Raw genomic sequence first — 282,791 nt, forward strand, 5'->3', positions numbered from 1 at the left:
TTGGACGAGATTGAATAATGCTGTGTTGATATTTGATAGAAAGCATCCATTGTTGTACAAGTTTATGGAGGAATTTGCTCTAACTTTTGATGGAAATAAGTGGGGACAAAATGGTCCATATTTGGTTTCAAGAGTTGTGGAGAGATTGACGGAAAAAAATAAATACAATTTCACCGTATTGCCACCCATATCATTCTATCCAGTTGATTGGGTTCGAATACCCGGGTTCTTCATGAAATTAAATACAAGGACTCATTCAAGATGGATAGATGCAAAATTGTTACAACTTAGTGGAAAGACTTATGGAGTTCATCTTTGGAATAAGCAAAGTAGTAATATGAAAATTGAAAAAGGAAGTATAATAGGGAGATTAATTTCTGATCATTGTTTGTTTTGTAAAGATATTTACAATTCTTAACTTGTAAATAAGCAATTTCAGATTCTTGTAAAAAAAAATTAGAAAGACTTATTTATACATTCAATTCAAAACAAGTTGTTGATCAAGTAAGAACAAGTCTATCTTTTTTTTCTCATTTGTGTTTTGTTGTTTGATGTTACTATTCTTGATTTTAACTTTCATGTGTACAAGTAATTTTATTTGCGATAGATATTAATTTTATGTACACTATATTTAATTTTATAATCATTTCATAAAATTACATTATATTTGTTTGACAAAATATCGTCTTAAGTAGCTTTTATTTGAAGCTACCCATCTTTGACTTGAGACTTGTGGAAGGAATCATCTAATATATTGGTGGCTTTATGCATTGTTAATTTTCTAATGGACATTCAAGAATCATCATGAGTTACATCATCATATAAAAACATAGCCCACGTCTTTTTTAAAAAGGGAATTGATAATGATGGGTGATCATATTAACAAAATAATCTTGAAGATTAATTGGTCACAAATTTAACCACTTCGAATAATATAGACTATACCCGTTAAAATTACTTCGGACAAGAAAATACTTTCAGTCTTAATTAGTTAGAGGTCTCCAGTTCGATCTTAAAACAATCTTGGTAGAAAGTGTTTTATCCTTTAACTAATCTTTTATATATATATATATATATATATATATATATATATATATATATAGTTGAGATGTAAGCTACAAAGTACAAGGTTGATTGACTCATTCAATAGTTGTCCGCTATTCGTCTGTCACACCTTTTAAAAAGCAGTAAGTAATAGGATAATAATATTATATTATTATTTGATTTTATTAAATTTAATATTTTGAAAAATGTATTTGATGACAAACGAGAAATATTTAATAATAAAAGTAAAATATATATAAAAGATAAATTATCTCTTCACTTTCTAAAATGGATAAGTATTATTGAATAACTGAACTATTTTTTTAAAAGTATTCTTTAGTACTAAGCAAAGGGTGAAATGATAAACGTATATAATTACGCTATCAAAAAGTTCAATTTATATATCCATAGACAAGGTTTGTATATGTTATAATAATAACATAAAGTAATCACTTGTAAAGTTCCAATTGTCACATATATAGTTAGTGTAGTTAGAAAGCATGAACAAATTATGAAGTTGTATAATTTATGGTTTCAATATAACTTCAAAGCATAATTTGTTATTTCACTTGTGAGTCATCATGCAAGTCTTGAAACTCTAAACTGTAAAATTATGTTGGGCCTGTTATCATTATTGTACAAGTCAAAATAAAGAAATAATTTAAGCATTTAGTCGAAAACTTAAAAGTTAATTTGACTATAAACTTCTAAAACTCTTTACACGTTTGGATCATTGTTATTTATTATATTATATTGTATTATATCGTTATTATATCTACAATGTTTGATTTGATTGTTATTTAAATTGTATTGTACTGTATTGTTAAATTTCATTGTTACATAACAATAAAAAATTTTATTTTATGAAACAATCAATTTTAATTAAAATATTAAATTTTTTGAGATGATTTTCAAATGTTTATAAAATATACTAATCATATATGAAAGTATGTTAAGCTACCAAAAATATTGCAACAAGTTTAACAAAGTGGCACATGTATTTTATTTAATTTATGAATATTTAACATTAAAATATCTAAATATATTAGCAAGAACTAGCGGTCGCTATTAATACATTTAGGCAATTTTTCATTATTTTGATAAATGAGGTTTATTGGCGTCACTTTTAAATTTAAAGATAAAATATAAAAAATAAAAAATAATGAAAACAATTTCTTTTTATATAACTATTCTTTTATATAAATAACAATTCAACAAGTTATTAAGGCAAACCAAAAAAGATAGTGAGGTATAACACATAAAAATTGGCGAAATGGGGGTATGAGCGTTTCAGGCTCATTTGATTGTAAAAATGTGTCGGTTTAGCCGTGAGGGTCAACCGGATCCATAGCTAAGGTTTTAACGAACGTCCATGAAAAATTTTGGCATTTTAAACGTCGAAGATCCAGATCACCAAAAAAGATGTTGACCTATAGCACACGAAATCGACGAAATATGGGGTATGAGCTCTTCGGGGCATGTTCGACCTTGAAAATGGGTCTATTTGTCCGTGAGGGACAACCGTCTCCATAGATAAGGTCTTAACGGGCGTCTATGAAGATTTTCAGCATTTTAGATGTCGAAAATCCGGATCACCAAAAGATGATGAGTTATAACATACAAAAGTAGCGAAATAGGGCGTGGAGGGGGTATGAGCGCTTCAGCCTCGTTTGACCTTGAAAATGGATGGTTTTGGTCATGAGGGTCAATGGCTCCATAGCTAAGGCCTTAACGAATGTCAATGAAAAATTTCAACATTTTGGATGTCTGAAATCTGGATCATCTAAGAAGATGGTGCACTATAGCACACGAAAATCAGCGAAATAGGAGGTATGAGCGCTTCAGAGCTCGTTTGACCTTGAAAATTTACCGTTTTTGCCGTGAGGGCCAATCGGATCCATAGATAATGTCATAATACACGTCCATGATAAATTGAGATTTTGGATATTCAAAATCTGGATCACCAAAAAAGATGGTGAAGCACACGAAAATCGATGAAATGGAGGGTATGTCCGCTTCAGGGCTCGTTTAACTATGAAAATGGATCGATTTGGTCGTGAGGGCCAACCGACTCCATAGCTAAGATCTTAACGGATGTCCACGAAAAATTTCAGCATTTTGAACGTCGAAAATCTTGATCATCAAAAAAAGATGGTGAGTTATAGCACACGAAAATCGACGAAATGAGGGGTATGAGCTCTACTGGACTCGTTTAACCTTGAAAAAAGATTGATTTTGCCGTGAGAACCAACCGGCTCCAACGATAAAATATTGACAAACGTTCATGATAAATCGTCATAAAGTCGTATCTTTAAAATACTCATTAGCTAACACACGAAAAAACTGAGAAAATCATTTTAAGTCGTGTTAATTGGCCCAAGTGCCCAAGAATCACTCTAAAAATGATGTGACAGTACATATATATTGTCCCCCAACATCCTATAGAGGATTCAATAAATATTCTCACAAAATTTATCCAAAAGTCATACCGTCAAAATATTCATTACCAACCCCACTTCCATTACCACAGTAGACTATACATAATCGATTAGAGCATAGGTGATCGAAAAGAAATAGTTATAAATTTACATATTTTCCTACTTAAACATTTTCCTTGGGTCCAAACACACTCATCGTATATCTTGTTAGTAATTTGTTTAACTTATGAAATAGTAACAAACAAAGAATAACCATTAGAAAACAAAAGGAAGTAGATGTAACAAATATAGTATATACTAACCTCCACAAAATTGGACAAAATAACTAATTAGCATTAGCATATGTTGATTCAATTAATTAGCTAATCCTTTTGATAGCCAATTAGTCAGCAATTCGACACGTTAATTATCACATCTAATATCTGAACAAAAAATCGAAACACAAACAAAAGAAAATGAAGATTAACACACAACACATTTTGAGTTACATGCAAAAATATTTGAAGAACATGGTTCTTCGTTCGTTGACTTGTCCAACATATTGACGCGGCGGATCCCAGTCGGTGTTCCTAGTTGTGCACGGTGGCCTGAGGTGCCAGATGTGGTGGCTGGCCTGCCGGAGGTTTACATTGGTAACATTTTGCAAACAGTCCAAATGTATCAACTTGTTTGATGAAATTGCTCATACTGGCCCATCCACCAAACCCAAACCCAACAACCAAAACCCAGCCCACAATAAAAATGTTAATAACATACATGATAGTCCAGCTTGGCATGAAGGATGGTGGCTTTTCTGCTGCATTCTGCAAAATTATTTATTTATATATGTCAAGACAAATTATAAAATATAGTATCTCCTTGTTACAAAAGGAATTGTAAACATGGTTAATTAGTTTGGTTGATAATATAACATAAAAGATCAATTATTGTTATACACAATAATCCCACCTTAAAGTTTTACAAATTCTCAAAATTCCTCATTTTCACGCGCTAGATTAATGTATCAGCGCATCAAATTAATATATCTCGCGCATCATATTAATATATCATGTATAAAATGTACATCATAGTAGTGTATCACGTATAAAATGTAATGTAACTTACTTAACGATTAATGTATCAATTTGAAGAATTTCTGTAATTATAAACTTATGAGGGACAAATGATAATGGAAATACCTGTCGAGCAGAGGGTGTTCTATAAGTGAGCATATGAGCAAGAGCTGGGATGATGTAGACAGTGAAACTAACCAAAAGAGCTCCAACGGTAGAGTTAATAGGCCCAAAGAATGGGAATATAATAGCCAAAAACCATATGGGTATCACCACAGGCAACCTAACAAGTGCCCTCAAGCATATGCTTTTAGTGTCATGCATCCCTATAACCTTCTCCCAGACAAAGTACAAGGGCGTACACGCGAATCCAAACGTGATAAACTGGTGAATTAGCATCAATATAACTGCAGCATCGCGCCATCCGTCTTTTGGAAGAAGTGAAAATGCGTTACTATGGTTAAGAAGTTGATCTCCGAATGCCCAGTAGACGGCTGAAGCTGATGGAATCGTTAGGGTGAAAACGTAGAGTGTCGCTATTAGGTATATGTACTTGAACTTCTGGGGTTTCCACATTGCATGCATTATTTCCCTGTAATCATATTTATTGGGCCACACACAATTTTTTATCTAAAATTTACTATTTTTCAATTTAAAGCTTAAATTGAAAATTGTATTCATTGGCTTGGGGATAAAGTAGCCACTGAAGATGGAATATAATGATAGGTTCTCTTAAATAATTATTTTAAAGTAATTGCAAGTACGTTGGAGAATATTAGCATTGGATTCTTCTGCACTATAAGTTGTCTCGTAGTATGAATATAACATATATTGATATGACAACAACAAAAAAACAATTTTGCAGCAATTAGCTAACGATAAGTCGACAATATGAGTTTTAAACCAACACTATATAAATGTCGTTATCGAGTTCAGCGATTCAGGAAATGGGTATTACTTCAATTGTACTTTTTACGACAATAAATATTGCCCCTAAAGAGAAAATCTATTGCTACTAAATGTCTCTATTGTTGTGACGAAGAACTTTATAGGTAAACTCATGAATCTATACCATTCCGCCAACTAGTTTAACAATATGGTCAAAAAGGTATACCATGTATACACTATAAGCATATATACATTATGTATATGTTTTGTATAAAGTATACACTACTACGTATTTTATAAATTAGTCGACTAAAGTGTTTTAAGGCCATAATTATCCCACATATGCTTATTCTATCAAAAAAAAAAAAACATTCGTTTACAAATGAGTAAAAAATAAATGAAGAGCTTACACAGTAACAGCATGTCCACCAAAGGTGTAAAGAATATTGGTGGCACCAGTGAAATACAGCACAAGCTTTGCTGGAGCAGTGTGTTGTACATTTTCAACCTATAATTGACACATAATAAATGACCCCCTCTATCATCATTTATAAAAATTGCAAACATAAATTACTAATAGAATAATAAATTATGGATGATATTATTTACTATTTATTTACCTGGCCATGAATGACAGCAGCAATTGTTAAGTACCATGCTGTATAAGTGGTCATCCCAAGGCCAAGAAAAGACCAAATCCTATAGTTATGGAAAGAAGGAATAAAAACTGTGGTAGCACAGCAAGCTCCAAATATGTATGTCCATGTCCTCTTGTCTAAGTGGTCATTGATGTAATATATGTTACTGTTCCAATTAAAAAGAAAAATCAATCAACTTAATAATCAAATATCAAGATTTACATTTTTAACTCTCAATATTTAGCACAAGAGCTTCCCAATTGCACTAATCTCTTGCTAGTCGCTAAGAGCTAGGGATTTCATTCAAATCCTTCGAAGAAAAACTAAATTATTTTATACGAAATTATTTCCTATGTACACAAATAAATGTTAAATCTCTTTTGGTTAATTTGTATGGTTGGTTGTTCATATTGTGAAAGCTTAAAGTGAAAATCCCGACATTGTCACTAATGCGCGACATTCATGGAATGGCTAGAAAAGGATTTATTCTACATATATTAATTCTGCATTTTTGCTACAGGCTATTTTTAAAATTATTCATAAAATGGCTAAACCACAAGAATCTATCGTAAACAGAATATACAATTCTTAATTAACACAAAAGACAATTTTCACACGTCAAATTTATATCTTCTTATCACATAGCAATAACTTTACCAGTTACGCATCATATAGCCTGTACCTTAGCTCAAGTCAATTTGCACAATACATTATATCAACTGAAGTAATTAGCCAAATGTAAAGAGTGTTTTTAACAATACGAGCTAACTCTAACTAGTATATGTGTCTCTTGAAAAAAAATAACAACTTATAGTTACACAAATTTCTATCATTAATTTTAAATCACAAGTTTTAAGAAGTCTATTTTTCCTTCTCAGAGTTGATATCGAGTCAAACTATAATATTTAAAAGACGGTTTTAATGAAGAAGGGAGTAGTGATCCGTACCTTGCGCAAGCAATTAGTTGTATGACGGATCCAAACAGAAGGAACGTACAGTTGAAGGCAAGGCCTGCTGCTTTCCAGTAAGGACCCAATAGTCCATCAAGCACTTCAAACCACTACCAGTTGAAAGACACATCAATAAATCTATTTGCAAGTCTTTCAGATTCTGAAAAAGTACTATTTTTTTTTTTTAAAAAAAATGAAAATATTACAAGTTGAACTGTGTGGAGACTGGATAATCTAAATAAGCCATAAAAATATAAAATAAGTCACTATTTTAGTTATTAACTAAAATAAGTACAGTGGAAGAAAAAGTTTCATTTTATTTAATTTTTTAAATGTTTTTCATTAGTGTCATAACCGGTATTTTTAACGTGTAACAGGATTTTTTCTTACACTTTATAAAGTGTAACTTTTTCTTCCATTTTATAAAGTAAAACTTTTTCTTTCACTCCATAAAGTGCAAGATTACTTTATTGAAAATTACTTTACCTTTTAATTCTCTCTTTCACTTTCATGGCCTCTAAACATTTTTAGACTTTGAAGATTAATATTGATGGTTTAGTTATCGAATTGGGACCATCTATGTTAATCTTCAAAGTGTACAAAAGCTTAAAAGCCATGAAAGTGAAACAGAGAAGAAAAAGGTGAAAAGGTAAAGTAATTTAAGGTGAAAAAAGTAAAGTAATTTTCTATAAAGTAAAAAATTTATAAAATGAAAGAAAAAGTTTTATTTTATATACGAAAGAAAAAGTCTCACTAAAGTGTAAAAAAAATTTCGTTATATATTAAAAATACACGTGATGACACTAACAAAAAACATTTGAAAAATTGGATAAAGTAGAAATTTTTAAACTACTATGCTTATTTTAATCCGTAACTAAAATAGTGACTTATTTTGATCATTTTTATATTTTTGTGACTTATTTAATTTTCGACTCAACTATATGACGGTAAAAAACTATGCGTGGCAAAATCAAAAATTTATAAAAATTTTCAAAGAGTAAATATATACTTCTGAAAAATAATAATCATATACTTAGTATAATTTTTCAATAAAACATATGCTTTAACTTGAACTTTTTTTGCTCCGATTCGTATACCTGAATCACATGATTTTTGAAGTTAACACCTTCTTTTTCTTTTCTGCTTCTGTACTCTATGTAGAGAACACTAATGAGGTATGCAGTCCAGCTCCCAACAAGACCATAAAACACTTGAAACACTACGCCAGATACCATACCAAGTTGAGAAAATGAATATGGCAGTGTCAATAGCACTTGAGCAACCTGTTAAAAATAAATAAATGAATTTAGAAAATGGAGTACTAAATATGACGGATCAATCACGATAACATATTCAGTGTAATCCCACTATTACGGTGAATAAAATATGAGCTATTAAAAGAAAAAGAAATGTACTTGATTAGAAGCACAGCTGAACCAAGCATCCCAAACAGAGCCACCATGCCAGAGCAGGCTTTTGACACTAAAAACAGAATGATCTTCTTCACCTAATTTCTCAACTTCCTCCCCATCACGATCAGTTCCATTGAAGTTTGAAACAATAGCTTCCTCTGCTTGCTTCTCAGCATACATTTTAATTTTTTAAAAAAAGAGGTCTAAATTGCAGCAGATCTGCAAACACACTCAACAAAATGAGACCAAAAAAACTTATTTCCAGATTCCAAAATATTTTACTTGAAATACCTCTTTTCTTGAAACTCAGATAAATACCCAAAATTATTCTGAATGTTTTTTGTCCTCAAAAAACAGAGCACTACTGAAAAAACAGAGCAAGAGAGAGAAAGAAAAACCCCACTAGTGAAGCAGAGATAACAAAACAAGTTTCGAAGATTATGACAGATACTATACATATGTAGCTGAATAGTAATTGCAGCAACAAAATAAGTATTATTTCTGAAACTACAAAACTAATTCTGAAGGCGAATTAAATGCAGTTGATTTTATTTATATTTATAAATAAACAGAGAAGATACGGATATTATCGTCAGGGGCGCGGCCGAATCAAAAAGACGGCGAAAGAGACCTTAAAAACAGGACTCGGAGATTATCTATTAGTAGTGCACAGACTAGAAAGTAGAAACAGAGCAAGAAAAAAAAAATCACTTTTCAGCACTAGTATTTTCAAAGTACACATAACGTATTTATAAACAACAACAGCTAGATTTCGCCCTATAAAAAATTGGGTGAGCATTTTGTGTGTATATGATAATGGTGAAAATTTTAATTTTTGTTACTTATCTTTATTCCTTGTACGAATTTGTTTTTAAAAGCTATTAAAATGGATAAATTTCGGATTATTTATGTGAAATTATTTAGTTGAGTCATTTTGAATACATATTTAAATATAATTATAAAAATTTGAAATTTAAATTTTAACTTTAAAATATATGATCGAATAAAAGCTACTATGTGTCTATAATAATCCGTCTTATGTTTTAATTTATGTGTCTTTTTTTATTTATCTATTTTGAAATATTCTTTTTAATTGAAAAAATGCACAAGTACCCCTCAACCTAGCTCGAAATTTCAGAGACACACTTATATTATACTAAGGTCCTGTTACCCCTGAACTTATTTTATAAGTAACTTTCTACCTCTTTTCGATCTACGTGACATTAACTTGGAAAAGAAAAGTCAACCAGCGTTGGATCCACAAGATAGTGTCACGTAGATCGAAATGAGATAGAAAATTATTAATAAAATAAGTTCAGAGGTAATAAAACCTTAATAGTATAAGTGTGTCTCTGAGATTTCGGATATAGGTTGAAGATACTTATGCATTATGTCTTTTTAATTTGATAATTCTTAAATTTTATATTTCACGTGACATTTAAAATTATAAGATTTAAAAAAAATATTATATTCTTCAATCTCAAAATATTTGTTATATTCTTTATTTACACAACTCTAAAAAAAATGAAAAGATGATTGACTATTTAATATTTACCTTAATTATCTTAATATATAATCTCTTTTAGGGGTGTATGCCTAACTTTGTATGATGAAAATTTGCAAGTAACCGAATTGCGTAAAGCTTTACACAACTTGAGTTATACTATTTAAAGCTCCATTTTTTTGTAAATAGGCTGTTAACATAATTTAATGAAAACTTAATAAGCATATTATTGAAAAATAATATAGTTTTATATACTATATCACTCTGTGTTTGACTATAATTTTATTTTGCATGTGCAATGCTCTCCTAAAAAATTACAAAATAAATTATTTCAATTTAAAAATAATTGTTCTCTTAATTTCAGCTAAAGATATCATGTGCTAGATCTGTAAATTTTTATTCAATATAGCGTGAAAAACTTCCAAATTAGCCACTTGACGGTGGATTTTACTTATAATAACAATCTAATTTCTCTCAACTTGTCCAATAATTTTTGCGTCTTATTTGTAGTTTATTTAAAATATTATTACGTTTTTTATTTTATAATAACTATTAAATTTTGTCATTTTACATTACATAATCAAAATCTCATAATTTAAAAAATATTTTTAACATATTAACACATCTTTAATTTTACTTTCATAATTTCAAAAGATTTTCTTGATTAATTTAGTTCTCCGTCATTAAGACACGTAAAATTAAATTGAGTGGTTAGACTTTTATAAGTTTGTTGACTGTGTTTCATTTTTAAAATGATTATATTAAAGTTTTACTGAAATTAAGATTGAGACAAAAAGAATATCATTTACTTATATTGATTTTTCTGTAAGAATTTAATACATTTACCTAATTCCTGGCATATAAGAATTTAAGATTTGGAGAATTTTTGTTTTATGTTCTTTTTATTTAAAAAAATTATTTTTATATAAAAAAAATTAAAACGTCTAATGTTTTTAATTCATTTTGTAAGGTCCTAATAAATCTTAAATGTAACTATGGAATGATCACTATGATGGAACCAATTCGGTTTACTAATACATATTAGCTTTCTGATTTCATCCAACTTTGGTTACTAATATATAAAGTCATTCAAATATAGGAAAGTTTTTTTAACTTCATAAGGAGCTCACGATTTATTTCATTCACCAATATGAGATATTTCATTCATTATTATCATTACGTTCGTTTCATCTTCTTATCGGTATGTATATTCTTTATATGAAAATTTACTGTTTCAATCTCGTGCATGCACATTCATATATCAGAGATACTTCCATCTCGATAATTATTTTTCAGTTTTCTATCTGATCTGATACAATATTAAATTAGATTTTATCTTAAAGATAAAAATATTATCCAAAACATATAAGGAACTTAGTTTCATTCATTCCGAGCTTTAACGCCAATCAAAGTATTAAAAAAGTTCAAATTTATTATCCTTCCACATTAGACCAAGGCTTAAAATTTCCTACGTCATACTTTTAATAAAATTCACTCTTTTTCATCTTTTAAAACTTATCCTTTTGTTAAACTTGAAATAATGTGACACGCAGTTGCCAATCAAAGAATAATATTCGAAATTTTGCAATCCTTTTCTAGCGTTCATATTGTTTTCAAAACTTTTTCTCCTACTGTTTATCATAATTATTATAATAATTACTATTTTCCCATGCATTAATAATGTAATGTGCATTCCACTTACATGTTGATTGTTGACTAATAAAGTAAAATCAATGACTGATGAGGTGTAACCAACAAATTAGAAAGCCTTTTAGTCAATCCTGATTATTAATTTCTATTCACTTTTATCATGTTGATATTTTTTCCGTATTATTTTTAAAATTATTATCATTGCTAATATAATGTTAGTGGAAAAATTAATGATTAAGGAATGGATTATTTAGGGCACGAGGGATCAAAATTAAGCAACATGTTGGGTTGTTGACATTCACATGGTCCAACTATTACTTCTTAATTGCTATTCCGCCCATTTGGAAAATTATTTGAAAGATACTTATAATTAACGTAGATTATATATTTTATTTTAAAATTATTAATAATTTTAAAATATCTTTTTATTTGACTAACTAAACCTAAAATGTCTTGTTATTTTTGTATCATGAGCTAAATATATTAAAAAAAATTATCAAAATTAGTATGTTTTCAATACTTCTCTTGATTTTTGTGGAAAGTTTTGTGCTTTTACAGAAGTTTGAAACCACTTGCTATGTCACGTAATAGATCAGAAGTGTATCGAATTTTGTTGTCAAGTATAGGACTATTTTTAAGGCTTTTAATAGTTCAAAAACAAAATTAATAATTTACATCAAATTTAAAGATGTTTCAGTATTTCTCATATTCTATTAGGGAGTATTATTTACCAAAGGATTTCGAAATTAATTCTCGTGAGTTATTTTTTACTTAAATAAGAATTTAATATTTCTTTAAAAAAAATAAGTCCACATTCAAAGAAATCAAGCTATCAAACTGACTTTTTCAATAAACAAATGTGAACCGATTCAACTTAAGATAGCTAATTAAGATTAAAGTTATACAAATAAAAAGAAACTGATTTAAAAAAAAAAACTCATATTTGCACACCACAAAACCTGCCATAAGAAGAAGAGCAAAAAAATAAACACAAGAATACGAGTAATTCATTTTACTGAAATTTTGTACTTTTCTATTTTAATTTCTCCGTTTTTCTTTTAATTTTTTAGTCTGATTTATTTTCAAATAATTTTTAAATTTTTATCTTTCTTATAACATGTTTAATATTATTAAATAAAAGATATTTTATGTATTATACATATTTTTATTTTAAGATCACAAATTTCTAAAAAAGTTACTTTTTAAAATTTCATATCAAATAAAATTCAGATAAATAAATTGAACGGAGGTAATGTTATTTTACCAAAAAGTATTTACTAAGAACACAAGTCTTGTGAGAGCGATAATTGAAAGAATAGCAAAATTACTATTACCTCGAACAAAATTGATATTACTAACTTTTCTTTTTAATCAATAAAGAATGGTACCCCTTATACTTAATAATAATTTAATTTTACAATACATATTTAATCCTTAATGAAATATTATAGTCACATAAATATTAAATTTATTTCAGATAACAAATTTCAAAAGTTTTTCTTTTTTCTTAAATTTTGTATCAAGTCAAACTGTATCACATAACTTAAACGAAGAAAATACAAATTAGATTTAACGAAATATATATTTTTCACAAAGAAAATTGAAATTAAACAAATCTTCACCAGAAAAGAAAATCTGCATGATTTGACGAGAGACGTAATGAGCAAAAAAATTATGAAAGCTTATTCAAGAAGGAAATAGGAGCTTTTTTTTATTGAATAAATAGTACTACTATCTACATAGGTCCGTTTGGATGAGCTTAAAAAAATAGTTTTTAAAAATTACTTTTGAATATGCTGGAACTTATTTTAAAAATAAGTTGTTATGTGTTTGAATAAAAGTGCTGAAGTTAAAAAAGAGTTGTTGATGTGCTTGAAAAATAAGTGCTGGTAAACACCTTTTTTAATCAAAATGTCTGAAACACCTTAAAAGTTGTTACATGATAAAAAATGATTAATTTAATAATAATAATAATAATATATAATATAAAATAATAATAAATAATAATAATAATAATGATAACAATAAAATAATCTGAAAAGAATAATAAAATAATATATAATATATAATAATAATAATATAATAATAATATATAATAATAATAAAGAATAATAAAATAAATAATAATATATAATATATAATAATAATATATAATAATAATAATAAAAGAATAATAAAATAAATAATAATAATAATAAAATCTAAATAATAATAAATAATTAAATATAAAAATAATATTAATAATTAAATATAAAATCTGAAATGTCATAGTCATGTAAAATGTATTCATAAATTATTGAATATCTTCAAATGTGAAAAAAATATAAAAGAATGAAAAAAATAATACATTATCAAAATTAACAAAAACTGACCCCAAAATACAATAATAAAATAACCACTGAATACAAAATACAAACTAATAAATATTGCACAATTTACATAACAAGAAATTTACAAAATATATTCAGTACACATTGTTGAACAAATTGTTATTTAACTCCAACTCAACATGCAAAAACCTAAACATGTAAGAAATATTTAAATACCTCTTCATCAACAATTTGGTCTTCGCCGTCATTTTCTTGTAACATACGAGTTACGTTTTCAATCTGAATTTGATGAAGACTTTATTCTTGTCGTCTCTCTTCCCTAATTTTAGAAGCAGATCTTACAATATCCGTTGTTTCTTGAGTAATACATAGATTAAATGATGGAAAATCACTAGAAACCGTTTTACTAGATGAATAGTGTTTCTTAGAATCATTCTTTGAAGAGTGTTTTATAGTTCTAAACGAGAAGAATCCTATTATCACCAATGATTTAAGCAACAATAAAATAAAAAATAAATCTAAAAAAAAAAGATAACGATAAAAATATCTTAATTATAGAAATTTGTGTGAATCCAGATTTTTAAAATAAAAAAAAATATTTCGATTGAAGATAATAAAAAAATTGGAGTTGAAGAGAAGAAGCATTTGAAGGTTGAATAGTAATATGAATATGAAAATATGGAGAGAGAGAATTTTATTTTTTTACTTATGGGATAAATATGGAAGAGAGAGATATCGGAAAAATTTGCATATTTTTTTTTTAAAATTAAAATAATTTGAAAAAAATGAACTATTGATATACATAGAAACGTAAATAAATTATTTTTTTAGAAGATAAAATAGGGATTTAATTAGGATACATATTATTTTTCAAAATAATGACATTTTAAACAATATTTTTAAAGTAGTGAGTTTTTTACTAATTAAATTATTGATTTTGACTTGTTTGCTAATTTTTCCTAATAATAATAATAAAAATAATAAAATATTAATAATACTAATAATATATAATATATAATAATAATTATAAAGAGTAATAATAATAAAATAATAAAATATGTATAATACTAATAATTATAATAATAAATAATAATAATAATAATGATAATAATAATAATAATAATAAAAAATAAGGGCAAACGGTAAAATATTTGGTCAAGCTTTTAAACTAAAAGAGAAAAACACCCGTTTTCCAGTTTTTAACTTTTGACTTGATATAAAAAAAATTTAAACTTAAAATAAGTCATTTTGAGAATTGTCAAACACTTGAATAAATCAAAAAATCAATTTTTAAGTTAGTTTGACCAGCTTTTAAGCTAATACAAATAGGCTTTTACTCAATAATATATTAATTATCATATCTTATTTTTCAAAAGTAAAATTATTCCAATAATATTAATAATAATTTTAATATAAATGTCTGATATTATCATATGACTCAAATAAATCAATATATATATATAAATGAGGACCATAGAGGAGGTGATGTGGCACCTCTATATGGCCTCCATTTGCATTTAGTTTTTTTCATCTTTTTTTTTTAAAAATAATTATTATATATCATATAAAATTACTTAAATTTATTATAAATAAATATTTTATTAATGGTGGGTCATTTATAACAAAAACTTTTCATATTTTTTCAATATATAAATATATAAATGAGGACCATAGAGGAGGTGATGTGGCAGCTCTATATGGCTCCATTTGCATTTAGTTTTTTTCATCTTTTTTTTTTAAAAAATAATTATTATATATCATAAAAAATTATTTAAATTTATTATAAATAAATATTTTACTAATGGTGGGTCATTTATAACAAAAACTCTTCATATTTTTTATTTATTTATCTCACTTATAATTAAAAGAGAAACATAATTTATTTATTTTGACTTTTTTAATTTAAATTAATTATTTTATTGTAAAAATATATTACTTCATTTATACAAATATACAAATAAATACTTTATTAATGTATGAACATTTATAATAATAAAAAAATTCTATATTTTTTTTCTATTTGTTTATCTCACTTCTAATCATGAAATCATATTATTATTTTTTTACATTTTAAGTATTTTTATTTTTATTTTTGAATTTATTCACTAGGAGTTACTACCCATGACTTGCCCTTCTTTAATTTTTACTTTTAATAATATTCATGACTCTCATAATTTTTATATTCAGAACCTCCAATTTAAATTTATAAGTTTATGTGTCTTATAAAATTCCTTTATTTTGCCTATAAATTTATATTAGTTTAATGAGGATTCACTTTTACAATTATTCTTTCTTTTTTCATCATATAAGTTTGATCTGTAACCAAAAAAATACACATGAAGGTAAGAAATACTTCATTGAAATTTTTATTTTTTATTTCCTCTATTTTTGTCTATAAATTCGTATTTGATTTGTGAAGGAAACTAACATGTAACCAAAAAAAAAGTACATGAAGTTAATCAAGATATCATTCTCAAGTCCTTATTTTTTTCATTTCCTTTATTTTGTCTACATAGATTCATATTTATTTTCATGAAGATTCACATATAAAGTTATAATTTCTCTTCTCCATAATACATGTTTGTGAATTAGCTAACATGTAACAAAAAGTATATGAAGGTAAGATATATTTCATTCTTAAGTCTTTCTTTTTATTTTTATGGACTTAGACATGCTTTCTTAATATATATTTTTATGTTTGTATTATAATTTATCAAGTAAGTATGATTAACAAAATCTCTTTAATTCTTAACAATGTTTTGTCCGTATGCAATTACTTTTTTAATAGTTAGTTTTCCATATATAATATAGTTTAATTATAATATTTGTTAGATTTCAAGAAATAATTATTATTTAGTATTGTTATTACTATTGAAAAGATAATATATAAATATATTAAATATGATTTATATTTCGTTCTTTTTTTTAATATAATTATTTTTAATTCGTATATGCTTTTTTTTTATTCAGTTGGTTGCATATATGAAGAGTTTGACATATGATCAAAACATGATGACGGATCTCTTTGCAAAGGAAGATGGTACAAGGAAAAAAAAATAAGCATAATTAGAGATTATTTTTTCACTTTAAAATTTATTAGCAACTTAATTACTTTTGCTAGAGTTTTTAAAGTTTTAATTTATGTAAATAATTTAGCTAAATGTATTATATTGTCAATACTAATCATTTGATCCTTTAGTATTCTATTTTCTCTTTGTTATGAAAAAAAATAAATATAATTATTTCATTTTAACAACAACAAAATTTATGATGATTAGTTTCACTTTTATTATAAATTATAAAAAGTAATTGAAAAATATATTATTATTTTCATGATGTCATTTTTTGCGTATGTAACAATCTGTCGTCGTTCTTTTTGCTTTGAAATGTATTTATAATTTTTATGTAGCCACCAATTATTATATTTTCTCTGTTCATTTTTTGTATTTTCACAACTTTTTTTTATTTTTTTATTTTACAAATAAAATCAATACATAATTAGTAATACATTTAGTGGCTAATAAAATTATACATTTGAATTATTTATAACTCATGTCTCTTCATCTTACTTGTAAAGTTTAATATTAAATATGAATCATGACTTTATATGCTTCATTTTTCGAAAATCTTACAAGTATTTAAATAATGTTTAAAAAATTATAATGAGCAAATGTAATAATAAAATAAAAGAAAATAATTTTATTTGACGAAATCAGAGTTTAGATAGAACATCACTACTCCTAGAAAAGATAGAGAAAATTAAAACATCTAAAATATTTTCAACCTAATTCCAATATATTGTTATTTCAACATATTATCCCTTATTCCGTTTACTTCACCACGGTGAATATTTTGTTCTAATATATACATATACTAAACAAATAAATATATTTTATATGTTTTTAAAAAGTCTATAATATCGCAGACGAGGAGAAATATAAATATTATCTATATATTCGATACTAACCTAAATATTATATATTTCATATTATTATCTTATAAATATTTCATATAATCGCGCGAAGCGCGAATAGTTTCACTAGTTCTATACTAATTATTAAGTCTAAAGCTCAACATTTAAGAACTAAGATAAAGAATCATATCGATCGTATCACTATAGATTTTCTTGTCTTTTTTATAAAGCAGTGTTGGTCATCGCTATTCTCTTTGAGATATCTATTTGTATAGAATTATTTCAAAAAGAATAGATAAAGCTAAAACCTTTTATAGTATAATTCCATTATATAATTGTGAGAAAGAATCATATCAAAACTTGAGATTAAAATTGATTATGACAAATGACAAAACATGTAAAGTTGTTCGAATAAGTGCCTAGCTAAGGAGGAACCCGTGCTAGTTTTCGATTTTGGACCCCATTAAATTGGATGCATTTCACATCATCTTAATTTATGGTAGCAACAATTTTTAAAAATAAAATACAATTTTAAAAAAAAATATATGAATATTTTTCTATAATTAATAGTACTAATTGTATTTTAAATTTCTCATTTTACTTTTAATAAGATAATTTTTATATGTATGGAATATTTATTGATTATTTTAAATAACAAATTTCCTAAATATATAGGTTGGGTGGTTTAATTCTTATTGAATTATTATATGGATCAACTATATATTGCCATATGGCTAGTTAGGAAGCTAAACTTAATCAACATTTGATTTTAGGGATATTTTTAAGTCAAAAGATAATCTTGAGAGTCTGTTTTGTTCAATGGGGAGAAAAAAGATATTCGTCAACTAAATTCAATAGATTAGGAGCATTGTCGATCTTATCACAAATAATAAGTTAACAATTATTCCTTTTATTCCCTTTTACTTGTTACAGTTAACTTTGACATATTCATTTAGAAAATGATTAATGATTTAGATATTTTATCAAATTATCCCTGTTAAATGCTGTTTAGTATTAAGTCTTAAAAAATAATTTTTAAAAAAGTATTTAATGTTGAAGGTTAACATAAAAAAATATTATTGAATTTTCTTGATAAGAACAGGAACAAGTAAAAATGAAAATTTATTTTAGAAAAATAAGATAAGAAAACTAAACGGAGAGAGTAAAAATACAAGGTTAACTTCTATAATAAATTCTTCAAAGAATAATAAGCGTTAAGAGTTACAAGAAATATTTAAAATACACTTCTATAATAAATTCTTCAAAGATAATAAGTACTAAGAGTTACAAGAAACATTTAAAACACATTAATATCCTTCGAGATGACTCAGTTGATTTGAACAGAATTATCGATGACCCAGAATCAATTCTCGGCCTTGAGAGTTGAACTAATAGGCGCAAGTGAGAAAAAGGTTCTTTATTCTCCAAAAAAGGGTCAAATGTACTACTATAGTAAAGATGATTTAAATATATTTTTGTAATATTTTTATTTCAAATATTTACTTGCATTATACTTTTGAACTAAATATGTGTTTTCTCATTATATTTAACATAAATTTGCCCTTAAATTTTGACGAAAGACATGTGGTGTCAAGCTAACATCAAACAACTCAACCCCACTAACCAACTACGAGCCAAGAAGATGTAGGAAGAATAAACTTTACAGCAGTAAACTATATCAAAAAACTTTCTTGATAACAGTAAGTGCAATTGAGATATTTTAGAATATAAGGCAAACGAAACAAGAAAAAAAAGAAGATAAGATTAGGTCTAATTATGGTGAACAAAATTGATCTCTTGAATTTATGAAAATAAAAGATTTTTGTAATCATTTACTATCATTGTAAAAGATTGGTCGTACAGCAGCCTTAAAATCTTCATAAAACCTTTGCTCTGAGAACATGGAGGCTCGTTTCCTTGCTGCAGCAGCCATCTCCAACCTCTCATTCTCTGGCATCTTAATGACTTCAATGATAGCTTCAGCAAATTCCTCTACACTCTCGGCAAGAAATCCAGTCTGCTTTCCATCTTCTGGTAACACAATATCCATCCTTGGACCAGCTGAATTATGCGCTGAATGAAGCCAAGAAGCTCGTATTAGTTAGCATATATTTCCACCAAGTCCCTAACTGATCCTTGTATCAGTTACATTCGTAACAAGCTCGTTACATATGATTTATAACAACACAACATGACTAACCAATTGGTATAGCACCAGCAGCCATGTATTCCACTACACTTATGCCGAAGTGCTCATCTGTCATGGAATGGATTCCGGCTACAGCACCACCCAGAAGCCTGACCAAATCACTGCATCGACAATAGATTAAAAATGAGAACAGCACTTTTATTCAACATGTTTTGAAGTGATCGAAATGGATAATCTACCTAAACATTTCACATTCACTTTCTAAACACACAGAGAGGTAACGGTACTAAAGATATCCAATCAAGTCTCGTTAGCTTTTTACAACTATGCATAATATTACTTCTCTCTGTGTAATACAATGACCTGAATATCCAGCCAATTTTTAAATTAGTTTTTCTTTTGGGATGAGGTAACCAACACAAAAAGTCCGTCTCACATGGAACTCTTGCATTGACAAATAGCTTCAAGCAATGAAAGAAACGTCTGGTCCAGACAGTTCAGCAAAATCATGCCTTGGATTTCAAGAATTTCAGACTACCAAAATGGAGTTGTACTACTAACCTGTACAATACATTCTTGTGGAACTCAACATGATCATCCACATTCAATTTAATAGCTAGATCCTTCAAATTTTGCAACCTTTTCTCATCCGCTTCATTCCTACAACTACCCACTAGTTGGATTTTCGGCCTTGGCAAATCTTGGTCTAACTTTTTTATGGCAACTGCAAACGCCTCAAGTTGAAGCGGGTGTGCCTAAATCATGGAAAAGAAAAACAAATTTTATAGGACATCAAGGTTGCAATATACCTTGAAACATCTGCACAAGTATGGGTACCTTGATTTCCACAAGGACTACATAAAAATGCCCACCTTCTCTGGACGGAACTGAGCGACAGATACTATCTTCGGAGGCTTCATTGACTTTTCCAGCGGAAGCACCTGTCAAGAGCAACGCGATGTTTAGCTTATATTATGCAACAATGCAGCTTCTTAAAATCCAACCCAGACCCAAAACACTATAACAAAAATTGTTAAGACCTTCAAAGGAGGATTTCTAATGTCATTTCCTTAAATTTTCACCAAAGGAAGAGACATGAAAGTCCAATAAGATTGAAGCAAGAAATCCGTCTGGATATTACACTCATCCCACTCCCATCATATACTTAATAAATTCCAAAACAAGACAATACTTGTTAAAAAAAGAATTGAAAAGGCTAATAGTAAGAATATTAGCCTCGATATTATATAAACAAATCTACAGAAAAGGGGAAAATATTAACAAGTTTAGGCATAAGGAGGAGGAAGAAAGGCTGTATTAACACCAAACAAGTAAAGTACAGACCTGAAGCCCAGAAGTATCACAAGGAGGATACACACGCCTAATTCGAGCTGGTATTCCCCACAGCTTCTCAATATGAGATTGAGTCCATGAAGAATTAACCATTGCAAGGTGTGCACAAGAACCAACGATGCTGTACAGCCATCCAAATAATGCATAATAAATTACCTTAAACCGTGATAGTATTGCACTGCCAGAAAAGCAATTTCATGAGCTTCATGCACAGATACAATACAAGCAGATGAAAAACAGAAAATTTACAAGCTTGTCAAATTCAGTCCCTTCTATAATTTCACAAGACTCACTAAAATATCTAGATGTACAGTTCAATGAGAAGCAGAGTAACATCTAGCCGTAATATGCCAATATATCTTCTTAAGGCTGCCAGTTAGTGTATGAACACATTAATTTGATAGAGAGATACGTATACACGTGACAAAGTCTAACTGAAAAAAATTTGAAAATAATGATTTGGGAAGATAAAAGGTACAAGCAGATCAACAAATTCTTGTAGGGATTCTTGGCACCACTTAGTTGACAGGCAACAAAAATGGGTCGTCAAGCTAATTAGAGTTTTTTCCTTTTTGTTTCAACATGGTAGACAAACCTTAAGGTGCTTAGTTCCATGCAATACCACCAAAAACTTCCACCCAAGTGACGTCTTATCATGAAATCCTATAGATGGCATATGCTGATATAAAGTAGTTGAACTCACCTCTTGGCAATAAAGGAATCATTGTTGTACATTGAACTGCGACCACGAACACGGGACAGCATGTCTAAACTGATAGTTGGATAATGAGTATAGGAAATAACTTTGCATCCAAATATACGAGCAACTGGATAAGTAAAAGCATATCCACTGGTATCAAAGTAATATAAAGGTGTATATTTGCACAAAGCTTCCCAGGCAACGTAAATTGATCCAAGGCTTTGACCAATCATTGTGAAACGAGGGTAAGTGGTTTCTTCGACCCACTTTCTCTTATGCAAATGGACCACCTGACATGCAGGATATCAGTAATCTTGAGCAAAAAAAGACATTGAATGTGAATTTCGAATGACGACATTATGCAATATTTATTTTTACAGGGTTTTATATGTGGTAGTGATTACAACCATCAAACATATGCCAGTGATGAAGCATCAACAAAGAAACACAATATGCAGCAACACGGGTAAAAGGAGGAGTGTACAATTTAGATATCTCAAAGTACAAATAAACATGCATAAATAATATGTGCAAATCAAAATAGATTAGAAGCTTATTGTTAAGGAATGCACAGGAGGATTTCAATGTGTTATTAGGGGTAAAAAGTCTAGAAAATCCAATATAGAGGAAGCAGAAAGACTACATGGTAATGTTGAAATACCTGCTAACAAAATGCCTATAAAGAAGCTAGGAATCTCCCTGATAACTATGAACACTTGATACTCTACTGTATCAAAGAAGCGGTGGGATTTGAGACATGGGTGGGGGTGAGGGGAAGAAGATAACGAAAACATGGGCATAAGTGAAATAGGAAGTTGTTTGTATAGCTAAACAGAAGGGAATATCCACCCATCCTAATGCTGGATATTTAGAACAAAGCCTCCATCCTCACACCTAAACACTACATGCTATTACAAAGTATGGCATGTCAATGAAATAGACACTTTCTTAAAACCTCGAGGAAATACTCCCTCCTCTCTTTTACAATTTATAGGACAATCTTCTACTTGTGACTTTCCAAAATGTTTGAGACTATTCCAATTTCATTCTACATTCACAACTTTTAAGAATTCAAATTCATTAAACTTTTTTAATTACCATACAATCAAAAAAAAAACATTATAAAGTTTTAAACTTAAACATGACATTTCCTATCAAATCTAACGTATTCAAAGCGCATTTGGTGCATTGCACTTGCACATATCTTTAGCTTGAGACCAAAAGATTCAAAATTTTCCCTTATTTCCTTACATTCCATGCATAGTTAAGCTAATAAACTTGAATCGAAATGGAGCGAGCAATAAATTTATTTATCAAGTTATTACTGATAAACTCTGTTTTTTTCTATATACGACGAGTTCAATTTTTTAAATTTTTCAGCACGATTTTTCTTAATCTAACTTATTTAAACACATGAGAAGTAAAGGGATTACCTTAGGAGGGTGGATTAATTTGACTCCAAATCGATCAAGGGCACGAGCAGTAAGACTGTGAGGAGAAGCATCGAAATCACCTGTATATATTACACAGTCTAGATTTGGGTTTTCATCTTGGATAGCTTTGACGGCACACCACAAGACTCGTTCTCCACCACCTCCGTCGTTGGTGTATGGGTGGAAGATCCCGACAGCCTTCTTTCTGTTTCTCCGGCCATCGATTACCAGTAACAGTAACCTTATTGCTTGAGCAATTAACAACGTTACGGCAATGGCAGCACCGATCAGAAGCCAATTAGAAACCCCCATTTTTCGTTTGGCTAAATTTCAGATTTTGGGTACTGATATTATTTTAGGGCTTATAGGATGAGATTTTGTGTATTTCTAGTTTAAATAAATTAAAATTGACCTAAATATTAGTCATTTAATTTTAAGGAGTTATGATAATAATTTACTTTTTTTAAAATAGTTTTTAATTTTATTGTTAATTCGTATTTGATTATAATTTTTTAATTTTTTTAATAAAATTAAACGTGGAGTTAGATTCTAAATTTGAAAAAGTGTTTTAAATATGTTTTTCTATTCTCTCTTTCGTAAATTTTAAAGGGCATATAATTGAATTTATTTTTGAACTGCGCAAAATGAAATTGATTTATCCTTCCTTAATATATAGTTGAGGTCAAATTTATTCATAAATTATGCTACAAATTTCTCATGAATTTTAAAGGAGAGAAGCTTAGCACTTGATAATGTAATGTATCACACGATTTAAGGATTAATTTTTTAAGCAAATGATAAATTTAAATCTTTCACATAATTTTTGGGGGCAAAATCAACTCTTTCACATGGTTCAAATGTAAATTTAATATATTTTTTTTCTAAATTTGAGTTTTTAAATTTTTTGGTCTATTTCATTTTTTCTTTTTGTTGGATTTAGCTCTCCTCCATTTTATTTTTCTTCCCATTTTTCTCAAATTAGTACTTGGATTGGTGACGCATAACATAAGTTTAATATAATGATGAGGATTTAATTTATTAATCATAGTTAGAATAATTAATACTTTCATACGTTTTCTCTCAATTTTTAAATCTACAGTATATTTTTCCTAATAAAGATATATTAAAAAGATATTTCTTGCCTAGAATAAATTTTCTAACTTATATAAATGCAAGTAATTACACATCTTACCATTTCACTTTCATTCATTCATTATAAATTTGAATTGATTTAATTAAAGACTACCAATTATAAAACAATTGAAAAATTATTATACTTCAGAATATGTTGCTGATATTTTAAGATAAATGGTTCTTCTTACGAGTTGAATAGTTAATTTTTCAGAGAATCTATGATATAAAAAATATAAATAAACTTATATTCATAGCAAAATTAAAGTTACATAAAATAATACATCGGTAAGAAGTTTGCCAAATACATATCGTAAAAGGAGAAATTTGACAAATTATAAAAGAGTGAATAAGGCAAAGTGATTAGATATGTAGTTATAACTTACTCAAGCCTTCAAGGCAAAAAAGAAAAATTAAAGTATAAATTTAGAAAAATACTCATCTACCATGTAAATTTAGAAGGAATAATTAATCCACAATATTACGTCATATAGGATCCGGCTGCTCTCCATTTCTCTTCTCTCTATTTTCTCCAAGTTCCTATTTGGATTAATGACGCATGTCATAGGTTAAAATAAATAATTAAAATTTAATTTTTCAAAGTAAACCTCTAACCATGATTTAGTTAATAAATATATCATATATCAAGTACTATCAAAATGATTATAATCTCACAATCTTAGCAACATATTATTTTGTCCATATTATTTATTATTTTTACGTAGGATCTTTTTTTTTTTATATATAATGTTTTTATTGTAATCTTTTGTTAAAGGTATATTGATCCGTGATTAATAAATTACCTAGAGATAATCAAACCATCTTGACAAACATATTTTAATTTCATAATAAGATTAAGAATACAGTGGTACCAGTACATACGGTAGGTTAATTATAGCTTCCATACTTCTATTCAGTTAATTATTCTTCTAATTAGATAAAATATATTATATAAAAGGAACAAAATGATCCTACATAAAAAAAAATATAATACGAAGAAAACTTTTTTTACGTGTATTTATGGACAAAATAATATGTTGCTAAGATTGTGAGATTATAATAATTTTGATATTTGATATATAATATATTTATTAACTAAATTATGGTTAGAGATTTACTTTAAAAATTAAATCTTAACCATTTATTTTAACCTATCACATGTGTCATTAATCCAAATAAAAACTTGAAAAAAAAATACAGGAATCGAATCCCATCATATACATCTACTGATTAAAATAATTTGTAATCGTAGGCTTGTAGAATCTTTTGTGAGGAAATATATAGCAGTAATTAATTTTTTAATAATAGTTAGAATTTCATTTAATCTTAAAATAAAAGACAAACACAATTACTATTAAAATCTCCAAAAGATTTGATTTTGTAGCTTTTTATAAATACAAAAAATTCACTAGCCATCTTCATTTTTTACATGAAGATATTTAATAAGATAATTTTTTTTCTTCAGTCCAAATTGTTAATATCAATCTAAAAAATAAAAACATTTATATGTTTACACGGTGTTGCATGCCTAAATGTAAATATGAAACGATATTTAAAGGACTCTACATCTGAAGATGTAAAGGACTCTACATCTGAAGATATAAAGAAATAGATTACATATAAAGCCCTCGGAAATTGAAAAATCTGCATTTGAAGATGTAAAGGACTCTCACATTTCTCAACAAGAAAATGTAACGTTTGGTATGTCCAAGTCAGAGAAAATGTAAAAGTATTTTCTAAACCGGTGATCGAAATTCCTAACACGCACTTATTTTATACTAAGGTCCTATTTACCTATGAACTTATTTTATAAGTAATTTTCTATCCCTTTTCAGCCTACGTGACACTAACTTGAAAAAAAAGTCAACCAACATTGGTCCCACAAGATAGTGCCACATAGGCTCAAAAAGAATAGAAAATTATTAATATAATAAATTCAGAGGTAATAGGACCTTAGTGTAGTATAAGTATGTCTTTGAAATTTCGATATTAGTCCATTATCTCATATATATATATATATATATATGACAAACAATAATACTAATAGTGAAAATGTCATAGAAATTGCCTCTTCCTTGGTTGATCCAAGCAATATGAAAATAGGTGATGAAACTGTCATCACAACTGTCACTTCGTGAACAGTAACATTTCGGAACTAAAGAGTGTATTTGTTGGAATTGATGTTCTAAATAATGGAGATCTGTTGCTCTTTCATGTGAAAGAACGGTGCCTAATTATTCAATTTAAGCGCATGTTGGTATTGGATAATCTAACTGTTATTAGTACATTAGAAGAGTTGTTGGTTTAGATATTAAGAAGCCTGTCATTAGTGAAGGTTCGATGCGTCCTAATTGGAAATCGTCTTCGATTCTATCGGAGGAAGAGGTGAAATTAGCTATGTATGAAGTTCATTCGTGCTTTCAAATTGCAACCGAGCTAATTGCAGATGCAACCAGTGCAATTATTGTTGCTTAATTTGGTTCTGTAAAGCTATTATTTATGATTTTGATAGGTTTACCTAATATTACTAGTTGGTTAATTACTAGTTCTGAGTCAGCTTTTTGTTAAGGTTCTTTTGTGCTATGAAATATCAACATTTCTCTTTGGTTATTTTTTCTCTTTATAATTCAAGATAAATTAAAGAATGTTTGCGTGACTTGTCATGGTTGACAAGGGCTGCATAGATTGTGCATATTGTTCTATATCTTTTTATGTGTCAATTATCAAAAATAACAAATTGAATAATAAACCTGCGAGAAAAGTATGATACAGATTAATTATAGAACTACTATAAAAGTGAGCAAGCATGGGGTGGAAGAAGGGGAGGGTGATACAGCCGAGGAGAGATTTTCTGTGATTTTGATTTTGTAATAAGAGTAAAGGGAAACATAATCATGGCGATCAACTAAAATCTTGGGAAAGATTTAATTTTCTAACTCTTAATAAATGTATTTTTTATTTTATGTCTTCAGTTTTTACACAAGATTTAAAAATATTTTATTTCTTCCATTCAATTTGTAAATAGCCGTGAGAGATCATTTTCTAACAAAAAGCCCGACATTGATACTTTTTCATAATGTTACATACCTAATTAGAGTTGGACGATCCTAGCAAAACCATAAATGTGAACGACATAAAGAAGAACAAATGTAAGGTTTTGAGAAAATCACTTAGGTGAAGAGAATTAGGAATGTAGCTATATATGCCAAGAGGTTGAAGATGTAACGTTTGGTTTTGTACAATTAGCTATAATTACTGATGCGACTGTTATTCTTACAATAACTTGTATTTATAAAGTTAATAAATAGAAATAAGATGAAGCAGAAAATAATATAGAATAAAAGAATTAATCCGAGTCCACAGAAATTACTGTGTGTCCTTAAGAAATTTAATCCCCTCACTGTACCCAAGGTTATGGATTAATTTTTCCCAAGATAAAACGGATTAAACCTGTTAAAGAAATAGCGGTACCTCAAACTTCTTTAACTTCAACGAACTTAAGAACAACAACAAGTCACACAGACTCAGTCGATCGACACTTTGATTTTATTTGAGAGAAAAATAAATGCAGAGAAAGAAAAATTTGCAGTGATTAAAAAATCAAAAATTGACTTCCTTTTATAGCCATTTTCAGCAGGAACATGTCTGTTCAGTGAAATCTGTTCAGACCCATTTTATCCAGAAAGTTGTGTCTTTTGGAAAAAATAACAATTTTTTTGAAAAATTGTGTCTGTTAGGAAAATAACTACTTTTTGGAAAGTAACGACTTTTCGGAAAAGTAACGACTTTTCGGAATGTTACTGTTACCCGCAAATTTATAAGAGATAATATTAACAGAATTTATTTGATTTAACAAAAATTGATTAAATAAATTTTGTCCAAAAAATTTATCAATCAATCACATCATTTGCCAAATCCAAAGAAATGACTTTTCATTTGTACTTTGCAAATGACTTTTCATTTTCTCTCCAAAGTAGTTCCCTCACTTTTGATATTCTCTCTTTTCTTTTTCCATTCACACTTGCTAAAACCCAACAGCGACATGTTCAACTACAATCAGATTCTCTGTAGTATTGTTATTTATGAATTCGACTCCTCTCCATTTCGTTATTTATTCAATTTCTTATTGGGATGTGCTATAATTACAATGATAGGTAGCCGATTCCTCTCTTTGTTAAGTATCTTTTGTATATTGGAAATCTATGGACATCTTTTCCTAAATAATGTGGTCATTCTTGTGTAACCATGAATGTGAATGATATTGTTAAAGAAGAAATTGTTTGGTACAAAGAAAAATATTTTTCAAAACATGTTTTCTTTTTCTTATTTTTGGTTAGATTTTCTTTAAAATTAAAAAAAATGACTTTTCTAATAAAAATTGAAAATAGGGAAATTTCAAATTTATTTTCAAAATGACTCTTCTAAAAAATAAAAAAATAAAATTAAGGAATTTTTAAAATATAGCTTACATAAATTTCATAGTGTAAACCTAAAATACCTCACATCCCTACTCTTTTCTAATTTACTAAAATCCCTTAAAAAGTCATCCATCCAGATACATAAGATTTATTCGGATACATCACTCATGCAACTTAATATGAAACCTAAACGTAAAATTAATTTTAAACTGTAACAACTTTAAAGAATTGAAAGTTTAAATTTTCATCTCCTACATCTATCAGAAATCGTAAGAAATCTAAAGTGTTCGATCAAATTTGTTGTTGATACAAGATTTTTATCTCCTCCATCTATCAGAAATCATAACAGATTCAAAGTATTCGATTAAAATGTCCGGTACAAATTTTCATCTCCACCATCTATCAGAAATCGTTGCAGATCCAAAATATTCAATCAAAATGATTGATACAAGATGAATATATTGATTTCGTGAAGACATTTATGGATTTGGATTGAGAAGTGAGTTATGAAGGATACAAAAGTGATGAAATATTTTGAGATTCAAATTCTTTTTTCAGTTTGTTGAATATCCTTTCAATTTTGATTCAAAATTGTTGAAAATTTTTATCATAATTCTTCTCATAGTTCATTGAAGCATACTTAAATTTTTATTCAAATTTTTTGAGAAGATACAATATCTTTGTTAGTCTTGTTACTATCATCTTAAGGGTTTGAAGAAGTTCTAAGTATTGTAATCCATTTGATACATTAAAGTAAATTTGTCCATAAGGTTTACTTTTAGATCAAAAAACTACTATGTGATAGTGATTAAGTATCAATACATGTAGTTAATTTCATTTTTACTTGTGTTCTCGAAATGACTATATTAATCGTAATATATTAGTACTTATGTATCTTATATAAACTGATAAGTATTGTATTCCTATACATTAGATACATTAAATAAGCAAATTTTACACATAAAGTGTTTGCTTAGAGTTCGAAACATTATTGTGTGATAATTATTCTATATCAAATATATGTAGTATTAATTCAAATTATTGTATGATGACCTAATGTTTAGCATGATACATTAATAGTTCTATATCTTGTTATGTTTGTGAAATACGTATAAAATTATATTTTTTTTGGTATCTGCATTTACTATAAGTTAGTTGTCTGATTGCTTGCGATTGATACATAGAGATAATTGTTTTATGGAATGTAACACTAATATCTTTAACATTAATAGGTTGTTGCATCATCTGAATATCTTTATTCGGTCTATAATTCTAAAAGAAGATAGATTGTTTGCCTTGAAAGATAAATATGCAAGTGTGGAAGATTTCAAGTTCATAATATAAACTTTATTTTTATATAATGTATCATTTTGTAGTTGATAATAATGTATCTAATACAATTAGGTTGTGAAAGAAGGATATATGTCAGCTTAAATAAAGTATATTTATAAATGTATCACAACAAATAAGAATTGGATTATCAATTAGATACAGGAACAAACACAATTCATTAAGGAAATATGATTATGAAACCCCCCAGAAATTAGAGGAAAATATTAGACGGTATGAAACTTTGATAAAAATTAAAACTCATACTATGAGACGATGAGAAGATTAAATAATACAAGAATCCTAACCAGTTTCAATGAAAGATTAGTTGTTAGAGTCTAACCAACTCAAATTATAAAAATTTTGCAAATATTATACTAATTGTTACCAATAATAACTATTACTATGTCAACGTCATGAGCTTATGCCCTGGACGTGGTCGGCACCCAATGACCATTGATGATTTTGAGCGAACCCTTGACCTGACTTATATAACTTAGTGAAGGACTTAAACATAAGATACAACTCAAGGAAATAGCTTAAAATAAGTAATTAGCCAAAATGATAACCCAATGTCTCTGTCAATTACAAGTGAAAGGAAAAGACTAAAGAAAACTACTACCATCTGTCCATGAAGCCTCCAAAATAAGATGGATGCTGGGACAGGACCCCAATCATCCTAACAACAGAACACTAAAGCAATTAACTAAAAGCTAAAGATGTCATCCGAAATGAAGGGAGGCTTACAAACTGAATCTGAGTTGCTCACTGGATCAACGGTGCACCGAATGCTATCTTAGTTACATGTGTCTGCATCATAACACGATGCAGGCCAACTGGTATCAGTATATTGAATGTACGAGTATGCAAGTTGGAATGCTAACTACACTTATGCTTGAAAATGAGTAAGAAGGAATGTTACCTTGACTCTGCTCAACTCATGAATATCTTAACTCATTTCAATATAATGCAATTTAAAAGTAAATGCAATATAAAAAAATTATCTGAAACATGTTATAAACGTTGAATGTATGCAAAATAAAATTAACTCTGGAATGTATGTAAAAATATAAGTAAATTGATGTATATAAGAATACAATAACTTTGTGGGAGTTTCTCTAACATACAACCATCACTTAAGAGCTACAGTGATGATACAACGATCTACCTTGCTCTGCCAGCGCATCCTATAACCGGCCAAAGATATAAGACTTAAACTGCCTAATGGATCCACCAGTCTACATGGTTTATGCGGGCTATGAGTTGTCTGAACTCTCCTCCATATTGATGCTCAATACATTCCCAAAAATATGTTGGCTCTTATGTTTTAAAAACATACTGATTAAGTTATTTTTAAATTAGTGCTTAAAATACATAGCTCAAAGCTATCTTGGAAATCATAGTTTCCCTGCTTACTTTTTTTTAGAAAACTATAGTTCTTTCTGAAATCTTGCCCTAAGGCTCCTTGGAAATCAAAGTTTCCTTACTAGTTAAATGTTAAAACATTTTAAGTCTCTTTGGGAATACTTGGTCCCCTCATACCTTTAAAGAAAAGAATTTCAACTTACTCTTTACCTAGCTTGAAACTTGAGTCTTAAAACAAAGTTAAAATGTTTAAATAAGACTCTTGAAAACCTTTAAGAACTTTACTTTAACTTACTTCTTAACTTTAGACTTGACTTTTTAACTTCCTAGACTTTAAACTTAATTTTTCTTGAATTGAACTATGGATTAAAGGTTCATGATCTCGTGTTTATGGATGATTTCATGATGTATAGACGTATCTTATAGTGTTGGAATCAACTAAGAAATGTGTGTACATCACTTGAGAACTAGTAGGAAAAGATGGGGAAAGAACGGGGTCTTCAGGCGTCTTTAGCGATCTGAGAGGCGTGGAGCACCAGAGTCTGTCCTGAGGAGCTCTGACTGGCACGGCGCGCCAAATCCTGACAGACACAGACTGTCCTAAGGGGCTCTGGTTGGCGCGGCGCCCCAGGCGTGTCAGACGGGTGTTTTGACTTTTCTTCTCCATTTTTCATCACCAAACACTCTAAACTTCCATGGATCTCACCTCATCACTTAGGATCACTATTAACCTCAATACCCAATATATTAGACTCAAAAAATAATCCGAAAATACGAATCCAATCAACTAAAAGTATACTACAAGACAACCAACAAAATTCAACCATTATTTTTCAAGAACTTTAATGTTCATCATACAATATAATCAAAATAGCTGAATTAAATAAATTGGTGTGTGGGTGAACTAACCCAACACAAAAAGATCTCACATACTTTAATAACGATCACCTCCGACGAATTTCGCTCAACGATCTTGAAGTACTTGATGAATCTTGATCTTTCTCCCTTCTCCTTCTTCTCTTCTCTTTTCTCTCAAGCGCTAAGTGTGAATAACTTTTCAAAAACTGACTTAAGGCTTAGTTTTACCCCTAACAAACCTTCAAAATAAATTAGGAAATAGTTGGGTGAAAAGACCACATTACCCTTCTAGAATCTGGATTGGGACCTTCCTCAGTCCAACAATCCAACTTTCGATAGGCATATCTCCTTGATATAATATCGAAAATGCACAAACTCGACGACCATGGAAAGATCTCTCCAAAGGCTTTCCAACCATTTAAAGAATTGACTGTAACTCATCCTGAGATAGAAGTTATGGCCATTTGAAAATTATCAAAAACTTACTTTTTAATACTTAAGAAATTTTTTCAAATTTTTTCTATTCTTTCCAAAAATGATAAATTTTAGTTTTTTAGCTTATTTTTTGTTATTACGAGTTACAAGATGTTACACACTATTACTTTATTCCTAATTTACGTTGTAGTGTTCAGAATTGAAAGGTCACTTATTTTATTTAATTATAAATGTTGGACTATTTTTAAAAATAGGTAAAAGACTCATAAATATTTTATTTTTATTTTTTTTGTCTAAAAATATCTTTAGCCTACATGAAATAAATTGATTTTAAATTTCAAATATGAATAAGAAAATAATTGTTAAGATTATATGACTAAAAATAGGGAGAGATTTGTGAAGTGAAAATGTCAGAGCTCTTGCCCCTTTCTTGGCTGGTCCAAGCCAGCGCTTACAAAGTTAAAATCGGTGAGGAGACCGTCATCACAACCGTCACTGATCGCGAAGCTATCGCGATCAGTAGCATCTCGGCACTTAGGAGTGAATTGGAAACTCCAGATCCATTTGTTGGAATCGATGTTGTAAATAACGGAGATCTGTTGCTCTTTCATGTGAAAAATCGGTGCCTAATTATTCAATTTAATCGCATGATGCTCTTGGATGATCTAACTGATATCCCTGTTCCTCTTAAGGAATTTCTGCGGGACAAAAGTATCACTTTTATAGGCCCTAGAAACATAAGCCAGAATTGTACTGAGTCATATATATCTGGAACTGGAAGTAGCAGCGATAAAATAGTATTGAATAGAGTTGTTGATGTTGGTTATTTGACTGGTAAGCTTTGTAAGAAGCCAGATCTGCTGAGTAGTACACTGGAAGAGTTGTTGGGTAGAGTTGGCATTGATATCAAGAAGCCTCTGATTAGTGAAGGTTCAATGCGTCCTGATTGGCAATCGTCTTCGGTTCTATCGGAGGATGAGGTGAAATATGCGATGTATCAAGTTCACGCATGCTATCAAATTGCAAGCAAGCTAATTACTGATGCAACTGCAAGTGAGTAATAACATGATTTGGATATGTAGTGTTAGTTGTTTATGTTTATTTCTTGTTACCAATATTAAGCATCTTTTGTATCTATATCTATGAAAAATCAAAAACCAAGTGGTACTATAGCTTATATTGCGTTTATCGAAAGTTAATTTGACTAATTTTAAAAGTTAAATTAGATAACATTAATTCGACATTTTAAATAAAAAAAATTAGATATTCTAAAATTATATGAAAAATACTATAAATTACAATTTTTTTGCATATTAATATGATGAAAAAATGCATCTTAAAAATGTTAGTCAAAGTTTTTATAGTTTGACTCCAAAATAGAAATCATGACAAACAATACCGGACAAAGTGAGTAATTCTTCTAATATTAAAAATGAAATTTATAAAAATTCTTTTTAGTAATTCTTTTTTGGTGAGGATTACATATGTCTCATTTACGTCAGTGTCTAATATTTATTTATACACAACAAACTTAAAATTTTTTGTAAGAGAAATAGCATTGGCAGGCAAAAACTATCCAACATAAGCTTTCAATGCCCATTAAAACTATAGAATCAATTCTATTTCAAATGTTATTGAAGATGGAATAATTTGTTTGAGATATATATGTCACAGACTTTTTGATTCGGACTATGTTCCGTGCGGCACTAGGCGGTTTACTCACGACTCTTGCACGTTCTTGCAAACTCTAGTAAGCCTAAAACTCAGATCGCTAAGAAAATAAGAAGTAAGACAGAACTTTGGAAGAAGGAACTTCTATTACTTGAAAATAATTGGATGCTTTACAAGTAAAATAATCTACTATTTATACTACTCTAATGCTGCCTAAGAGTTAGTAAATAAACTATACAAGTTCCTAAGACTATGCCTACAAGACAAACTTCTAAGTCTTCCAAAAAGGACTCCTAGATGCTCCTAGTCTGCCCCATGATCTCCACAAGCCTCTCAAAGACTTTTAAACTTCTGTAACAGCCGCCCCACTAACAAGTGTTACAGCTGAAACGGCTGTAACTGCCGTAACAGCTGAAACTGCTGTAACTGCTGCCTCTTCAGCTGCTGCAGGCCCCCTTGGCTGCTGACCTGCGTGGTCAGCCTGCTCCCCTGCGCCTGCTGGCTGCCTCGTTGGGTGGCGTTCGGCCTGAATGGATGGCGGGACGTCACAATCTCCCCCACCCCATGATGCGACGACCGCGACGCATTGCTGCAAGAACTCCTGAATTTTGTCTTTGAACTACCACAAGTCTTCGTACTTCTCCCATGTGGCTTCCTCCGGAGTTTGTCCCTTCCAATGTACGAGAAACATGGCACTGGCCTGCTGTCCTTGTTTCCGCTTGGCTTGGTAATCTATGATAGCTTCAATCTCACGATCATGCGAGGCAGTAACGGTGATAGGGGCCCGTTGTGATTTGTTCCGGCTGGGATCGTCCTTGTCCTCAGGATAAGGCTTAAGGACGCTGGCATGAAAGACCGGGTGGATCTTGAAGTGTGGAGGTAACTCCAATCTGTATGAAATCTTACCCACCTTGGCAACAATTTTGAACGGACCCTCGTATTTCCGCACCAGGTTGTGATGCATGCCTCTAAGCGCCTTAAACTTCTTCATCCTCCTTGCCGCCTTGCTCAAATAAGATTTGGCAAGGTCGAGTTGTTCTTCCCAACCTTTGGCAAGGTTGTAAGCGCCCAAACTCTTCCCCTCGAACAATGTTGGCAATGAGTGCGGAGTTTGGGGTTGCTGGCCCGTTGCTAACTCGAACGGTGTGCGCCCTGTAGATTCACTCCTCTACAAATTGTAAGAAAACTGCGCCATGTCTAGGAGCTTAGCCCAATCTTTCTGATGTGCACTAACATAGTGCCTGAGATAGCATTCCAACAAGGCGTTGACACGTTCAATTTGGCCATCAGTTTGGGGGTGGAAACTGGTGGAAAAGTGAAGTTTTGAACCAAGAATCTCAAAGAGTTCACTCCAAAAGTTTCCTGTGAAACGAGGATCCCGATCACTAATGATGAACCTCGGCAGCCCCCAATACTTCACAACATTTTTAAAGAACAATTGTGCAGCTTCCTTAGCAGTACAACCGGCTGTGGCAGGCATGAATGTAGCATATTTGGAAAATCTATCCACTACGACCATAATAGTGCCAAACCCATTTGACTTCGGCAAGGAAGTGATGAAATCCATAGATATGCTCTCCCATGGACGATCAGCTATGGGTAGTGGCTCCAACAACCCTCCTGGTTGCCTTTGCTCTATCTTGTCTTGCTGGCACACTAGACAAGTCTGCACGTACTGCTCAATCTCTTCCCGCATACGTGGCCAGAAATAGAAGGCCTCCACTAACGCACTCGTTCTCTTCTGTCCCGGATGCCCAGCCCACGGAGTGTCGTGGCTTTCCTTGATAATACGCCGCCTGATGAACCCGAACTTTGGTACATAAATCCTCCGGCCAGTGGTAAGCAAGAATCCGTCTTCTACCCAAAACCGTTTGGTTTGGCCTTGAGCAGCCAGCTCCATAATCTTCTTGGCTTCCGGATCGCATTGCATACCGTCTTTGATTGCGCCTTGGAATTCACTACGGACTGAGGAGATGGCCGCTAACTCAGTCTTTCTGCTCAATGCATCGGCTACCACATTGCCCCTTCCTGGTTTGTACTCCAAGTTGTAGTCAAATTCAGCTAAGAAATCCTGCCAACGAGCCTGCTTTGGTGTGATCTTCTTCTGCGACTGAAAATAGCTAGTGGCACATTGTCAGTTTTTACTACAAATTTGGAGCCTAGTAGATAATGCCTCCATGTGCGTAGACAATGCACAATGGCTGTCATCTCCTTCTTCTGCACAGTGTACCGTCATTCCGCTTCATTTAGCTTCCGGCTTTCGAATGCTATGGGGTGCTTCTCCTGCATCAAGACTCCCCCAATGGCAAAATCAGAAGCATCCGTATGGATTTCGAAGGTCTTGGTGAAATCAGGCAGCATCAAGACTGGCTCTTTAGTAACCGCAGCCTTAAGACCCTCGAACGCTTCCTCGCACTCCTCGCTCCACAACCAAGGCCTGTTCTTCTTCAGCAGCTCGGTCAGTGGTGCAGCAATAGCGGAGTACCCGCTGATGAACCTGCGATAATAATTAGCAAGTCCAAGAAAAGAACGTAGCTCACCTTGGCTGATCACATGGCCCAAGAAATGTATCTTTGGTTGGGCGAACTCGCACTTCTCCCGCTTGACATAGAGCTGATTTTCTCGCAAAACTTTGAAGACCTTCTTCAAGTGCTCTACATGCTCCTGCAAAGTGCTACTATAGACGACTATGTCATCTAAGTACACCACTACGAACTGGTCCAAGTAGGGATGCAAAATCTCGTTCATCAGCGTGCAAAATGTGGAAGGTGCGTTGGTTAAGACGAAGGGCATCACCAACCATTCGAATGCTCCATACCTGGTCACGCATGCTGTCTTTGGCTCATCCCCCTCTGCAATGCGCACTTGATAGTAGCCTTTCCGGAGATCCATCTTGGTGAAGTATTTGGCCTCTCCAAGACGATCGAACAAATCTGCGATCAGCGGGATTGGATACTTGTTCCGGATTGTGATCTTGTTGAGCGCCCTGTAGTCAATGCATAGACGCATCGACCCGTCTTTCTTCTTCTGAAACAGCACCGGCGCTCCATAGGGTGCCTTGGATGGACGAATATGACCTGCTTCGAGGAGCTCTTTCAATTGCTTCCTCAGTTCTTCTAATTCAGGCGGAGCCATGCGATAAGGTGCAAGCGCAGGTGGCTTGGCTCCCGCCTCCAACTCAATCATATGATCTACCTCGCGCCTCGGAGGTAGTGTCTTCGGCAGCTCCTCCGGCATCACATCGCTGTTTTCCTGCAAAACAGATTCTATGATAGGTGGCAGTGGCTGCATAGCACCATGGTCTTCACTCGAACTTGCGATGGTGGCTAAAAAGGTTGGCGCTCCTTTCTTCAGGCCCTTCACAATCTGCATGGCCGACAGTTGGGCATATCCGTCTTTCTTCGGCACCCTAATAAGAGGCACCATACAAGACCCTTCCCCCTCCATCACCATGAGTTGTTGAAGGTAGGGATCGATCATCGTGTGGCAACGTTGAAAGAATTCCTGCCCAAGAATGACATCGGATATATCCAAAGGAGCTACGGTAAAGTTTGTCTTACCTTTCCACCGTCCTAAAGTGATGCTGACCCCATGAGCAATTCCACACACGGGAGTTGGTGGGGCGTTGACCGTCTTGAGGCGATTGTTGCTTGGAACAATTTTCAGTCCAAATTTCTCTGCCGCCGCCTTGGTCATGATATTAGCCTCAGCCCCAGAATCTACCATGGCCCGAACTGCTTGCCCATTGATGGAGATATCCACATATTGTGTGCTGAAATCCCCCGGGTTGTCAGCCTGCTTTGCTATGGCACCACAGATTCCAACCATGCCCAATTGAGTGGTGTCTGTCGGTTTCGCCTTGTCTTGTGCCTCCTTTTCCTTCCGCTCACGGACGATGGCACTAAGACTCTTCATCTCTGGGCACTTGGCGTAACCGTGTGGTCCGCCACATATATAGCACCCGTCTCCTCTACTGGACTGCGTCCACTTCTCCGAGAACTTCCGGCGTTCGAACCGTCTGCCATCGGACTTGGGTGTGTCTTGCTGCTTGGGTTGTGCCGACGGTTCTCTGCCTCGGCCACGGTCTCCCCCGCCTTTAGCTTGACTGCCCTTTGCCTCCTTGCCCTTCGCCTTGTCCAAACGATCATGTTTGAAATCTGTCAAGGTCTCAGCTTGAGTGATGGCCTCATCGATGGTTTTCACTTGACGCCGCTCTAACTCGGTCCTCGCCCAATTCTGCAGCCCGTCCATGAAGGTGAACAGCATGTCATCTTCCGTGAGTTGGGGAATCTGGAGGGTCAAGATTGTGAACTCTTTCACATAGGCCCTAATACTTCCCGTCTGCTTCAACTCCCGAAGTTTGCGCTTCATCTCATAAACAGCATTGTTGGGGAAGAAAGCTTTCTTGAATTCCTCAAGGAATTGTTCCCATGTGTCGATGGTGCGTGTGCCCCTCTTGATCTCGGCATCTTTGCGTTTCCACCACAACATGGCTACGTCAAAAAGATACAACACGGCAGTGTTGATCTTGCTTGCATCGCTCCTGACCTGATTACACCTGAAATAATTTTCCAAGTGCCATAAGAAATTGCCTACCTCTAGGGCGTCTCGGACACCCTTGAATGTTGGTGGCTTGGGAACCTCGACCCTGGTCTCCCTTTCCTGGCCAAGTGATGCTGTTGCTGCAACCTCCCTCTCTTCTTCGAGGGCTACTACCTTGTTCTTCAGGGTCTGGATCGTTGTGGTGGCATCCAACAACCTGAACTCCAAAGAAGTAATGGACTCCTTCAACTCCAATTCAGTCCGCTTGCGTAGATCCAACTCCTTCCGGATGATGTTAACTTCCTCAAGGGAATTTTCTTCAAGGTTTTTAACATCGCTGTCCAAACCATTCAAGCGCTGCCCCAAAATCTCAACAGCAAGTCTTGCCCTCTCAACGCTGGCAATCCATTCATGTCCAGCAGTGACGTCTATAACGTCTTCGCTGACGTCGTCTTCACTTTCCTCATCTGTATTCTGATGTTTGTCCGTCGCCTGGTAGAGGATCATTTGGTGGCAGATCGCTTGATGGTAAACCGCCTGATGGAACACTGCCTGACGGCAGGTCGCCCGAGGGGACACTGCCTGATGGCAGGTCGCCTGGTGGAAGACTGCCTGTTGGCAGGTCGCCTGGTGGAGGGTTGGGCATACTGGGTTCGTTGCCCTTCTTGTTCTTTCCCTTTTTGTTCTTCTTTCCTCCCTGAACGTTGGGGGTGCCGCCACCGTTTCCTCCATTCGTCATTTTCTTACGATAAACCTTCGCTCTGATACCAACTGTCACGGACTTTTTGATTCGGACTATGTTCTGTGCGGCACTAGACGGTTTACTCACGACTCTTGCACGTTCTTGCAAACTCTAGTAAGCCTAAAATTCAGATCGCTAAGAAAATAAGAAGTAAGACAGAACTTTGGAAGAAGAAACTTCTATTACTTGAAAATAATTGGATGCTTTACAAGTAAAATAATCTACTATTTATACTACTCTAATGCTGCCTAAGAGTTAGTAAATAAACTATACAGGTTCCTAAGACTATGCCTACAAGACAAGCTTCTAAGTCTTCCAAAAAGGACTCCTAGATGCTCTTAGTCTGCCCCATGATCTCCACAAGCCTCTCAAAGACTTGTAACTTCTGTAACAGCCGCCCCACTAACAAGTGTTACAACTGAAACGGCTGTAACTGCCGTAACAGCTGAAACTGCTGTAACTGCTGCCTCTTCAGCTGCTGCAGGCCCCCTTGGCTGCTGACCTGCGTGGTCAGCCTGCTCCCCTGCGCCTGCTGCGCCTGCTGGCTGCCTCGTTGGGTGGCGTTCGGCCTGAATGGATGGCGGGACGTCACATATAGCACAATAAATTTCCAACATTAACTAAAGAAAAATTGTGGGACTTGTCAAGTTGATTAGCGGTACATGAAAGTTAGTAGCTTAGAATGAGAAAAAGGTAAACTAGAGGGAATGTGTTACATTCCCAATTAATGTTGGACAATCCTTGTGGAACTGTGAATGTGAATTATACTTGTTTCATCTTCTCTGTCCATCTTTACTTATCCACTATATTATTTATGATATGTCCAACATTACTTATCCAGTTTATAAAACCATTGAGTAATTTATCATTTATTGTCAATCGGAATTGATATTGTAAATAATGGAGAGATCTGTTGCTATCTATCCGTCTTTGAGTAGTCATATGCATACACCATTGTTTTATGGGAAAATATCTCATTACACAAATATTCCTTTCATATTTATCAATTCACTTTATAATTTGAAACAATTAAATATTATTCCACTAATTAATAATTTCATACCACGAGGGCACAAGGGCATACCCACGTTAAGCGAAGGGGTATCGGATGTCAAGGGACTATTTGATTATCACCTGTTGGTTCATTGTCCATTTTTAGTGTTTGAGGTGGCGAACTTGCTTTTTATAAATAGTTTCTGCATACGCCTCTGCATATCAGATTTCAAGTTTGATATATTAAGATATATGTATTTTTGCTATTGAATTCACTGAAATATGGAGAAAGGCGAGCAAAATAGTCTATGTATCTAGATATATGTGAATCACACTAAATACATTTATTTGGAATACCAAGTAAAGAAAGTAATATTGTAAACTCACATAAAGTGAAATAATTTACCCTCAATTCTCATCACTATAAGTGTTTAGACAAATCAATTCTCTACAATTGTAAATTATCTTTGAATAAATCTTCAATTCACCTACCTTCCTCAAAATATTGATAAAAATAATAATAATAGGAAAAAAAAAATAAGTCCAAGCCATCAAGAACTTGTAGACTATATATACTACACACTCTCTATTCAAACTTATATTGACTTATTTAATTTCCTTTGCATTAGTTCAAAAAAAAAATGATACATTTTTATATTTATTAACAGTTTAATTTTACAATCTCTATTTATCCCTGATAAATTGATTTATGTCACACAAATATCTATGACTTATTTTAGACCATAAATTTCAAAAATATTTCTTTCTTTCCTGAAATAAATATCAAGTCAAACAAACTCATACAAATTGAGACGGTGAGAGAATTATACTTATATATATATATATAGAGAGAGAGAGATTTGTTTGGGGACATTACAATATATATTAATCCCTCCGCCCGATATTGTTTGTCATAATTTCTATTTTTAGAGTCAAGCTATAAAAATTTTGACTAACATTTTTAGATGCATTTTTTCATCGGTGAATATAAACTGATTTATACATCATGGTTCATGACAATTAGGTATTAGCAACATTCAAAAAGGAACGTTGTGAATTTGCCATCGTCTGGTCAGATGATAAGTAATCCTTTATTATTAATAGAAAAAAGTAAAAAGGAGCATATTAAAGTAGATAAGGCAAGCCTTGACCTGCTACAATGACTTGTCATGCATAATTTAAGATCATTATATGAATTTTATAAAGAGATGGTATCAGAAACACGTTTAAATTATATCTTTTTCATTTAAACTATTGAAAGCTTGAGTTTCATACATAAATTATCACTTTTTAGTTTGAGAAACACACATCTCTCTTTTATATCACTCTCATCATGGTATGTGTAATACACTCTCTCGCTTTTATTTTAAAGAATTTCCATATCACACTCCACATGAACAAAATATTCAACCTGACAAAAACTAAATAAATTAATAGTATTAGTTAAAATTAAAAATTAAAATCTATTATAAAAAATAATATTTTCTTTATAAAATAAAATGTAAAATGTTTTTATTACCCCACACCATTTTTTACAGTTTTTTACTTTGTTTAAATTTCTTTTATAAAAGTATTTCATTTTTTGCTTCATCTCCTCCCCCTCATCAAATATTAATTTAGATATTATTTTTTAAAAAAAATATATAATTCTAGCCACCCTACTTAAACCTTCACGTTCAATCCCCCCCCCCCCCCCCCCCCGTGTTTAGATATACATATCGAAAATATTTTTTACTTGCCGCCACAAGATTTTTTATATTTTTTAATTGTTTATGTTATATTCGGTACACTAGTAGAATTTTTTTTTCTAAAAATATATGTACGTGCATATCTAACACAAAATAAGAAAAACGTAAAAAAAAATAAAACTTACGAGTGGAAAGTTAAATAGGATGGGATAAATTTTTTAAATAAAATAATATCAATTTCTATCAGGGAGAGGGGAGGGGGAGGATGAACTATGAAATTTTTAAAAATATTTTATAAATGATTTTTTTTTTATAGAAAAGGATATGTTGTTGCGGGGGGTTACGTGGAGGAGGTGGTGGGTTGAGATAAGAAAAATAATTTAATTTTTTATATTTATATTAATTTTTAATTTTTAATTGATATTAATTTTTTATTATTTATTTTTTATCTAGATAAAATATTTTATCTACGTGGAATATCATGTGTCAAAAAATTTTCATATAAAGGAGAGAATGCACTACATGCACTACACACACTACTGAGGTGAGTTTCTCAAACTAAAAATTGACAGTTTAGGTATGAAACTCATATTTTTCAATATTTTAGATATTAAACTAAAAAAATAATAATTTAAATGTGTTTTTATACTTATCTCTTTTATAAACTTTAAAAATTCTCCCCTGTTTTTTATACATATGATTACAACATATTGAATTATGTGATACAAGTACGAAACAAAGTGAAGACTAGTGAAGCTTTTGTTTTACGCCTCAAGAAACTTTGGGGCCCTAAAATTTTTGTAATATTGATTTATCAATTTATTTTTACTTTAAAAATACTGAAAGTTACATGGAAGAAAAAGTGCAAAATCTTTATAAAAATAAATACAAAAAAGATTCTTTCAATGGTAAAAACATTTAGACCTTAAATTAAACAAATCAAATATTCATATAATTAGATAAATTTATTATGCAAAAATATCCAAGGTAGTAATTACATACACTTACTAACTTCAAATAACCTTAATATATAATATTATAGGTATGAGATTCTCGTTATTAACTTAAATTTTTTTCATATATATATGAATTGATAATAAATTTGTATTATAATTTTTGTGCAATGAAATGCGTTGGAATAACATCAGATTCATCGAAAGACTTCTATAATCCTAGCCAGAATCAAAGGTTTTTGTTGGATGAACCAATGAATCAGATGTTGTTCCTATGCATGTCATTGCATTAAAGGAAATCGAGACAAATTTTTTAGAAGGAAATTAACTTTAGGAATTAATTTGATTCTTGTATTTCATTTCATTTTATTTTTTGGATTCTGAGTGTGTAATTAATTTTTTTTACTGTTTATTTTTGGTTGAGCAAGTCCAATTATATACCAACATGTTACCGACCAATTATTTTCCCTCAATTCCAATTTCGTACATTTTACGTACATTTCATTACTTCTATTTATTTAATCTATCATCGTTAACTTTAAATTTAACATACACCTTTTGCTCTTAAAATAGAATTCTTGAAACAATTCTAAAATTATTTTTATATAATTAATATAGAGCACTGATTTGAGTTTGTATATCAACGGATGAAACTCATTAAAATAATTAAGCTGTCTATACCATACACTGTTAGAATGTGGGATAATCCGTATAATTATTTCAAAAAGAACACATGATTTCAAATAATTTCATCTCCTCATAACATTATTACGACAGAAAATATTTTACATATACTATTAAATTAACCACATGTGGATTTGTTTCTAACTGGAAGATAATCAAAAGAATACTTCTTCGTAATGGGACCTCTTGACACCAATCGGTACTTTGTACGATCACTACAACAAAAATAATTTTTAACGATAATAAATATAGGCATTAATAAAGAATATTAAAGTCTTTATTGATATTAGTTTAGTGACATTAGATTAAGAGTGCTAATTACCGCTAAAAATACATATTTAGCAATAATTAATAAATTATTGTCGTTAAGTAATTGCCGCTAATAGTCATTTTTTACGAAGAAATGTACTAGTTATGATTTTATTTTTTTAAATATAAAATTCTAAGAAATATTTTAGTTAAACTGATATAACTATTTGAAACAAATTAAGTAAAAAATTTCTCGATTTCAAAATAATTATTACTTTGGAAAAAAGAAATTGTCCCACAATAAATTTTACTTTAGAAATTAAAGATAAAAATTAGTATATTTTCCAATTATATTTCATCTTTTTAATAGTGCTCATTATCCAAGAGACATTTATAATATAAAAATAATTTAATAAACTGCCTATTATATTAATAAAAGTTTTAATTAACGTACTTATTAAAATAATATAATTTATTTAAGACTGATAGAGCATATATCTTTTTCGATAGAAAAGTATTGTTGTGAGAGAGACCCAATAATTATGGCCAATCACTGACAAATAACGGATCCTTAACGCAGTCACAATCCATTGAGATGTAGACAAGAATCAATAATTCATTTGAATGAAGGAGTTTTAAGTTCTCGAATCTCAAATAACACAATATTTTTTTATTTTATTTTATCAATCGTTCTCAAATAACATAATATTTTTTTATTTTATTTTATCAATCGTATATTATTATTCTTGAAGACTCTTATTAAATTTTCTGATTATAACGCTATTTATAAATGGTAAGGACTCCTTTTATATTAAATAAAGTGGGATGTTAATATTATAAAACAGTGGTTAGTTCATATGACAGTTAAATTTGAGAGGATAACTATTATTTCCCTCCGTCTCAATTTATCTATCACTTTTTAGATTTCGAGATTCAAATAAATTTATTTTTAATTGTAGATTTCATACGTTTTAAAAATTGTCAACTATTGTGACTTATATTACTTTTTACGTAGTTTCTAACTAAATAAATTCCATTTCAAAAAAAATTGAAGATTCCATGTGTAAATTGCTAATCAAACTTAAATTGTCTGACTCTCAAAAAACGAAAAATTTCACATAAATTGAGACAAAAAAAATAGTAAATTATGGGATTAGTGATTACATTAAAAAAAAATCACTTTCTTATTATTTGTACCCACTAAATAATACTACACTTTAATATTACAAAAATATGCATACTCCATTCACTCGATTCATTTTAATCTACTCAAATTCAACTCAATTCATCTATTTAACGCCCGAATTGATAACCAAAATAATTTACCTAAAAGGAAAAGAAGAGAAGAATAACAGTATCAATGCCTATGCTGTCCTGAATGTTTTTTTTTTTGTGTCCCAACAGGCAGCTCTATAGGCAATGACAGGTTGTTTTTTTTTTGTCTTAGTAGTTAAAACTGAGACAAAAAAAACCTCCCACATAAACCAATGACATCTCAACACTATTTTTTTTACTTCAGTTTAAATGGTCGTTTTTAATTGACATAAAAAAATAAGTAAACTAATGATTAAACTATTTATAAATAATATAAAAAACATGATTCTTTAGAAAGTGTATAAATAATATAAAAAAAAATTGTCCAAAAAGAAATAGTAAAACACCATTCAAAGAATACTTAAGGTGAGTTGGCAAATATTTTGTTCTTTATTTCTTAACTGTCATGCCTAATGAAATACCATCATACATATATATTATTACTAAGATAAAAGTAGAAGAAACAAAATGCTAGCAAACAAGGTCGTTCACTATGTACTTTTTGATTCCTATAACACACTTTTCAATTTATTATGAAAAAGCAAAGAATCCTTTTATCTATGAACAATTCTTCAAATATCTTGTTTATTCGCAATATAATCTTTTTTTGAGTGTCGATAACGAGTCACTGGTATATAATATATTCATACCTAACGAGTTTATATAAAATGGTAACGAAACATATAGTTTGTATATATCTTTTCGTTTTCATTCTTTCGTAGAGCTATTTACTTGATCACAAACATTTCTAGAACTCTTAATTCTACAAGAGGGGCAAATAGTTAATTTTTTGTTTTCTCTAAGCTAGCGATGGCCAATAGATTTTCAAATATTTTTGACAAATATTATTTGGGTGAAATTTCACCATGTGTCTGGTCATAGTATTTGAGAAACATTTCACTTTTTTTGAAAAAGAAAAGATTTACGCCCACAAGTTTTAGAAACTATCAAAACTAGCCATAAGTTCGTATTACAAGTCAATTGAATCTTCGTTGCAATAAATAACAAGTAGTGTTCATGACATTGAAACAATATGGTAGTTTGGAGTGAATGCAACAAGCATCATTTTATGCATCGTGAAGTAGACAAAACACATGACTTTGTTACCCCGAGCAGATTGTTTGTCATTTTCATCAACAACCATATCACCACTTTCATATTCACTGAATATTTCATCACTACTTTGGTGTTCACGTTAAAAAATATGTAATATAGCACAAAAACCTAATATGAAGGGTGTATTTTTGTAAAAGATAAAAGTTTAACGTAGAATTTGAATTTTTAAAAGATTCCAAATAATGAGATTTGACCGAAATACTAGAAAAAATTAGTATTTAAGAATTTAAGATATTTACCAAATAATAGCAAATTGTACGAATAAACGCTTTTTTCAATTGTTTTCCCAAATATTACTTGTTAAATCTATGACCAAACGGGTCATAAGTTTGCCCCTTCATTTGTATTTCCTTGGGTTTTGGAAAGTTTGGTGATCATAATTTCTAGATTCCTAACCTTATACTACTTCCCAAAAAGTCTTATTCAGATTCCCCTTCTTGATGCAAGAAAAAACCACTTTCTCATCATTTTTACCAAGAAAACAGAACTAGCTAGGCTGCCATTTGTAATTTGTATTTGTAGGTGAACAAGAAAACATGAGCAGAGAAATGGGATTTCTTTCTCCTCTTCCTGAAGAAACAACATACCTTAGAAACTCAAATTGGTTATTTGAGGAAAACAAGGGAACAAATTGGACAGTTGAAGAGAACAAGATGTTTGAGGACGCGCTCGCGTTGTTTGATAAGGAAACTCCTGATAGATGGTATAACGTAGCAGCAATGATCCCCGGAAAGACGGTGAATGATGTGATCAAACAGTATAGAGAATTGGTTGATGATGTTACTGATATTGAAGCTGGATTAATACCAGTACCTGCTAGCTACATGACTACAACTAGCTGTACTACTCGTTCATTCACATTGGATTGGATCAATCATGATCAAGAAATAGGCGCCTTCCACGACTTTAACAAGCGATTCCATGGTCCATCTCATGGCAAGAGAAACACATCAAATCGATCTTCTGAATACGAAAGAAAAAAAGGAATCCCATGGACCGAGGAAGAACACAGGTTAGTTTACTAACTTTCTGTTGGGTTTCACTTGCCCTGATTTCTTACCATAAATAGATTTTCCTTTTAGGAAAAGGTTTTGATTTGACTAATCCTTTTCTTGCAGGAAAAGGTTTTGAATTGACTAATCCTTTTCTTGTAGGAAAAGGTTTAGGACTCTATAAATAGAGGAATCATCATTTACAATGTAGTATTAAAAGACTTTGAGAGTTTTGGTTAGGGGGAGAATTTGTGGATCACAAGCTTGATACGCTATCACTTGTGTGAAACTCCCATGTATTCCGAGTGAATTGGTTGATGTTGTTTCTCTCTGTATTTTGTACTCTCATATTTATAGTGGATTGCTTATCTCCTTTGTGGTCGTATGTCGATTGATCGAATCATGTTAAATCTTTGTGTTTTTTGGTATATTTCTCGTTGTTTTTGTACTCGTGATCTTTCGAGGTTTGCATCGATCCTAACACTTTCATGTTACAAATTGGAATTCAGAGTGCTGCAATTTTGAATTTGTTTTCTACATTTTGGTCAGGCAATTTCTGTTGGGGCTGAAAAAGTACGGAAAAGGTGATTGGAGAAATATATCTCGCAATTTTGTGACTACAAGAACTCCAACACAAGTAGCGAGTCATGCTCAGAAGTATTTTATTAGACAAATTTCCGGGGGTAAGGACAAGAGAAGATCAAGTATACATGACATTACCACTGTCAATCTAACAGAAATGAAAGAGAATCATACATCTTCTAATTCCCCCGAAAACTCTGTTCCATCTCCACAAAAACAGCACAATTTGTCAAATCAAAAATCATATATAGGTTTCAAAACATATGGACTAAAATTGCATCAACGTCGAATGCATAGTGTTATTCTGCAGGGACTTCAGTTTGATCAGTACAATACTATGTGATATCGATATTTCTAAAGAAAAAAACACGCGCTGCTCTGCCTGATCAACCATCTGCTGTCTTTTTTCAAGTGTGTTAGAAGTTTGATTAAAGTATGTTGGAAGATTAAGATAATTATGCAGCTGCTGCGATGATTGATACAGTTCAGCACGCAAATGTACGAGATGTAGAGGTTCAGTGAGAAGGCTGAGGACTGTTTCGTGTTAATATTACTGGTAATTCGAGATGGTTAGCAATAAGTCAAGTAATTAAAGTTCCTTGAGAAAAATTGTGGTTGTTTTAGTTTGTAGTATTTCCTTTGTTTTCATTTCTGTAGAAGAAGCACTATTTTCATCATTCATATCATCTTGTTCTTTTGCTCATTGTTACTATAAGGGAAAGGAAGAAAAAATGCGATTAGCATTACAGGGATTTCCAATCTTATAACAACATATTCAGTATAATCTCACCAATAGGCTTCGAGAGAGTGGTGTGTACGTAGTCTTGAGTCTTACTCCTACCTTAAAAATAGTGGAAGAGCTATAATTTTTAATAAGGGGATTCAATATCTGAAGAACTAAACATACTAACTAATCTAATGGGATTCGATATCTATTATTTATATATATATATATATATATAAAATAATTTTAACCATGTATAATTAGTAAAATTTTCTACCCAAGGACTACCAGAAGGGTGGCTCTGCACCTGCTTGGAAAGATAGCGAGGCTGTTTCCAATATACCTGACCAAAATTGGCAAAACTTAATTTTAACATTAAAGGCTAATTCATTATTTAGGGCTGTACCATGTCACACACAAGATAATGGCAAGGACTAAAAAAAATATTTTTCTTGAAACATTTATAATTGGTAACCCAACATTAGAAAATAACTTTTTTCGCGAAAAATATTTTTCTTCAAAAAATGTTTCTTATTCCGTGGTACCTAATTCACCTTATCCTAATAATAGATGAGTCAATATCCACTTCATCGAGCAGTATACTGAGCTCGGTTTACTTTTCATATTAATCAACTTTAGGGCTAACTATTACTCCATCCGTTTTAATTTGTTTGTTAGGTTTTAATTTGACATAAATTTTGAGAAAGTAAAAAAGAGTATTGAATTTAGTACATGTCAATGAAAATTTAAAGAAAGTTTTGTGTACTTGTGTTATTCATGAAATATATATGTATAAATATGTGACTATGTATACCATTATTAACTTGAAATTGCTACGAGACTGGGTGATTAGTGGAATTATTTTTAATAATTTAAGATCTAATGATTAGAGAGCACAAAAGAGGAGCTTTAGCAATAGTTAAGGATAGGAAAAAACACTATTTTGTAGTACTATTTTGTCTACCACCAAACCAAAACAGCCACCAGCACCACCTTCTTCTGATTAAATGATTATTCAAATTTGTTCTTTTTCATGAAATGATTTTTCAACAACTTGCAAATCATAAGGGGTCAAATGAAAAGTTTATTTCTTTGTTTTGTTGTGCTGTTACTGTTGATTTCATGTTCTCTTCTACCTCATAATTATGCCACCTTTTTTCTATTTTGGTGGCATTACAGTCATAATTTGCTGTTGGAAGTATCAATAAAACCTAAGTGCAAACTATATACAGGTCCCCCCACCCCACAAAGCCAAGGAACATTTTGTTTTTAATTTTATAATAATTGTGTCAAGTAGCTTGCGCGTACCTTATTAATATATAAATATGCTCCTTAATTTAGTTTCATTTTGCAGTTATGCCTTTCAATTTTGAGTATGCGTACGTAGACACTTAAATTTGTACAAAATTAAACAAATAAAATCATTTATTCTATATGGCATCTGTCATGACAATTTTGTGTCCTATGTGTATTATGCCACGTAAGATGTGTCTACTTGTTCAATTTTTTACAAGTTAGGTGTCCACTTGTACACATTCAAAATTGGAGGACATAAATGTCAATTAAATACATATTTATGTATTATGCCACTATTTTATTAAATATCTATTATCTACTAGTTTTTATAACACAAATATCAAATAACAGTACTAGAAATTACTTATATGGCGTCTTTAATCTCCATCGAAATTTGAACTTTGATCTATCTTAATTGTCGTTTTACGTAATTTATTGATCACTATGTCATACTCAGCAATGCGAGTGAAAGAATATATTTCAAAGATGAGCAACATTTCCATTCATAGGAACTTTTTCAGTAAATACTATACTGGCCCACTCCTTTCTTAAAGCAGAACCTCTTGCAAGTTGCAAAGGAAATCATTTTGCCACTTTATTCTAACTAGATATTAGTCCTCTTTAAGTATATTAAGACCATATATATTCATATATATTGTCCCACAACCCCATTGGCTTGGTGTTTTCATATTCTTACCTTTATTTTACAATAAGATTCTTGATACCTTTCTTCAAATCGATTAATGAAATAATGTAAATTGTCTACATTATATTTTTTGAACGTATTTTTTCTGAATCTTATGTGAATATGGAATATTTTGTGTACTGAATTGTCTTTTTTTTAGGTATAATACATGTATATATATGTCTTATAACTTGGTCTCATTTCACATTTATACCTTCAAACTTTAGGTACGCACAAATAAACACTTAAACTTGTATAAAGCTGAATAAGTAGACACATTAGTCCTATGTGACACAATACACATAGGATACCACGTAGGACGCAAATTGTCATGTAGGATGCCACATAGGACGTGTGTTTCTATTTATTCAATTTTATGCAAGTTTAAGCGAGTACTTGTGCACACTCGAAGTTGGAGGACATAAATATAAAATAAGACAAAATTAAAGGACATATTTATATATTATGCCTTATTATTATTTTTAAAATTGGCACTGCTACATTTGTGAGTATGTATCATTTAGTTAAAATAACAGTAATAAGAAAGAAAACTAAGCTGGCGTTTAGCTATTGATTTCCAAATATTCTTGGCAAATATTATTTGAGTAAAAATTTGGGTGAAATATCACCATGTGTTTGGCCATAGTATTTGGGAAATATATTTCACTTTTTAAAAAAAATATAATTTATACCCATAAGTTTTAAAAATATCAAAACTGACCATAAATCTGTATTATACAAGTCAATAGGATATTTGTTACAACAATAACAAATAGTGTCCATGACATTAGAGCAATGCGGTAATTTGGAGTGAGTGCAATAAGCATAATTTCATACATCGTGAAGTAGACAAAACACATGACTTTATTATCTTGAGCCGATTGATTATCATTTTCATCAATAACCATATTATCATTTAACATTCACAAAATATTTCATCACTACTTTGAAATTGACGTAAAAAATTATGTAATACAAAGTAAGCAACAACTATAGAGGTTGTTTTTGTAAAAGATAAAAGTTTAGAGTAAAATTTCAATTTTTGAAAGATCCCAAATAATGAGAGTTAGCCCAAACACTAAAAAAAACTAGTATTTGAAAATTTGAAATATTTACCAAATAATAACAAAATGTATGAACAAACACTATTTGCCAAATTTTTCTTTAAATATTATTTGAAAAATCTATGGCCAAACGGACCCTAAAAGTGGACCAGTTTCCTTTGGGACAAACAAAGATTGCTTTATTCTGCTTCTTTATAGGCCCACAGGTTTATGAAATTTAAAAAGATCCCTTCAAGCTTTTGATACACAAATCAAACGGAATGAAGAAACAAGACAGAAAGTGGAGGATGCTACATTATATTATCATCAGCAGTCAAAAGCATTACACATATAGTTTGCACATTAGACTTATAAACAAATGGATTATAATTAAAGAACATGCATGCAGATACAAGGAATTTTTTGGGATTATTTTTATGTTTTATCAAACTACAGTTTAGAACTTTGAATTGAATAATTTAAATTTTTATATCAATGAATAAAGTTTTTTTAATAAGATCCAATATAATATGTTGCAACCAAATGATTAATATCTTATCAACTAAAACTAGTCCTTAATATTATAAATAATAATATTACTAAGTAAGATTAATAATTTTTTTTATGTCACTTAGAAATACCACACAAATCATAACTATGTAGAAATAACAAATGTTACAAACTTATAAACATGTAATATCTGATAGTATACAAAATTAGTTATAAACTCTTGAAAAGCTAATATATTGTTTTTTGAATAAATAAAATTATTGATAATATTAGCATCATATTAAATCTCAAAACAAAAAATATCCAAATTACAGTCTGATGAAATTAAATTTGAAAAATTCATCTTTTTTATCAATTTTATCTTTAAATCCAGACTGATCCAACAGTAAGCTATCATTTTTATCTTGAATTCTTGGATAGAAAATTAAACCCTCATAGTGAAGTACAAATTTAAAGATATACTTCAATAGTAGTAGCCGATGGTCGTCAATGAAGAAGCAATAGATAATCAAAAACCATGAACAAATCTCTATAATATGCTGCTAAATCCAAAAAGCTTCGAATATCGATAGGAATTAGAGGTCTAGGCCACCTCTGTATTCTTCAGATCAACACTAATTCTTTTTAATTGTTTGACCAATGAAAAATTTAGTCTAATTTGTAAATTTGTGAGATTTTTTTCTTTCTTCGATACTTTTTTTTTTATAGATGTGCATCTATAAATTAAGGGCAACAATAACTATAATTTTTCATAATTTTAGACAAGTTTAGGTGTTTACTTGTGCACACCCAAAGTTAAAGACCATAGTTGCCAACTAACGCCAAGTTAAGGGTCATATTTACGTATTATGCCTTTTGAAATTGTTTACATAATTATTTCAAGATACAAAAAATAATAATATTATTCTATATACAATAAAATTTATTTAGACTTATTATTTTATTCTAAAAACTAATTAAGAGTCACAAAAAATTTTCTAACTTACTTATTATGATAAGTTCTTTTTAAAAAGTTATTTTATTCTTAAATTTTATAATCAATTAAACAACACACATAATATCATAGGAGATAGTAGTACTATATATGTAGCACTTAAGAAATACCAAAGCAATACAATGAGCAATTAGTGTATGATTTTATGGGCTGGAAATGTAGCTATTACCAGTAGTGCTGTAGTGGATTAAGACTTTTATAGCTATGGATTATTTTTAAAGTAAACTTGTATCAATCAAAATCATAATTGCGAGCTAAAATTCCTCAATAAAGATATTATTTGTTTTTTCAATTCAATGCAATGGTCAATCGAAATAATTGGATTGGTTCAAGAAAAAGAAAGGAGAAACAATATATAACTTTACATACAACTGTAATTACCAAAAGGGTTAAACAATGTGAAGGATGAATATTTCACTTTTGAATTGGAGAACTGAAATGAAGGTGCGCTAGAACAAATTGTTCTTTTCCTTTCCTTTTTATTTTTTCTAGTTATACTGATGAAAAAGAAAGAATTAATAGGCATGAAAGATCATGATTGTTTATATTTTTCAAAGACTAAGTCGTGTCAATTAAAGATTTTATGATCGTAGATACTTTTTAAACTATCAATCATAAAATATAAAATTTAACACTTGTCGTAAGAAAAACAATTATATTTAAATATGAGAGCGAAAAATCAATACAAAAAATAGAACAAGAATTATCTTAGAAAAAGGAAACAAGAATTTTGTGTAAGATTTTGTTTAAGAAAAATTATTAAAAGGTAGTTTATGAAATATGAAAGGGAGGAAAAAAATGTCGAATTGAATAAAAAAAAGTAGAAAAACAAGAGTTGGATTTTAAAATAAAAGCATTGCTCTGGGAGGGATTTTAAAATATCGGTTTATTGTTGCTCGCTCGCCAATTATTTTATACTATACTGTTTTAATTTTTATATAAAATATATATATAGCTTGATATAAGATTATATGTGTGTGCGTATAAACTATATATTCTACATCAAGCTCGTATATCAAAATAATTTATTTCTAAACTAATGTAATTTTCGCAAGTTACCCTTCAATTTAACCCCTTATCCTCCAACCTAGGTTCGCCCCGACCCCACGCCAACGCTCACCTCCTGGCCCCATCCTATCCTCGGCCCCTTTCTCATAGTATCTGAAAAGATTATATATTTTAAGGAGGTAATACCTCATATGGTCACTCAACTATGCACTCTTCTCTCAGAAAGTCATCCAACTTTCAATTTTCACTCAAAAGTTACTCAACTATGCATTTCTTTCTCAGAAAGTCACTCAACTATGCACTTGTTTCTCAGAAAGTCACTCAACTTTGAATTTTAACTCAAAAGTCACTCAACTGTCTACTCTTTCCTAAAAAAAGTCACTCAATCTATTAAATTGTTTTTTTAATTAAAATTTATTGATATTAATTATTTATATAACAAACCAAAATTTTTAAAAAAATAAAAATACCATTTAAATTATTTAGTGATCCACCCACCTAACCCGATCCATTAAAAAATATGATATAACCCATTTTATTTTGTCTTTAATCCTAATTCAAGGTTTAAAGAGAGGAATTGATTTAGGATTAAAGACAAAATAAAATGGGTCATCATATTTTTTTAATGGGCCAGGTTAGGTGGGTGGATCACTAAATGGTTTAATTTATTTTTTAAAATTTTTGGTTTGTTATATAAATAATTAATATCAATAATTTTTATTTAAAAAATAATTTAATAGATTGAGTGACTTTTTGAAGAAAGAGTGGATAGTTGAGTGACTTTTGAGTTAAAATTCAAAGTTGAGTGACTTTATGAGAAAGAAGTGCATAGTTGAGTGACTTTTGAGTGAAAATTGAAAATTGAGTGACTTTCTGAGAGAAGAGTGCATAGTCGAGTGACCATCCGAGGTATTAACTCATATTTTAAGACATTACTTAGTGTTTACTTATTATTTACCAATCACTAAAACATAAGTTAAAAAACTATCATTTATTTTTCACGAAAACATTTTTCTTTATGAAACACTTATAGTTCATGTCAAACACACCTTTAATATGAGTATGTGTTGCTTAACATTAAGGGGAGGTAAATACGTGAGTTAAACACTTGTTTGGTCCACAGTCAATTGTAAAATATATGAGTAAAGTTTGTAATGATCCTATTAATTAATTAGAATGGTAGGTTAAGTAGGTTTAATCTTCAATTCTCAATAAATAACCTTTATTTTTATCATGCATTTTCCCAATTCTAACCTACCAAGTAAATGAGTAAAGGAGTCATGAATATTAGCCATAACAAGTCCACAAAATTATTTTCTACTAACAAAAAAACAACTTCTTCATCTATTTTGAGTACTTTTCAAAGTTCTTCTGGATTTTCTCCAGTGAGTTTTTTGAACGATATAGGTACTAAGGTGCGCAGTGCACTAAACTGGTTTTCGAAATCGAATTACAGAAAAAGGAATAATTCACGTAAAGTAGTCTCATCAACAAGCTTAGCAAGGTCGAGTTCTTATCATGCACAAACATTTGATTCTCAAAGAGTTGAAGCTATTGAGGATTGCATCCAGTTCCTGAATTTGAATTCATCATCTAATTCACTCCGGAGATCCAATTCCGTTTCATAAGGTTGTGATGGAGTGACAAATAGAGGGTTCGACAGCATTCAGTAGCTTATGTGTAGATGATTCTACACATGTGTACGCTAAGAAATACACTTAATATGTAAAGTAAAAATATATAGTTGTTAGTTCAGAATCCATAAAGTTAAAATCTTGAATCTCCCTCTCAATAATTAAGTATCCTTTTTAGATGCTCGAATTCAAGCTTTGACAATACATTCAATCATTTACTACTATGAATTTTAATTTGCATAAATTGTAATTTGTATCTATTATTTCTTCAAAACAATTTACTGCTACATTTTGTGTTAGTTGTTAAATTTTTCATGTTCTACTTGATTATTAGCTATCATCTATATGAATTTTATTCTCTTTTTTTTTTTTTTTGCGATCTTCCATTGTGCCTTATCTTTGGCTGAGTCGACATCAATTTGGAGGATTTATTTGTAGGGCTTTCGAAATAACTTCCTTTCGAGTGATTTTTTTCGTAGATCTCCGAATTTCACCCTAACCCAAGAATTTGCTTTATATAGGGAGACTCGTGCCCGCGTGCTGCAAGATCGAGTTTTACTTGCTCAACGAACTCGATTTCCTTTATGTCTTTCTCATTATAGTTTTACACCTAAGGACCAGAGTTTCTCGACCACTTAGTTTCCCTTAACTAGTCATAATGGTTGTTGACTCCAACTTGCTAGGAATTAAGACATAGTTATTGTTGTCATTACAAAGGTCTGTTAGGTTGTGGAGCTTGATTAATATTTGATGTACTGTCATATATTACTGTTTATGTTGTTTAACCTTCAGGGGTGAAGTTGTCATGGGGTTATGGGGGTTGTACTATTTATTCTCCATTTATTCTCTGTAACAAAAAATATTCTGATTTATTAATATATGTACTCCACCGCCGTGAAAGTTTACTCACGGGGTGTTACCACGAAATATTAGTTTCTCTCTTTCTCTCTCTAGTCTTTCTCTTGAAAGTTCTTGTATTCTTAATTCATCAAGTGTGTGTGATTCGATCCTAACAAGGTCTACCTTTACACAAAGGCCTATAATTTCGTTTATTTAAGCAATCGTCATAACAGAAGAAGAGATGGAAGAAACGAAGATTATAAAACTTTCTATTAGAAACCGCAAAAAGAATGTTCAAACTTCATATTATCTTTTTTTGAGATTTGCTTGAGCAGAACTTTTCCAGTTTCAATCAAGAAACGAATACAATCAATTTACCGAAGAAAAAACTACTCAAATAAAGGGTTGAATTAAGACACAATAATTGCTAAATAGACTCTCTTTTCTTCATTTCAGCCTTCGCCGTGTTTCTACGTTGATATTTTTTAGCATTTCGGAAGATCCTTTGGAGGGGGCAAAAGTGACTCATTAGGACCTTTGCCATTATCTACGAGGAACGCCATCTTCAATCCCCACGTCGTGTGAATCTCTAAATGGCAATGCATAAACCAAACTCCTGCATTTTCATAAGATGTCTCGTGAATTTAAGTTATATATACTGCCAGTATAAAAAAGTTGTACTGTTGGTGTAATTTTACTAAAGGTAACATACCTGGATTGTCAGCGCGGAATCTTATGGCAACCCATCCTCCTGAAGGCACTCCAATTGTATTCCTCTCAACAGGATCAATAAGATTAAAATTGTTAGGATCTTTCTTTGGATTAAAATTTCCTATCCCTTTACCAACGGCGAAGAAATTGAAACCGTGCAAATGGATTGGATGATTTTCAGGGGATATAATTCCAGTATCCTGCAAAACTAGTTGAACTGTCGCGTTATAAGGCAACCGATAAACCTTAGTCCCACTCATCGTAGCCAAATTAGTTGGCGGTGTTCCCGTATAGTTGAATTTAAAAGGCGGATTTTGAGGAAAATCAGTCGTATAAACTCCTTTGATGCCAAAGAAATGTGCTTGTAAAATAGCTACTGTTGGCATGACAAATGTAACATTGTTTATACTAGCAACAACTCTGCTTCCATTCCCCTGTTTACAACTAGAACAGGGGTTAACTCCTAACCCCACGGTGAAAAACAACGAATGATCGACCTTTTTTGGTACTTTAGCAGGGTATTTTTTCGAGTTAAGGCTCCGAAGAGAGTCAATAAAATTGTTAGCTACAGTAGTGGCATTTTTAGGCGGAGTTTTAGTCAGGGTAGTAATAGAACTAGCTAGAGTACCCGAATAATGTAACGTGGCTGTTGCAGTCACGTTATCGACTGCAATAGGTGCATCCATGAAGGGAGATGCAGCAACCATGTATTTCCCTGAACCTTTATCAGCTGTGACAATTACATTTGTGGTTTGGCCTGGTGCAATTATTATTGTATCTGTTTTAAAGGGTTTAACATAGGTAGCGTCTACTTCGACCACTGTCATTTTATGACCAGCAATTTTGAAGAAGAGTTCTTCATTGAGTGCAGCGTTGATTACTCGTAACATATAGGATTTTCCAGGATCAACACTCAATGTATATCCACCTGCATATTCAAAAATCAAAAAATTACTACATCACGTGAGCATCTAAACACCGTTTAAAATCACTAGGCTACAACACCTTGTTCTGCCAAGGGTGTCCAGAATATGTTACTATTTAATCACTTTGTGTATCATTTTACTTAATTGGACGGGTCAATGTTTAGAAGTTAAACATGGCCAATTTTTAAAATAAAATAGTTAGTTGTATGTATTACCTTGGGATGGACAATTTGAAATGGCTCCAGGATGACCATTAATTGTGTGAGCATCAGAAACATTAGGGGCTAAACCTGATTTAATGGCTTGATTAATCACAGCTTCAGTATCAGATTTCCACCATTCAGCTGCATTACACCATCAAAATAATTAATTTAATCTCATTTTTGTAACAAAGTGTTCATATTGAGTAATTTTGTAATATTTTTACCTAGAATAACAACAGCTTCATGGTCAGGTTTTGGAAATGGATATGGCACACCAAGTTTAGGCAAAATGACAATGGCACCATGCATAGTGGCCCTTAGCCATAGTATATGAGCATGCCAAAAGAGTGTACCCCTTTGACCAGTGATGGTAAAATTGTACACATAATTTTGACCTGGCTGAATTGGACACTGCGTGATATATGCTGGTCCATCTGACCAACCTGTTCTAAGTTGTCTCACACCATGCCTATCACACACCAAATCAAAACATTGTGTAAAAAAAAAAAATGCACTAGTGTATCTAAAATATTTATACAATCACGTCACTTAAGAAACTCTCTTGACGTACCAAAATTTTCTAGTACAATAATAAAGGTGGTTCAAAAATTACTTTAGATCACATGCTCAAATGTCATCGCGGTAAATATATGCAATAAACATTACTTGGTGATAAAAATTGTGACTAACATTGCTATAATGTAAGAATAATTACTTACCAATGGATAGACACATTATATTTGACATGGTTAACAACATTGACGAGTACATTGTCACCTTCTCTAGCATAGATTGTTGGTCCTGGGAATTTACCATTAACAGTGGCAATGGGCTTGCTAGAACACAGCCGAGTCGTAGTCTTCATCATCACCTGTGTTAAACCAACCATCTTCTTATATTAGTCACTATGACAAGTTAAACGATACTGATATCGTTTTTTTTTAATAATACTTACATTAAAGTTGTAACGTCGAATCCGGCATTCAACGAAAGCTGGAAAGAGGCATGCAAACAAGAACAAAATACGAAGCCAAGACTCCATCTTTTTTTTTTTTTACTAATATTAAGAAATATTGATTTTTTTTTTCAGTTGTGAATTGTAATAGATGTTTTTTAGGCTTGTTGTATATATAGGTAAAAAGGTCCTTTAAAATTTAATTAAAATTTGCTGCTGAGTCGTTTTTCTTTAGTTGGTGATGACATGGATATTGGGGTCCCTCTCTAAGGTAATAATCATAATAACAAACTTTCATTCAAATTCAATAAAATAAAATAGTAAAATATGTAGCAACAAACTTTCATTAGGTACGTAATTCTACCCCCAATTATTTCTTGCATGTTACATAAAGTACTAACTCTGTGGACCACTATATGATTTTACAAGTTAAGCTTGAAGAAACCTTACCCCAGAACACGAACCAGGTTCGTGTAAGTTGCTTTTAAGTAAAGATAGAATAAAGACACAAACACTTATTGAATTAAAAACCTTCCTCACTCAAGGAAGGAAAAACCACGTTTTATTAATTCAACTATAAGATTTTGTGATTACAACTCAATAATCAAAAGTCTTATCTCTACTACTCCCTCGATTGACTCCAATCGATCTCTCCAAAAGGCCAAACCCACCTTTTGTTACAACTCTTGCTAACACTCAACCCTACAAAGAGCCAAACCCACCCTTTGTACAATAAACTGTAAACTACAATTAAGAACAAAAACAAGACAAATAGTTCTACACGATAAAACCTTCTTACTCAAGAATGTTTTAAACGTAGCAATCCTATCAACCTTGAAGACTTCAATTTGATGAATAATTCTCCCTTGTTCTCTGCGTGAAGTCGTCGTATTCTTCATCAACGTCTTCTTCTTCTTATAGAGTTCCTTTTGCCTAGGGGTGGGCATAAACACCGAAAAACCGAAACACCGAACCGAACCGAATTTTTTTAGAATTTTGGTTTCGGTATTTCGGTTTTCGGTTCGGTATTCGGTTTAATTTTTTGTATTTTTTGGTATTTCGATTCGGTTTTCGGTACATATTACTTTGGAATTCGGTATTTCGATTTAAACCAAAATATTATATTATAATTTAATAATTTAAAAATTATATTATATTAATTAATAATTATTAATATTAAATATTTTTTTTTTAAAAAAAAAGTAAAAACCCTAATACCCTACTTTGACTCTTTCTCTTTCTACCAGATTTTTTTTCCTTTCAATTCACTCCTCATCTTCTTCCTCTTCTTTTCTCCTCTTCCTCTTCTACTCCAATCACTCTTCAGCTCCAACCATTCTTGTCTTCACTGAAGCACCGCCAGCAGCACAACAAGGGAAGCAGCAGCCAGCCGCAGCCAGCAGCACAGCAGCAACCAGCCGCCGCCCGCCAGCCGCAAATAGCAGCAACCAGCCGCCAGCCGCGACAGCACTCAGCAGCAGCCATTAAGTTGAAAAATGAAAGTATGAAACAAAAAATTGAAAAAATTGTAAAGTTTAAAATTTTAAAAAGCCCACTAAACAGGCCCATTAAAAAACCGAGCCGAATTAATAAAAACCGAACCGAATTAACAAAAACCGAACCGAATCGAAATATTTCGGTTCGGTATTCGGTACGCAATTTACAAAAACCGAAAACCGAAAAAAAAACCGAACCGAACCGAAAAACCGAATGTCTACCCCTACTTTTGCCTTCAGTCCTTATCAGATAAGGTAAGGAAGTTATTATTAAGCAAAGATTTCCTTTTAAAGTACAATCCTTATTATATACAACTTCCTTCCTTAATAATATATTTAAGGTTTTCCTTATTTGTATCAACTTATACCTTTAATATATTATTTTTGGCTTTGACAAATAACTCTATTTTCTTGATTACTTGGCTGACCCATTTTACTCGATCTTGGACTCGATCTTGGCTTCTTTTGCTGCGTATATTTACTATTGATTATTTGTGCTTCTTGTCTATCATCAAAACATGAATTATCGATTCTATTATATTCTATCAAAGCTATTTTCCTTTGAGGGAGTGGAAGGCGGGCGTGATACATATTTTTTCATCTTTAATTAGAATATTTGAATGAAATATGCTTCATCTTAACTTTTATTGGTGACAATTATGGGGTTTGGGTTGGTCGATACAATGAACGAAGAATTCAAAAATGTTGCTTCTTAACTGATATAGAAAGCTTCTTTATTGTGTTCACCACATAATTTACATTCTCATACAATAAATGGAGTATATAGTTTTAGATATAGAATGTTTTTACTCCTAATGTGGTTGAACATGCGTAAATTCAATTTACTCGAATATTTAGTGTTTTAAAAAACGTTTTTGGACAAGTCTGGGGGCAGAGTGTAGCAAAAACACCCGGGGCGTAAATGAAGACGTAGATTCATAAGGCGTAAATCCAAAAATTTGAGGCATACGCTCTGAGCATAAAAACGTAAGTCCTGACGTAAAAACATACATCGGGGCGTTTTTAATCATATTTATAACTTATTTTTACTTTAAATCATATTTTTACTGTTGGTGCAATGATATTTCTCAAATACTAATTATAATATTTTTTTTCTTCATTATTGATTATTTATACTTATCTGAAATAAAAAATCATAAATCATTAAAAGGTTTACTTTTGCTAATTTTATTAGTAACAAAATTATAAGATTGAATATACATGAAACTATGCCCCATAGATCCATGGGACTTACGCCCCCATGTCTCGAGACTTACTTCTCGCTCTATACTATATAAAACGTCCCACCTCACACCCCTTCTTTTAAAACACCGCAAACACCAAATAAGAAATAAAAAGTTAAAAGGTGTGAGGAAATTAATTAGTTAAGTCATTTTTCCGATTTGATTATGTAATATTTAATGACTGTCAAAATCCATATGATTCTTGTGTTTCTTCATGTCCCCACATGCAACAAAATTAGATAAGCTCTTCAATTAACTTCCACTAACTTTTAATGTCGCTGTCAAAAAAGTAAGTCACAAAAAACAATTTTGAAAGGTATTTAAACATTTTCCTTTATTATTATTTCTTTTATAAAAAAAAATAATTTGGTGGATAGGTTTATTGGTAAGTTTTTTAAAAATGAGATTTCATTCACATTTGGAAAATTGATTGTTAAAATATAATTTCAATTTCTGTAATATCATTTCTCAACTTCAACTTCGAAAATTATTTTTTCCTAATCTCAACTTAACCTAAATCGAAACACCTACTTAGTGCATGAGGTGCTCGCGGCATATTTAGAATTTCAGAAGGATGAGTGCATTATAACCAAAAGATGTACTTAGTATATAATTTGATTGGTTAGATCTTTATGTTCTTAACATTGAATCGCTAAATTTAAAATTATAAGTCCAACATATATAATACTACTAATTTTAAACTTTAATATACATATTTGACTTAATTATATAAAAATTTTACCGTGCTAATTTTTTTTTTGGAATTTCCAATGTTAAACACTTGAAAATTTTGAAAGACTAAAGCTAAAAAACAAACAAAAATTGATTAACACATCAAAAGTGTCACCGATAACCACTTGAAGTGTTACTAACAAAAGTAAGATAAATATAAATTTTAAATTTATATTTTTGCTTAAAGAGGTGCACTCAATCATCATCGTATTATTATATGCTACTGTTAACTTGAATTATTATTATATGCTACTGTTAACATGGATTCATACCTTCATATTTTTAAATATTTCTCTTAAAAAAATATAACTCTAATATATATAATCTAGAAAGGGAAGCATGGATTCACGTGAACCCACGAAACCCTTCCTCTAAATACGCCAGCATGACTCCTTGGTTTTAAAAGATTATTACTGACTTTTTACGATACTTAGGCAAAGTGCAGTAGCTTTATTCAAATAATTTTTAAAAAAACCTCTATTTTCAGCATATTATATTAAAGGAAAAGAAAGTGAAATGAAAATAAACAAAACAAAAAGGGAAATTGAAAGAAAAGAAAAAGCACCTAAAGTAAGGAATTAACTTTTTATTCTTTTTTTGCTACTAGAATTAATAACAAGATTTTTCAAAAATCAAAAGAGAGATTTGAATCACAAACTTTCCTTTGGTAAAACTTTGAGAGTATTATAGCTATTATTATCATAAGAAGAAGAAGAAGAGAGAAAAAAGAAACATATTAGTTCCTCCTTTTTTTTTTGTCACATTTATATTTTGCACACTTTTAATAAAATAATAAATTAAAATAAATTATTTTATTTTTTAATCCCAATTTTGTTACTTTACTCTTGTTTACCCTTTTATTAATCTCCTCTCATGTTGATTAGCATAAGATGTAAACAAATAATTGAAAGGAATCAACTCTCTAATTGTCAAAAATCAAATTATTTTGATATAACTATTTTTAGTAAACCAATGGAGATAATAGTTATTATTTAAAATATAACAACGTAAAAAATATTATTCTCATATGATATTATTAAATTATATATTGTTAATATAAACATATTCCTACGTCATCACATTACCTTTACACATAATTGCTTTTTCTCTCCACCCCTACCACTCTTCCCAAGGAGGAGTTACTTCACCAACTTGGATGAAAATTATGTAGTAATTATTGGAAAAAAGAAGGGAAAAATATTGAGAGAGAAATTCGATTTTTTGTTTTTATATTTTGCGTATGTAGGAGAAGTAATCATAATATTGCATAACTTGTTTAGGGGATAATAGGTAATATACCAACCAATATTGAGTTAATTGGTTTTCTATATTATTTTGATGTTTGCTATATGGAAGACATTATATTACATTGTTTCAAAGCTAAGATTAACCTAATCATTCTCCTCTCTTACAACCAATTTCAATAAAGAAATTATAAAACGATAAATTAAATTAAAATAGAGAATTCAAATGTAAATAAAGGAATTTATGTACTATGGAGTTGTTAATTGTTAATTACTCACACCTCTTTATTGACAAAATTTTCTATAAGCAGTGTCCTTATTTAAAGGAGTGAAAAAAAAAATCAAATCAGAGTAACAATGTCATATTTGAAAAAAGCACTACTTGGATTATATTTAATAACAACAATGTTTTATGCTCGACTCAATTTGTTACCTAACCTTTCAACTTATGACCCGTCTTTACCTCGTATGAGCCTGGATAGACAGAGTTACCTAATAATGTTGTTGGTGGGAGGTAACAAGTATATTGTAAAATTAGTTGAGATGCGTAAAAGCTGACCTGAACATCACATTCATCAAAGAGTAAATATCACTAGAAATTTGTCCATTATGTTTTTGGTTATTTAACTGCAATTTGTAGATTGTTTAAACGCTGCAATCTCCACTTTTGTTCTATTTGAATTATTAACAAACACTCAAAGAAATGAACTGTTCATGTACGCGCGTTAGCAGTTATTTGTTTCTTCCTTCTTCTACTTAGAGAATTATTCTGTTCTTTCGGCACAGCAATAATATAATCAGTTTAGTCTCACAAGTAAGGTTTAGGAAGGTTAGGTGTACGCGCACCTTACTCCTATTTTTGGTACATATTATGCATTTAGTATATTTCGTAAATGAATAACAATAGGTTGTAGATCAATCCGTTGTCTTGCTTATATTCAAGAGCTTGCCCTTCTTAGAGCATGTCCAGATCTTAGTGTTGGGCTCGTGCGCAGCACAGGCAACCACGACTAGTGAACATACAAATAGAGGAAAAGAAGGAACCAACATCAGCTAATGAAATTCTTGGCTTATCTTTGCTGCTTCTATTGGTATTTTCCCCTGCTGATAGCTTTGGAAGAAGAGAGCAACATAATTCTTAATGTCCTTGTACCCTCTCGGCCTTTCCTCGTTGATAAGCTTCTCTACTGGTCCAATCCCAACATGTACATCTGGCATAATGAAGACAGCAAGGCTATTTCTTTCTCGTTCTGCATTCGTCACCACCCTGTGCACCGGGCTTTTAAAGATGCCATTGCTCATTACCTGCAGCAAGGAATAATAATTCTGAGAACTTCACTAGTTTGTACAACATGGTGATGCTAAAGAAGAACATCTAATCATATCAACAACCAATTCAAGTCGCAACAATTAATGATTGAAGAAGAAAAAGAGTTTTGGATAGGAAAAATAAGTTCGAGGCACGCTATTGAAGGTGCTGATTTCAGAGTAGATATCCCCTTGCATCTCTTCATAAAAGAATCGCATCTTACCAAAAGACGTATTATCAGTCAAAATAACTCCAATGCATTTCAAGTCCTTCAACATTATTTAGTTTATACTTACCTCAACTTGATCTCCAACATTGATGAGTAAACCATATGGGACAACAGGCACTCTGAACCATTGATCATCTTTGAGAACCTGAAGCCCTTCAACTTCTTTGTCTTGCAACAGGATGGTAATGGCCGATGCATCAGCATGTTGTTTGACTCCGAGTACCACATCAGGTCTTGGACACGGAGGGTAGAAGTTGAATCTTGCAGTAGTCATCCCACGTTCTCCACACTGGTCCAGAAAGCAATTCTCCTCCACGTTCAATGACGCTGCCATGGCCTTTAGGAGGGACTCACTCAACAACTTCATATTCTTCATATATTCTTCAAAAACTTCCCTGCCAAGAAGTTATCTGTTAGCCCTGTGTGTGTCTAACTTGTTCAATGCAGAGTAAAGCAAAGGATGTACCTAAAACATTCAGGTTTTTGTGGCCAGAATCGGAGTTCTCTTATATCTTCAGGGAACACATTTAGACACAGTCTATCGGACCAATCAAGCCTTTGCTTATCTGTAAGAACTTTATCATTTCCGTATCCTTCAATTTGATTAACTGTTCTTGCATATTTAAGCTTCTCTTCAGTTGGAAGAGCAAAGAACTTTTTGCTTATTTCACGCACTTTGTCAAGAAATGAATCTTCCATTCCATGATTTATGACCTGAATTTCCAATTTCATATGTTAAACGGATAATGCAAACAAAAGTGCAGAGAGAATATAGATTTTGTGTTCATGTCTGTTTCTGTTAGTACTAGTTTACTATCATCCCCTAGTGATACCCTTTTTCTTTTACTACTCTTACTTTGACATAGCGGAAACAAACACTCTAACATGATATTCAGTTATTTTGAGAGTGCGCGTATAGACACTTTAACAGTTATTCTTACAATAATTTGTATTTATGAAGTTAATGAACAGAAACAGAAACAAGATGGAGCAGAAAAAATTTAAAATAGAAGAATTAATCCGAGTCCACAGAAACTACTGTGTGTCCTTAAGAAATTTAATCCCCTCAAAGTACCCAAGGTTATGGATTAATTTCTCCCAAGATAAAACGGATTAAACCTGTTAAAGAAATAGCGTTACCTCAAACTTCTTTAACTTCAACGAACTGAAGAATAGCAACAAGTCACACAGACTCAGTCGATCGACACTTTGATTTTATTTGAGAGAAAAATAAATGCAGAGAAACAAAAAAAAAATTTCAGTGATTAAAAAATCAAAAATTGACTTCCTTTTATAGCCATTTTCAGCAAGGAACATGTCTGTTCAGTGAAATCTGTTCAGACCCATTTTATCCAGAAAGTTGTGTCTTTTGGAAAAAATAACAATTTTTCGAAAAATTGTGTCTGTTAGGAAAATAACTACTTTTTTGAAAGTAACGACTTTTCGGAAAGAGTAACAACTTTTCGGAATGTTACCGTTACCTGCAAATTTATAAGAAATGACTTTTCATTTGCACTTTGCAAATGACTTTTCATTTTCTCTCCAAAGTAGTTCCCTCACTTTTGATATTTTCTCTTTTCTTTTCTCATTCACACTTGCTAAAACCCAACAATCCCCCACATGAATGGGGAAGGCTATTGTTAAAACATATGCATGAAAAAACTTGTGTGTCTTGTAGGTAAAGGTTAATCGTATCTGGATAAGTAGGTTTCCCTTTAAACTTTCCGTAGTGAACATATATCGGATATACTCGGTCAATCGGTAGATTTGATATCTTTGAACCGTCGAGCTTTGGTGTATACCTAGACAACATATGTCACACAATCAACCCTTGAACTGTTCTTAGTTCTCATTGTTTTGTTCGTTTCAGCCATGAACACATCTTGGATAGTAAGTGCTTAAAGAACTGGCCTTACCGGATTCTCCTTGAAGCGCCTTACACTTCACACTTACATAGGTGATTTCTAAATGTGTTATCCCATAGATACACCATTTGATATTCCTTGTATCAAACTTAGAAACCATTAAAAAGTCCTTATGTCTTTATCCTAGTTACTAAACATTGTCTCATCATGAGAATGGACCATAAAATAATAATAATATGTTGAACCGTCATCAATGACTTTGTTTTATCTCCTTGAACGTAGATCTTGGGATTTCCAGTCTTCTAGGTAGAGTTACCGCCACGATGACTTGTTCTCAGCCATAGTTCCATTCCCGTCGATGATTCTCAACTCCCTCTCTATTTAGGCCTTTTGTAAGTGGATCCGACACATTATCTTTTGACTTCACATAGTCAATTGTGATAATTCCACTAGAGAGTAGTTGTCTCACAGAGTTATGTCTTCGTCTTATGTGACGAGACTTGCCGTTATACATAATGCTTCCAGCCCTTCCTATTGCAGCTTGACTATCACAATGTATGCATATAGGGGCCATTGGTTTGGGCCAAAATGGAATATCTTCTAAGAAATTCCGGAGCCATTCAGCTTCTTCACCTGCCTTGTCTAAAGCAATGAATTCAGACTCCATTGTAGAGCGAGCTATACATGTTTGTTTGGATGATTTCCAAGATATTGCTCCTCCGCCAATAGTAAAAACGTATCCACTTGTGGATTTTGTTTCAGTTGACCCAGTAATCCAATTTGCATCACTATATCCTTCAAGAACGGCTGGATATTTGTTGTAATGTAAAGCATAGTTTTGAGTGTCATCTAAGTATCCCAAAACTCTCTTCATTGCTAACCAATGATTATGATTAGGATTACTTGTGTATCGACTCAGTTTACTGGTAGCGCAAGCTATGTCTGGTCGTGTACAAGTCATGACATACATTAAGCTTCCCAATACGCTAGCATAGTCCAATTGAGACTGACTTTCGCCTTTATTCTTTGCAAGATGAAGATTTACATCAATTGGAGTCTTTGCCCTTTTAAAATTCAAAAATTTGAATTTTTCAAGTATCTTTTGAATATAATGAGTTTGAGACAATGCTAGACCATTAGGAGTTTTAAGAATTTTAATTCCTAATATCACATCAGCAACTCCTAAATCTTTCATATCAAACTTACTAGCAAGCATACGCTTTGTAGCTTTTATATTAGCAATGTCTTTGCTCATTATAAGCATATCATCTACATATAGGCATAAAATAACTTCCTGAGTTGGAGTATCTTTAATGTAAACACATTTATCACATTCATTGATCTTAAATCCATTTGCCAACATGGTTTGATCAAACTTTGCATGCCATTGTTTTGGTGCTTGTTTTAGCCCATAAAGTGACTTAATAAGTTTGCACACTTTCTTTTCTTTACCAGGAACTACAAAACCCTCAGGTTGTTCTATGTAAATTTCCTCTTCAAGCTCTCCATTTAAGAAGGCTGTTTTCACATCCATTTGATGAATTTCAAGACCGTATACTGCAGCTAGTGCAATTAACATCCGAATTGATGTAATCCTAGTCACTGGCGAATATGTGTCAAAATAATCAAGACTTTCTTTTTGTCTAAAACCTTTGACAACAAGTCTTGCTTTATATTTGTCAATAGTTCCATCGTCTTTCATCTTCCTTTTAAAGATCCATTTTGAACCCAACGGTTTGTTCCCTGGAGGAAGATCAACCAACTCCCAAGTATGATTGCTTAAGATTGATTCAATTTCACTATTAACAGCCTCCTTCCAAGAGTGCTTCCTTGAATGTTTGAGGCTCACTTTCAAGAAGAGATGTTACAAAATCTGATCCAAATGAAGTACATGTCTTTTGACGTTTACTGCGTCTTGGACTTTCTTCATTTTGTTCATTCTCTTTTGGTTCTTCTCTGGGTTGTTTAGATCCCCCACTAGATGACTCAAGTCTAGTTTTATACGGATAGATATGTTCAAAAAATTCAGCACTATCTGATTCCATTACCGTATTATCATGAATATCCGGATGTTCTGACTTATGAACCAAAAAACGACATGCCTTACTGTTTGTGGCATATCCAATGAATACACAATCCACAATCTTAGGTTCTATTTTTACCCTCTTAGGTATAGGAACTTGGACTTTGGCTAGACACCCCCACACTTTGAAATATTTCAAATTGAGTTTTCTACCTTTCCATTTCTCATATGGAATTACATTTGTCTTTGAGTGAGGCACTCTATTAAGTATCTGATTTGATGTAAGGATAGCTTCCCCCCACAAGTTCTGTGGTAAACCTGAACTTATAAGTAATGCATTCATCATTTCTTTTAAAGTTCGATTTTTTCTTTCTGCAATTCCATTAGACTGAGGAGTGTAGGGAGCAGTAGTTTGATGGATTATTCCATTTTCTAAACATATTTCTGCAAATGGAGATTCATATTCTCCACCTCTATCACTTCTGATCATTTTGATCTTTTTATCTAACTGATTTTCAACTTCAGTTTTATATTGCCTAAATGCATCTATTGCTTCATCCTTACTATTTAGCAAATAGACATAACAATATCTAGTGCAATCGTCAATAAAAGTTATGAAATACTTTTTCCCACCACGTGATGGTGTTGACTTCATGTCACAAATATCAGTGTGAATCAATTCTAAAAAATTTGAATTCCTTTCAACAGATTTATAAGAATGCTTAGCATACTTAGATTCAACACAAATTTGACATTATGATTTATTGCACTCAAATTTTGGCAAAATATTTAAGTTAATCAGTTTTCTCAAGGTTTTGTTATTAACGTGTCCCAAACGTTCATGCCATAAACATTTAGACTCAAGCAAGTAAGAAGAAGCAAAATCTTTATTCATATCAACTGCAATTACAATCACTAAGGTAAGCCTTTTCCTACATACATATCATTTTTGCTTACTACTACTTTATCAGAAACAAATACACATTCAAATCCATTCTTGGTCAGAACTGGAATTGAAACTAAATTCTTTCTCAATTCTGGAACATATGAGACCCTATTCAAAGTCACCACCTTGTCTGATGTCATCTTTAATAGGACTTTGTCAGTTCCTTCCACCTTTGCAACAGCGGAGTTTGCCATAAACAATTTTTCATCTGTAAATGCTGGAGTATATGATGAAAATAATTCTTTGTTGGCACAAACATGGCATGAGGCACCAGAATCTATCCACCATTCTCTTGGATTTCCAACCAAGTTACATTCAGAAAGCATTGCACAGAGATCATCCATTTCTCCTTTGGATTCAGCCAAGTTTGCTTGATCCTTCTTTTTCTTGTCCTTCTTAGAACCCCGGCATTCATTAGCCCTATGACCATGTTTACCACAATTAAAGCAGTTTCCATTGAATTTCTTAGGAGGATTGCTTTTTGGACCAAATGCTTTCTTTCTTTTCTTTAATTTTGTGGAATCTTCTTCAACAAAATTTACTCCAGATTCTTTTCCGAAGCCTTATTATCCTCTTCGATTCTCAACCTTACTGTGAGATCTTCAACAGTCATCTCCTTGCGTTTGTATTTCAAGTAGTTTTTAAAGTCCTTCCACAATGGAGGTAACTTTTCAATAATTGCAACCACTTGAAAAGCATCATTCACAATTAATCCTTCAGCAAGGAGATCATGAATTATGACCTGCAATTCTTGAACTTGGGTGACGACAGTCTTACTGTCTATCATCTTAAAGTCCAAAAATTTTGCCACAATGAATTTCTTCATTCCGGCATCTTCTGTTTTGTATTTCTTTTCTAAAGCATCCCAGAGTTCTTTTGAGGTTTTGCATTGCTGTACACATTGTACAGATCATCTTGCAGACCACTCAAAATATAATTTTTACACAAAAAATCTGAGTGTGTCCATGCTTCTGTTACCAAGAATCGTTCATCAGCCGGAGTTTCATCTGACATAACAGGAACATTCTCATTGATGAACTTCTGCAGACTCAACGTAGTGAGATAGAAGAACATCTTTTGCTGCCATCTCTTAAAGTCGACTCCAGAAAACTTTGCAGGTTTCTCAGCCGGTGCTAAGGCAGCATTTGAACGATTATGTGCAACCGTTGTTGTTGCAGCACTTACTGTTCCAGCATTTGTTTGACTTGAATTAGTCATTTTTTTCTGTCACAAATGGCAGATAAATTAAGTATTTAAAATACTAAAGTAAAGAACAAATCTTTACACAAACTGTTTCTGATTTAACGATAAAGTTTTTTATGTTCTTTTAGTCGTTAATCGAATGAATTTTAAAAATTCAAGTAGAGTAGAAAACCATAAAGGTTTTAATCTCTAGAAACCTCAAATACAGAAACTGTTAAATTTCTTAAGATTGTTATTCTTACAATAATTTGTATTTATGAAGTTAATGTACAGAAACAGAAACAACATGAAGCAGAAAAAATTTAAAATAGAAGAATTAATCCGAGTCCACAGAAACTACTGTGTGTCCTTAAGAAATTTAATCCCTAGGTTATGGATTAATTTCTCCCAAGATAAAACGGATTAAACCTGTTAAAGAAATAGCGGTACCTCAAACTTCTTTAACTTCAACGAACTGAAGAATAGCAACAAGTCACACAGACTCAGTCGATCGACACTTTGATTTTATTTGAGAGAAAAATAAATGCAGAGAAACAAAAAAAAATTTCAGTGATTTAAAAATCAAAAATTGACTTCCTTTTATAGCCATTTTCAGCAAGGAACATGTCTGTTCAGTGAAATCTGTTCAGACCCATTTTATCCAAAAAGTTGTGTCTTTTGGAAAAAATAACAACTTTTCGAAAAATTGTGTCTGTTAGGAAAATAACTACTTTTTGGAAAGTAACGACTTTTCGAAAAGTAACTGTTGAATGCCTTGAATCAAACCCGCTACAAATAGAATAGACGCTATGGCAAACCCTATTCTGTAATTCTGTTTTTGCCTCTCCATAATAAAACTGCTCCCTCTCTTCCCGTGGACGTAGCCAATTTATTGGTGAACCACGTAAATCTGTTGTCTTGTTTTTCGCGTTTATATTTTCTCGTATTATCTCAAATTCCGCACAACAGTAACGACTTTTCGGAAAGAGTAACAACTTTTCGGAATGTTACCGTTACCTGCAAATTTATAAGAAATGACTTTTCATTTGCACTTTGCAAATGACTTTTCATTTTCTCTCCAAAGTAGTTCCCTCACTTTTGATATTTTCTCTTTTCTTTTCTCATTCACACTTGCTAAAACACAACATTAACTTGGTCTCAACTGGCAACTAAACACTTCCATTTAGTTTTTCACTTTTGGATCATCTCAAGTTTATAAGTCAACCTTAGTCTTGAGTTTAAAAGATCCAAATTTTGTATATGCACGGAGGGTGTTCAAATGAGTACCTCCCTCTCACCTAAATCCGGTCACGGAGAAGGAAAAACAAGGGAGGATATTACAAGGTGAGAAATCGAACTCTCACAACCAAAAAATTATAAATTAAGCTAACTGAGCTACTTAGATTTTCCCTACTTCACTTTCTTCGATCACAAGCCAAGCAAAAAAAAATTTTAAAAAAAATCAGACCTGGATACAGCCACAAGACTTGAGACCTGATTGAAGTTTGTTGAGCTGTTGTTGTCTGTTAGGGGATGTGAGAAGGCTAAGATCAACTTGTGGCACATCGAACAAAAGAGGATAGGTATTGATTGATCCTTGTGCATAAATATACTTTTCTGGAACTTGATTGGTATTTGCTAGTTCTTGTACTGATTTGGAAACTGTTTCTTGAGTTTCAGCCATAATTTTTTTTGTACGAAGCAAATGTTAGGTGGTTGCACATCTTACTGTTTTGCTTTGTTTCTCAAATATATCCCAAGAAAATCAATACATAGATGGGGTGATTGGACAGTAGGCCCTTGAAAATAGTGTTTGGCAATGAAATTTGGTTTTTAAATCTGATGAGAATTTATTGATTTTTGACTTTTAAAACGAAAAAGTATCAACAATATTTAAAACTACAATTATTGAATAAAAATGTCATTTGTTAGTAGTTAAGTTCAAAAATATCTTCACGGTAGGGACATTTATAATTTAAGTATCCCTTATGCTATGATCGAAATCTCAGAGACACGTCTTAATTAAACTAAGGTTATATTGCTCCCTTGAATCCATATTTTTTTTTTTGTAATTTTATATATCTTTTTGGCCTATGTGGTATCCAAACATCTTCCACGTGTCTCAACTATATGCCACTTAAGTCAGAAAATGTATAAAATTATCAAAAAAATGAGTTGAGAGGTAATAAGATATTTGTTTAGCTAAGGTGTGTCTCTCTAATTTTGATCATAGTCTTTGGATGATGTCTTATCCCCATTTTTTATGATGCTTTCAAATAAAGTACACAAATTATTATTTTTTTGTTTAAAATGATCTTCTTGTTGGAAAAGTGTTGAATTAGACCTCCACCAATCAACTAAGTCTAGTATACCTCTAGCCTTTTATAACTGTTCCAATGAGGGTAGGACGTAAGCAAACGTTACCCTTACCTTTAGTAAATATTGTACATTTAGTATAATTTGTAAATGAATAAAAATAGGTTCTAAATCAAACTGTCCTTCTTATCTTATTCAAGAGGTTGCATTTATCAGATCTTAGTACTGGGCTCGTTCACAGCACAGGCAACCACGACTAGTAAAAATACAAATAGAGGAACCAACATCAGCTAATTACTAATCTTTGCTGCTTCTATTGGTATTTTCCCCTGCTGATAGCTTTGGAAGAAGAGAGCAACATAATTCTTAATGTCCTTGTACGCTCTCGGCCTTTCCTCGTTGATAAGCTTCTCCACTGGTCCAATCCCAACAGCTACATCTGGCATAATGAAAATAGCAAGGGTGTTTTTTTCTTGTTCTGCATTCGTCAACACCCTCTTAAAGATGCCATTGCTCATTATCTGCAGCAAGGAAGAACAATGTTTCTGAAAATTTTTACATGTTGTACAACATTTTATTGGAAAATAAATAGAAATGGTTAACGCTAAAGAAGAACATTTAATCGACAACCAGTTCAAGTCACCACGATTAATGGTAAAAGAAGAAAGAGAACTTTGGATAGAAAAATCAGGTTCGGGGCACTGATTTCAGAGTAGACTTCCGTTGCAACCCTGAAATCTTCTGAAGGTTGGATGCGTCTCTTCATAAAAGAAATGTGTCTTAGACGCATTAAATTTTGAACATGTGAAGCCATTCAGCATGATTTAGTTTACTCTTTCTTACCTCAACTTGATCTCCAACATTTAATGAGTAAACCATATGGGACAACAGGCACTCTGAACCATTGATCATCTTTGAGAACCTGAAGCCCTTCAACTTCTTTGTCTTGCAACAGGATGGTAATGGCTGATGCATCCGCATGTTGTTTGACTCGAAGTACAAAATCAGGCCTTGGACACGGAGGATAGAAGTTGAATCTTGCAATAGTCGTTCCACGTTCTCCACACTGGTCCAGAAAGCAATTCATGGCCTTAAGGAGGGACTCACTCAACAACTTCATATTCTTCATATATTCTTCAAAAACATCCCTACCACCAAGTAGTATTTTGTTAGCCCTGTGTGTGTCTAACTCAGTCATCTCGGAGTAAAAGCGGAGGATGTACCTAAAACAATCAGGTTTTTGGGGCCACAATTGGAGTTTTCTTATATCTTCAGGGAACACATGAAGATACAATCTATCAGACAAATCAAGCCTTTGCTTATCTGTAAGAACTTTATCATTTCCATATCCTTCCATTTGATTAACCATATTGTAGCTTCTCTTCAGTAGAAGAGCAAAGGACTGTTTGCTAATTTCACACACTTTGTCAAGAAATGAATCTTCCATTCCATGATTTATGGCCTGAATTTCCAATACCATACATTATATTAGACTGATATTGCAAACAAAAGTGCAGAGAGCATATACATTTGTGTTCATCCCCCTTTTAGTACCTTTTTTCTTGGCATAATACATAAATATGTCATTTATCTTGACTTTAAATCATATTTATGCCCTTCAACTTTAAGTATGCGCAAGTAGACACTTAAATTTGTATAAAATTGAACAAATAAACACGCATGTTCTACATGTCATTTCTTGTCATACGTGTATTATGTCATGTAGGATTCATATGTTTATTTATTTAAAAATTGAATAGTTAAAGTGTCTGTTTGTGCATTATGAAAGTTTGAGGTCAAAAATACTTTTGTGGCTTCCTCATTTCTGTACTTAATGTTTAATTTCTACCAGTCTTTTGTGGCTTCCTTTTACTTTTTATCTGTTTCTTTATTTATGAACTTCAATAGTCACACGTTGAAAAATGTTATAAGTACTAGCCACAAATTAGTCATAATTTAAAGCAGATCAATGTATGAGATAATCATATGGTATCTTCTTAATTAATTAATTAATTAACTAATCCTGTTGAATATGTCTCCAAATGGACAATCAGATAGTTAACTTGTTAGGGTTTGAAATATTGTATCGAACTTTAGTGATTTCATGGTCTCTTTCAAAGTGTTGTAGGTCAAGTAGTAGGTTTTTTTTCTCAAAAAATGAAGAAATTTTTTGACGATAAATTTTTTTTCAAAAAAAGAGAACTTTGAAATTTTTTCCTTTCAAATTTTGAGAAGTTTGTGTTTCAACGCGTATAGGTGGAAAAGTGCACAAATATGGAGTATTTTTTATCTGAAGTTTGGTATGATTTGCTAAGGTTAATTTCTAATATTTATAGTGTAAGTTAAAATTAATTAAAACTTTAATCATTTGTGTTTGAAGAGCGATTAAATATTTTTTCTTATTCCTGAAATTCGGTCATACATGAGTGAGTGCATGTAAAACAGGTTAAAATTTTAGCAATTTTTATTAAAAGTGAAATTGATTTTTTTTCCCTTTAATTTTGCATGTAAAAATTGATTAAAACGTCAGTCATAGTAGAGTCTAATTTTTTAAGATATTGAAGTAACTTTATTATATTATTGAGGAGTCAATTTCCTAAATCGTCATCCAAGTTAAGAGAATTGTCTTAAAATATCATTTATATTTTATTTAGGACTAAAATATTACTTAACTATCACTATTTCCTTCCAAATATACTTACACTTCAAAATCATCACTCTCTTCTAAATGACATGACATGTCATTAAAGTCTTTTTTAATAGTAGACTATGTTAATTCATTGAACCCATTTAACAAAAAATGATGGTCATATTATTTTTTAAATTTTTTTATTAGTTTATTAAGAATAAATTTTCATATTTAAAATCTTTTATCATAATGAAACATTTTATTTTTTTTATGTTATGAAGAATACATTTTAAAAATGTACTATAACTTCATCAATTTTGGATACTTATAAACACATACAATCAAAAAAAATATTGATATACAAATCACTCATGAACGTTAATGTACATCAATTAATCATAAGTTGTATAATAAATCAATAATATTAAAGGTCAATTAATTGTCATAATAACACTAATTGTGTATTTTGCAATTCATGCTTCCGATATTTTTTTTTTGAAAATAAAAGGTGAATAATATTATATTTTTTATCCATTAGAAATATTAAATACCTCAAAAAGTCTCCTTAAGTTCTAGTTGATATGTCCTGCCATTAAATCATCATTTTAAACAATAATAGACCTATTTAATCTATCAAACTTATGTCTCTACAAAATAAATATATAAATTAGATGAGAATTTATGAAGATTATAAGAAAAATAATTTAAAAGTCTAGTAACTTTATATATTATCACCAAATAAAATTCAATGAAAAAAATTTATATGTGCACTTATTACCTGATATTTTAAAATTCCTAACTAAATTATTTGAAAATTTTAAGCAATTTATTTTATAAAGTATTTAACTAAATTTTTAAGATTAGATAAAAAAAATTGGTAAGAAAGAAAAAATTATTATTTAACTTTTTTTAATTTTATTTTATTTTTATTCTTTTATTCTATACTATATTATATTATAAGTTTTCATAGAGTTAATCATCAACAAATAAACTAATAATTAATTGAATTTCCTAATTTAATTCAATAATATACATATTAAATGAGATTAATATACTGATTAATAAAGATTTAAGCTTTATTTTCTATAAATATTATTCACTTACTTTTTTAAAAAAAAAAAGAAATTGTAAGTATATATGGATTACAAAGCACCCAAAAAATTATTTTTTTAATAATTAATTGTCCTTCAATGTTATTGATTCATTATACAATTTATGATTAATTGAAGTAAATTAGCGTTCATGAGTAATTTGTATATCAATATTTTTTTGAATGTATGTGTTTATAAGTATTCAAAATTGATAAGATTATAGTATGTTTTAAAAAGTATTCTGCATAACATAAAAATATAAAAGTTTAATTATGATAAAAGATTTTAAGTATGAAAATTTATTCTTAATATATTAATAAAAAATGAAAAATAATATGATCATTATTTTAGTTAAATTAGTTTAATGAATTAAATTAGTGTATTATTAAAAAAAGACTTTAATGACATGTCATGCCAATTAGGAGAGAGTGATGCTTTTGAAGTGTCAAGTATATTTGGAGGAAAATAGTGATAATTGGATGATATCTTGATCCTAAAAAGGGACATTTCATTTGAAAGCATGCAATTGTCAATTTAAACATGATTTAAGAGTTTAGAGAGCATAAGTCATAAAACATAGCCAACATAATCACCATCATATTAAAAGCCTTTTAAAACTCATACACACAACTTATTGAGTAACTATTGTTCATAAAATCATATTCTTGTTATTGTTGTGGAAATAAATCTTAATCAACATGAGACCATGTGAGATATAACATAAGAACCACTATTATTAGCTATATATACGGCTTGAGCCAAAACTTGAAAGGCCCCCTAAACTCCTCATTTGTTACATTCTCGAGATCAATCAAAGCTCGAGGAGCTTGAGAAGGAGCTCCTTGGTTCACATTGTCTTCATCATTCCTTCTAGCAAAAGCCCTTCGAGTAGTCGTATCATGTAGACCATCAGATAAGGATAAGAAGAAAGACCTTATAGAGTTAAAATTTATCGCACGACTTAAGATTAATGAAAGAAGTGAAATTTCCTAAGCATCTTGTAGCTTTTCATCCATAAATGTGGCGCGCTTCATACTCATGAACATGACTCTACTAGACATGGCTTATGAAACATAATCCAAGAATCATTCTAAACCTTGTTCTCTGATTACCAAGTTTGTCATGACCTAGGAGTACCCCCTAGACGTAACATGGCGTATAGATACCCAAAGGACTCCATACAAGACACATAGTCTTCATAACATAAGCAGTAGAATAATAATAATATAAACACATTCCAAGTCTACAAATTTTCATAAGCGAAAGTAGAAGTCTAGACACTTTGTCTCAACATAGCTATCTATCACAATCTTGAATAAAATAGGCTCTAGCCCATACAACATGTCTAAAAATGGAAAGTACATGAAATGAAACTACAACATAAGAAAATTCGTTCACGAACCATGAGAACTCACCAAGCTCGGAAAACAATCAAGTCCAAGTCTAGCCACGAGAATGATCACCTCAAGAACCGAACCCTACACTTGGGAAAATTGTAGGCAAAGTAGGCGTTAGTACAAAATGCACCAATTATAATAACCATGCATGAAAACATTGAAAACGTGTTAAAAGGGACATTTCATTTGGAGTTTATGCAATTAACTAAGTTAAACATGATATGAGAATTTAAACTCATAAGTCATAAAACATGAGTCAACATAGTTATATCATCTTTAAAACCTTTAAAAACTCATACACGAAACTTCTTGAATAACCATATAGTTCATTATTCATGTTTTTGTTCTTGTTGTGGCATGAGACCGTGTGATCTTAACATGGAAAGCAATGACTCCCACACCGAAAAGGATTAGTCTGCTTGCATAAGGTAGAATCGATAACTTTAGCTTAGGTGGATCCACTAGCTAAATAACATATGGGGTACATAGTTTATGGGATAATGAGATTGCTACTAAAAACCAAGCCTCGAATATCGTCAGGGCTTTCATCTCAAGAATTTGCTTCTAAGAACTAGCCTCAACTAACGTGAGAGCTCCCATCTCATATCAGTATCCACTCGGTGCTAAGCATAAATTCTCACGGAGTACTTATTAAGTCTTGCCTGAACTCATATTCATGGAAGAATGTCTTGACAATCAATCCAAGCTTAGTTCATATGATAGCTCTTAGATCATGTGTGAGAATAACTTTTCACCATTCATGTCTACATATAAATCTAAGATTCAATTAGATAAGAAAACCTTTCAATCTTAAGATCTTCATTATGTGATAAAACATTTCACATCATATTTATACATAGGTGTGTATATGAAAATGTCCGTTCAACAACACAACAACAACATCATAAGCATTGACACTTCACTTTCAAAGTGTTCTTAAAGCATTTACATCATACTTTTTCCTTCCAAGGTTCAAAGCTCACTTTCAATCAACACATCTAGAATTCAAACATTAGACATGAATATCATCATAATTCAAGTGACTCAATCACCACATACATAATTTCATGACACTCCTCTTTCATCAACAAAGGCCCACATCATAAGATCACAATTGAGAAATATGAAAATTTCATGGGTTCTTTAGGATTCATCATGAAAACCATTGGAAATCATCAAATCATGCTTAATATAACATAATCCAACCATTAGAACCAAGTTTGAAAAGAACCCATGACTTTGAAATCAAATCCTAACATTTTGGAATTTCTATCTTTTGAAATTGGAGATTTAAAGAGTAATACATGGATGAAAGCTATCTATGGATGAAAACTACCATACCTTAACAATAAAGCCCAATGGATTTGATATGAAGAACCTTCCTTCTTGAATCCTAACTTGAATCTCCTTCTTCTTCTTCCTTAAGTTTCTAGAGAAAGAATATTTTGGGAGAGGATGAACTTTGCAATTTATTTGGATTTTGGAAATAATGAATTAAATTGGTGAGTTTTAATTTAGAATTAAAAATATAATGACCCTAAGTTAAGGCAAAATGACCTCACTTAATTCTAACTTAAACTGGAATTATCCAAAACACCATCCATTTTAAGTGGGCTGCCCAAGTACCACATGGGGTCCCACGAGTTGTGGTCATGACCACAAGCCGTGGTCTCCTTCGTGGACCTTGAGGTAGTGGCTTGGCAAAAGTGCCATTAGCCCCCAAGCCCAAGGCACCTTCATAGAAGGTTCCACAACTCGTGGTCCTTGCCACAAGCTATGGTCCCTCTCATGGGCCTTGAGGCAATGGCTAAGCCACCTCTCCTCCAGCCTCACACATCCAACTCTCCTCCATGAGTCGTGATCTTCACCACGAGCGGTGAAGTGGCTTGTGAAGAGGGGTTAATTTCGGGCAGTTTTGGGGAGGCTGCTGCCTAGCCCACCAAGAGCCATTCCAAGGGTCGTGGTCTTGACCATGAGACGTGGTGGTAGGTAGGGCAGTGTCTACCCAAGGTAGGCTGCCCTAGACCACTTTCTTGACCCTTGCCCTCCTTCCTTGACGTTAATCCTCACGTTAAGCTCTAGTTTAGCCAACTGATTTTCGGGGTGTTACAAGATACACGTTATAGTTAAGTGTCTAAGTTAATTATTCGAATAATTTTAAAAGACGGCAAAATGACTTCAGCTTTTTAAATATTAAAACCGAACACAATTTCATGACTCAATAAATTTCCAAATAAAGTGTAATAATATTCCTAAATATGAGAAGTGTAGGAGGTAAAGTGGAAATTACTGAAGTGAGAGGGGTCAATAATGCTACTTTCGAAGACTAGAAAGTAGAAAGGAGGAGTAGAATCTATTTTTTGCTTAGGAGAGTGACAGTGAGTCCATTGAATCATCAATCCTCAAACTCTGAGAATGGCCTATGACTCCGAAAGTTCGTCTTCCACGGTTCGTCTGAATATCGGTAAGCCTTGCTCTTTTGAATCTACTTCCCTAGGCATTTCGGGCATTAAGAATTTGTAGTGATGCTCCATATTAAGATCTAGACGAATTGATTTCCAATTCTGTAGCTACACAAGGATTGATATAAGGTTCAGTTTTAGAAGTATTACTCTTTCTTAGGTCATGAATGTATATCTCAAAAAGTTGGTTTTAGCACACAGGTTTTCCTTTTCTCATAGTACACTGAATGATGCATAAGGTACAATATTAGAAGCAGTAATCTATTTGGGTCAGAAATGAGTATAACAGTTACATTAGTTCCAATCTTAGACATCTGAGTTGACAGAAATGAGATTTCTCTTCCATTTCTTTCTACAACATAAAACAATTAAGAAACATTCTGCAAGATTTTGGAGTCTATAGACTTGTTGAATTTTGCTTAAATTAAAGTTCCAACTAAAATATTGGAGGTGGTTTCCATTTAAGTTCATCCCAGGGATATTCTCTTTTCCAGCTGGATTGCGTATTTTTTTGTATTAATTATTATGTTTAATATCTTTACTTTGTTACTTGAACATGAAAGGATAATACTGAAGAATTGTAACGCAGGAAAATGATTTTGCCTTGTCATTTTCTCACACACATCTTTTTTGGGCTGATTTTTATGAGTGATTTAAAAAATTTTCTCTAAAGGAGGAAGGAAGTTTTGCACTACACTGGATACCCTCACACAACGTGAGCCAGACTCGATGCTCGCTGCTATGTTTAGTGGTCGTCATACTATCTGCCAGGAGTCAGAGAAGGTACATGTTATGCACACACTCACTTCTTTAATTACATAAGGCACATTGCAATTGTCTCTCAGATGTTGAACTACAGTTAGAGAAGAGTATCATTCATAGTTAATGAAGGAGGATGGAAGTTAGCCTGTTACTTTAATTTTGGAAATTTCAAGTATTTTCCATGACCTGAGAGAATGGGGGTTTTCTCTTATCCCTTGAAACTCTGATCTATATCATACCATATACAATGATGTGAAGTAGAGTGCTGCAAGAATTTTAAACAATTGGTTGTGCATTCCATTTGCTGCAATGGGTCAAGCAAAATCCTTGATTGGAAAAAGCAAGACGCCAAGACCACTGGTTGCACATAAAAGCACCAATTCAGATTCAGTTCCTTCTCTAGTCAGAGTTTATCTCCCAAAAGAATGGCTGTCATGCACCTGCCTCCCCCTGGAAAGGGAGCCACTTTTCGTTCTTTCATGTCTAACAAACTATTCTTCCGAGGTTTGATGGTCTCATCTATATGTCTCAACCTAAGTTAAACTTAACCCTTGTTACTCTGTTTGCTAGCCTATATAGGTTTTTGGTTTTCTGTACATCAAATCTCTAAGTTGTGAGAAACGTGCTGATTGCTTCAAGCTGTTGCACCTCTGTTACTTGTCTCAAAAAAAGAAAACTGTTGCAACAAATCAAATTGAATAGAAATTTAATGGTCCATCAGTTTTCGTCCTCTCCACCTCTTCCTCCATTTCTCCCTTCAAAATCAGGGCAAGCCTTCTTTTGGTCTTCCCCACAATTTTTTTTCTCTAAATTTAGTCAATATCTCCACTTCCCATCGTCTCTTTCCATTGTTCCTGACCTTATGCAACCTCAACAATTTCAACACCAACCTTTGATTGGATAAATGGAAGTGACCTTGCTGATCAAATCAATAAATAAATCATGTAGGAATGGGTTAAAGATTTTACTAACATATGCCTTTTTAAACAGTTCCTGGGAGTCAGAGAGAGGCTTATATTTAACTGAATAGGTTTAAGTATATATGTGAAAAGAACACCATTTTTTTGTGGTATCTAAGTAGATCTGATTGGTCAAACTGAAGAGACAAACTAAGGAGGATATACCTATCTATAAGATGAAAACATTTTTTTTATAAGGAAAATAATTTAATTGTTAGTGGGACAATCTCTCTACCTTTACAATGTAGGAATAATGTTGCGGATACAAAGAAGATTACACTGGGTATGTTGTTTTTAGAGTAGAACTCCATACCCAAGGATGTGGCCTAGTGGTCAATGAAATGGGTTGAGAACTATGAGGTCTCATGTTCAAACTCATCAGAGACACAAATCACTAGTTGTTTTCTTCTCATATATCCTAGCCTTGGCAGTCACCTGATACATGACGATGGTGGGAGGTGAAAGGTATCCTATGGAATTAGTCGAGGTGAGCGCAAGCTTGTCCAAACACCACGGTTATAAAAAAATGATTCTCTACAAAAGACTCCGATTTATCTATACATATAGGAATCTTTGGGGTGCACCAAACTCGGAGCAGATTTTGTCCCACCTCGTAACCATCAGAGTCCTTCCCCGCCTTATTGTTCATATGTTGACACTTTCCAGTAGCAAGAGTGAATGTTCTAACCTGTTCACCACCTTCAGAATTGACCCCCACAGATTCTGCAAGAAACTCCGATGTGGAACACGTAGCTGGAATGGACCCACTTCGGAATGAAAATTTTTGGCCCTTAGAGTTGTTGCAGATGAGAGGCACCTGGTGAACAACATTTAACAGGCTAATAGCTTTTCATAGTCTTTCACTAGAATGTTCTCTTGACAATTCACAACTTATTCCTAGGCTGAGTTTGGACAATATCATTTGTTATGCATAATGTAATGCCATATCATCATTCTGTTTTTAGGCTAGCTATTCTTCATTCATCGATAAACGATGTTGAACCAAATGTGAAATGTAAAGCATACATCAGAATACGATCCATGTTTATGTATCCTATGATGGATCTTATAGTAAGAGAAAAACACCTTGTTGTGTCACTGTAAAAAAGAATTAGACAAAAGAATCCAATTTGGATGTGATCCATATAAACCGATTTTTTATTTTTTGATAACTAACATTTAGAACTCCCGTTAATAAACCAAAACCATCTGATGACAAGAAGTACAAGGTGAGTAATATTTTGCTTGGAGGCCAATTGATTCGGTTTTCTTGAAATCAACGAGTGGACTTGAAACCATAGATCCATTTTTGTGATCCAGCGACTCAGACACTAATCCTTTATCTCACTCACACACTGCTGGCGAGTGATCTTTGTTATTGTGGGATTAGTCAGAATAAGGAATACTGTAGTATTCATGAACATATTTTTCATTAGTATCCCATTACTGATGTCTGATAGTTCAAAGAGAAAATGCAGCTTGCCAAAAGCTTCAATGTATGTGATAAAGAAATTAAGCAGAGTAATATGATCTTGCACAGATTAGAATATCCCTTTGTTTTTTTGATAGTTTTTTAGTGCACCCACGACTCACAAGATAGATGACTAGACCTCTTTTTTAGAGAACCATAATTTTGTGTGGGTTCTCTACTCTTTCGCATACTATATACTGGTCTTTTTACTTCAGAAGATCAATAAAATAAAAGGAAACAAGCTAAGAAAGTACCTTGAACTTCTTGTAATTTTGTATAAAATTAAAAAGCACCAATCTTTTCACCAATTACTTTATGAATCTCAATAGTTTATTCATTTCTTTGGAAATGGAGTGCTGAAATGTCAGTACAAGATGCGATTTTTAAAACAGGTTCACGTGAAACATAAACAAGCATGTACAAAAACTCCAAGGACTCTTACATTTTTGCACTTATTTTCTTTCTCTGCTCTTTTTGTGTTTTCTTTCTCTGTTGTGTGTAATTAGATGTTACATCATGTTAGTCTTGACACTAGGTCGCTCTGCTTTTGTGTCTAGTGTTCTCATAAGGTCAATGATTTTGATGTTTAGTAGTTCAAATTTGGACAGTTCTAGATAAATTGTGCAGATGCAAAGGGTCCTAAAATACTGGTTGGTTTTGGTTACCACTTACCATAATGCACTATGCATTCATCCTTATTAGGAATTAGCTCGGAGGCTTGTTCATTGGTATTAGCTGGTTCTTTAGTTTCTGGAAATGTAATTTATATCTCATTCTTGTCAGAAAATATATTTATTATCTTTGACAGATATCAAGTTCATGCTCCTTCATGTTGATCTTTGGAGAAGAGACATCTATGGTCTAGTTTTCACGACTTCATATCTCCTTTCAATGTGTTTTTGCAGGGACACATATTCGTTGACAGGGACGGAAAGCACTTCCACCATATCCTTAATTGGTTGAGGGATGGTGTAATTCCACCCCTGAAAGATTCTGAATATGCTCAGCTTCTGCGGGAGGCGGAGTACTATCAACTCCTTGTAAATCCATTATCCTCTTCTAGTGTTTATCGTGCACTTGTATATGTTTTGTGTTCTAAATCACTCATATTGCCATGTGAATGTGGTCATTAAGATTTAAGGGCAGATTTTGTTTGCTTGAACCATGTGCCTGTACCTTGTGGCAGTCTATGATTGGAATTGCTTTTCTTAGTTTTTCGAGCCGTGGAGATACTTTTTCTGTAACTTTTTGGTGTTTCATGTAGGTGATATACTTTTCATTCATTTGCTTATGCTTCTTAAAGACCTAGGAGAATGTTATATTTAGCCTCTTCAAATAGAACAGGACCAGGTTTTTCTTAGATCATTGAACTATTTGAGATATAGATTGAGCATGCTTGAGATTTTCTTGGTTATAAACCAATATTTCCTGAGATAGGGAACCAAAGTGCTACTTGTCATGGTTTCCAAACCATCGATATTGACACACCCACTGAATAGTTGTGCTTTATTTCTTTTGGGGAATCATTTCTTGAATATATATGTTAAATGGAAGATATAGAGATGTCAGTTTAGCCATTATACAGATGGTTTGGCATATCTTTGGGTAATGCCAAAATCTGGGAAGGAGTTGATGTTCAGCTGGAAGAGTAAAGCTCGAAGAAGAAGCCACAATGTGTGGAATGTAACTCCTCTTGCTCTAATGGGGGTCATTTGGAAAGAGAGGAATATGAGAGTTTTTGAAGGGGTGGATATGAGCTTTGTTCAATTGAGAAGTAGTCTCCCATCCTTATTTTCTTTTGGTGCACCCATGTAGTTCCTTTTTGTATGTGTTGTGATGTTTTCAAAGGTGCGCTTACGCCCTGAAGCGTAGCTCAAAACATGTTGAGCGCTTTGACTTGCTAAAATATGTGTTACAGTGTCGTCATCAAGGCTCTACAACATACTTTTTTCTTGCGAATGAGCATTTCCTGAAGAGGTGACAGTAAGACATTCATATTTCACTCTATCGTAATACAATCAATTTCTTCGTCCATATATTTGTTTTTCATGCTTAAATTATTAGTTTCTTCGTCCATATATTTTGTTTTTCATGCTTATAATTATTAGTCTTGGACTATATTTATATATATATATATATATTTGTATGTTTTCTTCATTTGTGCCTTTTCTCAATAAAACCCATGCTTTCTTTGCGCTTAAAGCCTCAACGAACCTTAGCGCTTTTTTGCACTTTTCGCTTCTGATAACATTGGTTTGTATAGAGGATTGGTTCGAAGTTGGTAACATTGAAGAGGACCATTTTCTTGTAGGTTTCTCCTTTTTGGTATGCCTCTTGTATACGGCCATGTTGGCCTTGTTATTATCAGTGATATCTTTTACTTGATAATTTTTTTTTCTTCCTTTACTAAAGAGGTATGTTGTACTGAAATGTAGCTATTTGGGAGTTACAAATATTTTCTGACAGCTAAAGTAGTTTGTGTGTCTGCGTAGTTGTTAAGAGCTCTTAGTTTACCTATTTCTTTTCAGGGTCTAGTAGATGGAATTAAATCTGCCCTAAGTAAGAGGAAGGAGGATGAGGAGTTGGGTACTGAATTGACACGCATTGACATTATCAAATGCATACAGTCTGAGAGAGTCAGATTTCGGGGAATTAATCTTTCTGGTCTTGATCTTTCGAAGTTGGTAATAATTTAGTGCTAGACTATTTCATTTCTTTTTGTTCGTAGTTGCAGATATGGATACTTGATCTAGACTTCTTGCATTACCATCTTGTTGTCTTAATAACTATGCTCATTTCCTCATGTAGTTTCTATGCTTCATAAAGAGCTTATGCTTCTATGGGCATGATCGCCATCTCCTCATTGTTTTATGTTGTTTTTCTGTGTTTTAATAAATAAGAGAAGCAACCATTTAGTCAAAGAGGTTATGACAAAGGACAAGTTGTCCTCAAGTAAGATAAGTCTTACATTAAGAAAAGGGTGCAATTACATGCAACTCTGTTTTCCATTTACCCCAAGAAGGGGGAAAAATTTGAATACAGAGTTGATCTAATCTAGAATTGAAGGAATGTCCCGTCGCCTTACTCCACAAATTATAAAAACACTGTTAAGAGACTTTTTGGGATTTGAGGTTCAGGAGGAATTTTCACTATTGGGAGGTGACTGAGCTTCAGAGACGGCTAGTTTTACTTCAAAAGCAATGTAAATCAGTCAACAAATCTGATGTTTTTAGTTGAGAATTGGGGAATAACAAAGTGTTCTCTGTTAAGTTCTTTTATGAGAAGCTCTTGGGTCGGGGCGATGAGGGTTCCCATATGCTTTGGTCCGGATTCTTAAGGTGCCGAGGAAAGTATGTTTCTTCATGTGGTTAGCTACCAGTAGAGGGGTTATTTTGACGGCAGAGAATCTTGGAAAAAGAAAGGTTCTCTGCTTGATCTGGTATTTTCTTTGCAAGGAGGCTGGTGAGGATGTGGATCAAACTCCGTTACATTGCAAATATCCACGAGGTTATTGGGGGATATATTCAGATGGTTTGACATTTCTTGGGTAATGACAAGATCTGTGAAGGAGTTTATGTTCCAGTGGAGGAGTGAAGTTAGAAGAAGAAGACACAAGGCATGGAATGTTACTTCTTCTGCTCTTTTGTGGGTCATTTGGAAAGAAAGAAATATGAGAGCTTTTGAAGGGTGGATATGAGCTTTGCCAATTGAGAAGTAGTCTTCGATCCCTTTCTATTTTGTGCACCCATGTAGTTCTTGTTTGTATAGAGGACTGGGCGTCTTTTGGAGAGAACCATATTTTGTAGGTTTTCCCCCTTTTTTGGTATAAAGCGATGGGCAAGATATTTCTCCTTTTCTGTGGGCAATAGGCAAATGTAGCTCATTGCGAATGTAGATTATTCACCAGCAGAAAAAGCTTCAGCTTTGGTAGATTGCATGATGACCTTTTCTGCTTCCTTTTGCTTCCTACGAAGGTAAATAGTCAAAAAAGTTCCCCGTAGAATGCGAGCGCTGAGGCATTCATTGAAACAAAGAGAGGAACGGAGTTTGGACTTCAATCTTCATGAACATAGCATTTGGTTTTGTGCTTGAGTTTGGAACCGCGGAAGGCCAAAATCAAGGCTTTTCCAAATTTCAGCTACCGAAAAACTGAGCCCTGGAAACCAATCACTGAACTGAACAACCAAAGTTACAAATATGCATAACCTAAACCGACGGAATAAAGCGAAAACTGATTTGGTCATTTTTCTGGTCTTACGCACACCCCTACTTTGACTTTATCCGTTAATAAAATAATTACCTTATCCAAATTCATGTTCCTTACAAAGTGGGATATTCCAAAAAAGGAAGCTCATCTTGATAGCATCAGATAATGACTTCTTTGCTCTGTTTTACTGCAGTACAACCCCCCATCCCTTCTTTTTTGGCAACTTGGGAGAATCTCCCTAGCATTTGGCTATGTCAGATGTGTTGATATCATTATTCATATGATTTTCTACAACTTTTTAATTAGTCAATGATATCTGTTCTATGTGCAGGACTTGTCGTTTGTGGATTTCAGCTATGCATGTCTAAAAACAGTGTTCTTCTCACGTGCCAATCTTCAATGTGCAAAATTCAGGGTATTATTGCTCAATTAAATGTCTCTGAATTTTCAACCGCAGTTAGTGTGTAGATCACTGAGAATGTTGTACTTCTACAATTAGTCATAATACCTTGGGAGAGTGGGCATCTAACGTTAGCAGTAAATTTCTTTTATTTACACTTGTGATAATAGTCTAGAATCATATATAATTCTGAGTGAGAACATAGTAGTACTGCACTCTCTGTGGATGAGCTACTTCTTTACAGTTTTGGAGGTTTGTTTTGATGAAGGGAGAAAAGTTCTGAATTTGATGTGCTCTCACTTTAGCTTTGTTTGACTGAAAAATACTTCTAGGTCTTTCTACTTTTGCAAGATTAAGAATTATGTTTCGCAGTGTTGCAGCGGTCAACCTTAGCCGAGCGCTCAACTGGAGCTAATTGGCATGCTTCAGTCCTATTGAGGTTATTGATGAGAGATGAGTGTCTTAGTAGCCAATTTCACAAAAATGGCTGGACTGGGGTTTGACTAGGTTATACCAGCTAGATGAAAGGTTTGTAATCTTGTTTGGCTGCAGCATAGGAAGGAAGAAGTTATGGAAATGGTTAGCTATGGTACAGGACCCTTCATTTTGTCTTTAAGTATCCTCGTTGAATGGGCATCACAAGTGTAACACCTTGTTGGATTGATAGCTTTTGCAGATTCTCATACCTCAGTCAGTGATTTCTAGTCTTCTTTGCAAATTGTCTCCTTTTATTATGCTAAGGGGTGTTCTGGACATTATTTTTGAGTAAGTGGTAGTTTGTATAACAAATGTACACGATTGTATGCCTTATATTGGGTAAAAGAAGTTTTGGAGATAGTAAGCAATGTTACATAGAGACATAGACTCTTAATTTGCCTTGATATACCAATGATGACTCGGTATGACATAGTAATATCATATTGGACTGTGTGTGGTTAAATCTCATTCCTGATTCCATATAACATAATCATAAGCACACCCAAGGTTAAGGGTGTGGCCTAGTGGTCAATGAAGTGGGTTGAGAATCATGAGGTCTTCGGTTCAAATCATAGCAGGGACAAAAACTCTAGGTGGTTCTTCCCATCTGTCCTAGCCTTGGTGGATAGAATTAACTGATACCTGTTGCTGGCGGGAGGTGGCAGGTATTTGGTGGAATTAGTTGAGGTGCACTCAAGCTAGCCTGTACACCACAATTATAAAAAGATAATAACATAGACATAGGCATATCAATTTATCTCAGCCTTGCTAATTGTCTCATTTGGTGCTGAGGGTATTTGCAAACATACTTCAGACAAAGCTGGTTGTTTCTATAAATTTAGTGCATAGTATTGTCTGTTTACTTGCAGTTAGAAAAAATGCACATTGTCTTTGGTGTAGCCATTGTACATGGCTGGCAACTTTTGGTCTTCATCAATGAGAAGTCCTTGCTTACAAATCTAGAAAAAGGATAAGGAAAAGGAAAAGATAACTTTTATGCAGTGATACTCTTGGTTGGATGGTGGTATATTCAATGTCTTTGTTGACGAGGGAGTGGGACTCTAGGAACATTTGTAATTCTAAGCTCATTACACTAATACCTTTCCATGACTTAGTTACTAGATAATACTATTTTTTTTCTTGATTGTTCTTTAACTTTTGTCGCAGGATGTTGATGCCGAAGCTTCCATTTTTCACAATGCCACATTGCGCGAGTAAGCTATAGCGCATAATCTTTCGGTCTCCACATTTTATGTAGATCATGCATAGTGTTTGATCATCGTAACAGTGTTTGATTTTTTGAAGATTCACCCTCTTTATATCCTCTTTTTAGCAGGCTTTACATGTTTGTGTGGATTAAAATTTAAGCACATAATATTATTTTCAAGCCCATCTTTACTGTCAAGTTGCAACCTTAGTGATTTCATTTTGCCTAGGGAAGATGTGAATTCACTGGAGCAAATCTTCGTGGAGCTGTATTAGCTGGTGCTAATCTTCAAAGTGCAAATTTACAAGGTAATGGTTATTACAGACTACAGAGTACAGATTTGTTCTGAAACTAAACGGTAAGAGTGATTTCTTCATGTGGAGTTCTGCAGAAGTAAGACTACAATTTATAACCAATAATTTGTGTTTCTTCAAGTTTGTTGTTACTGTATTTCGAGCCATGTCTAATCTCCTTATATCCTGAGAAGAAAAGAAAGGGAGAATAGAAGGAGGTAGAGAGACTAGAAAGGGCTGGGGGGTGGGGAGGGGGTGTTGAGAGAATGAGAAACAGCAAGAATTACTTGTTTCTTGGAAGAGAGGTATTCTTTGGGTAATTTTTCTAGCATCAGGCACTCCTATGGAAGTGTGCTATGTTTCTGTTCTACGGTGCATCATGCATGTTTGAAGTGTTTTGTGCTAGAACCTCAAATGCTTACTGTTAGACAGGTAGGTTATAATGTTTGAAGTAGGTGTATTCTGAACTTATCAACTTATCAGATAATCAACGTATCTACCTTCTTTGCTCTAAGTTGCCCGGACTCTTCACTTTCATTATAAGTTGCTGTTTTTGTTTCCCAGTGTAAAGTATGATGAATGATCTGCTTGTTATCTAGATATCTATTATTTTTCTTACTGTTTTTCTTCATCTCCCTGACATTTATTACTATGATAATCTTCCTTTATTTCCATACAGATGCTTGTCTAATAGGCTGTAGCTTTTGTGGGGCGGATCTTCGTTCTGCTCACCTACAGGTTAAACTTCTAAAACTGTAATGTCTGTTGCTGCATCCTCTGTGGATCCTTTTAAATTTTTGACATTTTTACGTGTTTTCTTGACAAGATATTCTACTACAGCTTCATTCTCTGATGCACCTAAATTATATAAAAAAAAAATTATATCTTTGTTGGTAGAAAGTGAACTTGTAATGATTTGGAATAAGGCCTAGATTCTTATTCTTTGCCTAAATCCTCTCACTTCAGTTTTACAACTCTATTTAGCATTTATATTTTGAAGCCTGTTTAATGTGCTGAATTACTGTTTATATTTATTCCCAGACAGCTGATCTTACCAATGCCAACCTCGAAGGAGCTAATCTTGAAGGTGCAAATCTGAAGGTAAAAGTTATGCATGTAATACTATTGCCTAAATTCACCCAAGGTGGAATAATATTGGATACAGAAGCAGCTATCAAAACTAAGTTAAAAGTATTACTCTGGTGAACATGCGACTTTTGAACTATTTTTATTGCTCGTACTTCACTCATCCAACCTTAATTTATTTGTGCTTCTGCTAAAATCCTGCAAAGTTTCTTTAGAAGTACTTACCCAGAGGCCAAGACTGTTAAAATATTTTTATTGCTTGTAATTCACTGGAAATTATCTCAAATGATCATGTCATTTCATTTCTGTTATTGTGTTAAGATTTCTGCTAATCTTACTAACTGTTCTTTTCACAGTAATTGTTAAGTACTTTATGTAAGTCTTGCTTCTTTCTTGGACCACAGTTTCTTGCAACAGGAACAAGTGACCTTCCGACAGCCTAATATACCTAATTCTTCTCCGCACAGCTTCAAAATGCTTTTTTGACACAATGAAAACATTTTAGATATTATCCTAACACAATAATGCATGGCCTTCTAATCGCCTCAAAAGCGATTCCTCCTCGTGTATTATGCTAGTTATCTTGGCCTGACCTGCAGAGCTGAAAAATTGAATGGTGAAGGGTCTAACCACTAGGGGATAAAGTTTTACAAGGCACAAAATGTTTAACTTGAACTGACAAGCATACCCATACACCACCTTATAAGGTGTGCAACCCTCCATCCCTTCTGATGTGTGATGGGTTCTACATTACTTGCTTACCGATGTCACCCTAACCTTCTTTGTCTTCACCTGGACTGGCCATTCCATTGTTTTATAAGGCACTTGCTAAACCCGGTTTACTATACCACCTAAAGTATAATGCAATAAGATTTCTTCTTTCAGTCTCAAACCAATAGGTTCTGCCAATCCCCTCCAATAACTTGAGTAAACGAGTTTCCCAAACAGTCAGAAAGATATCTCTCACCAATAATCAAATTTTTATTGAACTTTGCAGTCAAGGATCGCTCTCTCTCTCTTTCTCCTTTTTTTCTTTGGGATCTATAAATAGTAAGTGCAGTCATTAATAAAGGGGCACCAAGGGTTTTCAGATCCTTCTATATCGTCCAAAAATACAAATAATAATAAAAAGTGAGTTCTATGAATGAGAAAACGACCAAATTAGTCGTTGATGTATACGGGTTGAATTATTTTGGTCCTTTATTGATAGTGTCAATTGAGTAAGCCTAAAGAGCAAAGATGATTGAGAATCACTCTTGAACAGCTGAACTCAAATCTTCCAAGGAAGAAGATGAATTGAGAGAGAATTTCTTATTGATCTGCAGATTGATTCTTTACAATGAACTCAACGAGTATATGTAAGAAAGGACAACTGTCCACAAATCAGTTATAACAACTTGTAACCGACTTCCTCTACAACTATTACAAATCACGTGTCCCACTTAACAGACTCAAATACAAAATTAACAACTAATAAGATTTCTAATCAATTGACATGTAACAATATTCCCCCTCTTCATCAAATCCTTGAGCTCAAGGATTAAAATGTGGAAACCGCTGGGTGAAAGACTGATAATCCTCTCAAGTGCTATCGTATTCAGACGCATTGAACCATTTAACTAATTACTGAGTAGCAGGCCTGCCATGCTTCTTGATAATCCTCCTATCAAGAACTGCTTCTGGTGTCAAGAGGATGTGACCAGCATCAACATGAACCTCAGGGAGGGTAGCAGAAACTATATGGGACCCTAACTTCTTTTTGAGCTGAGAAATATGAAAAGTAGGGTGAATTCGAGAGGCAGGGGGTAATTGGAGAGTGTACACAACTGAACCCACCCTTGCTATGATTCGAAAAGGACCAAAAAACTTGGCTGAAAGTTTTTGGAAACTATGAGATTTCAATGATGTCTGTCTTTAAGGATGTAACTTTATGTAGACCCAATCCCCAATTACATAAGACCTATCAGTTCTTCCTTTGTCGGCCTGAGATTTCATTCGACTTCGGGTCTAGCTAAATGAGACTTTAGGCATCTCAAGGTAGCCTCGCTAGCTTGTTAGCATGTCAAGTTGGGAGTCGAAAGGCATGTATGGAAGGAGCGGAGGAGGTGTTTGACCATAATCAACAACATAGGGTGTCATGTTAATAGCAGAATGAAATGAAGTGTTGTACCACCATTCAGCCAGAGCCAACCATTGGGGCCATTCCCTAGGTTTCTCAAACATCATGCACCTGAGATAACACTCAAGACATCTATTAACAACTTCAGTCTGCCATCTGTTTGAGGGTAGTATGCAGAAGTGAGCAAGGTAACCTTCTGCAATTTGAACAATTCTTTCCAAACCTGCTTGTAAATACTGGATCTCTATCAGAGACTATAGTTTTTGGCATGCCATGGAGTTTGAATACCCCATTCATGAAAGCCTGAGCTACCTCCACTGCAGTATAAGGGTGCCATTAAGTGAGCTGCCTTGTTCTACCTGTCAACTACCACAAAAATAACCTCATGTCCATCGACCTCAAGGAAGACCCTCTATAAAATCCATCGAAATATCTTGCCACACTTGTTTGGAATTGTTAGAGGTTGAAGAAGGTCCGCTATGCTACATTTTCACCCTTGCACCTCTGACAAACATCACAACACCTAACATAGGCATAGACATCCTGTTTCATTTTCTTCCGGTAAAAATCCTGTTAAAGCCTCTGTAAGGTGGCTGTTATACCAGAATGACTTCCAGTAGCACTGTTATGGTATAAAGCTAATCTTTCCTCACTGTAGCCACAGAGCCTACCATCATCTTACTTTTTCTACTCAAGATCATAGCATGATAACTGTAGTAAGGTTTAGTAACAACTGTAGTCTGAATGGAAGTGATTAGTTTCTGTAGCACAGGATCCTGCAACCACGAGTTCTTAACATCTTCAAGTAGTTGAGCTTGAACCCCAGAGATGCTACAAAGCTGGATGGGTTCCTCTCTTCTAGAAAGAGCATCTGCAACAACATTGTCTTTGCCTTTTTTTATAGGAAATAAGGTAGTCATAACCAAGTAGTTTGACCAACCACTTCTGTTGGCCAGGGGTGGTAATCCTTTGCTCCATCAAATATTTGAGGGGTTGATGATCAGTTTTAATTATAAATTGCCTACCCAAAAGATAAGACCTCCACTTCTGGACAGGTGACACTAGTGCTAACACTTCCCTTTCATAAACTGATAGGGCTTGATTCTTCGCATACAACCTTTGACTAAAAATGCTATAGGTCTGTGATTTTGTGCAAATACAGCACCAATACCTCCTATAGAGGCTTCCGTTTCCACTATGAATTCTGTGGAAAAATCTGATAATGCTAACTCTGGTGCTGAAGTAACGGCCAGTTTGAGCTTGTCAAAAGCTTGAGAAGCAGCTTCAGTGCATTTGAGATTTCCCTTCTTCAATAAGTCATTCAAGGGTCTTGCTATAATACCAAAACTTTGGATAAACCTCATGTAGTACCCTGCAAGTCCCAAAAACCCTCTCAATCCTTTTAAAGTTGTAGGTTGGGGCCAGTTCACAACAGCATCTACCTTGCTTCCATCCATAGCAACCCCTTCTCGAGAGATGATATGACCTAAATAGTCAATTTGTTGAACCCCAAATGCACATTTGATCTGCTTCGCATACTAAACATTTTCTAGAATAATCTTGAAAGTTTCCCTCAAGTGAGAAAAGTGATCAGTCCACTTAGAGCTGTAGACAAGGATATCATCAAAGAATACTAAAATGAACTTTCTGAGATGAGGAAGAAAAATCCGATTCATCAAGCTTTGAAATGTGGAGGGGGCATTGGTTAGGCCGAAAGGCATGACCATAAATTCATAATGAACTTGATGGGTTCGAAAAACAGTTTTTGGGATGTCAGGCTCAAACATCCTAATCTGATGATAACCTGATCCTAGATCCAACTTAGAGAAATACTTTGCACCATGTAGCTCATCTAACAATTCTTCAATCAATGGAATGGGAAACTTATTCTTGATAGTACGTGAATTTAGTTCTCTGTAATCAACACACATTCTCCATGAACCATCCTTCTTCTTAAACATGACTATGGGTGAAGAATATGGACTGGTACTAGGCCTTATCACTCCTGAATCCATCATCTCATTGACCAGCTTCTCAATCTCATCCTTCTCAATTGCAGCGTATCTGTAGGGTCTAATGTTGATAGGAGAAGTGCCTTCCTTCAAGATGATTCTATGGTCATGATCTCTTGATGGTGGTAATTCAGTTGGTGCCTTAAACAAATCATTGAAATCTTGCAGTATCTCCTGTATGTCAGCTTTATCCTTACCAACTTCATCACAAGTGTTTATAGAAAAGAAACTTCCTGGTTCTCCACTGTACTCCTCCCCTAAATACATACCCACAGAAATCAAGCATAGTTCTGCTGGTTTAGCTAACAATTTATCCATGCCACTCTGCTGTACCAGCTTAGCTGCCGGAGGTTTGATACCCCTCAGAGACACCTTGTGTCCCATGATACTGAACTCCATTTTAAGTTGTTTGAAATTCCACGTTATATCCCCCAAGGTAATTAACCATTGGACCCCAAAGACCATGCTACACCCTCCAATAGGTAGCACTAACATGTCAGAATCGAATGAGACCCCTTGCATTTTCCAAACCAGCTTCTTACATGTATATTGACAATGCATCTTGTTTCCATCAGCCACAGACACAGGAAAAAGAGAGATAGCAGTTAAAATACATCCTAACCCTTTGGCAGTGTTTAAATCCAGAAAATTGTGAGTACTCCCTGTATCAATTAGGACTTGTACAGCCTTGCCCTTAACAGATACTGTTACTCTCATAGTCCTAAAGTCATGCAGTCCATTCATGGTATAAACAAAAACATGAGGCAGAATAACCCCCTGATCATCAGTCTACAGGGAGTCGCCTATCATAGTCAAGAATTCAGCAGGGTTTGCAACAACTTCCTGCTCTACTTCCTCAACACCCTCACTGTCCTCCTCTACTTCTATAGAAAATAATTGTTCTTCTTCTTACGAACATGGCCATACGCATACTTTTCATCACAATTAAACATAGTCCTTTGCTCCTCCTTTCATCCATCTCATTGACATTTTTCAGGTTAGGTTTGGGGTTATTAGAGAAGGTCGTGGAATTTTTGGAAGGGTTTGGATGACTTCTACTAGATTGGTAGGTGGATCCATAAGAAAAAGTGGGAGGATTATCAAATCTGGGAGTGGTTTTGGGATTGGAAAGCACTGAAGATCCAGAAGATACTTGCTGCTGGACAAATATGGCCTGCTCCTGTATTCTAGCTAAGTTAACTGCCTTAGCTAGTGACCTTGGTGCAAGCATTTTAACAGGTAAGCCAACTTCTGGTTTCAATCCTCTAACAAAGCAACTAACAACCTGATCTTCTGATAGTTCAACCCTAGTGAGTAATTCATCAAAGAGATTGACATAGTCTTGAACAGAGTTTACCTGTCTCAAGTCCTTGAAGTCGCTCATTGGATCGTCGAATAGTTCAGCCCCAAACCTAGCATAGAGGCTTCCTACATACTCAGTCCACCTTGGCCATTCCCTTGACAGCCTGTGCTTCACATAAGATTGGTGCCATTGGAGTGCCTTGCCCTCGAAGTTGCAAGATGCCAGCTTAACTTTTGAGTCTTCCGGGGTTTCGTCTACATCGAAAAAATTGTTCACATTTGTAAAGCCATTCCTTCAGTCCTTGTCCATCAAATTTAGGGAAATCCATCCGGTAATTACGGGTTGGCAATTGATAATTTCCAGGTCTATTTTCGCCCTTAGGAATTCCTTCAGCTGGGGGTCTAACACCGCCATGGGTGTTCATAGATGTTGCCAGCAATCTTCGAAATTTGTCAATGGCCTGAGCCACACTAGCATCCACAGACTGTCGAATCTTCGCGACAGAGCTGGTTACTCCTTCCATGGAGTGTTTGAGATTGTCAACCTCCTTGCGCAGCTCCTGCATCTGAGTGTTGTTATCTCCCATTGCCACAAATCAGAGAAATCTCTTGCTCTGATACCAATGATACAGTGTCAATTGAGTAAGCCTATAGAGCAAAGACGATTGAAAATTGCTCTTGAACAGCTGAACTCGAATCTTCCAAGGAGGAAGATGAATTGAGAGAGAAGATAGAGAGAAAGAGAATTTCTTATTGGTCTGCAAATTGGTTCTTTATAATGAATTCAACAGTATATGTACGAAGGGACAGCTGTCCACAAATCAGTTATAACAACTTGTAACCGACTTCCTCTACAACTATTACTACTCACGTGTCAGTCATGTGTCCCATTTAACAGACTCAAATACAAAATTAACGGCTAATTCAATTTCTAATCAATTGACATGTAACATTTATATATACCTCCTTATTGAAATAGTCCTTGATGTATATAGAAAGCTGATCATATTGATCCTTAGCCCTAAAACAAACAGTAAAAGTAAAAAGTTCCGTTAAATTTAATTGTGGGTTACTTTGAAATTGACACCTGACAGACCCTTTCTCCCGCAATCTTCTTCCTTTCACCATTAAAGGTATGGTCCATCTTCAGTCCACCCACCAGCCATTCTTATAAGAACAGAAAAACACACTACACTCATTTCTTATCTCCCTCTAAACAATAATCCCCAGCAGCTTCCATTTTCATATATACATATATATAACAAAAAGTGAGACTGCTAAAACAAATGTGACCTAAGTAAATCAGATGATACATTCCATTCCTCTTCCCAGGAAAACTCCAAAACCAACTCTCTTCAAATTTTAACCAACTATTCTCTCTTTTTATAGCTAGATATGGGAAGAATATAGCTTTCTTTTTGTTTTGTCCTTTTTAAAACTAATGATTGATATACAAAACGTTACCTTTATCAAAGAAAAAAAAAATGATAGTCTTTTCATGTATTTTTCTATATCATTGTTCAGATAGAAGGGTGAAAACTGAATGGACAGAGGTTAAAAATCGATATCTTCACAATGTTATTTGAAAATTGAAGAGATTTTTGTGTGTCAAAAAGGATTTTGGTAATGAAAAGAAGAATAAACCAACTGAAAATTGCAGCAGAATTGGCGTAAGAAAGACGATTGAGGTAGAAGGGGTCTGCCACTTGTCAATTTCGAGGCACCCACAAATAAGTTTAACAGAAATTTTCATTTGTACAGTTAGTTTTAGGGTTGGCAATCAAAATGATCATCTTTTTATATACATCAAGGATTATTTCAATAAAAATAAGTATATATAAAGGACCAAAATAGTTCAATCCGTAAACATCAAGGACCATTTTGGTCATTTTCTCTACTACGAAATATGAACTATACAATAGCCTACTCATCTAAAGATCATATGAAATGAGTCAGCTACTCTTATTATATTTCCTTTTGAGTCCAAACAAGAGTCAGTTTCCTTTATGCCTCTTAATTGATTTTCCACTACTTATTCCAGGGTGCGAAGTTAACCAATGCAAATCTGAAGGGTGCAAACCTTCAAAGAGCTTATCTTCGGCATGTGAATCTTCGTGATACAGTAAGTCATATTACCACTGCCAATCAGTTGGGCTTTGTAATAGCCTACTTATCTATCCTCAATTATGTTGATTCTGTGAAGCATATGTGGAAATTTTTAGGAAAGAAAAAACAATTGCTTGAAATAAAGCCAGATTTTCATTCACTGACAAGGATTAACCTTTTCCCTGGCCTTTTGCTGGATCTTCTTGTAATCCAATTCACCGATGAATTTCCATCTGGAAGGAAAAAAAGTTGATAATGTGAATCAAAGTTCTCTTGAATAATAATAATTATATTGGAATCTCTGTGATATCCAATGGAACCTTCGCCTTTGAACTTTAAACTACATATAGGAAATGCATTTCACCTCACCAACCGTTGGGATGTAGTAATCATAAATTTCTAAAGATAAGTAAATGACACTCTCTACCACTATAAACCATCTTTCCTGTATATCTGTCTTTCAAATTCCTTTTCTGACTCAAACCATTGAGTTTTTGGGCGTTCATATGGCTACTATCCCACGAATTCATTTCAACTTCAAGTTGCTATCTTGGAGTGTTTAAATAATTTTCCCAACCTCAATAGTTTTCTTGTGCTGTCTTGCATATTTCTGATTGTGACTGCTAAATTGTACTGTATTTTCTATGTATTATATGTGTAAAGAAGCATGAGAGGTTAACATCAACATTTTTGAATGTCTAGCTCAGTGTTATCAAAGGCGTGCTTTAAGCGCGCTTAAGCCCTGAAGCGAGGCTCAAAACATGTTGAGCGCTTTGCCTCGCTTTATGTGCGCTTCAGTGTCGTCATCAAGGTTTTAAGACAAACTTTTCACTGCTAATGAGCCTCATATGAAGAAGTGACACTAAACAATTAATATTTTATTATATCATAATTTTTTTTTCAATTTCTTTGGTCATAAATGTGTCATTCATGTTCATAATTTCTAGTCTTGGACTAAACATATATATTTGTATTTTTTTCTCCCTTTGCGCCTTTTTTCATTAAAGCCCACGCTTTATTTCCGCTTTGCGCTTAAAGTCCCCACAGACCTTAAGAGCTTTTTTGTGCTTTTCGCCTTTGATAACATCACTCTAGCTCCAGAACAGTATGTACATTATGTTGTTTGACTACTTAATGTCTCGTCAACTAAAAAGGCTGAAAGGCAGAATATTTTAGTTATGAATATATGGCATTTATGAAGTTTGTGAGATACCTATCAAACTATGTGCAAAACTTGCTTGGTAATTGTTGCTTCCAATTGCACACACTAGTGTACGTGATCGCACAAGTAATTTAGTGGCTCTAAAAGAGCCGGATTATCGAACCCATAAGACTTGTCTATTAATTATCTTACTAAATTATACTAGTCTAATTATTTATTCAAGAGTGCCAAAAGAGTTTGATTTATAAATAAAGAATGCAAGAATTGAATACTAAGATTACCTTTGTATGGGGAAATTTCAGGGCTGCAACATGCTTAAGGTTTCATGTATCACATCTCATGTGATGAATCAACTATGGTTATCAAAATTACTAATTTACATGGTTGATTTTATGATCATAACTTCCCGACCTTTAATCGCCTACTCCAATTGACTTTCTAACTACATCTTTGAGCGGAGATAGACAAACTCAATTGGCGAGCATTTATATTTCATCCTATTTAGTAGCTAAGCTCAATGTTCATCTCAATTTTAATCTTGAACATGAATCTAAACAAGTGATATGCAAGAGGGATCGAGCTCTTTGTATTCTTTGGTCTATCTATCCCTTCATCTCTCGAGTCCAAGAATAGACAATATGTTTATTTCTATGGTGATCAAGCATGAAATACTAAAACCAAAATTCAAAAGTAATTTGAGTGAAGCCAACATTAATTCAAAACAATCGATGTTCAAAAATTACTCGTAGTCGCAACCCCACAACAAGGGTCTTTAGCTACTAATGTCTAAGAAAGCAGAAGAAGAAAAAGAACCCTTACAGTGAAATCTATTTCTTGCCTTCTGCACTTGAAAAAGAAGAAGCTCCCCTACAAAAGAACCCTAGGGCTCTATTTATAGTTGCGGAAAATAATCCCTCCTAATTGATTCGGACTCCTTAATTTTCAGAATTTTCTTCGGGGTGTTCGTGGGGCAGCTCGCCACCATAGCGCCGAGACTGCTGGGGCAGTGTGTGAACAGTACGGCAAAAGTTGGCTTCAGTAGTTTAGGCCCTGGCGCGGTGCACCTAGGCTGCTCCAGGGGTGTTTTTCTTCAGTCATTTTTCCTTCACTCCCGTCACCTCTTATTTAGCTCATATTCCTTTAGGAGCCCCTACATGTGCTAATCATGTAGGTTAAGTGCGCATTCATTGGAATACTTTATCAAAACCAGTGTTATCAAAGGCTCTCGTAAGCCTTAAAGCGAGCTCAAAATGTGTTGAGTGTTTCACCTCGTTTTATGTGCTCTTTAGTGTCGTCATCAAGGTTCTAAGGTAAACTTTTCCTAGCCAATGAGCCTCTTATGAAGAAGTGAAACGAAACGAAATAATTAATATTTCACTTTATCGTAAATTTTTTTCAATTACTTTGGTCATATATTTGTCATTCATGTTTATAATTATTATTTTTTGGACTAAACATATATATTTGTGTTCTTTTCTCCCTTTGCGCCTTTTTTCATAAAGCACATGCTTTATTTGCGCTTAAAGGCCCCATGGACCTTAGAGTTTTTTGCGCTTTTCGCCTTTGATAAACTGATTAAAACACAACAATTATCATAAAAATGTCCTCGAAACATAAGTCACATGTGGGTAAATCGTAGTGTATGGGCATATAAATATGCCCAAGATCAGTAATTCCTTAAATCTTGCTCTCGGATGATCAAGTCTGATTCCTTCCAGAGAGGCACCATTGAGTTTTTTTATACTAGAGTTTAAGCAATGAATTTCCATGAGCACATCATCCCATATTAGCGAATCTGATTCATGTCTGTGATCTTTATTTGCCAAAATGTCTGCACACTGATTTGCTCCCTCCAGATGTTGATAATATTTGCTTTCTCGACTTCCGGGTATCTGCAATCCTCGATAATAGCCTTGGAGGATGAAACTGAATGCCGTCTTCGTTGATAAGCTTAACAAGAAGCAAACAATCTGTTTCCACTTCTAATTATTTTATCTCACTGCCTTTGCTAATTGTAGCCCTTGTTCGACTCCTATTTCCGTAAGGAAGCTTGAGTTAGGTTTTATCTTACATGAATATCCCATTATCTTTTTCCCTTGATTATCTCAGTCTTCCAAAAGCAGCATCTCCAGTTTGGGTTTTCACATTGCCATCAATGTTCAGTTTAATCTTTTCTAAACAAGGAGGAGACCAAGTGAGTAATAGTCTTAACTTCAGATAAGAAGTTCATCAAGGAAATATTTCAACAATTTCCCAAGCATAATCACTATTATGTGCAAAGATCTGTTGATGGACGTTATTTTTTCCAATCAAATTTCTATTTCTTTCTTTCCATTTGCCAAATAGATGAAAATGTTAGTGTAACACAGTAGGAGATCAATCAATCCATTCAAGCATAAGCATAGCATTCATTTCATGAAATCAATCTCATTTTGGGAGTGGAAACTATCCCAAATTTATCTACATTTTTTACTAGTCCTAATAATATGTGAAAAGTCCTCCTTTTCATCATCACATCATTCGCATTTGTGGAAGTCAATTATCTTCCTAGTGGATCTAAGGTTGTTATGTCTTACAACCCATATGAGTTTTTTAGAAAAAAAAAAAAAGAGGGTCTTACAAGTCACATGAAGCGTCTTATTTTCCCTAGATGAAGTTTCCCTGGTCAATGTCCTATCATTTGAGTTGTGTATCCAATTATGCTTCTGTTGATCCTTGGACTAATCTCCTTTTACCACTGCATTCAATATAGAAATGTCTGATGTAACAAATTTAACCATAGTAGTTAACTGATGATGGTATGTTTTGGTATGTTTGCCTAGTATATAGGGAAAGGGATGAAAGCTTGAAGGGTGTGATTCAGCTCTGTTGCTTAATATTCTCTGCTCGCCATTTTATTTTATTCTAGTTGGAACTAAATATTTCTCTCTTTCTCTCAGCATTTGGAGGGGGCGAAGCTTGATGGTGCCAATTTACTGGGTGCAATCAGGTGACACACAGATTTGTTCTCATCCCAAACCTCTACAAAAAGGATTTGTATAGCAATAGTATCAAGCCTTACATGTATTGACCAACTATTTTAGTTTAATTTGGTGGTCTAAATCTCAATTTAATTATCTGCATGTGTGTAAACCCAATTTGTTTCAAACCATTCTGGCCTTGTAAAAATGTTTTAACTTGTCAAATCTGAGATGATCAAACAAGAGGTACTTTCCAAGAAGAATTGAATAGGCATAGAAGGGTTTAATGATTTGTGGATCATGCACTATCCCACAAGTCTAGTTTAAGTATATATGAATGTATCCAACTAATTACACAGTAACATCCTTTCAGTGCAGAACACTGAATGATTGCTCTAAACGGGAACGAGCAAATGCCCTACACTTCCCAAGCCTAGTACATAACATGGATCACATATTGTCATTTCTGATTATTATTTTTCCTTTAGGTCTAGCAGTCGAGGAAACAGCAATAAGCTGCAAACCAAATTGTTCACCACCAAAATGCATACCTTACTGGTATCACAATTTCATACACCTACTCCTTTTAGTTCATCAGGTTAATTCACTTTCCTCAGAACATGAAAGGGGCTAGGGAGATGGGGGGGGGGGGGGGGGGGGAGTAACTACAAGATGTACCGCTGCGACATGTTGGCCTTTCTTTTCCAGTTACACTTGGCAATGGTAAAGATACTAGCAGTAGAAAATCCTGATAGAGAAAAGATGGATCAAATTGGAGTATAATTTGTTAAGATCAGAGAATCGAGTTACTGCAGTAATGAGTAGAAGTACAGCTTGCTTAACAATAGAGAGAAACTCTCTTCTTCATTGAACATTGAAAGCTTTACAAGGGAACTCTTTTTATAACTCTCTTCATCCTATGACTATGTCATTTATATATACAATCAGTTCATCAAGCTAACACACTAACAAATTCTAACTAACTAAATTTGTTAATTTAATTAACTTGTCAGAGCTAACTTATAGCTGTGCATTTTACTAGCTGCTCAACATCCTCCCTCAAGCTAGGTGTACGAAAAACATTCTTCATTCCTAGCTTGGCAAGCCGATACGCATGTTGCACACAAGTGAATTCTTTGGTGAGTAAGTCTGCAGGTTGCTGTGTTGTTTCCAAATACGTAGGTTAAACTAATCCTAGTTGAACCTTTTCTCTGATGAAATGGTAATCGATGTCTATGTGCTTTGTACGCTCATGGAAGACTGGGTTGACAGCAATCTGTATTGCTAATTTGCTGTCAGTGTAAGTAGGCACATGCATCTTCACCTGCACTCCTAGTTCTTTGAAGAGTCCAACTAACCACGCAACTTCTGCTACTATTGATGCCAAGCTCCTGTATTCAGCCTATGAGCTCCTTGAGATAGTGTTTTGCTTCCAAGATTGTGAGAGGTACTCTATTTATGATACATATTGCAGCTTCTATGCATTCACCCCAAAATCTATTTAGTAACTGCCCTTGAAATTTGATACATCTTGTCGTCTCTAACTAGCGCGTAGGCTTCCTTTCTACAACTCCATTTTGTTGTGAAGTATGTGGATATGATATTTGGTGGATGATCCCATGCAATGCAAACAAATCATGACAGTTAGAATTCATAAACTCTCATCCATTGCAAATTTTATCTGTTACTTGCTTTTGAAGCATTGTCCTTTCAGAAGTATTCATGAATGATTGTTATACTTAATGAATAAACAATTCATAAGTTGTGCTTTATAAAATAGATGAAATGATTGCAATCTGGCTAAAGATGATTCAAACGTTGTCCTAGTTCTAGTTTTGTAAATCTAAACATTTAGACTTCATAAATACTTCAAACAAACAAAAAAAGTACCTAAACTTTTCATTGATTTTAAAATACTAAATATTAGAAAAATAAATCAACATTTCTCACTGGCACTCTGTGTTTTTAATAGTTTAAAGTTAAAAAAAAAAAGATCAAGCCTATTTGTAGCTAATTGCTCAACCAAACTACACCTTCAAATAATGTCTCCAGACTGGATATATGATACATCATATTTTTCAATGAAAGAATCTGGCCTCTTAAAGTTGGTACTAATTTTCACTTAGGCATCTTAACTAAACTTTGTTCATTTTAGACATCTCATGTCATGTCTCATTGTGTCATTTTGACACTTTTTACTGACATGGCATAGTAAGTGTAATATACTCAATACCAGCCCGCGAAAGGCTCATTTAACCTTTTTTATTTTAGTTTTTTTATTTGCTTCCTCATTTCTCAGCTACATCTCTCAAAACTTGAGCTCCTTCCATGGAGAAACGTTTTGATGATGCTACAGACAAAGAAAAAAAAAATCAACACGAAGAGATTTCACAAAAAATAAATTTCAATCCATTAGAAAAGCCACGCTTCATGTTGTCACAAAGAAAAAGGGCAGCAAAAAAACTTGAAAAAGACCATGGGTGGGTGGGAGCAGTGTTTTGGACGGTGAGAGGCGACGAGGGTCTGCCTCACCACGCGGCGAGGCGCTCGCCTTTTTGAATCGAGGCGCCAATTAATACCAAATTAAAAATATTTAATTGCACATATAATATTCAAAATTTCAATAGCACTTACATATCTTACAAATACTATAATAATTACTTTAAAAAAATTATTATTTTTTTCAAAATAATAATGGACAACAGTCATAGACTCACAGCACAGTGAAAACAGAAGGCATTTTATAGTAATCTGGTACAAAACAGAGAGTGAAGAAAATAGAGAGAAAAAAGAGTAGTGAAGAAAACTTGAAGAAAACAGAATTGAAAGTCTGAAAAGAAAATTGAAGAAGAAGAACAGAAAAAAATAGGTATACCTCAGGTCTTCAGCAATAGCAACTTGAAGATGATGGAGACCAGGAGAAGATATAGGGGAAGAGAGTCGCGATGGGAAGAGAGTCGGGGAGAAGAGTGCGCAGCAGCAGATTTTGAAAATATAAAAAAAGGCCCTAATTTTAATTAATATTGTTAAGTCAAATTTTTAAAAAATAAAAAAGGCGACGCCTTTTCTAGCGCCATTAGGTCGCCATGAGCCGCCTTTTGCATACCGCATCGCCTCAGTGGGGAATGGCGAGGAGGCCTCGCCTCGCCTCTCGCCAAAGGCAATGAGGCGCTCGCCATTCACAACACTGGGTGGGAGAGGGATGTACAAGACTATGAGGGTGTGGATGGGGTTGGGTTAGGGTGGGCAAAGTTGTAGAAGACGTTAAGTGGGTGGGGAATAGTGAAGAAGACGATCTGGGTGGGTGGGGCAGAAAAGACGACCTTGGTGGGGTTGGTTTTTTTTTTTTTAATTTTGTGTAAAAAATTTCACATGTCATTGAGTCATTGACTCCTTCATTCTACTAAAATATCATTATATAAAGAATATGTTTAATATATTCGCCAAGTGTGTTTATTTAATTTGTCAATTTAACACATCAGGCGAGTGTGTTACACATACCTTATATATTTAACTGATTGTTTAAAAAATGCTAAAATGACACAATTCAGTACGATATTTAGTGGCTAAAATGTACAAAGCTTAGTTAATGAGTCTAAGTGAAAATTGATGCCAATTTTAGGGGGCAACCGATGGATTCAGCCAAGAATATTTTCAAGTGTTTAACTTGATCGAATACACCGTAATACCAAGTTGGTCAAAGCTGTCTTGTTTAAACAATTCTAACCATAATTTTCATTGTAAAATTATACCTCATTTTAATTTTTTAATGAATCTACTCAAAGAAATACCAGACCAGCAAGATTCTGTTCACTAGTTGAGTTGATGCTCTCAACTATTTCTGAACTTGTCAAAACGAAAGAATTAAAACTTTTGCCATGATAAAAATAGTTCTTGAAAATTCATGAGAATAGATTGTTGATTATATTTAACAGGAGGCGAAAAGCCAAAATTTGCAGGGTATACAGAAAGGACCTGGGTCCTGGGGTGGTCACCCAAATATGTAAAGATGAAGTTACAAAACCCCTTGAGCATGAGTCAACTCAACTGAACATTCCTATGAACTTTACAAATAACTTGACAGAATCAAAATAACAGGTCAGTATGACAGTCAATCCTTTGCTAGAAACATCAGTTCAGTGGGATTCCCAAATCACTCCTTCAATCTGTAGAAACCAACGAAGAATGACGATAAAGATCACGTCGAATGAAAGTTAACTAAGATCAACAGTGGATTAGATCAGCACATCATTAGCAGATACTTGTGGCAGCTTTTGACTATATTTCATTTCTTCTGCCAACTTACTACATATAACATTCAGCAGAAATTTAAAGTTGAAACAGTGCTTAGACGTATAATAAATTTACCTACCTTAAAGAGGAATTCCAAGACATTGGAGACCATGTGTTTAAGATAGAACTACTATACTAACAAGAAACTCAACCAAAAACAATAAGATGCATGACAAACGTGAATCTAGTTTCTACAAGATCCAAAGACGGTATGATAATGTGAACTTGATAGAAAGTTCACGCAAACCCAAGATCACCATAGCAATTTGAGCCTTCATCTGCAATAAACTGCTGACACACCACATTCGAATGGTGCTCTCCCAACTTTAAAGAAAACACTACAACAAGAATTTTGACAAATGGCGAATCAAGAGTCCTATAGAGCATCCCCATGTGGCTTTGTTGGTTTAGATCAGATTGAAGGAAATATTTCATTGAGCACTCTCTTGTGACCACCCACCTACCCACCCAAACTAACAGAAAAAGCAAATGAAGGAACACATGCAGGAAAAGAAACCAACATTTGAGACGACCCTTAACTTATGATTGCATTAGTCAGGTTCCATATACATATCTGGGCATTAGGAACACCTCATCTGCTAACTTTATAGCGAGGACAGGCAGGACTGGTTTCAAAAAATGAAGCAAACATAATATACTGATTACTGAATTGGCTGAGACTGCTCAAAGAAACAGTTCAAAAGCCAAATAAGATGCTAAAAGAAGTTTACTCACATCTACGATATATGCTACGATTTCCACCATAAGGGTCGTGGTCATGAGACTGCAAGACAAACAAAAACCACGATCAGAAACCATGTGCCGATCTAAAACACAGAAACGTCAGTCTCTAGCATCTCAATCTTCATTTAATGTTCAAAAAAAAAAGGATAATTGTCTATAAATACAACTCAGAAAGGAGAAAAAATTAGGCTGAGGGTCTGATTAAAATAAATTAATAATAATGTATATATGGTACTTTATCAAATACATTTAAGAAATTCTAGTTGAGCAACAAAGCTAAATAGCTAGAGCTTATCATCCTTTACAAAATAGGTATCATCAAGATGTATTTCCCTGAGGAGTTAGTTTCCTGAGCTTAAGAACTTCTTGCAGGTGAATAATCAGGTTGTATAAACCACTTGAAGTAACTATGCAAAAGTAAACATGCTAATCAAGAATATGAGAAAAAAATTAAAAACATAATGCTATTTAGGAACAAGCTTTCCATTTCTTAACCAGATAACATTATGAAAATCCTAGGTCATTGAGCAGAATGAAATTTTATTTTTATTTTTTTGAGAATTGGTTACATCGAATGAAGTTAAAAGATTATAGTGTTAGTCTGTTTACATGCCATTTTTCCCAAGGAAAGCTATTGCATGCCATACTGGAAACATTTTTTCCCCTCCAATTTATTTTCCGGAGGACTTGGATATGGCCCGCAGTTAGTACTTTCATATAAAGAAGTTGCATCTCACCAACAATTGCAAATGTATTCTACAGAACATCTGATTCGGGAACAGGGAGATAAACTACTATCCACTTGCAATATCAAGCAATGAATTATCTAAATAGAACACGCCCAGTTCTCAGGCCATTAAACTCAAAAGCACAGAACATACAACAATAGCACAAAATTAGAGCATGACAAGAGTGGCAGATGTAATATAACTGGGGTTCCCAATGAACAACAAAATGTTTGCCATGATAAATGGTGAATCGTAACAATGATCACAGATCATTCAATATTCTGTACCTGAAAAGAATTCGGAAAGCTTTGGACCCCATAAACTGAACCTGATAAGACCCAAAAAGTAGACAACTTAACCAAAATAGACATACTCAATAAGGCATAAACTATTGAGTCGAAAATGATCTCAAAAACCATCTAGTTGCATGTTGAACTCACCTGGTGAATGGTCACTGCCAAGCTGGCCATAATAGGCAAAAGATGGTGTACCCAGAGGTCCACGACTATGTGGCAACATACTAAATGAAAAAAAGTACAGAGTCAATATTACTGAGGTAAAGTATCGGCAAGACGTTATTCTACTTTATATGATAGCAGAAGACGTCCATTCACAATGACAGACAATGGTATGAACCTTCGGTTTGCAGTAGGGAAAGAGCTTTCTAAGTGCACTCTAGAAACTCCACTGGAATCCATACGATGTGGATTATGTACCTGCAGAGGCAGAAGGAGGGTGCCTCAGAGATAAGTATATGTCTACATAAGAAGTGAAAGAGCCATAAGGATATAAAAGCAGCATAAAGGCAACCAAATTCGCAACTTACTACAGCTGAAAACGGTCGCTTGCTTCCAGATAACGAGTACTGATGGTTAATACCTGATCTCGGACAAGAATAATAGAAAACAGATATCAATTATATACAACAGGAAGAAAGAAAAAGAAGGGTGGGGTGGGGTGGATCCGAAGTGCAGAGCTCTGGCAATGAATAACCATTAAAAACATAAAACATATACAACAAAGTAGAAAGCATAAGAACTATAAAAGGTAAATACTCCTCTTATCTCTTTTTCCTTACCAGGTTACAGAACCCCCAAACTCCCATACCCACGGTTGCACCATGGTTCTTTCATATTTTGTTCCCTTGGTGACTCCCAACTCCAACTGGGTAATATTATTCTTGAACTAAACATATATATTTATATTTTTTTCTCCCTTTGCGCCTTTTTCACTAAAGCCCACAACCCAACAGACCTTAGAACTTCTTTGCGCTTTTTGCTTTTGATAACACTGCTAGGCACTAATCGTTACTTTCAAGCTCCTGCTTTCTTTCTTTTGTTTTAAAAGAAAACTGAGGTTCTAAAGTCCATTTTTTAGGACCCAATGGGCCAATGAAGTAGGAAAAACCATGGGAGATCAAAACTCAAATCCAAGCACCAATAGAAAATGCTGGGAGATCTCTTTCCATATAGCAAGTGTTGGTGGACAAAGTTACCCAGTACCTGTGTTGGCAGAAGGTAGCAAGCATAAGATAGAATACTAGCGTAGGTACACGCAAACCGGCCCGAATAACCCCTTAATAAAAAGGGCCTCATTTTAGAGTTTTTCCCTTCAAGGAAATTCGCTTTAATTGGTAGCTTCTCACTGCTAGAGTAACTAAAGAAGCATTTGACCCTCTTCACCAAAATACCTTTAACTACTGAAGGACATATTAACCGACATCACTAAAGCAATCTCTGACGAATAAATAAGAGAGGGGATAAAAGCATAATAAACTTCATGTCCAACATAATATTGGATGGACACATCTTCCAGCCTAGGGGTTCTACTTAGGAATAAAATTCCTTGTTCATGAGATCGTTCGGCACTAAGCTGTAGCATGGTCCCTTGCAGATGACATATTGCAGATTCTCATGCTTTTTAGACCTTTTCTTTTACCCTAACACACCATTGTATTCAAAGTAGCTTTCTATTCCCTTAATATCAACAGCAATAAGTTTAGGAGGTACAAAAGTACATGAACAAGTACATTACACTAACCTTTAGCTTAATAAAAATATAAAGCACATTACAACTAGCAGAACATTTTAATAGAAAGCTAGGCCAACAAATTATGTCTAATGACATGATGCAAAGGAAGAGAAAATGTTAGAAGCGAAATATATGAAATTACCCATGTTCAAACCGGAATGGAGCTGACGAACTGGCCCTTGTTGTCTCAAGAGGTGCAGAAGTTCATTGGTTGTAGAAGAAGATCCTTCAACTCTGTGATCCTCATCATATCTTCTCATGTAGTTTACCTTTCTGCTGGGTTCATGCCTCTTCAAGATGGCTATAACCACGATAAAGGAATATCTCATTAAAGACGAGACTCACGACTGCTATAAGACACAATTGTTTTACTCCATAGGAGTCATGTTTGCTTAGAAAGCAACCTCTTTCCGTAAAAGAATTGACACAAGCAACAAAAGCCTTCATTTATACTTGTGATTTCAATCCACTGTTGTAAACACTTCATTTGGTTTCCAACACTTAGTGTTAATGATTTTTATATATTTTGATTTTGTTACCTCATCTAAAAGAACTTTAAAAAGCCTTTGAACATAGATTCTGACAGAAGATCCCAGCTTTAGCCAAATTTGCTAATATTACAGTGTTACGGTGTCAATAACTTCCAATAACATGACAACCTCAAATTCATCTAAAGATAAACAATAAAAGAAATGCTCTTAAAATGTAACTATATTCAAATATTATGTTAGTTTCTACCAAATACTGGTCCTAATTTGCTGGAGCCCAATATGACATATTCACTTAATGCAATAATGTTTCAATGGGCTTAATTACTGCAACAAGATACCCAACTCTAGTAAAAATATTTGGTTATAGGACACGCAACAAGTTAAAAGGATTTTCCATCAGGAAAAGAAAAGATAATATTGAGGAAAAAGAATATTACTATGTTTCAATTACTTGGGCCTCATTTTTTAGGTCTAAATTTTAGGTCTAAATCTTAATCATTTAAAACTCAATCATTAAGCGTGTTTTTTCGTTTATAACCACTTAATGACTTTGAATAGATCTGAATGATTAAGACCTCAAAAAAAAAAAACTCGATATTATTAAGATGCTAGTGACTCAAGGGTTTAGCAAAGAACGTATTTCATCACTACTCCATCCACTTTTATCACTAACCACTATTGCTGCCGCCCCCAACTATCAAGTATCAACTTCCAGTCTACCACCCAAAACTACCATCTCAACCACAATTACCATTACTGTCAATCAACATAGTCAGCCATCATCGCAACTAGCTACCATTTACAATCAACACACCATCCATCATGCACAAACCCACCATCTCAACCACAAATATCACTATCCCAAATCACCAGTCACTCGTCTCTGTCAGTAGCCACTATATACCATCATCAGCACAACCACCACCACCATGCTATTGGCATATATAGCCAACCACCGCTATCAATCACTACCACATCATCCTCAATTATATCGATTGCCATTACCAACCACCAACAGTAACCGCTATTATCAACCATCATTACCATTACCTACCACCCAGAACCACCACAATCACCCAACTAACCCACCGCCATTTAGCATTATCAACAATCACTGCCACCTGCCACCCTAATAATATATCTTTCTTACAGTTCGTTGATATAGTATTAGATGAACTTTCTTTTCAATTTTATATTCATGAACTTTCAATAAAGATAAGATTCAAACATTCAAATGTTGAAAAAATAAATGATCTTAATTTTTAGTATTTGTATCCTCATACAACATCATAATATTCAGATGTTAATGAAGATTCAAATGTCTTAATATTAATAAACAGAGTCATATCCACTTTTGCTGGTTGAAAATTTAAAGGTCAAAGGGTAGCCATTTAGAATGCTAGTAATTATCTAAGTAGAAGAATATGTATTTAACTTAATTGGCGACTCATAAACATGTTTGAATTCCAACCTACTTCACATAATAATCAAGCAAGAAAGAGCACGCCATTAAAAGTTGTTATCTAGGTCTGAAGAGGATCATTGAGAGAGAGAGAGAAATAAAAGGGCTTCAGAATGAGTAGAAATGAATTTTGAGCAGCTGAGAAGTAGTTTCTCATCCCTTATTTATTTTTGGTGCACCAATGTAGTCCCGGGATGAATAGATGATTGAGGGCTTTTTCTTTGTGAACTATATCATTTTGTAGGCTCTTTAAACTTTTGGGTGTACTTCTTGTTAATGGCTAATTTTGACTTCCATTTATGAAATTAAGTTGTTTACCTGATCTGAAAAAGTAATAATCAAGCAATTCATTCCCCAAGAATCTCTTCTCTCTTTTCTTACAAAAAAATAAGGATCAACCAAGGTTTTATGCCACAGAGCAAACAATTTTATACCAAACTATCATCAAATTGACAAATATAGGTTTCAAAAAACTCACAATGGTCCTGTATTTTCTTCTTCTCCGGAGGTTCCCTTCTAGTAGGAAGGGTTACACGTTTAGTTTGCTTACTCTTTGGCATGGGTTTAGCAAGAGATACCTTAATGCTTACCTAAAATATAATCAACATTGAAAATAATCATAAGCAAAGCAACTTTTGCAATTACTTAATGGTAAATTATAGAAACAATGTGAAACCTTGGATCCGCTTTCATTAGCTGGTTCATGACTGAATCCTTCAATGCACGCAAGAGCAGACTCGCGGCTTATATAATTGACAAAGGCAAAATCTTTTCTCCTTGAGGAAGGAAGATCTTTTGCAAGAACAACACTCTCAATTTCACCAAATTTGCCAAAGTAGTCTCGCACTTTTTCTTCAATCCATGAGGAAGGTAAATATTCAGCATAAACTGATTTAACCTTGACAAAGGTGAAGCAATTAAGTACTTTAATCAAATAAAAGTTGTATTATAGATGAAGATTGTTAGTCAGAAAGGCTAGGGAAAGAAGAAGAAACAAAATAGAGTTGTTAGTCAGAAATGCTAGGGAAAGAAGAAGAAACAAAATAGAGTATTAAGGCCTCTTTTCTCATGCACCGCTTAGCATTTACTTCAGGTAAATAACTCAATAAGCATCAATATATTAATTCCAAAACCTTTCATCACAACTGACCTTTAGCAGTTCTTCTTCATTTGGCTCAATTAAAGGCTGTGCCCATGCAACTTTTACGTTCATGTGTTTCCCAAAAGCATCCTTCTTTTGGAGTTTACTGAAAGCAATCTGAGCTTCTTTACTTGTTTCAAGTTCAACAAATGCAAAGCCTCGATTCTGCTCGATGTTGTTAGGATTAGCCATAACTGTGACCTTATCGATATTTTCAATTCCAGCCTTCTTCAGTAGATCAATCACCTGTCCAGAAATAAACTCTTTGAAGTCATTTAACCCAGGGGAATTACAATAATCAGCAGCAAACAGTAAAGCTTACATCTTCAGTCTTCCATTTCTTGTCAATATTACCCAGGTATATTGTGTCATTACCCTCAGCAAGGGATACACGACATTGCTTCCCAGATATCTAGGTTTCAAAATCAAATAAATGCATTAGTCCACCGCATACATCAGCTTACTGCAGAAACTGCAATTATCTATCCAGCATGACTACACCAGTAAACTTAGCTAAAATATATTATTCTCCATGCCTTAAATTTTGGGTGTAATATGAAAATCAAAAGATGAATACACCACCAACAGCATGATTATTCCTCATAGCGTAGTGTTTATTACTTGTACGGATACAGCAACTAGTAAGAAATGTCCATACCACTTATCAACAAAGAAAAAAAAGAGTATTTGTAGCCATATCCATTTCAAGCTAGGTATCCAAAAATGAGTTCAAAGAACCTACTTCCCAATATCATAGACCTATTTCTAACCTATATTAGAGTATGCAAATTTGTTACATAAGCTTCCACCAAATTTTTGATGCACAGAGATCAATTAAAACTTAAAATATTCTTTAGGATCCAGAAAATTGATAAGTCTGTCAAAAAATCAATATGAATCTTGCCACATACTTATTTTATTAGCTGTACGTGTAGACAAACAACCGACCAACTAACTGCACTACTTAAACAAACCTTTGTTCTACTTAGGAGACTACAGGTAGCAATTCCAAATGACATTACCTCAACTTTGGAATATCTTTCTACAGCCTTCTTTGCATCAGCAGCAGAAGCATACCGGAGGAAAGCAAACCCCTTGTTCTTTCCTGTTTCATGATTTATCAACAATCTTACATCCACAACCTCACCAACCTCACCAAAGATACTCCTAATATCCTCTTCCTTTGACTCCTTGCCTAATCCCCCAATGAATATCTCTGTCCTCCGCCTCTTTTTCCGTTCTAATGCCTCCATTTCCCCACTCAATAGAATTCCTTCATTCAACCTCAGACTAGTATCCACAGCTTCCTTTGTTTCCTCTCTGCCTTGACTGTACCCTTCCTCTCCCAACTGAACCAAATTTTGATCCTTACTCGAATCCACATTATCACTAGTAGAAACATTAAGACTATTTTTTTCTGAATCAAGAACTACAATTTGTGTTTCAAGGGAATCCATATTATCATTCTCAACAACACTATCTTTGCATTCCAACATGCAAGCCTCTAATGTGTTTTCAGTTGCACCAAACTCACTAACACACTCAGCCTTCTCAACTTCCATCGGATGTAAACTATGTTTCTTTGACTCCTCATTTTCAGCTGAAACATCCTTACAAGATTCTAGGTTTTCAGTTTCTGGAGGACTAGGTTTAGATTTTTCAACGCCTGCTGAATCCATTATAGTTTCTGCATCCCCATTGTTGCTACCTTTCACCAATTCTTCCTTTTTTTCCCTTTTCCTGGCAACAAGTTTGGGCACTTTCTTCTTCACAATCTTCTTGACAATCTTTACCGGACGAAGATTACCTTTTTCTGAATCAAGAACTGTGTTTCCTGTCTGGAGTGAACCTATATTGTCCTTGGCACCTTTATTTTCTGAAATGGGAAGCTGTAATTTACCTTCGTTTACACTAACCTCAGAGTCCATCATTCTATCCTTTCCTAAGATACCCTCAGCAGCAATAGTACCTTTCCCAACTTCTACTGGATGAAATGTGCCCTTCTCAAAGTCACCACCCTCACTAACTGCAGCAGCATTACAAGGCTCTACATATACAGTTTCTAGTTCAATTGTGCCTCGAGAGTTAGCTTTTTTAACATCTAATGAATCCAAAACAGTTTCTGCGTCAGCAATTTCCCTGCCTTTTTCTGATTCCTCAGTCTTTCTACTGTTCTTTGCAACGGATTTGGGCACTTTCTTCTTTACAATCTTCTTGACAATCTTTACTGAACGGAGATTACCTTTTTCTGAATCAACAACTACATTTCCTGTCTCAGGGGAACCTAGATTGTCCTTTGCATCATTACATCCCAAAATTGGAAGCTCCAACTTATCTTTAGCTACAGTAACCTCACAGTCCTTCATTCCATCCTTTCCTAGCATAACCTCAACAGCAATAATACCTTCCTCAACTTCTTTTGGCTGAAAATTGTCCTTCTCCGAGTTACCACCCTCACCAACTGTAGCAGCACTACTAACCTCTAAACATACAGTTTCTGGTTCAATTGTGCCTCGAGAGCTAGCTTTCTCAACATCGAGTGAATCCAAAACAGTTTCTGCGTGGCCTTCTTCTGATTCGTCCGTCATTTTGCTGTTCTTTGCAACAGATTTGGGCACTTTCCTCTTGATAATCTTCTTAACAATCTTTACCGTCTTTTTCACCACTTTTTTCTTACCACTCTGCCCTACTTTCTGCTCCCCAACAGCTTTAATTTCCACTGTTTTTGGCGGCGTGCCTTGGTCAGCTTCATTCAACTCAACTCCGGTTTCCCCAGTGTTTGTTTCTGGAACTTGGATGCTCAGAGATTGCTCCGGATGCTCACTGATTTTAGAATTTGTAGAGTAGGTCATCAAGGGAGAGGATTGATTGTCTTTTTGAGGCGATGGGGAATCGGTCACGGCGGTGGAAGTGGATGGAGGCGGAGAAGGTTTCTGGCCGGCGGATTCGGGAGCAGATTTTCTGGCGGACGATCTGGTGCGGCCCCACCGCGACGCGGAGGAAGCTTTCGGCGGCATTGTAGAAACAGGGGAAGGGGAAAACTCACTTGTTACCGTACAGGCGAAATTTAACCAAAATACTCGTTATATTTTGGTGTCTTTGCCAAGATTTTGGAGATTTATTTTCTTTGGATATTAGTATTAAAATAGTTTGATGAATTACTAGTATTATTTTTTATTATTTTATAATATATAATAACGTTTTATATTATTGTTACTTTTTTCGTAAAAAAAATAGTATCATAGTTTTAAATCCAATGTTAATTATAGGTTGCGTTTGTACTTCAAATCAAATCACATAGAAATATATTGTAAAAAAAAATCATTTTTGTGAAATTGAAGTCATATTAAGTTTATATTAAAGAAAAAGCTATTAAAAAAATTTAACACCCAAAATTAAAGCTCATGTGCCTTCAATTTACAAAGAAGTAGCTCAATCTTTGTCTATGCATGCAAAGACATTATTTTTTATTTGGTCAATTATACTTTTTATGAAAGATTGTTTCGTAAATTTCATTAGATAAAGGGGTATTAAATGGGTGGAATAGATTGAAATTGAAAGTATTGAAATGGGTTTATTAGAAATCGAGTTGGATTTTGATCCATCCAAGTTTATTTTGTGCTCGATGGGTTGGGTTTAAATGGGCTAAAAAACGAATTGGATCTTGACCCGCCCAATTTAACCCGATTAATCTCAATAATTTAATATATTTATATTTAACTTTTATAATCACAATTGAATTTTCACCCAATTTTTTGTTAAAAAAGTAACAAAGAGATAGATAAATCCTTAAAAATGTTAAATAAATAATAATTCATACCTTCAATATTGGAACATATCTTAGTAAAAAAAAAATTAAAAAAGTTTAAATTAGAGATTGAATTGGCTCAATTGAGAATTATCTTCAAATGGGCTAAGCTTGAATATGTTGAGAATAAACCCAACTCAAATTATCTTGAGTCCAACCATTAAAAATTTGAGCGGATTACTATATTTGGGTTTAATTTTGACACCCTAAAGTGAGATGCACCCGCAAGGTTGTCTATAATCCTACTCAATACCTCTAAAGTTAACTTATGGACACTTAGGGACCATTTGGTAGACTACATTAAAATAAATAATCCATATATATTAGGTATGATATTATTTAATGCTATTAAATTTGATAAAAAATTAGGTTTATATATAATTAATTCATAGCTTAATATATCTCCTACATGGTGTTATATGATGTATTACTAATACATTCCATTTGGAGGTATTAATAACACAAGATATAATATCATGGGATAAATCTATGAAAAGATAAAAATATTCCTTCAATTATTTTAATTATTTTGTTTATTTTTTTTATTTAATGTTTTATATTTTTTCTAATAAATTTATTTAAATAAATTAGCTTATAAATTATTTAGAGAAAGTTGTTTGACTAAATAAATCCAATACAAATTAATACAATATTTGAAATGTGAATTGTTTAACATTTAAATAATTAAAAAGAGAAATATATCATCACGTGACGTTTGTGATCTTACGAATATATTATTTTTGTGTGTGTGTGTATATATATATATATATATGTGTGTGTGTGTGTGTGTGTGTGATTTTCTAATTATTTGTATTTTAAACAATTTATAAAATTGCATATATACTAAAACTACAACTTGCTATTTTTATGTGTAAGTGTAGATGCGATTTATTCAATTTTACTATTGTTTATCGCTGTTTCAATTTTAAACAAGTTGATATTTTGTCTTTTTTTTTAAAAAAAAAATGAAAATTGACAAGGTAAGTAATCAATTTACTAAGATGACAATTATTTATCCTCAAATAATTTAAATGAAAAAAAAAAAGACAAACATGACAACAAAATTGTTTTTCTCATAGATAGTTAAAAGGCCACAAAAAATAATATTGTCCTTCAATTATTTACCTTAACCCAATTATATAATAATTCTAGAGTATAATTGAAAAAAAATATTTTATAAAGTTTTTCACACACAAAATGATGTAGGAAACAATCAACCAAACAATGGAAAGCAAAACCTCTCTATTAATTCCTACATTTTAATTTCTGCATTATTAATTTTTCTACAAAGCGACTCCTTAAAATCTTCACGAACATATTTTTACGAATTTCACAATGTCTCTTAAATTTTCCATAAAATCCCTCTTAAAGATGGAAAGAAGTGATTATGGAATTTTTCATTGCCTTGCAAAAAGGAAATCATCATGTCCTCTAAACAAGAATCTAGGAAAACCACAAATTAAAGAAACTCAAATGGAAAACCATCAAAACCAAAAAAGGAATCATTCCCTTGTCATGTTTTTGCTTCTTATTTTTTTTCTTATATAAAAACAATCATGTTTGCCCTATATATAAGAAGTGAATTTGAGAGTAGCACAACTTAAAAACCATGACATTGGTATAATAGAAGCATAAATATACAAAGCTACTATAGTAATTCAGAAGAAATACACTTACATGATGGAAAACAAATTACAAGGTCATTTTGAGCCAACTTGTGAATGGCAACATCAAGATGGAGCTGATCTTCTCTTGGTCCATCTCCCAGGTAAATAATACAGCACAATTAGTTACTATTTCGAAAAAATTATACCATATATACAAGTACAAAGTGTCTAAATAATATATTTTGAACACCCTAAACACAACAATATGATATAACCTATATGATATAACCTTATGGTTGCAGGCATCTTGAAAAGGTAATGATATCTTGAAATAATATTTCCTTTTTTTTCACTTTTTAATAAAAAGGAGGTTCACTTGAGCACTTGAACAATGAAATTTCTGACTCCATCGTCCGTCGACAAAATTATTGCAATATATATCCTTTAATTGATTTTTTTTTTCTTTTTGCATTCAAGAATTCAAGGATAAGGAAGGATTGAAGGTACAAGTTAGCAATTGTGGAGTTGTAAAGATTTCAGGAGATGTACAAGCAAACCAAACAAGATTAAGTTTTCTCAAAGAGATTCAATTAGGAAAGGATCATAATGTAGATGCTATAAAGGCCAACTTTGAGAAGGGTGTTCTCAAAATTACAGTGCCAAATAAGAATACAAATGAAGTATCAAATAAATCAAGATTCAAGAAAGTCAAAAAAGTGGCCTTGGGTGTTGTAGCTATCGTGGTTGTAGTTTCTGCTTTCTCTGGATTTGCTTACTACATTTATAGGTCTACAATTGTTAAAGACTAATATAATTGAATTTACTCCTATTTCTATAACATTATTATTATTATTATTATTATTATTATTATTATTATTATTGTTATTATTAAGAGTATGCATGATACAATGGAAATATTAAAGAAGTTCATAACATATTCCGATATTTTACTATTCCTGCTCTATTTCTCTTTCATCCCAATGAGTTGCTTTTTGTTTACTACACAACTAAGATTTAAACATTTGAAAGAGAAAAAAAAACACTAAAATAATTAATTACAATCCTTCAATTTTCAGTGTGCACAAGTAGACACTTTAGCTTGTTTATAATTGAACAAATAGATATATATATCCTACGTGATACGATATAATGCACATATGACGTCTCTTAGTAGACAAAATTGTCATGTAGGATATATCGATAGGATGACTGTGTTTATTTATTTAATAATTTTTATATAACTTAAGTGTCGACTTATACATAATTAAAATTAAATAACGTAAATATAAATTTAAACTAAATTAAAAAAAATGTTTTTTTTATATATATATAGGTGAAACTAGAAACATTGACTTAAAGAGAAAATTAATTAGAAATGGATGTAATACATGTTGATTAAACTATTAAAGTTGCTTGCAATGTATTTTTGTGTAGTATGATAGAAAAAAAGTGGCAAGTTTCATGGCAGGAGAGAAGGGGGAAGTAATAAAGGAACATTGACAAAAACAAGAAAAGAATTTATTAAACAAGATTTATGCCAGCTTTTACCATTAAACATATACCCCCTCTGTCTTATCTTTATATATATATATTAACATAAATATGTTTTTGACAAGATTAAATATTCTATTGATAGTTGTTTGTAGCTTTTAATCTATTTTAATTGAACTGTCCTGTTCTTAGCTTGGTTCTTGCTTAATGAGTCCCTAATTTGTTTTTAAATTGGATTAAGCGGCAATAAAAAGATCATGATGTTCTTCTCCTTCAATACCAATGGATAACTATAATAGGGCTGAAATGCTTTTTTTTTTTTTTTTATATCATATGTGGATTACTTTATTTATTACTAGGATAGCAAACTTGTCTTTTATTTCTTTAAAATTTAAATTAGTTATTATTTAATTAAAGAAAAAAGATTAAAATATATTATTAAATTTTCAGAAAAGACTTATTTATGTCATCTGTTAAAAGTTTGACTCATTTATGACATTATCGAATAAAGAAAAAGTTCATGTCATTATTTTTTAACAATAATTTTTACAAAATGATTTTGGATAATTCGACCAAGTCATCAATTTAATTAATAAAAAAATAAATTATTAATTGATTGAATTTTTATTCAAAATTTTAATTTTTTATTTAAAAAATTGATGACGTGGCCAATTATAATTCGGCCACATCATCAAATTTTTAAATAAAAAAATTAAATCAATTTTTTTATTTAAAAAATTCATGACATAATCGAATTACGATTGGACACAGTGTCAAAAATAGTTTTGCAAAATAACTATTAAAAATATAATAACATTGAGCTGACCGCAGGCGGAATCTTCAATAATTAGCAAAGCGACAGTGATGAATGTCAAAGCCGATATTTAAGGGAAAAAGCAAGGCTATTTCCGTTAATAAACTTACAAATACAAATACAAATACAACTACAACTACAACAGTTACATTTCTCAGCTGTCACATTTATATCTTCTCCTCTTCCACTCAGGCTCACAGCAAAACAAAGCTGAGAGATACGGATTTCAAACTCAATAATGCAGGTGAGTTCTCCATTTTTCTTCAACTGTTATCTCTTTCTCTTCTCTCAGTGATGAATTGATTTTTTGTACTTTCAGGAGGTAAGAACAGTACGAGTGGGTAATGTATCAGATCTGGCAGCTGAGAGAGAGGTTCGCGAGTTCTTCTCGTTTTCCGGCGAGATTGACCACATTGAGATTCGCCGGTCAGTAGTTTCACTGGTATTTGAGTTTTGGATAATGTATATTTGAGCTTAATTATTTCACTGATTTTTGCTGTTGAGTGCAGAGAACAAGGACAATCCAAGACTGCCTTTGTTACATTTAAAGATCCGAAAGCGCTTGAAATTGCTTTGTTGTTGTCGGTAATTTTACTCTCTTTTTTTTTCCAAAGTAATTCTATTTCTAGTCTCTATTTCCATAACCGTGTATGCTTTTATCATCCAAGCGATTCCTACTTCCTGTGCACCGTGGTCGAGAATTACAGAATCAGCTACATGTAACTCTTTAAATTACAATTGATTGTAACTTGGGGAAAGGATAAAAAAAAAATGCTATAATCTGTTAAACTACAATGGAATGCAATTTTAGTTAAAACTTAAGTATTAAATCATGTTTTTTGTTGGTGGAGTAAATTATTTAGCGGCATCGCAGGAAGACAGTGTGTAGGAGTGGAATAAACTCACAGAAATTTAAGGGGTGAAGGAACTAGGAAATAAATTTAAGACTCTGTTTTCTTTAGCTAATCGTTTGTCTGATGGAGAAAAAAGTATTGGTGGATTTTAACGTTAAACATGAAATATAGGCTCAACTATACAGCATGTATTTTTCAGCATTTCTTTTGGTAATTGAAGGGTTAACAATTTTTCCAACTGTTACATGTATCTTTTTGGGTTTAAAAATAACCTGATGATATTATAAATGTTTGATATAATTTATATCTTGATGAAATATAATGACTAATAAGTGTATATATAGTTACATCCTCTCCTAATCTGCTTTTAGCTTTTGGCCAATGACTGATGAGGCATACTTGACAATGTTCCTATTGATTGACTTATTCAATACACAGAATGAACGAATGATTCTCCTAGTTTTAAATTACTACGGTACATCAAAATTTTGATATGCCATTGTTGTTTGAAGAATAATAAGCACATGGAAATTGGTTTTCTGTGTATTTACTGCTACTGCTTTGTTGAATTGTTTGCTTGTGAGAAGTACCCTTCTGATTCTACTCATTTTGCAGGGAGCAACCATAGTGGATCAGATTGTAAGTATAAAGCAGGCAGAAGACTATGTTCCATCATCTGAGACTCGGGTAACTACATAGACAAGTGTGGAAGTGTTATCTCTATTCATATAATTGCAAATATCGGTTATTGAAGTATAAAAATTAGGAATATCGATATTGACAATTCATTTAGTCTACTCATTGCTTCCAGGAAGTCAGGATAGTTGATAATGCTGTGAATGTTGCTGGAGAAAGTTCTTCTCCGCTTGCTGAGGTAATATAGTAATCCCTCCCTCTCTCCCATTTTATGTGACACTTTTCGGATTTCGAAATTCAAACAAGTCTATCTTTGACCGTAAATTTTTCATAGATCTTTTAAACATTTTAAATTATCAATTGTGGTGACTTATAGTACTTTTTATGTAGTTTACAAATATATAAATTCATTCAAAAGAATTAAAGATTCCATGCGCAAATTTTCGGTCAAACTTAAACTACTTGACTCTTGGAAAACGAAAAGTGCCACATAAATTGGGACAAAGGGAGTAAATCAAATTGGTGGATAATTCTTCCTTCAAGTTATTAAAAAGTTGGGCATCTTTTTTTATTTTTTGATGACAAGCGAAATCCATAGCCGCTACCCTTTGGGTGTGCACGGGGTAAAACCCATGCTTCTATGCAATAGCTCGCAAACCACACAAGAGAGGTAACCCGCACCAAGCAAGCCTGGTGCGACCCTGCTTTCGCTGGCAAGGGGTTTGAACTTGAGACCTCCAACATGGAAGTCCCAAGCCCAAACCCAAACCACTGGGCCACTTGGATATCTTTTGTCCACAAGAACATAAAAATTGTTGTCTCTATACAGATCATTTAGATATGGAAGAACCATTGCATGCATTTTGTGGTGTAGGATTCATGTATTATGATCTGCGCTTTGCAGGCATATATTTGTTTTCGACTGTGTACTTATTGTAGGCTCTTTTGGCTTTATAGTAATCTGCATTACTTGTATAATCTCTTGACACTTGTCTCCATAAGCAGGCCAAACCTACTTCTCCTAGCAATGGAAGGGTGAACGGGAAAGTATATATCAGTAAAGCCCAAGATGTTGTCTCAAATGTGTTGGCGAAAGGTTCAGCTATCAGACAAGATGCAATGAATAAAGCCAAGGCATTTGATGAGAAACATCAGCTAAGAGCCACTGCATCTGCTCGAGTCATTTCCTTTGACCGAAGAGTTGGGCTAACAGAAAAGCTTACGGTTGGAATTTCTGTTGTAAATGAGAAAGTTAAATCTGTTGATCAAAGGCTTCAAGTGTCAGATAAAACGATGGCTGCAGTTATGGCAGCAGAACGGAAATTGAATGACACAGGATCAGCAGTCAAATCAAGCAGGTCTGGATGCTTTAAAAATGTCTGTGATTCAAGTCTGTTTTTTAACAATGCAGTTTTCTGTACTTGTTGCTGCAGTTGGTTCTTAGAATTTCTAGAATATTACCTGCTCTCTTTTGTCCCTATCCGCTTCTATCTATTGAGATAATCTTCTAAGAGAATCTTGCATGCTGTTAAGTGGCTATATGAGCTGAATTATCCTATATATTGAAGTAGAGAAAGGAAGGGAAAGTTTCAAAGTTCTATACTCTTGTTTGATTTGTTAAAAGAAGAGGAATTAAAGCAAAAAGGATGACCAGTTTTCCCCTTGGGGCCACTTATTTAAACCGAGACTTTGAGAGAAGGAATAGCACATATTTTCTTTTCCTTGCAACATTCTGATCGAAGTAAAGAAAAGAAAGAAAATGGAGTCCTTTCACATTCCATGTTTTTCCTCTTTATCATTTCCCTTTATGTACTCGGGTTTACACCTTATCTCATCGAACAGCAGAATTAAATTGCTTTATAGGATGTTTCTTGTTGATTGAACTTCTGAGAGAGTATTTGGCATTGAAATATTTTTTCTCATTGAACAGAAGATTAGATTGCTTTATGATCAATGTTGAACTGAATGACTTGTTGATTTGACATCTGAGAGAGCATTGGGCATAGAATCATTTTTGTTTTTATTTTTTTGAATAATTTCGAGTTTCATCACCCTGTTTGCTGCTCCATTTTATGCAATATCTAGTATGCGGCCTCACAACATCTCCTTAAACATTTCCAAACTATTCATAAATTGTGGGTCCTGCTATCATCATCAATAGCTTTCCATTGGATAATTAAAATGAATATTTTCAACTTTTACGTTCTGCATAACTTGAGCTACTGATCCATTAAGTTGAAGTTGAAAATTAGGCATGTTGCTCCTACTCGCTGAAGAAGTATTAAAGTTCAAAAACTTCAGTTGGTTGAGGAGGCAAAGATTATCTTGATTTCATCTTTTTAATGAGCAACTTATAATGTGTATGGCCACTCATTCTGCGTCCATTGTGCATTTTTCTTTAAAAGGAGAGAGACCAAGTACAGTGCATCTCCGAAGTAAAGATGGAATGAGGGGGAGAACAACCATGCTTTAAGATAGAATGTGCATGACCACTCACTTTGGTTTAAGCACTTGTACTCTAGCAAGCGAGCTAGCAAGCACAAAGTGTTATTATTATATTACTAAAGCTCTACATTTCCATTATTTTGGAGGTGATCTCAGGTATGTTAATGCTGGAGCTGCCTGGCTGAATGGTGCTTTCAGTAAAGTAGCTAAGGCAGGGCAAGTTGCTGGTACAAAAACGAGAGAAAAATGGAATTTTGCGTTGTCAAATTTGACAGCAAAGGTATGCTCTTCCTCACTTCTCTTTTCTCCCCAATGTATCTCTAAGTCTACCTTTTGACTTCTATCTATCAATTTGTATTCATTATTCTATTTGGCGTAGGTCACTAACGATGATAGAATAACAGATGAAAAGAAATATTACGATAGGTGGGATTAAAAAAATGAGTACCTTCAGCAAGAATCATGCTGCTACATATGCTCTTTGGTGCCCCCAAAAAAATTAAGGAAGGTTGTTTTTGTTATACTATTCTGGCTAAAATTTATGGCCAGTAAAAATGTAAAAGTAAAACAAAACGAAGTGCAGGAAATCTGTTACTTGACATGCCTCTTTCATGTAACCAGAGGAAGAAATGAGAGAACAATTAGACTCTACGCAAGTCAGTAAAGAGCATATTTCTTAGACAACCTAAATACTTTTGCTTGGTAGGAATGTCTCTGTAACATTTTAAAATATAAACTCACAAAGTGCTATCCTGAACAGTTGCACCATGTTGGATGGCAAAGTGCTCCCCCGCCCCTCTGCCATTTCTTTCTTTTGTATTTTTCCTGAAATACTGAAACTGAAGTTCCGTCTTGCAGGATCCTTCTATTGTTGCCTAGATCATAGACGAATGTATATTGGAGTTGCTAAGTTGCCTCTGTCGAATAGCTTGGGATTCCAAATACTATTTCCTTGCACATCTAGAAATTGGGATCTGGTATGCAGATTGCAGATCGTCTGTGTCAAATTCAAGCAAGTTTCATCTGTGATGTGATTTTTCTGATAGTTAATTTTTCTTCCCATTTTATTGTGGAATGTGGAGTGGTGTGGTGTGGTGTGGTGAATACAACTATACGAGATTATGTAATTCTTTTGTTTGTAAGCCTTCAAATTCACGATAGTTAGGAGCTTGTATTGATATCATATCTTTCTTGGTGAGGCTGAATTTTATTAGAGAGATTTCAGACTCTTGATGTTTATATTACGATGACATCCAGCATATATTCCACTCTTAGATAAGTTTATTCATATTAATCATTTCATGTTGTTGGTCAATTTACGAAAAATTAAACATTCCTACAGACTATTACGAATTTATCTTCTAAATAAGAAATTATTTTTGTAATATAATAATCAACTGTAAATGCATTTCTATTTTTGTAATTATTTTTTATTCTTTCCTTCCTGTTTATTAGAAAAAGAGCTTACAAATATTAATAGTATTAATAATAGTATATATACTGATGCAGGTTACTAGGTACCTTGTGAAAAGACCCCGTAATGTATTACTATGTACATGTTTTGTCACAATTTGACATGGTACATTATCTAAATTGAATTGAGCAAAATAGCATGTGAACCGTAATTATGTATTTACTACAAAACATAAAGTATGCATGCAATTGCAATTGATTATACATCTCCCAGCCATCTCCTCACTCACACACCCCCAAAAACCAAGAAAAAAAAAATCCTCATTTCTTTCCCAATTTAACGTTATATTCATTGGTTTGTGGGGGGCATCTTTTGTTTCTACATTGTTACTGTTCATCAATATGGTCAAGATTTTGATATTCTGAGCAATATATATCTTATGTTTTGATGGGGAATACATGCTCCGGACCTACTTTGAACAAAGATTCAGCAGATTCATCAAAGACAGATGGAAAAGGTTCTGATTCTAATAATGTCCAGAACACCCCTCCTCCACATCTTCAGATACCTGGAGATCAGGATGAAAAATCAAAAAATTCCCAAAACGGTGACGACATTGTCGTGGAAGATGTCAAAAGAAATAAGTCTAGTAATCTGAAGCGAGTAATGAGTGCAGGCCTCCAAGTTGATACTGTTTTAGGACGAAAAACCGGAAATTTGAAAGATATTTATACTTTAGGAAGGAAATTAGGACAAGGACAATTTGGGACAACCTTTTTGTGTGTAGACAAAGCTCAACCAAAAGAATTTGCATGTAAATCAATTGCTAAAAGGAAGTTGACGACTGAAGAAGATGTCGAGGATGTAAGGAGGGAGATTCAGATAATGCATCACTTGGCAGGCCACCCTAGTGTTGTACAGATTGTTGGGGCTTATGAGGATGCTGTTGCTGTTCATGTTGTAATGGAGCTCTGTGCTGGTGGTGAACTTTTCGATAGGATTATAAAGAGAGGCCATTATTCTGAGAAGAAGGCTGCTGAACTTGCAAGAGTAATAGTAGGTGTTGTAGAAGCATGTCATTCACTCGGTGTTATGCACAGGGACCTCAAGCCTGAGAACTTCCTTTTTGTCAATGAGAAAGAGGAGTCCTCATTGAAGACCATCGACTTTGGATTATCTGTCTTCTTTAGACCAGGTACATTTAAATATAATTGTTCAACTTTCATGATCTGTTAGATACATAAGTAGAGCGATCTTTTGCATCCAGGTGAAACATTCACAGATGTGGTTGGAAGCCCTTACTATGTAGCACCAGAAGTCCTGCGAAAGCGTTATGGTCCAGAATGTGATATTTGGAGTGCTGGAGTAATAATTTATATACTTCTTAGCGGTGTGCCTCCATTTTGGGATGGTGAGATTTTATTTCTACAATTCTAAGCTACCATCATATTGACCATGATGCCTAATGCACGTTGATGTTTTTCTATCAGAAACTGAGCAAGGAATATTTGAACAGATTGTAAAAGGGGAACTTGACTTAGTATCCGAACCTTGGCCAGCTATATCAGAAAGTGCCAAAGATCTAGTCAGAAAAATGCTTGTGAGGGAACCCAAAAAGCGGTTGACAGCTCACGAAGTTCTCTGTAAGATCTATCTCCAATCCTTTGTTCTCCTGACATCCTTTTCTATTTTTGAGTGTTTGGCTTGATACTTCTCATCCTTTATTCTCTGTGTTAATATGGTTATGCAGTCTGCTGTTTGACATACTTCTTAAATCATTTCTTAGTGTTGAACATGATTAAGGTTGTGCTATTTGTTGCAGAAATGTTCTTTTACCTATTAACCTCTTTTTCTTTTTCTTCCTTTTTTCCAATGTGAGATGAAGAGAGGCAGATAAAGTTCTAATGAGAGAAACGGTAGATGTCAAAAGAAAAATGTATTGAACACTGGATCTCGAGAGCAGTCACAGTTTAGTAGCTTTTTCTCATTGTAGCATCCACAGAACTGTGGAGCAAGATATAGGCGATTCGCATGAGATAGAAAATAAAGTGAATTATAAAAATCAATATTTACTTGTACACTGCAAAGTATAAGTTTACTTAAAGGAAGAAGAATGATGGACCGAAGAACAACTCCTCTCAAGCTAACGTTTGTGAGACTTTGTTTTTAGTCTGCATTTTTTCCGAATTGTTGACAGGTTGGGATACATTATTGCAAGGCCTATGCTCCTAACAACGGTATCTGTATCATTAGCTAAGATATTGTGGAATATGAGGAAGGTTCTGGGCTTCTACTTGAGCTTTTGTGATGGATAGGTTAACAGAGATTCTGACCTTTTATTTGAGCTTCTTTGATGGATTGATGAACAGAGACTGTGATATATATAGGGAAGATGTAATTGTAAAAACATTAACGAATTGATAGAAAAAAAACAGATAAGTCCATTTGTCTGTCTTTACATTTGGTTAAGAGTTCATTTGAATGCTCTTTGACTTGCAAGAAAAACTGTTTATTGTCTATTTCAGGTCACCCATGGGTCCGTGTAGGTGGAGTTGCTCCAGATAAGCCTCTTGATTCTGCTGTTCTTTCTCGTCTCAATCAATTTTCTGCAATGAATAAATTAAAGAAGATAGCAATCAGAGTAAGTTGTTTCAACTCTCGACACATTTGATCACTGATCTTAATGTAGTAGCACTATCTCTTATTTTGACGATAGAGAATCTTGAGTAGAAACAATGTGAGAACTATATCTATTCTAAATTGGGAAGTGGAAAGGCTATCTTCTAGTAATCCTCCATTTCTCCGTAGTGATTTTGAAATGAGGAGCAGGAAAAGGATACCCTTGCATGTTACTGTTATCAACTATAACTAGGTTTTATATTACTCCTCGAGGTAGTGTTAAGTTCTGCGTGCACTCTACCCTCTCAGACCCCACTTTGTGGGATTTCACTGGGTATGTTGTTGTTGCTGCTGTTGTATAGGTTTAGTATTATTATGCTTGACCAAGTACAGCTGTTTTGTTTAGGTTATTGCTGAAAATCTGTCTGGAGAGGAAATTGCAGGATTAAAGCAAATGTTCAAAATGATAGACGCAGATAACAGTGGACATATTACACTGGAGGAACTGAAAAAGGGTTTAGAAAAAGTTGGTTCCAAACTTAAGGATTCAGAAATAAACAGTTTAATGCAAGCGGTATGTAGAAGTTCCTTTTTCATTTTTGGTTTTTACCTTTTGTGTTCGATAACTTCCCTACTTTCTTTGACTCAGTATAACCTATTTTTTCCAAGGCATACTCAAAACCAAATCCAAACAATCACAGTTGTTTTCTGTTAATAAAAGCAAGACCAGAATAAAACAAAGGTGTTCCTTATTCAATGGCACTGTAACATCAGAAATATTGATCTCTTAGTTGCATTATATAATGAAATTAGCAAAATCATATATATTAGTATTGAGTCGAGTACTCCAAACTTTTTATTAGAGGTTCTACAGCATATTACATATAAATCTCTTACGTGGTTGCTAAGACCAAAATAGAGAGATCCCTCTTACACAGAAGAGCTCTGCCTTTGCCGATTAGGACCAGATAACTGGTAAATAGAATCAAGAGCCTCTACTGTGAATGTTTAGAAACTTAGACTAAGAATACTACCAGAATAGTTATGTGAGATGTTTCTGGCTTCTGTCTTTCAGCTTCTTTGCTATAGTCTTTAACTGGAACAATCATATCTTGTATACAATACACCATCAAGTCTGATCCTTATTAAATAGCCTTCTCCATGGAAAAATGCAGGCAGATATGGATAATAGTGGTACCATTGACTATGGAGAGTTTATCGCTGCTATGCTTCATCTAAACAAAGTCCAGAAGGAGGATCATATGTATGCCGCTTTTTCATATTTTGATCAAGATGGTAGTGGATATATCACACAAGAAGAGCTCCAAAAGGCTTGTGAGAAGTTTGGTTTGAGCAATATTCCCATGGAAGAACTTATGCGTGAAGTCGATCAGGATAATGTATACTCGTCATTCTAATCAAAATTTTATTTCTAATATCATGAAAATACATAGGATGCATGATTAATTGTAGGAACATAAATAAGAACATGACCATAATTATTGGGGAATAAAGAATGATCAAACTTCAAACTAATTAGCTTCATATTCTTATTCTTTCTCCAGGATGGGCGCATTGACTACAATGAATTTGTAGCAATGATGCAGGATACTGGTTTTGGTAAGAATGGCAACAAGAGAGTGTGAGCATTGGCATCCCAGAGGCCTTAGAACCTGGTAAAACTTGATAGCAATCCTACCATATTAGCATCATCATTACATAACATACACTTTTGTTTGCATAAATCTGTAAATATTACTGCTAATTCTTGTGTTCCATCTTATATAATCCTGGGCATCTTAATTTTTTAGGCTTGCTTGGTCCTTTGATCACAAAATTACTGCAGATATCATGGAAGCAGATTAGAACCTGTGTTTCTTTCAATCTTCAGTGCCTACTGCTTTGCATAAAAAATGCATTTTCTGCAGAAGTAATGTGTGATTCCAAGTCCAATGCTATTCTTCTTACCTTTTGGTGTAGTCACAATATCCGTTCTGTACCCTCGTTTCACCTAATTAGATTATTTTGATGTGTACTACATTCATATCTTTGATGAAATTTGATGTACATTACATTTTTTTCTCTTGTTAAAATTACATTACATTAATGAGTAGTGGCTTCTCTCTTTTGATATATCATCAGCGTTGTGTTGTTATGTCATCCCCCTTCTCCTAAACTGCTACCTGAAAATGAGTAAAAAAACCAGTTTCTGCACTGCCATACCGGCCTTGGCAATGATTTTTAGTTTTGAGTCATTGCTTCCAATTTCTGTTATTTTTAAAGCTTATTAGACCTCTTGCTGTTATCAGCAAGGGTCATAATGTGACGAGAATGGACTTCTCTGTAATGTAATAGAAATGCAGAGTTTGAGTTGAAAAATAGATGAAGACAAATTTGAAATGGCCAGTACATCAGTATGAATTGAGCTTATTACTATCAAAAACTTTAAACCAACTAAATGAATTGTTTGTCATTATGCAACATCTTTTTCATATAATTTTTAAAAGGTATGAACAACAAATTTCCAAAAACATACACGATTCTATCTGCAACTGGTGCAAAGCATGTTGATAAACAAAGAAATTGATTGAAGATTCTCCTTTATATATCACTCCAGATAAGAAGATAATGTAATACAACAATAGTAGCAAATGTGCAATCTGAATGCTGCCAAAAGCAAAGGAGAAAATGTAACTGTTTTATCAAGAAACTTATACAAACACGTCAAATTCAGGGCTGCAAGGGGTAAAGATGATAACCATATGAAGGAGTTATACATGCTTTTGTTCACTGTATACTTTCTTTTGAATTTTTACTTCTCTGAATCTCCATCCACTAAATTAATTTGAGGATGACTAAGAGATAGGCTAAGAATTGTACGTGGTTTTTGCACTGGGACAAGAATCATCACAACAGATATCTAACAACTACAGCAAAAAGTGTAATTTACAGACCGAGCCTCTTGGGTCGTAAATAAGTAGTTGAGCCTTTCTTCAACCCAGGCATAGAAACCTGTTGCAGTTCTTTTGCTCTCTTTTCCTTCTCCTTCTCCTTGTTTCGTCTGTCAGCTTCAGCCTGTACTTTACGCAACTTCTCCATTTCTTCCTCCATGGCAGTTTTCTCCTCTTTCTGTTTCTTTTTATGTTCCAGCATTGATGTATCAGAATCTTTCACGGAGAAAAACATGGGCCCCAGTTCAGCCAACCAGTGAGGCTCCACAGCTGTCACACACTGCATGTACTCCTTTGATGTCAAGATAAGCTCATGATAAACCACGTTATCAGGAGTGTAACCCAATCCATAGAGAGCACTAGTGGGATGAAGGTGGCAAGGCATTCCATTCCTGCAATTAACATATTCCCCAACTCCTTTCAGCCTAGCTGCATTATGGAAGTACGCAGAGCAGATGGCTTTCCTTACAACATCCCAATCAGGACCACAGGAAGTGAGTGGAATTTTAAGTGTCTTGAGGATATCCAGCAATTGAGACCTTACTTCCCTAGCCTTGCGTAAACCTTTGACCTGTAAATAGTGGTCATTACACCAGTCCCCTCTGTATTGATTAGCTTTCCATTGCTGGTAAACATTAAGCAGTGTAAGGTGATCAGATTCTGGCACAAAAAACTTTTCCCTAGCAGCATCACTTTCCTCAGCCCTATCCTTGGGTCTAAAGAAAACAGAAGGCACTGAAAGCATAGAAACAATAGTCAGAACCTCATTTAAACATTCTAGTTGTTCTCCCATCAAGAGCATTTTGGCAAGGGGAGGATCCAATGGGAACTCCACCATTTTCCAGCCAAGGCTTGTTAAATCCCCAACATTGTTAAGTGCACCTAATACCCACAACTGATACATGGAGTTAAGGATGTTATCCTGAGGAGGTGGGTCCATAAAATCAAAATCCAACAGGTTCTGAATTTTGAGAGACTTGAGCAGCAAAACCACATTCCCAAGATTTGTCCGTTGAATCTCTGGCACGGGACTTTGCAGCATTTCATTCTCATACGCATTCTCAGTATAAAGCCGGTAACAAGTTCCTGGGCCAGTTCTACCAGCTCGACCAGCACGCTGGTCAGCTGCAGCTCGACTAATAGGGAACACTTGCAGAGCATCCATACCCATACGAGGATTGTACACCTTCATTTTACCATAGCCTGTATCAATGACGTAGTAAATTCCATCGACAGTCAAGGATGTTTCTGCAATATTAGTAGCAACTATGCATTTTCGAGCCCCGTCTTCAGCTTTCTGGAATATTTTTGCTTGCAAATCAGCGGGCAGTTGAGAGTATATAGGAAGAATCAATAGATTGGGCACTGCTTGCTTTGTTGACGAGGTAAGCTGTTCCATGCGCTCTGAAAGTGCATAACAGGTAGCTTCAATCTCATCCTGACCAGTCATGAAGATGAGTATATCACCCGGTGCACTAGTAATATGGATGGTCATGGCTTGCTTAACTGCAGCTTCGACATAATCTTCACATGGGGTTTTACTATACAATTTATTTACTGGAAAGGTTCTTCCAGGTATGTGAAATATTGGTACGCTGCAATAAAGAGACACGGGGTTATGTGAAGTGGAAAATCGATCAAAAGCTAACACATACAATATCCTTGTACAGCTATCCAATAAAAAAACCTACCTCCCAAAAAAGTTAGAGAACTTCTGGGCATTCAGAGTTGCAGAAGTGACAATAAGCTTAAAATCACGTCGCCTAGCCACAACTTTCTTAAGAATGCCAAAAAGGACATCAGTGTTGAGTGATCTCTCATGGGCCTCATCCATTACAATTACACTGCGAAAAAGAGATATTTGAGTGACTGCACTACATAAAGAAAGCAGAAAGTTGACCATCCAGGAAATCAAACATAAAAGCTTATAAAAGCATATAAAGAGTGGGACAATACCGATATTTTTCAAGATCAGGATCTTTGAGTGTTTCCCTTAGAAGAACACCATCAGTCATGTACTGCACAAGGAAATATACACATATAAGCTCACACCTTGCGAGTAGACTCATCTCTCATATGGTCAAAAAACACACCTTGATAACAGTTGTTGGCCCAGTGACATCTTCAAAACGAATGGCATATCCAACTTTATCACCAAGCTCGGTTTCCATTTCTTCACTGACTCTTTTTGCAACACTCATGGCTGCCACACGCCTGGGTTGGGTGCAACCAACAATCCCGTTACTTGTATAGCCATCTTCATGAAGGTACTGCATGAAATTACAGACACACATACAAATAAGACCCAGGACCGTATAAAGATTCAACAGATTCTAGTTAAGATTTAAAAGATGATTTAGAAAAAGAAAACACAAGTCTAAGCCAACCTGAGTTAGCTGTGTTGTCTTTCCAGAACCAGTTTCTCCAACAACCACCACCACCTGGTTTTCGCGAACCACCTGTTCCCAAAAGAAAAAACCAAAAAAATCATTCAATGAAGAAACACAGCAGTGCCAAAGGGTATGACTAGCACCGGCAAACAAGCAGGTAAGTTGAATATGAGTCGATCGAAAATGAGTTAAATAAAAATGGGTAAATATTCGACTCGACTCATATTTTAAATGGGTAAAAACGAGTTACCCAATGGATAATATGGGTATCCATATTTACCCATAGTATTATAGGGATCATGTTAAAAGCTTTAAAAGCAAAATCTCTAACCTCACTCTTCACCCTCCGCACCCCCACCCCATAGCCCAACGCCTCAAAAGTTACTTTTTTTTTTAATTTGTTTTTCTGAAAAATAATAAATTTATTTTTTTCTACTTCACACCACCCTTCCCACCACTACCGCACCCCCTCCCAAAAAAATTGTTTTTCAAAAAAAATATTGATTTTTTCCTTATCCCACCCATCCCTATCCCGACCACTACACCTTAAAAAAATATTAATGTGGCTCTTCTTTCTTTTGTAAATGAGTCCCTTTTACCCATTTTCCGACGAACTTTTAAATGGTTTATATGAGTTTGACTCGCTTTTTTCCCATTTTAAATGAGTTGGGTACCCAACTTATTTAAGATGGGTACTTTGAATGGGTACCCATATATATTACCCATTTTTCCATCCCTAGATATGACCTGGGGATCAACGAAGTGGGTTGAGAACCATGAGATCTCAGGTTCAAAAGCCAACGGAGACAAAACACTAGGTGATATCTTCTTTAGTGATAGATTACTCGGTACTTGTGTTGGTAGGAGGTAGCAAGCACCCCATGGAATTAGATGGCCTGGACACCATGGTTATAAAAAAACCATTAAGAGTAAACGTTGTTTTTCACAAGTAAATATTTGGTGAATTTATCCCAAGGAAAAGGACACCAATAGACTTTAAGAAAGCAGCTTAGCATCTAATTTGTATGCAGAGCTCCAAGTCCTAATTACGGCACATCAGGTCAATTTTACCATTTAACTAATTCCAATGAAGTTCAAAGTAAAAGTTTCTAGATATGTGTTAAGGTGGATAACAGGTTCAGTAACTCATTTTTATTAGGTTTACATACTTCGCTGTATGTGGCACCTACATGTCTTCACAGACATGAAAAGCCAATCAGCAGGTACAGTAACTCATCATTCAATAAACTCCCCAGAGTATCAGAATGAGAAAATGGGTCAAACCTGCAATAAATCATCTCGCACAGAGAAGATGGGCAGATACTGCCTTTGCTGTGAAAGTGTTTTTGATAATGCAAAATCACTGACAGCTTCCCCTTTCTTTAAGTGCTGTGAGAATCTAGCTTCTCCTTTAAAATCAACCTCTCCATCCTCGCCCACTGTAGCAGTATCCGCATCAACCTAGCATAAGGTGAAAGGGAATCCCGGTTATATCGTCTACAACCTGAAACACACCAGATTAACACAGTATGTTCAATTTCATGGAAACATAAGGTACCTGCTCTGCACTCTTCTCAACACCAAGGATATCTCCGAGTTTTGAACCAGCCAGCTCCCAAAATCTTTGTCGAGACTTGTGCATGTTTTGTTTTTCACGTATTTCCCGAACTAGAGCTGAGCCTTTACGTGAAATTATGGCCATATCTGAAGTTGGGTCCTTTATTGGCATTATCGGCTCAGCTTGCTTGGTGAAAACAATTCTTCCATCCAAAAAGGGAGGCTTTGTATCTGTCCCAATAAATGGTAAGATATCCAAACAAAAAATAGAGCAAACATTTTTGAGAAGCCAGAAAAAATTTGTCAGCTGAGGTGTATCATAGAGATGTACCGTGAACAAGAAGAATAACCTTCCGTTCATCCTCATCATCAAACTCCGTCTGCACCTCGGTACCTCTAACAGCTCCAGATCTCAAAAGCTGGCGGTCCTCCCATTGAGCATTGTCTGCAGTGAGCTGTGATAACCTTTTACTTTGAGCAAGTGACATCTTGCTTCCATCTCTACGAACCTGTTACAAGTGGAGGGCAGGGAGAGAGAGAAAGACAACGTCAATGGCAGACCATACATGCATTGTATTAGTGTTCATTGTATCTAACCAATCCTTAACTACACAGTATAGTTACGTTTGATAGACTACAAACGTTCTTGATATTATGCCAACCCACAGAGAACAGACTATCTCATCACCAATCCTTAACTACATAGTATAGTTACAATTGATAGACTACAGAAGTTCTTGATATTATGCTAACCCACTGAGAACAGACTGTCTCATCAGGAAAGGTCCAAGAAGCTCTTGATGTTAAATTAAAATGATATCTTGACTTAGCCAGTAAATCTCTGTGTTCTCTCCCCAATAGTCATTTTAGCTCAGATTCTAAGAAGAACCAGCTCATCGGCTATAAATGACTACTATTTTGATCTCGCAATTCCCTATAATTTCCTGAATTTCAAACCAAGTTTCAAAGTTTTGCATTGGAAAACAACATGTTATAATTTAAATACCTCTCAGATGTAAAATTCATTTTTCTTTAATCGAAAGCAACTATGTTATGCAGATGATGGCACCACAGAGGTGCAAAATCGAGATACATCTGGATGTAAAAGAAAGAAAAATACTGCAATTTCAGTTTAGGGTCAAAAGGATAATATCTGTGCAAGGTCTTCCATCTTTTCTGTTCAAACGTCTTAGTGACCTCTCAGATGTTCAACAATGCTCTAAAATAGGATAATACAAAATACATCTCTAAAAGAGACAGCAGGTCTACACAAAGGGAATTCAATCAGTAGGAAAAGCACATTGTCTGACACAATCACAATAGTGAAACATGCTCATGCATCAAACGGCAATTAAGGATATGTGCCCTCTAGTTCCCTTCGCACCAGAGAATTATATAAATTCATCTAATTCTCATCATCAGTATTGATGATAGAGGGATCGCAAAGCAGAAACATAAATCCATAATGCCTCGAAATACAGCAAGCTATGACACAACAGATTGTTATGCAGAGAGTGACACGAGTTGTCAAGTGCAAGCTAAACCACTAACCATCAAGTAAGTTTTCTAATCAGCTTAAAGCACCAGTCATTCATATTGCTACAACTTCCACCGAGTCCCAGTAACATCCGAGAGTATGCTAGTTCTCCCCCAAACACACAAATGCAAACATATGCCAAAATCATGATTTAAGGCTTTTGTAGTCTCTGTGCTTACCAGTTTTTTGGCCAATTCCACCTCTTTCTTCTGGAAAGATGCCTCATCACCTAGAAATGCTGATGAACCATCCCCTTCAAACACTGTACTACCTTCTTCGCGGTCATACCTGCATAATGCAAGTGATAATTGGCTCTACCAAAAATAACAAAACTGATTACTAGAAAGAGAAAAAGAAAACATAGTAAGCACATATAGACTTCTGAGAGAGGGGTCATAAGACTCATAATACTGTAGATACTATAAAATGGTAAGACAATTACCAGGCACGATCTGAATTATACTCCATCTCTAAACGCATACTTTCAGTAATCTCTTCATTCTGATCTTCAGAGGCACCATTTGTATCATCTCCTCCGTCCTAGAAGGAAGTAACGCACAGGTGAAAAAAATCCTTCTTTTAATATTCCAATTAAGCCCCCACCCCACAAACAAAAAATAAACTAAGGAAGATAACTTTGGTATAAAGCAGTACCTCAGACAGAGCACCTCCTGTAGAAGACATAATCAAACTGGATTTAGCACCATATCTGGAACTTGAAGATCTTACTGATGACCCAGATGCCCTAATTGGAGTTGGAGAAGGAGCCACACTGTCCCACGGAGAAGCAGCTCCTGCAGGTATGAAGGTTTCTCATTAATGATGCGCTGACCAAATTGTTACAAAACAACACCAGTGTTAGAATTCACAGATACCATACCAGCAGATTGAGGAGTATGATCCCCGAGCCATGGTGAAACAAGTCGAGAATCAGGTGAAGCTCCAAGAAACTTTGGTGATGGTGAAGGCTCATAACGCCTGCTACTACTACTGGAACGACTATCACGACGAGGGGTATCTTGCCACTCCCATCTACCATCATCCCATTCCGATCTTCCTTGAAAGGTTACACAATTTGCCAGATCAATTCAAATGCTTTAAGAAATATCACAAAATTAAAGTAGCAATTGACTAACCCAACAGTTCCTGATTATAACATGCCCATTGCTATTCTATATGTTGATTCAGATGATTTTAGAACCACCAGCTCTAAAAGAAAGATGTAGCATACATGCATGCAAAATTCAAATACACACTTTATGGACTCAGATGGGTTCGTTTGAGTGAACAGTAGTTGACACCATTGCAACTCCATCAAGCACCACTAGAATAGGTTCATTGTGACATATACATTTTAGTGCACACGCTGACATATAGACATGCTACCTACTTGTTTTCATTTGGAAAATCAGAACCAAAAATACCAGGCATTGACAAATGAAGATGTAATGTTTACCAGGAGTCCTCCTGAAACCATCATATCTACTTCTTTTTCTTCCGTCATCCCCATCATATTCTCTTTCATAACCACGTGATGAATCCCTATGGTGGCGCTCTTCCCTGCTGGTTCTTCTATCTCTCCTTCTCCCTTCCCTGCTTTCACTTCTGTAATTATCCCTGTATTCACTTCCATCTCTTTCACGGTCAACTGACTCGCCCCTAGATATCGTAGAACGTAAACTCCCAGAAGATACAGGTGGAACCTTGAACCACAAACAAAGCAACAGGTTGAGTTACATTACAGAACACAATAGTCCATCCACTTGAGGCAAAAAACTAAAGCATCTGATGGAATTTACCAGTAAACACTAAAGTAGCAGGACACATGCACTGAGGAATGAGTTTCCAACAAGTCATACAGATATTTCAGACCCAAAAATCTCAAGCAGGAGAACCTGACTAACTTTAATGGAAACGAGAGGAACAGAAAAGAGTAAAACAGTGAAACGAACTTCAAATGACTCAATCAGTAGCATTACAGCTTCATCTCGCATACGAGACGCTCTGATGAAACTCAATGCTGTACTTTCTTAATAAATTCTTCATCGAAAAGAATGGTTGGTAATTTGCAACCATTTACCTCTATGCATTTGTTATTTCATTATATTGAACCACAAAGATGGATGACCTATAAATGTGCATTCATATGTATTTGTAAAATAGCTTTGGGCCAACTTTATAATTAGTAAGAAAGGACAACTTTGTGCTACTTCGATAATTAACAAAAATATTCCACTGTACTGAAAAGGACAATGTATTCAGATTTGCTTCATAGTAATAGTCAGCGTATTGCTAAATATCAAGCTTAGACTCCAGCTAATAAAGCTACCAGATCCTCAAAGTTTCCCTATATTGGTCAAAACTGAAACACACAAACACAAACAAAAAAATGGAAGGGAATCTATAATCCAGCTTAGACTCCAGCTAATTAAGGCAGCAGTTCCTCAGAGTTCTAGTTCAGAATGTAACCTTCTTTCATCTCACTGAAGTTATTCTTCTCGATGCAATATGCAAAGACATCAAACAGTAAGAGGAAGAATTAAACCCACAGAACTCCTCTATCTATATTGGTCAAAAAATTGAAACAAAAAAAAAGGATAGGAATCTAGAAACTTACAAGATAAGACACTGAAGGTACAATAGAAAAAGCAATTCAACAATATCAAGCTTCAAAACTTATAGAAAATAACAAGGAAATATGTCAAAGTAAGAATACTAATAAGCAATGTACCTCTGTGTTCTCATTCAAGTGAGACCTCACGACTGTCTCAGCATCTCCCCGTTCATCGGTTACTGCACTACCTAGAAAATAAAGGTTGATTAATTACCAATTTCCTAGCTTAATCATAAGAGTAGATTGATATTGTGGTTGAGTGTAATTGATTGTATAATATTGCCTTATTTAGTCGTAGGACTCATTGTATAAGTACCCATAATCATGGATTGTAAATTCATCAAAAAAACAAAGAAACTTTTTCTTCTTGACGTCTTCATGGTTTCAGAGTTGTTGGTGCATTTGGAGGTAAGTCTTCTCCCGCATAGCACCGGAGCACTAGGGTTCTTATTTTTTCCACAAGAAGAGGTTGAGTTTTCTCATCACATAAACCTGTCCGCGTCTAAATAATTATCTATTAGTGCTATAGAAAAACTAACACTACCACAAGGTAGTGCAAGCAGACCCCAACCAGACGCTGCCAGAAACCACCTTACGACGCACCATCATGCACCACTAGAACTTCCGACACCAGCAGCACCATCACTCTTTCCGGCAACTTCTAAAAATTATGTTTTTCCGTTGAGGTCGCCAGCACATTCATGGCATACCATTATCTCCTAAAGACCTACTACTTTATTGGAACAAAAGAGGACAGCAGAAAATAAGATAAAAAGGAACACTATACCGGCATTATATGGTGGACTGTGTCGAAGGAGAAAAATCAAGGATACTTTGTAGGCAAAAAGGAAATATTTGTACCTTTAAGCATAGATGTTTAGCTCACTTGATCCTTTGGTGTAAAAATGAAAATGTGCAAGATATAAAGAAGATGGTTATTTTTTAGTTCTTTTCATATGTAGCAGTGTAGTAAGATGCAGACTGAAGGGGTTATAAGACTCATACATTGAGTTAAAATGCAGGCAGCTAAGACCAACAAATATCACAAGTAATCACAACATCAGAGTTTTTTGGATGAAGTTGGAGTTGACTAAATTAATGAATCCTCTAATGTAAAAAGAAAAAGTGTTAAGAAACTGGTACCTGAAGCAGATGTCTCACTAGCATAAGATTCACGATACCTCCTCCGTACATTATTCCGTGAAACATTAGATGCAGTATGTCCCAACTCATCAATTCCAGAAACAGCAGATGACTCTTCATCCTCATCTAAAGATGACGCAATTGAAGCAAGTCTCTCCCTTGGAACTTTAAATTCACTCTCTACAGTAGCCCCTCCCCTTTTAGCAATCGCCAATGCATCAAGCCCTATCCAATCATGAAAAGTTGATAAAGATATAAATCACTAAACAATTTCATTTTACACACACTTATCGAGAAGGGGGCATAGTCAAAGTTATAACTCAACATGGCAATGGAACTAATACATGTGTCGATAGTCTAAGCACATAATTTGAAAAGAAGCAGATGGAACTATTACAATATAGTGTTCTTAATTCTTATACTACTCCTTTCTTGAAAGAAATCTTAGTACATGCATCATAGGTCACCTAACAAAGAAAAGATTCGGATAGACCTAAATAATTAATTTTCAAGAAATTTCTCATGATGAGTTTAAATGAAGTAACATGGTCACTGAGGAGTCACAAAGCCAGCCCCAACTTATTTGGGACTGAGGCTAGTTGTTGTTTTCATTCTCATGGAAAAGCATACATCTTGCAAGAAGAAGAATATGAATCTAATTTTTACTCGATTAAAAAGGAATGTCTATATAAAGCTTTTGAATACTATACAAACAATTAATCTAGGATACTAGCACATTCTGTACAAGAACCCAATATACAAATACGGAAATCCTGTAAATGTCTTATGGTCAGGGTGGGGCCTCTGAGAATCCAATGCTTGAAAAAAAAATACGTGTAGGTATGCAGAAATAAACAAATTAAGAAAGTGTGAAAGGATGATGCACATCACAATCATTGTATATGAGGTGTCGCAAGGTGCAGCCTCATTTACTTCTTCTTTCTTGTTATTTCAGTGCAAAATTCTAATTCATTTTTTCCGCAAAATTACTAAGGTCATTCTATTCCCTTTTTATATAGGTTTGTCACGTTATGGCCTTGTCCCCCTTTTCAGCTACCCAAAAGAAGTAGCAAATTTCTTAAAAGAAAATTTATCATTGATATATAGAGAGATAGGTTGATAATCTAAGGTCATAAAATAGCATGGATCATATTTCCCCGTTAGCCTGCAGATGGTCCTTCAATTTGCTAGAGAGAGAGGAACGGGGCAGTATGTTTACATACTAGTTAGGAGTCATCCTAGTTAAGTTGTGTGTGTTTTGCTCAGATAAGTATGTACAGAATCAAAAGAATAAACTTGTTTTCATATAAAGATCAAATTTTTGTGAAGTTGAACAACCCCACAAACAGAAATAATGCAATATTTCTATTATATAAAACCATATATGGAAATAAATGAAGTCCCAAAACCACAAATCAATAATACCTAGAAGTGATTTCCGCTCAGAAGGTTTAAAAACTACTCTCTCCTTCCCAGGAACAAAAAGACCCCCACTGCTCGTCTTATCAGGTTCCAATGTCGTTGTTGTCTTGTCCAGATCAATTGGTCCAGCATCTCCTTTCTTTCAGAAAATTTTAAGAAACAAATGAATCGTATAAGACATTTTTGTGGCTTGAAAAAAGTTAATAAAAATACAGAATAACAAATACACTCACCTGCATGTTCCTAGCAACTCTTAATAAGCTAAACCTGTACTCACTGCAAGAGCAGTTCAACCCAAAAGCAATCAAAGCAGTGATTTTAGACCGCAAAACCTCAAAGTTACAAATCGCCGAAAGAACCAAAAAGCCCCAAATTCAGTTCAAACGAAGAGGGCAAATCGCACAAGAAAAGGAGATAAAATCGGCAGGTTAAACAAAGAAACACAAGTCGAGATTAACCCAAAAGATGAAGAAGATGCATACATACATAGGAAGAGAGAAAAAAACAAACAAATCTGATGAAGGCCAAGTTCTAGCCCTTGAACTAATTAAAATAAAAATATAAGTAGAATATAAATATAATTAAATTATGTATTTATCATTATATTATATTGTAAGTTTTAAATTTTTTTTTTTTTAACATCTTATTTGGAGGGTTGTTATAGGTTATATCGTATTATTAGTTTTTAAATATAATAGTTATTTTAATTGTTATTTAAATTTTATTGTATGGTATTATTTAAATTTATTGTGAGATAATGTGATGAAAAGATTATTTTGTTAACGACTGATTTTGTGTGATTATAACGTTACATTAATATTTTTATTTTTATTTATTAGTTAAATTTTATTTTATCATTTATCCTATTTTTTTGTTGTAATTTTACCACGCATCATACTTTTTTTGTAAAATTATTATTCAAATTATGAATATGTAATATTATATATCGACAAGCGATAGATAACGATATAATATATCGAAACATTATATTCATTAACGAAACACTAAATATTATGAAACAATACATAATAATCATTCAAACAAAGCGTAAAATATTTATTCTATCCTTATATTAACAAAATGTTACTCTTTTTTCTCTATTACTTCTTTAATGAGTTCTATTTCACATTAATATTATGTGTTTTCCCTATCAAGTGAAAGATTTCATTGAAAAAAAATGTATATAAGTGGAATATAAAAAGGAAAATCTAAAAAAAAAATTGTTTCTCTTCCAAAACATTTTTTCCATAGTGTTGCTTCCATTATTCCAACTTAATATCATTTTTTTATTAATTTTGTCATTATTCAAGAAGCATCAAATCACCTAAATTTCTTATTATAATTTTATAAATTTTACTATTCTTTTACCATATAACAAAATTAGATTCTCCGCCTTTCGATTTTATATTTATGATATGTACATTAATTAATTTTTTTTAACTAAGTAATATAAGTGTCATAAATAAATTATTTAATATTTCACCCAAAGGCTAATGCACATAAATTCATGGTATTTTAGCAAAACTAAAACTACATTATTTAATACTGAGTGTGTACCTAGTAATCAGTCATTAGTTTACAAAACTTTTTTTCTTTTTTTTTGGCTGTGTGTGACCAAAACCAAACAGAGGACAAAAGAGGTTGCATGTTGAGTCTTCAGGTGTAACTGAAGCTCATAAATAAAGCCAGAAACTTTACAAGAAAAAAGGGGTCAGTGGTAAATTGCACACCACTGTAGTAGATAAAAACCAAGGGCTGATTTTTATTTATTTTTTTCCTCTGGTAATGGTATTGGATATCCATTTTTATACATAGAATTTTGGGTCTATGAATATTAATTTATTAATAGTATTCTCTGTATGGATTGAGTTTCAGTTTCTGGGGTTTTGTTCTTTTTATAGGTGAATGTTGCTGCATGCAACCTAATGGATTCTGACTGATTCTTCCATTTTTACAGTTTACTGGTATGGTATATGATCTTCTCTACCATTGATCTGTTTTCTGTTTTCCCCCTTTTATATATATGTTGCTGTTTCTTTGAATCTCTGTTGCATGGCTTTTATGATAGGTAAATGGTTTTGATTCTTTTTCATTTTTGCTTTTTTTTTGTTTTGTTTTGTGTGGGATTCTCGTAGAACTAATGTGAATTATTGGGCTTTGTACATTTTCAAGATTACAACTTTACTTTCTTTTCTGTGGTGCATAAAATAAAGGGGTTTGAAATTGATTTCTGGATTGGCTGATGTTGCTAGTTGTGAATCACAGGGTTTTGTACATTTTCAAGATTAGGACTTTAGATTTCAGTGTGGTGAATAGAGGGGTTTTCTGGATTGGTTGATTGGGCTTTGTGCATTTCAAGATTAGGACTTTAGTTTTCAGTGTTGTGAATAGAGGGGTTTTTCTGGATTGGTTGATTGGGCTTTGTGCATTTCAAGATTAGGACTTTAGTTTTTGATGAGGTGAATTAAGGGTTTAGGAGCTGATATCTGTATTGGTTGATTGATCAGTTGAGAACGTTGACACATTGATATTGGTGAATGGTAATTCAAGAAATGGGATCTCGGGGGGGAGGTGAAGCAAAGGCAAATGCTTTAGCTACGCAAGGATCACTCTACAGCCTCACTCTTGATGAAGTTCGGAATCAATTGGGGAATTGTGGGAAACCACTCAATAGCATGAACCTTGACGAGTTTGTTAAAACTGTATGGACTATCGAGTCTAATCAAGAAGTGGTGGGGGGAAATGATTACGGGCCAGTGCAGCAAGGGGCTTCTCAGCATCATCCATCGAGCATTACAATGTCCAGGGATCTCAGCAAGAAGACTGTTGATGAGGTGTGGCAAGATATTCAGCAGGGGGTAAAAATAGATAATGTTGATAAGAGAAGCCAGGAGAGGCAACTAACTTTAGGTGAGATAACTCTGGAGGATTTCTTGGTCAAGGCTGGAGTGATTGCCGAGTCGACCCAAGGCAAGAGAATTTCGGGTTTAGTTTTTGGGGTTGATTCAATGTCATTGACACAGCAAGCTCAGTGGACGCACTATCAAATCCCCGCAATGCAACAGGTACCAGAACAGCAGCATCAACAACAACAGCAGAATATACCACCAGTTTTTATGCCAGGCCATCCAATTCAACAGCCTTTACCTGTTGTTGCTAACCCAATTATGGATGCAACTTATCCTGAAACTCAAGTGACAATGTCTCCAGCTCATATAATTGGAACACTATCAGACACACAAACATCTGGAAGAAAGCGAGTTGCTCCACGTGACGTCGCTGAAAATAGTATAGAAAGGAGGCAGAAGCGGATGATTAAAAATAGGGAATCTGCAGCTCGGTCACGAGCAAGAAAGCAGGTCCTTTTGCTTATTTTGCATCTTCTGTGATATTGTTTTTCATCTATGCGCCAGTGAAATTTTACTCTTCTGATTAACAGGCTTACACCCATGAACTAGAGAACAAAGTTTCATTTCTTGAAGAGGAGAATGAAAGACTGAAGAGACAGAAGGTAGGATTGCAATCAAAATAATTCATGCATGAATTCAGTGATATCATTTTCTTCAAACAGTTATACATTCTCATTAGTTCCATGTTGGTTGTAATAATCAATCTTTCTCTGGGGAAGAAACTATAGTAGCTGAATCTGGTCTATGAATGCTGTGACGCTCTAACTTCTTTAAGTTCATTGGCTAAATCTTTAAATGGACAAGATATTTTCCTTCACAATGAAACATGCTATTAATCATTTATGCGATCAGGAGGAAGTACAGTTGGTGATTCATGCCTTCTTTTGTTTCTTTTTCCCCTTGAGATGATTAATCAATTAGCAGAGCCTTTATATTAACAAGTGATTTGTTGTTTCCTGATGAAAGTATGTCAAAGTTATTGGAGGTGTCAAAAAATATCTCCATTAAACTTCTTCATTAGCTATTTGAAATGATAGGAAGGCCATTGAGAACAGTTTTAGACTGTAGAAGGTCTTTAACTATCTTCACTATACTCTTTGATCATAATTTCCCATATGAATATTCTTTTCTTCTCCGTCATATAGATGGTTTTCTCATTCCCTTTTCTGTTTTATTTTGTTGTAGTCCATGAGGCCTTAAGCTACTTTTCTGTTTAACAATATATCTAACGAGTGGAAGAATCAGAAAGTAAAAGCACCTATAGATGCACATCGAGAGGTGACACCTAGTAGTTCTCTAACTGCAAGACTGATATTTATCTGTGGAACTGTTAACTAGAAAAACACTATTGGCTGCTAAAAGATTCAGAAGGTTCTACTTTTTGCAGCCAACATATCCAGCTACACTTGCCTATCAAAAAAAAAGAAGTATATGCCCAGCTACACTCTTAAGGATATAGTTCTAGATTGCAATTATTGTTAGTTTCCCAACTATCTAGCTGTTTAAATCCTTGCTTCATTGCTCTTTTTCACAGAGATCTTTTTATTGCATACTCCTGTATATTGATACTGTATATGTTCAACAAGGGGACGAAACATCACTTAAAAGAAATCAGGGGCACAGATTGTGGGAGGGAGGGCTAGCAGGGACCTATTTAAGTTCTTATTAGTGCTTTCCCATCGAGGGCATCAACATTTGCTTGGTCTCATAAGTAGAAGGGTGTGTTAAAATTTCTCTTTGGAGTTCAATGTCAACCTCAATGCTTGGTCCCTAATATACTCATTTTTAATTGCATAAACTTAGATGTGTAGGTAATACTTTTGCTTGTCCATGCCAACTTTTATTTTCTTTGTTCATTTGGATTGTGTAGTAAACAAGCTTCTGACATGGCAAACCTCAAATGAAGTTTTTTTTTGTACTCAGGGTTGTCTCTTGTCAATTTTCAGTAGTTGCCTAGCTCCCTTCAGTTTTCATGAGTTAATTAAATATGGTTTCTTCTGCAGGAGATCGAGGATATTTTACCGAGTGTTCCACCTCCAGAGCCGAAGTATCAGCTCCGCAGAACAAGTTCAGGCCCTATCTGAATGGTGTTTTTCTATTGTCATTGAAAATTTCACCAGCTAGTAATGCTTCTTTCTCAAAATCCTTGTTCAGGAGAATGCCTTGGTAACTTCTTCGAGTGATTTCCAGTCGATGCCTATGTAGTGTATCCGTGTATGTAATTTTAACAGTTTGGACACAGAGAACATGGTTTTGGTAGCTTTTTTTTCACAATATGTCTAGACAATGAGGACATATATAGCTTAGGGTCATCAGTTAGTAGATACAAAGGTCACAAAACAGCCTGGACTCAGTCTGTCTAAGAATCAAGTGACTCATTTTCTTCTTTCTCCCTTTTCTTTTTTTGTGATTTGGACTGCTTTTGCTTCATATAATTGAAAATGCTCAAATTGGCACAGCTTTGCTGGATCAAACTTGTGGATATTTTAAGAACGTTTCAAACTAATATAACGAGCAAAAAATCTTTGAACATGCACATCTGCTAAATTTCAAGAGCTTAAATACTGCTTTCATATATAAAGCCTGTCGGACAGGCAAGCTGTATCCAGTAGATATATGTCTGAGCTCACATCTTTTTGTCATAAAACCCAAAAGGGAAAGAACAAAAAAAGGCCAATGATTAGCAGCTATGCCTTATGTACACTGTTTCCTAATCTACACTAGCTAGACTAATCACACCCTTCAAAACCCTCATCTGCAAGAAAAAATTACCAGCCTGATGCAAACGCATTAAACTTCAGTTGCCTTATTGGCGCAACCATGAGAATATAACAATGGGAACTTATAGATCCTTCCATACATTAAAATCAGTCGTTGAGCCATTGTAGTTGATTACGCTATCCTGGCACCCCATGAAGTATGTACTTCGCCCCGGATCAACATTTACTAGAGCATGGGCAGTTCCAAGGGGGCTGACTGCAACAGCAACTTCATCTGCACCAATTATCACTTCCGCGTAACCTTTTTCTACCGCATCATTTTCCACCTGTAAGAAATTAGTGAATCAAGTGTAGGACTTGATACTATATAATCAACTTGCCTATGCGAAGTGTAATAGACGAGATGATTTAATCTTCATTTCCCTTTCATTTGATTCAAAAATAATGGCAACTCATGCTTTGGAAGGTTTAGAGGAGCTAGCTGCAAAAATTGAATAACATAGAACTCTTCCAAAGCATGAGCAGAATGCCTGCTTCAATGGTGAGTAAAGAGAGACTATAAATGTAGAGAACCCCCAAAAATTGGACAAAGAGGGAAGGAAGGATTTGAGACATAAAACCAATCGCCCATGCTCATGGTCGTCAAAACATATCTTAGGTACTGAAAAATGTAATTACAAAGAGCAAATAATTATGGCTTACTGTGAACTAAAAAAGTTGAGGATTTTTGCTAGACTGAAGATTTTGAAGGATTTAAAAGAAAGCTTGATTGTGGCTTAGGGTATAATTCAAGAAATACACCAAATCAGTGTAAGTCTAAACTCTAGCATACAATGTAAATGTTCAAGGTCTGAGAATGTTTGCTTTATTTGAAAATTTGAAGGACTTAAAACGAAAGCTTGATTATGGCTTAGGGTTCGAATTCAAGAAATACACCTAATCAGAATAAGTCTAACGAATGAAACTCTAGCATACATTGTAATGTTCAAGGTCTGAGAGTGTTTGCTTTATTTGAAAATTATGGCAAAACTACAAAAGTACCCGGAATACTGTCTTAGCTCCCCAAATAACAAATGTCTCATTGCATGTATGGTGTCTGTGGTTGCCTCTAAGACCACCAGATCTGATCTCACCCAAATGAACTGAAGCACAAACTGCTGCCCCACCTGAACCAAGCATAACCTCCCTTTGTCAATAGGAAAAATCAATTGAAGAATGACAAATACAATTCGTTTAAAATATTCTTCTTCTTCCTTTTTTTTTCTCTTGGAGTATGAAATGTTTAAATTCATCTTGCCGTAAGAAACTAAAATCAAGGGCAAGACAACATTGAGCAACAGCAATCACCCACGCTTAACACTGGACAAAAAAAGCTAGGAACCCCACAAGATTAACCTCCTCATCTTTACAAGAAAATCAATTCTAGACTTGCACATTTTCTTAAATTTCTAACACTTATAATAAATCAATCAACTAAACATTTTTTTTCCTCAAATAGGTAATCAATCAACTGAGCTTTAATATGCCAAAAATAGTCAAGATAGGCATACATAAATCCTTCACAAAAACAAAGCTTTCCTTGCCCTTTAGGTGTTTCTAACTAGCTATCTCCCCCCCAAAATGCTCAATTTTCTTTCTTGCTTTAATAACTCTACATCAATCCACATGAACCTAATAAGACTCGAGGAGAAGGGACAGTAATGCAGCTTCCATTTATAAGGTTAGGATCAGGCATATTCAATAATATTTGACGATAGAAAGATGGGTAAAGAGAGACCTGAAATGGCAGAATCAAGGGCAAGGGAAATAGGATTGATCAACCATCCACGTTTATCTTTGGCAATCGAAGAAGAAGAAGCTGAAAACCTGACAAGATTAGCATTTTGATCGGACCCAGATTGAACCTTAGCATGCCACTCTTCTCGTTGAGGGTTAGAAGTTGAAGGATGTTGGAATCTGAGTGAAACCCATGTGAGAAAAAGGAAAAGGGATAGGAGAAAAGGGAAAGCATGGGGTTTCTTGAGGAAGGATTTGAGTGAGTTCATCAAACTTGAGATTTGGGTTCCCTGATTCTGAAATGGGGCGGTGGAGATTGGAAGTTGGTGGTGGTTCTGGTTACCGGAAGAGGAAAATGTTGTCCTCCTTGGATTTGCCATCATCTCTCACTTTTTCCTTCATTCATATATTCAAACAAACAAACAAACAAACAAACATTACTACTACTATTATTTTCTTCTATTTTTCCCAAGATTATGACCCTTAAATTTATTTATTTTTTATAATTTTGTGCACCTTTTTATCTTACGTTGCACATTTCGTGACTTCACTCAATTGAGGCGCTTGAAAGATATTTGAATGGCACGGTAGACAAAAAGGTACACAAAATTATTAAAGAAGTAAGTTATGGGGTAATAGGATCTTAACTTAGTTAAAGTATCTTTGGAGTTTCGGTTATAATCTAGGGGGTATTTGTGCATTATTCCTAAAATTTATACAGAAAAATCATCATCTTTTGCCTATTATACTCTTGATAGAATAGTTAATTAATTTTGAAGATATACTTATTGAATAAGGTTAGAAAGGTAAAGTTACATCATTTCAATAAGTGCAAAATAAGAAGGTAACATGTAAAAACGGATTGAGCGAGTATCTACGGGACCTAGTTTTTTTTTCAAAATGGTGATGATTTTAGTTGTTTATTTAGGTAAACATTAATAGTTATACATGTAAAAAAAATACAATGAATTTTCATTTTTATATTTTTTTGCTTTGATTTGCGTTATTAATATCTCCATTCAAATTAATTGAATTGTTGAGCTGTTTCACATATTTTTTTAGAAAAATCATAGATTAGACATAATTTTTCACTTCTTTTATCACTTCTTTTCACCTCATTTTGTATCCTATGATTCACAAGGCTCAAAACATTCATTTATTTGTTTTTCTAAGAAGAGATACACCTAAAAACTGCATCTTTCACTCTCCATTACATTACATAACATACATAAATCTGTAATATGGTGGATATTAAGGTTTACAATCAATCATCCTGAGAGAATTTGTTCACTAGTACAGCTAGAAAACTAGCTTTAGTTCAACTCTTTGAAGATAATGTTCATCTAACTTGTAATGTTGGTACTTCAGGGTAATTCCGTCAACACGAGCCTCTCTTGCATTCCATTTTCTTGATCCAAAGAGTCGTGTTTTGATTTTGGAACATTATCGCTGTCTTCAGGTTCTTGCAGAAAGGGTCTGAGGGTCAGAAGTAGGCCGAGCAACTCAATGGCGTTGAGAACAAAGAACACCAACTGATCACCTGTGTTACAAACATCACAATGCCTTTATGTTTAGTTTGTTGGGCTTAACTTTTGTATTTCAAGTGCATCAAAGTAGGCCATCAGAAATGAGTAATTAACTTACCAGGCAGAATATCAGCATCTAGACGCCGTTGTGACCAGGACAATCTGCATAAATTGCAGATCATAAAATTGTGATGATACATAATCTTGTCAATCTATTCGTCTAGATTGATAGACAGTAGACCTTAACTTTCGAGTTAGACAAAAATCATATACATTTCCAATAGACACAATCCCCCATTCACTAAAACTGAAATGAACATCTGATTATATCACTACACCACTCTAGCATTTTCAAATATACCAAGTTAATCTCAGACCCTGCATCGTTACTGGCCAAACATGAAGTACTTATAAGAGATATCATTACATTCATTTGCATGACATGTATATGGTACTAAGTTTGTTTAATGGTGTTGGCTTGAGTAACGCAAACATTGGTGAGAATCCAATTTCCCCAAAACCTAAGGGTTCGTCCACAGCTAAGATCAGGCTGAAAGGTGAGTACTCCTGTACTACCCCTTGTTAGTCCCGAGGGATGGAGGAGGCTAGGTTAGATGAAAGAGGTTTATCGGTTCACGAACATAAGCTGTCCCTGCCTTTTCAGGGTAAGAACGGGAAGAGAAAATGCCTCAACCCAATGTTCAAATACCAAACAAGGTTCAAATTCAAGTGACAAGCACAGAATGACCTTGAAGATCAGCAGATGATAAAGAGAAATTAACAACTTACAATGAGCCCCCGGCTGCAGGGCCAATTGTCTTGAAAAGCGACATTGAGGACATTGAAATGCCATTTGCAGCTCCTCTTTGCTCCTGGGACTGAAGTTAAAACATTTTACTCACACATGAACATTACTGATCACAGTTATATGGATAATAAGGAAAAAAAGTGCTTATGGTATAAGGTAGTTACCACAGCTCTATTCTGCATGATTAGTAAGCCAGTTGTAATTGATACCTGATCAAATATGAAAAATAACCACTTAGACCAAGCAAACAACTTCGAGATACTGAAACTGCAAAAGCCAAACAAAGTTAATTGAGCAGATATATTATTCATAATTTTCATGTATAGGAAATAGGAGATATCATGAACCAGAAAATTAAGATACAACTCATTTACATTCAACGAAGAACCTTAGATATTGAGTAACAAAGCATAAAGCTAACATAAACTTGAGAAAAGAGCTGCAAAGATGAATGAAGCAAAATATTATAGGTCATATATTTCTTTCTCCTCCTCATCATGCACCATCATTTTTGTGAATCATACTGCATACACGCCAACAGTGGGAGTAAAAACATTTCGAATTCAAAAAGGGAAAAACAAAACAAAAAAGGACATAAGTAACTATTCCTGGATATTCACAAAAGCACTACATTGAATTTTTATCATCAATAACTTCATGAAGCTGAAGAACTCAATGATTTAAGGATAAGTTCTTACCGAGAGAATATTCTTTAACATAGATGCACAGTTGAGAGCTATGGAGAGGCCAAAACCAGTTAATAAAGCTATATATGGGTAGCTAGCCAATAAAGGTATGCTTAAAACCTGAAAGATAAGTAAGTTCAATATAATCTAACAGTGAAAAAGAAACTTTATAGGAAGTGGTAGTTATATAAGTGATATGTCAGTTTAGTCAGGGGCATACTGCACCGATCCGAGAAATCATGACAGGCCCAGTAATCCTTTCCACCAGTGGATAAACAAGCAGCTGAAAGAGTAGCAAACCAATGCCTGTAGAGTGATGCAAAACATTAATAGTATTTTTTTGATTAAAAGATGCACAATTTTCCAATATAGTCTGCCTAAAAAGGTTCAGAAAACACAAGGCAAATTGTCCTGCAAAGATTTGAGCAATGTCTACCTGTGATGGCAAGAACTTGTCCAACATCAGAAGTTGTGAAGCTTAAACCCCCAAGGGTCCTTGGACTAACAGCCCAGAGTGAAAATATCTGAAAAAGCACACGACAGTAAGATATATTTACAAGTTTGTTCAAGCTAAGGATCAATTCTCCAGAAGGTTCCTTGGATTTCCCGTTTTTCCATTAAAATGATTTTTCAAAGAAAGATACATTACCTCCAAATAGGCTATATCGTGGAGCTGGAATACACAGTAGACAATAATAGAAGACATTAAGGGCCAATTCATCAGAAGGCTTTTTTGAGAGCTAGGGGCTCTGCGTTCAGAAGGATTTATGTTCTGAGACACATTTAATCCATTTGATTCATCTGGAGATCCTTCAACAGCCTCTTGAAAGTTATTTTTATCTTGTTTTATTTTGTTATGCTTGTGAAGTGTCTCCTGCAACATGTTAGAAGTAGTCAAACTGCAGAAACTGTTTCAGTTAATAAAATCTGGTCCTGTGTGTTTTACAGTGAATTAGTTATGTCAAATTCTTTAGTTCATGTTATGGATTAGAATAGATTATTTTCAAGAATTACATACTATGTTCTTAGCTATGGAACATTATCACGAGTTAAGCAACTGAAGTGTGAATAAGAAAGATATTTATGGAGGAAAGCCTAGATGGCACTTAAAATGAGAAATAAGTATATATAAGAGTAGAAGTTATACCGGAAGCCAAAAGGACATTACTGTTGCAGCTAATGCAAAGACTGATATCAAAAGACAAGGTAAAAAATATGGGAATCTGCAAGGTAGAGAACAAACAAATAAACTTCTTAAATAACCAGATAGAACCAGACCAACCAAAATCTTCTCAATATTGAAAGTTGAGAGTAGTTAAACGTACAGAACAGGAAGAATGTCGCTTACCTCCCAAAAAAGGATTCTTTGGAAAATATGCTTGGATATTTTTCTGCTGGCTAGAAACAACATAAGTGCACAAGAATTGTTAGTCACTATACTGTACTCATAATAATTAGAAAAACAGTTTTAATAAGTAGAGCTTCTAAAAGCTTATGTAAGCTGGTTTTGACACAAAGTAGGACATCTTTCAGGTTCAAGTCATGAAGAGACGTTAAACAAATGGTGCGTTGTTTTAATAGCAAGTCTATTATGCAAAAGTTGTCAGGTACCATGGATGAGATGAAAATTGTTCCTGGATAGTTTCCTCACTATGAGTAAGGGTGTTACAATATCTGGTGGAGTATTCAATTGTTTCACCTTGTGTATGTTGCACGAGTGCAACGCTAGAACCTCTTAGGATTTCCTTCAGCACATCTTTCATCTTGGATCATGGGAATTGGGAGGACATTAAGCAAGTATGCAGTGTATTACTGCAACTTTAACATGCAATAATTTCTAGTAATCGTGACCAAAACTAATTCGTTTAACTAACCACTTATATGAATTTTTGTCCAATACCATATATGAATCAAGTCAGATGAAACACTTCTTTCGAGAGAGATAGTTTTCAATCATCACTACTTTAAAAGTTATCACCAACAATTCCACTATGAGAAGTACTGTACCTGTGCAAGATAACCTCCAATAGCAGGACCAATCACCAATCCTATTCCCCATGACGTGCTTACCTAAATAAATAAGATGCTTAAAAACATTTTATGGCATAGGATCTCAGAGCTATGCAAAAAACCTGTTAAAAGGAAAAGAGAGACGACAGGAAGGAGAGAAGCAACTCACAGCAGATATCCCCAAAGCGTGGTACTCTTTTCGGCAAATTTCAGAAGCATAAGCCTGGAGATATTGTACAACTAAACAAGTTGAATGCTTCCATTAACAATGCTCATCATACTCTTAATTGTATAAAAAGAAGAGCACAAGAAAGGTAGTACTAAATTAGTTTAAACAGGTAAGTAAAAACTTATAATACAAACCAGAATGTCAATCCTGAAAAAATAAGATGTTAATAGTTGACATAAAATTCCACATAGCAGTAAAGACATACCCGCATTGTGCCTATTATCCCGCACAAACTGCCTATAAGGAACCTTGTAACTATCGCCATCCAATAATTGGTACTAAGGCCAAAGAGTGCATTGAAAATAAGCCTGCAGTTGATACCTCATATAAGAAATTAAAAGCAAACTTGAATGAAATTGCACAATTGAATCATAGCTGAATTTTTATGTTAAAACAAAAATCTTATGCATGAGGACAGTGATTAACCAGCACTATACTAACACTGTAATTGTGCCAATCACAACAACTGGCTTTCGACCATAACGATCAGCAATTATTCCCCAAAGAATAGAGGTCAAAGCTCTTCCCAACATGAAAGAAGAACCTTCAAGAAATGACAAAGATGTAAGAAGGAAAACACTGAAGTTACTCAGAAGCAACGATGGACCGATGGTAGACTGACCTAGATATCCAGCATAATAACTAATATCTTCCTCCCTTTCCGCAATGTGAAAATCTCTTACCTGTGGGAGTCAAATGTCAATATTTCCACAACCATAGTGTAGAGACTAGCAGATCAAGAATCACAGACAAGAAGAAAGGAGCTATAAACGACTAAGACACAAGGAAGTTGCTTGAGTAGAATATAAATGATTTAACTTGATGAGAAGCTCTATGTGCAAGTTAATTATTTCCAGTACTATATGGTGTCACCTATAAATGATAAGTTTCTCCTACTCAAACTTCTCTATGTATTCGGCTGGTATATCTGGTTATTTGATGTATGGCAAGAAACTAAAATGAGTTTGCTCAATTGAAAAAAAAAACATTCTAGTTCCAATGAAAGTGTGATTCTCTGGTTTTGTTAACATTAAACTACTACTAAAAAATCTTCGTTTGCAAAGAGAGACAGTACATTGGTGCTTCTCATTACATCACATACTTGTACCTGACCAAATGTTGATTGTCTAATTAAGTTGATTTCTCCACATTTTCATTCGTAATTTAGTTTAACCGCGTGTTCTGGTTTGACATGATACAACTCTGCTACTGCCTAAAGAGGCAACTCTTGATAATGCTTCATTCGTATTTAAGCACCCTAATGCACTAATTAACCTTTTATAGTAGGCGAAGAAAGTTAAATACAATACCGATACCATATCAAACACATTATCACAAGATCATTAAGCTCATGAGTAACATAATGGATATATACCATAAAATAGAGGAAAGGGAAGAGAGATGATATCGGCAAAGCTGCAAAAGATTTGAGAAGAGACAGTATGTTAGTGGAAAATCGTGAACCAAATCTAATGGTGCTGGAAAACAAAACGCAAACAAGTACTGTATAGTCATAATATGTCTTAGAATTTGTCCATGGATATTCATAAGCTCAAAAACAAGGCAACCATAGTCCAAAATCTCTACAATTTGCATCATCATCAATATTCCACTACTTAAACAAAAATATATATATTTTTTTGAATTATTAACTACTTATTCAAAATTATCTTCAAAAAGAGAATTAGGATCAAAACATTTACTATTTGTACAGATGTAGACCAAGCGTTTACTTTGCTTGGGACGATACAGTATAAACAAATTCTCCTATAACACATACAATTGTTAAAAGAAAAGTACAAACAATTAAAATTGTCACACTTAAATATCAACAAAATAATAGCCAGTAGTCTCACAATCAATAAGACAATGGCATTTATATATATATGCATGAGTTTTAACTAATAAACGACGATAAATGGATATAGAATTCAGGCAAATAAACACAAGAATGGACAAAGAGTGAAGGCAAAAACGTTTTATGATATTAGAGAAAGTGACATACATGCACATAACGTAACAACGGAGATGAAGAGGACAGGTTTAACAGGGATGCCATTGTTTGATCGTTTTAACTGTTCAACTTTGCAACCTGGACAATCTTCGTAATTGTTCAACAACCCCTCCTCCATTGTCTTCTTCAAACTAAAACAGAGTCCAACAAAAAGATATATACACTATTTATCTCTAAACCTTACGTATGCATGATATGTGTGTGTGGGAACAAAAGAATTAGTTAATTATAAATCAGGGTAGTTGGAAGATCCAAATCATAATTGATTCTGTATTATTGCACATGTATTTCATTCAATAAACCAGTATAGCATAATAATACTCTATGTCAATGATGCAATAATTCTGGAGTATTAAGTTTCTTGAAACAACAAAGTAATTCAGACAAAATTAAATGCCTATTTGAGTATGTCTCCATCGATGTGTGCACCATATTTTTATATTATAATAGTGTTTAGATAATATTGTAGACGATAAAATTCACGTCGAGAAAACAATGATCAAGAAAAAAAGATTATAGCTTCAATCGTTTTATTATTTCGAGTGTGACTGTTACAATCTCTATGATTCCTTTCAATTCGCCTTTTCAAATATAATTTAAGGGGTCTTGAACTTGGGATTTATCTTGATCTCGATCTTGAACTTAGACTTGATCTTGACTTCAGATCTTGAACTTGGGATTTATCTTGATCTTGATCTCTATCTCGAGCTTGGATTTGATCTCTATTTTCATCTATTTTGAATTCTCATTCGAGCTATCTGGCGGTCTTGATCTTTATAGTTCTTGAAACTTGAATACTTGAGAATTCTGGCGGTTTGAATAATTGAATTCTTGTAGAGAAATTCGACGGTCTTGATCTTTATCATTCTTGAAACTTGAGTACTTGAATTCTTGTAGAGAAATCCGACGGTCTTGATCGGACAAGTTTTCTCTAGTGGAGTTGCGATGACATGACATATGAGCTTTATGGAGAGGCTTTAACTAAATTCATATTTATTGAATTTAAATATTAAATCAATTATATTAATTCATAATATTTATTTGGACTAATATATTCATTATTTTAATATAATTCGAACAATTTCATAAATTTGAATTGATTACATATAATGACCAACAATATTTATTTCTTTTTAAAAAAATATTTTCGTCAACTTATGTATTATTATGTGACATATACAAAACAAGTTTTACAATATTCACTAGTACGGTCCATATATATATATATTGTTTCTTCAAACAAGTTTAGCTTTACGCTTCCTAACTGTTACTACTTCAAAAAATGCCAAAATTTCAACCCAATAATATATTCTTCCAATTATATTTTTTTTCATCACAACCCAATAATTGAATTGTCTCCAGTCTTGTATCATTCCAAATGGGATCGATCAACAACCCCTTGCGTCGTTTAGCCAAACAAAAAAATTAACAAATATATCTTGAATAACGTGTCCTATAATAATGTTATTAGAAAAAAAAATTAGGAAATACATAATTATCCATGGAACTTATATTTTTTTTTCAAGTAGACATCGTAAGTTAAAGGGGTCCTATCACCCCACGAAACCATCCAAAAGCGCAATTAATATATCATTCTGACCCGTTTCAAACCCATCAGTGCTCTCACGCAGGTTGGGCGCGTCAAGAAGTAAAAGAACAACATCCAACCAATTTTAAAACGACATTTGACATTTCCAATTTGAATTAGTTTCCTCACTAAATAGATCCACTCCTTCCTTCCCAAAATTCTCAATTGTTAGCCGCTGGAGATTGCAATTTCTCATTTTGATTCTTTTTTTTAAAAAAAAAAAGACTGTGAAATCAATTTCCTGTGATTAAGTTTTGAGAGAGAGAGATGTCAAATGCAAGCTTGAATCGCATTTGTAATGATGTGAACGATCCAGTGTTGCATTTAACGATGCGATGTAACATGGAGACTTGATGCAATTGCAGACTTTGTGGTCTGAGACAACCCAGGTAGAAGTTTTTGGTCCTGTCCAGGCTTTTGTGTAAGTTCGATACAAATTTCTCTATTGTTTTTTGTCTCAATAAATTCACTGTGTATGGCCCTTTTTAGGAAAATTCATGCAAGTACTCTAGATGGAGGGATCTTCAGGAGATCGATATCCGATTCAAGTCTGTTATCCAAGATTGGCAAATAGAATTAAGGAATTGGAAGAAGCATTATAATTCTATAAAATTAAAGAGAAGAAGATGAAATTGTTGGAGAAGAAAGGTGATCAAATATGTCATGATAAGCTAATCAAGAAGAAGATGATGAAATGTAGCATCTTGAATTGGAAGCTTATCATAGTGTTTGTCGCAGTGTTTTTTCTGATTTTAGGCATTAAAAGAATGTGAATGTTGGAAGATGTAGTTGTATGCCATTGGAATTGCCTTAGTTGTTGTTTGTTGTTTTCGTTTATGTTTGGTTGTTTAATACATTGGAAGTTTGTCTGGTTTAAGGAAACCTTATTTGGTTGTGTAATACATTGTTGTTGTCGTTGATGTTTGGTTGTGTAATACATCTATGTTGTATGATATCTTATGATCATTTAACAATATACAACGTTGTAATCTCTTCTACCAACTTTCTTTCATACTTGATCAAAAGAGACTAATCATAATAACAATCTTTGTGACAAAATAAGAAATTCGTTGTTTTCATTCTTACTGAAAGTTTGAAGTTGATACAACTTGATTAGTTGTCACAGAGAAGAAATTTGCATAAACAAACTTGACAAAACACAATTGATACCCAATAATACACCAAAATATAGTTTGGTATAAAGAAATGTGTACATAATACAATAATAACCAAACATTAAAAAACAACAATTCCAAAGTCAACTATTTCTAAGTAGTTGAATTGATTTGGTTTTCATTAGTAGCAGCAGTTGCAAACCCTGTTTGAATTCTTTTTTCACCCTTCATTTGTTGAAGCCTATTACTCATAATGGCTAATTTCCCTTTCATTTCACTCCAAAACGTGGTTGATAACCAATATCTCCAGTAAGTTCATCAGACCTCGTTGAAGCTTTTGTACCAATGTCAACAACCCTACTACCTTGCATATCATGTAGCATAAATAAACCATAAAGGTTAATAAAAATATATGAAAAACCATCATCGCCAACAAAAAATAGTTGTACCTAAATTAGCAGTTGTAAAACCATCTTCACCAACCAATACTCCAAATCCTATCATCATTGGCCTTTTAAAAGGTCTTGAAGATTGTCCACCATTACTGCCTTCATTCTCATGATTTCTTTGAGGCATACCTTTTCCTCTGCCTCTTCCTCTGTTCGTGCCTTCGTCATTGTTTCCATTACTTCATCTGCCCCTTCCTTTGCCTTTTTTTCTGTCTCTTCCTTGAGGCATTGCTTGTGTGTTGTGCTGGCTTTCTTGAGGTGTTGTGTTGGCTTTATTGAGGCATTACATGTATGTTCTCTTGGCTTCCTTGAGACACCCCCCTTCCCTTGGATCTTCCTTTCCATGTTTCTCTACCATTTTCATTGGTCTGATTATTATAACACAACATATTGGTATATATTCAACTAAATATTAATGACAATTAATACAATTACCTATGGTTGAGTATAAGTTATTGCATTTTGAATTGGAATAGATGGAGGAATAGGACAACCTCTTTTATTGTGGCCCTTTGTATGACAATTGCTACAAGTCATAACAACTCCACATTTGTTAAACTTACCAGTTCTCTTTGTTTCATTTGCCTCTTTTCTTTTGGCTTTACTTGTCCTTCCAGGCAACTACTAAATTTCTGGTAGTCGAACTATTGAATTAACAGATGTGGCGACATACCCATATTGTTTATTGGCTGAATTATATATTCATATGTACTTAGATAGATTCTCTTGTTATAATAGTTGGCCACATAATTAATTGGTTCAAATTGCTTGTAGTGTAAGGCAACAACTCCATGAGGACAAGGTATGCCCTTAAGTTGCGAACCTCTACAACTACAACTGCGCCTAACAATGTCTACACAATGTGTAAGCCTTTTCTACAACTTCAAAATCCCTTTCTTCATTCCATGATATGTTACACTGCATTGACTTATTAATTTTTTGTTGTAAAATCTTGAAAGTCATGGGTGAAATATCAGTGACCCATATGTTTGAGAATTTCCCTAATTGACCAATTATTTTCATCATTTTTACCTTAATCTCCTCCAACATTGTAATGATTGTCTTGTATCTTGCAGACAATATCCATGAATTGAAGCTCTTTTTCATATTGTTATTACACAACCTATCTGCATTGTAGTACATAAAACCATCCAAGCAGTCCCTTCCTAATTTTCTTATAGTCTCTATGTGATTCCTCAATTCAGCTTCAAATGTAGATTTTGCAATCTTCTAGAAAAGATTTCTTTTCTATTCCCTTCCAATCTTTGCACTAATTTGCAAGGACGTGTCTAACACACATCCTGTGTTCATCAAGTGGTAATAAATCAAGCACAACAATTTCCAGTCCCTATTAAAGATAGAAAATAAACATGTAAAAGCGCTAATGTTAATAAAAAGTATATAAAATAAAAGCATTATTGTGAACCAAGTATTCAATAATAACCAAGGATACACCTTTTGTATATCAGTAATCAAGGTAAGTTTTTGTCCTTCTCCAAGATCAAGATCATCCTTCAGTAGAGTCAAAAATCATGCCCAAGTAAATTTATTCTCAACCTCAACTACTACCCAGGCAATGGGCAACATCTGATTATTTCCATCTTCGCAAACCGCCACCAATAACTGGCCTCTGCACATTTTTTTGAGAAAACATCAATCTAGGCCAATACATCTCCTAGTACCTCCAAAGTAAACTTTTTTTAAAGCATGAAAGCACACATAAGATTCTTCAAAGATTTTATGCCCAGTTTCAGTATTTTCTCCAACTTTAACAATACAAGTGCTACCTGGATTTGTTCTTAAAATCTCATCTCTGTAATAAAAAATTCTTCCTTATTCAACAATATGATCACCCATAATCTGTTTTGACACTCTAGCTCTAGCTCTTCTCAATGTTGTCTTTCCAACAAAAATATCCGATTCTTTACTACTAAGCTCTTGTAACTTGATAATTTTGATGTTTGACTGCTCACTTATTCTATCCTTATGTCTAGCCACTAGAAACCTTGAATTGCACAAATAGTTATGAATTGAAAACACACAAATATGGATAGGATTGTGCCTTTTAACCACAAGATATGTAGTTTGGCTATACAAACTTGCAATCAATAACCGAGGATAACCCTTTTTGCAGCAACTAACTCTGAATCTTCCAAGCTCATTCACATATTTCTCAATTTAAATTTTTTCTTGAACAATATATTTGGTTACAACTTCCCTAAATACTCTTACATTTGCAAACACCATACATAGTTCCCAAACAATCTTTTCAGAAGTTGGATTAAAAACAACTCTGTTTTTTTTCTTCTTTCTAACAATTTGTTCAACCTCTTCACCATCTCCCTAACATGTCTCTTCTTCTAATTCAAAGCTAGGAGCTTCATCACTTAGATAGTAAGGTTCATCATCCCCTGAATAACCTAATAAGTTATCCGTACTGCCAACTGTTTTACTTAAAAATATATAGTATTCAAAAAATGGCTAAGTTTCAAAAAATTAATTAATCTTATGATTTAAGAGAATTCAATTTCCGAATTAATAGAGTCGCCACTTAATTTTTTAATAAAATCAAGAAAACTTAAAATTATGTTTCAAAAGATTTAAAACAGATAAAAATCAGTTGAAAAGAGTACGAAGTTCAAATGTATATTCCGAGAAGGTGTTAGGCCCTCGGAATGCCTGCTAACTCGCGGTTGACCGACGATTTTACTAAAAAATGACTTTGACTTAAACTTCCACTTTGACTACATAAAGCTCCTTTTTAATTATATACTTATTTATCATTATTATTATTTTTAATTAATTATAAATGGATTATTTTTAGGAAATAAACTCAAGTTTCAAGATAACTAGTGAAATAACACATAAAGGAAAAAGAAATATATATGTGTGTGTATTTTATATTAAGCATATAAAAGAAATGACTTCTTTTAGGGATTTAATTAAATAATAATCAAAATATAAAAGAGTTGTCAACACAATAATAAATCAATACAAGAGAAAGGGAATATATTGTATAAATTTAAGAAATCCCATAGTGTAATACAATAATTACATTTTGTCCCGACAAATTTGGTATTTACTAATAATCCCTTAAAATTGTTATGGTGTGATACATTAGTATGTTGTGATACATGGTAAATGATACACAGTAACTTAAAACTGTTAATATTAAAAGGAGAAAAATGGAACATTTAAAATTTGTTATCTAAATCAGCTTAAATTACGATAACATTTCATTAATAAGCATTAATTCAGCACGTAGTTGGATAACAATTTCAAATTTTGAAAAAAATTCAAGATTATATCATCTAGTTTGAAGACATTTTTATGAACATCCAGTTATTAAACTTATTGACTGATACATGATAACAATTTTCAAAAACTCGTGATACATAGAAAATCATATGATATTCATCAAATTCATGTATCAATGCATCGTCTAAACACTATAACACACTGAGTCGATATGTATCAACAAGCACACTTGATGGCGCAGTTATTAAACTTATTAATTGATACATGATAACAATTTTCAAAAACTCTTGATATATAGGAAATCATATGATACACATCTAATTCATGTAGCAATGCATCGACAAACACACTATAACACACTGAGTACTTATGTATTAAACTTATTGTCTGATACATGATAACAATTTTCAAAAATTCATGATACATATGGGAATTCTTTACTAAAATTTTTACTAATTTCAACAACAATGATTGCTGCTTCTTTTCACTTTTTTTGGTGTATTTTGTCAACCTTTGATTTAGATGATTCGCCAAAATCTTTGTTTGAATCCTTCCAAACATTCATAGGATCATGCAAAGACTTTTTTCTATTTTCTTTACAATTTTCATCGTCCGAATCATAATTCCTTCTATTAGTAAAAGGATCCATTAATATGATGTAATAGAACAATGAACAAAAAAAAAGAACGGATGATGGAGTAAGAAGAAAAAGAAGACCTAGAGACGGCTGATGTAATATAGTAATGAACAAGAAGAAAAAAAGAAGAAAATAAGAACAGATGATGGATTAAGAAGAAGAAGAAGAACTATAGACGGATGATGGAGTAAGAAGAAGAAGAACCAGAGAACAATGGTCCAATTTTCAGAAATTTCAATTTTTTTTGAATTTTGAAATTCAAAATTTCATATTAAATGTTGTTAAACGTTTTTAATTGAAATTAATAATTCAAAATTCAAAAAGTGATTCAGAAGATTGAGTGTTTTAGTGGAGAAAAAATAGGCATGATATTGGGGAAGTGTGTGTTATAGGAGAGAGAAGACTATGTATCTCTAAACTTCTACTAAAATTTAAAAAAAAAGAATTATGTAATATTTAAAAAAAGAAGGGAAAATTAGAGAATACTAAACTTATAGTTGTGTATTTAAGTTATTTTTCCAATATTAAATTTGGACTTTGGGCCCAAACTTAAATCAAAGGGAAAATTATATGAAATGGCAAACATTCATAACTAATTATATCATAGGGGTATAGTTTAATTTATTTACCTTATATAATTATAGTTTTTTTTTGCTATAATTAATGGGGTCCACAGCCTATTATGTAACCAATTGTATAAAAACCTTATTTTCTAATTTTGTATATAATTATACAAAAAACAATTTTCTCTCTCCTTTTCACAAACAATTTTCTCTCTCCTTTAACATTCCAACGTTTTCTCCTACATTTAATACTCCATCTAGCCGGTTTGAAATTCAAATCGTTGTCCAAAATTAGATTTCTCCCTCCCGAAGTCGAAGTTCCCTCCCCAAGTTGAAGTCAATTTCGTAAGTACTCCTTAATTTTAGTTGTTTACCCTTTTTTTTTACTTATTTAAAATTTGTATATGTGTTCTGTTTATTATTATTTTTCATATATTTTGATGAAATAATCGATTTTTTGTTCTTGATAGATTTAAAATTGATCAAACAATGAATGAATCATCTTCATCATTGAGGATTACAATAGGTAGTCCTTTGCATGTCAATGTTGTTGACATTTTACCATCCTTTTCAATGGGGCTAACTCAAGATTTTGGGGTTGATGTAGGGTCTTTGGGGAAATCAAATCAAGTTATACAAGAACAAACCATGGAAGAGCTGAGATCAAAGAAAAAAAGACCCTATGGCAGTACAACAAGTTATTAAAAATGTCAAAGCTAGAGGCATTAAGATTGTACAAGGAAGAAGAAAGAGGAAAGCTGCAAGCATTGAATCAGCGGAAAATGCTTCTGAAGTAGTCGGATCTGAAGAACTTCATAATCAAGAGGTAGTGTCTTAAAACACAATGTTAGATACAATTTTTTGGTTAATTAGTTGTCAATATACAAAAAATATTAAATTAAGTATTGTATATAGTATATTCCATGTTTAGTAATTGTATATAGTATATTTAAGTATTGTATACGGGAACATATGATTAGAATTTGTATATTCTATTAGTTATATACAAATTATTGAAGTTAGTACACAAAGTAATTGGATTTAGTTATATAGATAGGAAAATATCATATGTGATTATAATTTGTATATTGTAGTAGTTATATACAAATTATTGAATATAATGTCATCTTTAACTAATATATTCATGTACACATATTGTAGTTGGATTTAGTTATATAAATGGGAAAATATCATATGTGAGTATAATTTGTATATTGTAGTAGTTATATACAAATTATTGAATATAATATCATGTTTAACTAATATATTCATGTACACATATCAACATAACTTATTTTTATTTTTTGTATATATATATAAAAAAGTAATTGGACTTAGTTATACAGATTGAAAATTTGAATGTATGATTAGAATTTGTATATTATATTAGTTATATACAATTATTGAAGTTGGTATATATTTGGTATATATTTAGTATATATACATATACAAAAAATGATATGCATATGCCTGTTTTAATAGCTGGTAGTAGGAGATTGTATATTAAAGCCTCATTATTTTTTTTTATATAAATATATACACAAAGTAATTGGATTTATTTATATAGATGGGAAAATATCATATGTGATTATATTTTGTATATTGTAGTAGTTATATACAAATTATTGAATATAATGTCATGTTTAACTAATATATTCATGTACACATATCAATATACAAAAAAAGTAAGTTCATATATATATATACAGAATTTAATCTGTGCATGACTTATTTTATGATTTTTTTTGTATATATATGTAAGTATATATATACAGAAATTAATGTGTACATGACTTCTTTTAAAATTGATTTTTTTTGTATATATATACTCTGTTTATTTCATACACTTTTTTTATTTTTTAGGAAGTCAGATATATTTGCAAGAACCGTGAAAAAAGGACAATTCACATGCAATGTTATACGCAAATCAACACATTGAATGAGCTTCATAATAAACTGCCTCCAAATCAATATAATCGTATATGTGCATCATCGTGTTTTGCACAGTTAACAGCAATGAGACATGTCACGTGCAAGCACAATTGTTTAGATGCATTATGTTGAGGGAGTTGGAAGGTAGTTCTGTGAATGCAATACTTTTTTATATAAATGGCACAACGCTTCGATTCACAATACGGAAATTTGCCATTATTTCTGGTTTGAATTGTTCTGATAATGGTGTTGACTTCTACTTTGATACTGATCAACCCAATAGAATCATCGATGAGTATTTTCCAGGAAATTCTCCAGTCACTAAAGCTCGTTTGTCTAAAGCTTTTAAAGCAAAGGTATGGGGTGACAATCAGGAATATGCATACAAGTTTGGGATTCTATATTATATACATAAGTTTATCATGTCCGCAGAACCTACTACAACAACAATCGATAGGTTGGACTTTGATCTGGTTGAAACAGGTAGATTTATGGATTATCCGTGGGGTCGGAAGAATTTTAATGAACTTGCTAAATCCATAAACAACAAGTTAAAGCCATGTGGACAGTACTACAGAATTCAGGGCTTTCCACTTCCAATGCAAGTTTGGTTCTATGAATGTTGCTCGTATGTTGATGACAAGATTGCTGTCAAGGTTTCCAGTCACATTCCTCGAATTATCAATTGGGTGACTAAGAACGACCATCCTCGATTTGATTATTTCATGAAAACAATTTTTAATGATGTAGATAATCCGGTATGCATTTACTTAATATAATTTGTAGTATACATTTACTTACTACAATTTGTATATTACATTTTTATTATATTGACTTATAATTTTTCATGATTATGCAGATTAAGTTTACAAATATTGAGCCAACAGCGATGGAAATTAAAATCCTCCAACTTCCACCATCGACAGAACAATCCATTTCTCAGGCTTGCAGACTGATCACAATAAAGTTACAGATCCGGATGATGATTTCCAAAACCCGCCCAGTATAACAAGTAGAAAAAGAAAAAAAAAGTTATTGAATGTTCTTCACCGATTAGGAAAAAGAAAAAGCAATCTATTACAGTCATCTCCATCAATAAATCTTCAACAAAGGCAATTAAGACATACACACGAAGATCAATGGCGCACAAAGCAACACGATCACAGTCCATCAACATCAATAGTGTTGAGAAACACAGTGATGCAGGTACGTCAAACAACAATAAACATGGAGAGCAGAAAAGTGTTCAAGACAGAACACAAATGGGGCAAATGAAGAATTCAACAAACATTACAATTTCGCTTGATGAATTTGAAGCATTCAAAAAATCGGTAATTAAATATACAATTCAAATATATGTTATTTGAAAAGATTATATACAATTATTAATAAAATATGCACCTTTTTCACATAGGTCAAGGACGAGTTCGCTGATTTGAGAAAAATGCTTGAAGACAAATTCAAAACAGTGTTGGAAGCCATGAATTCCAAGGTATCACATGTATAAATTTTTTCTTTTAATTTTTTATATACAATATAATATATACTAATAAATACAGTTCTATAATTATTTTTCAGGTTAATGTCGTCGATGATGATCAAGAATCACCCATCGGAGATGTTCATCACCAGCCCACATACACTCCACATGAACCCCAAAGTCAATCTGCAAATTTGACAGAACAAGAGGTATTATTTTGCAATATTTATACATTAATTCAGTTTATAAACATATTGAAATGAAATAAATTGTATATAAGTAAATTCAGTTTATACACATTAATCCAGTTTATACAAATATTGAAATTAAATAATTAAGAACTATATACTAGTATAGCTCAAATTATTATAAATCAGCATATTATTTATTTTTATACAAAATATACTATAACATATTTTCTTATATTGTTTACATTATTTTCAGGCTACATTTGAAGATGTCATGCAAGAAACGCATATCACTCGTGTTCACCAGTCAAATACCAAGTCTTCACAGTTAGGTGCACAAAAAAAACCGATAGGTCATCCAAGTGCATTAAAAGATCATGAGGTATCCGTAAATGATTCATACATTTTAAAATTTATTATAATGGTTTATAATCAATTTTTTAGATATTTAAGTTATTATTTTATGTTTAAGCTGGGAGATAACTTGCAAGAACTAAACTGGAATTCCCAACTGTTGGATCAAGTTGTTTTGGCTGATAATTTGAATGATGTAAGTGGCACTGCCTCACAAGATCAATTAGTGTTGTATGCTAATGTGGATGTCCAGCAAAAATGCCCAAAGGAAAACTGAAAGTAGCTCAAACAGTCGGGTAATATATAACATATACAATGCTGCATCTCATGAGCGTATTGCAGAAGCAGAGGAGTCTATTATAGTTGCAGCGCCTATACAAATGGTATACATGCCTGACTCAAACCAGGAAACAGTTGTAACTGAATCACAGGATGAATTACCAGACCATCTTCTTCCAAGCGTGAAGACACTGCAAAACATTGCATTACAAAAACAAGTTGAAGTAACACCAATGTCAGCTGTTAGGCATAGATGCCCAGGTCCATTCAACATATCTCCGTACATGACTTCGTTTGGGTCGGATGCTGGTAAGAAACAATTATTTATGTTTACATTTTCATAAATAAGCATATTGTTTGCATGATGTAAATATTTATATACATATCTTTTCAGGTAGTTCGTCCCGACAACCAGTTGTGTTTTACATGAAACATCCTTTTGTTTCATTGTCTGATAAGGAAGAGTCTAATTTGTTTTCAAATTTTTGGATATGACTTAAAGAAGACTTTCTCTTCAAGCATTACAAAAAGTAACATATTTTTTTTTTGTATACACTTGTATTTTTAATTATTTGTTTTGTGTAATTATTTTGTATTATTTATAATAGGAACTATGCGGAGAATCGCTACAAGAAAGGAAAGGCAACATTACCACAATTTTTTAATTTTGGTGTAGCGACAATTGACAACAAGAATTGATTCTACAATATCGATTTTGAGCGCCAGTTGATTGATAACTCGATATGTTTCTGTTTTTATATTATTAAAAATGTTTAAGTTAAATGAAATTGTATAATGTATAAATTATAATATTATTACTCATTATATCACAGCACATAGATGTCTTATTCTACTATATAAGGAAAAAGGCCAAATACTCCAACAGTAGCCTATACAAATTCACAAATCTATGTTGCAATTTCAACTCTGTTTTTCTAAATGCTTGGAATGCATGTTATGGAATAAAAGGTGACCTTTCTAAGGAAGTGTTGGACGAGATGATAATTGATTATATTAATGGATACAAGATGTTAGCGTATGCACCATGGCACACAGTCGATGATGTATTCATCCCGGTTCACTTAGAATGCAGGTTACATTGGATTCTGATTGTCATATCTTTCAATGATCGATGCATCAAGGTGTATGACTCAATCAACAATTCTCTTCACCACTCATTTGTTGTCAATCACATCAAGAAGTATGCACAACTTATACCAATGTATCTTGTAAAGTCTGATTTCTATCTAAAGAAAGGTTTGGATATTGCAAGCCACCATCGATATCAAGGTCATACCGTATATGATTCCTTCGAAATTGTATATGTGGAAGACCTTCCCCAACAGCCAGCTGCTAGTTTGTAAGTTCAAAAATTCAATAAATTTCTATTTTATTGAACATACACTTTAAGTAGTATAATAACATTTGAACTTTTTTTTCGTATAATTTTTTTAGGGATTGTGGAGTGTATGTTGCGTCATACGCGGAGTTTTTGAGTGAGAGGAAAGACATTCCAGCAGATTTAGACCCAGAAGAAATTCGCCTTAGATACGGTGCATTGTTGTGGAATTACGGCAATCAAAAGATACAAGCCGGAGCTGTCAGTGATAGTGAAGCGCCTTTAAAACCCGTCAGGAACCGCACAAAAAACAACAGTTCTGAAAGGATTACAATCCAGTAGTTTTATACCTTAGCTGTAGCATTGTTTTGGTTTTTACGTTGACAGTTTAAATATTAGTTGTAGATTAACAATTTTACGATAACTTTTGTTTTAATTAACTCGTAATATCATTTTCTTTGTTTTGAACTATCATTTTAGTGTTATAAAAATATATTACAACGTAGCATATAAATAAATATATACATATACAATTTAATTGTATAAAAACTACTTTTAAAATAAAGTGTCTTACATTTATGAATTTGTATAACAAAAGATATACGTTGTTCAGGTTCTTATTTGTATATATTTTATAGTCACACTCATTTCATTGTATAAGGTATATATTCTATATTAGTGTTCAGGTTTTTATTTGTATATAATATATACTAGCACGTATTTAATGTATTTTATTAACTGTATATGCACATACAATTAGATTGCAATATATATACATATACAATCTTATTAACTGTATATGCACATAAATAAATACATACATATATGTTGTTCAGGTTTTTATTTGTATATAGTATATAATAGCATGTATTCAATGTATTTTATTAACTGTATATGCACATACAATTAGATTGCTATATATATACAAATTCAATTTTATTGAATAAATATATACATGTACAAATTGCAAAAGATATATGTTGTTCAGGTTTTTATTTGTATATAGTATATACAAGCACTTATTCATTGTTTTTATTAATTATCTATGCATATTCAATATATGTAGTTCAAGTTTTATTTGTATAAAGGATAAAAGAGTTTTATTTTTATACGATCTACTTGTTTAGTGTTGAACATTTTATCATGTTGCGTATATATATACAAATTTAATTTACGCATATTGAGTATAATATTTACTTTTGTAGGTCATACAACACACACATTAATGTACAACACATAATAAAATTAAGACGTAGTTTAAGTAATATAAGTATACAAAAACAAAGATTTCAATTAAGTCATAATGCATATAGTTTCAAATCAAATTTAATTAGGTAAAAACAATCAGCCTTAAACATCTTTTGGCTTATTTCTACACGAGCGCCTATTGTGACCTGCCATTCCACATGTGCTACATGTATTTTCCCCCTTAATCCTCGATAACTCTCTTGCTTTTTTTTCCGAGGCTTACCCTTTGGCCAGCCAGGAGGTCTTTTAAAATTTGGAGGTAATACGTCATCAACAATAACTCTATCCGGAATCAACCATGCCTTTACGTCCGGTAAAGGATGTATAGGCATATTATATGTCTTCAACATTGTCTTTGGTTTGTATAAATCCGAGCAATATTCATCTGGTGGTAGACTCTTCCATTTCAATACTGCCCAAACATGTTCACAAGGTATTTCCTCGTACTGAAATCTTCCATCGGTGCAAGTTTTTTCTTTTAGACAGACTACAAAATATCTTCCATCATCATTAACATTGTGCACATATTCTGTTGATGGTACAACCTGCTCATTTATAAATACAATTAAATGAAATGATGTTAATACTAATATATACAATTAAATTTGGTCAACACTGCTAAATATATACTTATTCTTAAATATTACCGTCATTCTTGTGCTCAATGCTTCATTGTCTGTTAGTATGTCATGGTATTTTCCAATCAATGATGTGAATGTGCAGGTTGCCTCCTTCTTGTAGTCATGATTCCACCTTCGAAATAATAGCCTTACTTCTTCGAGAAATTCAAAAATAGGCAATTCACTAGCTGAAACAAGTGCTGCATTTATACTCTCAACAATATTTGATGTCATGTGCCATCCTCTATGTACTTGTGCGTAACAAAGAGCCCATTTTTCATATTCAGCTAAATCCAAATACTCTTTCACTCTTATATCTTCTTTTTCTACAGTATCTATTAACATATCAAATTCATTCTTTGTGCAAGCTTTTGCCATTGTATAGAATACACCAGATAACTTCTCATGAGATTTTCTAAACTTTTTTAAACGTTATTCCATAAATGCCACATACAAGCATAGTGTGGGACATTACTGTATACATTTGTAACAGCCTTTATAATGCTCTCATTTCTATCAGACACAACACACATGTTACTCCTCTCACCATATGCTTCTTTTCCCTAAATCAAATTGGCCTTTGGCCCACTTGCTCTCCACCAATTTCTGCTTTGTCGTATTGGGCTTTGGCCCATTTTCTCACAAAATCCTGCATCATTTGAATGGGGATTCGGCCCATTTCCCTTGAAAAAACTGGTATACATTTGATGTATACGACTTGTATACAATTGTTTTCATGTATATTGGGATATATACAGAATGTACGCTGCCCCAGATCAACTTTTCATCACCTGTTAAATTTTTTAGGGAAAATTGTATATAATAACAAACTAATAACCTAAAATAAATGGAGTAGCTAGGGTTTGATTTAATTGTGCATCATAGCAAACATTTTGCAAAAAATTGTCAGGCGCCTCTCTCCTAAATATTTCGCTCGCCACTCTTCTCCTATCTCTCGCTCGCTTCCTCACTTTTTATACAAACACAAGTGTATAAAAATTGTTTCTAATTGTATAAAGCAGAGAAAATTGTATAAATACATATATTTTTGTTCCCCTCTCTCCCCTCTTCCAGATCTCGCTCGCCACCCTCGCCTTTCTCACTTATACAAACAGAAGCGAAATGTATAATTGTGTTTCTCTTTGTATAAAGCGTGAGAAAATTGTATATACACATGCAAGTACATATATTTTCGTCCTATACACTTATAATTATACAATAAAAATACTCCCATGTCCAGTTTCTTTTGCCTTTCTCTCTTTCTTATTTTATACGATTTTCAAATTGTATCTAATTTCTCTCTTTCTGGTTTTATACAATTCGATTCAATTTATATTCCTTGTCAAGTCTCTTTTGTCTTTCTCTCTTTCTCATTTTATATAAATTCAAATTGTATATAATTGTTCTATACCCTTATAATAATATAATTCATTTCATACACTTCGTTTTTATATAGTGTTCTGCCCAAGTGTCTTTCTCTTTCTTGTTTTATACACTTCGTTTTATACAGTTTGCTTCAACTGTATATGCTTAACGAATTATACAATTTATATATTTGCTATGGAGCGCAATTATGCAAACTTTGCTATAACATACAAATATGAAATTTTTTATAAGTTATATGTGAAAGTTGCACATTATTATTCCATCCATTCAAGTTGCCACAAGATCTTTTATATAATTATTTCTAATTACTTCTTTCATTTTAACAAATAAAATATATAAATATTTTTATCTATTATGTAATTTATTATATTAATATTTTCTTTGTTAAAAAAAGAATGATTCCATTTTCTTTTTAGTATGTTTAAAAAAATGACTACTTTCATTTTTTTGATAAAACCTAGAATTTGTACTTTCAACATGACATGTTCAAGACTATAATATTAAATAACATTCTGATATATTTTACGTAACTTTAATATAAGATTATAAGAAATTTTTTCTTGAATTACGTTTCAAATTAAACTAGACTTTTTGAAATAGAGAAAATTATCTTTTTGTATGTCAGATTATCAGATTAAAAATTTAATGTATTATTTATGTTTTTTTTTTTTTTTAACAACATATGATGACAAAAACTTTTTAAAAACAAATGATTAGCAATTTGAATATAGACCACACCACATCACAGCAGTATTGAAAAAAAAGAACCTCAAGTTGAAATCTGAAGGTGGAGAGAGAGAGAGAGCTGCTTCATGCCTCTCTCTTCATTCCTCCTTGGACAAAATTCAAAATCCATTACTTAAAACCCTAGTTTTTTTCAATCAATTTCCCCCAAAGTTGTTTGGGGAAATTCAATTTTTCAATTGGGGGAAATAAACCTACAAGCATGAGTAGCAGGAGAGAAGAAGAGAGGAACGAGAAGATAATAAGAGGGCTTCTCAAGCTCCCTCCCAATCGCAAATGCATCAACTGCAATAGCTTGGTCTCTTATTCTATTCATTTCTCAATCTTTTTTTTACAATTTTCAACTTGACTTTTTTTTTGTTTAATAGTTCATCATTCTGTTGTTGTTAGAGAATTGTATTTAAAGAAGTTCTAATTTGTTTGAAAATATAATTGTTAGAATGAGATGGATATGAATAAGGTAAAAATGCAAGCTTTTGTATTGGAATGAAAAGGGGATGAGTAAGGTAGGTAGAGGAGAGGTATTTGAGAGAACCCCTACTTTGTGTTAAAAGATGAGATTTAAGTAATGAATGAAATAGAGGTGAATACGGTAGGTTAAGTTTGACATTAAGAGAACCTCTACTTTGTCTTTAAAGGAGAACTTTTAATACCAGAATGAACTGGACGTGAATAGGGTAGATACTAGTGTTGAATTAAAGGACCTTAAGTTCTTTATCAAAAAGAGGACCTTAAGTTTCTTGGACCATTAAATTTGTAGTAAAAGATGATTTTTTTATGTATTGAAATGAAATGAACCAGAATTAAGTATAATGTATACGAGGTTCATGTAATCAAGTCAAACCCAAACTAATTTCGGGATGGGTTGTATGATTGATATAGATTGCACTCTTGCCAATTTCCCAGTAGAATGTACATATGCATCAGTGCTGTTTTACCTCTTAGAATTATTCTCATATTGTTTGCTTCATATTAGTTATAAGGGGTATTTGACTCTTTATCTTTTTCTTAAATGGGTAATCAATGACTATATGCCTTCGTGAAGTAGTAAGAGTGAAATTGAGGATAAATAATGCTGCCTTGGTATTCTGAAGTGACAAAAATTTGGAACAAATTTATTAGCTATGGTTACCGGGGAAAAGGATTGGAGGAGTAGTTCCTTGATATGAATAGTAGAAAAGCTAATGTCACCAATCTGTTTATCCTCTGTTCACTATTTTAGTCAATAAATTTAGCTCGTTTTCATTTTGAATCAATCAATCATTGCATTTATTACGATGTGCAGGGTCCCCAGTATGTGTGCACAAACTTTTGGACCTTTGTCTGCATGACATGCAGCGGAATACAGTAAGTGTATCATATTGCATGCTCTTTACATCTTTAGTCGCATAAGTTGTTAGTCCAGAAATAAAGTAGGTAAAGCTGCTGGGGGTATTCAAGAGGGTTTCTTCTTTTCAGGATTGTAAAATGCATTGGCACTTCTATGTTCTAACTACAGCGGAATGCATATGCCAAAATTTTACCTGATATGCATGCAGCTAAGTAGTTAATTTTAGCTACTACTGGATTCAATCTGTCCGAAATCTATTGGACTAATGTTCTGAAAAATTAGTTTGGCTTTTTGTGATAAGAAGATGTCCATCCTTTTTCTTATTATTTCATAAAAAGGAAAAGGTCCATCCTTGTGTTAATTTTTTAACTATCAGGTGAGGGTGCAACAGGTTAGTGATGTTCATCTAAATTTGTTGCCTAAGCATTGTCCGAATAAAAACAGCGGTAAAGTAAAATTTTAAGTTCCTCTTGTATCTGTTTGTGATGTTTTTTCTACTATGTTCGTAAACTTGAAGTCCTGTACATCAGGATGTGGAAGTTAAAATGTTTCATCGTATCATTGCAGTCGTGAGTTTACTCACCGTGTGAAGTCAGTTTCCATGTCTAAGTTTACTTCCCAAGAAGTGGAAGCTCTTCAACAGGGTGGTAATCAGGTGAAAATATTGTACTCTTTACCTATTAAAAAACAGGTAAAATAATTGCTGGTTTTTCTTCACTTTGAAGTTAAAATTCTCTGTCCTGTATTTATTTTTTCAGCGGGCCAGAGAGATATATTTAAAAAGTTGGGACCCTCAAAGTCAGTGGCTTCCTAATAACAGGTACTGGATTAGCAAGTTACTATTAGTAGATTATAAGTTCCTGGTAAATTGACAACTTCAAGATACAAAATCCTAACTTTCTTTTTTCATCAGCAATGTTGATAAAGTGAGGGAATTTATAAAGACCGTCTATGTTGATAAAAAATATGCTGGGGCGCAGTCCTCTGATAGACCTCCTAGAGATATCCAGGTACTATATCTGGAGTAATATTTTGTCTATGCAGTACTTTAGACTAGAACGTTACTTGAAACTTCTAGCTATGATTTAGTCATAATATTCAAATCAGCACTGGGTCCAGACTAATGTGTTCAATATCCATTGAGTTGTCAGAATTTGAGAAACCACGACGATGATATGAGGAGAGCAAGTTCTTATCATTCCTATTCTCAAAGTCCACCATATGACTTTCAGTATGAAGAACGACGTTATGGGAAAAATGCACCAGCACTCACTAGAAAGCCAGGATCAGACCGGGGACTTTATGAAGGAAAGGTGTCGAGTTTCTTGAGTCCTAGTCGTTTAAGTGATAATATGTATGATGATAGGTTTGGTAATGAAGGATCTAATCCCAGAGCTTCAGATTACTCTGTGTCTAGTGGTGGTGATCCATTCAGGTCAGTCGCACAGAGCCCCAACTTCCAGAGAGGCATCGGAAGTCCCTTGTGTGACACCTCAAGGGATATTTCATACGAAGATGTACGGCATGTCAAGAAAGATGCTGGAAGAATATTACGAGCACAGGTCATTTAAATTTTATTTATTTAGCTATGTTATACTTCAAATTACTTGGTTATTCATTGGTGGAGCATATCCAGCCCTGAATTAGGGGTGTTCTTAATCAGAACATGCTGTTAAGTTATCTTTTTCTCCTCTTTCTGTTTGAGTTCCTGGTTATAGTGTCCTTACTAATGAGAATATGCTGTTAAGGAATTTTTTCTTCTCTTTCTGGTTTAGTCCTTACATGTCATAAATGGGCATGATAATATGACTCTCCAAGCTAAACAAATAGGGGCGCCCATCATTGTCCATGAACAACCAATGAACCTTTGCAAAGCATGTGGGCAGAATGTAGAGAATTTTAACATTTTTATCTCAACATATTATAATAGATTGATTTCTAGGTGGAGGTGCCAAAGGTCACACAAGAAAATAGCCATTTTCATAAAAATAAAAGAAAGAAGGAAATGTGATGGGCATCACACTTGACAATCATCTGCTTGTGAGTTGAGAAGTGACAATCTTACAGAAGCTTTTAGCGAGGTGGAATAGTCAAGACTTACTGAACATATCTCTTGGGTTTACTATATTTTTTAAATTTTTTTTTCAAAAAGGGTTTCTGTTCTCGATTATGATACATATTGAAGATAAATCGTTGAGCATGTTAAATCCATGATCGATGAGATGTAATTTGGATATTATGATCATGCAAGTGGAACTCAGATTTCTTTCTATTTGATTTATAGAAGAAGGCTCCTTGTTCTTTTCACTGCAGCATTTCCTTGTGAAACTGACATGATGGTATTTGTTGAATCAGAGAACTGCATCTTCTGGAAGTTTTGAATCATTCGACAGCAATTCCTTGTCATTCAAGTCTGTAAATTCTGTTTGTTTAGCGGATGCTGTTTCAGAATCAAATCAAACAATAGAGACTCACTCTAGTAAATTGTCAACTTTCCCCTCTTTGCAACGATCATCGGGACCCGGAAATCCAGATGGCCCTGATCTATTCAATGCTCCCTCAGTTCCTCAAAACGCTCCACCTTCAGTTTCAACAAAATCTCGTCTGCCAGTGTCATCATTTCAGCCATCCATTTCTGCTGGTCCAATTGGTAATTCACATCAACCATCGCTCACTCTCCCACCTTCATCTTTGGACTTTTTCTCAGAGGTGCCAAACCTGCCTTCAGCTGTAAGTGCTGATGAAAAACCATCATGTGAAGTCACTTCCAAAAATGAAGGATGGGCAACATTTGATATGCAGCGGCATGCAGCAACAACAGGCATCGAACAGTTCACCCTGGCACCAACACCTGCTTATGGCCATAATTCTTTTGACATTTTACCTGAAAAGACACAGCAACAATTGGTCACTGAGAAGTCATTGGATGTGGATGATGGATGGGCAACATTTGATGTGCCTCAGCACGTGACACTCACTGGAAGTAATAACTTTACCTCCAACACGATTCAATTAAAGGGTGATGCTCAATCGAATTCGGACCCAACTTTCTCCGTCATGCAATGGCCATCACCTATGGAATCTGCCCCTCATGGGCCAGCCGTTAGAGACTCCACTGCTTGTGCATTAGATTTATCAATGCCTGCTCCATTTCATGGAGGTGTGCTGAATGTTGAAGTAACTCCAAGTGCAAGAAGTACTGACGTAAGTGTACTCTTATTGAGTTTGGGAAGTGGCATAAGCAATTTATGAGCTGAAAATCATCTTTTGACAACTTCTGGTTAATTTATTATTATTTTGATGTGAAACCCTTCAATTTATGAGGTCGGATAATATTTACTCGTCTTTGGCAGTTGTGGAGTGCCTTTGATGTTTCTAATGACCACTTAGCTCTCAAGAGTTTGCCTAATAGTAAGGAACAAGTTGTAATGAACCATGATCTAGTTGATGATCAGTACATGGGCTTAAGAGGAGTAGAGGTAATTATCTTTCTAGTATGGTTAAAATTTATGAGTTTGCTTCTGCCCTTTGCTTTTAAAGACTTCTATTCCGCAGAATGCAGTGACAGGTCAAAGTCAAAGAGCTGTGCTGGATAGTGGATATCCTATTACCAGTTTTCCATCATATGTCAGTGCCTCGTCATCTGGATTGTCCACTCTTCCTGTAGCGGTCAGTTAATTCACTCACCTGTGCTTTCCTGCGTGGCCACTCTTTTAAACATCTAGATATCAGCATGCTATTTCCTGCTTCTTACACATAAGGTTCTTATTAACAGACAGGAGTGCATTCACATGCAAATGAGCAGAAGTCCAACAACCCATTTGATCTCCCTTACGATGCTGACATGGAATGCAGCAATATGGTAAATCACACTTTCCGTTATATTGTTTTCTGAAAAATATAGTGTGAGACTTTTGACATTTTGTTTTTGGTTATCCGAGTCCATCTACGTCAAGAAAAATTTCCCTTGACAGCACTCCCCTCCAAGAAAAAAGATGAACTTTTAGGGGTCAATTGCTTCCTTTAAATACTAAAGGAGGCTTCTTATGTTGTACTGCAAATGGTCTATCTGATATTTACACTAGGAATCTAGGCTAAATTTCAGGCCACATTGTAAAGAAAATAGGCCTTAGGTGGTTCTAGTTCAATCCCAAAGTCTAGCTCTTGAGGTAAGGATTGTCCAAAAACATGTAAGGAGACAAAAACTCTAACCCCCTCCCCCCTTTCGCTCTGAGCCTGCCTCTGATGCCATGTAATGAAGTAGACGTTGAGCCTGGTTCAAGCCCAAAATTAGCTCATGAGGAAACCAATGTAAGAAGACAATAACCCTGTACCGTCAAGCAATGTGGGACTGTCACACACAGAATGTCTTCTAAAACTTGATTTCCTAAAAAAAACTGTTTCTTTGCTGCATTCTAATGTGAATCATTAATTCCAGCCGCAGTACTGGGACATGAGCTCATTACAGGCTGCATTGCCAAGTGATGGGATGTCATCTTCTTTTGTTGGTGGTGTGACCGAATCTTGGTTTCCTCAGAACCCAGCAACAGCTTATGGTCCTGCTGGACAGCATGGTATGTGATGTTTACTTTTTCAAGAAGTCTTTTCTTCTGTCAAACTTTCAGCCTCTCAAATATGTCCTGTCTCTGTAGGGACATTATTTGTTTCCTCACAACCAGCTGGCAATCAAATATCGTGAGTCATTCTACTTTTTCCATTTTCCTTGTAACCAATGTGCAAAAAATTTCTAGTGAAATCTTATTTCACCAGCAATATCAGCTCTCTACTTGCTAGATATAACATAATGCACAGGTCCTCTACTATGAAGATGCTTGAACATATTTGACACTGACAGGATTTCCACTTAATTGCTATTTTGTTCTTGTGTGTGTATTTTGGGATTATATGATATCTTCTGTCTGGTGAGAATTTTGTGTCTCCACGAGAATGCTGGTGCTGTTGAATTGCTTATGATAAAAAGTACAAAAGTACAGTTAACATACAAGAGGTAGATGGGGATTGTTAGAGGCCGAGTTAATCTAGTGACAGTTCGTGTTGTCACCAGATTTTTTGTGGTTGATAAGTGTCTGGCTGCTGAATCTAATTGCAGGGACATATATAGTGGTTAAAATGATTATGCTGGTCTTAGAGTTGATACTGATTCTGTTAAGAAGAATCTTTCTTTGTTCCTTCTTTTTGGAGATTTCGAAAGCTTTTTCAAAGTTCGAGAGGAGTTGAACAACGTGTTCCCTTGTATCCTTTATTCTTTAGAATCTCGTGTTGGATTAACGGACAACACAGACCTATGGATAGGCTGATGGATGGAGAATTTGAGGGGCTTGAGATAGATGGTGATGGAAGAGGAAATACGACTTCATCCTCACTTTTTGTAATGTTTTCTATCTTTCAGGTATACTTTGTATGGTGGGGGTAGGGGTTTGCCCTCTTTTATGTAATTTATCACTTCATTTAAAAAAAAAAAGAACTTCAGCATCTATCTGAGGCAGTATGGTTTACGGTTTGAAGCAGTGTCAGGATTACATATGATTGGTTCACACTTGATGGGGGTTTTGAATTCTAGTTGCACACCTTCAAGGCAGCACTTCTGGAATCGTGGAGATTTTCTCAAGAGGAGAATATTTATGGAAGGTTAATATCTACGAAATATGGATCAGAAGAATAATTAATTGTTCTAAGGTGGGGCAGATTGCCATTTTCAAAATATGGTTGTAGGGTAGGATAATTCTTATAGAGTGAATTTGTAGAGGGGGGGGGGGGGGGGGGAATACATATGGAAATAGAAGATTTGTAGATGCACTAGATATAATGTGGGTTAGTGCTACTAGAGTACAATTCTATAGAGGTGTATATTTCGGGGGAACATCCTTGGAGAACAAGTATCTGCAAGTGGTTAGTCTTTATCCACGGCACCAATCACTTCAAGCTGGATGATTGGGGCATCATGTGGGGTCCCCTTGAAATGGGATGACTGAGTGATCATGTGAGATAAAATTTTAGGAAGACCATCCCGCATTGGTGTTTTCCTTGGGAGAAAGAGGTGTTGAGTTTATATGGAGGGAGTGGGGCTGGTATCTCTCAAATAAAATTGTATTGCATGGAGTGGGCAGAACTGGCAATAAGAAGGAGGTGCTTAAGAAAGCCTGGAAGATTTTGTTGCTGAAATATGTATGTGTGTTTTGTGGCTGCTTGGTGTGATACTGTGATGTGTGGATGCCTTCTTAAAGCAGATAACTTAAGAAAGGGAAACTACCTTTTTAGGAGTATTTCCTGAACCTAAAGACAAGAAGAAGGTAATATGAAAATTGCCACAGGATGAGAAATTTACCCCTGTAATTGTATTTGGTTAATCCTATCAGATGCCACTCAAAGAGGAGTCTTTTTTAGATACAGATGTATTATATATTCTTTGAGGAGTCACTCTCTGAGTGAAACCTGTACTGTGGTAATTTGGCAAGTCTTCAACTTTAAGGTTAGCTCGTTAGACAGAAGCTTAGTTGAACTGCACTTAAATGACTAGCCAAAACATTTTTTTTCTCAATGTTGGTAGGGAAGTAGTGGAGTCGTGCCTAAACAATCACCCATGAATCAATACACGACATCTCCTCGTTCATTAGACAAAATGGAGCTATTATTAGATATTTTATTTTTCCAGAAAACAGTAAAAATAAAAAGAAAGCATTTCATTCAATGTGTGTGTGCCCATTGTTTGAAAGATCAAAGAGATCCTTTGTATGAGCAGTCCACTAATGCAAGCTCTCATAAATATGCATGTCGGATAGTGTAAAACATCTTGAAGAGTTTGCTTTCTGTATAGTGCAGTTCTGGATTGTATCCATTATCATAACTGCTAACTAGATTGTTCCTTGTGCAGGAATGTGCCGACACACGGTCAAGTTGCTGCTATTGGCGGAAATCCATTTGCATAGGATTGTGTATTCAACTAGTTGTTGGATCAGCTAGATCATCATTTCAACTTTTAGATTCCTATGTATTTCATGTTTGTATTGTTAAAAAAAGAGAATGAGAGACAACTAGGCAGAAATTACCAAATTTCAAAGGCTTGCCTTTTCTTGTTGAGGCCTACAGTGTGTTCTGATACTATGGTTGATGTGATTATGGCTGAAATGTTTTGAGGATGTCCTTCTTGGCTACTTTGGCGTATTGATTTTCTTGTCAACGCTTTATCGATATCGACAAACTTATGAACAAGAAGAATGCTATGAAACTTATGTATTCAGAATTTAGGACATTGAATGGAACTTCAGACGAAAACCAAAGGCTAAAAGAGAAGCTTCATTTTAAACATTAGCAAACCAGAGTACCATTTTTTAATTAAAAAATTGATGTAAATTATTTGTTGTGTAATTTTCTACTTTATGATTCGAAATTTAGTATTCGAAACTCGATGCAAAGAATAATAAGAATCAGTATGTGATCAAATACGATCTACAGTAAGTTGGTGTAAATGATGATGATATGAGAGACAATGTTAGCTTAAATCACATATTAAAAATAATTTTTTAATAAAAAACATTTAAGAAACACAATCATTTTATTAATTGTCAACATAAATCAAGTCATACAAATACAATTTACAAGCATCCGATTCATTTATTAGCTTTCACAAATATAATTTTATAAATAGCTATTAATGTATCTCGTCTTTTGAAAGACAATGATATTATTATTTTAAGATTTATTTGACATAGTTTATTTTCTTAATTTTATTTCAAATGACCAAAAACATGCCTGCTTTTATTTATTTCTTTATTGATTTGAGCATAACAATGATTTAATATTTTCCTTGCACTGTCTTTGGATCATTGTTATTCATATACCTACAATTTTTGTTTTGATTGTTACTTAAAATGTATTATACTGTATTATTAAATTTCGTTGTTACGTAATAATGAAAATCATTATTTTATGGAACAATCAATTTGGTGTGTTCCCATAGTTACTTAATTTCTTTCTCCAATTATATCTTTATTTAATATTTTAAAATATTATTTTACCTTTTACCTTAATTATTTGGACCTAGTCAAATAATTAAGAATATTTAAATAAATTTATAAATTACAATTCAATACCAAACAATCAAACCGAAAAATTAAAATATTACTAAACAACAACAAACAGCCAAACAATATAATCTAGCCAAACATTATATCTACCCTAGATAGAGTACAATATACATTATGATACAATAGATAACAATGACCCAGTGATAACATGAATAATTGGTAATGGGTACTTATTATTACTATTATTATTATTAAAATAAGTTGCTAAACTACAAGATGCGTTGGCAAACAAATCTAACGACGAGTGATGATCATCCTCCATTATTACATCAAATCTCTATTTTTGCCGTTGGATTTTCATCCCTATTAGCGAGTTCTATGATCCATTAATCTTCCAAACAGTTGACGGGTTTTTGTGGACTATTCAAATTGATCTATATTTCAACCCTGGTATGCATTTTCTTTTCTTAATTCTCTTTGTTTAATCTATTATTGTTAATTCAATGTGAAAATCTTTTCTGGGTTTGTTTGCAGGAATTTTACAATTGTGTTTGAATTGATTTGTAAAGGTGGGATTTTTATTCTTTGTCTTGATCTAGAAGGGAATTGATTCTAGTTCATATTTTTGACAAGAACTAGGTGGGTACAGTGAAGAAAAATTAGATATTCAGATCCCATTTCTGAGGAAGTTGCTTCATTTTAGGTATTGGGTTGTGAAGGATTGAAGTTAAAATGAGGAAAGCTGTAATCTTTACTATTGAAGTGTGTTATAGGACAGTTAGGAATCATCCATTCCTTGTGGGTATGTTGTGTTTCTTGGTATTTCTGTACAGATCATTTCCTTTTGTGTTTTCAATCTTGGTGTCTGTCTCCCCTATTCTTGTTTGCACTGCTGCACTGCTTGGAACTTTACTAAGTTATGGTCAGCCTAATATACCTGTATTTGAATGGGAAGAAAACACAACTGATCATATTGTGCCTTTGGAAACACGAGATGCTATTCTTGTTGAGAGTGACAATAGTTACTTCACCGAGAGATATAGTGATCAAGAGAGGGATAAAGTAGACCAATCAACGCGTAGTGAGGTTCATAGGGGTAAAAGATTTGGTGATCATTCTGCTCTAATTGGTGGAGTTTTAGTTGGTGGAGTTACTGGGCAAGTGGCAAGGGAGTTTTATGAGCATAAAAATGAAGACAAATTTAGTGATGCTGAACTTACGGAGGACCAGTATTCTCCTACTTCGAAGGGTAATGAAGAGAGCGTTGAGTTTGATAATGACAAATCAGTTGATTCCTTTGATTCTAGGAGGGCTAATTTTGATTCACCTCCCGGATCACCTTGGAAACGTAGGGAGGAGGCCTTATATTCAGGGTCTGATGGAGCAGAGAGTTCCTCTCCAGATGCTTCAGTAGCTGATATTATGCCAATGCTTGATGAGCTCCATCCACTTTTAGAGGAAGACAATCCCCAACCTGTCGGTTTGTCACGTGATGTTTCTCATGCTCCTTCAGAAAGTTCTACCAAGTCCCCCGAGAGCGATGATGAATCTGATGATGATGTTTCTGAAGACCAGGAAGAAGTAGAAGTTGCAGATGATGAGAATGAAGATGAAGAAGAAGAGGAAACACGAGATACAGAAGGTCCAAAGTCTGCTATTACATGGACGGAGGAGGATCAGAGAAATCTTATGGACTTGGGAACCTCTGAGCTAGAAAGGAATCAACGATTGGAGAGTCTTATTGCAAGGAGAAGATCACGAAAAAACATGAGTTTTACAGATGAAAAGAGTTTAATAGACTTGGTCTCTGTTGATTTCATGCCTCCCATTTCAACAGCAAGACAAAACCCTTTTGATCTTCCTAATGATAACTATGGTCCTGGACTGCCTCCTATCCCTGGATCAGCTCCATCTATTTTGTTGCCAAGGTGTAAGCGGAACCCATTTGATCTTCCTTATGACCCAAGTGAGGAAAAACCTGATCTTACAGGAGACACTTTCGATCAAGAGATTATCACATCTCAACCAAAAGAGACATTTTTTAGGAGGCATGAAAGTTTTAATGTTGGGCCCTCAATCTTTGGGCTGAACAAGAAAGATACCCGTTTTAGACCTTACTTTGTTCCTGATGTGATGGCTGCTGAAGGAACAAGTTATTCACCATTACAAAGGCACCCCAGCGATCTCAGTGATTCCAAAGTAAGTTCTGTTCTTGAAACAGAGTCACAGGGCTCAATTGAAGATCTGGAATACAAGAACCTCAATGAGGAAGATGTAGAAGACAAGAACCTGAATGAAGAACTGGAAGGCAAAGACCTGACAGATGAACATATCTTCAAGGAACCAAAGCTGATATCTAAGATAGAGCATGCTACCGAGGATATTGGACATGGAAGCCAATCCTCCGAAGAAGTAGAATGTTTGGTCCTAGGTGCATCTGATAAGAGGGATATTGAACTCGATGACACTGATGTTACACTACCAAATGTGGAAAATCATCATGATTTGGTACCAAATGTATTCCATGAAGAAACAGCAGCCAGCTCCATGGTACTTGATCCGTCTAAAATTTGTTCAAAGTCAGCAACATCTGAACAAAAATGCAGTAGTCAGTCAAGCTCCTCCTCCTCATCAGAAGTAGGTGAAAAGATCTTTGCTGACAAAGTAGTGGTGAGATCAAGTTCAGAGGAATCGACGTGCCATGTTGAAACCATCTCTGAGCATCCTTCGCCGAATGTGTCAGATCTGAACATCACAAGCAGTTCAGTGGAGGAGAGTTCACATTTGGAACCTATTTATGATGCCAGTCCTCCTTCAATTAAGAAAAATACTTCTTCCTCCTCAATTGCTTCAGATCTGCTTCTAGAATCTGAAACCGGGCATGCCTCTGAGAGGGAACCTGTGGCAAATAATCGAGACATTGAGAAGTCCATTCCGACGAAGGAACAAATATTTTCATCAGCAGATTCCAAAGAATTGCGGCTGAGGGAGGCAATAACTGACAAACATGAGCTTGATGTTGCAAAGTTGGAGATATCAAACAACGATGAAGTCTTTGGCAGTGCAAGTGCTCTTCCGGTGCCTGTAGCAGATAGTCAGACATCTATTGATTCGAAGTCTTCCACAAAAGTAAGTAATTAGTATATGTCCTATTCAGTACTATAAATTGCAAAAACTTTTATCATGCATATTCTTTAATCTCTTTAAAGATGAAGAGAGTTATCATGCATATCCTTTTACAGATGAACAGAGTTATCATGCATATTCTTTAATCTATTTGGATTAAATTATACCAAGATCTTAGTTTTTATCATGTTTTATATACTTTATTTAGCTTTTCTCTTAAAAATGTTTCTTTATTTGAGATAATTTAAAATTTATTTTTATAAATCTTTTTTTAATTCTCCATTACTTAATCCAATTATGTTTAATGGCATATGATGATAAAAACCAAAGACTAAGTTGGATGTGAAGTGATGAAGTATAGGCCAAAAGAACTGTTGGAAACAAATCATGTTCCAATTAACCTAATATATTGTTTAGATTATACATCTCAAATTCTTTGAATCTCAACCATAGTATTCATCCAATCCTACAATTCGAGATGCTTTTGTTAAACTGGTTGAATGTGATCTCTAAAGTCGACTGGTAACTCATAGTCTCATACTGGTAGGACTGAAAATAACTCTCTCTCCTCCAATCCTATTTTTTCTAGTGCTTATCTACTAGTTAAACAGTACGAATGGAGTGACAAACTCCGTGAGTTCGGAATTTAAATAAGTCACAAAAAAATAAAATTGACCAAAATAATCCTTTATTTTAGAAAGTAACTAAAATAGGCTTAGTGGAAGAAAAAATTTCATTTCCAATATTCCAAACATTTTCCGTTAGTCCCATAACGTTTATAATTTAATATATAATGGAACTATTTCTTACACTTTATTTATATCTTCTACACAATCTAAATCTAGAAAATTATCTTGTTCAGTTATTGGTTTAGGTGTCCATTTTTTATTCATTGTATCTTTAAATATTGAATATATTTGTATTCTATTTTAGATATATTATCTATTAATTGATCTAAGTCGGTCAATGATTTATCACTCTCCAAAATTTACTTGTCCTTGTGATAAAAATGAAGTAGGTATTTTCTGACTATAATCATAATAATACTATTTATACCCCATTCTTTTATAAATTGGTGAAAGAAATATATGATATTTGACATTAATTGAATATTTAGAATTGTGTTTGGGAGGACAATTATAATAAACGGTATTTCCATCATGTATAATTTCGCCATCCTAATAAATCGAAACTCTAACTTTTGGTTAAGAAGACATTATTTTGTGATTGAAATGAAGAATAATAGAAAACTAAAGATGTTGAATGTGCTATGTCTGAATGTCTTTAAATAGAGCTTGGATGAGCTTTCAGAATAAAAAAAATAAAAATACATAGTGTAATAACTTTTTTATTTTTATGATATGTCAAATCAATATAATTGTCTGACAAACACTACAAAAACATCATAAGGAGAGCAAAACTTGAAAAATATTCCTCTTTGTAAAATGTAAGTTTTTCTTCCGCTTTATAAAGTGCAAGAAAAAGTTGAATTTTCAAAGGGCAAGAAAAACTTACAATTTATAAAGTGTAAGAAATAATTCCGTTATATATTAGAATATACTCGTTACGGACTAACGGAAAACGTTTGGAATATTGGATAAAGTGGAATTTTTTCTTCCACTAAGCCTATTTTAGTTACTTCCTAAAATAGTGGCTTATATTGGTCAATTTTATTTTTTTGTGGCTTATTTAGGTTCCGAACTCTTCAATTGAAGAGGTTTGGGACAATACTCCTACTTATGACAGTCATCATCATTCATAATCAAAGGCCAGCTAATGAATTAAACCATAATTATAGCTATTTATAGTAACTACAAGAAAAGCTAAGATATGACTAAAATGGCCGTTACACCTCAAATTCTGATTCCTTTCTTGCTCTCAAAGCTTTTGATGTTAGGTTTGAAACATGGGAGTTATCAGTATAGTTCAACCTGTACTATGTCTTCGCATTTATTTGGATTAAATGAGTCTAAGTGAATCTAATTATGATATACAGGAGGCACCTGTTTCAACGGAGAAAGCAAGGACCACAGAAAGCTTGAATGTGTCAAAAGTTCAAGAAGTTCCTCCCAGTATAACCTCTCCCAGGAGTCCTGAGTCTGTTAAGACATCTAATGCTAAGGTGGCAACTGAAGAATCAGAGAGTTCGAAAAATGGACCAGTTCATAAGGTATCAAGTTTGAAAGACCATGAGATGGGACTACCAACTCTTGAACCAAGACCAACCGGAGACATTGATTTGATTAATAAGCAGACCCTTGAAGAGAATGCTGACAGACGCGTCCTTCATGATTCGATTGATGATGTGCATGTTAGAGAATCCAAAGGAAAAGGAGTTTCTCTACATTCACAGGATGTGGGGGCAGACTTAGCTGTGAAACAAGTCATGAAAAATGATATAGATAAACCAAACACGAGCCTTCAACAAGCATTAAAAACTGAATCACGTGAAGCTAGCTCATCTAAGAACTCCGAATCAAGTCTCAAGAAAATTGTTGTATCTGGAAGAAGTGAAGCTGATGCAGGCAAAATAGATCAGGAAGTTGTAAAACAAGAAGATAAGGTAACTACCACCGAAAAGCCAAATCTTGCCGTTGAGTTGCCTCAAGAGACAGGTGTAGTTACCGGTGATGTTATAGTCAAGAAAGAAAACCACACAAGTCAGGCTCAAGTTCAAGTTCCAGTGACTTCAAAAGAAAATGTGGATAGCTAGAAAATTGGGAGAACAGGAGGTATCCTTCGAGTTTCTTTTCTGAAACATTTTTTTTCTTTGTTAGTGTATGAATGAATAGATGTTCAAGTTGGTTTCTTTCATGTTCAGGACATGGGTAACTAGTTAGTATTCTTTTTTTCTTATTTGGTTGTGCATTTGTCAGTGTGACGAGTTCTTATACTTCAAGAATAAGTTCTATTTGATTTCTTGAGAATTTTTCTTAGCAATTGTGGAGATAGTGAGAGAAAAAGGGATTCACTTGTTACAGATAAATACTCTACTTTTTGGCATGTAAAACTTACTCCTTAGGTGTTCCTATGGAAAATAAATATCGAGACAAAGTTCTATTTTTGTAAACCACCGCCTAGTTTCCTCTCTTTTACGCTTCCTCAGTTTGGCATGTATGCTAGTTTCATATACCGGATAGGCTATTTGGCTTCTTACTATTACTAATCCTTGTTGAACATAACAATGGAAAAGAATATTCCACAGTATTTGGATTCAGGTGACTTGCATATTTTGTTTAATTTATGACCATTCATTGTATTGCTTGAGCACTTGTACTTTGAAATCTTCTTTCTTTATTTGTAACAATGGTGAATCTTTGACCCTGTATGGGTAATTAGTATTTGATTATTTTTTTTAATGTGGGCCAAAGTTACTGTCTATATAGATAATGATATAAACTTGCTTTAAATGGTAGTTATAGGTTCTCTGTCTTTATTGTAGCCGTGTATGAGTAGATCTCCTGCAGATTCTGTATTAGTTCACAAGCATTTAAAATGGTACTTGTGTTTTTTTACTTTAATAAAGCAAAATCCTTGGCCTAGTGGTCAATGACGTGGGTTGAGAATCACGAGTTCTCATGTTCAAATTGAAACACTAGGTGATATTATCTGGTATGGTTAACTTTACATTTGGTTTCTTTTGAAAGTATGCACTGGTAAAAGATGCAGTCAGAAGCATACGTTGTTTGATCTTCTGGTTTAGTTTGCTCATATTGTTGGTTTGAATAGGTTGCATTACAACTAAGGAGCTTGGGACTGTGATGAGGTCGTTGGGACAGAACCCAACTGAGCTGCGCCGAGCACCAGGACATGATAACTGAAGTGGATGCTGATGGTAATGGAACCATCGACTTCCCAGAGTTTTTGAATCTCATGGCCAGGAAGATGAAGGATACAGACTCAGAGGAGGAGCTGAAGGAGGCATTCAGAGTGTTTTGACAAGGACCAGAATGGGTTCATCTCTGCTGCTGAGCTCCGTCATGTGATGACTAACCTTGGTGAGAAGCTTACTGATGAAGAAGTTGATGAAATGATCAGGGAGGCTGATGTCGATGGCGATGGACAAATTAACTACGATGAGTTTGTTAAGGTCATGATGGCCAAGTGATTTCCCTCTTCTGAAGTTGCTTCAGACTGGGTCAGCTTTGGGATAATGGTTTCCTTTTACAAATTTATCCGGATAGGTTGTACCTCTGGGTTTGGTGGTTGAATCAGTTTCTTTCTCTTATTTGGTTGTCTGTGATGTCTTCTCTAGTCTTAGAGTTGTCTGGTTCATATTAAAAGGCTTTGTTGAACTAAATCTACGAAGACTGTTAACTTTTTATTTACTTATTGATTAATGCAGTTCTAATAGCTAAGCTTCTCCTGTTAACTGTAAAATCATATGTTTATCTTATTTATAAGTTACATAATAAAATAATGATTGGACAAAATAATAGATTCATCAAAGAGAAGAGGAACAAATTCCTACAGAAACCACCACTACTCCCTCCATCCACCTTTATCTGTCGTGTTACATTTTCTCAAGGAGACAAATTTTCAAAGTTAAAGTTTAGATTATATTAATTCGATATTTTAAATAAAAAAAAGTTTAAATATTGAAAAACTATATGAAAAATACTATAAATTGCAAATCAATATGATGAAGAAAACACATCTTAAAAATATTAGTCAAGATTCTTATAGTTTGACTCTAAAAATAGAAATCATAACAATTGAAAGTGGACCGAGAAAATAGTATAGACTTATTCTACAGGTTGATTAAGTGGCAAAGTCTCAAAATGATTAAAGGACCGAGCTACAAATAATTTAAAATTCACCGAAAATGAAAAAATTATATGATTTATACATAAATAAAATTATTTTTAAAATATAAAAATCAAACTGACTTTTTCTATATTTCGAACGACACCACCAAAGAATGTATTTTTTTTGTAGTAGAATAATTTAAACTTGCCAACCATAATTTTGTTAAAATAAATTTAAATTGGGAGGTAGTAATATTTTATTTTATTTTTAAAAAAATGAGAATAAAAGGGAAGGGTAAAGCGGGAAAGTCGGCTAAATTTACAGGTATTTTATATTTAGATATAATTAGCCATTGAAAAGTCTAATTTTTTTTTGATTATAAAGTAGTCTGTTTTCCCTGTAATCGAAGAGGCGAGAAGCTTAAAAAAACAAAAAAAAAAACCCTTTTTTTGTGTGTCTTGTCTCAATTCCACAACTTTCTTCTTCTCCCTCTCTCTCTTTCTTTGTAGAAAAATGGCAGATCAGCTCACCGATGATCAGATCTCTGAGTTCAAGGAGGCTTTCAGCCTATTCGACAAGGACGGAGATGGTTAGATTCTAAGCTTTTCTTTTTCATTTTTTATTTTCCAGATCTGGGCTTTATTGACTTCATGTTTAGATTTTAGATTTGATGGAACAATTATGATGATTTTGTGGATGTCAAAAACTTCATTGATTTGATGTGTAGGAATGATAGTAACCGATTAGAGAAAATGGAAGATTTTTAAGCTTGTTAATTGAATTTTGAGTGCTTTAATTTATTACGCTCTAGTTGAGAAATGTTTAAGATTTTTGCTTTTAAGATGTGGAAAAATGCAAATCAGAGGATAAATGAAAAAAAATAGGATTTTGATGTACCTTGTATATGGGCCAAAGTTTCTGTCTTTATAGATAATGATATCAACTTGCTTTAAATGGTAGATATAGGTTCTTTGTCTTTATTGTAGCCGTGCATGAATAGATCTCTTGCAGATTCTATATTACAGTTTACAAGCATTTAAAATGGTTTAATAAGGCCTAGTGTTTATTGGCTTTAATAAAGCCAAATCGATGGCATAGTGATCAATGACGTGGGTTGAGAATCATGAGTTCTCATGTTCAAACACTAGTTGATTTTTTCCCGTCTGTCCTAGCCTTGGTTGACAGAGTTACTTGGTACTTGATGTTGGTGTGGGAGGTGACACGTTTCTTGTGGAATTAATGCCTTGGTTGATAGAGTTACTTGGTACTTGATGTTGGTGTGGGAGGTGACACGTTTCTCGTGGAATTAATGCCTTGGTTGACAAAGTTATTCGGTACTTGATGTTGGTGTGGGAGGTGACACGTTTCTCGTGGAATTAATTCGAGGTGCGCCAAAGCTAGTTTGGACACCATGGTTTTAAAAAGTTTATCTTTTAGAAATAAGATGCTGCAGATAATGGTCTAAATATCTGGTTTGATGGACTTCAATGTCTTTTACCCAAAATGACCCAATATATGCTGTTTCATTTTTCCATTTTATTTAATATAATTTTTAGGGGATGCTGGGGATGAAGTGATGGTTTAAATATAATATATCTGTTTGAGGAAGAGCTATAGTTTGTGTGTTACATGATGGTGTATTCTTGGGAATTCCAACTGTTACATGTGTTGACCGTCTTTTTTTAATCAGTTACCTCTTCAGAACTGGCTTTGCACATGCAACATTTTGGATCTTGTTTTGCTTGTGTAGTAGAAAGATGCAAGTATCTTAAAGATTTCATGTATTTTGTTTGAAATATGTATTATAGCACTATGTTTTTTGATTTAATTATTTATCAAACGGCTTACTGTTGACTTTGTGAGATAGCATATGAGATGTGTCGTCTAGACTTGGGCATAACATAGAGGCCCTAGAAAAGAACATTGGCTCTAGTTAGTCACCCCCCCCCCCCCCCCCAAAAAAAAAAAAACCACACGTGGATGTAACCATCTGAATTATCTGGTATGGTTAACTTTACATTTGATTTTTCTTTTGAAAGTATGTACTGGAAAAGAAATGCAGTCAGTTTGATCCTTCTGGTTTATTATGCTGATATTGTTGTTTTGAATAGGTTGCATTACAACTAAGGAGCTTGGGACTGTGATGAGGTCGTTGGGACAGAACCCAACTGAAGCTGAGCTCCAGGACATGATAAATGAAGTGGATGCTGATGGTAATGGAACCATCGACTTCCCCGAGTTTTTGAACCTCATGGCCAGGAAGATGAAGGATACAGACTCAGAGGAGGAGCTAAAGGAGGCATTCAGAGTGTTTGACAAGGACCAGAATGGGTTCATCTCTGCTGCTGAGCTCCGTCATGTGATGACTAACCTTGGTGAGAAGCTCACTGATGAAGAAGTTGATGAAATGATCAGAGAGGCTGATGTCGATGGCGATGGACAAATTAACTACGATGAGTTTGTTAAGGTCATGATGGCCAAGTGATTTCCCTCTTCTGAAGTTGTTTTTTTAAGAAAAAAGACCAAACATTCATCAGACTTGGTCAGCTTTGGGATAATGGTTTCTTTTTACAAATTTATCCTGTTACGCTGTACCTTTGGATGAATGTAATGCTCTCTATCGTTTGGTGGTTGGATCAGTTTCTTTCTCTTATTTGGTTGTCTGTGATGTCTTATCTTGTCTTGTACCTCGGCTGATAAAGTTGTAAGGTTCCTATTTAGAGCTTTGTTGAACCTAGACTGTTACTTTTTATTTATTTATTGACAAATTCAGTTCTAATAGCTTTGCATTTATGATTTATTCATGCAAACTTTTTGACTCTGGAAATTGTTGAATTCTCTAGTTTGTCATCCAGCTTATGCTTTATTGGTGTGATTTGCTACACTTTATGCTAATTCAGTGATAACATGGTGATTGTTAGGGCTCAGGAATAGAGTCCACACAAAGTTTGATAATTGAAACACGGTTTCAGTGGTAAATGTGTGAGAGTTGTATTTAATATTCATTTTTAGATTTGATTGAACTACTGGTGTTCTAAAATGAAATACTATATGTAAACAAATTTTTTGCATATTTATAGCAGTATTAATGACTTAATTAATATGTAGAAAACTGATTTATAACATAATTAGTGTTTGAATATATGTTTTTCCTTTTTTAACGTGTACAAGACAAAAAGGTAATAAAAGGTATGGTCCAAAAGACAAGTCATTATTAGTCAAATGTATTGAAATCTCACAAAACTATAATAATACCAAAAATTCACCCCTGCAGGCTTCCCATAATTATTCTCTTTTTCTTATTCTTACAAGGAAAAAAAAAGAAAAAGTGGGCGTATAGTAGTAACAAATAATTTTATTACATAGAAATAATAAAATGGAATATTTATATTTTAATTACTCCCCCGTTTTAAAAACAAATACATTCTTCTTTTTAATCTGTTTTTAAAAAAATAATTTTTTTTGGTAATAATTTTCGACGTAACATGTTTAAGACTATAAATTTAAAAATAATTTTAATTTAGAATTATACAATTAAAATTTTTATTTATTTTATTAAACTCCGTACCTAGCTAAATTAAGTTATTCTTTCTGAAATTGAGAGACTGTGTAAATTTTATAGTTCTTTATTATGGTCAGACAATAAGAGAGAGAGTGTTTGTTTAGAGAGAGAAAGTTGGGAAATGGGAGAGTTCATCGGAGACTTGGTATTTTCCGAGCAATAAGCTGAGGATCTGAAGCCAAAATCAGTTCAATTTCGAATTTTTCAACGTAATGGAAGGTATAAATCTGTTTTTCCTTTGTTTTCTTTGTAAAAACCCTAGAGATTTGGGCTATTCTTTGACTTTTGACTTTCACTTTCTCGAGTATACTGAATTTAGCTCATACTGGTTGAGGGATTAACAGTTGATTTTTGAATTGGGGTTTTACTGAATTTGTTTTGGTCTGTTCTTTGATTTTTGGTGAGCAAAATTTGGTTATGATATTTGCTTGAAAGTTCCAGTTTTTATGCTCAAAGTTTGTAGTTTTTGCTTGTTAAGTTAAATTTAGGCTCTTTTTTCAAATTGGAGGGGGGGGGGGGTTAATTGTTAGCTGGTAAAAAGGAGATGGAAGGAAGAACTGTAAAGACCAAATGATCTTGTTTTTGGTAGTTTTTGCTTGTTAAGTTAAATTTGGGCTCTTTTTTCAAATTGGATTGGGGGGGGGGGGGATTTCTTGTTAGCTGGTAAAAAGGAGATGGAAGGAAGAACTGTAAAGACCAAATGATCTTGTATTTGGATTTTAGTCTTTGGAGTTGGGATTGGGCCGCACTATGTTTAACTAACATCAGGGTGATTTATTGTCTTTGTATATTTGTCTCCCATTTATTTGCATTTGCTGGAAGAATTGTTCTTGTAAATGCTTCATACTGGGAATAGAAAGTAATGAAAAGAAGAAACTTTATTTATCCATTCAAGTACCAATATAAACAACAAAAATCAAGACAATAATGGCAAGTTTTGCATACAAATTCTTAGCATCTATAAATTGAAAGTATGGGTGAATTATTTTTCTGTGAGGAAATGGAAAAAGGTACTAACTCGGAGAAAGTCTAAGTAGTCCTACTTAGTTGGGTGTTTAATGTTGGAGAATTGGAAGCTTGAAGCATTCTTTAGATACCCTCCCCCTTTCCTCTTCCTTCTTTGCCTAATCACATCAGAAAGCAGCAACTGTGAATGTGAGATGAGAATAAGAGAAAAAGCTCTTACTGAATCCGTGTTATCAAAGGTGAAAACTGGAAGAAAATGCCAAATCTGTAATCAACAATAATATGAGACAAATATGTTGACAATTTTTTGAAATAATTTTAACGAAATTAGCGCACTCTTTTAGATAGAGCCCATCGGTCATGAGATGCACGTAAGCTGGCTTATCTTGTATGTCGGCCTCTTAACTAAAGATCAATTGCACTTCTGCATACATAAGAGTGAATCTTAAATTCTGAGGAAGACTGTATGAGTACTATGTCCTCTTGGAAGATACTATTTCCTTATTAGTCTGGTCCAAAAAGAATAACACATTTCTATATTTGAAAATATATAATTATAAACTAATCATTTTACCCTTGATGAGAAACTTTTATAGTCACATAAATGTCATGGAATGTTTAAGACACAAGTTTAAAAATCTTGTGGCATGTTTATGACTGCAAGATCCAAAAGTCTTCCGTTCTTTTAAACTTAAAATCCATGCCGGTCAAACTATTGTGACTTAAATCGAAAATTTGACTCGATGGGAGTAATAATATTAGTATCTTTATTTCCAAAAGGAATGTTGGATTCTTAGGTCGTGATAGGTGTTGTTGTATTCAGTTAAAACTGAAAATTTACCTGAGGAACATTCATAGTAATGGATTAATGATTGCAATTTACTTGGTTCATTAGTTGACGGTAAGAGGCTGCATCATGAATCTCCAACGTTCACCTTTAAACCTAACGTCTCATGCCTGGCTTTTGATCAACTAAATTTTGAGGTGCAATAAATATGTTTCTTAATTCTGAGGACATGGATATTGATTTTAGAAGTATCAGTTTTGTGGAGGAGAAGAATTTTTGCCATTGTGAGCATCAAGTTAAATATTGTCCTGGACGTTATTAAGTTTTATAGTCATTTGGTTGCCAAATTTTAGGAGATATATGACTTATGAGAATAACTTTAACATCTTAATAACTTTTATGCATGTTTTATAGTGATATTCTTTTATATTACCATTTTAATGACAGTTTTGCATGTCGTATAATGACTTTCTACTTATGCTCCTCATAAAGTCAATGCACCAGCATCTGTATGTTGGTATTACTAAGGTAAAATTTTGACTGTTACACCTCAGAAAATTGCATCTAGTTCAACTAATACCTTTTGCGGAGACTATCTGATTTTACAGTTTTTCACTCTTTTTAGCTATAGTATGAAAGAGTTGGTACGAAGCTATATGACAAATGATCCCTGCAAGTAGTTTTTGGTGTTTCAAGGAAAGAAATAGCAAATGTTTTGATGGAGCTTTTACTTCAAGTCACTCTCTGAAAGCTAAATGTCTACTCTCTTTTCTTTTTCTGGAGAAATTGGTCTTTATAAATAATATTGATTAGTTCTTTGGATTTTGTTAGCTCCCTGAACTTATGATTGGAACGTCTTATATAATGGAGCTAATTTTTTCTTATTTACCTAATGCAAATTGGTGCAGAGGTGTATATTATTTATCATATGCAGTTATTGGTGTAAATTGCAATGCATAAATATTATTATGGGTGTGAAATTCGGAAGGCTAAACTTATTTCTTTTCATGGATATGAATCAAGTCGTCTGAGATGGACTACAAAATCTTCAAATTGGTCAGAAAACCATACATGTAATGAACAACATGAATATTGTTATAAACAAGGATGTTAGAATACCAACTCCCTTAGACCTGTATAAACAGACCATTATTTTCTTTTCAACATACTGTCTGTATCTCCAAAGCAGAAACTAGACCTGAATGCGGATTTGTGAAAATAGAGAAGTGTGCACTTGAGTGGGATCTGTGCTTTCTGAACTGGATGCCGGTTGAGAAATAATTAGCCCAATCTCCTTTTGGAGGTCCATTCTAGCTGAGTTGGCAGAATAGTAGATAAAATACAGGTATTAGTGGCTGCAGCAATAACAAAGTGGCTTTTAACATAGTTCGTATGTTTCTTGCTGGAATCATATAAGGGGTGCTGAGTGTGAGGTATCATTCTTAGTTGATGAAGAAACTAATAGTGATAATGTGTCCTTGGCACCATTAACCCATTGATGTTCTGATTTAGATGCTGCTAATATTTGTTGCATGGCCATGGCCGTTAACTTGTAGTCTAAGAATTCTCTAATGTATGGCATAATATCCTCCCTAATTTATTTTCTTTGACATGCAAAAAGAATTCATTGGTTTCCTTTCGAGGAGCTTGCTCTTTCTTTTGTAGACTTTGAACTTTCATGTTATGTTCTTGGTGCAGCATTTTCTGGAACACATCTAATGAGTTCATAATCTCCTTTATCTGGCACTACAGGTGTGTCTCCAGACCAGGAATCTGTGGAGTCTGGCGCAAAAAAATCCAGTATATCTTCAGGTGGCAGGCTTCATGACCGGAAAGAGTTTCTCCATAGGTTTGTAGATAGTGAAAGCCTGACCGAAAACATTAAAACGTGGTATGAAGAAACAATAGAAAATTCAACTCATAAGGAACCTTCGTTTGATGTCCCTTTTGAGTTGATAGATCTTCAAAAGTTCGATTATGCGTTGGGAGGAGTTCCATTTCAGCAGCTGATTCGTATGCCTAGTGCTGTTTATGCCTCGACTTCTGGTGCTGCGGAAGCAACTGCTTATCTTGCTCTGGAGGATTTTTTACATGCAAGTGTGAAAGGTTTGTGGGAGGCATTTTGGGGTCAGGATGAAACTTTGCCTTTCTATGTTTCTTGCGTCTATAATTCAAACCTGAGATTTTATCAGGCTGAGAAAGCCATTTCGAAAGGGAAGCTGGGAGGTCTTTGTGCCACAGCTGTAATGCTCAAAAACCCAAGGCATCCACAAGGGAAGTGGGATGATATTTTGGAACTTGCTATTCTAAGGTCAGATATTGGAAACCTTTGTACAGTAGAGAATGACTGTAAACCTTGTCTCTCAATTTTAGGCGAAGCTTTATTCTTTGCTCTAAGAGTATTGGTTGCAAGAAGCATCAGCAGATCCAATATTCCTCTCAGTTTGAATTCAGTTTTTGTTCTTTTAGTTGACACTCAATATGGTGGAGTCCTAAAACTTGAAGGAGATGTAAGCAAGTTGGAAATGGATTTGAATGATGTATATGGTTGTGCTGCTGAATGGATAAAAAATAATGCTTTAATTACCATTTCTCCCATCGATAGGATCTGGAACAAGCTTGGAAATGCTAATTGGGGGGATGTCGGGGCTTTACAAGCACTTTATGCGACCTTCCACTCAATCACACAATATGCTGGAATGTCAAAGAATTCAATTGAAGATTTGGCTGCAGACCACAGTGCTCGGCTTCAGGCAAGAAGAATTGAAAGACAATTGGGGGATAGCTGGGTGAATGGAAATGGTTTGTTTCGCTACCAGCAGCGTAGTGCATCACCTGAAATTGTTGAAGTACATGAAGAGTCCTTCAGGTTAGAACCTGACAAGTCCATGAACCTGGAAATCGGTTCTGTTGTGCTGATAGAAGATTCAAACTGGAAGAAGGATTATCAGATAAATGAAGTCCTAACAGATGGAGAAATTCCGTATTACATTGCGTCTTCTGTCGAAGATCCTGGCACGACTTCATTTTTATATGTTGGTTCACATCCTTCTCTGCTGGAACCAGCGTGGGAAGATATGAAACTGTGGTATCAAGTTCAGAGGCAGACAAAGGTATTGGGCGTTATGAAGCAAAAGGAGTTGTCCAGCAAGTATCTACCTCAGTTGGATGCATCTGGGCGGATAATTCATCCTGGCCAATGCAGGAGACCAAGCTCGGGCGGTAACTGTGATCGTCAATGGTGTGGAACTCCAGTTTTAATGACTAGTCCAGTGGGCAGAACAGTTGCTGATTTGGTGAGACTTGGCCACTTTGGTAGCGATGAGGCTATTAGATGTTGCCATGACTGTTTAGCTGCCCTTTCTGCTGCTGCCTCAGTTGGCATTCGGCACGGAGATATCAGGCCTGAGAACGTTGTTTTTGTTAATTCTGGTGTGAGGCAACCTTATTTTGTTCTCGTTGGTTGGGGACATGCTATTTTAGAAGAGAGGGATCGTCCTGCAATGAATTTACATTTCTCCTCTACCTATGCCCTTCAAGAAGGGAAACTGTGCTCAGCCTCTGATGCAGAGAGTCTCGTGTACATGCTTTACTTCTCTTCTGGTAGTAACATGCCTAATTTGGATTCGGTTGAAGGGGCACTGCAGTGGAGAGAAACCTCTTGGTCAAAAAGGTTGATCCAACAGAAGCTAGGAGATATTTCTGCTGTCTTGAAAGCATTCGCAGATTATGTTGACAGCCTCTGTGGAACGCCATATCCTATGAATTTTGATATCTGGCTCACAAGGTTAAAGAGACATATTCCTGATGATGATCATGGAAAACAGATTGATACCTCGAGTTAGAGATTTTTGTTTTCAGCTATGGAAGCCTTGCAGCACGAATACTTTGTGGCTCTTGACAGTCTTTCAAGATCTTCAGGAGTACAGGAAGATGGATCCCTTCTATTAGTAGGTCATCAATGCCGGGCAGGAGTTCACGTAGGGGTCTACCAACTTGAACAGTAAATCAACATGAAACTTGAAGTTTTAAGAGTTAATGGTCCCTGGAGCATGCGGTACTCATTAGCTATCCAGCTTTTGCATTTGTGAACAGTTACAGAGGTGTTTCTTTTTCTTTTTTCTTGTGTCAAATGTGATTATTTGTTGTAAAGACAGGAACTTGTTGAGATTTCCCTGAGTGAGATATGTGTGATTGTTTACTTTACAGACTTTTAGGAGTAGGACACTGTTCAGTATATTATTCCTACATCTGTACATGGAATATCAATCTGTGCTCCATGAATATTCCTGGTGCAGTTGAATTATGTTGCTTACCAAGTAATTTCTTCGTACAGAAACTTACGTGTAGCCTGCACGTATTGTTTGTTTATTTACCTCAATGCATCAACATGTAAAATAATTCTTCAAACCACAAAATCAGTAACTTAAACTTTATTCCATGATCATTCTTTCCGTTTATCAGTAATCTCAAACCATTTCATATTTAGAAAAATACTACTATCTTAAAGCTACCTTGTTTTGCTTTTATCTCATTTTGTTAATCACTTCCATAATGACACATTAAATGTAACAATTAAATTAAATTAATCTTCTACTTGTTTAAATTGAAACATCAAACTCACCTCCTTAATAGAAGTTTATCTCTAATGACACCAACCCTCAGGAGGCACCCTAATCGAAAGCTCTGATAATCATGATTTCACATTTCAAGATCAAGAGTCAAAAATATTGCAAGTGGCGTTAGTTATTGTGAAGCTCAAACCTTTAGGATGCATGTGGCGGACAATATCTTAATAAATTCAAATCATTACTGCCTTTGTACGTTTTCAAATAATAATGACAAGAATGACAACTTTATTAACTCTATGTTTAGCATCATTTCTTGTATCTCTTTGTTTCTCGTAATATATGGTAGGTATGGAAGTGGAATGAAGTATAATCCAACTGTTTAACATTCTTTATAGACCAAAGATTACTACAAGAAAATTGACAACCAAAATCAGATTCATCGTTTTTAAAATGCAAAATAATACTCTGGATTTTCAAACTTGGGAGTTGTAAGCTTACAGTTCAGAATTACAAGAAACTATAAATCGCTTTCATCATCAACATTGATCATCGTAGTGGTGGCAAAATCCTGTAAACATGGTAGAGATAGATCGTTAAATAAGAACGAAATAACCAACATATCTGGACCCTTAATCGGCATCCATCTCCTCAAGTGCAGCTTTAGCTGCAGCCTTTGCTTCCTCTAAAAGATTATCAGGAACCTACAAACAAGAACATAAGTATTTTAGAGTAACATTTGATATATATATATATACGTGTGTGTGTGTGTGTTAAACTAACTCCGTTGTGTCAGTCAAACTACCCTTGAAAAATGAAAGAAATAAAAGGGAATAGGTCACTTTCTACAAGGAAAATTTCACTTAGAAGGATACTAACTTACCTTCTGATGTTGGCGGTTAGACTCATCACATACCCAGCTCATTTCAAGTTCAAATGCCTTGTCTTTTGCCTCATCATGTACTCCGTAAATTCTGCTTGCAAACAAAACATGTTGTCAAAACACTGAAGGAAAAAGTATTTACCACTAAGCATTGAACCATAAAAAATTGAACAACGCACTGAAGAGTTAAATTCTAGTAGTTGATGGAATCAGCGAAAACCCTTTAGGATCGACCCATCTCCAAGAATGACTCTCGTATGGACTACAGTTCTTTAAACGAAGTTTATTGTATAGACATTGTTCTACTCGAGGAAACATGCAGAAAGCATAAATTGACGTCTTAATCTTTTGAAAATATAAACCACAGATACCAGAAATAAAAACACGTCTTCCAGACTACGACATGGAATACAAATACGATTTCAGGCAGAACTACGATTATTCTTCATAGATCACAATGACACATTTTCATATCAAACCTAAAGTGGGGGAACCACAGGGCTTCATTTGCAGTAATCGAAGGTCAAAGAACATGCTTAAGCTTAACTAGATTTGCAGGTAGTTTTCGGTGTCAAAAGAGATAAATGATCATCTGTTGACAATCAGATCAGGTTGATAAATACAATAATGTTGCAAATGATAAAATTCAATTGGAGCAATTACTTACATTTTTGCTACCTCAATAATCCCTTGTCGACAGGTCATTTCAGATAACTTTAACTTCTCAATTTCTCTGCATATCACACAAGTATTATGTCACTTAGCATAAAGAAAATTTAGTGCAAAGCAAGACAAAAGGATAATAAATTAAAACGCTAGATTACATATAAGGGAACACTTGATTGGATGACATTATCAACACTTTTAATTCTTGACTCGAACTGCATAATGTGCTACTCCCTGTGTCCTGGGTTATTACTCTTATGCCTGTACCACTAGATCATCCCCGTAGGACTGATTAAATTATGCAGAGTAGACAAGTATTGTGATAAAGCTTATGGCACCAATCAAAAGATGTTGGAGGTAAATCGCTATCTCGAACTTTCATGCCAGAGAGAAGAATATAAGACAATCGGCTTGTCCTTGCTGTAGCAGTTGACAATTCAATCCACACAATTTGTTTGTAGAAGTCAAATCTCAATCAAGATCTAAATAAGCTAACTAATGGTGTAACTCACACTTACTGATTTAATTAAATAGTTTGGATATGTGCTGTCAATTGTCATTGGATTTCTAATTTTTGAAAACCGCAGACCTATTGGCAAAGTTGGAGATTAAAAAACCAACCACCACACTATGCAGGATTGTAGGAAAAACATATCAATGTACTTAAGTGTTTTGTGTTGAAGTGAAGGAATATCATTCTACATTACCTACTATATGAATGTGATTACAGTTTATGAATTATTAGTAATTTAATTTTGAAAATTAACAGTCAACACAAATTTCATCAGTCATCACAAGAAATATATGAAAGATTTGAATCTGGAAGTTTAGATGTCGAGAACAAAACTACGCACTTACGTTTTAGCAGCTTGCCTTCCCTTTCCGATAGCAGCACCGAAGTACCTCTACAACATACACAAAATATATTCCACATATTAAATGAAAAAAATGTAATAGGACCAGATCATAGCAAGGAAATAAAACATAACCTATTTTTTATCTTGGGGATAAGTAGAAATAAATCACAAATTGTTATCGGAATTTAAGAGTAGAGTCCAGTGGAGCAAATATCTCTTGTAATTGAGAAAATGATTCAACTCACATAGGAGACACCAGAAGGCTCAACCAGGTATAGTTGAGGTCCATCTCTATCATACCCTCCAAGAATCACCCCACATCCAAAAGGCCTGTTGCAAGTACTCCAAAAGTTTCACATATATGCAAAAAAAAAGATTTTAAAAAAACAGAAATTTCTTTGATAATTTTTACAAATAAAATAATCGTCAATATACAAACGGCTGTACATACAAACCTGAGCCACCAATACAGCGTGCATAAATGCACATAACTAGCAACACGCTCTGCAAGTTCTTTCACTGGAATTGGCTCACCATATACACTGCAAATTGCAGAACCACCAACAAAAGATAGAAAGTTAGGCGTGAGTCGTGACCAACCAAGAAGAAACGAGCAGTCACTAGAAAGAGAAGGTATTTTTTCAGCACTATACAATATTTTAGGTTGAGACATAAAAAACCTTTTACACAAATAACACATCGCAGAGTATCCCATAAACGTCAAGAGCACTTTGTGAGGAGCGATATTGTTATACAGTAGAGCCTGTTTGGATTGGCTTAGTTTTTTAACTGGGAATTGAAGATCTCGAGATGTTACTCCTAACTACAAAAAGCTAGCCCAAGAAGTGACCTTACCATTCAAAGCCATCACACAATGCACAGACACTTCGCTAGGTTTTTATTCTATTTGATGCTTATTGGACGTTACTCTACGTAATTAGCACTATTGAGATACCATAGACACATAAAATACTTTCATTTGTAATTCTATTATATCCACCTACTGATTCAACAACATAATTGATGATTCCGTTCATTGATTGAAGTTATGAGCGGGAAATAAACATAATTTCTTTAGATTTTGTACATAATCATCATTAAGCTATTTCACAATGAATAAACACACCCATGAATGTTATATGTAGGAGAACCAGAGGGCAAAACAAAATTCAAACACAGAGATGTAAGTACATATATTTATAGTGTTTACAGACACGGTAGCTTTAAGCAAACCTTTCAAAGCTGGTTGCTTCAGACTTGGCTCGGGCAACAATCTGCCTCCCATCTGCAGCCAAACCTGCAACAGCCTGTATACAAAGAATAAAGCAGTATGGAGAAAGTGAATCACCATTCAAGAATGACGGAATGTGGCTACCACTTCCACCAACACGTGCTAGGTAACTTTATTTATCAACACTGTCTACGAAGGCTTTGAGAGATGGATGAAATCACCTACTCCCTCGTTTCAAAAAGAATGTCCCTATTTCCTTTTTAGTTTGTTTCAAAAAGAATGACCCCTTTCCTTTTTTTGGCAACATTTTAACTTTAACTTTCCAAGTGGCATGTTTAAGACCACAAAATTAAAGGGCATTTTGGTACATTTGACATAACTTTAATTTAGAACCACAAGATTAAAAAGCCTTCTTTCTTTTCTTAAACTCCGCTCCAAGTCAAACTAGGTCATCCTTTTTGAAACGGAGGGAGTAGCATTTTTTGCCTCAACAAGGATATGAACCTAGTTTTGACTATGATTTATGTACCTCAATCCAGAAAGGTTCTTTAGGAATTAAAAAACTCATCATACGAAAAATAAAGACAAGCCCTAAAGATGTCATTTCATCCCCACCTACCCACCCAATAAAGTCGAAGTATTACCAAAACTCAAAGTATTAGATGCTAATTAGAAGCACCATAAACAAACACAATGATAGACTATACAGAGGAGCAATACTTAAGAGCCTCGCGGAACCACATTTCTCCTGCCTCTAAGCATTGCTCAATTATACCACATCTCTGCCATTCTTGTTTATGTATATTAGAGATGACAAAGATCCTCTAGGAAAAATACCAAACTTCTATAACCTCAAGGATAAAAGAGCCAGCTTTTATACAAAGATCACACAAGTTTACCACTCCATCTAGAGACACGCAACAGCTACCACTGAAAACCTATGTAATTACAAAAACTTAGTGATAATTTCTGTAGACATGCAACAGCTAAACAAGTCTACTCCTCCATCTAAAAATCACAATTTTGATATTTCTGTCAATAGTACCATTTCTAGACAACACGTGAAGCGATTGATTTTCCATAAAAACTGAAGCAATTTTACTTTGTGATTTACTTAATATTGGTAAGAACTGAAAAGGAGAACAAACTGACCCCTTCTAAAGTTCCATTTATTTACCTCTCAATATCCCATAACTAAAAGTTCTCTAGTTTATCATAGTTTATTTTGATTCTATTTGCAAATTCATACTGCTTCTGTGACCTTGCTTACTTTAAAGCTCTGAATTTCTTCTGCTTTTTCTATTTTTTTTTTCCTTATATTAGTAAGCTCTGAATTTTCTTATGTTGAAGTTTCAATGCAAGCACCCCGATATGCACATCAATAAAAATTACTTTTATAAACTCAGTTACTTTAAAGCTCATTATGATGAGGCTTGGAGTTTACTTATATGAGCCTTCCCTGCTGAGTAGGGAGATCACAGAACTTGATAATAAAAGCTTTCTAAAACTTTGATTCCCAAGAAGATAAACATATAAAGCTCACAACTTTTTAGTTTGATATTTGAGATAACTAAATCAAAACCAGTTGCCAACCCAAAATAATGCTCCTCTAATTTAATTATTCAAAATAACTCCTTCTGTCAGATGGTACCAGAACCTAGAAACTGAGCTGGCACTAAAATCAGGAGTCAATCAACTTAGCCTCAATCCAAACTAATTAGACTCCCTTATATGAATACTATGTATTTAACTGCCACTATGAACTAATCCAAAGCTCAGATAAAGTTGAAAAGCTATGGTCGATTAACGGCCAGCAAAACATTAATGATAGTATGATACTTCCTCTAAACACTGAACGGAAACATACCATGCCGGAATGACGATGAACAGAATGAATTCGACGATTTGATCCCGGCAACATCATTTTGGAGGCTATTAGCTTCTCCACTCCCTATAATCCAATTCTCAAATCCATATTAAAAAAACCCTAACTTTAATATAGAAAAAAGAAACAGATAAATTCCAATCGACAAAAAAGGTAATAGGATCAAACCAAGACGATTCCATCCTTGCATTTGATTCCAACAACAGTACCACTGTTATCGACTGCTTTTCCGGCGTATTCGATCTGAAATACTCTGCCGTCCGGCGAGAATGTCGTCACCGATAGATCATATCCGGTTCCTATGCTACTCATATTTGCCTTTCTTCTTCTTCTTCTCTTGTACAGCTTCAGTTGAGCTCAAAGTTTTGTGCTTTGCAGCTCTCTCAAATATACAAATAAGGAGTTTTCTTTGTTCTCAAGACACACACTAGTTTTAGCCTTGATCAAAAAAGCAAAAATGACCAAATTATTCACAATATTATTTCATTTTCTTAAGAGCAACTTTCGCACAAATATAGCTTAATTATTTTCCATAGTTATAATTTAATAACTATAATTTATAGTTATCCTTGTTTTAATAAATAATTATAATTTTTGTAATGTGTTATAAGGAGGAGTGAGGCGAGCTACGAAGGTAAAAAGTGAAAGTGAGGTGAATTGTATATGTATATCGATTACACTTTGTTTGGACTTTGGATCATTGTTACCCATTACTTGTTACCTATTATTTCATAATATATTGTATTCTATTGTACTGTATTGTGTGGTAGATACAATGTTTGGCTAGACTGTATTGTTTGTTGTCGTTTAATAACTTTTTAATTGTTTGGTTTGATTGTATCGTAGTGTAGTGTAATCTATAAATTTACAAAAATATCTTTAATTATCTTAGGGTAGGATGTTTGACTAGATTTAAATAATTAAGGTAAAGAGTAAAATAGTATTTTGAAATATTATATAAAGATATAATCGGAAAAAAAGAAATTAAGTAACAATGGGAACACACCATATTGGTTGTTCCATAAAATAGGGATTTTCATTGTTACGTAACAACGAAATTTAACAATACAATACATTTTAAGTAACAATCAAAACAAACATTGTAGGTATAGTAACGATACAATACAATACAATGGATAACAATGATCCATACATAGTGTTAGATAATTGTATATTATACATATGTATTTGTAATATCTGTCAAGCGAGATTGCGAGAGGGAGGAGAGAGACGAGCGAAAGAGTGCAGAGAGTGGGAGAGAGATGAATTATATATGTATATCAGTTAGATAATTGTATATCATACATATGTTTGTATATTCTGGCGAATTATACATGTACAAAAGCGGTTAATTATACAACTCGAAGTCATGCCATGTAATTAATGTATAATATTAATCTTGAGTGATAATTATAGAAAACTATAACTATAATGAGTAATTAAGTAGTACAAGTTTGTGTAACTGCGTAATTTTCCTTTTTTTAACTTTTTGGACAAAAAAAATTAAACTGTATCTTGAGTTAACATCAAACAAACAAATCTTACTTTTTTTCCTCCCTGAAATTTCACATTACAACTATTCATTATTATTACTTTTTCCTGTTTGAACTATCATCGTCTACATTTTTACTCAAACAATAATAAAAAATTTATAAATAAAATGTGAAACTCGCAACGTAGTGATAATTTAGACTTGAACATTATCTCTTGTTCTTTGGGTCAACTTAACTCATTAAACAAGTAAATTTATGTACAAAACTCTAGTAATATATTACATCAGATAAATGACATCTGATCATTAAATTTTTTTAATGTTATTATTGTTTTTGTTATTCTAATTTTTATGTTTCAAACCACACTTACTCTTTAGAAGTTAGTAGTTTTTATTTTACTTTCTTTTTGAAGCATAGTTTCACACCAACAGGTGTTTGTGTCAATTGTGAGGTTTGCTTCATCTTTGCAACATCTCCTGATGAAAGCAATGGTAACCATTTCATTGAAGTTCACTAATGGTTGAGCTGGTGATGAGGCTGAATTTGCGCAGTTTGCATAAGAAACAGGTAACAATTTTCTATCTGTAAATTGTATAAACGATTAAAGAGCTTCTCTAAAACAACATACCAAGTGTAATCTCACAAAAGAGTCTGTTACCTGTTGAATGTCTGCGATTTCACTCCTTCTGTTCATCATTGTCTAATATAAGAGTGTGCTTTGTTTTTTGGACAATTTACCATATGCTACAGTTGCAGCTTCAGCTGCACATCTCTCAATAAGTAGGTGACTTATATGTGCTAGAAATAAGTTTGCTGTGTATTTAGTCTATTTGCAGATCATTATGAATTTCAACCGAGACCAGTGAAGATGAAAACGTTCAATGATGTACTCACAAGAAATTCATTCTAGATTATCAAGATAATACAAGGGAGTGTGTCCTCTATGCAGGAAACTGTTACTTGAATACACTATATAACTTACAACAATGAACATGCACCTCTATGTGAAAACAACCGAGATTCTGTTTCTCGTGACAAGGAAATTAGTAGGTAAGTTGTGGTTCAAACTCAGCAAAATCAACCGAACCTGACTCAATAGGTTTCATGAGATACGCAGCCAATAACTCAGAAGCCAAAGCTGCAATCAGAGGGATCTTTTTGAAATTCTTCACCAGTGGAATCTCATCACTCTCACTAACAGCAATTAGTTTGGTGTTAATCTCCACCATCCTGTCCAACTTCCTCTTGAATTCTGGGTTCTCAACATCAAGGACAGCAGGGAAAATCCTTGCAGTTGTGCGGTTTGTCTGAATGAGATAAGATTTTTAGAAAGGTTAGTGAATATGATCAAGCAAATATATTTATGTCAGAAACCAATAGCTTTTAACAATTTACAAGGTAAACTGAGGTACCAATAGCAGGTACTACTTAACATGAATGAGGTACATATACAAATGTGTGGATAATTCGTGTCAGTAACATACAAAAAATGTCTCTCTTCCCACAGGTGAACAGGGTATTCAAAAAAAATTGTCAGAACATCTGTTCATTAAGACAACCTCACACTTATGACACACAACCTTGTAAGCAGTATAGAACTTAAGATGCTAGGCAGGCTAATGAAAACGGAATCTCGCTCAATTTTGTTACAAAGAACTGCGATTGAAATTGAATTGCAATATCTACGGCATGCTAATCAAGCAACGGTAAAGGAAGAGTAAGATAACAGCCAATTGATCACCTCAATGATGACATGCATGTCAAATTCTTTGGTGTTAAGCCCAATGCCTTCGTAAAAATCTGTTCTTTGGCAATCATTCAAGTACATAGTCACATAAACCTGCATTTCGGTAAGCATACGATTATTATCAAAACTATGTAGGAGGCAATGTAAAAAGCCTTTCAAGTTGGCTTAACATAATGAAACGATACTTCAAATGCAGGTGGTTCATTACCGAAAGGCAGAAGAAGCGAGACCACAGCTTTGCCTTCCAGTCATTGAGAAACTGAGGCTGGGCTTTCATCAAAGCAGAGAAGAAATCACCATGGCGGTTCTCATCTTGGCACCAGTTCTCGAAGTATTTGAAAATCGGATAACATATAAACTTGGGATTGGTCTTGAGATGCCTGTATATGGTAATGTACCTCCAGTATCCAATTTTCTCAGACAAGTAAGTTGCATAGAAGATGAACTTTGGTTTGAAGAAAGTGTATTTTCTTGCTTTGGTCAAGAACCCCAAGTCCAACGCCAAATTGAAGTCAGATAAACCCTTGTTCAAAAACCTGCAAATTCCAACCAGCCAAACCTTCTCATTACTCGTAAGGTCTAAATGAGTTTTCCTTAGGGAAATGCATGTCTAATCAAGCATGACCAAAGATAGTAAAATATGAGCTTACCCAGCATGGCGAGCTTCATCCCTAGACATGAGGGAGAAAATCTCTGCAACAACAGGATTAGTTTTCTGCAGACATAATTCAAATGTTAGTTAGTGATAGTAACAAAAGTGTGACTATTCAACATTCAAAAATTTCTTCAACTATCCACCTCTCTAAACTTGTAGGACCATGATCTAAGTCTCGATTGTGAATATTGAACACAACACTATAGAAGTGAACTTTGTCAATAGAGTAAAAAGCACAAACCTTTTGTCCCTTTTTCTTTACTACTTCTACGTTTCAATTTGTTTGTCTGGTTTTTTCACTTAAATTTTTTGAATCTCGTGGTCTTAACTAAAGATACCTAGGAAGACACATTTTTTTAAAACGGACTAAAAATGGCTACACAGCAATATAATCAAACTATAACTTAAAAGTGGCTGCACAGCACTATAATCTACAAATTAGAAAAAGATTCAAACTTTACTTCAATAGAAGCCAAATATAACCTAGACAAGCTTAACTCAAATAAAGAAAATTACTACTATCAGATTTTCACAAAAGGTAAAACAGAAAAACTATAACAAACTAGATAATAAAAATCTAATAGCACACTCACTAAGCTAATTCATCATATAGCTTAATTAATTATGCTAATTTCAGAACAAAAAATTCTCAATAAATATATACCTTGAGCCTCCTTCCAAGTTCCTTGTAGAGAAGGAAACCAGAGAACTCAGCAGTGCAAGATCTCTCCAAGAATTCAACAAAGATTTGTCTTAAAGGTCCCTGAATTTTATCAGCAGCTTCTTTAAACTCCTTGTTCCTAACAAAATGAGTCTGGTTGTAATCAGTTTTGAATTCCTGCAAAAGGGCTTCAAACTCAGCCTCATTCAGGTTCTTGTTGATCTCAGTGTTGAAAAGGGTCTCCATTTCATCAAAATCAGTAGTGTAAAATCTTGGTGTCAAAAGGGACTCTTTGATTCCTTGTTTCTGAGGTTTCTTGGAGGGCTTTGAAGTTGGTGGGGTGGTAGTGGCGGCTGACATTCTAACTGTGAACGGCAGTCTGCGACTGCTCAGCCGTGCAGTGGTGGTGTTGATGGTGTTGAATTTGGTTATGGGTTTTACTAATGCCATTTCTGCTGCCATTTTTTCCAAGAACTTCAGCAGAAAGATTGGTTCTTTGAAGCTAAGGGGAATTGGGATATATGAATCTTAAATGATAGTGATGGAACCTAATCTCATCCAATGAAATCTTGTGGGTTATGTGGGTTTCTGACACGTGGCATGCTACGATGGGTCAGCTTGATTACAATGATAGCTTAATAAAGTTTGTATCTTTGTGTCATTTGGGAAGTAGTAGTAATTGTGGTCTGTGTTTCTCCATGTAAATTTCTCAAGATATCAACCTAGTATTAATGGTTGAAATTCTTCTATTTGATTAGAATGTACTATATGAATTTCTTTCGTATGGTCTATTTGATTGGATTATATTCACCACAGGATTCGACAAAATTCAATAGCTAAACTATAATTAGTAAACTCAATAGTTTTAACCCAAACTCCACTTTAAGCCCTTTATTAGGTAATTTAAGAGAGACTACTTTCTCTGTAAATTGATGAAACATACTATAACAATTTTTAGTTTTTCTGTCATCATTTATAGTAACTTTCCACCTTTAGTTATTGTTTGTTCTTATCTTGATTTGGTTCCATAGCAAAACTAGACCAGATGGATCAAATTTATACCAAAAACAAAAGGGAGAAGAATACTCAAACTCCTTTGGTATTTATCATGAGACCAATTCAAAAAAGAAAATTAAACAAACCATACCAATAGAAAACAAATCAGGGATAAGAAGCTGCAAAAATCAAATTTACAGAAAAGAATCTATCTATTTGTTTATCCAATAAATTTTCTATCAAACCAGAAGCTTCACATGATACATAAACTATGCACACTGACTTTGTAAGAGAATGAAAAAAGACTTGGATGGAATTGGACAAAAGGATGAACAAAGAAAGGAGCTACTGATCAATCTATCTACAATGTTGAACTCCAACATGATCTGCTCTCATCTCAAGCAAGACCCTGCATTATTTCAAACATAATTTTTTCCATATGTTGCTGATCTTGAACATGATAATTTGAAAAGCCGCGAATCTTGGTCAAGTGTTCCCAAGCTGCCACTAGGTAAACACAAAAGACTCAAGGGAGAGTTCCTTATAATGTGTATGCTATACCTGAAACAAAATTGGTAATGTCATTTTGATTGAACAACAAAAGATCCAGCAGTCTCTGCTGACAATTTTTACTGTTGAATAAAACTTTATCACAAAAGAGAAAATGATAGCACAATAATGCCATTAAGCTTTAAATAACTAAACGATATAACACATTGTTCTTTTAACATGCTCAAACACATTAAAGCATAGTATATGCAGCTATGCACATTATCCAAGGGGGAAAGAGGACTGCTCTCTCTCTCTCTCTCGTCTCCCCCGTGCATATGTAAACAGATGGATATAAACCTCATTGTTCATAAAAAAGAAACCACGAAAATGGGCTCAGTCCATTTTTGTTTGTTATGTTTCAGAAGAAGGAATAACTTTGTCTAATTGGATCTTGATCAGCCAACAAAATCACTAATTGGATAATACCAGAGAACCGCTAAAACGGTTTGAAAGTTCCATTAGTTGCACTTCCCTTACCATTCCTGAACCTTCTGGTTGAGTATAAATCTTGAAGTAAAACATAAATGAAGCCAAATGCTCTTATGGAATCAGGGCAAATTTTAATCCCCTTGAAAATTGTACCACATAGATAGGGTAAATTTTTTTATTTTTTTTGTGCATATGTAGAAATTTTTGAATCCCCCTTGACATGAGAGAAGTACAAGTTCAAGTTTCAAGAGCGACATTTTTTAAAATCATTTATCAGATTTCTTGGCTGCGGTATGTGTGTCTAATTCACAGTTTGGTTCGTGTTATCAACTACATTCAAGAGAGTAACAAACTAACAATGTATATGGTTTTAGCATTACTATGCATAAAACTAGAGTACTGACAGACTTAAAGAAAATAAGCAGTGAAAGAAAAGGTACCTTTGGGCTACGATCATTTATTGGTGTCATATACAGAGCCGAGCTACTTACTTCTTCTGAGTTCTCTTCTACATTAGATGCACTTCCTAGAGTGGAGCTCTTTACACTTTCTTTTTCTTGTTCAAGTGAAAACCAGAAAGGTTCATAATCAGTTCTCCCACCTTCATCCTTGTTTTTGAAATTTTTCTCCATGCTATCGCCATTCATATTCTGCGAAATTTCTGCCTGTGCAGTTCCTTTATCTTCTGCAAAGTTATCTCCCACCTCAGTATCAATTGTCTCCTTTAAGCTGGTGATGCTCCGCATTTGCTCACCAGAATCAGAATAAGCATCTCTGGTCCATTCCCTGCTTTTTAAAGTATCATCTATCTCCTCATATTCCAAATTCCGCAAAATTTCAGGAAGTGATAGGCCACTATCCTCTGGAAACATTGTTCCCATCTCAATATCTATCTTCTCTTTTGAGCTATGGATATTTCCCACAAAGTTGGAAGTTGTTGGCTCAACCATTACAATGTCATTTTCTTTAAAAACTGCTCGAAAATTATTCAAGGAGGGTGGGATCTTGGAAAAGAAAACTTCTTTGATATTTTCAATTGACCCCCTATTATAGGGATTCTCCTTCTTATCATATCGATACCTGAAGTTCTCATAAGTAGTCTGCAAAAAACAACAAAAATGGGAAACAGAAAAAAAAATATGGTTATGTAAGAATATGAAGCAACACATCAGAGTGAAATTTCAAGCTGGTAAATATAGAGAACTGTAAGCGAACATTTAATCATAGGTGCATATCTTAATGCATCTATATAGAAGGACAAGGGGAGTGGCGGCAGAGGAATCAAAACTAGGGGAAATGAGATTTGAACTTCAGATGATGCAGGTCATAAATGGATCTTAATTGGCTTTTCAGAATAATATGGCCAGCAAGGCAGAAGGAACATTAGTAATGAACCTCATGAGTGAAGTTTAAAAATTAGTCCATGGAACAACTCAATATATGCAGTATGTTATACAAATCACCAGAGTATTAGAGCCACTACACTGGGATTTCTCATAATTGTCAAAGCAATTTTTAGATTATTTTCTGCAGAGTAAGAAAAATAATGGAAGTGGACCCTCAGTAAACTTCCCTGACCTTTTCTGATGGGGGAGCGGGATTTATCTAATAAACTCTATAATAACATCAGATCCATCTCATAGCCTGATATTTGAGAACTCAATCCTTGGAAGTCAACATTCAAAGAAACAAAACTTTGACGAACAACAGGAGTAAAAAAGTTGAGAGAAAACATTGGTTCCAATTAAACATCAAAATAAACTTTAAGTTGTCAATATTAATAGATGCCAGCAAAAATTATTAATCTAAGTGCTTTTACATATAATTACTCTAAGTATTTGAAGATGTCAGCAGGTTCACTTTCACATATTATTCATTTACTCTAAAGGACAAGGCATCTAAAGTTTTCTAGAAAATCCTCCATAAAATCCTGAAAGAAAGATCACACAAAGAACTAATAAACCGATTAAGTGTGACACAAAAGGAGAACCTCCAAGAATTTTCTACATAGAAAAGGAAAGAGAACAAGATGGACTGTGATCCAGAGGTTTCATGTCAAAACAAAGCACAGAAATCCAGAAAGATGTTTTAAATGGATAACAAATAAAAGTTGGTTCTTATGTGTTCTAATATCCTAGCAGCTAGATATTCCTGCCACTTAGAATAGTTAATAGTTAATACTTAATACTGCAAGGTATATTTTAACTATGAACCAGGCACACATACAATATACTCCAATGAAAACCATAAGACATGATTCACCATAGAAAATATGCAATTTTAAGTTGGACTTCCTAAATATGCCAATTCATCATAAAACAACTCATATTGCAGATGAAATTACAGAAGAACCATAACTAATTTTGTTAGTAGACATCTTAGTCAGAGATTTCACCTGGTTAGTGCTAATCAGGTAAAAATGGAAAATAGTAAGGCCACCAACAAACCAAACAGCAATGAAGCAGTATATAATGAGAACATCTGACAAGATATCTTGTGAAATAGCTCTCCATAAGTTGCCGCCACGATGAAGGATATTGACCAAGGATATGACAAAGACATATATGCATAATATAGTTGATGTAGATATGAACAAGTAGAAGAATCTGTAATTCCGCTGCAACCAAGTGAGAAATAGAAAAAGTCTCAGAAAACAAAAGAAAAGGTGTAATGATGTCATAATATCTCATGTAAAGTGATATCCAGTATCCTACTGCCTCTAGTTCTTTATGATCTTGAACAACAGAAGTAACTTCATTTATCTGAGGACATAATTTGCATGACAAGTTATACACCCCCAAGTGATAGAGAAGAAGATTAGAAGAATCATACATTTTTGTTTGGACTATCAATAAATCATTTACAACAGAAAATGAAAGGAAATCAATTATATTAATATTTCAAGTTCAGAGACAGAGAACTACATTTAACCCTTTTTATTCTTTCTCCTATTCTTTAACCTCTCCCTCTTACAACCCATACTCTAGCAAAGAATATCGTATTTCTCATGCATTCACTAAGATATAACCATTACTCTGCACATATTCCTCACCATCAATGAATTTGTTCTTTCTCATCCAACAAGATTCTGCAACGAATGGCTTTTAGAATTATACTTCATAGGGCTGATTCACATCTCATGCCAAAATCTTATATCAGTTCATATGGCTGATTAGCATTTAATGTCAAACAAATATATGAGTACTCCACTTATCCATATTATATGGCTTTCCCTGATAATCTACACAAATTATTAAGTACAACTCCAGAACTAGGTTCTTGGGAAAAAGACTATAGCTGGATGGTGTGGAAAAACTAAATTAACTTTGGCTAGCATGAGCTTTTACTTTCACTATGCAGGGATACATTTGTTTCATTTCACAATGCTTGCATCATTTCAACTTAGATATAACCATCATCTTCCACACACAAGTAGATTGTTTATTAACTGGTAAGAGGAAACAATCCAAATCGTTCAAGTTCGCTCAAAAAATACATAGTCAGCAATACTTACAAGCCCAATGCATTGGCCAACCCAGGGACAGTGATGATCAAATCTTTGAACACAATTGTTGCAGATCGAACAATGAGAGGAACGAGGAGGCCGGTACAGCAAACATGTATCACAGTACTTGACTTTAACTGTGTGTCCATTCACGATTACATCTTTTGCTCGTGGAAGTTTCAAATGAGGAGTTCTACCGTTGACCCACTCCATGGAAGGGGTATGTATATCAAATGTTTCGTCAGATTCAGGAGGAGTTATGTTTCGTGGGACAATTCCAGGATCTCTACTAGATGTTAAAAAGAGAAAAACAATATCCTGCACATGATATAAAAGAATTTGTGAACTGTTTTCACATTCAAGTCAAATTAGTCAGCTGCAGATTATAAACTCACTCACAACTAACTAGAGAAAGTTCATCAGCTTTCTGCTATGTAGGTGATTATTCAATTGACTTTTGTTACACAAAATTTTGAACACTTACTTTGAAATGAGAAAGAGAAAAGAAAGCAGTGAGAGGAGAAAGACAGCTGAAACTAAAAAAATTGCACATGACAGAACAAGTTTTAGCCCTATTCATGTAGTTTATTGTCTATCTTAGTTATTGGCTTTTGATACCTGATACAATCCATTATTTATTTTATTTCGGTTAACGCACTATTTTTTTGTCGTTATTTTTTTTTCTGAATGCTCTGTAATGTTTTCCTTATTAGTTGTCATGTTTTCTTCACTTCCTTATTTTCTTTTTCGTAACTGCTTTGAATTGCTGCACTTGAGCCAAGAGTCTTTTGAAAACAAGCCTCTTCACCTTCATGAAGTAGGGGTAAGGTTTGCATACACTCTACCCTCCCTAAACAACACCTGTGGGATTACATTGGGTATGTTGATGCTGTAGACAGAAAAAAGAGAATGGAACATTACAAGGCACTGACTGTCACAGCAAAAAGTGTTGTCCTCCTTTGTTTCGCCCCCATCTTTCTATGGGAGATAAAGACTAATCACATCATAAACAATGTTTACTACTCCCTAAATAAGGTAGTTTCAATTGCAAAAGCAGATCAAATACAGAGTCATTCATTTTTTCATGGTAATGAAACCATATGATCCTACTGATATATTTCTTATTATGTCACCATCATACTATTTAACACCAAGATAGGCTAAAAGAGGAGATAGAAGAATGCAGAATCACCCATGTCGGCTAATTTTAACAATGATAAAGAAACTCCATACCATAATAGTAAGAACTGCTCCAATTACAAGTATAGGATACCAAGGACCAGCATCTTTGTGCTCTCTGATACGATGTCTGATTACACAAGAGACTTTTATACAAAAAGCAAGTGCTGGGCCAGCAATCAAAAGTGTTGATAGAAACAATGATGACACATCCGGACCGAAGATCAATCTTCCTCCCAATAAGAATTTCTGGAAACATTCAACAACACAAAATGAAAGTAAAAGACATGGAACAGAAAGGTCTGAAATTATGCAGACTCTATATTGCAAAATATTGTTACTGTGAATCTAAGAAAAGTTTGACCATATGAAACAAGCAGATCAACAATATAGAAAATTCTGTTATATCTTATGAACAAGCAGTATAAGAATATAAGGATATCAGCACCTTCAAGTTCAAATATGTAGAAAGTACACAGTTTTAAGTAAGAATTGCTACTATCAAGGCCTTAACTTTAACCTCAAATCACTCTTACATCAGACATAGCAAAGATAAGAAACAGAAAAACAGAAGTCACCAAAATTAGCCAGTCCATGCTGTCTAAACACTTGATTTCAGCAAGAAAACTACTTATTCAAATTCAAACATGACTAAAATACTAAGCTAAACACAATCTCTTCAATTCCAAAAAAAAAAAAAAAAAACTCACATGGCTCTGACAATATCAAACTTATTTTATTAGTTTCACATGGTACACTGAAAATCATAATAGCAGCAGAATCATAGAAGAGACACTTACATTACTACCCTTCCAAACCTGATAAAGCTTCAGAGGTTTATGTTTCTCACGAACCATAACTCTGAAAATTTGAAATGAAACAAAAACAACCCAAAAATTCCAACTTTCCAATCCCAAATAAGAATCAAAATCCTCCCCTTCTCTTCCTATTAAACAACTTCCAACATCCCTTATAAAGAAAAAAGTCCAAATACAGAAAAAGATTGTCTTTTTCTCAAAAAAAAATCAAGAAAATCCCCAATTCAAAGAGTTTAAAGAAATGGGGTTTGGAGAACAAAAGGGAGAGAAAAAGAAGTCTTTTTGTTGTTGGGAACGAAGTGGTGATCAAGAACTAGCTGCCTTTGTTGTTATTGTTTGTCTCAAGACGGATTTACCCAGAATGGATTTTCCCCTATCTCTAATTTTCTCTCTCCCCCTTTTCTCTCTCTCCAACAATATTCTATCGTATAATTTAATAGTTATGATCTCATAAAATTATATCGCGATAGAGTTACTATAATTAATCTACCTCGTAAGTTAGGTGGCATTTGATAACTTCGGTAACTAGTGAAAATATATGTCCAATTATATATAGATACAAAATATATATTATAATTTTTTGTGAGAATTAAAGAGTATAATCTATTCGAAGTTTATCAAGTAATTACTTTATTAGATAAATAAGTAAATACATGTAATTAGTTATAAATTACACTTAAATAATAATTCTCTCATAAATCGCTTTCTAAACCCACCAATAAATATTAAACATTTTAATCTTTTACAAGATGCAAAACTAATCATCATTCACCAAAAACTATTCAATTTAATAAATTAATTCTTATTGTTGATGGTATAGAAAGTGGCAACAAATAACATGAAGCTACAAGACAAGATTATCAAGATTGAAATAATTACTTTGTAAAGTACAACAACAACTTTTACCGTTATTTTAAAAAGGCAGAGAGCTATATTGTTTTCGAAAAGATAATGATATTAATAATTGAGATAAGCGAAATAATAAGTAATAATAAAAATCTAAGAATTCAAAAATACAAGAATATATAACAACTAATACTTCAAGCAATTTATCTGACTATCTACTAATTTTTTATTTTAATTCTTGATTTTCACACTTTTCTATCGAGAATCATTATTTTTAGTGAACTAAAATGAAAAATCGTAACAAATATTCTTCTTTGATCGGAAATAATAAAAAAATATTATATCTTAAAGCTCTTTCATTTCTCCTTTTTTTAATACATCATGAAACAAAAAATGTTTTTAAAAGAATATATTATACAGTCTGGTGGTTGTTATTTAGGCAAAAAAACGTGCAGGCACAGCACAATTTTCATTAGTCTTTGGAATGGAATATACCAATGAAACATTAATTTACTATCTATCATAAAGAGAAACATTCTGCACAATTCATTTTTATTTTTATTGTTATTGTTAAAGTGCTTGTTATTATTATTATTATTATTTTTTAGATTTTATAGTCATGTGTCCCACTGCTAATTAAGTTGGTGAGGTGATATGCAATGTACAAAAAAGTTGGAGGAGGAAAAGATATGTTGTACTAGAAAAATGCATTTGTTCACACCCTTTTAACAATCATAATTATTCCTGCATATATCTCGAACAAGGTAAATATACTCTGAACTATCGTAAATGATATTTAGATATTATTCGATATATTTTTGAGATATTAGTGTCCTTGTCGTTCAAAAACTAGTGCATATATACCCTTTATACTAACAGACATACATGTCTGATCCGACATAAACTAAATATTGGATGGACGGATAAAATTATGCCCAAAAGTATAACGAAGGATATCTACATACCATTTATTTGTCCTTTTTCCCTATACTAGTCTTTGCTCGCGTGCAACGCACGTGTACCCTATTAATTAATATTTCGTTTTTTTTTAAATGACACAAGTATAAAATATATAAATGAGACATAAAATAGATTTTTTAGAAAAATAATCATAAACTTGAAACAATGAAGGGTGACATGTATACTCCAAATTTTGTGAAATAATTGAAACGTCAAGTAATATTACCCTATTATCAAATATAGATATGAGAACCATATATTTATTCACTGGTCATTTGTATTACATACACTTGTATTATATATATGCATGATTTTTCAATTTAATTGGTACCATAAAAGTAAAGTTCAACCATATTATTTTAATTGTTACCATAAAAGTGGCATTACTACGATGACTTTCTGAAAGTTAATGTCTCTATGATCATATACTATGTGTTGATAGTAATAACTACATTTCTTAAAGGATGAAAAAGTTCGTCAAAGAACCAACAAAAATTGAAATCCCAAGATAAAAAATAGAAAACTATCACATAACGTATAAAATTGAGCAATACCTCGAGAATACATTTCAAAACTACTAAAAATAATCAAAAAATAAATATAAAGAAACATTCAATGATACAACATATGAACAAGACCACACAAAAATAAAATAATAATTGTGTAAACCTCTTCTAGTCTAGATTGAAACCATAATGAGGCTAAGCATACTAAATACCATAAAACCAATAAAAAAGTTGATATTCAAAGAATACATCAAAATCTAATATTAAGAAAGAAGAATCAAAAGTAAATAACACTAAAAAGATCACACAAAATTAACAAATTGTATTACAGATTCTTAGCACAATTTGATGAAAACAAGATCAAAAACTTAAAAAAAACATATTAAAATACAATAAACAAAATCAAGATTAAATAAGTAAAATAATAAAAAAGAAAAAACATAAAGATTTCATATGAATGAAATTACCTTTAGTGTCTATACTACTTCTTGTATATATTTTCTCTATTAACAACAAAAGGTGATAAAGAAATAATCATTGACACAGTCCCAAGCCAAAATTAAATTGATTTTGATAAAGAAGAATTTATATACACATTTATTAAGAAAAATACAACTTTTGGTCTTTCCTCTTCTTGTAACTATTTCCCAAAAGAATTTGAACCATTGTGTCTAGAGGCATGAATTTAAATAAAAAAAATATTATCTAATATTAAATTAATTATATATTAATATTTATTTAGTTTAGAGATAAAATAAGGGCAAAATAGTAATTCAACTTTTAAGTTGAGAGCTTCATGTTTATAATAATACTAGTATAGTATATGGACACGTGCGTTGCACGTTACTTCATAACGATGAATAAAACGGTAAACAATTTAACTTTCAAAAAAATGTTTGTAATGTACAATTAACTTGAAGAATTTTTTTTACATTTAGTCCTCCCTTTATTATAATTTTGATATATAAATTATATATTTATTTTAAAAGATAAAATAAAGTAGCAAAAACAAAAATGGAGGCACACTATCTTATGATTAACTTTCTTAAAATGTCTTTTTTGTCTCATAGAAATGTTGAAATGAAATTAATATTTATACATTTCAAGAAGATAAAATGTTTGACATTAATTCATAAAAGATGAAATTCTCCTTCTCATTAAGTAGAATGCAATTAAGTAATTAAAATTTATAAATAAAAAACTTATTAGAAGAAAATAACTAAGATTTAAAGTGCAATGATTGATATTTAAATTATGTAATTATACAAATAAAATAGTAATATTAATTAAATAAATCAGATTTTAATTTAATGGAGAGTCAAAATGACAATATTAGTATTCTTACAATTAAAAGTTTGTTGAAATATATTTTACATTTTTTTGTTAAAAAAATAATAGGAGCAATATTTGGTCGAAGGATAAAAAGATCTTCTAACTTCTTAAGCATTTTGGTGTATCATTTTTTCGACTTTGGAATTTGGATCTCATAATAATTTTAATGAAAATTGTCGAAAAACTATAGATTTTATCCACAAGCACATGTAAGAATGATTCTTTACAAATATTTAAAATTTAAAATGCAAAAATATAATTATTAATATTTGAAATTAGAATATCTTGTAAGCATTAATTGTTCTGCATGTCTTATACACTATTTTTATGATTGTATTTGTCTCATTTTCTAAAGCAAAAAATACACCCTTCAATCAAATATATTCTTAAAACAAAATTACAAATACAAAGAAAAAGTATCATATATAGGAGCAAGTTTAGCATAACGCAACCAACGAAAAATAGAAAAATGCTAAGACAATCTTTTTTCTGTTTTTTCTTGATAATGCAAATAGAAACAAAGTTATAGTAATCAACATTCAACTTTTGACCATAAAAAATTAAAATATTTGGAAGACAGGTTAATGGAAGTGATATTCAACTACATAAATGGAGGGGTCTTACCATAGTTTTGATCTCGACAAATAAGTAAAAATAAATAAATACATCAAGCTTCGATATTTTAGTAATTAACATTCATTCCTATAATCACATTATGCCTTGTAATCTTGACACAAATCCTCTTGCTATGAAATTTTCTTCACTTGATTAAAACTTCTCTAGTCTTCCACACACAAAAAATTGTATCACATGTATATCTTTCTATAAAAATAATATTAAAAGATTGTATTTATAGGAAAAAATATAGCTTTGAAATATGAAGATTAACTTACAAAGTTGAAAGGCCAAGTGTTACAAAAATTAAAAACAAATATTAATTAAGAACATAAATTAATCTAGAAGATAAACCATATAGTATCTATTTAAAGGGCAAATATTTAAAGACTAAAGAAGTGCAAAAGTCATTAACATTTCTATTAAAATAATATAATTAAATATTTAAATTAAATAATTAAATATTTTTATATCATTTTAATTTATAATAAGGGTAAAATCATAATTCAACTTTCAACTTTTTTGGTTCCCTCTTATAATAATATATGATATGATTTTATAAAGGAGCCCTCAAACATCTCTATTGTGTCCTTTAGGCCCTTGATTTTGATTAGATGGATTTTTCAAATTCTGAGTTTGTCTGTATTTAGGAAGCAAGTGAGGAGGAACATACAAGTTTACAGGAGGACAAAAAGTTCTATAAATAAACAAATTGTATATAGATAGATCCATAGATAGATAGATAGAGAGAGTAAACTGTTAAATCTAAGCTAAAAAAAAACTGAAGAAAAGGAGACAAGTTGAAAAGAAGATAAAAATTATATAATACTGTACAAGAGATCAGTAGCCTCATTTAGCTCCTTTTCCCACTCTATATTTCATTTTTTTATGTACCAAAAGAGTTGCTGTAATTTGAAGACATAAAAAGAAGCCGACTACTCTTTTCAGCCTTTGCAAAATCGACATCTGATGATCCCATCCAACATAATGTAAGTCGATAAGCTATCGTTCATTAGCTTGACCTGTCAAAACGTATAATATAACATAACATGGAAATTCGGTCCCAAGGCCGTATAGTGAAATGTTGTTATAGGCTGTATATATCTGGTGTTGCATGAATGCAGAGAAATAATAAAAGCAGTCACTGTAAGATTTGTCTAAAAATGCATAGTATTTGGAGTACTAGTGGCATTTGTTGTACAAATATATTTTGGTTGCTATATATAGTGAAGTTATGTTATAGAGAATCATATAATATAACGTAACATGAAAATCGGTTACAGAGAAAACTTGGTTGTTATAGTGAAATGGTGTTACAGAGGACGGTTTGTTATAGAGAGATACGACATTATAAGAAAAAACTACCTTTTATCTATGAAGAACTGCTATGAAGATCCGTGGTTGCTGTCTTCTTCAGTTCTGCCATCTTCGACTGTTCTTTGCTCATTTGAATGTGTTGACTCTGCATCTTGATCATCAGGAAAGAAAAGAGGATCAAGATTAGCATTATCGTTTTTCGTCTTCTTCAAAGATTCATCAATGCCACCATAATCCACTTGGAAATTAGCATCCTTTCCGAGTATGCCTCCCATCTCTAAATCAAACTTCCCTTTGGAGTTGATTGAACCAAATCTATGACTCATGGACATGGATCTCATACTTGCATCGTCTTCTTCAATCACCCACTCGCGAAAGTTGACCAATGAAACTGGGATCTTAGAGCATAAGATTTCCCTGAGATTCTTCAAAATGCCACGGCTGTATGGGTTCTCTTTCTTTTCATAACGATATCTGAAGTTTTCATATGTTGTCTGCAATACGTGTGCAAATAAAAATAAGTCACCAACATGTCTGCTGTTTTTATTAGTTTTACTCTGATGTTCGTTATGTGTTTTGATTACTTCCTTTGAGCTGAGGGTCTATCGGAAACAGGTATCTTACATGCACTGTGTGTGTTCATTTGTTGTTTCTTATGTGTTCGCAATAGCTGAATTTCGCTAAGCAAAGTAATATTTTGATGCTGGGACATTTCAGTTAGCCCGACTTTCGTCCCAAAGTTGGAAACTAAGTTGCACCTCAAAGCAAGACAAAAAGAAAGGAGAGATGCATACATATCTATTGAAACTATAACAGGTGAGAAGGGAACTTGTAATAGGTATGAATTAAGATGTTATGTTATAGAGATACAGAAACAACGATAAAAGGGCGAGTAAGTTACCTGGTTGGTTGACATTAGGTAAAAATGGAAGACGCTTAGACCTCCGACAAACCATACAGCTATGAAGCAATAGCATATCAAAACCACAGATACAATATCTGTTGACATGGCATGCAAAAAGCTCCCTGGTTGTCCAAGAAGGTTCAGCAGTGAAAATGTGAACACATATATGCACAAAGTTGTTGTTGATGTAATGAAAAGGAAAAAACACCGATAATTACGCTGCCACACGAGGGGGAAAAAAGTGTAAATGAACTTTTAATGAAGTAAAGACAGGAACTTTCAAACTACAAAGAAAAATATCAAATATTAAGAATTGAACAGATGACTTACAACTCCAATACACTGACCCACCCATGGACAGTGGTGATCAAATCTCTGAACACAGTTGTTACAAATCGAGCAATGAGAAGCACGTGGTGGACGATAGAGCAAACATGTGTCACAAAACTTGACTTTTACTGAATGACCGTTGATAAAAAGGTCCTTTGTTCTTGGTAACTTCACATCAGGGGCTGCATTGCCTACCCACTCCATAGATGCTGAACTTGCATTCAATATTTCATCCAAGTCAGGTGGCCGCGAGTTCCTAGGAACTATTCCTGGATTGCTTGAAGATGTCATGAAGAGAAAACTCAACGCCTGCATTAAATCGGTTACAACATTCATTCTTAGTGCTATCCAGTTTTTGCAATTTTATATTCCAAAAGTGTTGAATTACATACCAAAACTGTGATGATGAGTCCCAAAATTAGTACAACATGACCATATATTGGACTGACTTTTGGTATCATGAATAGCATTTTTATGCAAAATGTCAATGCAGGAGCCCCTATCAGAAACGTCGATAAGTACAGTGATGCTGCATCAGGACCAAAGATCAATCTTCCTCCACATAGAAATTTCTGAAACATTAGATAAAGCTTTTATGATTGAGCTATTCTGCATCAAAAAACTAGGTAACATTGACTTTTTGCATTAGCTTATCATAAATGAAAAACCAGCATGAATTTATTAAAGCCCCTTGACAAGGCTCGTCCTAAAAAGGGCAGCTCGATGCATAAATCATCACAATAAAGGGTGACCGATTCCACGGCTCAAACTTCTAACCTACATGTTTACACATACACAATTTTCCCATTGTTCTAAGGCTCCCCTACTGAACAAGACTCGTTCTTAAACTACAAATTATCATACATGAACAATCAAGATCAAGAAAGATTAAAAAGGGCTTACATTTCGACCCTTCCAAACTTGATAAAGCCTTTTCTTCAATTTAGAAGTGTCCATGGATTTGGAAGAAAAAGCCAAATCTTGATTTGTGATCCCACCCCCCATCACAGTGCTAAATCCAAATAAAAAGTTAGAAGCTTGAAATTATATACTCCTTTTGTTTTTTCTTTCTTTTTTTTCCGTTATTATTATAGATGTAAAACAACAATACCCATAATGTATTGAAGATCAAAAAAAGAAAATGAAGATTGTATATTGAGGGGGTGCTGGTGCCAAAAAAAACATAATAATTTGGAGAAGAGGAGGAAGAAGAAGAAAAAGGAAAAAACAAGAAGTCTAATTTTTCTCTCTCCTCTTTCTTTCTCTCTCTTCTTCTTGGTTGATCTAAACCAGCTTCTCCCCAGCTCTACATGTTGAATGATGGTCTCTTTTTCTTTTTTCTCTCATTACCGTTAAAACAGTTTGGAGGAACCGAACATTTCGCGCGGATTATCTCTCTTTTATTTATTTATTTTTTTGTTGGAAAAGAGGTTTATGTTTCAAGTTTAATCCTTAATGTTTTCTCTCTTATGATATTTAGTCCCTTTTGTCTACAGAAACCCTCTCGAGCTAAAGGTCTTTTAAAAATAATATCTCTATTTTCATGAGATAGAAAAGGTCTTTTGAAAATAATATCTCTATTTTCATGAGATAGAAAAGAAATTTGTTTTCACTCCTCCTTCCTAATGGTAGATTTGTTGGTATTAAAGGCTATAATTTTATTCAATTTTTGCAATAGACTCTCGACTCGAAATAAAGTTTTCTATGTAATTTTGTTCACACCTCATAATTTCACCAAGCTTAGATAAACAGAAAGAATCACTTCATATTTTGCTAATTGTGAAATTTAACTTCTTTCAGCATTGGTACCAGCTTGATTGATCACTACGTCACATCCTTAGGAGAGCGACAAAATATATGTAATTAGAATTCATTTCTCGATAGAGAGAACTTATAAACAGAGCTGCAACAAAATAGCACTAGTCTGATGCATAAAAAGAACCGACACTACAGTCTAATACATTAATAAGATATCGTACAATATCATCGACTAGCAGAAGCCGGTGAAAATTATGAAGAGCAGGAAGAAACCTGCCCTCACTGAATTTTACCCAGTCAATGACAATCCTAAGTACTTAATAATACATAAAAAGCAACAAATTGTCTAGAGTCGTTGCAAACGATAAGCTACAACATCCCGGTGTTGGGCTCCGGGTGATGACATGATTTATAATACTAGATTCCATAAGTTATCCTTTCAGAGGGTGTACCAGATGTCCAAAACCTTGCTGCTCCTATCTTCAACTACCGATCTGCTGCAAGAGGGAAAAAAAACATGTTTTAGAGTGTTTTTTGGGGTAAAGTACTTAGATGATATTAGAAAGCATTAAGAAGATGAACACCAGACATGTTTTAGTGTTATGTGTCCATGACTATATAATTTACATGGAGTGTCTATACAGAACCAGGACAAGTGGAGATGAAATAGGAGGAACTCATCCAGCAACTGTAGAAAGAACTCGATTGATTCGAAGGTAGCCTCATTTACTTTCTATTTAGTCCATTTCCAAAAAGACAAATTTCTGAAGTGGACTATTTAATTGATCTAGAAAACACAAGTTGTCGTCCAATTAAATGGCTTTGTATTTGTTCCAATTCCAAGTTGACTTTTATACCTTTTCCCCCATTTTCTAACCATTATTATTACATATTCAAGAGCCAGCTCTAGGGGTTTGGTCTGGCTATAAGAGCACAAATGTGTGGGTCAGAAACAAAACAAGGGTTTGGAACTGTATGTCACTAGCTTGAGGATTACTGGTAATAAAAGAACTCACTGGGATAGGCGGAACTGGGAACATAAGATGAAACTGTTAGAATATCACCAGTAAATGTACTTCCAAAGACTGTTCCAGACCTGTCCCATTTGATATTAGCATGTGCTGAATGGAGAAAAAGAATTATTCTAAATTTGAGAACATGTGGCTGGAAGTTGAAGAATTTATAGATTTAATTGACAAATGGTGGAATCTTACAAATCAAATAACAGACCAAACATCGGAATAACTAAGAAGTTGAGACTTCAAAAGAATGACAATAAGGAACAGAATGTCAAGGTATTTGGCATATCGGAAGGTAAGAAAACTACAATCCTCAAAAGCCTAGAGGATTTGGATAGACAGAGAGAGAAGGGCATGGAATGAAAAGAACTTTCCAGTTAAGAAAATTCTGTCACGTGATCCGAGAGATATTGCAAGAGCTGAAGAAACATCATGGGGGTAAAATTCAAGGATGATTTAAGGCTTCATCAAAGGGAAAATACCAAAAACCTCATAAAATGGTGAATACACATGAGATGCAATCACATTCTTTATGAAGGACACACAGGGAAACACTAAGTGGAAATAGCTGACATTCTTTATGCAGATGATACAGTTGTGCTACATGGGGAAAAAGGAAGAAAAATTGCTTTCCTTAAAAGCTATTATTGTGGCCTTTGTGAGGCAATTTCTGGTCTACAGACACTCTCACCAAAGAGTAGCACATTTCCGGTTAAATCTGAACAGATGATACAAGAACTGACAGAGAAAATGGGATGTCAAGGAGAAATTTTCTAAAAGTTTACTTGGACAACCTCTTGGATCAAGACTGTCAGACACAGAAGGAGGGAGAAAGGGGCAAAAGCATTGGACAGCACGTTTGGGGTTATTCTTACATACTTCATGTCGAGATTTACACAAGCAGATGCAATTTTCTACAGCACAGAAGCCAAGATTGAAGAAAAATGAACCACATCGACGAAAGTTAAAACAGATGGTAGCTTGCACATTAAGAACTCTAGATCAAACAACGAATTCAATTCTGGCAAAGATAGCAAGCAGATGAAAAAGAGTGATCAATTACAAATATGGAATGGAGAACAAATGGTGCACAAAGCCAAATAACAGGTCATATGGTGACACTGTGTGGAGACCAGTGTTGTGGACGGCGAGAGGCGACAAAAGGCGACAAGGGCCTGCCTCGCCACGCGGCAAGGCGCTTGCCTTTTTGAATAAAGGCGCCAATTAATACCAAAAATTAAAAATATTTAATTGCATATTTTATCCAAAATCTTAATAGCAATAACACATATTAACAAATATTCAATTCAAAAACCAATAGTAGATACTAAAATGTCTAAAACTTTAAAGACCAAACAATTCAAAATACAATAAACCAAAACTTTAAAATTCTATTCTTCTTCAAAATTATTCAATCCTTGAGTGCCATAATTCCATCCAATGTCCCTCTTTTTGCTAGCATCCGCCATTGGTTATTAAATTCTATTAATTCGCTGTTTAGGAATATTGAAATAGATAATTAGGAAAAGAGAGATTTTTTTAATTAACTGCCTATAATTTTTTTTTAAAAAGTTTACACAAAGCAGTAAGCAACTAAGCACTGCTTAGTGCTTACAGCCTTACACCAAAAAAACACAACTGAAAAAAAAAAACTGAAGAAGAAGAATAGAAAAAAATTGTTGAAGAAGAAGAGAGAAAACGATCCCTGCAGAACAGAGAGTCGCGAGGGTCGGAGGGAACACAATCGTGAGCCGGTGGCCGGCGAGGGAGAAGGAGAACAGAATCCGACAGCGAGGGAGAACTGGAGAGAGGATCGCGATGGAGAAGCTGACAGCGATGGAGAGCGAGGGAGAAGAGACAGCGATGGAGGAGAAGAGAAGAGAGTCAATCGAGAGAGAGAGAGTCACGATGGAGTTTCAGAATTTTCAAAAGTAAAAAAAAAAAACCCCTAATTTTGACTATTATTAAGTCAAATATTTTTAATTAAAAAAGGCGGCGCCTTTTCTGTCGCCATTGCAGCGCCACACCTCGCCTTTTTACTATCGCCTCGCCTCGGCAGAGAATGGCGAGGACCCATCGCCTCGCCTCTCGCCAAAGGCGAGGAGGCGCTCGCCTTTTGTAACACTGGTGGAGACAAATCAGTGATCTGCGGGATCAAATTTTGGATCAGTTGGTAACGGTCAAAGTATCAGATTGTGGCTGGATAAATGGAGAGAAAATGATACATTGATAGACAACTTTATAGATATCTTCCATCAGACAATTGATAAGGAATTACAGTTGCATGGTGATTGGAATAGACTTGAATGGAAGATGGGATTTAGAAGAAAGGAACTTCAACGATTGGAAGATTGTTAGGGTTACATCATCACTACAACTACAGGATCAAGTAATTGCATTGAAAACAGGAAGGATTAGTGAAGGTGAATTTTCTGTCAAATCGTTCTACCAAACCTTGTTTAAGGAGGAAGTCAGATCACTAGCTCTAGAAGTTGTGGAGAACAAAAACTCGAAAACAAATGGCTCATTATGGATCGATAGCAGTACACAAGGCATGTCTCACATAGGACAATCTACAAAATAAGGATTTAATAGATGCATCAGGTATTTCTTATGTGAAGATATTGAACCAGCAAGACAGATACTGATGCTGCATTGCAATTTCAGGGAAAATATGGAGCATGTTTAGGAGTAACTATGGAGTTCACTGGGTGATGACATGGACTGTAAAACAAGCAGCTAGCTCACAGGAATAAAGGTTCAGAAAGGATGAAGAAACCAATGGAGAACAATGTCTTCCGTTGGAAGTTTGGTTAGAACGAAACCATAGATGTTAAGAGGACAATAGAAAAAAATCATCTTTTGTAAACATAGATGTCTGTATAATTTAAAATTCTGGGGTAAAAGAAAATAATGAAAATGACATAGAACCAACGCTTAGACCTGACAGATGGTCAACTTAATTACTGAAAGAATATCCAACTTCTTTTTGTATATATGTTGTACCTGGTGGTACCTTATCGGTACTATCATTTATTAGCTAGATGAAATTTAGCTTACTTTTCAAGAACAAAGACGATATTAAACTAGATAGATACTCATTTAACAAAACCACTTATTTAAAAAACGACTCACTTAACAAGCCATGGCAATCAACCACACACCTTGCTCCTCGTTAACAATTTATTAAATCCCTTTGCTCTATTGCCTCTATTAAATTGTGCGCCCCGATATGGTACGCAAGGACCGTAAAATATCAGATTAAAGAAAGAGAAAGCAGGAGCAAACTGGGAAACCTGAAGATGAAGGGAAACATAGAGCCTTTGCCACCTTATCTAAGTAGGCCCAACGGATAGATCAAAGGTAGAACAAGAGAACTCCAAAATTACTTCAATTCATAAAATCAATGGAGATGAAGCCCCAACTTTATACAGCTAAAATGCTATTCAGAATTCTATATAAAATATGTAAACATGATAACCACATCCATGGATTAGATCACAAAATGAGCAGTAGAATGAAACAAACTAGATGCTTTTATTTTAAAAAGGAAACCATACCTCGATACGGTGTTGACTAGTGAACTCCATTTCGGTAACCATGACAACTAGTAAAAATACCCTCTACAGTTCAATGACCCACATAAGCATTTCTTCCTCCTTCGATCTGCTTTGTCTGGTGGAACCATGCCATAGTCAAAAGTCAATTCTTGCATGGGAGGAATATGTCTAATGGCAAAAAAAGCAACATGGTAGAATGTCTCATTGTTGATTTCACGTACAACAAGCTGCCAGTAAACGTTAGGTGAACAACTGTGGTTCATAAAACGAGCCACATTGCCACCTTTTTTTGCACTTATTACAAGGGGATATGGAACCTTTTTGGATTCATCATTATAATCACGCACAGCTTCCAATGGTTCATACATGCGGGTAGCATCAAATATATAATCATCGTCACCATCATTGCCAAACTCACCTACCCTAGATTCCTCAATGACTTCTCCAGCATATTCACAAACAAAGCCACCTCCACGTATGGGATCCCAAGATCTAAGTCCCCAACCTCTATTTTTTGTTTTAAAGACCTCCACACGGGCTTTAGGACCTGCTTGAGTGATACGATTTCGGCAGTTCGGAGGGCATGAACAGGCAGAACCACACTCATATACCAAGGTTTTGTAACTCATGAGAACTCCAAGTGGATTAAAGGGCAAATAGCCTCCATTTTTCTGAATGCAAGGACAACTGGTTCCACCAGGTTGACATCCACCAAGACATTGACAGCCAACAGATGGATTAGACTTCATGAAAGGTTTTGAGTACTTCAGACTTGGGATATATGTGAAATAAGCAGGTCCCTTCTCATCATCAACATCATTTACGAGACAAACAGGTTGACTCTCTGCACCAGATGTTAGGTCGGGTAGGATAACTCCAACTCGTGTCGCCGTTCCCTCTCTCCACTGTTGAACTGATTTCCACAATGTATATGCTTCAGGCTGCCCAGGAACCCTAATCAATTTGTACCTGAAAATACTGCAATTGCCCAATTTGCTTTTCTCTGCCCATGACTCCTGGACCCTATAAAGTCCATCATACATGTAGATCTTCCCCCTCCCCCCATTTTGAACATCTACAACACCCCTAATTACTCTCACCTCATTGCCACGATGCATGCTCTTTTCTAAAGCAAGATTTCCCCTCTCAAGTTTCTGATCAAACATTTGGCCATCCCTCCTCTGAACTCCACCCTGGCCAGTATAAATTAGCACCTCCCCGTCATCCCCTTCATCATCGTACCCTCCAGAGGACACTATGCTAACAGCAATAGGTTCCTCATCCCCTGTAAGTCTGACACTCATATAATCTATCCCTGCCATACTGGGTGCGTGTAAACCAACCAGGCACAATTCCATCCTGAAGAAGAAGATGTCACCAACTTCAACCCCGGGTACATTTCCAATTCTCTTTGTTTGATTTGTTCGAGCTCCCCTTGTCATCAGCAAATTAGCACCCTTCAGATCTGGCCTTCTTGCAGAACCTGGAGTCTCACCCCTTCTCTCTTCAATCTGGGTCATCCTTCTACGAAACAAATCATAAACCAGTAGAATTCTCCCAGATAGCTCCTTGTCACCATCAGCTTTCTTAACCTGATCGATCTCAACGAGTTTGAAGGACGCAAGCAGCTGATTTAATAGTGGATCGACATCTACTTCGATTGGGGGAGTAGCTGGATTACCTGAGCTTGGCTGCCCTAACCGAGTCTTTCTCGGTCTTCCCCTTTTTTTTCCTGTACTGGTGTCTTCAACATCATTAGCATGTCCACTGTAGCCACTACCGAATTGATCACTGTGATTCTGTGAATCATCATCTTCTGCAGCTAAGCCATTCGAAGCACGAGGTCTACCGGGCCTCCTTGGCCCGGTGTCTCCATTCGCAGCAGGAGTTCTGAATGAATTTAAAGGAACCGGAGATATAGGCGTCCCAAAACCTAAACCATCCTGATTTTCAGCTGATCTACCAGACTCATTCGGGGACAAAAAAGGATAAAAAGGAGAAACCCCAGGGGGAAAAGGACCACTTGGAGGAACACACACAAAAGGTGAGGGTTGAGGAGTTGTACCAGATGCCATTCCATTTGGGGATGGAAATACAGGGACAAGACATCTCAAAGGCTTCACATCCAAAACCTTAGACTTGTCAATGGGTCCTGCTGGCGGAACAGAGTCTGAACCAAAGCCTTGCTCCATTTCAATAGAAAACCAACAACCACAACAACAAGATCACCACTTCCACTCACATGAATAACCCAAATTCAAAGGTCAGCACTTCTCCCAATGAACACTTAGATCCATGCACAATCTCCAATTTCCTAAAGCAAATAAAAAGTCAGAACCACCAAGAAAACATTTCTAGGACAACATGCACCCACCAAAAAACTAATAACCCTCCCCTAAACCTCCAAAGATGCAAAATTTTTACTCAAAAACATCTTCCCACAGAAAATTGACTGGTGAAACACAATAAATATTCAAACTTTCAGAAAAATGAACAGGAACAAGCCCTAATTTGAGTTAACCCTAGAAACCCAGTTCAAATCCATCAAGATTTCTACCAAAAAACACATGCAAACCACAAAATACGCCAATCCAACTCAAATCTTTCAAGAAAAACCCTTTATAAACTCAGATTCGGCACAATGACAATAGAGACTAAAAAAAAAATCAGAAAAAAGAAATGAAAACTTCCCAAAAGCAAATGAAATCACAAATTGATCAAAAATTATAGCTTTACAGGTAAAAAGAAGGGATCTTTAAAAAGAAAATTACCTGAAGAATTGAGGAAAACGATCTTAAAGGAAGATAGAGTCGAGCGAGGAAAAATTTTTGTGAAGTGTGAAGTGGACAGTTTTGGCATAGTTAAATAGTAGTACACAGCATTAGATTTTTGAATAAAGAAGATTAGCACAACATCTTTGTCACGTGCCGGCTTAACCCATTTTTTTCATGTTTTTTTCCTCAAAATAATTGCATTAAATGTTTTATGACTTCCCTTTAATGATGATTTTGGTCATGAAAGATAATATTTTTTTCGTTCCTATTTTTACTCGTTACATTTTAATTTAACATATACATTGAGAAAATAATTATTAATATTGTTGAATGAATGATGCACGAGTAAAATGCATAATTGATTCATTTGATATGAGAAAAAATAATAATTTCATTATAAGAATTGAAAACTCATTCTAAATTATTAATTTGATAACTAGATACATCTATTTTGAACGCCCTGGTCCAAAATAGCTTAGTGCATGTTTGATCATGTTTCACTTTTTTCTGAAATATTATTTCGGAAAATAATTTGAGCATAGATTATTATAATTTTTTAAGAAATAGAAAATTTTCATAATGTTATTTTCACAATTACTTCAAATTAAATTATAGTATAAAAATTCAAAAAAAATTAAATTTATATTTATATTTGTAAATATTATTTTTAATTACTTTTATAAAAATTATATTTAAAAAAAAATCACCATTCTTATGTTCAAAAACGCTCAATTAATTTGGAGTTAGCTCTCTTGTTCCCTAAATGTAAAGGTTTTGAAGATTTCATTTTTAAAAAAAATAAGAATTTGTATTTGGTCTAAACTCAAACACTTGCCATCTACTATAGTTCTCAACATAACAAAATGTTTTCTTTTTTTAAAATTATTTAATCTTACTTCTACAATTTACCTTCAAATTCAATTATAATGATTTGCTTCCAAGATTTTTATAATCACAAAACAAACACATAATCTCCTTATGGTCCCACTTTTCTCTCATATTTATCTTCCTTTTTCTCATGCAATAATTAAGTGGTACTTATTTTACTCCATAAAATTGCAATCTTAGTATTTTTCTTTAATTTAATCACTTAAGTTTGTTATGATTTAATTTTTCTTTATCTAGTAATTTAAATTTGATGGTCTAAGTAATGTTAAATGAGTGCAAAAGATCCAAATAATAAAATCTATGACCAATTTGATACTCAACTATATTTATAACCAATCTCAATTTATTTGAAATTAATATGTAATGGTGTTACTAACAATTCATATTTGTTTATTTCAATTTATTTATCTTTGCTAATTAGTTTGTATTTTTTTGAGAATTCTTTCATTTTTATTTAATTTTAAGATTATACATTTAGCTACATTCTATCTAGATAAGATTCAAAAATTTATTTACTATATGTTAAATTGAAATAAGACAAACAAATTAAACAGAAACGCGATGATCCACATAAAAGTTGCTAACTTGAAAGCTAAAAAAACAACTTCAAGAATTGAAATGGTTTCTTCCTTCACCCCTTATCCATACTAACAAGTTACTTCTTTTAACCAAAAATTGCCTTTATATAGACATGCTTTGAAATCTTGAAATAGGCATGCACAAGAGTGACATTACTCTAAAATTAAAGCTAATAACTCATCCCTCATTATTCAGGTGAAACAACAAGTCAACTAGAAAGAAATCAAGTTTGCACCTTTTTATGTTTATTCATTGTTTTGTTGCTATTAAGTAATCAACTATGAACTTCTCATTTCTCTTCTGTTTCTGTTTTTCTATATATTTTTTAGTATTTGTTGCTTTTGATGTTATTTCACTCAGAAAGACATCTATTTAGTTGCTTTTAACAAATTGTGTCTAGTTAGTCAAATTCTTGATATTTTTCTGTGCTCACTTATGATTGTTGAGATCTTGAAAAGAAAGTAGGGAGAGTTGGTTAAACTAGTTACTATGTCAAATACAACTCGGTGTAGAATTTGATCAATCCTATTTTTTGTCATTAAGATAGAGAACTGAGTCAAGAATTCTCTTTCTTTATATGTTTGCCAACATTGATTTCAAGTTGGATATTGAGATATTATATCTCCTAATGAATCCAGAACACTAGAGTGCCCTATGGATTCATGGATTTATGATTTAGTCTGTCCAAGATTGATCAGTAACTTGTATACTATGGAAATTCTCCGTTACACGTCTGTCCACGTCTTTATTTATGTTTTTTCCCTCAATTTTATTCTTTGATTTCCACTAATACTGTTCATAACAAGCAGAGAAGTCTGACAGAGTGATATTGTCATTTTGCTTGAACAATTATCTTAGTGATACCATCTCTTGATGACATTATGTTGTTGCAAAAGTTAGCGACTTTATTGCTTTTCCTCTTATGATTGACTAAAATCTTGTGTATTATAGCATCTTTGATAAAGCTTAAAATAGGTTTGGGGAACATTGAACGGTGTGTGATGGAGATGGATTCAAGGCGCTCCCTTTGTTGCATTCTCCTTTTAGTTCTGTTTGGGATATCCATCCAATACCAATGTTCTGCAAGCAAGATTGATGCAGACCAGACAGCACTACTGTTAGTAAATGCATCTGAAGCATCAGCAAGGAAAATGCCGGATACTCTATTTGGAATATTCTTTGAGGTGAGTTAAGTCATTTACGTGTTCCAATTCTAGTGAAAATGAGAAGCTTTCATCTCATATTTTCTGTACATAACTGTTCCAATGATTTAGGTGTCTTCCTGTCTCTTTCTTAACTTTATCATGCAAACGTCTTCGTCACCAGCTGACTGTTGGTGCATAAATGATATGTAGAATATTAACATTCCATTTTAATGAAATTGTACCTTGGTAAAAAAGTTATTTTGTGCATTACGTTCGAGCTACTCCCATAGATATGGTATGCATTTCCCCTTGTTAATTAGATACTGTCAATTAAATAATTTGTAACATCTTGCGTCGGGTACTTTGTTTCAGGAGATAAATCATGCTGGCGCTGGAGGACTGTGGGCTGAACTTGTCTGCAACAGAGGTGATTTGGTTAATTTAGAAAAAGGAAAAACCTGTAAAGATGGGAGAAAATGCTTACTAGTCGGTTGAAAATGTGAAGACAATGGCATTACTGTTGGCTAACTAGAAACTCAGAGACATTATATGATTTTGTCCTTTCTTCAATTGTCAGAATTACTATTTCTTTGAAATATATTCGCGCGCATGAAACAATAAGTTGGAAAGTTTTGTATGTTCTTGAATGAATGCTTCAGCAGTTATGCTTTTCGATTGATAACAAGATTTTGGTGAGTACTCTTGAATTTGATTTTAATCTTATTATTCTTGAAAAACAATTACAGGTTTTGAATCTGGAGCCTCATTCACGCCACCTCGCATTGAACCTTGGTCTATCATTGGGAATAATTCTTCTGTGATCGTATCAACGGATCTTTCCTCATGCTTTGATCGGAATAAAGTTGCCTTGAAGGTTGAGGTTCTCTGTGACAATGGAGGTGCCAATATATGTCCAGATGGAGGAGTTGGTGTCTACAATCCAGGATTCTGGGGCATGGTATCTTACAGAACTTTTAAAAATCTGACTGTCATTAGGCTCCAGTAATTCTATGTTTATATACTCATGTTGTCCCTATTCTATGCTTTCCTGCAGAATATTGAACACGGAAAGAGCTATAAGCTGGTGTTTTATGTGCGTTCAGACGAAACACTTAATCTATCAGTAGCTTTAACCAGTTTAAATGGACTAAACAAGCTGGCGACAAAAACTGTAGTGTAAGTTTCATATGCATATATGTAGTTGTCTATGTTTTCCAATTTCTCTTGCCAATGTTTATACGAAGTTTGCATCTTACTTACAGGTTATTTTTATTGTTCTTACAGAGCTAATAATGTATCGAATTGGACAAGAGTTTTTGTTTTGTTGGAAGCTGAAGGAACAGATTCCAATTCAAGACTGGAACTGAGATCAACTACAAAGGGTGTTATATGGTTTGATCAAGTATCATTGATGCCCTTGGACACGTACAACGTATGTATGGTGGAAAGAAGTAGTTGTCAACTAAACAAATTTACAAATTATTGCAATTATTAGTTAATCTTGTTGTTGGCTATATATATCATTACTAAATTGTTTCTTCTATGTCAACGAACATTATGTGTTCAGTTATTTTCATTCTTGTTCATTTTTTTCACTATTGGATGAGCACTCAGTGGATGTATTTGTGTCATAATATTTAACTTCTTGGTGCAGGGGAATGGCTTCCGGAAAGACCTTTTCGGAATGCTTAAAGCTTTGAAACCAGCATTCATCAGATTTCCAGGTATTCCTGAAATTCAACCTGTCTGTGTCACGTAACATTACCAGTTGATGGAGCAATGCATTATATTTATAATAGAATCGGACTTAATATCTTATACCGGCAAAAAAGTTTAGTTTTTCCCATTCATAATGTTATTCTGCAGATGAATCAATGCGGATGCAAGCCTGAAAGAGCATCTGTCGTATATAATTTAGCAAGCTCTTACAAAGATGGATTTGCAAATAGGAAATGTCAGTGATTAATGTCAATTTTCCACAAGTCCTCGAGTAGACTAATTCATTAGCTTCTGAAGTTGTTCATAGTTTATATCATATTTCTGGTTCAACTTCTATCTAATGTGGTATCACAACTCACAAGTAATATCATCTGAGTTCAACTTCTGTTTTCTCAGCATTCTCCTCCTCAAGGTGTCATGATGACGAGATTAACAAAAAGCATGGAATTCAGATTTCATTTCTCCCTTCTTATGTTTTTCGTTGTTCTGCTTTTTGAAAGTATCGTAGCCCTTCTTTTTGATCTTTTAAGTTCTGCGACAGTTAGATCACTTATTTTAGTTTCGCTCATGTGCTTCTGTGTAGTTCTCCCCTGTCTATATGTATGGATAGTCTCCCATTTGAGCATCTTTGATGATCTGTCCAATGTGGATAAATTTGTCATTAATTATACATGTCTGTAGGGGGATGTTTTGTGGAAGGGGAACGGTTAAAAAATGCATTTTGGTGGAACAAAACAATTGGACCATGGGAAAATAGGCCTGGCCATTACGGTGATGTGTGGGGGTATTGGACTGACGACGGACTTGGTCATTTTGAGTTTCTTCAAGTAAAATTCTTTCCCTCTCCTGAATTTTGATGTAAATGGACTTCTAAACCTGGCCAAGCCTCTTAACATGAATACTGTGTGCTTATGCATGTCCCTTACTCGAGTCCTTTCTTGCTGCAGCTTGCCGAGGACTTGGGTGCATTGCCAATCTGGGTTTTCAACAGCGGTATGTCCTCCTCTTCTTTCTAAGATGCATTATTTTTTTTAAAAAATTAGTCTGTGTTCTCTTCATGCAGTTCATTAGCTTTTTCTATACGACTATTATTCTCAGGAATCAGCCACAAAGAACAAGTTGACACTTCCGATATCTTACCTTACGTGCAAGTAGGTCTCCTGAACTTTCTCCTGCGTACACATGACATGGACATTACTTGTTAAATATGATTGAGAATTAAAACAGCTCTGAAGATCAATTTGATAGTCAATATTTTGGACATACAACTTATCCAGACACTCATTTCACTAAAATATAGAGGCATATCCGTAGGTACAACACTTTCTAAACACAATCTTCCTTCTTATCAGCCATGCAATCTCTGTTTCTTTTTAAATTCTACAAGACGTATGCTATAGACGTTAAAATCTTACCAGAAATTTGATGAAAACAATCCTTGGAATTGAAATGTTACATTACTTGGACTGTGGATGTTGCATATTAAGCTTTCTTTTTAGGTTTATAAGCATATTTGTTGTCCCAGGATATCTTAGATGGTCTTGAATTTGCGAGAGGTGCTCCTAACTCAAAATGGGGTTCATTTCGAGCTGAAATGGGACATCTAGAGCCCTTTGATTTGAGATATGTCGCTATTGGAAATGAAGATTGTAGCTACTCAAAGTACCGTGGTATGCAGATCACATTTTGTTCTATGTTTCATTGAGTCATTATCTATAATATGCATGAAGAATAAAATAGCTTTGCAGCTGGGACATCCCTTTACATTTTTTATTTACAGTTGGACGGGCTTCGTAGCCTTCGATGAATTTTGAGGATTGATTCAAATCCTTGTATATAATATGTATGATTCAGGAAATTACCTCGAGTTCTATTCAGCAATCAAAGAAGCCTACCCAGATATCAAGATAATCTCCAACTGTGATGGTTCTTCCAAAGCATTGGATCACCCGGCTGATTTATATGATTTTCATGTAAGACTTTGATGTTGTTCAAAGTCTATCTTACAGAGCATGTACATTTGAGCTTTAACTTTGTTTACCTACGTTTTCAAGTGAGGTTTTAACTTTGTGATTTCTCTATGGTTAAGATTTATGCCAGTGCAAGTGACATGTGGTTTAACGCCAGCCGTTTTGATGATGCACTGCGCAGTGGACCGAAGGTGAGTTAAAATGTTCCTTTTGATGATTAATTTCCTGTTGTTGTAAATGGTGCTTATGTATACTGTTTATATTTATAGGCTTTTATAAGTGAGTATGCTGTGCATGGAAAAGGTGCTGGAAAAGGTAGTCTTTTAGCTGCACTGGCTGAAGCTGCATTCCTTATTGGAGCCGAAAAAAACAGGTACTTGTCATTTCTGAGAATATGTATCAAGCAACATATCTCGACATTATATGTTAAGGTAAAGATAATAAGGATAAAACTTCAAAGCGTGGAAAATTTATGGTGTGAACAGTGTGATCTCTTTGTTTGACGATAACCTGTATTTATCCTCGTGCAGTGATGTGATTGAAATGACAAGTTATGCACCTCTATTCGTTAACGACAAAGACTGGAAGTAAGTTTGATTTCTTCTTCTCCCTTTTCTTTGAAATTGGCTATCACTGCAAAATAATGTCATTTTGTTTAGATGGACTGCAGATGCGATTGTTTTCACTTCTTCACAGGCGTATGGAACCCCTAGTTATTGGATGCAACACTTTTTCATAGAGTCAAATGGCGCAACTTATCTAACTTCAACACTCCAAGCTAATCCTTCAAATGCACTAATAGCATCTGCCATCACCTGGCAAAATGAGACTGATAACAACAACTACTTAAGAATAAAGGTGTGAAGTTTTTCTTGATGTTTATCATTCGTGCCTCTCAAGACTTGCATTATCTAGACTAGATCCATACATCTCTGCGAAACTAATATTTCTCTTTGTATTAGAGGTTATAGTGCTCAGAATCATGAGGATTTGTCTTTTATGTTTCTTTAATAGATTCAATCTGTGTTCATACTTGCTACAGTCAACTGATGCTCATTTTGCAGATACACAACTTCGTCTCCATCTATAATTTCGTGACTAGTTCGTTTTTTTTTTCTTTTCAACACGCGACTTGTTTTGCAGGTTGTGAACTTTGGGAGCAGCAGAGTTACTCTTAGTATCTCTATCAGTGGATTGTCATTGCAGTCCTCTGGGGCAACAAAAACTATATTAACATCTAGCAATGTGATGGATGAGAATTCTTTCACAGATCCTAAAAAGGTACATACAACTTCTTTATCTGATCATTTCGTTTTATTTGGTGTCTGCTTTCCTTGAAATAGTGTTATTTATGCAGATATCACCAGTTAAGACAAGGCTTGGAGAAATTAGCGAAAACATGGATGTTACACTCTTACCATATTCTTTCACTTCGTTTGATTTGTTAAGAAAATCCATCAGCATTAGGACTGTAACAACTGCTTCTGATCTTGAATCTTCATTCTAAAACTATGTAACTCACTGAAAATGCCAATAAAGAATAATATCACTTTCATTAGTTCTTATGGTTCTTTCGTTTTAGTAGTTTTTCCTGTTGCACTTCTAAGGCGTTTGTTATTGAACTTCTTCTGAAACAGTCTCCATCTCCGTCCTTTAACAGATTAAACGAAGAAAATGGGCAAATCTTTAGATGAATGATTAATAAGAAAATACTTTTAAGCTTCCTTTGCATTCCATCAATTCATATATTTAACTAATTTGAGTCCATACAACTGTTGCACTTCCACATATTCAGAACCTATTTTGCTTGTACTCAAAAGTGCACTAGTACTTTTCAAGGTTCTGATATGCACCTGTCAACATTTTTGAACAGTCCGAGCAACATAGCCCAGAACCAATGACATCAAAGAAGAGTGTTTTCACTTTGATAACCTCTAATGTAAACATCTGCAACCCCAGTGTTAACCTCCAGAAAAACTCGAGAAAGTGAGCAAAAGCAAACAAAGAAAAGTTCCAGTTAGCACAAAATCACAACTTGTTGATTGACAGTATATCTGTCTCAAAGTGTTCCTTCCATGTAAATATTTCAGAATCAACATTATATAAGGAATAACAAGAGCCTTCTCTAAGTATCAACTAAAACAAGTAGAGACTCTAATAGCACCAAATCTATACCATTAAACCCTTAGTTGTTTATTTACAAGTTGAAGACATTGATGTCAAGGTTACAAAAAGGTGAATTGTGTGGTAAAGACTACACATTCTTGTTCTTCTTCAACTTTGAAAGTGGCCATCTCCCCTTCTTCCTAAGGCGGCGCTTCCTGACAAGTTTCTTCCTTCGTAATCTGATGTTCTTTGCCAACTTCATTTTCATCTTCTGTTCAAGCTTCAGCTGAAGCTTAGACTCCAATGGCAGGTTATCAAAAGACAAACTTTCCTCATCACTCTCCAGATTATCAGAATCTCCGCTATCAATATCAGATGCTGCCTCAGCAATCAAAACACACCTCTCTTTTAAGATAAAGGGTGCTCGAATATAGTAACTGATATGTGACTTTGCTTGCAAAGCAATGGGATCGTTGCAAAACCTGGAGACTGATATATACAGAATCAATTATAAAGTTAACCTCTTATAAATAAAATGAACAGTCAAGATGTTGCAGATGCATGACGATGAAGATGGGAGTATTTCTTATAATGGTTTAAGACTGCCTCACTAGAAAAGGATGGACAAAAGGCAACAGCAATCACATAAAAAGATACATCAACCTTAAATTTTGCAGATTGTTAAGATGCAGGACATAAAAGATAGGTCTTGATCTGCTACCCCATTCTGCCACCCCGGGATGGATCGAGAGGCCTGGTTACAGGTTCATGTATATATGACTGTAAAGACGATTATTATTATAGTTTTAACTTGAGAATTGCGATCGATATTAGGAACTTTAACTTCAAATTTTGAATTTGTCTCTGCCCCAACAATTCAAAATACTAACATTTTTCAGATAAACAGTGGCGGATGCACCTTTGTGTCAGCAAATTCAGCCAGTACAACTGCTATTACATTTATATGGTGAAAAACTTTAAAACACTGTTACAAAGAGTATTAAGTACAATGGTAATCCCACCTAAACTGCTAGAACTCCTCAAAAAAAAAACCAATGGGCGTAGGGTGCATATCAAATTCTCCAAAAATAGTTTTTTTTTTGGAGAATCTAATGCGAGGGCTCCTACATTTTTGGGGAGTCCGAGCAGCATAGATCCCCAAAATCCAAATTGACAAGGTAGGGGATGATAAGAGGCTAACTCATTAGTATTCTAGTAAAGACCTAAATCAATTCATTCGAAGTTACAAACTTTACCAGGAAACAACTAAACTTAACAGAGCAAAAGAACATAATAGACCAATTCAGAACCTAAAGAAAGTAAATGCAAACTCCAATACAACACAACATAAAGCAAATGCAAACAGAAGAAAAACCCAGAATTTAGAATCCCACAATAATCTCTGTAGAAACATCTAGAACACAAGATTAATAACCCAGAATTTAGAATCCCACAATAATCTCTGTAGAAACATCTAGAACACAAGATTAATAGACATACAGAAAGGTCATTCAAATAATTAAACAAAGACACTAACATGAGTGAGCAAACACTGAAGAAGTTGAAGATGAATGACAAGAGAGACGAGTAGGGGGAGGAGTCATGATGGTGAACAGTAGAGCCATCTCTCCAGTTTTGGGGTTTCTTTTCTGCAAGTGCTAAGCCAGAAAGTGTCAAAAATGGTCTTCATAGAGATACAATTTGACCTTTTTTTTGCCCTATTTAAAAATTGGGTTTTCGAGTTTGCATATAAAAAAAAAATTACTTCTTTTTCTCTGCACCGGCCACATCGTGTGACAGAGAAATGACAACTTTACAACTCCGGTGGAAGAAGCCGGTGAATATATCATCAAGCACTCCACTTTCATTTGGCCCTTTCAATTCCACAACTCAAATCCGGTGGAAGAAACCGGCAAACACTGCCCAAACCCGCTTGGAAAACCGGACCCGCGACCCGAATTTCGACAAACTCACAGCACACTACCGGAGACTCAAGCTTATCCTCAACCTCTACGACGTCGTATCTGCAAGAAAACGCGGTCCTTTTCTCTCAGTTCAGTCACTCTCCAAATGGGCCCCACATGCCGGCATCAACACCATTACCGCCGGTGATCTTCTCCGGAAATACCCCCATATTTTCGAGGTATTTACACACCCCATTAAGCGAAATTTGTGCTGCAAGTTTAGGGAGAAATTCGTCATTTTGCTGAATCAAGAAGATGATGTTGTATCACAAAATGAAGATGAAAATGTAATGATAATAACGAAAATTTTAATGATGTCTGTGAATGGGACAATACATTTGCATGCTCTTAGATTGTTGAGGACTGAATTGGGTTTACCTGAAAACTTCCGGGACTCGATAATAATCAAGTATGATGAAGTTTTTAGGATGGTAGATTTAGAGGTTGTTGAATTAATTGATAGAAATGACAAAGATGAGAGTTTTGGGGTGGCAAAGATTGAATCTTGGAGGAAAAAGGAGTATTCTGAGAAATGGTTGAGTGAATTTGAGGTCAAATATGCATTTCCTATTCATTTCCCTACTGGATTTAAGGTAGAACCAGGTTCTAGGGAGAAGTTGAAAAATTGGCAAAGGCTTCCTTATGTTAAGCCTTACGAAAGAGAACTCACATATCACTTGAATCCGCTAACAACTGAAACCATGGGGCCATCTTCAAGATGTGATGAGTTAACATCGAGGTCAGCAGTTGTTGGGAAGCGTACTTTTGGAGGTGTTGAGCGGTATGAGAAGCGAGCTGTGGCGATTATTCATGAAGTTTTGAGCTTGACTGTCGAGAAGTCAGTGCCAGTTGAAAGGTTGGCACATTTTAAGAAAGACCTCGGTATTGTAGTTAATATTCGCGAGTTGTTATTGAAGCATCCTGGGATATTTTACATATCCACTAAAGGAATTGCTGAGATTGTTTTTCTTAGAGAAGCATATAGTAAAGGGTGTTTGATTGAGCCGAACCCAATTTATGATTTGAGAAGAAATATGTTGGATCTTCTCTTGTTAGGAAACCGTCATACGAGTGAATTGAAAACTGAAAGAGAACTGAAGAATGAACCTAAAGACATGACAGACGATGAAAATGGATGGGAAAGCAGAGAGGGTGACTTTGTTATTCCAATTTTAGAGAGTTTTACTGATCACGAGGACAATGACAATATGAACTAGAATGATTACTTCTCTCTAAGGCAAAGCTGATGGCTTTCTGAGATGGAAATCAGCAAAGAGAGTGTTGGTATTGTAAGCTAGGATTTTCTGCAAACTGACAGAAAATTATGTATTTTGTGCTTCGCTGCTGTATTATACTTGCCAGGAACCTTTGCTATTTCAGTTAGTGCCTGTGCTTAAAGATTATAAATTCTTCCTTGTCTTCATTTATGTATAATCTCTAGCATTGTAGCTCTTCACGTTGTTCATATCATAAATGTATATTCCAGTTCTGTTTCTGCCAGATTTTGTTAATTTGCATTTTTACCTTCCAAGTCAATCTGTTAAATTGTGAATGGGAAAAGCTGGTATAATCATAGTGGTAAGCACCTACTGGCTAGCTTTAACAACATCATTATAATCCCATGTTCGTCTTGCTTTTTCTGAATTGGAACACTGTTATTTCTTATTTGGATTTGGTTCAACTGAGGAAGCGAAAATTTGTTGGAAGTGTGAGATGATAACTATTCATTGATGCTTGTGACTTGTATAATATAGGGATGATTGAAGATCCTTTTCAAATCCAAACACAACGGTGCAGAAACAACTGTAATGGCAATATGGAATAGAATGGTGTCAGGTATGATATTTTTGGAGTAATGCAGGTTTCTTTGTGTTGCTTCCAGTGAATGAGATTGGATTCTGTCATTGTCAATAGAATTTGTCCTCCTACTCAAGACTAGTTTCTGAATGCACCTTGAACGTGTACTTGCTGATTTTTGAACCAGATGTTTGAACCATATAATCATAGCTCAAAAGCAGAACTGAATCGATTGGACTTCTCAACCACTGCAAAGTTCTGGCCATGTGAAGACTCGTTGACATATGGTATCTTCAGTGCAGCAAAAGTGGTTCCATTTTACAACAAAACAAGCATAGAACTAGATTTGTTTTGCTGCAGCATTGAGCTGGCTATGGGTATCCAGTGGATTTTGCTTCCTTTCCCTACAAATTACCATAGAAAGGAGCAAATATGCTCAACTTCTTTAGATCTTGGTACCACCTGCACAAATTGCTTGAGTATCAACCAACAGTTTCAAACACTTCATAAGATTGATGACATATAATAGTTAGAAATTATGGTTCTAAATCCATCTCAATCTTTCGATCATTCATCGAAAGGATACACATAGATTGTGAATTTGACCAATTGAGATATCAGGAAATAATATTCTTAATTTCTTTATTCGAAATTGAAGCTTTGGGCATAGAGTGGAGCGAGCTCAGGGAGAGGAGTAACATTAAGCCCAAAATAGAGTTTCAATTCAAATTCCTACTCAACACGGTGCCTCAAAGGAGAATCCAAAGCTGGTTACTAGCAGAGGTAGCACAACAAAGAGCAAACCAGAACATTCACAAACAAATGGCGTAAGCAGAAGGGAAGGCAGGCGCAACGGTTAGCGAGTGCTCAAGGAGTGATCATCTCTTTTTTCCCTTATTATGATAAGAAAAGAGACAATATGCCAGTCAATATTGAAGCTTTCACTTTTGGTAGTTGTTAAGCAAGTCTGCACCTATATAGTAAGCATACGTTAAGGCGAGTTGATGAGCTAATAAAGCTAGCTTACTTTTCATATGTATATATGTAGGGAATGTGGTGTTAAACAATATATATGTATACACGTTTTAGTTAAAAAAAGTAATGCAATGAATCAAATAGGAATTAGAATGCACCTTTATGACTAAATGTCCTATGTTATATAAAATGGCATGGAAGAAGTGCCAAAGGTCATAAATTGGCTCATATATGTTGTTTGTTAATAATTCAGGTTTAATATAAGGAGACTACATAAATGAACCATAAAATTCAAAAATAATTATAAGTTTTCTCAAATTCAAAGTAACTTTTGAAAATTCATTCTCTTACAAATAATTACTTATAAATAATTACAGTTTATACTCCTCATTTATTGACGCTGATAACTTTCACCCTTAAATATGTTCGTTATTAAAGTGACTCCGTATATTTATTGAACCTCAAATCTGGTCAAATATGCTCCTATTAAGCCTCCGTTAATAGTGTAGATTTGTACAATAAAAACAAAAAAACTCATTTCTTCAACTAAAGTGTCCAAACAAACACCACTAATTAATTAGTGGCGAAACTTGATGAACTAAAACCTGGCGGGGTGAAAGTATTACATTTCAGAAATTAGAGGGAGTTGAAACAATTTACAAGTTATTCGCGACTATAAAAGGAGTTAAATTCTACAGATCACCAAAACTAGGGTTTGTGATATTCGTCGTTGAAAATTGGGCGCAATGGGAGAAGTCGGAGAAGAGAAAAGAGAAGTAGTATTTAGAGACATTAGAAGATATTACTGTGAATTTTGTGGCCTTTGCCGTTCGAAGAAATCCCTAATTTCCTCTCATATTCAGTCTCATCACCAAGTACGTTTTTTTTCTATGTATTTTCGTTTTTTCTGCATTCATTTTTGTCTATTTGTTATCTGAGCTGTTTCGTATAGATCTACTATCGTGGTTGTTTTTTCTGAGGTGGTTTTTAGGGTAAAATTGATAATTAGTAATTATTAGTTTCATTAGCCGAAGCTCAAAGACGATAAGAGTTTGTTTAATGGTATATGATCTAATTTGTTTGGATTTTAATGTTAAAACTAGTGTAATTGTTGTTTTAGGAGCTTTTATTGTTCATATTATCAAAAATTTATCGTGGTTGAGCTTAAATTGTGTGTTTGGCTCTAGGTACTGATTTGATTAGTTAAGAGGAAAGTAATGCTGACATGTTTGTTGTTTTTACTAATAGGATGTAATTGAGAGCCTGAAAGATGACGCAACTGAAAATGCTAAGGGCTCAAAAATGAATATTTGCGAGGAATGTGGTGCGACTTTTCAGAAGCCTGCTCATTTGAAGCAGCATTTGCAAAGTCATTCACTCGAGGTATGTTTTGTTGTTGCACATCTTTTTTTTTTTTTTTTGTTTTGCAGGTCTTGGTTTACTAGTTATATTTTCTGATTTATTGTCTATGGATGCATTTAATACTAATGACTTTGCAGATTGAGATATTTTGAGAAACATTGTGGAATTATGTGAAGGTGTGACGCATTGGATCCCAAATAAAGAACTCCAAAATGCAAGAGGCAGGTATATTTCCTTGACTGGATTAGTATCAGGAAGGGGGACCTCCTGAGAAGCTCCATCAAGTGAGCCTCAATCACGCCTTATAATCTTTGTGGTTTGAGACTCTTCCCAGTTCCCCTCCTCCCAAGATACAAAAAGAGAGCTTTTACATTTTTCTCCATTAGCATAAGTGCACTTGGGTCTAGGACCCTGTTGATTGGAACTTTCTTAAGATATTCTCTTGTTGATATTTTGCATGAACAGAGGCCATTCGTATGTCATATAGATGACTGCCAGTCTAGCTACCGTAGAAAGGATCACTTGTCGAGACATCTCTTGCTGCACCAAGGGAAGTTGTTTGAATGTCCTGTTGATGGGTGCAAAAGCACATTCAGTTTTCAAGGCAACATGACTCGGCATGTCAAAGAGATGCATGACCAACCTGCCTCTGCAGAGGTTGATCTTCCAAAGGAATATGTCTGCTCTGAAGCTGGATGTGGAAAGGTGTTCAAATATGCATCCAAATTAAGGAAACATGAAGACTCTCATGGCAAGTCAAATTTAAAAAAATCTAATTTGCTGTGAAGTATTGATATTTCTTACTTTTCTAGTATTGAAGACACTTCCTATAAGCTGACTATAACTTGCCATTGTATCACTGCAGTTAAGCTGGAGACTGTTGAGGCTATGTGTTTAGAGCCAGGGTGTATGAAACACTTCACAAACGAGAAATGCCTCAAGGAACACATAGAGAGTTGCCACCAACATATTGATTGTGAAATATGTGGGACCAAACAATTGAAGAAGAATATTAAGCGGCATCTTCGCACACATGAAGAAGGGCCTATATCAGAGAGAATAAAATGTGAATTCCAGGATTGCCTGCACACCTTCTCCTCAGTAAGGACTATTACATTTTCTTGTATGTAGTTGAAGTTTCCGTCTGTCATATGGAACAGTAGTGTAATCAATCTAGAAGCAATGGGCTAATTCATTACTAGGAGAAATATATAGACAGTTAACCTTAACCAAAGCCATCTCTTTTCAAGTTGTTGAGCAACCGTATTAACCTTTATTTGTTGCTTGAAAATACAGAGGTCAAACCTTGCTCAACACATCAAAGCCGTGCACGTGGGATCTAAACCATTCTCATGTAGCATATCTGGTTGTGGTATGAAATTTGCCTTCAAGCATGTGAGAGATAAACATGAACAATCAGGCTGCCATGTTTATACTCCTGTAAGTAGAATGTATACTTGAATGCACATTATGTTCATTCAGATCAGTTTGCTTTGTAATATTCATAATTGACTTGAGGTGTTTTGGTTGTGGTCTATAGGGAGATTTTGAAGAGGTCGATGAGCAATTCCTATCTAGACCAAGAGGCGGTAGAAAGAGAGAACCTACTCTTTTCGAGTCAATTATGCGGAAAAGAATTACACCGCCCAGTGGTATAGATCCTGTGTTCAATCAGACACCAGAATATCTCTCATGGTTACGCTCCATGGAATCGGATAATCAAATGTGAGTCATCTATTTGGCCAGATGTTGGGTTGAAGTCTCAATAGTTCCTCTCAGTAGAATCAGGGTTAGACTCTTGAGTGTCTCCTGGGCAGCATCTTGGAAGATCTCGTGTTGTATATGCTGTCCATAATTTGAATCTAGCACACTACATGTTATATAATATAGTTGAGAAGTGTTATCGTAACAGGCGTTGCCTTCCTAAATCTCCTTGTACCTATTTCGTTTATACCGTAGTCCGACTGAAGCACTCTACTAAAACGTGCCGCGAGTATTTTTTCATCGTAGCCAAACAAAGAAATCATCAAGGTAAATGAACTGAATTTTTTCTCTTCAACTCTTTAACCAACCAATATGATCAATTCTTTGCTAAAGCCCGATTTGATCTTAAGCTAGACATTGTTACTCTCCTATAAATCTAGAGTTTGCAATATAATTAATTATATTCCCAACTGCAAGCAAACTTGACTATAGAAAACCATGTTTTAAAATATTATGCAATGCATATAACAGTTGAAAGGATCACTTGAGAAAGGCATAATTTTTCTTTTGGGCCTTAAATTAAACCATTGGATTTTACTCTGTGGCCCAAAAAAATTGTCGTAGTGCCTAGAAGGAAACTTTTAGAAGTTTCTAATTAGCTTAGTTGCTTGAAAAAAGAGAGTGAAGATAAGAAAAGCATTGGTGTTGTGTTATCAAATATGAGGTGTATATTGTCCATATCACTATCTGTGGATAAGAGAACAATCTAAAATGCCACATTCTTATTGGTTCTCTCATTTATAATCACTTTGAGTCTATCTTCTTTTTATATACATTTAACCAACCATTACCAATCCAACAAAAAAGAAAAGGAAAAAAATGGCAGCCACCATAGCTACCATGGCCGTCCTCAACGCCAAATGCTTCACCAAAGCATCTATTAACAACCCATCAAAGCCAAAACCCATCTCTCTTCTCTCCATCCACAACCTCCCCAAAGGTCTCTTAACTTCAAAGCCCTCAAATTTATCCATCCCACTCACTGGAACCGCAATTGCAGGTGCCGTTTTCTCTACCCTAAGCTCATGTGACTCCGCATTTGCAGCTCAACAAATCGCAGAATTAGCTGAAGGAGGAGATAACAGGGGATTAGCACTGTTGCTACCATTGATCCCGGCTCTAGCCTGGGTTCTTTACAACATTCTTCAACCAGCACTAAACCAAATCAACAAAATGAGGAATCAAGGAGTTATAATCGGGCTTGGTCTTACAGGGCTTGCAGCAACAGGCTTCTTTAACACTCCAGAAGCCTCTGCTGCTACCGATATCGCCACGATTGCAGAATCAGCAAGTGATAACAGGGGACAACTTTTGCTGATTGTTGTAACACCTGCTTTGCTTTGGGTAGCTTACAACATTCTACAACCAGCTTTGAATCAGATTAATAAGATGAGATCAGATTGAGGATCATCATAGTTTGTAATATTTGGTCCATATAAAAAATTTTATCAATCAATCAATCTCTCTCTTTTCCTTTGTGTTTTGATTTGAGTATTTTGTTGTTTGTACATAGCTCACTCAATCTGATCTATCGGATCTTAGTACGCGTTTGGCCATGTGATTTCAAATCAGCCTTTCTTTATGAAATCTGGTTTGTGTTCATTAAAAGCTAAAAGGATACATAACAACACAGGTATGAAGTTTACCAATACTGGCTAAACTTCATATAGATTTTTTTAAAATTGATATTAACATTAAGAATGCAGCATCATTGACACATGGTTTGATATGGAATTGAGTTTGCTGACTCGTAGCGGTCGTTTGGTTGGGAACTAGGATAAGTTGTTATTCTGAAATGATTTATTCGTTCACTATGTTATAAATGGTGAGATAAGTTATCCTAAACATGTTAATCAAACAAAACATTTAGATTTCATTCTAAAATTATTTATGTTTATCCTTCACACCAAACAAGCCCTTAAAGTAAGAGCATAAGTTGGATAAGTGATTTCATCTGCCTATTTCCCCTACCACCATGCCCTCTCTACGACTCCTCTCTATTATCTGCTACTATTTACTTGGATATAGGTGATGGATTATTTATTTGTCTAATTTCTTTAAAGAATTATTTTTTTAATTCATTAATTTTATCATATCGAGATATAATAAATAATTTTTCATTTTATATTCAATATTTATTGAGTTGAGAAAGAAAGACGTAAAATGCATTCAACGAATGCGATTTATGTGTAATTTTAGATCTCTTGCTATTTATTATTTAAATTACGTTATTATCCCTTCTGTTAATAAATGTTTAAAATACATTCAACGAATGCGATTTACCGATAAATTTAAGTCTCTTTCCATTTATTGAAATTACGATATTATTCCTTTCGTTCGATTTTATTTGTCTATAAATTTTTTAAATATATTTCTTACTTTTGTCATATGGATAAAAGATAATTATTTTTTCATTTTATACTCAACATTTATTGAGTTGAGCAAGAAAGACATAAAACACGTTAAAAAGGAATGCGATTTATGCGTAAGTTTTGGTCTCTTCTCATATATTGTTGAAATTACGTTATTATCTCTTATATTTAATTTTATTTATCCAATATTTTAAAAATATACTTATTACTTTTATTATATCAAGAAAAGATAATTATATATTCATTTTATACTCAACATTTATTGAAATGAGAAAGAAATGCATAAATTGCATTTAACGAATGCAATTTATGTGTATGTTTCAGTTTCTTTGATGAAATTATCTTATTACCCCTTTCGTTAATAAAGATATAAAACGTATTCAACGAATGCGATTTGTGTGTAAGTTTAAGTCTCTTCCCATTTATTGTCTAAATTACGTTATTACCTCTTTCATTAAATTTTATTTGTCTGCAATTTTTGACGTATATTTATTATTTTTATCATATCGAGATTTTTTTTTTCATTTTATACTCAACATTAATTGAAATGAAAAAGACAGGCATAAAATACATTCAACGAATGTGATTTATGTGTACGTCTAAGTTTTTTCTCATTTATGGATAAAATTATGTTATTACCCCTTCCGTAAGGAAAGACATAAAATGTATTCAACAAATGCAATTTATGTGTATGTTTCAGTCGTTCCTATTTACCGTTGAAATTACGTTATTACCCCCTTTTGTTTATTTTATTTGTCTATTCTGTTTAAAATATCTTTATTATTTTTATCATATCGAGAAAGATAATTATTTTTTATTTTATACTTAATATTAATTACGCTGGCTGAGAAAGAAAGACATAATAATGCGATTTATGTGTAAATTTCAGTTTTTTTCAATTTTTTGTTAAAATCACATTATCACTCCTTCCGTTTAATTTTATTTATCTAAATTTTTAAAAATATATTTATTTCTTTTATTTATTTTTATCGTATCGAAAAAAGATAATAATTTTTTCATGTATATCTCTTTTTTCTTGGATTCATTTGATCTCAACAAAGTCACCACAGACTACTATAACAAAAAAAATATATAAGGATGTATGGTAGACGCTTGAATTATTTCTATCATTATAGTATTTTCTATGTTGTATGACCATCGTACGATTCAATTTTAACATTTTCTTTGTTCGGATTTAATTGTGTCGTAGTTTTATAATTTGGCTTAAGTTTATCGTTTGATGCACTGTATTGTTGATATTGATCCCAAAAAAAAGGACGATAGGTACAACTAAGGCGTGAACTGCCAATCATCATACTGTAAAAATTGGGTAGGTTCCATCTATAGTCGTCGTTAGGAAATCCTAAAACGATCTACTAAATTCATCGAATTTTTTCAAAGGATCAAAACGGTCAGTTATTAATGGAATTCCTTTCAAGTTTTACTGTAGAATTTGCAAAATAGGGCTTTTATTGCAACAGCAATATTACAAGTAGAAGCAGATTTTTGCAGCAAAGATATGTAAACAAGCTTCTTTTACAAAGCCTGTGAAATATTTTCTCAGCATATTCCTTCTCAAATAATGATACTAATTAACTTTGTCATTGGACACATAATCTTTAATTTTAAGACTAATATAGTTACTAATATACACTAACACATTCTTCAAAGCATACCTAAGTAGATTATAGTCAACATTATAAGCAGAGGGGAGTCAGGATTTTCAATAAAAAGGTTCAAAATCTGTAGAAATAGATAGCTGAAGAGGGTTCGATATCTACTATATATACATATAAATTTATTTTAACCATTTATAAATAATATAATTTTCCGCTGAATCATACAAGGTAGCTCCGCCCCTGATCCTTTCCATCAAAGGCTGCAAGTTGCACAAGTGATGACTTAGTCGTGTTCTAGTATAGATATCGAAATGTATCAATTCAATACACTAATTTAAACCTATTTAAACATTTGGTTGCAGTATGTTTTTTTTTTTAATATTGTTTTCTAATTTATGTTTTTTGAGAATATTTTGTTTTTTAGATATACAAAGATATTTTTAAAAATGAATGGAAAAAAAAGTATCCATTTCTACAACTAGCTAGTAATGGACTGTTTTAACTAGTTTATAAAAATAAGTTTTTTAATTTTTTGATGATAATTATTATTTTTTTATATTAAGTTGTTTTAATTAACTTTTAAAATAATAATTATAGTTTTTTTATGGTGCACTTTTTTCTTTTCCTATTTAGATAGATATTTCTACATTCCATTTTGTTGGACCATTCCCTAAAATCACTGAAAGTGTGATAAATATAAATAGACATTACAATTTTTTTATAAAATAATTCAATTTTCAATTTTCATTTTTAACCTTAAAAATTCAAATTTGAAACATTTAAAGATCCTTTCATTTTTTCCCCTTGTAATAGCCATTACTGTTTTTATATATTAAAAAAAAATAGTTCAATTTTATTTTTTCTTTAAAATTTAAATTAGAGGCATTTAAAAATCATCCATTTTTTTTTATCGTTACTAGGTAGTTGTAGAAATGAAATACTTTTTTTTCATTCATTTTTAAATTTTATCTTTGTATATCTAAAAAAATAAAACATTTCCAAAAAACATACATAGAAAATAATACTTTTTTAAAAAAAACATATTGCAACCTAATGTTTAAATAAGTATAAAGCATATTTTTTTAAATAATAAAAAAATAAAAAATGTGACATGACTTTGATAAAAATAAACAAAATTAAACAATATTATAATCATTAAATAAATATAAATTATACTCCTAAATAATTTTTCAAATATGGATGAATATTTAGAGAATTTACTCGATTTATTGCATAATAACTAACACAAAGCAAACAAAAATATGCAATTATTGGACGGCAACTATTTAAAATTACAAAAACCGTCCAATAAAAACGAGCTAAAAAATTAAATTTTAAATGATGTCATTCGAACGCAATTATACCCTATGCATGGCGTCATTGCTGGGGCCCTTTAAATTTTTACCATTTTTTTTTTATTTTTTCAAAAAGTTCATTTTTTTTTTGAATTTAACCTTCTAGAAAAGTTGTATTTAGTCCTATATAATAATAATATAATTTAATCATATTTAGATCTATCTAATCTATGGTGGGATCTCTTTTTTATCTAATCTTTTTTGCTTTTTTAGCTCATACTAATATATGATTTATTTGTTATTATCAACACCTTGAAGGGTTTACTTTTATATATATATATATATATGATTATTTGACTATTCTTACCTAATTTTCTTGTATGTTCCCTTAATTGTGACCACCCATTTATATTTCATTGTTATTGTCTTTAATTTAATAAGTCAACTGAATGACACGTTACTTCGTTTCTTTTAATTTATACGCGATATGTTATTAAGCATAAAATTTTAAAAAAAGATTTATTTTTAAATATTTTTAACGATAATATAATCGTTATTTTAAATGGATTATTATTAGGGATAATTGTATATAATAGCAAACTAATAACCTAAAATAAATGGAGTAGTTACAGTTTGATTTAATTGTGCCTTATAGCAAACGTTAACCAAAGTTTGCCAGTCGTCTCTCTCCCAAAAATCTCGCTCGCCACTGTCCCTCTGCTCGCCTCTCTCGCTATATACCAAGAAGTGTATAAATTGTGTTTCTGTGTTTGTATAAAGCGAGAGAAAATTGTATATACACATGCAAAAACATATATCTTCGTGTTATACACTTGATTATACAATTTACAGACATTTTTACTTCAATTCAATTGTAGACAAATGCAAATTTTATACAAAAATAGCAGCGAAAAAGGCAAACGAATTATACAATCGCGAATTATACAATTGCAGCGAAATACAATTTTCTCTCGCTTTATACAACAAAAGCGTATAAATTGTGTTTCTATTTTTGTATAAAGCGAGAGAAAAACATATATCTTCTTTCTATACACTTATAATTATTCAATATACATATATTTTACTTCGATTCAATTGTATGCAAAGCAAATTTTATACAAATATTGCAACGAAATAGACAGTGAATTATACAATTGTGCATTATACAATTGCAATGAAATAGGATAGCAAATTATACAATTGCAGCGAAATAGGATAGCGAATTATACAATTATATATGTATATCAAATTATACAATCTTTATGTTTATTATGGAGCGCAATTATACAAACTTTGCTATAACATACTAATATAAATTTTTTATTTGCTATGTATGAAAGTTGCCATAGTGAAATATATAAGATTGTATTTATATGCTATCACAAATATTTATATAATGATATTTGATGACTTTTTTGGGCTGCCCCCTTTGCCCTCAACATTTGTAAAATTCTTAGGCAGTAATCAATGACTACACATATGGAAAAGTCAGTTTATGTGACTTTTTAAGTGGAAGATACATTTTGTTTAATCACTTAATTGAGTAAATTAAAGTGACTAAACCAAGCACTATGATTAAAGTAATTTAAACTCATCCATCCTAATCAAAATCCAAGCACTAATACACGATTAACTCACTTGCATCATTTTAACTTTTTTAGTTTAGCACTCTTATCGATCATCATATCATATCAATATATTTTTATTCGTATGAAGAGACGATAAAATGTAAGCATATTTTACTTATATTAATATGAGCAGAACGACTATTTTCGATGAATCATCGAATTTAAATAATGCTTAAAGTATATAATTATTTTCTTCGTATATTTTTGTTTGTTATATTACACTTTTGAAAAGTCAATTTGATTCATTTTAAAAATAAAATTAGACTTATATTAATTTAATATTTTAAATAAAAGAAATTAAATATTCAAAAACTATACAATAAGTACTATATATTGTATTTTTTTGCATATGAATATGATGAAAAATATATTATAAGAAATTAATTAAAAATTTTATAATTTGATTATAAAAAGAAAATTATAATAATTAAACGAAGATGGTATAAAATTTTACTGCTCACATATGTTAATAAATTAAAGTGCTTTAGTAATTAATTGGAGTTCCAATAAAAGGAAAAAGAAAGTTACTAAGATCTTATCTCCACTAATCACCTTTTGATCGAATTAGCAAATTTCTTTTTTATTTTTAAAAGTTTTTATCTAATTAAACAATAGTAAATTTTACTTTTTTTTTTCTTTTATTTATAAGTAATCTACATATAAATTTTAAAAATTAAAAAGTCAAATTAAATTATTGATTTTTCAATTTTTTAGTTCAATATTAATGTTGAATTTTCAAAAGTTTAATTTTTCAATCCGATACTTGACATAAATGTCTCAAAAATTTAATACAAAATCAAATTGAAGAAATTTTGATTAAATTTAAATTTGATAATAATTTATTCATTCCGGTGATGCTTCTAAAGAAATTTTTATCGATACAGTAAAAATAAAATGTTAAACCCAAAATTATCGTTAGAGTGATTCCTGTACGTACAGATATGCTGACACGTGTCCCCACAAAACGCGGTTTCTTCCTTTCTACTCTAATCTTCCTCCTCCTTATATACTTCCCTCTCCATTCATACTTCACTACTCTGAAACAGAGGATGCAATCCAACACATTTTATTTCTCTAAAAATTGAATCTTTTTAGCTTTAAATCTCCAATTCCTGTACGAAAAATGGCTTCTTCTGACAATTTAATGACCATGGAGCCATGGGCTTTCCGTTCTGCTTTTGCTGATTCTTGGTTTTCTGACGTATACACCAGAGAAACTGAAACATTAACCAAAGTCCTCCAAAAATCTGCCTTCCCGGAACCGGAGATGAACCCGGTTCAAACTTCGACCGGAACCAATTCCGGTGGGTCGGAGAATGAGACGACCGGTGTTTCGAATCGGAGGAGCAATAAAGTCCGAGTGAACGGGAAGATAACTAAGAGGAAGTCACGTGCTTTAAGGCGTAATACGACGACGTATATAACTGCTGACGTGGATAATTTCCGTGAAATGGTGCAGCAGGTGACCGGAGTTAGATTCGGCGGCGACGGGCAGTTGCCGGTTGCTCATGTTCTGAAACCTGAACCCCAGCGTGTTGTCAACCGGCTACAGCCTGGTTGTTTTTTGCCTACACTTGACACGTCAGCTTTTTTACTCGAACAGTCAGCGGAACCCATGCCGGCGCAGCCGCAGACGGCGGCGGATGTGGTGGTTGATGGTGGCTCGTGTGGATTTGATTGTAGCTCTTTTTCTGCCTTTCCTACCCTTGAATCATTCATGGAAAACAGCAATGTAGTTTAATGTAACAGACCCTTTTCTGTAATTTCACTTGGAAGGTGTAGATTTTTGGACAAGTAGTAGAAAGGGTAAAATGGGAAAATTAAAATTCTGTTCATAGTTTTAGTTTTAATTTTAGCTAATCTAGTATATTATTATTTTTCCTTTTTTTTTTCTTCAAGTAAATGAGAATATGAAAGGATATGAGTTGTCATATCCTTTCATTTTCAATGTTTCAATTGAAATCTCAAAATTAATTCTAATTATCTTTTTAAGAATTTTCGTATTTTTAGATTAATAATTGTATAAATTAATCAATGACATTGTATATACAGATTGATTTGATCATAAGACTTCACAAGTGCATCGATATCAACATAGGTCAATACTTTCACTTTCAAATATCAATTATACCACTTGTAATTTCATAAATGATTGTGAGACTTCATAATTGCATCGATACCAACATAGGTCAATACTATCATTTGTCAAATATAGATTGTACCACTCGTAATTTCATAAGTACATCGATACCAACTTAAGTCGATACTTCCACTTGTCAAATATCAATTGTACCGCTTGTAATGCTCGAATTTTAACAACATACATTTGTAGGTATGTTAATCAAGTTACGTATAAGATAGATGGATAACATACTTACTTGCCTACCTACTAACAAGTAACAACTACTACTACTCTTTAATGAACAAACACATCTCCTAACTAATTTCTACTAATTACAAAGTTTTATGAGTAGCGATAACTATCATACTATTCAAATTTTAACTTTTGCTACATCTTCCAACTATCTCATCATTATTTTATATGCAATACTGTTTGAAGAAGCTGATTGTAATGTTGTAATGGCCAAAAGGTCAATTTCGATAAGAGCCAGTGCTTCCTCTCGAACAGAGCTCCTCGCAGAAATTTCAGATCATTGAAGAGGAATCAAAAATTCAAAAACACGTAATCCGTTATATGACAATTTACATATCTATAAAAATATATATCATAATAACGAATCAAATAAAAAAGGACAAGAAATTGCTAGAGCAAATACTACTATAACTAGATGAATATAATGTTAAATTACGTACACAAAATTCAAATTCTTGAAAAGTAAAATTTCTTCTATTTTTTAATACAAAAAGGTCCCACTAAATGCTATTTAGATGCAGACAACAAAACGCGTTAGCCCCATCTGATCATCTGATCATCATAAAACTTTTACATTTTCCCATACAAAACAATAATACTATATACTATATGATATTTAATCAATTTATTATTATTAATAATATATAATGTACCTCCACTGGACATACTTCATATTTAAGTCTTATTTCAATTTAGAATAGTTTAATCTTAATCTTAATAATTAAGAAAGAAATATTTGGTGGAAATTCTTACTTAACCAAGTCAAAAATGTTACTGCAAAATGTAGAAGAAATAATACTACTTGACATGTTAGGTCTCTGCATAGGTTGACTTGAGTCTATTGCTTTGTGTTAATATAATGTCACTACTAATTTTTAATATATAGTTTAGATTAATATTTTAATTAATTTGTATACTATTTTCCTCTTCAAATTCTAGTAATACTGTCTAGAATTGTTAGACTTGGTCTAACACCAAGAAAGATCAATACCAATAAATGCAATCTTAAGAGTCAAAGTGACATAGGCATGAAGTGTTGTTGACACAACTTTAATATTACGTTAAAAAGGACATGAATTTAGAATTTGAACTTTAGCAAAAAATAAAGAAAGTTAATAGTACATCAATAATTTTCTTACTTTGTAAAGATATGAATGAAGTCTTTATATATATCTTTCCTTCGATTTTATAATTATTTATGAAATTATACTAAATATATTATCGTGTTTATAGAATATAGTCTGATACTCACAAATACATTAGGTCCTACATAAGTGGGGGGCGTTGTTGACCTATGACTTTTAGGCCCTACAAAAGTTAGCATAGTGGTGACGTGTCAATTTACATTAATTATCTTAGTCTATTTTTAAAACTTTTTTATTATTATTATATTGGTCTTTATCAATCACAATCCAATTATTAATTTGCTAGTTGTTAGTTTGAAATATTGCAACCAATGACATCAAGCTTATCAAAGCATGATGCTAATCTTTTTTCAATTCTTTTATGTTTATTTTTTTTTGAAAAGAATTAAAATCTTTTTAAAACTTGCTCAAAACCTATTTGTTCCCAAAAAAACATAGGTGTAAAGTAAAATCAGCATATTTTTTTTACCAAGTGCTACATAAATCATTATATTATATTGATATTTAAAATCTCTCCATATAAATTTGAATTGAGATAAAAAAAAGCAATTTTTAATAAGAAATATAATTCTATATTTAAGACTTAAATTTAGATTCATAAATAGAGATAATATGATATATTATTATTCAACTACATTCTTTGCTGATAATTTGTCTGCGTTATTGCGTTAATTTTATTTTTCGAAGTAACTCATAGATGAGAGCTTTTTTTTCACCAAAAAAACATAAATAAACATATTCTAACATATGAGCCTTTTTTAATTACTATAAAAAAGGGTGGAATGGTCTAGTAAACTCTTATACTTGTATATGTTTGTATTGTGAATCCTTGTATTTAACCTTTTACTAAGTAAACCCTTAAACTGAATCAAACAAATATTTTCAAATCGGCTCTTATCATGTGTGTAGTTCACTCGCCTTGAACAAGAAACAAAAATTTCAAATATAGCTTTCACATATATTTAAGGGTAACTTTCACATATATCAAACAAAAATTTCATATTTGTATGTTATAGCAAAGTTTGCATAATTACGCTCCATAACAAACATATAACTGTATAATTTGCTAATACATATATAACTGTATAATTTGTTGGTCTCGCTATAGATATACAATTGTATGATTCGCTGGTCTAAATTCTATAATTCGCTGGCCTATTTCGCCGCAATTGTATAATTCGTTGGCCTATTTCACTGCATAGCGAATTATACAGTTATATGTTTGTTATGGAGCGTAATTATGCAAACTTTGCTATAGCGAATTATACAATTTAGGCCAGCGAATTATATGTATAACGAATTATACAGTTTCTATGTTTGCTATGGAGCGCAATTATACAAACTTTGCTATAGCATATAAATATGAATTTTTTGTTTGCTATATGTGAAAATTGCCCAAAATTTAATCAATGTGGATAGCATAGCATTACTAACAACTAACTGATTAATTAATGAATTACAAAAAAGAAAAATGTCTCAATATGCAGTAATAACCATCTCAAAAACAAAAACTTGTTTAAATTTTACAATTCATCGTTTGATAAATGAGTTTATATAAGGTATCACAAACTCAATAACATATCATAAATTACAAAAAAATCGTTATTCTCTTTTTTTGGCAACACATGCATCACTTTTTGTCATATCAAAATCATTTTCATCTAAATATTTTTGATTAAATGTATAAGTGCCGATACCATTATATAATAATTATCATGATAAATTTGAATACATTAGTGGAGAGCTACATTAGAGTTTAATTATAGTTATCGTTAGCCTTTAGCTAAAGATAATTGTAGCATAATATACATCAAACATTTTATATTAACATGAGAGCTACTAGAATCTGCTTTAAGAGAATCGATGCATAGTTTATCATCAATGGTCTTTTTATAAATAACATCTATCAGATCTTCGGGGCACAAAAAAAGAAGAAGAGAAAGACGGAAAAAAAACACACTATCAATTTTCTCATGATTTTCATCTTTTTCTTTTTGTGTGAAGTGTGGTGTGATGAATGAACCATTTTATAATTCTTACAAATGAAGTATTCAAATTATGTTTTTTTGCATTTACAATGAGAATTTGTTGAGGAGTCATCTTCCGATGACTTTCATGCTCGTTCATTCAATAGGTTGACACAAGTTCAACCACAAAAATCAATCGGAAAATAGATTGCCAATTTTGGTAAATCGAAGACAGAAAAAAATAAATAAAAATTGCAAAAGAAAGAGGGAAAAAGAGGAAGGAAAAAGAAATTCAAGCATCGTCAGAATCAGATTCTGACTTTATTGACGAATTAGAAAATAAAAAATCAAAAGGTATTGAAATTGGTGGTCGACAAGAATGCCCTCAAAGAAGGAATCATAGTTACAACGCACAAAAAGTCAGTAAATAAGACTTTTAAATTTTGGTTAAAATATTATATGTATGTTAGTTTAATTTTTTATTTTATTTGGCAATCGTATAATGTATGAAATTTGTATGAGTTTTGTATGAATTGTTATTTTTGTGTTGTGTAGGTGCTTATTGATTATTTTAATTGACAATTTTTTATGTATGGAATAGTATATGAGTTATGTATTAATCGTGTATGAAGTGAATTTACAATGTTATATGCGAACACTTTTATTTTTTTTAAAATATAATATGTATTAATATTATTTGAATTATGTATGAACCGATGTATTTATTTTGTATGAATTGTGTATTAATTGTATTGTCTGTTCTTTAATATGACATTGTATCTATGATTTTTCTATGAAATTATATATTATATGAAGAGAAAAGACATAAAGAGACCATCGAAGTTGTCCCATATTTGCATAAAGACACCTAAACTTTTGAAGTGTCCTATCACACCACTAAACAACTATATATCGTTGTAAATTGGCCATTTTTAGTCATTCCATCTTCTTTTTATTGCGCGTGTTGCTCACGTAGAGAACCCAACCCGACCCTTTCTTTGAAAAAAATTCGTGAACTCCGTCCTTTCATTTCATTTCTCAAATTTTCCTTTTCCCTAAAAAATCAAACGAAATACATCATGTTCTTGTTGTTGACGATAGTGTTGTTGACATTCTCGTTGTTCATCATTGTCGATCGTTGTTGACGATAGTGTTGTTGTTGACATTCTCGTTGTGAAGATTCTTGGAGATTGAAGGTCTAACAGGTTAGGGTTCTAAAATCTGCACTTTTTTTTACGATTATTCTGATTTTATGGATTATTATAGTGTAGAATTGTTAGAATAGACCTCCTACAATTGCCATTATTAGGATATTTTTGAGTATGTTGGGTAATCGACTTAGTTAGTGTAGGGTATTGTGTTATTGACTTAATGCAACTGTTAGTGATTAGGGTTTTGTGATTGTGTTTTAGGTTAGGGTTAGATGTTATCCACTTAGTTCGAATGTTATTATTTGTCTCTTATTCATTTGTAGACTTCAATTTGTACAATAACAACTGCTTATGTTAGTGTTTTTGTTCTGTTAGTACTGTTAAAGCTTAATATTAGTGCTTTATTCTACTTTTGTTAGTTAGTGTTTCTGTTGTTGTTGTTTGTTAGTGATTATGTTTGTTGTGTACAACTTGTTAGAGTTAGTTATTGAAATGTGTGTTTGAGTTGTGTTTGTTGTTGTTACATGATTTTTCAGGATGACTTTTACTCTTATAACTTTAAGATGGTATCATGGGGGGGAAATAGATTTTGGTCCACCACCTAAATATATTGGGGGGCATGTGACAAAATTCTTAGATGTAGATGTTGATAGGATGTCTTATTTTGAGTTGAGGGACTACATAAAGGAACTAGGATATACAATAGATTGTGATTTTTTCATCAAGTGGGATGGGTTATTGGTCCTTGTTGATAATGATAAGGTTATATTTGACCTTTTCAATATGATGAATAATGGGGATACAGTGAAGGTGTATGCTTTTCATGGGGTTAGTGAAGCTAATCAGGCCCCACTTGAATTGGAGTTTGTCCCCCATGTGACTGAAAGTGAGGTAGGTGAGGAATCTTTTAATGAGACTTCTAACCCTAATAATTAGCCTCCTACTTCTACTTTTCCTTCCATCCCTACAACTGGTCCTTCTGAAACTTCCAGCACTCCATTTGAATTTCAGTCTTCTACTGTGCCTCCACCATCTCCTTCTATTGTGCCTCCTCCTTCATCTGATTATCCTATAATAGATGATGATCCAACTGATGATGAAGTGGAAGATGAATCAGGATCTGAAGGGGATACTAGTGAAGATACTGAGGTTGACAGTGATGTTCATCAAGAGTATGTAGATATAAGGGCAACCAAGAGGCATTTCAAAAGGTCACAAAGGAGAAGTAGGGGAACTACTTCAGATCAGATTAATGTTAATGAGAAAGGTCCAGATATAGGGTATGATGAGACAAATAATGGTATTAGGGAAAGCTTAGTTGGTAAGCTAGGAGGTGATGAACCTTATTATCTAAGTGATGAAGTTCCTAGCTTTGAAATAGATGGTGAAGAGGTTGATCAAGTAGTGCATAAACCTGTTAGGAGGAAGAAAACCCCAAATAGAGTTGTGTTTGATACAACTGCTGAAAAGATTGTTTGGGAATTAGGACTGGTTTTTGGAACTGTTGAAGAATTTAGAGTGGCAGTGACAAGATATGCAATCCAATAATATATTCAAATTGAAAAATATGTAAATGAGCCTGGCAGAGTTAGAGTGAGATGTTGTAAAGAGAGTTTTCCTTAGTTGTTGTGTGCAAGTAAGGATAAAACTAGTGGAGATTTCATTGTTAAAACATACAACCCTATCCATAAATGTTTGACATCAACTCATAACTACCTGTGCGACTCAAAGTTTTTGGCCACCAAATACAAAGAAAGAATAACTCAACAGTCAAACATCAGCATTGTCTTGTTGCAGGACATTATTAGAAAGGAGTTGGATATTAATGTTGGTAGGACAACAGTGAGAAGAGCTAGGACTAGAGTGTTACAAGAGATCATGGGTGATCACATTATGGAGTATGGTAGGATTTTTGATTATAGAGATGAAATATTAAGGAGTAATCCAGGTAGTACTTGTGTAGTGAAGGTTGGAGAAGATTCTGAAAGTGAGCAGAAACTTTTTGAAGGATTTTATGTTTGCTTCAATGCTTTAAAGAAAGCATTTTTTGGAGGTGCTAGAAGGTTGATTGGTTTTGATGGGTGTTTTCTCAAAGGTGTGTGTAAAGGCCAGTTGTTAGTGGCAGTTTGTAGAGATGGAAACAACCAAATGCTCCCTATTGCTTGGGCAGTTGTTGAGGTTGAGAATCAGTATACTTGGACATGATTTCTTGAACTAGTGAAGAATGATCTTGAACTTGGAGAAGGACATCAACTATCTATCATTAGTGAGATGCAAAAGGTAATTACTGATATCCATCTTACTATTTTATTGTTGTTGAGTTTTTCACTTAAGTTGATTCTTTTTCTGTTATGTGGTTTGTTAGGGACTAGAAATTGCTGTGGATACTTTATTTCCACTTGTTGAACATAGAAAATGTGCAAGACATGTTCTTGCAAATTGGTCAAAAAATTGGAAAGGAGTTGAAAGAAGAAGAGTGTTTTGGAGGATTGCTAAATCCACATTTGAAGCTGAGCTGAAGGACAATATAGAGACAATGAGGAAATTAGGACAAGAAGGTTTAGATAATCTTTTATGGTACAATTTGAATACATGGTGCAAGAAGTATTTTGAAGAATATAGCAAATGTGATGTTGTGGACAACAATATGGCAGAAAGCTTTAATGCTTGGATAGTGTCTGCAAGGTATAAAACCATCATTACAATGCTTGAGGAGATAAGGGTGAAGATGATGAAAAGAATTGGTGATTTGAGAGAGTTCTCAAACACTTGGATCACTGATATATCTCGTATGTCTTTGAAGATTTTGCAAGAAAACATTCAAAAGTCTATGTAATGTAACTTGACTTGGAATGGAGAAAGAGGTTTTGAGATTAAACACCATGGGTTTACACACACTGTGGACATTGTTAATAGGAGGTGTAGTTGCAGATCCTGACAGCTTAGGGGAATTCCTTGTCCTCATGGTGTTGCTGCCCTTCATTACAAAAACTTGAAACCAATCCATTATGTGGCTAGCTGTTATAGCAAGGAAACCTTCCTCAACACATATGCCCATTTTATTCAGCCAATGAATAACATGAAAATGTGGTCAACCTCAAATAATCCAATTGTAAAGCCACCAAAGATCAGAAAGTTGCCTGGAAGACCAGTTAAGGTTAGAAGAAAGGAAGCTAATGAAAGTAGAAAAACTGGAAAGTTGAGCAAAAGAGGTGCTGTAATGACTTGTAGCAAATGTGGCACACAAGGACACAATAAAAGAGGATGTCCCACAAGAAACCAAGCTGATCCAAGTCAATCAACTGAACCAGTTTCTCAGGCAAGAAGTACTGCTCCAAGTCAGTCATCTGAACCATGTTCTCATACACAGGTACTTTTATTTGTTACTCTCAAATGTATGTTATATGTTGATGTATATATATTGATATATTAATATACAGGCTACTGAAAGTGGTAGAGGAAAAGGCACAGGAAGAGCAACAAGAGGAAGAGCAAGTGGCAGAGGTGTTCCAGCTCAATCACATGAAAATGTTACAAACACAGAAGTAATATATCTAATTATTATATCATTGTTAGATAATATAGATATGCTTTAATATTTGATTTCAAAGTACAGACTGTAAATGGTAGAGGTAGAGGTACAGGTAGAGGAGCAGGATCAGGAAGAGAAATGGCTCAAGAAAGAAATGTGAATGAAGGACTAAGTAGAGGAAGAGGAATGACTCAACATAGTCAAACTAGTTCAGAAGCAAACTATAGTAGAGGAGGCCTAGGAAGAGGGAAGAGACCAGTAGAACATGAAGACACTAGTGGAGGACAAACAAAACCTTTTAAAAGGCCAAGAATGGTAGGTGTTGGCATATACCAAGCTAAAGATGGATTTACAACTCTCAATGTAAGTTTACAACTATCAATGCAAGTTTCACTCGCAACATCGGATCATTCTCATCATTACAAATACGATTCAACATTGCATTTGACATTTTCAATCAAAAACTAACCACAAAATTGAGAAGAAATTCAACCATAAAAAAACTTCAAATTAACGTTTATACTGGAAATTAAAAGAGAAAAGACGAATTCCTACCTTATTTTCTTGAGGAAGATGAAGAAGTCGTCAAAAAGAGAGCACCAATATTGTTCTTGCCATGGAAATCAAATTGTTAGGGCTACCAACGGCCATTTTTTGAGTTTAAATTGGGGAAGAAACAAAAATTGATTAAATAATTAATATTAAAGAAAGAAAATGACATGTGGTTGTTTTTAAGTGGTAAATAAAAAGGAAAAATGATCCATCACGCGCCTAACGTGCGTGTAAACAACCCGGATGAGTTAATGGGTAAAAATGGCCAATTTACAACGATATATAGCTGTTTAGTGGTGTGATAGGACACTTCAAAAATTTAGGTGTCTTTATGCAAATATGGGACAACTTCGATGGTCTCTTTATGTCTTTTCTCTTATATGAAGGATGTATGAACTAATGTACTCATTTGTATGATATGTGTATGAATTGCATTGAAAGTACATTACTATAGCAATGTATTTATGATTTTTTTATGAAATTATATATTAAGTTAAAAGTACTAATTTAGCTGTACCAATTTTATAGGAGAAGAAGGAACAGACACATTTGTCTTCATGTATCAACATGAATGTGTTTGATGATCTATTGACCTTCCTCGGTCAAGACAAGTTCCAACAATTTTTACAGGAAATACCTTTTGTTTTCATGATTTACACAATATTAAAATCCAATTTTAGTTGTTACGCCATATTTTTCTGCTTGAAACTGAAAATGACAGAGATGACATGTTTGTCATAAATGTAAATGGTACAAATAAGATTGGTCAACGGACCGGAACCGGTTCATCGGACCGAAATGAACCGGTACCGGAACCCGTTGACCGGTATTGTCACGACCCAAAACGAGCCGCGAGTGGCACCCACACTTATCCTACTATGTGAGCGAACCAACCAATCTGAACCCCAATATTTCAACCATAATAAACAGAAAATAATGCGGAAGACTTAAAACTCATTAACGAAATCAATTAATAACTTCTAAAATTTATCAATTACTATCCCCAAAATCTGGAAGTCATCACCACAAGAACATTCTATCCTCAAATTACTAATCTAAGAGTATCTAGGAAGCTAAAATAAGTAAACAAATGGTCCATGTCCGAACTTCAAGGACATCAAGACATGAATGAGAGAGAATCCAGTCCGAGCTAGGAACAATAGCTCACACTGAAATCTGATTATGCTGAAGTCTGGCTAGAGTTGCGGTTGAGTCGAAATCGATGGCACGTTTTCTGCATTCCAGAAATAACAAAGAAGAAAATTACAACTAGGGGTCAGTACAAGGCACAAATACTGAGTAGATATCATTGGCCAACTCAAAATAGAAAGCAATACATATCAAATAATAACATAAAACCAACCAAATACTTAACAGGTGACAACAACAAGTACCATAACCATTGGCCACAACACCAAGCACATCTATGAGGACTCAAGCCTCCACACCATACTCATTTGGGAAACAGGTTCTTTAAATCTGAGTATATTAGCGTAATTCAAGATTCATTCTCTTTACTATCCTGGTGTCGGAACGTGACACTCCGATCCCCTCAACATTCATTCATCTTACTATCCTGGTGTCGGAACGTGACACTCCGATCCTCTACTATCCTGGTGTCGGAACGTGACACTCCGATCCTCTACTATCCTGGTGTCGGAACGTGACACCTGATCTTCTACTATCCTGGTGTCGGAACGTGACACTCCGATCCTCTACTATCCTGGTGTCGGAACGTGACACCCTTACTATCCTGGTGTCGGAACGTAACACCTGATCCTCTACTATCCTGGTGTCGGAACGTGACACTCCGATCCTCTACTATCCTGGTGTCGGAACGTGACACCCGATCCCCTAATCTCATTCTTTCAGTTCATCAAGCCTTCTTTTATACCAAGGCATCATCATTAACAAAGAGGTTTTAAGGTTTAAGATTCAACAGCCTCATCATGCTAATTCATCACAATTACATAATCACATCATGCAACCACACAACTAAGCATATAGAAGACTTTACAGTACTACCCAACACATATCATTCGCTATTAAGAGTTTACTATGAAATAGCATAACCATAACCTACCTCCACCGAAGGATCGTGATCAAGCAAGCTATCCCCCAAAACCTTTGCTTTCCTCTGCATTCTTCTCCTCTCTCGATCGTTCGTTCTCCCCTCTTCTTTTTCTGATTCTAACTCTTTTTCTTTTACCCTAATTACCATATAATTAAGTATAAAAGATGACAAAAGTAATCCACTATTTATTTCAAGGTTATCTCCTTTAACCCCCAAGTAATTGAATTATTAACATTAAACCACTAACTTTATAATCATAAGCAGGTATAGTCCAAAACACCCCTTAAAACTTTTAACAGAAATCCGACCCAGTTAGGGTTACACAGCCTGTGACAGTACGTCGTGCCTGCGACAGTCCATCCTGCTGAGTTGTCACAGAGTTCAGAGACTTAATTTCATTTAAGAGGTCTGTGACGGCCCGTCATGCCTGCGACGGTCCGTCCTGCCATTCCGTCGCGAAGTTCAGAGAGTCGATCTCAGTTCCCAATTTTCCGGAGTCTAAGTATTTTGGAACGAGACCCCCTCGACGATCCGTCGTGCCCATGACGGTCCGCCGTGGGATCCGTCGACCCAGACAGCTATTACCAGAAATAAACTCTACTGCTCAAAACGACTAAACAGGTCGTTACAGGTATGCTGATCGGTAACTGGATGAACCGGACCAGAATTACCGGGATGATTCATCGGTTCCGTCCCGTTCCACTATATACCGGGATGGAACCGAAACGGACCGGAATGGAACGGGACGGAATTAGTGGGACATTTTTTGGAATTACGAAAATATAATTATTTTTTTAATTTTTTAAGTATAAATTAATAGTTTTTAAATTTATACTATAAATTTTACTTAAGTTTATTTTAAAGATATTTTATTAATTTTTTTGTTGTTGTTAAGTTTTCAAGTAAAGTCTAATTAAGTTTCCAAAATTTAAATCTTTTGAAGTTTATACTTTATAAGTTATTACTTATATTCATTAATATTTATTTTATAAGTTATATTTATAACTTGTATCGTGTAAATATTAAATAAATAAAATTTGTAATTTTAAAAAAAATTATATTAAATATAAATTATATAAAATATAAAATATAAAAAAATTAATGTATATTAAATGAACCGGACCGGACCGGACCGAAACCAGAATGAACAGGGATGAACCGGTACCGGTACACCGGTACATAATCACGGTTCCGTTCTGTTTCGTGTACTGGTTAAGAATATCCCGTCCCGTTCCGTAGGCAACCGAAACGGGACGAACCGGAACGAACCGGAACGGTACCGATACGTCCCGTTCCGTTGACCTGTCTTAGGTACAGAGTTAAGGTTTGGACTAAAAGAATTTCTGTAACCGGTCTGAAATCTGGATCAATTTCTGATTTTGTTTCAAATCACTCTGTTCCAAATAGAATTATTGCATTTATATTTTGTTCCATATTAAGTTGAGATATTTTAGCATTAACAAAACCACTATAAAGAGTAGACACTTCATATATGATGTCCTCCATCTGAAAATCGACATATTTACCTGTTTCACAACATTAAAATAACATTTAGTATAACATAATACATATAATTGCAAAATAATTCATACACACTTCATACACATTTAAAATACATTTCAATGACCTATAAACTACTTAAATTAACTTTTAAAAGATTGTCCATTCATAAAATAAAATTGATAATAATTTCATACACAATTATTATAACTTTCATCATCACAAGAAAATAATAACTAAACAAAAAAAAACAAACAAAAAGAATACAATTTTCATACAAAATTCATACAAAAATATATCAACATTTTACCTTCATATGCCAAACAGAAACATATATTCTAATTTCAACAAAAACCAAATTTCATACATAATTAATACAAGTTTCGTATAAGTTTCATATACGATTAATATAACTATCATACTTCGACGGTCCACAGAATTATAACTACTTATTTTTTGACTAGTGACTGAACATATTGTACCATCAAATTCATTTTCTCTATTTTGTTCATAAATCAAGTATTATGCGAATCTTTCATTTTATTAAAACTCAAACACATCATTTACGTGTTATTTTTCAGATACGGTATATATATAAAATCACTGTTTCATTCAAAAAAACAAGCTATAATCTATATTACATATCTTAAAATGACCGAAAAAATCGACACAATGTTTTCCATGTTAAATCAACAAATCATAATTATAACAAATGAATCATAATTAAAACCAACTAATGAATTTCACCTTTCACCATGTTTAATTAATATCGACACAATGTTCTCCGTCACAGCAAACCAATTTTTTTCCAATGCCAAAATTTCTTCAATTACTAAAAAAATGAAACTGATATCTGCCGCAAATCTGAAAGAATCGTGAAATTTGGGGATAAAAACAGCTTGTACATTGATGTCAATTTGTTAGAGCTTTTTAAGGAATTAAATCAAAATTTAATCTCATTTAAACTAATTTGAGAGATTTAAGGCAACTAACTAATTTGAATATTTTTTAAATTTCCTTAAACGTGCTAATAAATTAACACCAATTAATAGCCATTTTCCATTTATATTTTTGTCCGTTTTTTTCTCTTCAATTTTTTTAAATAATTTTTTTAATTATTTAAAATTAACGTTATATTTTTTTTAATAATATGCTATAGCTTGAGATATTGAATATTATATATTGAAATACAAACTCTAATGCTATATCTTAATAATATTATTATAGAAAATGCTATATACCTAATTTACGCTTTTATTAATCTACTCCACTAATTAACTTTATTTTTCCAATTAACTCATAGAAGAGGGCTTTCATATTTAAACATATGGACCTTTTCTAATTATAAAAAAAGTAACAAGGCTTATCTCTTAAAGTTTAATTGATAAATTTACAATAGCAAAATTTTAAGTCTCTAGTTATTATACTCGGTCTAATGATTAATTGAAGTAGATTTTTAATTATGATGTATCAAATTTAAATTTTAATATAGATAAAAATATTAAGTGATTTCTTTTCATTTAATTATCCTAAATTTAATGAACAAAATTACGTAATAAGTGTTGGTGGTGAAAGGTGATAACTATTTAAAAAATTAATCAAGATGTAGATAGAATTTACTAATAAATAATTGATTAATAAATGAATTTACAAAAAAGAAAAGGCCTCAATAAACAATAATAAGAACACCATGAAAAGAAAAGTTTATTTAAGTACCGCAATTCATTGTTTAATAGATGAGTTTATAGAAGGTTTAGCAAACTCGATAACATAACATTAAAATGAAAAAAAGCGTCATTTTCTTTTTTTAGTGGGTCCTTTCGAATTGGATGCCATTCAGTAAAAGACTCTTCACATGTGACTGTACAAGTTACGGCAGCCCCTGCATCACTTTTTGCATTAAAAAAATCATTTTCGTCTAAATATTTAATTGAACTTATAAGTTCAGTCACTGTTATATAGTAATTGTCTCGACAAATCTGAATACATTGCTTGAGAATTGGTTCCATTGGTTGCTTCATTAAAACTAGATATTGATTATAAGTTCCGTTAGCTTTGGCTAAAGATAATTGTAACATGATATGTGCCAAGCCTTTCTTATCAGCAGAAGAACTTCTAGGATCCGCTCTAAGAGAATCGACGCATAGTTTATCATCAATTGTCTTTTTACAAATATCGTCTATCAAATCTTCATATGAATGAGCCACAAAAGTGAGAGACACGAAAAAAATCACTATCAATGTTCTCATGAGTTTCATCTTCTTCTTTTTTCTTATCTTTTATGTTAAGTGTGGTGTGAAGAGTCATTCTTATAGAATGAAGTATTCATCAAACCATGCCTCTTTTGCATTTACAATTAAAATCCACAAGATTGTGTTACCATTACTTTTAATAGGATAATGGTAAAGCAAATTAATATTAAAATTTAAGTTGATATCTTTTAAATTATTTTCCTTTTCTATCAAATTTGAAATAAAGTCAAACTCTATTGGCTTACTTTAATGTATTTTTATCGGTGATTATATCTTGACTGTTCATATAATTAATCAAGATTTAGATAGAATTATAACAAATAATTCATTAATAAAAATAATTTGCCAAAAAAAGATCCCAATAAGCAAAAATAAGGACATCAAAAAGGTGTTGTAAAAAGAAAAGCAACTATAAAGGCCTCTTACGCATTTATGGTGAGAACCAAAAATTGTGTTACCATTTTTTTTAATGAGATAATGGTAATCAATATTAATATTAAATTATAAATTTATATCTTTTAAATTATTTTCCGTTTTCAATTTTGAAATAAAGTCAAATTCTATTGGTTTACTTTGATAAATGAAATTAACTATTTTAATGATCTAGTCATAAAATATTTATTTTTTATTCTTGGAGAAAATAAAAGATTAATTATTAATAACCATACATTGAATAATGTAGACAAATTATCACATAAGCAATTTTTTGTTACGACCCAAAACGAGCCGCGAGTGACATCCACACTTAACCTCCTATGTGAGCGAACCAACCAATCTAAACCCCAACAATTCAATCTTAATAAACAGAAAATAATGCGAAAGACTTAAAACTCATTAACGAAATTAATAAATAACTTCTAAAACTCAAAACTTATTATTATCTGTAACGACCTGTTTAGTCGTTTTGAGCAGCAGATTTTATTTCTGGAAAAACAGGCTGAGACGACGGAACCCACGACGGAACGTCATGGGCACGACGGACCGTCGAGGGTGTCTCGTCCCAAAACACTTAGAAATTCTGAAATTTGGGTGCTGAAATCGACTCTCTGAACTCTGTGACGGACCTGCAGGACGGATCGTCACAGGCACGACGAACCGTCGTGATCCACCGTTTCAAAACACTTCAACTCTTGAGAATTTGGTACAGGGAACGATTCTCTGAACGTCGTGACGGAAGTGCAGAATGGACCGTCGTAGGTACGACGGGCCGTCACAGACTCCTTAAGGAAATCGAGTCTCTGATGAACCTGCATGACGGACCGTCGCAGGCGCGACGGGCCGTCACAGGTTGCGTAATCCCAGTTGAAGTCGGAATTCTGGTTAAGTTTTAAAGGGGCATTTTGGACTATTCCTGCTATAATTATATATTTCGTGGGTCTATATTAATAACTCAATTTCTTGAGGATAAAAGAGGTAACCTTAAGTTAATTAGTGGGCTATTATTGTCATCTTTTATTCTTAATTATATACTAATTAGGGTAAAAGAAAGAGGGTTTGAATAAAGAAAATAGAAAGAACAAGAGAAAGAGAGAGAAGGGAATCGATAGAGAGAGAGACGATCGAGAAGGGGAAAAACACAAAGCTTTGGGAAAATTTGCTTGCTTGATCACGAATCTTCGGTGGAGGTAGGTTATGGTTTTCATGCTATTCGTAGTAAACTCTTAATAGCGAATGATATGTATTGATAGTATTGTAAAACCCTGCTATGTGCTTAATTGTATGCTTGCATGAACGTGATTATATAATTGTGATTATATTAAGCATGATGAAGCTATTGAATCCCAAATCTTGTAAAATCCTAATCTCTTTGTTAATGATGAGGCCTTGGTATAAAAGAAGGCGTGATGAACTAAAATAATGAGATTGATGATGCCTTGGTAAGAAAGAAGGCTTGATGAATTGATAGAAGCATATTTAGGGGATCGGGTGTCACGAACCGACACGTAAAATTAGGGGATCGGGTGTCACGAACCGACATGTAGTATTAGGGGATCGGGTGTCACGAACCGACATGTAGTATTAGGGGATCGGGTGTCACGAACCGACACGTAGTATTAGGGGATCAGGTGTCACGAACCGACACGTAGATTTAGGGGATCGGGTGTCACGAACTGACACATAGATTTAGGGGATCGGGTGTCACGAATCGACACGTAGTATTAGGGGATCGGGTGTCACGAACCGACACGTAGATTTAGGGGATCGGGTGTCACGAATCGACACATAGATTTAGGGGATCGGGTGTCACGAACCGACACATAGATTTAGGGGATCGGAGTGTCACGTACCGACACAAGAGGATTAATGAATATTGAGGGAGCGGAGTGTCACGTACCGACACAAGAGAAATAAAGATAATGAATCTTGAAAGATGTTAATATACTCAATCTAATGAACATGATTCCCAAATGAGTATGGTATTGAGACTTGAGTTCTCATGTGTGAACTTGACGGTAATTGTTAATGATATAGTATTTGTTGTTGCTACATGTTGAGTATCATAGTTGATTTTATGATATTACTTGGTATATATTGATTTCTATTTTGAGTTGGCCGATGATATCTACTCAGTACCCGTGTTTTGTACTGACCCCTACTTTTATGTTTTCTTCTTGTTTATTTGTGGAGTGCAGCAAACGTGTCATCGTCTTCAACTCAACAGTAATTCAAGCCAGTCTTACTACATCGGAAATTCAGGGTGAGCTAATGCTTCTAGCTTGGACTGGATCTTCTTCTTCAAGTCTTGATGCCTTGAACTTCCGGCATGGACTAGCTTCTTATGTATTTTTAGCTTTTAGAATACTCTTAGTTTAGTCATTTGATCGTAGATGTTCTTGTGATGATGACTTCCAGATTTTGGGGAATAATAGATGTTGAATTTTAGAAGTTAATGAATTGGTCTTTATTTAATGAGTTTAAGTCTTCCGCATTACTTTCTGTTGACATTATATTGAAATATTAAGGTTAGATTGGTTGGTTCGCTCACATAGGAGGGTAAGTGTGGGTGCCAGTCGCAGCCCGGTTTGGGTCGTGACATTATCCCCAAAATCTGGAAGTCATCACCATAAGAACAATCTATCCTCAAATTACTAAATCTAAGAATGTCTAGAAAGCTAAAACAAATAAAAGAGATAGTCCATGTCCGAACTTCAAGGACATCAAGACATGAATGAGAGAGAATCCAGCCCGAGCTAGGAACAATAGCTCACCCTGAAATCTGACGTGATGAAGACCGGCTAGAGTTGCGGTTGAGTTGAAGACGACGGTACGTTTGCTGCACTCCACAATTGACAAAAAGAAAACATACAAGTAGGGGTCAGTACAAAACACGAGTACTGAGTAGATATCATCGGCCAACTCAAAATAGAAAACAATATATATCGAATAATAACATAAAATCAACCATAACACTTAACAGGTGACAACAACAAGCACCATGACCATTGGGCACAACCCAAGCACATCTATGAGGACTCAAGCGTCCACACCATACTCATTTGGGAAACAGGTTCATTAAATTGAGTACATTAACATAATTCAAATTCATTCTTTTTACTATCCTGGTGTCGGAACGTGACACTCCGATCCCCTAATACTACGTGTCGGTTCGTGACACCCGATCCCCTAATACTATGTGTCGGTTCGTGACACCCGATCCATTAATACTACGTGTCGGTTCGTGACACCCGATCCCCTAACCTCATTCCTTTAGATCATCAAGTCTTCTTTTATACCAAGGCATCATCATTAACAGAGAGGGTTTTAGTTTTAAGCTTCACAACCTTATCTTTTCAACCCATTACAATTACATAATCACATCATACAAGCATACAATTAAGCATATAGAAGACTTTACAATACTACCCAATACATATCATTCGCTATTAGGAGTTTACTATGAAATAGCATAAAAACCATAACCTACCTCCACCGAAGAATTCGCGATCAAGCAAGCTATCCCCCAAAACCTTTGCTTTCCTCTTCGTTTTTCTCTTCTCTCGATCGTTCTCCCTCTCATTCTCTTTTACCCTAATTACCATATAATTAAGTATAAAAGGTGACCAAAGTAACCCACTAATTAATTCAAGGTTATCTCCTTTAACCCTCAAGTAATTGAATTATTAACATTCAACCACTAACTTTATAATTATAAGCAGGATTAGTCCAAAACGCCCCATAAAACATTTAACAGAAATCCGACCCAGTCAGGGTTACGCAGCCTGTGACGGCCCGTCATGCCTGCGACGGTCCGTCCTGCTGTTTCCGTCACAAAGTTCAGAGAGTTGATTTTATTTAAGACTCTGTGACGGTCCGTCGTGCCTACGACGGTCCGTCCTGCCATGTCGTTACGAAGTTCAAAGAGTTGTTCTTAGTACCCAAATTTCCAGAATCTAAGTGTTTTGGAGCGAGACCCCCTCGACGGTCCGTCGTGCCCATGACGGTCCGTCGTGGGATCCGTCGACCCAGACAGTTATTACCAGAATAAACTCTACTGCTCAAAACGACCAAACGGGTCGTTACATTTTCTAATCAAAGTCTCATACAAGTGCGTTAATGTCTCTTAATTAATTTATTAGGCGAATAATTTATAGTAATAAGTTAGCAGAGATGATACAAAAGATTTTGGATGCATTAATATTATCTTAGTGTTTAGCTCAAATATGAGCTTTAAGATAAATTTCATACAAAAACACTAAATTAGCACTCTAATTGGATTCAATATTACCTTAGGGGTTAGCTTAAATATGAGATAAACTTGAAATAAAAATATTTGAATTAACACTCTAGCTAGATTTGAACTCAGGTCTTGTTAGTGGATCCTTTAGCTTTTAAAGGCAACATCATAACAATCATATGTTCTTCACGGGTGTACTGTTAATTATATTCTAATTTTTATCAGTTTTTCAAGATAATTATATAAGTATACACATGATTTTTTTCGAAGTTAACGAATGCAACATCCATACCTATAAGTAGGAATATTCACGGGTCGATTTGGATTGGTTATTTGTCAAAATTAAAATCAAACCAACTTAATCGGTTTTAAAATTATCAAAATCATATATAGTATATATTTATCAATTTGGTTGTTATCGATTTTGCTTCGATTAGATTTGGTTATTCGATTATTAACAATAGGAAAAAAATATTCCATTCAAAACGAGAAAAAAGTGATAACAATCCATTTAAAATGGAATAATGACGGACATTACATAACTTTCAATCATTGAATATACGTGAATAAAACTTCAAATTCATTATTTTGGCAAAGAGAAAGTGATATTTTCAATCTTATAAAGAATTGTCATAAACACACTGATACACATAAAACCAATAAAATAAATATTCTCATATTGGATATTTTTCTTTCAAAATAAATTATAAATTAAATTTTGATTAAAAGGCATATAAGATATTTAAAATTGTTTATAAAAAAATTATTATGTATGTATATTACAAAAATATTATATATGATTTATCGATTTCGTTGTCTCTTCGTTTGTTTCTAACAAAACCATAACCAACCAATATACTATCAATTTATAAAAATTTACAACCAAACTACACGGAAGCCAAATAAAATTTGATTTGTATAATCAATTTGGTTCAGTTTTTCGATTTTAACCAATTTTTATCCGAATCGTAAACCCCGTAAAAGCACACTAA

At 33.5% G+C, this 282,791-nt stretch overlaps 34 protein-coding genes, 3 long non-coding RNA genes, 1 other non-coding gene and 1 pseudogene across 53 annotated transcripts in view; 21 read left to right on the top strand and 18 right to left on the bottom strand.

Moving 5' to 3' along the window:
* Nucleotides 1-514, top strand: part of LOC101250644 (uncharacterized) — a 1,811-nt gene extending 1,297 nt beyond the window's left edge. Inside the window, exon 1 of the mRNA XM_004249032.4 lies at nt 1-514. This exon is cut by the window's left edge and continues 1,297 nt beyond it. Within this exon, the coding sequence (XP_004249080.2) occupies nt 1-418 (418 nt within the window). The 3' untranslated portion in view covers nt 419-514.
* Nucleotides 515-3,783: 3,269 nt separating this feature from the next.
* Nucleotides 3,784-9,141, bottom strand: LAX4 (auxin transporter-like protein 4). 2 transcript variants are annotated; one of them, NM_001247759.2, is given in 8 exon segments: nt 3,784-4,285; nt 4,661-5,126; nt 5,833-5,930; nt 6,043-6,226; nt 7,008-7,120; nt 8,108-8,293; nt 8,426-8,641; nt 8,714-9,001. In NM_001247759.2, coding segments are annotated over 7 exon segments (1,458 nt in total). In that variant the 5' UTR covers nt 8,603-8,641; nt 8,714-9,001; the 3' UTR covers nt 3,784-4,051.
* A 402-nt stretch (nt 9,142-9,543) lies between these two features.
* MIR7981e (microRNA MIR7981e) lies at nt 9,544-9,793 on the top strand. Its single transcript, NR_161764.1, has one exon. It is a non-coding gene; the product is annotated as a microRNA MIR7981e (primary transcript).
* A 9,700-nt stretch (nt 9,794-19,493) lies between these two features.
* LOC101250940 (GDP-Man:Man(3)GlcNAc(2)-PP-Dol alpha-1,2-mannosyltransferase) lies at nt 19,494-23,839 on the bottom strand. Of its 2 annotated transcripts, none has more exons than XM_004249033.5 (7): nt 23,455-23,839; nt 22,025-22,311; nt 21,313-21,499; nt 20,841-20,909; nt 20,530-20,723; nt 20,020-20,129; nt 19,494-19,892 (listed from the first exon to the last, which is right to left on the bottom strand). In XM_004249033.5, exons 1-7 carry the CDS (start codon nt 23,764-23,766, stop codon nt 19,648-19,650), a joined length of 1,404 nt encoding a protein of 467 aa, XP_004249081.1. In that variant the 5' UTR covers nt 23,767-23,839; the 3' UTR covers nt 19,494-19,647. The 2 variants fall into 2 exon arrangements, with proteins under 2 accessions (XP_004249081.1, XP_019071722.1); XM_019216177.3 differs by having other exon boundaries at nt 21,313-21,442; nt 23,455-23,829.
* Nucleotides 23,840-33,248: 9,409 nt separating this feature from the next.
* On the top strand, nt 33,249-34,198 carry LOC101251234 (uncharacterized). Its single transcript, XM_004249034.5, has one exon. It carries the CDS (start codon nt 33,398-33,400, stop codon nt 34,049-34,051), a length of 654 nt encoding a protein of 217 aa, XP_004249082.1. The 5' UTR covers nt 33,249-33,397; the 3' UTR covers nt 34,052-34,198.
* A 2,695-nt stretch (nt 34,199-36,893) lies between these two features.
* On the bottom strand, nt 36,894-39,942 carry LOC138338959 (uncharacterized). Its single transcript, XM_069290064.1, has 2 exons — nt 39,751-39,942; nt 36,894-39,695 (listed from the first exon to the last, which is right to left on the bottom strand). Exons 1-2 carry the CDS (start codon nt 39,940-39,942, stop codon nt 36,894-36,896), a joined length of 2,994 nt encoding a protein of 997 aa, XP_069146165.1.
* Nucleotides 39,943-47,273: 7,331 nt separating this feature from the next.
* LOC101251526 (transcription factor DIVARICATA-like) lies at nt 47,274-49,197 on the top strand. Of its 2 annotated transcripts, none has more exons than XM_004249035.5 (2): nt 47,274-47,954; nt 48,484-49,197. In XM_004249035.5, the coding sequence occupies exons 1-2, from the start codon at nt 47,479-47,481 to the stop codon at nt 48,857-48,859; spliced, it is 852 nt and encodes a 283-aa protein (XP_004249083.1). In that variant the 5' UTR covers nt 47,274-47,478; the 3' UTR covers nt 48,860-49,197. The 2 variants fall into 2 exon arrangements, with proteins under 2 accessions (XP_004249083.1, XP_025883735.1); XM_026027950.2 differs by lacking the exon at nt 48,484-49,197 and adding an exon at nt 48,061-48,307.
* Nucleotides 49,198-57,516: 8,319 nt separating this feature from the next.
* On the bottom strand, nt 57,517-60,210 carry LOC101251829 (laccase-4-like). The gene is made up of 6 exons (XM_004249036.4): nt 60,046-60,210; nt 59,810-59,961; nt 59,315-59,559; nt 59,103-59,231; nt 57,963-58,889; nt 57,517-57,866 (listed from the first exon to the last, which is right to left on the bottom strand). The coding sequence occupies exons 1-6, from the start codon at nt 60,130-60,132 to the stop codon at nt 57,736-57,738; spliced, it is 1,671 nt and encodes a 556-aa protein (XP_004249084.1). The 5' UTR covers nt 60,133-60,210; the 3' UTR covers nt 57,517-57,735.
* A 5,462-nt stretch (nt 60,211-65,672) lies between these two features.
* Nucleotides 65,673-74,210, bottom strand: LOC101252129 (protein LATERAL BRANCHING OXIDOREDUCTASE 1). Its single transcript, XM_004249037.5, has 4 exons — nt 73,784-74,210; nt 66,766-67,013; nt 66,367-66,694; nt 65,673-66,066 (listed from the first exon to the last, which is right to left on the bottom strand). Exons 1-4 carry the CDS (start codon nt 73,997-73,999, stop codon nt 65,815-65,817), a joined length of 1,044 nt encoding a protein of 347 aa, XP_004249085.1. The 5' UTR covers nt 74,000-74,210; the 3' UTR covers nt 65,673-65,814.
* A 594-nt stretch (nt 74,211-74,804) lies between these two features.
* On the bottom strand, nt 74,805-75,712 carry LOC101247278 (jasmonate-induced oxygenase 4-like). Its single transcript, XM_069290153.1, has 2 exons — nt 75,475-75,712; nt 74,805-75,152 (listed from the first exon to the last, which is right to left on the bottom strand). Exons 1-2 carry the CDS (start codon nt 75,610-75,612, stop codon nt 74,922-74,924), a joined length of 369 nt encoding a protein of 122 aa, XP_069146254.1. The 5' UTR covers nt 75,613-75,712; the 3' UTR covers nt 74,805-74,921.
* A 3,216-nt stretch (nt 75,713-78,928) lies between these two features.
* LOC104649831 (uncharacterized) lies at nt 78,929-81,247 on the bottom strand. The gene is made up of 3 exons (XR_743656.4): nt 81,090-81,247; nt 79,767-79,829; nt 78,929-79,233 (listed from the first exon to the last, which is right to left on the bottom strand). It is a non-coding gene; the product is annotated as an uncharacterized lncRNA (long non-coding RNA).
* Nucleotides 81,248-82,010: 763 nt separating this feature from the next.
* LOC101252446 (FH protein interacting protein FIP2) lies at nt 82,011-104,996 on the top strand. Of its 5 annotated transcripts, XR_003244157.2 has the most exons (12): nt 82,042-82,212; nt 82,884-82,993; nt 86,308-86,442; nt 87,931-88,086; nt 89,941-90,024; nt 91,654-91,700; nt 91,928-92,001; nt 92,666-92,724; nt 93,028-93,087; nt 98,201-98,442; nt 100,547-100,627; nt 104,713-104,996. XR_003244157.2 is itself a non-coding variant. In XM_004249038.5 (11 exons), the coding sequence occupies exons 1-11, from the start codon at nt 82,164-82,166 to the stop codon at nt 104,764-104,766; spliced, it is 909 nt and encodes a 302-aa protein (XP_004249086.1). In that variant the 5' UTR covers nt 82,011-82,163; the 3' UTR covers nt 104,767-104,996. The 5 variants fall into 5 exon arrangements, 3 of the variants coding, with proteins under 3 accessions (XP_004249086.1, XP_010327729.1, XP_069146767.1); XM_004249038.5 differs by lacking the exon at nt 98,201-98,442 and having other exon boundaries at nt 82,011-82,212; XR_002028782.3 differs by lacking the exon at nt 87,931-88,086 and having other exon boundaries at nt 82,040-82,212.
* A 3,638-nt stretch (nt 104,997-108,634) lies between these two features.
* LOC101252732 (uncharacterized) lies at nt 108,635-118,750 on the bottom strand. Its single transcript, XM_004249039.5, has 12 exons — nt 116,646-118,750; nt 115,946-116,035; nt 115,633-115,869; nt 115,159-115,380; nt 114,961-115,072; nt 112,672-112,830; nt 111,325-111,377; nt 111,135-111,214; nt 110,939-111,018; nt 110,786-110,826; nt 109,762-109,810; nt 108,635-108,899 (listed from the first exon to the last, which is right to left on the bottom strand). Exons 1-12 carry the CDS (start codon nt 118,638-118,640, stop codon nt 108,895-108,897), a joined length of 3,123 nt encoding a protein of 1,040 aa, XP_004249087.1. The 5' UTR covers nt 118,641-118,750; the 3' UTR covers nt 108,635-108,894.
* A 2,199-nt stretch (nt 118,751-120,949) lies between these two features.
* Nucleotides 120,950-121,973, top strand: LOC101247576 (uncharacterized). The gene is made up of 2 exons (XR_011212233.1): nt 120,950-121,199; nt 121,516-121,973. It is a non-coding gene; the product is annotated as an uncharacterized lncRNA (long non-coding RNA).
* Nucleotides 121,974-123,439: 1,466 nt separating this feature from the next.
* On the top strand, nt 123,440-128,572 carry LOC101253037 (binding partner of ACD11 1). The gene is made up of 8 exons (XM_004249040.5): nt 123,440-123,587; nt 123,663-123,769; nt 123,853-123,928; nt 124,813-124,884; nt 125,009-125,071; nt 125,839-126,191; nt 127,435-127,558; nt 128,137-128,572. The coding sequence occupies exons 1-8, from the start codon at nt 123,582-123,584 to the stop codon at nt 128,155-128,157; spliced, it is 822 nt and encodes a 273-aa protein (XP_004249088.1). The 5' UTR covers nt 123,440-123,581; the 3' UTR covers nt 128,158-128,572.
* Nucleotides 128,573-128,991: 419 nt separating this feature from the next.
* On the top strand, nt 128,992-133,444 carry LOC101253334 (calcium-dependent protein kinase 20-like). The gene is made up of 8 exons (XM_004249041.5): nt 128,992-129,887; nt 129,960-130,103; nt 130,183-130,335; nt 131,218-131,333; nt 131,718-131,885; nt 132,487-132,711; nt 132,877-132,987; nt 133,123-133,444. Exons 1-7 carry the CDS (start codon nt 129,140-129,142, stop codon nt 132,955-132,957), a joined length of 1,635 nt encoding a protein of 544 aa, XP_004249089.1. The 5' UTR covers nt 128,992-129,139; the 3' UTR covers nt 132,958-132,987; nt 133,123-133,444.
* A 450-nt stretch (nt 133,445-133,894) lies between these two features.
* Nucleotides 133,895-145,491, bottom strand: LOC101253638 (pre-mRNA-splicing factor ATP-dependent RNA helicase DEAH7). Its single transcript, XM_004249042.5, has 17 exons — nt 145,159-145,491; nt 144,929-145,064; nt 143,504-143,728; nt 142,478-142,548; nt 141,203-141,449; nt 140,627-140,803; nt 140,401-140,540; nt 140,189-140,286; nt 139,926-140,034; nt 138,541-138,718; nt 138,211-138,440; nt 137,937-138,113; nt 136,650-136,721; nt 136,356-136,532; nt 136,219-136,280; nt 135,954-136,106; nt 133,895-135,857 (listed from the first exon to the last, which is right to left on the bottom strand). Exons 1-17 carry the CDS (start codon nt 145,162-145,164, stop codon nt 134,258-134,260), a joined length of 3,858 nt encoding a protein of 1,285 aa, XP_004249090.1. The 5' UTR covers nt 145,165-145,491; the 3' UTR covers nt 133,895-134,257.
* A 1,000-nt stretch (nt 145,492-146,491) lies between these two features.
* Nucleotides 146,492-150,308, top strand: LOC101253950 (ABSCISIC ACID-INSENSITIVE 5-like protein 2). 3 transcript variants are annotated; one of them, XM_026033154.2, is made up of 5 exons: nt 146,492-146,707; nt 146,827-146,889; nt 147,191-148,284; nt 148,365-148,436; nt 149,838-150,308. In XM_026033154.2, exons 3-5 carry the CDS (start codon nt 147,463-147,465, stop codon nt 149,916-149,918), a joined length of 975 nt encoding a protein of 324 aa, XP_025888939.1. In that variant the 5' UTR covers nt 146,492-146,707; nt 146,827-146,889; nt 147,191-147,462; the 3' UTR covers nt 149,919-150,308. The 3 variants fall into 3 exon arrangements, with proteins under 3 accessions (XP_025888939.1, XP_004249091.1, XP_019071679.1); XM_004249043.5 differs by having other exon boundaries at nt 146,571-146,707; nt 147,433-148,284; XM_019216134.3 differs by lacking the exon at nt 146,492-146,707 and having other exon boundaries at nt 146,750-146,889; nt 147,433-148,284.
* Nucleotides 150,309-150,377: 69 nt separating this feature from the next.
* On the bottom strand, nt 150,378-152,786 carry LOC101254251 (uncharacterized). The gene is made up of 3 exons (XM_004249044.5): nt 152,332-152,786; nt 151,596-151,720; nt 150,378-150,880 (listed from the first exon to the last, which is right to left on the bottom strand). The coding sequence occupies exons 1-3, from the start codon at nt 152,711-152,713 to the stop codon at nt 150,677-150,679; spliced, it is 711 nt and encodes a 236-aa protein (XP_004249092.1). The 5' UTR covers nt 152,714-152,786; the 3' UTR covers nt 150,378-150,676.
* Nucleotides 152,787-153,463: 677 nt separating this feature from the next.
* On the bottom strand, nt 153,464-159,974 carry LOC101254547 (protein ZINC INDUCED FACILITATOR 1-like). Its single transcript, XM_004249045.5, has 17 exons — nt 159,595-159,974; nt 158,965-159,005; nt 158,212-158,272; nt 158,031-158,133; nt 157,795-157,897; nt 157,530-157,583; nt 157,358-157,420; nt 156,699-156,748; nt 156,498-156,573; nt 156,000-156,224; nt 155,787-155,874; nt 155,571-155,656; nt 155,363-155,470; nt 154,829-154,873; nt 154,646-154,734; nt 153,975-154,018; nt 153,464-153,870 (listed from the first exon to the last, which is right to left on the bottom strand). The coding sequence occupies exons 1-17, from the start codon at nt 159,719-159,721 to the stop codon at nt 153,695-153,697; spliced, it is 1,539 nt and encodes a 512-aa protein (XP_004249093.1). The 5' UTR covers nt 159,722-159,974; the 3' UTR covers nt 153,464-153,694.
* Nucleotides 159,975-161,126: 1,152 nt separating this feature from the next.
* LOC101254853 (uncharacterized) lies at nt 161,127-162,172 on the top strand. The gene is made up of 2 exons (XR_183198.5): nt 161,127-161,580; nt 161,681-162,172. It is a non-coding gene; the product is annotated as an uncharacterized lncRNA (long non-coding RNA).
* A 680-nt stretch (nt 162,173-162,852) lies between these two features.
* On the top strand, nt 162,853-170,196 carry LOC138339034 (uncharacterized). The gene is made up of 5 exons (XM_069290330.1): nt 162,853-163,044; nt 163,530-163,619; nt 167,821-168,039; nt 169,077-169,903; nt 170,005-170,196. The coding sequence occupies exons 4-5, from the start codon at nt 169,196-169,198 to the stop codon at nt 170,152-170,154; spliced, it is 858 nt and encodes a 285-aa protein (XP_069146431.1). The 5' UTR covers nt 162,853-163,044; nt 163,530-163,619; nt 167,821-168,039; nt 169,077-169,195; the 3' UTR covers nt 170,155-170,196.
* A 3,887-nt stretch (nt 170,197-174,083) lies between these two features.
* Nucleotides 174,084-175,031, bottom strand: LOC101247876 (uncharacterized). Its single transcript, XM_004249673.1, has 2 exons — nt 174,681-175,031; nt 174,084-174,578 (listed from the first exon to the last, which is right to left on the bottom strand). The coding sequence occupies exons 1-2, from the start codon at nt 175,029-175,031 to the stop codon at nt 174,084-174,086; spliced, it is 846 nt and encodes a 281-aa protein (XP_004249721.1).
* Nucleotides 175,032-176,746: 1,715 nt separating this feature from the next.
* On the top strand, nt 176,747-185,270 carry LOC101255345 (probable ADP-ribosylation factor GTPase-activating protein AGD14). 3 transcript variants are annotated; one of them, XM_069289693.1, is made up of 14 exons: nt 176,792-177,081; nt 178,069-178,130; nt 178,490-178,559; nt 178,681-178,768; nt 178,872-178,933; nt 179,027-179,123; nt 179,265-179,675; nt 180,469-181,317; nt 181,467-181,592; nt 181,669-181,782; nt 181,889-181,975; nt 182,552-182,687; nt 182,766-182,808; nt 185,006-185,270. In XM_069289693.1, the coding sequence occupies exons 4-14, from the start codon at nt 178,715-178,717 to the stop codon at nt 185,058-185,060; spliced, it is 2,034 nt and encodes a 677-aa protein (XP_069145794.1). In that variant the 5' UTR covers nt 176,792-177,081; nt 178,069-178,130; nt 178,490-178,559; nt 178,681-178,714; the 3' UTR covers nt 185,061-185,270. The 3 variants fall into 3 exon arrangements, with proteins under 3 accessions (XP_004249094.1, XP_069145794.1, XP_069145793.1); XM_069289692.1 differs by having other exon boundaries at nt 176,795-177,081; nt 178,242-178,559; XM_004249046.5 differs by lacking the exon at nt 178,490-178,559 and having other exon boundaries at nt 176,747-177,081.
* A 1,109-nt stretch (nt 185,271-186,379) lies between these two features.
* On the top strand, nt 186,380-193,637 carry LOC101248156 (uncharacterized). Its single transcript, XM_004249674.5, has 4 exons — nt 186,380-186,608; nt 186,693-189,287; nt 191,281-192,016; nt 193,014-193,637. The coding sequence occupies exons 2-3, from the start codon at nt 186,891-186,893 to the stop codon at nt 191,995-191,997; spliced, it is 3,114 nt and encodes a 1,037-aa protein (XP_004249722.1). The 5' UTR covers nt 186,380-186,608; nt 186,693-186,890; the 3' UTR covers nt 191,998-192,016; nt 193,014-193,637.
* LOC104644422 (calmodulin-2/4-like) lies at nt 193,046-193,637 on the top strand (annotated as a pseudogene).
* A 770-nt stretch (nt 193,638-194,407) lies between these two features.
* Nucleotides 194,408-196,860, top strand: CaM3 (calmodulin 3). Its single transcript, NM_001321494.1, has 2 exons — nt 194,408-194,622; nt 196,145-196,860. Exons 1-2 carry the CDS (start codon nt 194,547-194,549, stop codon nt 196,516-196,518), a joined length of 450 nt encoding a protein of 149 aa, NP_001308423.1. The 5' UTR covers nt 194,408-194,546; the 3' UTR covers nt 196,519-196,860.
* A 454-nt stretch (nt 196,861-197,314) lies between these two features.
* On the top strand, nt 197,315-203,671 carry LOC101255641 (uncharacterized). Its single transcript, XM_004249047.5, has 2 exons — nt 197,315-197,814; nt 201,101-203,671. The coding sequence occupies exons 1-2, from the start codon at nt 197,808-197,810 to the stop codon at nt 203,191-203,193; spliced, it is 2,100 nt and encodes a 699-aa protein (XP_004249095.1). The 5' UTR covers nt 197,315-197,807; the 3' UTR covers nt 203,194-203,671.
* Nucleotides 203,672-204,286: 615 nt separating this feature from the next.
* LOC101256141 (proteasome subunit alpha type-3) lies at nt 204,287-209,970 on the bottom strand. The gene is made up of 9 exons (XM_004249049.5): nt 209,607-209,970; nt 209,421-209,504; nt 207,556-207,629; nt 206,778-206,864; nt 206,568-206,652; nt 206,324-206,370; nt 205,467-205,532; nt 204,800-204,890; nt 204,287-204,620 (listed from the first exon to the last, which is right to left on the bottom strand). Exons 1-9 carry the CDS (start codon nt 209,748-209,750, stop codon nt 204,549-204,551), a joined length of 750 nt encoding a protein of 249 aa, XP_004249097.1. The 5' UTR covers nt 209,751-209,970; the 3' UTR covers nt 204,287-204,548.
* Nucleotides 209,971-211,796: 1,826 nt separating this feature from the next.
* LOC101257518 (putative magnesium-protoporphyrin monomethyl ester cyclase) lies at nt 211,797-214,485 on the bottom strand. The gene is made up of 5 exons (NM_001345839.1): nt 213,998-214,485; nt 213,329-213,393; nt 212,887-213,214; nt 212,673-212,771; nt 211,797-212,238 (listed from the first exon to the last, which is right to left on the bottom strand). Exons 1-5 carry the CDS (start codon nt 214,454-214,456, stop codon nt 211,975-211,977), a joined length of 1,215 nt encoding a protein of 404 aa, NP_001332768.1. The 5' UTR covers nt 214,457-214,485; the 3' UTR covers nt 211,797-211,974.
* Nucleotides 214,486-215,077: 592 nt separating this feature from the next.
* Nucleotides 215,078-222,013, bottom strand: LOC101257818 (probable protein S-acyltransferase 1). The gene is made up of 6 exons (XM_004249052.4): nt 221,456-222,013; nt 220,710-220,904; nt 219,486-219,794; nt 218,367-218,588; nt 216,412-217,071; nt 215,078-215,551 (listed from the first exon to the last, which is right to left on the bottom strand). Exons 1-6 carry the CDS (start codon nt 221,510-221,512, stop codon nt 215,546-215,548), a joined length of 1,449 nt encoding a protein of 482 aa, XP_004249100.1. The 5' UTR covers nt 221,513-222,013; the 3' UTR covers nt 215,078-215,545.
* A 4,519-nt stretch (nt 222,014-226,532) lies between these two features.
* LOC101258314 (probable protein S-acyltransferase 1) lies at nt 226,533-229,585 on the bottom strand. Its single transcript, XM_004249054.5, has 6 exons — nt 229,187-229,585; nt 228,676-228,855; nt 228,284-228,592; nt 227,951-228,172; nt 227,098-227,543; nt 226,533-226,754 (listed from the first exon to the last, which is right to left on the bottom strand). Exons 1-5 carry the CDS (start codon nt 229,286-229,288, stop codon nt 227,118-227,120), a joined length of 1,239 nt encoding a protein of 412 aa, XP_004249102.1. The 5' UTR covers nt 229,289-229,585; the 3' UTR covers nt 226,533-226,754; nt 227,098-227,117.
* A 602-nt stretch (nt 229,586-230,187) lies between these two features.
* LOC101258606 (histone-lysine N-methyltransferase, H3 lysine-9 specific SUVH1) lies at nt 230,188-237,579 on the bottom strand. Of its 2 annotated transcripts, none has more exons than XM_004249055.5 (3): nt 237,392-237,579; nt 234,621-236,934; nt 230,188-230,538 (listed from the first exon to the last, which is right to left on the bottom strand). In XM_004249055.5, exon 2 carries the CDS (start codon nt 236,810-236,812, stop codon nt 234,668-234,670), a length of 2,145 nt encoding a protein of 714 aa, XP_004249103.1. In that variant the 5' UTR covers nt 236,813-236,934; nt 237,392-237,579; the 3' UTR covers nt 230,188-230,538; nt 234,621-234,667. The 2 variants fall into 2 exon arrangements, with proteins under 2 accessions (XP_004249103.1, XP_010327733.1); XM_010329431.4 differs by having other exon boundaries at nt 230,188-230,535; nt 237,392-237,525.
* A 1,404-nt stretch (nt 237,580-238,983) lies between these two features.
* On the top strand, nt 238,984-245,253 carry LOC101258907 (alpha-L-arabinofuranosidase 1). 3 transcript variants are annotated; one of them, XM_004249056.5, is made up of 18 exons: nt 238,984-239,056; nt 239,813-240,045; nt 240,379-240,433; nt 240,753-240,964; nt 241,061-241,182; nt 241,291-241,438; nt 241,661-241,730; nt 242,407-242,552; nt 242,673-242,718; nt 242,824-242,876; nt 243,251-243,395; nt 243,580-243,698; nt 243,815-243,886; nt 243,965-244,068; nt 244,226-244,282; nt 244,355-244,553; nt 244,839-244,976; nt 245,053-245,253. In XM_004249056.5, exons 2-18 carry the CDS (start codon nt 239,863-239,865, stop codon nt 245,200-245,202), a joined length of 2,019 nt encoding a protein of 672 aa, XP_004249104.1. In that variant the 5' UTR covers nt 238,984-239,056; nt 239,813-239,862; the 3' UTR covers nt 245,203-245,253. The 3 variants fall into 3 exon arrangements, with proteins under 3 accessions (XP_004249104.1, XP_069145796.1, XP_069145795.1); XM_069289695.1 differs by having other exon boundaries at nt 238,996-239,056; nt 239,837-240,045; XM_069289694.1 differs by having other exon boundaries at nt 239,001-239,131.
* A 459-nt stretch (nt 245,254-245,712) lies between these two features.
* Nucleotides 245,713-247,480, bottom strand: LOC101259205 (large ribosomal subunit protein cL37 alpha). The gene is made up of 2 exons (XM_004249057.5): nt 247,339-247,480; nt 245,713-246,290 (listed from the first exon to the last, which is right to left on the bottom strand). Exons 1-2 carry the CDS (start codon nt 247,424-247,426, stop codon nt 245,950-245,952), a joined length of 429 nt encoding a protein of 142 aa, XP_004249105.1. The 5' UTR covers nt 247,427-247,480; the 3' UTR covers nt 245,713-245,949.
* Nucleotides 247,481-247,605: 125 nt separating this feature from the next.
* Nucleotides 247,606-249,265, top strand: LOC101248441 (protein ROOT PRIMORDIUM DEFECTIVE 1). The gene has a single exon (XM_010329433.4). It carries the CDS (start codon nt 247,606-247,608, stop codon nt 248,980-248,982), a length of 1,377 nt encoding a protein of 458 aa, XP_010327735.1. The 3' UTR covers nt 248,983-249,265.
* Nucleotides 249,266-251,247: 1,982 nt separating this feature from the next.
* On the top strand, nt 251,248-253,808 carry TFIIIA (transcription factor IIIA). 2 transcript variants are annotated; one of them, NR_131255.1, is made up of 7 exons: nt 251,248-251,412; nt 251,786-251,920; nt 252,037-252,120; nt 252,365-252,650; nt 252,765-253,000; nt 253,196-253,339; nt 253,440-253,808. NR_131255.1 is itself a non-coding variant. In NM_001247542.2 (6 exons), the coding sequence occupies exons 1-6, from the start codon at nt 251,284-251,286 to the stop codon at nt 253,626-253,628; spliced, it is 1,119 nt and encodes a 372-aa protein (NP_001234471.1). In that variant the 5' UTR covers nt 251,248-251,283; the 3' UTR covers nt 253,629-253,808. The 2 variants fall into 2 exon arrangements, 1 of the variants encoding a protein (NP_001234471.1); NM_001247542.2 differs by lacking the exon at nt 252,037-252,120.
* Nucleotides 253,809-254,482: 674 nt separating this feature from the next.
* Nucleotides 254,483-255,139, top strand: LOC101259494 (photosystem II reaction center proteins PsbY, chloroplastic). The gene has a single exon (XM_004249058.5). The coding sequence runs from the start codon at nt 254,483-254,485 to the stop codon at nt 255,065-255,067; it is 585 nt and encodes a 194-aa protein (XP_004249106.1). The 3' UTR covers nt 255,068-255,139.
* Nucleotides 255,140-261,501: 6,362 nt separating this feature from the next.
* LOC101259793 (calmodulin-binding protein 25) lies at nt 261,502-262,572 on the top strand. Its single transcript, XM_004249059.5, has one exon. It carries the CDS (start codon nt 261,701-261,703, stop codon nt 262,316-262,318), a length of 618 nt encoding a protein of 205 aa, XP_004249107.1. The 5' UTR covers nt 261,502-261,700; the 3' UTR covers nt 262,319-262,572.
* Nucleotides 262,573-282,791: the final 20,219 nt, after the last annotated feature.

This window comes from Solanum lycopersicum, chromosome 10 (genome assembly GCF_036512215.1).
Source record: "Solanum lycopersicum chromosome 10, SLM_r2.1".
NCBI lineage: Eukaryota > Viridiplantae > Streptophyta > Magnoliopsida > Solanales > Solanaceae > Solanum > Solanum lycopersicum.

What these genes read in the sequence shown, in the direction of transcription:
- LAX4 (XM_069289650.1), bottom strand. Translation starts at nt 8,602, where the DNA reads ATGTATGCTGAGAAGCAAGCAGAGGAAGCTATTGTTTCAAACTTCAAT. An exon ending in TCAGCTGTGCTTCTAATCAA is followed by an intron (nt 8,294 to 8,425) that starts GTACATTTCTTT and finishes TATTTTTAACAG; the next exon opens with GTTGCTCAAGTGCTATTGAC. An exon ending in CAACTAATTGCTTGCGCAAG is followed by an intron (nt 6,227 to 7,007) that starts GTACGGATCACT and finishes TAATTGGAACAG; the next exon opens with TAACATATATTACATCAATG.
- LOC101250940 (XM_004249033.5), bottom strand. Translation starts at nt 23,766, where the DNA reads ATGGGGGTTTCTAATTGGCTTCTGATCGGTGCTGCCATTGCCGTAACG. An exon ending in CTCAGTTCCGTCCAGAGAAG is followed by an intron (nt 20,724 to 20,840) that starts GTGGGCATTTTT and finishes TCCATGATTTAG; the next exon opens with GCACACCCGCTTCAACTTGA. An exon ending in CACAAGAATGTATTGTACAG is followed by an intron (nt 20,130 to 20,529) that starts GTTAGTAGTACA and finishes TTGTCGATGCAG; the next exon opens with TGATTTGGTCAGGCTTCTGG.
- LOC101251234 (XM_004249034.5), top strand. Translation starts at nt 33,398, where the DNA reads ATGTCAGAGCTCTTGCCCCTTTCTTGGCTGGTCCAAGCCAGCGCTTAC.
- LOC138338959 (XM_069290064.1), bottom strand. Translation starts at nt 39,942, where the DNA reads ATGACGAATGGAGGAAACGGTGGCGGCACCCCCAACGTTCAGGGAGGA. An exon ending in GCGACCTGCCGTCAGGCAGT is followed by an intron (nt 39,696 to 39,750) that starts GTTCCATCAGGC and finishes ATCCTCTACCAG; the next exon opens with GCGACGGACAAACATCAGAA.
- LOC101251526 (XM_004249035.5), top strand. Translation starts at nt 47,479, where the DNA reads ATGAGCAGAGAAATGGGATTTCTTTCTCCTCTTCCTGAAGAAACAACA. An exon ending in TGGACCGAGGAAGAACACAG is followed by an intron (nt 47,955 to 48,483) that starts GTTAGTTTACTA and finishes CATTTTGGTCAG; the next exon opens with GCAATTTCTGTTGGGGCTGA.
- LOC101251829 (XM_004249036.4), bottom strand. Translation starts at nt 60,132, where the DNA reads ATGGAGTCTTGGCTTCGTATTTTGTTCTTGTTTGCATGCCTCTTTCCA. An exon ending in TTCGACGTTACAACTTTAAT is followed by an intron (nt 59,962 to 60,045) that starts GTAAGTATTATT and finishes GGTTTAACACAG; the next exon opens with GTGATGATGAAGACTACGAC. An exon ending in TATAATGTGTCTATCCATTG is followed by an intron (nt 59,560 to 59,809) that starts GTAAGTAATTAT and finishes GGTGTGTGATAG; the next exon opens with GCATGGTGTGAGACAACTTA.
- LOC101252129 (XM_004249037.5), bottom strand. Translation starts at nt 73,999, where the DNA reads ATGGCTGAAACTCAAGAAACAGTTTCCAAATCAGTACAAGAACTAGCA. An exon ending in AGTCTTGTGGCTGTATCCAG is followed by an intron (nt 67,014 to 73,783) that starts GTCTGATTTTTT and finishes TTGGAAATTCAG; the next exon opens with GTCATAAATCATGGAATGGA. An exon ending in ATGTTGGAGATCAAGTTGAG is followed by an intron (nt 66,067 to 66,366) that starts GTAAGTATAAAC and finishes TCCTTGCTGCAG; the next exon opens with GTAATGAGCAATGGCATCTT.
- LOC101247278 (XM_069290153.1), bottom strand. Translation starts at nt 75,612, where the DNA reads ATGCGGATGCATCAGCCATTACCATCCTGTTGCAAGACAAAGAAGTTG. An exon ending in ATGTTGGAGATCAAGTTGAG is followed by an intron (nt 75,153 to 75,474) that starts GTAAGAAAGAGT and finishes TCCTTGCTGCAG; the next exon opens with ATAATGAGCAATGGCATCTT.
- LOC101252446 (XM_004249038.5), top strand. Translation starts at nt 82,164, where the DNA reads ATGGCCTATGACTCCGAAAGTTCGTCTTCCACGGTTCGTCTGAATATC. An exon ending in TCTGCCAGGAGTCAGAGAAG is followed by an intron (nt 82,994 to 86,307) that starts GTACATGTTATG and finishes GTGTTTTTGCAG; the next exon opens with GGACACATATTCGTTGACAG. An exon ending in CACAATGCCACATTGCGCGA is followed by an intron (nt 91,701 to 91,927) that starts GTAAGCTATAGC and finishes TGCCTAGGGAAG; the next exon opens with ATGTGAATTCACTGGAGCAA.
- LOC101252732 (XM_004249039.5), bottom strand. Translation starts at nt 118,640, where the DNA reads ATGCCGCCGAAAGCTTCCTCCGCGTCGCGGTGGGGCCGCACCAGATCG. An exon ending in TTCCCTACTGCAAACCGAAG is followed by an intron (nt 111,019 to 111,134) that starts GTTCATACCATT and finishes TTTTTCATTTAG; the next exon opens with TATGTTGCCACATAGTCGTG. An exon ending in TGGCAGTGACCATTCACCAG is followed by an intron (nt 110,827 to 110,938) that starts GTGAGTTCAACA and finishes GGGTCTTATCAG; the next exon opens with GTTCAGTTTATGGGGTCCAA.
- LOC101253037 (XM_004249040.5), top strand. An exon ending in TTCCATCATCTGAGACTCGG is followed by an intron (nt 124,885 to 125,008) that starts GTAACTACATAG and finishes CATTGCTTCCAG; the next exon opens with GAAGTCAGGATAGTTGATAA. An exon ending in TCAGCAGTCAAATCAAGCAG is followed by an intron (nt 126,192 to 127,434) that starts GTCTGGATGCTT and finishes AGGTGATCTCAG; the next exon opens with GTATGTTAATGCTGGAGCTG.
- LOC101253334 (XM_004249041.5), top strand. Translation starts at nt 129,140, where the DNA reads ATGGGGAATACATGCTCCGGACCTACTTTGAACAAAGATTCAGCAGAT. An exon ending in ATCTGTCTTCTTTAGACCAG is followed by an intron (nt 129,888 to 129,959) that starts GTACATTTAAAT and finishes TTTTGCATCCAG; the next exon opens with GTGAAACATTCACAGATGTG. An exon ending in GACAGCTCACGAAGTTCTCT is followed by an intron (nt 130,336 to 131,217) that starts GTAAGATCTATC and finishes TGTCTATTTCAG; the next exon opens with GTCACCCATGGGTCCGTGTA.
- LOC101253638 (XM_004249042.5), bottom strand. An exon ending in TAGTGAGACATCTGCTTCAG is followed by an intron (nt 142,549 to 143,503) that starts GTACCAGTTTCT and finishes TTTATTTTCTAG; the next exon opens with GTAGTGCAGTAACCGATGAA. An exon ending in CCTGATCTTGAAAAATATCG is followed by an intron (nt 136,107 to 136,218) that starts GTATTGTCCCAC and finishes TCTTTTTCGCAG; the next exon opens with TGTAATTGTAATGGATGAGG.
- LOC101253950 (XM_026033154.2), top strand. Translation starts at nt 147,463, where the DNA reads ATGGTAATTCAAGAAATGGGATCTCGGGGGGGAGGTGAAGCAAAGGCA. An exon ending in GGTCACGAGCAAGAAAGCAG is followed by an intron (nt 148,285 to 148,364) that starts GTCCTTTTGCTT and finishes TCTGATTAACAG; the next exon opens with GCTTACACCCATGAACTAGA. An exon ending in AAAGACTGAAGAGACAGAAG is followed by an intron (nt 148,437 to 149,837) that starts GTAGGATTGCAA and finishes TTTCTTCTGCAG; the next exon opens with GAGATCGAGGATATTTTACC.
- LOC101254251 (XM_004249044.5), bottom strand. Translation starts at nt 152,713, where the DNA reads ATGATGGCAAATCCAAGGAGGACAACATTTTCCTCTTCCGGTAACCAG. An exon ending in CCTTGATTCTGCCATTTCAG is followed by an intron (nt 151,721 to 152,331) that starts GTCTCTCTTTAC and finishes TGCTTGGTTCAG; the next exon opens with GTGGGGCAGCAGTTTGTGCT. An exon ending in GAGCTAAGACAGTATTCCGG is followed by an intron (nt 150,881 to 151,595) that starts GTACTTTTGTAG and finishes AATTTCTTACAG; the next exon opens with GTGGAAAATGATGCGGTAGA.
- LOC101254547 (XM_004249045.5), bottom strand. Translation starts at nt 159,721, where the DNA reads ATGGAGGAGGGGTTGTTGAACAATTACGAAGATTGTCCAGGTTGCAAA. An exon ending in ACGATATAGCCTATTTGGAG is followed by an intron (nt 155,875 to 155,999) that starts GTAATGTATCTT and finishes GTGCTTTTTCAG; the next exon opens with ATATTTTCACTCTGGGCTGT. An exon ending in TGTTAAAGAATATTCTCTCG is followed by an intron (nt 154,874 to 155,362) that starts GTAAGAACTTAT and finishes ATATTTGATCAG; the next exon opens with GTATCAATTACAACTGGCTT.
- LOC138339034 (XM_069290330.1), top strand. Translation starts at nt 169,196, where the DNA reads ATGTGCATCATCGTGTTTTGCACAGTTAACAGCAATGAGACATGTCAC. An exon ending in TTAATGATGTAGATAATCCG is followed by an intron (nt 169,904 to 170,004) that starts GTATGCATTTAC and finishes ATGATTATGCAG; the next exon opens with ATTAAGTTTACAAATATTGA.
- LOC101247876 (XM_004249673.1), bottom strand. Translation starts at nt 175,031, where the DNA reads ATGGCAAAAGCTTGCACAAAGAATGAATTTGATATGTTAATAGATACT. An exon ending in CATTGAGCACAAGAATGACG is followed by an intron (nt 174,579 to 174,680) that starts GTAATATTTAAG and finishes ATAAATGAGCAG; the next exon opens with GTTGTACCATCAACAGAATA.
- LOC101255345 (XM_004249046.5), top strand. Translation starts at nt 176,986, where the DNA reads ATGAGTAGCAGGAGAGAAGAAGAGAGGAACGAGAAGATAATAAGAGGG. An exon ending in GCATCAACTGCAATAGCTTG is followed by an intron (nt 177,082 to 178,068) that starts GTCTCTTATTCT and finishes TACGATGTGCAG; the next exon opens with GGTCCCCAGTATGTGTGCAC. An exon ending in TTCAACAGGGTGGTAATCAG is followed by an intron (nt 178,769 to 178,871) that starts GTGAAAATATTG and finishes TTATTTTTTCAG; the next exon opens with CGGGCCAGAGAGATATATTT.
- LOC101248156 (XM_004249674.5), top strand. Translation starts at nt 186,891, where the DNA reads ATGAGGAAAGCTGTAATCTTTACTATTGAAGTGTGTTATAGGACAGTT. An exon ending in ATTCGAAGTCTTCCACAAAA is followed by an intron (nt 189,288 to 191,280) that starts GTAAGTAATTAG and finishes TATGATATACAG; the next exon opens with GAGGCACCTGTTTCAACGGA.
- CaM3 (NM_001321494.1), top strand. Translation starts at nt 194,547, where the DNA reads ATGGCAGATCAGCTCACCGATGATCAGATCTCTGAGTTCAAGGAGGCT. An exon ending in ATTCGACAAGGACGGAGATG is followed by an intron (nt 194,623 to 196,144) that starts GTTAGATTCTAA and finishes TGTTTTGAATAG; the next exon opens with GTTGCATTACAACTAAGGAG.
- LOC101256141 (XM_004249049.5), bottom strand. Translation starts at nt 209,750, where the DNA reads ATGAGTAGCATAGGAACCGGATATGATCTATCGGTGACGACATTCTCG. An exon ending in ACGCTGTATTGGTGGCTCAG is followed by an intron (nt 206,653 to 206,777) that starts GTTTGTATGTAC and finishes TACTTGCAACAG; the next exon opens with GCCTTTTGGATGTGGGGTGA. An exon ending in AGCCTTCTGGTGTCTCCTAT is followed by an intron (nt 206,371 to 206,567) that starts GTGAGTTGAATC and finishes TGTATGTTGTAG; the next exon opens with AGGTACTTCGGTGCTGCTAT.
- LOC101257518 (NM_001345839.1), bottom strand. Translation starts at nt 214,456, where the DNA reads ATGGCAGCAGAAATGGCATTAGTAAAACCCATAACCAAATTCAACACC. An exon ending in AACTTGGAAGGAGGCTCAAG is followed by an intron (nt 213,394 to 213,997) that starts GTATATATTTAT and finishes TTATGTCTGCAG; the next exon opens with AAAACTAATCCTGTTGTTGC. An exon ending in GATGAAGCTCGCCATGCTGG is followed by an intron (nt 213,215 to 213,328) that starts GTAAGCTCATAT and finishes TGGAATTTGCAG; the next exon opens with GTTTTTGAACAAGGGTTTAT.
- LOC101257818 (XM_004249052.4), bottom strand. Translation starts at nt 221,512, where the DNA reads ATGGTTCGTGAGAAACATAAACCTCTGAAGCTTTATCAGGTTTGGAAG. An exon ending in TTGGCCAATGCATTGGGCTT is followed by an intron (nt 218,589 to 219,485) that starts GTAAGTATTGCT and finishes ACTTGGTTGCAG; the next exon opens with CGGAATTACAGATTCTTCTA. An exon ending in ACCTGATTAGCACTAACCAG is followed by an intron (nt 217,072 to 218,366) that starts GTGAAATCTCTG and finishes TGTTTTTTGCAG; the next exon opens with ACTACTTATGAGAACTTCAG.
- LOC101258314 (XM_004249054.5), bottom strand. Translation starts at nt 229,288, where the DNA reads ATGGGGGGTGGGATCACAAATCAAGATTTGGCTTTTTCTTCCAAATCC. An exon ending in AAGTTTGGAAGGGTCGAAAT is followed by an intron (nt 228,856 to 229,186) that starts GTAAGCCCTTTT and finishes CTAATGTTTCAG; the next exon opens with AAATTTCTATGTGGAGGAAG. An exon ending in GACTCATCATCACAGTTTTG is followed by an intron (nt 228,593 to 228,675) that starts GTATGTAATTCA and finishes GATTTAATGCAG; the next exon opens with GCGTTGAGTTTTCTCTTCAT.
- LOC101258606 (XM_004249055.5), bottom strand. Translation starts at nt 236,812, where the DNA reads ATGGAGCAAGGCTTTGGTTCAGACTCTGTTCCGCCAGCAGGACCCATT.
- LOC101258907 (XM_004249056.5), top strand. Translation starts at nt 239,863, where the DNA reads ATGGAGATGGATTCAAGGCGCTCCCTTTGTTGCATTCTCCTTTTAGTT. An exon ending in ATCCAGGATTCTGGGGCATG is followed by an intron (nt 240,965 to 241,060) that starts GTATCTTACAGA and finishes GCTTTCCTGCAG; the next exon opens with AATATTGAACACGGAAAGAG. An exon ending in CTGATTTATATGATTTTCAT is followed by an intron (nt 243,699 to 243,814) that starts GTAAGACTTTGA and finishes TCTATGGTTAAG; the next exon opens with ATTTATGCCAGTGCAAGTGA.
- LOC101259205 (XM_004249057.5), bottom strand. Translation starts at nt 247,426, where the DNA reads ATGGCTCTACTGTTCACCATCATGACTCCTCCCCCTACTCGTCTCTCT. An exon ending in TTCAGTGTTTGCTCACTCAT is followed by an intron (nt 246,291 to 247,338) that starts GTTAGTGTCTTT and finishes TGTATATATCAG; the next exon opens with TCTCCAGGTTTTGCAACGAT.
- LOC101248441 (XM_010329433.4), top strand. Translation starts at nt 247,606, where the DNA reads ATGACAACTTTACAACTCCGGTGGAAGAAGCCGGTGAATATATCATCA.
- TFIIIA (NM_001247542.2), top strand. Translation starts at nt 251,284, where the DNA reads ATGGGAGAAGTCGGAGAAGAGAAAAGAGAAGTAGTATTTAGAGACATT. An exon ending in GAAACATGAAGACTCTCATG is followed by an intron (nt 252,651 to 252,764) that starts GCAAGTCAAATT and finishes GTATCACTGCAG; the next exon opens with TTAAGCTGGAGACTGTTGAG. An exon ending in GCCTGCACACCTTCTCCTCA is followed by an intron (nt 253,001 to 253,195) that starts GTAAGGACTATT and finishes TTGAAAATACAG; the next exon opens with AGGTCAAACCTTGCTCAACA.
- LOC101259494 (XM_004249058.5), top strand. Translation starts at nt 254,483, where the DNA reads ATGGCAGCCACCATAGCTACCATGGCCGTCCTCAACGCCAAATGCTTC.
- LOC101259793 (XM_004249059.5), top strand. Translation starts at nt 261,701, where the DNA reads ATGGCTTCTTCTGACAATTTAATGACCATGGAGCCATGGGCTTTCCGT.